The sequence below is a fragment of the Podarcis tiliguerta genome (assembly GCF_965153285.1).
Source record: "Podarcis tiliguerta genome assembly, chromosome: 2".
NCBI classification, from domain to species: domain Eukaryota; kingdom Metazoa; phylum Chordata; class Lepidosauria; order Squamata; family Lacertidae; genus Podarcis; species Podarcis tiliguerta.
The window spans coordinates 12526733-12782967 of NC_139535.1; the positions used below are offsets into that span (position 1 = coordinate 12526733).

General features: G+C 48.1%; 9 protein-coding genes across 40 annotated transcripts in view; 4 read left to right on the top strand and 5 right to left on the bottom strand.

The window, feature by feature from the left end:
- Nucleotides 1-4333: 4333 nt before the first annotated feature.
- LOC310672739 (uncharacterized protein C6orf47 homolog) lies at nt 4334-16099 on the top strand. The gene is made up of 2 exons (XM_083430386.1): nt 4334-4750; nt 9619-16099. The coding sequence occupies exon 2, from the start codon at nt 10237-10239 to the stop codon at nt 10873-10875; it is 639 nt and encodes a 212-aa protein (XP_083286512.1). The 5' UTR covers nt 4334-4750; nt 9619-10236; the 3' UTR covers nt 10876-16099.
- Nucleotides 16100-17274: 1175 nt separating this feature from the next.
- On the bottom strand, nt 17275-39710 carry APOM (apolipoprotein M; the record flags this gene model as incomplete). Of its 3 annotated transcripts, none has more annotated exons than XM_083426740.1 (7): nt 17275-17393; nt 19653-19693; nt 21054-21152; nt 22166-22264; nt 22858-22931; nt 26791-26933; nt 39495-39710. In XM_083426740.1, the coding sequence occupies 6 exons, from the start codon at nt 39648-39650 to the stop codon at nt 19668-19670; spliced, it is 597 nt and encodes a 198-aa protein (XP_083282866.1). In that variant the 3' UTR covers nt 17275-17393; nt 19653-19667. The 3 variants fall into 3 exon arrangements, with proteins under 3 accessions (XP_083282866.1, XP_083282865.1, XP_083282864.1); XM_083426739.1 differs by lacking the exon at nt 39495-39710 and adding an exon at nt 36536-36697; XM_083426738.1 differs by lacking the exon at nt 39495-39710 and adding an exon at nt 36389-36663.
- A 929-nt stretch (nt 39711-40639) lies between these two features.
- On the top strand, nt 40640-71587 carry BAG6 (BAG cochaperone 6). Of its 29 annotated transcripts, none has more exons than XM_083424713.1 (26): nt 40640-41176; nt 46069-46177; nt 48048-48165; nt 48978-49201; nt 50717-50770; nt 53295-53369; nt 54259-54434; nt 55215-55344; nt 57281-57478; nt 57619-57895; nt 58570-58656; nt 58786-58893; nt 60042-60154; nt 60246-60330; nt 61537-61796; nt 63189-63522; nt 64882-65051; nt 65160-65213; nt 65579-65681; nt 65778-65902; nt 67223-67369; nt 68047-68106; nt 68749-68892; nt 69009-69116; nt 70971-71117; nt 71254-71587. In XM_083424713.1, exons 2-26 carry the CDS (start codon nt 46100-46102, stop codon nt 71350-71352), a joined length of 3474 nt encoding a protein of 1157 aa, XP_083280839.1. In that variant the 5' UTR covers nt 40640-41176; nt 46069-46099; the 3' UTR covers nt 71353-71587. The 29 variants fall into 29 exon arrangements, with proteins under 29 accessions (XP_083280839.1, XP_083280843.1, XP_083280838.1 ...); XM_083424717.1 differs by having other exon boundaries at nt 48978-49168; XM_083424712.1 differs by having other exon boundaries at nt 40640-41172.
- A 2768-nt stretch (nt 71588-74355) lies between these two features.
- On the bottom strand, nt 74356-119334 carry PRRC2A (proline rich coiled-coil 2A). The gene is made up of 32 exons (XM_083424536.1): nt 119133-119334; nt 102809-102977; nt 102313-102490; nt 102096-102195; nt 100160-100232; nt 99665-99808; nt 98694-98830; nt 98500-98579; nt 96596-96735; nt 96397-96487; nt 95873-96104; nt 94666-95098; nt 93243-93460; nt 92585-92951; nt 92261-92471; nt 89856-91943; nt 88358-88608; nt 87282-87409; nt 85784-85913; nt 85548-85633; nt 84431-84685; nt 82146-82337; nt 81969-82046; nt 80779-80941; nt 80631-80683; nt 80410-80498; nt 78203-78461; nt 76632-76730; nt 76227-76451; nt 76044-76132; nt 75248-75341; nt 74356-75108 (listed from the first exon to the last, which is right to left on the bottom strand). Exons 2-32 carry the CDS (start codon nt 102918-102920, stop codon nt 74971-74973), a joined length of 6933 nt encoding a protein of 2310 aa, XP_083280662.1. The 5' UTR covers nt 102921-102977; nt 119133-119334; the 3' UTR covers nt 74356-74970.
- A 2342-nt stretch (nt 119335-121676) lies between these two features.
- AIF1 (allograft inflammatory factor 1) lies at nt 121677-138099 on the bottom strand. Its single transcript, XM_083426859.1, has 6 exons — nt 137894-138099; nt 131637-131698; nt 128612-128678; nt 124636-124677; nt 123893-124055; nt 121677-122017 (listed from the first exon to the last, which is right to left on the bottom strand). The coding sequence occupies exons 1-6, from the start codon at nt 137904-137906 to the stop codon at nt 121930-121932; spliced, it is 435 nt and encodes a 144-aa protein (XP_083282985.1). The 5' UTR covers nt 137907-138099; the 3' UTR covers nt 121677-121929.
- A 6228-nt stretch (nt 138100-144327) lies between these two features.
- On the bottom strand, nt 144328-179306 carry LOC310670143 (von Willebrand factor A domain-containing protein 7-like). 2 transcript variants are annotated; one of them, XR_014507534.1, is made up of 18 exons: nt 178935-179306; nt 177145-177267; nt 172706-172885; nt 170886-170961; nt 170440-170528; nt 169250-169414; nt 168697-168906; nt 166919-167057; nt 165899-166035; nt 159834-160112; nt 158112-158327; nt 155421-155593; nt 152299-152413; nt 151268-151472; nt 149567-149648; nt 148210-148433; nt 144561-145060; nt 144328-144512 (listed from the first exon to the last, which is right to left on the bottom strand). XR_014507534.1 is itself a non-coding variant. In XM_083424896.1 (17 exons), exons 1-17 carry the CDS (start codon nt 179215-179217, stop codon nt 144955-144957), a joined length of 2802 nt encoding a protein of 933 aa, XP_083281022.1. In that variant the 5' UTR covers nt 179218-179306; the 3' UTR covers nt 144328-144954. The 2 variants fall into 2 exon arrangements, 1 of the variants encoding a protein (XP_083281022.1); XM_083424896.1 differs by having other exon boundaries at nt 144328-145060.
- A 7877-nt stretch (nt 179307-187183) lies between these two features.
- Nucleotides 187184-216364, bottom strand: LOC310670146 (von Willebrand factor A domain-containing protein 7-like). The gene is made up of 18 exons (XM_083424901.1): nt 215780-216364; nt 213992-214114; nt 212343-212522; nt 210865-210940; nt 210135-210226; nt 208385-208549; nt 206897-207106; nt 205627-205765; nt 204041-204177; nt 203004-203282; nt 200243-200458; nt 197967-198139; nt 196824-196938; nt 195737-195941; nt 193328-193409; nt 191761-191984; nt 190504-190623; nt 187184-187367 (listed from the first exon to the last, which is right to left on the bottom strand). The coding sequence occupies exons 1-17, from the start codon at nt 216030-216032 to the stop codon at nt 190515-190517; spliced, it is 2778 nt and encodes a 925-aa protein (XP_083281027.1). The 5' UTR covers nt 216033-216364; the 3' UTR covers nt 187184-187367; nt 190504-190514.
- Nucleotides 216365-229437: 13073 nt separating this feature from the next.
- Nucleotides 229438-238391, top strand: LOC310672839 (natural cytotoxicity triggering receptor 3-like; the record flags this gene model as incomplete). Its single annotated transcript, XM_083430495.1, has 5 exons — nt 229438-229480; nt 231054-231404; nt 233371-233493; nt 235976-236019; nt 238278-238391. The coding sequence occupies 5 exons, from the start codon at nt 229438-229440 to the stop codon at nt 238389-238391; spliced, it is 675 nt and encodes a 224-aa protein (XP_083286621.1).
- Nucleotides 238392-247664: 9273 nt separating this feature from the next.
- LOC310670911 (natural cytotoxicity triggering receptor 3-like) overlaps nt 247665-256235 on the top strand; it is a 14114-nt gene continuing 5543 nt past the window's right edge. The window contains exon 1 of the mRNA XM_083426762.1: nt 247665-247873. Coding sequence (XP_083282888.1) covers nt 247822-247873 — 52 coding nt within the window. The 5' untranslated portion in view covers nt 247665-247821. The remainder of the gene's footprint in view (nt 247874-256235) is intronic.

The following is a 256235-nucleotide window of genomic DNA, read 5'->3' on the forward strand; positions in this document are numbered from 1 at the left end:
GGTGAAGAATTGGCTAGATTCTCATGCCATTGGCTTAAATGCGTCTACTTCATTCAGTTTCTAAAAGTTGCTTCAAAATGCTGTAGCCTTATGAGGCTTTGCCCTCGGGTGGGAAAAATATTGCGCCTGGGAAAGGGAAGTGGGAGTCAACAGACACTCAAGGAATAGTTTCGGAGAAAAAGGTTTTATTTCTACCATCCATGAACTGGTAGAAGGAGCAAGTGTGATAAGTCACAAAAAGCATGCACGAATTCACAGTCATGTGCACAGAGCATATATACCCCTTTCCAGTTCCCTCCTTTCTCCTCCCTCCGGAGTCCTGCCCCATGATGTGTTCCCCTGAGTATGTACAGAAAGCTGTCTTGGGACTATTGTGGACTCTTGGCAGGAAAGGGGGTGAGGGGGTTTCAGTGTGTTCCAGTTGTTTCATTCTTGTGCTTTGGCATGGTTCCCGGACAGAAAGCAAATTGCAATGTGGTTCTTTAGCAAGGCCAGAAGGCATGAGAAAGGCCTGAGAAACAATGGACTGTTCTCTACCTTTGTTACAGCAGAGCGGAATGTTTCTGATGCTTAGCTGCTGAGAAAATGATTTTGAGAAGCTTTGAGCCTGTTTTGGTGGGGGGGGGGGACTTCGGGCCTAGGTGAGGTCACCTGTCCTCACCTTCCTTCAATGCCATTGACAGCTAGCATCAAAAGGAAAGTGAGACTATCCCAGATGTGTTTTCCTTCCAACCTCATTGTGTGTTGCTTGAAGTTAGCATTTCACTACTACTGACTTAAGCAAAAGACGATTCTGCCCCTTTCCAACCCATTACGGAGCAGACTCCACAGAAACAAATACATTCACCGACCGAGCATCTAATCCTCCAAACTGCTTCTTTCGCACTCAGCCATCCTTGTTTCCTTCTCCAAGTGAGAACCTGAGGGTGTACCCCACTTTTGGCTGTGGTCCTGCACAGTTTGAACAACCCCCAAATGAACTGCAAATCAGGTGTGGTTCTTAAAGGTGATATTATTTGCTTGCTGAGCATAAAAATCTCAGGGAGACTGGTCTCCTCTGGAATTTGCCAGAACTATCCAATGGCCAGTTCAGGCCTGCAGACAAAGCTGTTAAAAGGTGATTATTACAGGGGTATGTCTTAATTACAGTAACACAGCTCTGCTTCGGCTGGGAAAGGCCTCAAGGTAGGCGGTTACCATAGCAATGGAATCGCTCCCCCCAAAATAGCATGCGCGGTGACTGCAAGGCCCCCTATACATTTCGATGCTGACCTAACAAGTGCCTGAAAAAGGCCACTGGGGTTATTAAAACAGCTCTTTGTGCTTTAATACGCTGAAATATCGTCCCTTGTGATCCCACCTCCAGTTAAAACTATTTAATAGGGGACAGCATAGCATCTCTGATCCCTGAGGGAAGGGAGGTGGGATCCTGTAAAAACAATTCTTTGCAGCTCTTTTATCTGTTCATTGGGCTTCTGGGTTAACAGACTGAATTGGTAAAGGAACTCCTTTTGATATTCCTACAGGGATGTGCTTTTAAGAATAATGTAAAGTCTTTTCTCTGTCTCAGAACAGAGTCTTCCCCCTCCTTTTTTGCCCATTTGTCATCTCCTTTTATTCAGCTATGTATGGCAACGTCCAATAGGTGGCTGCCGAAAACACAAACATGCATTTTATTTATTTAAAACATTTATACCCTGCTTCTCTGTCCCCTTGAGGGAGTTAGCAATCTGACATGCCTTTCTGATAAAATTAATAGACCATAAAGAACACTCACACTGTAGAAATGGATTAGTAGCTGCATTAAGGCAGCATTTGCCAGAAGCATGAGGAAATGAACTAGTTCTGACATGGCACTTAAAAGGTACGGTTAGAGTTCATGCATATTTTCTGGCCGGTTTTAGCAGAACCCAGCAGACTTTTATAAAAAAATAAAATAGAATGGGTGCCGTAAATCCTCGATAGGTGCCTGGCTATTTGTTCCAAAGTGACTTCTTTCAAAATAAATAGGCTATTGTAAACGACGCTTACTCAAAAGTCAATGCCACTATGCTTAGAACTGCAGCCTCCGAGTGATTAATATATGAACAATTATGGCAGGGACAAGGGAACCTATAACCCTCCAGATAAATCTCAGCCAATGGGGCCAGCCCAGGACATTTTGGTACCTGAGGAGAACCACAAAATGGCACCCATTCCCCACCAGCGAAGAAGGGATGAGTGAAGAGCTAAATCAGGAACAAAGGGGGAAATAGTGATCTACATGGTGGTCTGCTGCCCCTGTGGATCCTGACGCCTGAGGCAGTTATCTCACCTTGCCTAATGGGTGGGCCAGTGCTGTCAGCCAGAATGGCTCAGCAACATCTGGAAAGCCAGGGGTTCACAATCTGTGCCTCAAATTGTAAGGTTTAAAGAGACAGAAGCTCTTTTGGCATGGCAACTCTATTATCAGTCCAGCTTCTAGGAGGACCCATGACTTTTGGCTCCAAACCTTGGTATTTTCCTGGGGGAATGGACTCTTCATGACCTAAGAAAAGGTTTGCTGGATCAGGCCAAAGGCTTACCTCGTCTAGCATTGTGTTCTCAACAGTCATCAAATAGATGCCTAAAGGAAGACTGCAAGCAGGAACCAGAAAACAATGTGGGATAACCAGCCTCATACAGCCAACAATGCTTAAGTCTAATTAATGCATGAAGGGGTTAAGACCATAGAGTAAACTGTCCTGCCAGGCTTAGCTAGGTCACTCCCACTTGCCTTGGGAGAAAGGTAATCAAGACTATTGTTCACCTTCAATCTGCCAGGGAAGCTCAAATGGTGAGCAGGTCTTAGCTGGTGGCTGCGGCTCAGACCGCATGGCTCTTACAAACCACTCTTTGAGTTCCTCTACCTCTAATTTAGGAACTTTCACCACTGTAACTAATCCAAGCTTTTATTAGGTGGGGGTTGGGGTTTATTGTTTTGTTTATTGTATTTTTATTTTGTATCTGAACTGCCCTGACATCTACAGATAAAGGGTGGTATACCAATTTAAGAAATAATAAATACTTCTACTGCCATGGTCCTAGCTCTTTCTTAGGAGAACCCTGGCTCCCACCCAGCCCTTTCTTAGAAGAACCCAGGAGTCCTGGCTCCCACCGGCTCCTTCCTAAAACTTAGGAGCCTCAAGCTCTTGCTCCCCTCCCCTCCCCCTCAACTGAACCGCATTACTACTACTGCAGGCTCATCCCGTGTTGTGGAACCACACGCCCCACAGGGGGGCAATTTGATTTTTGTCTACCAGCTCCACCTGGTATGCAGGCTAAGACCCTACCTGCCTGCAGACTGTCTCGCCAGAGTGGTGCATGCTCTGGTTATCTCCCACTTGGACTACTGCAACGCGCTCTACGTGGGGCTACCTTTGAAGGTGACCCGGAAACTACAATTAATCCAGAATGCGGCAGCCAGACTGGTGACTGGGAGCGGCCGCCAGGACCACATAACACTGGTCCTGAGAGATCTGCATTGGTTCCCAGTACGTTTCCGAGCACAATTCAAAGTGTTGGTGCTGACCTTTAAAGCCCTAACGGCCTCGGTCCTGTATACCTGAAGGAGCGTCTCCACCCCCATCTTTCAGCCCAGACACTGAGATCCAGCCCCAAGGGCCTTCTGGCGGTTCCTTCATTGCGAGAAGTGAGGTTACAGGGAACCAAACAGAGAGCCTTCTCGGTAGTGGCACCCATCCTGTGGAACGCCCTCCCATCAGATGTGAAGGAAATAAGCAGTTATCCTATCTTTAAAAGACATCTGAAGGCAGCCATGTTTAGGGAAGTTTTTAATATTTAATGCTGTACTGTTTTTAACATTTGATTGGGAGCTGCCCAGAGTGGCTGGGGAGACTCTGGGGTATAAATAATAAATTATTATTATTATTATTATTATTATTATTATTATTATTATTATTACATGAGTAGAATGTGTGCTTTGATTTAAAATGCATCTCTGGGTTATTTGTGGGGCACAGAAATTCGTTCATTTTTTCCCTTCAAAATATAGTCTGGCCCCCCACAAGGTCTGAGGGACAGTGGACCGGCCCCCTGCTGAAAAAGTTTGCCTGAGACTGTAATTTCAACACCCCACTTCACACGGCCTCTGGGGCTGCTGCATTGGCTAACAGCAATGAATGAAACCATAATGACCCTCGCGCCCTCGCAGGGAACCCAGGAGTCCGGGCTGCGCCGGCTCCCAGCCCCTCCCGCTCCCTCCGACACCCAGTCCGCCCTTCCAGTTCTCCCACTTCCTCCACCCCCAGGTAGCCCCTCCTTCCCAGTTGACCCCTCCCTAGAGGCTCCTCCCGCCTTTGGGGTGGCGCTTCTCCCTAATCCAGTCCTACCAGAAAATCCCAAGGAAGAGACTTCTCTCTTTCTCCCCCCCCCACCGCGTCTCCTCCCCCCCCCCTCCATCTAGGGCTGGGCTAGTCTCTCCCCTTCCTTCTCTCCCTTTGCTCGGCGGGGCCAAAGATCCTCCGGAAAGTCCCTCTTTTGCTGGAGTTTGAACGCACATATATATTTATATATTAAAAAAACCAAGGTAGGGGACATTAAAAAGAAGAGCACTGCTACCTTCCAGGGGAGGTGGAGGAAAGGAATGAAATCAAACCGCCCTACTCTGCAAGATAAAGAGCTGAAATCGGAAGGGAAGGAGGAAGAAATCCGTAGGGAGGGGAAGGGGAAAAAGTTGCTACGGAGGCACCGCTTCTCTGGATCTCACCCGGTACGTGCTAAACGCGCGTGTGTGTGTGGAAGGGGGGGGGCGCGTGTTGCGGCGCTGCGGTCTCTCCGGAAGCGGGTGGTGGGTATTCCTGGAGGGGTTTATTTTGGGGGGTGGGGGTGATCGGGAGATCGGCCCTAATTAGGATCGTTGGGTGCAGTCGCTTAGGGAGGGGGGGGTGTACAGATTCTCTGGAGAGGGAGGGATCTTTGAGTTAAGGGAGCAGCTCTTGGGGGGGAATTTGCTTTTTTTTTTTGGTGTGTGTTGCTGCATCGATTAGGATTCAAGTGAGGGTTTGCAAGGATTCTTTAATTTAGAAGGGAGGGGGGAGTTTTATTATTTTTTGCAATAAAGGCCTAAGAAGGCAGTTCCCTCCGCCGGGAATCTCATGAAGTCTATAAATAGACCAGATGTTGGTTGACAACCCCCAACACACACATTGCAGAGTTAAATGTGTTGTGAGAGATATCTCGAAATGCCTTATATAAAACCCCAAGTACCCTTATTGCACAGCACTGCAGAAGATAGCCCTGCAGACACACACACATTGATTGTTTTAAGAACTTAAAAGCAGTCGATACAGGATGCTTCTATAAAGAGACTATTATGCTATAAATGTACACACGTTGAGGCACCTTTTCCCGGTTGAGGCACCTTTTCCGATTAGTCTCACAAAAGTCACTCCAGAGCTGCAGAGAGCAAATGACATATAACGCCAAAAATATTCCGCGCCATGAGGCTCCCGCTCTTAATAACCGACAGCTCCTCAGGCACAATCCCCTCTAAGCCGAATAATACCACACTGGTGGGAATGGGATCCCCCAACCAGAGCATATGGCGCCATAATTACACCTAGACCAGACTCCCAGCCCAATCTGAAAGTGGCTCACGAGGAATCCCAAGCGCATCCTCGCTTCCACAGCAGAAGGTGCAGCCTTGCCATTTCATTAACACACAGAGACGCATGTTTTGAGGTAGGCTGTTTCTGCATATGCATGCAAAAGGTTTGATTCGTCAAGCATTCTTCCCGTGCCTGAAGTATTTTGTGCTTGTGAAGCCATTTGTGGGTTTTATGATTGTTTCATTCATTCTCATTTTCTGCAAAGGGTTGTTGTGTCCCTTGCTAGCCCTATCTGGAGCAGGTTCATCGGAACCGTTGGTCCTAAGTTTAGCCACGATCATTCATTTCAGTCGTTCTAACTCCTGACTTGGGCTGGAGGGGCCACAACCCCATTAACATATGTAAAATCAGTGTACGTAAGAGACAAACGAGCAGAGCCAACAGCCATTATAATAAGCAGAATACGAGAGATAATCAAGGCTTTCCAAAGTCTGTTTTTTAAAAGAAAGCAGGCTGCTGTATATCTGACATGGATTGGCTAGAAAATCTGGCGGTGTGTGAAAGTCATGCCCTTTACCTCAACCTCAAGCACGAGTTGTGGTTATTCAGTGGTGAGCAGAAAAGCACTCTGAACATGTTCAGAGGCATTCTCTTTCATTGGTAGCTCTTCTGAGCTGCTCTGGGACACTCTTGGTGAACCCCTAGCAGTGGCGAACGTTGGGCTCTAACATTTCCGCAACACCCTGTAGGACGCCCAAATCCCACCCCTAATCTTTTTTGTTATTGTTGCGGCACCCTCTCAGATCAGTGCCCAGTGTGGGTGAACCAGTCGGGCTCCCCTAGATCCACCTCTGACCCATAGTTTCATACAAGCTGTTGGATTATGGGAAATTTATAGTGGTATACAGTGGTGCCTCGCAAGACGAAATTAATTCGTTCTGCGAGTTTTTTCGTCTTGTGAATTTTTTCGTCTTGCGAAGCACCACTGTGCATTGACGGTTTCCCATAGGAATGCATTGGCGGTTTTAAGAAAAAGGCGCAAGACGTTTTCGTATTGCGAAGCAAGCCCATAGGGAAATTCGTCTTGCGAAGCAACTCAAAAAACGAAAAACTCTTTCGTCTTGCGAGTTTTCCGTCTTGCGAGGCATTCGTCTTGCGAGGTACCACTGTATATGTTTTCGCCTGCCCCCCCTCAACAACAGGTAATTCAGGGTTAGCTGATGTGTTTAACTCTTGATGCCATTGAACTCCAGCTCCCATCATCCCTTTCTGTGGGCCACACTACCTGGGGCTGATGGGAGTTGTGGTCCGACTATACCTATCTGGAGGGCCGCCATGTTTGTTTATGCACTAAGGGGGAGCCTTCCCCAGACTGGTTCCTTCCAGGTGTTTTGGACTACAACTCCCATCAGCCTCAGCCAGGTTGGGGAAGTCACTTTCCTGAGAGTTTAAATGAGGTTTTTGTTCATCTTGAGGGCTCCTTGTTGGCATATTTTCCCCTACAGCAGCAGAAATGCATAGACGATTACAGAAACAGGTTTCGGCTTCGCGTTGCAAAACATCTATTACGCCACGCGGATCTTGTTTTGTGGCTACAGATGGTGGATATCCATCTGCTTGTTTTCAACTAATTGCACATTTTGGGTTCATGCCATCCAAAAGAGATTATTGGGGGGGGGGGAGGGGGAGAGAGAGCAGAGAGAAACTAAGATAGGGGAAATCAAAATTCTGGAGGTATAAAACCCCTTTTCGGAGTTTTGCAATTAAATTCCGAAGCAATCAAGGGATTGGGGGTGGCTGATAGAATGCATTTGTATTCTGAGACAGAGAGAGAGATTAGGGTCAGATTCAAGTGATGTAAAGGGATTTTCGGGTTTTTTGGAGCATACCACTGCAGGAAATTAGTTCTAAGTGCTTCCCCACCAGAAAATCCTCCTGTTAGATGGACAAATACAGAGAAGGCGAGCTTGAACTGTTTCCCAACATGGCTGCTTTTTTACATGTAGGAACACGCACACACTGCATTCAAGACTCGTCGCCTCTACCTGCAGTCTGAAGTAGTCGAATCCAGGATGATAATTTGATTTTAAACTGGCCCTTAACCACTGCCTTGCCTGCAAAAGCTCACTTGGGCAAAGGGCTGCGTTTTGGTCTTGCTTTGCCACAGTTGCCCGTGCTCTGGTTACACCTCCAGGTTGGATTATTGCAGTGTGCTGCACCTGAAGACAGTTTGGAAGCTGCAACTGATATATCCAGTTGTATAATGAAGGCGCCAGGCGAGTCTCCCTGGGGAGAGCATCACAGAAACGGGGAGCCACTGCAGAAAAGACCCCGTTCTCGTTTTTTGCCACCCTCCGGACCTTTCACAGAGGAGCTACGTGAAGAAGGGCCTCAGATGATGAATGAGGAGAGTCTGGATTGTTTCATATGGAGAGAGGCCGTCCTTGAGGCATTGTGGTTCTGTTTTAAGTTTTTATAGGTACAAACCAGCACTTGGAATGGGGTCTGTGTAAAGCCCTAAATGATGTGGGGCCCAAATATCTGAAGGAACGCCTCTCCCTATAACTGAGCCTACCTCCTGGTCAACAGGAGAGGTCCTTCTCAGGAGCCAAGTAAAGCCTTCTTAGAAGCAGAAGCCCATCTTCACAATTACCTCCTCTATAAAGTACCGTATTTTTCGCTCTATAGGGCGCACTGGCCCATAGGGCGCACCTCGTTTTTTTTGGGGGGGGGGAATGAATAAAAAAAAATTATTTCCCCCCCAGAACAGGCTGCTATCCGCAAGCCTTGTGAGCCCGCGGGAACTCCCGCCGGGCTTGCAAGGCTTGCGGATAGCTTCTTGAAGCCTGGAGAGCGAGAGGGGTCGGTGCGCACTGACCCCTCTCGTTCTCCAGGCTTCAGCAAAAGCCTGCATTCGTCCCATAGGACGCACACACATTTCCCCTTCATTTTTGGAGGGGAAAAAGTGCGTCCTATAGGGCAAAAAATACGGTATGTCTGGTTCTGATACTGCTTGAAGATGCACTTCTCTCTTGAGGCCTTTGGGAGGTCTTGAGCATTGTGCTGGTCACGCTGTTGCTGTTTTTCATTGCTTGCTGTTCAATTGCATTCTTTAAATTTTAGCTGCTCTTTTACTATTAGTATTCAATTTTTTTTGTGATTTGTGTAGCCTGCCCTGGGAGCCTGTGGTGAAGGGTGAGGATACAAATCTGATCAATGAAATAATAATTTTATTACAGTGGTGCCTCGCAAGACGAAATTAATTCGTTCTGCGAGTTTTTTCGTCTTGTGAATTTTTCGTCTTGCGAAGCACGGTTTCCCATAGGAAATGCATTGACGGTTTCCCATAGGAATGCATTGACGGTTTTAAGAAAAAGGCACAAGACGTTTTCGTCTTGCGAAGCAAGCCCATATGGAAATTCGTCTCGCGAAGCAACTCAAAAAACAAAAAACTCTTTCGTCTTGCGAGTTTCTCGTCTTGGGAGGCATTCGTCTTGCGAGGTACCACTGTATTGGATAAAATCAGTATTGAGAATTGGTGAGAATCGGTGTTTTGGGAACTGATCATGTGATCAGTTTTTTTAAAAAATGATAATCTCCCTAGAGAAACTACCAGGGAACATAGTGTGGTATTCAGTTACGTTTCACTTAGTTTTACTCATCATAGGCCTGTTGAAGTAATGGCTCTGATTAACTCATGTTATTTTCAGTGTCTCTACACTGAGTAAAACTTAGTTGACGATAGCCCACAGTTAATATCAGGGCCTTGTCAGTATTTGGGGGTCCGTAACATTTCCTGCTAGCTAGACGGAAAATCTTCATGAAGGATGAGAATTAAAGTTTATTCGCCTTTTAGTCTTCCGTTTTCAGCATTTAAAACCATGTTCACCCTTGCAGCAAGCCCATGGGTCACTATTACCACCATTTTTCAAGATAAGAAGTAGGTTAAATCAGAAATCTCCCCTTAATTGCCATTCTGTCCCACCTGCGGTCAGTTCGCTGACTGAAAAATTCTTTCTTTCTTTCATAGGGGAGGCTGTTCTGGAGCGAAAGATCCCATCTTTGATTTGAGGCGGCATGATGCGAGACTTTGGAGCCCCTGAACTAATAAGAAGCTGAGATTTTTTATTTTATTTTGGGAGGCACAAACACACCCGTTTGGAAACAGGGAACCGAACCCACCATGGCCGTTTGGGGAAACGGACCTGCATGTCCTAAGATGGTCGGTTTGCCAGGAGCGTTGAAAAAATCAGTGTGATGTGGCCGGAAGCTCAACTTCCCTCTGTGTGAGCAAACCGTTCTCCAACATATGTATTTCCTTGGACAGAGGAGATTCATGTTCTGGGCACCCAGCATCTAGGACAGCTCCAAGCCCGGAGGAGCCAAGATTTATGGATAACCCACAATTGTGGTTTCCTTGAAGACTGAGCCACCAGCCTTGGCATCTGAAGCAGCAGATGTGAGCAGGAGGAGCAGAAAATGCCACGCTAGGCCGCATTCTTCGTGGCAGGGAGCTGATCTTTGAAAGCCTCAGGTCCCAAGAAAACTTTGGGTGTATAGCTCCCACACCTGCTCTTTAGTTTGTTTACCTATATTTATCTATATTATAATAATATATCTATATTATCGCACATCCTCTCCCTGCACCATGTTCCTCAGCAGAGCCAAGTCATGGCTCCCTGGACTGCCTTGGCGACGAGGAAAGGCCAAGGACGTGAAAAAGGAAGAGGAGGAATTTCAGGAGGGGGAGCTGGAGGAAAACACGGCGCCCCCGAAACCAAGATGGTGGAGCGGCCAACGCCTCTTGGGCGCTATTGGCTGGGGCCAAAGTTCCGCTGCTGGAGAGGGCTCCCTATTGGCCGGGATACCTCAGCACCTCTCGCCGCCAAAAGCATCCGTGGAATCGCCAGAGCGCTTGCAGATCTGCTTCAACTTCACCCGCCATCTCTTTGACCTGTGCGTGGTGACTTTGCTCTGTGCCTCGTCCCCGGCCTTCCGGCTGGTTTTGGATATCCTGGGGTTCGGGGGCCCTCTTAAGGTCTGGCTCCACGGCTTTGCCTGCTTCTTAGTCACCGCTTACGGGATGTACTTGGCCCTGTGGCTGGTGCAGGAGTACCTGGTGCAGTTTGCCTGCCTCTACGGCTTCCTGCAAACCCTGGTTTTGTGTGTCAGTATCCAGGCCGGCGGGCCTGAGCCCCCAGAGGAGAAAGAGCCTATCGACTCCGAGCCAACCAAGGAAGAGGAACTGTCGGCAGCCGGCCCAGGCAAGCAATCACCGCCCCTATAAGGAGGAAGACTGTGTTGCCTGCCTCCTGCGGCTGTTCGGGGTAGAATTGGGGGATGAAGCCAAAGAGCGCAGCTGATGTGGTCCCCATTTAGGACAGCTGGACAGACACGCACAAAAGAGGAGGGAATAGAGAGTGTTGTGCGGCGGGTGTATGTTTGCAAAAACATATGTATGTGTGTATGTCCCGTCCCCTGTGCGGGTGTTCCAATGCCCATTTGCGAATGGCTTTTTGGGGGGCAAAGGGAGGGGAAACCATCACAACTATTCCCACCTAGAGGGGCCTTGGAGAAATCATGGGGCACGAGGGTGGGGGGTGCACTCCACATCCAGACCAGTTTGAACCTGGTTTTCCTGTCTTGCCCGCCCCCAGTGGGTCTTGGGAACTAGATTTGGCGGGAAGGTGAGGGAACTCAAGGGTTCATTGCTGGGGAACTGTGTGACCACTGAAGAATGGACATGCCTCTGTAGAGCATATTTGGCTGGCAGTTTTGAAGAAGCATTGATGGGGTGGTCCGCACATACCCAGTTCCTATAATCTGCAAAGACTGGTGATTTCATCAGTGGGGTCCTCGTTTTAGCAGAGGCGTCCCTAGACCCAGCGTGAGTCGTCTAGAATGGACACTGGGAGCTGTGCTTTGATCTTGAACAGCAAGCAAGCGCAGCTTTCTGCTCTGGTGGCCCAGCAGGTGAGGGCAAGAGGCTTTGGACAATCACTTTGGAGGGTGGAAGGGAGAGGGCAGGGGAAATGATCTGGGAAGGGCCAGTAGATGCCACATTGCATCTTCTTGCCCCCATCTCAGGCTGGGGCGAGTGGGTACTAGGGATGAAGAACCTCCTATCTTAACTGGGACCAGAGAGTGGATTTATCTGAGGATAGGGTGGGGTGGATTTGAGAACTAAGGGTCAGATCCTATGAGAGAGACCTATTGTACCTGCACAAGAGGATTCAAAGGAGCCAATGGGAGGACTGGGGTTTGGCAGGAAGTGTTCTAATTGGTATGACATCTAATCTCGGGGAGGAAGATTCCAGGAAGTCATGAAAGCCTCCCACAACTTAGAGCAGGGGTACTCATCATGGCACTTTTCAGAGATGGTTGGACTACAGTTCCCATCATCCCTGGTTATTGGCTAGGCTTGCTGGGGCTGATGGGAGTTGGAGTTCAGGAACTTCTGGAGGGCCGTATCAGGAAATATGTAAAACTACTGAGGAGGAATCTGGATGGGGGTGGACTACTGAGGACTCCCTGTTAGAAACGGACTGCCTCTCCCTAGCTTATTCTGAAGGGGCAAGGTGGCTGTTTAGAAAGTTGATTTTCCCCTCCATCCCAAACCTCAGGGATAAGCAGTTCTGAGCCTGGAATTTCAGCTAGATTCCACCTGCTCCTCACCAGCATCTAGAACTTTTTCCAGCAGCAGGAGAGTCTAGTTCTTTGCCCTGTTTTCTTGATACTCACCCCCAACCACCTTCGGCAATATTGAGATTTTATGGTACCAGATCAGCTTGCAGTGTGGGCCGTGTGTTGCCCAAAGGATCTGTGTATGTGATTGAGAGAGGATCTCAGCACGCCTCACAGCGGCCCAGGTGTGCTTGACCCACGCAGGGATACAAATGTCTACCTTTACCACACATCTGCACCTGAGGCGTGCCCTATTGCCTCCCACGTTTCCCAGAATATTAATATTCACCTGCGGGCAGCTTGGTTACCTGTACAGGCTTGCAATTGGGGCTGCCAGCCATAGGCCCAACCAGTCTCTCTTCCAAGGTCCTGTTTGTGTTTTTCTTGCCAGGGGGTGGGAAGTGCTTGCCGTTGGAACTAGGGACCACCGGAGTGGATGTGGCAGTTGTGTTCGTAGGAACATTATTCCTTTCCTGAAAGTGGGGAGGCTCATTTCTGGCAAGGCCTCCACATTCCTAGGTCAGCACATCTTTCCAGATCAGCTCAACACTCTTCATTCTTCAGTTCTGTTGTGATCATGTATGTCTGCTGTGATCTCCTAAAACAAACGCCCACCTTCTTGTGTGGAATCCATCTTATGTTGTAGCTACGTGAGGTCCGCAGTCAGGTTCTTTCCAAGTTATATACCTTACATTTCTGTCTCCCTGCCCCCTTCTTCCCTTCAAGATCCACGGTCTCTGATGCATGCCCAGAATGCCCCCAAACCAGATGTTCTCACTGAGTGATCCCCACTCCTTCCACAAATACAGTTTAACCTCTCCTCTGAACACCCCTCTGTTAGCCGCAAGCAGTGATGTATAAAACATGCTTTGATTTTGAGTCTCTGGAACCTAGAACATATCCCCCTCTTTCTCGTTAATCCCTTTTGTGATGTCCCCTTTCCCCGCTAGATCATCCCTCTCCTTCTAGCTCCTTGAGATCCACTTGATCTCCATGTTGTGATAGACAAGAAAGTGGCAAATCGGATCATTCATTTTTTAAAAAATGGTTGCAGGAAATAATTCTACATTGCAACTACATTCAGAGCAAGCTGTAATCTCATTTTCAGCAGAAACACTCCCATTTCATCTAGGAAACGTCCTCAGGATTCAAGTCCTTTTCCAAAAATGCACAACCCTTTCTGTAAAAGCTTTCTCAGATTCATTTCCTTCTCTGAATATTGTCTAATACCCATGTGATATCTTTCAAGTGAAACCCCTCTCTTGTCCGGATAGAGCCAGAACGTCCCATGCCATCTGCCTCGAGCGAGAATAAAAAACTTAAGCGTTCCGGTTCTGAGGCAGAATGAATGCCTTCTCTATCCTTTCAAGCTTCTGGCCTGCCACTGCAGGTGCCGGCAAACACTGCTTTTGTGGTGTGCATTCCTGTTCCAGTAAGAAAAGCAGGGCTTTGGCCTCCCAAATGCTGTCGGAATCCCAACTCCCATCAGCCCTAGTCAGAACGGTCAGTAATTAGGAATGATAGGAGTTGTAGTCCGGAGGGCCACAGGCCCCCCACCCCTGAATCAGAGATAGGAACTCAAGAGGAAACGGTTCCCTTTGCCCAGGGTCATGCGCTAGATCTTTGTCTCTCTGTGTGCCAGATCTGAAGTGGACACCCTTTTAATTTCTCCCTCACATACACCTACGAACATCTTCCCCTTTTGCTGAGGGACGAATAGAAGGCCATCGCAATGGCCATCGCTCTTTGTTGCTCCCTAACGCTGAGGAAAGCGGTCCCGATGGGAGGCCCTCTGAGGCAAACAGCAGCCAAGCCCCTTCCACAGTTAGAACACATCACACTGGTCTCCTATCCAGGTACAGTTTTTCACCTGGCGTTCCAGAGAGCAGTGAGAGGGGAGGGCACTATGGACAATGTCCCCACCTCAATCTCAGGGCCCTTGTAGCTGACTCACTAGGTCAACCATTAGCATCAGTCATGGATGTGACACTTCTGTGATACTATGGCCTCAAGGGACTCCTTAAAAACCCATCTTGTGATGTATAGCTGTGGTACTGAAGTGTCTACTTTTGTCCTTCGGCCCATTTTCTCCAAGAAGTTTACTTGAAGCTGTAGAGCCACCAATTAAGTTGTGCCCTAGCAGCGGAATTAGCTGTTTCCTCAAATTGATTGACTTGACTACAGCCCATCGGGATAGGTCTATATTGTTGTGTTTTTTTAATTCGGTCCAGAGCGGCGCAAGCCAGTCTAAAACAAAACCCACCAGCATAAACATCCTTCCTTAGCACAAAGTCTTACGGAATTCTTCCCCTTGTGCTGTTTGGTTGTTGTTAATACTACAACTCCCATCGTCCCTGACTATGTGACCTGGGAATGATGGGAACTGTAGTCCAACAACATCTGGAGGGCCACAGGTTCCCCATCCTTGTGGGTCAAAGCCATCGTTCCACCCACTGAAATGTCACTAACGGTTCTTCCTGGAAGAGGGGCTAATCTAGAGAACGGACTATTGGGGCTGGATCTAAAGAGCTCTCCACACCTCGGAAGCAGGCAGAACAGGATATCTGACGCTTGTACAACTGATTAGGAACCCATCTTGTTTTTGAAAGGAGAGGGGAGTCAAGAAAATATTTTGAAACGACTGAGTCTTATAATGGGCGAGTCCCCAAAACATTTGAAGGCAGAACTTCCTTGGCAAACCTACCTTTGAATGTGAATTTGTGGCAACTTTCTTGGGGAAAGGCAGGTAGTATTCTGGTATCTGTTGATTTCCCACGACAACTGCCCCCCCCCAAAAAAAACTCATTCTTTCCTCAACCAAACTGAGCCGGAGTTGGGGGTGACAAGGATTCTGTGAGGCCATTTTTGAGAACGAGCAACTCGAGAAAGTTTAAAGCCTTCGACCTGCCTCCCCTGGAAGTGTCCTGTCTGCACACGTGCCAAAAGGAACAGACGAAGCTGGAAACCCTGCGTTTTTTCCACATAATGTGACGTTCCACCCTCTTAGTAGTGACTGACTTATTATGTTGGTTTCAATGCAATGCTGTGCTCTTAAAAAACAAAAAAAACCTCGCCGTCTCGCTTACTGGGATTACCAGAGTGCTTATTTGGGAAACCTAGTAATTCCTCAGCAAATTTATATTGCGTACGAATCGATCTCAAAATGGCAGGTACTGAAGGGTGTGAGCGGCGTCACACATACTAGCCAGTAGCCGCCTGCGATGTTCCTGCTGAAACGTTATGCACCCGTATCATCGCACTGCTGGCTGTGCTATTCTGTGTTAGAGGGAGGGAGACGCTAGAATTATAATAGGCTCCATCCTGAGGCAGCATTGTTATGAAAACTGTGAGGAGTTTGCCAGTGAAGGGAAGATCAAGAGAAAATAATAATAACTGTGTGTGCTTCATGAACAGCAGGAGGAGGCTGGGTGCCTCTGTGTCTCCACAAAACGGTACATCTCTGCAACCCCTGGAGAGCCAAAATATACCTCTTCCCTGTCCTGTTTGGTCATGCGCCACTCTAGATGTTCCCCGGTGCCTGAGAAAGTGTGTTGCCGTTTGTGATTTTGGAAGCATAGTGGTTATTTTCTTCATTGGGTGGGGTGGGGTGGGGACCAAATTACCCTGTTTTACTTGGGAACGCATTGGTTGTGTATAGGGGGCGGCCGCAGGCGGGATAACTGCATAAACTAACCTGTGTCTCTATATCCTGACTGCTGTTTTAACAGTTTAAAACACTGTTGATTTGGATTCGTTTATTTTTCCAACCTGTGTTAATATATCTATATATCTATATATTTAAATAAAAGGGAAACTTCAAAGAACAATACGAGGGTCTGTGATTCTCAGTTGCAGCCGGAACAACCTACAGTTGTGCATATTGCTGGTTCTCATGATAACTGGATAAAGCCTGGACAGCAACCAGGCAGTTTTTACTGGAGGAGAGGGAAGAAGATTCCTTTGGAGTCTGCCTGTGCTCTTCAGCAAATACCTCCAGCGCTGTGGGTCTCTGCCTCCCCCCCCCCCCCCCCGCTTTCAGCTGGGCTTGCTTTCACTTTTCACAGCTCAGCTGGGAGGCAAAATGATTTACAGCAGGGCCCACAAACTTCATTCATTAACACTGTGTGTGTATGTGCATGTGTGGTGGAACATGGCAGCTCATACATCATGTGAAATGATGTTTTTAATTGCATTTTTATTGCTTCTTTTACTTTCTTGTTTTGTTTTATATTTTATTGTATGGAATTGTATGCAATAAAATACTATAGCAGGGTGGCGGGGTGAACATACTTTCGGCCGAATTCCTTTGTGGGGACCATGCTAGCAGTGGGTGAGGCCAGAGACAAAAAATGGGAGGAGCAACTGATGCGACTAATCACAGAATCATAGAGCTGGAAGGAACCGCAAGGATCATTTAGTCCAACCTCCTGCAATGCAGGAATATTTTTGCCCAAGATGGGGGCTCGAACCCTGCCAATTAAGTCTTGTGCTCTGCCAACTGAGCTATCCTTCACTGCTTGGTGCAGTTTGCTGCATTCCCCCCCCCTTTTTTTTTAAAGAACCGGTATACAGCTTCCAGGTCATGTGGCCAGCATGACTAACCAGAGCAGCGCATGGAAACACTGTTTACCTTCCCGCCAGAGTGGTACCTATTTACCTACTTGCACTTTGACGTGCTTTCGAACTGCTAGGTTGGCAGGAGCTGGGACCGGGCAACTGGAGCTCACCCCGTCGCAGGGATTCGAACCGCCGACCTTCTGATAGGCAAGTCCTAGGCTCTGTGGTTTAACCCACAGCGCCACCCGCATCCCGTGTTTGCTGCATTCTAGCCACACAAAAGTTGGGTTTCTATCCATACACACACAAGCACACACCTCTCCATGCGGACAAGCAAGAGGCGCTACCGCAGTTCAGGGACACATTCCAGCCAGGCAAAAGCACTTGAGCAAGTGAGTGGTCTGAGGAGAATCCCAGAGGCCGAACACAGAGACCTGGAAGTCCATTTTTGGCTCAAAGGAATTTTATTCAACACCATAGGACGTGTAAAACCACCCATTTCCACAGTGAGTGAGGCAAATGAACTTCTTCGTACGGTTAAGTCCTGCCGCAGCGGGCCCAAAGCTGAGGTGAAAACAAGAAAAGAAGGAATGAGGAGGGTTGGTACTGAAAGAATCTGAGGTTGCGTATTTCATTGGTTTCGTGAGCAACTGGGGAACTGGATCTGGTAAGTAGATACCAAAAAGCAAAATTGCCTGTCGGTGACTCCTGGCGTCTGTTACGAGATCAGGAGTGCCCTGGAGGCTTGTTGTACAATCCTTTTTCTGCTGGGCTTTGTATGCAAATCTCCCCTCCTCTGCCTTTTCCAACCTAACCATGGTGCAGCGTTAAACGTGTACTGACACAAATGTTTTGTGCCTCATCTAGTAGCCATTGATTGCTTCATCGTGAATTCGTCTAATCCTCTTTCACAACCACCCTGAGTCACTGCCCATCATCACTACTTCCTGCGGGAGCGGAAGGCCCTTTCTTTTGCCTGAAGCTTGCGAGATTCAGCTTCAAGTTGATGAGCCCGGGTTCCGGCAGCATTGAGAGATGGAGAAAAACCGCTCTGCCCCCGTGCTCTTCATAATTTTGAACACTTCTACCGACTGAGCTCTGGCCCTTTTGCTAAGGCCCTCCTGGTTTCCCCTGCGTGAACTTGAGGCTCTGGCCCAGAGAACAACACACCCTGGAGAAGAATTCACAACGCAGCCCTTCATTCCAGGGGCAGGCTGATATTGCTGAGCCACAGACGTTTGCCTGCAAGCTGGGGAAGGGCTGTAGCTCAGTGATAGCACAGCTGCCCTGCATGCAGAAGCTCCCATGTTCAGTCCCCAACATCTCCAGGCCAGGGCTACGATTGTCTCCTGCCTGAAACCCTGGAAAGCCACAGCCAGCCAGTGAGCTAGCTTGGCCGGTTGTCTGACTCCGAATGAGGTAGCTTCCTATGGGTGGCACTGAACTAAGTTCCACTCAAGAGTAGCGCCATTAAAATTAACGAACGTGAGCAAATTGGGTCTACTAATTCCAATTCTGCCCAATAAAGGTAAAGGGACCCCTGACCATTAGGTCAAGTCGTGGCCGACTCTGGGGTTGTGGCGCTCATCTCGCTTTATTGGCCGAGGGAGCCGGCGTACAGCTTCCGGGTCATGTGGCCAGCATGACTAAGCCGCTTCTGGCGAACCACAGCAGCACACGCTGGAGTGGTACCTATTTATCTGCTTGCACTTTGACGTGCACTTTTGAACTGCTAGGTTGGCAGGAGCAGGGACCGAACAACGGGAGCTCACCCCGTCTCGGGGATTCGAACCGCTGACCTTCCAATTGGCAAGTCCTAGGCTCTGTGGTTTAACCCACAGCGCCACCTGCCAAAGAACATTTGCAAACCAGAACACTCACTTCTGGGTTTGCGGCGTTTGGGAGCCAAAACGTTCAAGTCACAAGGCGTTCAATTTCCAAGGTATGACTAATGACATTTGGGTTTGAAGGCTGAAGAGAATGTTTGCTTATAAAAAGTAGTTGTGCTGAGTGTTATATTGGAGCAGATGAGTTGAATATTGTTTACATATAGCTGACAGATGAAGAACCAGAAATGCTTTAGTTTCTTAAAATTATTTATTTATTTTCTCTCTCTTTTAATCCTTCTCTCTCTCTCTCTCTCTCTCTCTCTCTCTCTTTCTTTCTTTCTTTTCCCCTTCTGTTCCTCTGGATCTATATTTTAATTTTACCTAGATCAACGTACAGTGGTGCCCCACAAGACGAATGCCTCACAAGACGGAAAACCCGCAAGACGAAAGGGTTTTCCGTTTTCAGAGGTGCTTCGCAGGACGAATTTCTCTATGGGCTTGCTTCACAAGACGAAAATGTCTTGCGAGTTTTTTTTCCGCTCCCCAACCCCTTTTTCTAAAGCGCTAAGCTGCTAATAGCCTTTTAGCAGCTAATCCGCTAATCCCTTAAGCCTTTAATAGCCGTTAATAGCCCTTAAACTGCTAATAGTGCTAATAGCGCTAATCCGCTAATGGGCTTGCTTCGCAAGATGAAAAAAACGCAAGACGAAAAGACTCGCGGAACGGATTCTTTTTGTCTTGCGAGGCACCACTGTATTTGTTTAGCCAAAAAATATGTTTGATCATCATCTTTGTATCTCTCTTGATAAAATCTAATAAAATTTATTACAAGGGAAAAAAGTGAGCTAGAAGCCAACCCTGATCTATAGGATCAGGGACATTTCTTTACTATTAGGCACCCTAAGTTTGACTCATACCACAGGGAGATTGTGATTTTAGGATAGTAGGGAAGTTAAATATGTATTCGAGTTGGGGACAGGATGGCTTATCTTACCCAAGGAGTCTGAGGTCAAAATGCTCGGAATTCACAGGCACCTGAAAGAGAGAAAGAGAGAAGGCCAATGACGATTAGTACACAAACTTTTGCAAATTTACTTGTGACTCTGGTCTTTGGAATCCAGAAGTGAATTTTGAGTCTGCAGGGCAGAGCGACGGATGGGAATGTGAAGTTGTTTTCATAGCCGGGTGTGTCACGGACAAGAAATCTTGCTCTCTTCTAACTCTGGGATGTTGTAGCTGAGCTATAATGACAAGGTATCGCTTTGCTTAGGACAAGTGTGGGGTACACAATCTTGATTTTGGGGTGCTTCGGAAACAGCCTCTGTAGAAAGGAGCAGTCACATCTGACTAAGGTTGACTAGGTGCCCTAAATTGCAAAGGACAGTCCTCTGTTTGAAACAGTCCTCCATCGGAAGAGCTCCCCAGTCCAAATCCAGTTTGGAGGTGCAAAAGAAAGAAGCATGGGGAGGGGGCTTTGAAGTTGCCCGTCGGCTGTTACACCTGGGCAACAGACTGAGTGGTCTTCTCCACCGTGGCGAGAGACATGTTGTACGGTACTGCTATCTAAATCCTAATAATTATTTCCAAGTTTGCATCAATCCATATTCAGTGGTGCCTTGGTTCTCAAACGCCTTGGTACTCAAACGCCTTGGTTCTCAAACATCGAAAACCTGGAAGAAAGTGTTCCGGTTTCCGAACATTTTTCAGAAGCCGAATGTCCGATGCAGCTGTTGGCTATTGTTTGCAGGGTGCCTGCACCAATCAGAAGCTGTGCCTTGGTTTTCGAACATTTCAGAAGTCAAACGGACTTCCAGAATGGATTAAGTTTGGCGCTTTTTTTTTTTACTATTTATTTTGCGTTTTTGTTTTTGAGGCTTTTTCGATTAATTTGTTTTTGTAACTGTGTGGAACCCTGTTCAGCTACTGATTGATTGTGTGACTGCAGAAATGGATAAAAAACCCCTGGCCCAAACAATGACTATCATTTAATTTTAATTTTTATCATCTACAATACTGTCTTATTTATTTTGTAGTACAGTACATTGATTATTGCTTTCATTTTATGGATCAACAGTCTCGTTAGATAGTAAAATTAATGTTAAATTGCTGTTTATGGGGAGTTATTTTTAAAAGCCCGGAACAGATTAATCCATTTTGCATTGCTTTCTATGGGAAAGCATGCCTTGGTTTAGGAACGCTTTGGTTTTGGAATAGACTTCTGGAACGAATTAAGTTTGAGAACCAAGGTACCACTGTATAAGCGAACCTATCTGTGTTTTCTTTTGTCCTCTCTTTGGGGTGACGCATTTGTGGCCACCCTCCATCTGAGAGATGCTAAAAGCAGAAAAGCTGCAACAACAGGTAAAGCACCACCCAGTTCACTAGTAATACCTACCTTGGGTCCTGGGTATAAGCAGGAATTCATTCATGTCAAGGCAGGAAGCTTTGCCTTTGAAATCAGAAATACAGCCCTCAGCAGGGTGGAGGACTCGGGCTGGGGAGAGAGGACAAGCGCAGCTCAGATGCAAGGACATTTCAATTCCAAGATTCGTTACACTAACCCATGGGTAGGCAAACTAAGGCCCGGGGGCCGAATCCGGCCCAATCGCCTTCTAAATCCGGCCCGCGGACAGTCCAGGAATCAGTGTGTTTTTACATGAGTAGTGTTAAGTTGTGGGCGAACATAGCAGACGACACAGCGATTCCTCCAAAGCAGCTCTTTATTTGTAAGCTGGACAGAACTGAACAGCAAACAGCTCAGCCGGCCTGCTTTTATAGGCAGCCGGCTGTCGACAATATAGCAACAACAACCCAGGGTTTCCCGCCTAAAATAACTGATGTGGACCTGAGTGAAAACTACATACACAATACTCCTGGTGGCCAGGGCGAGAACTTCAGTACATAACAAGTAGAATGTGCCCTTTGATTTAAAATGCATCTCTGGGTTGTTTGTGGAGCCTGCCTGGTGTTTTTTTACATAAGTAGAATGTGTGCTTTATTTAAAATGCATCTCTGGGTTAGACTTGTCTGAAAGATCGGCGAGCCTCTTCAGCAAAGGATCAATGGTGTCTCTACAAAGCTCAGCATAAAAAGGACATCCAAAAAATTATATGTTTGGGGCTTCCTATTTCCCCTAATGGGCAGGTGCAAAGTCTCTGTGCGTACAGGACTCTTCTATAGGAGACTTCCAGAACCGGTGAGGGCAAGGCTGAGCTTCTAGCAAGAGTGAAAGCCCTTCTTGCGTTTCTGGACGTGAGGAAATAGACATATGTTGCTGGAGCGGCTATGCATCTCCTGTTTTGTATGATTTTATAATCGGGGACCCTCATCTCTGGGTTATTTGTGGGGCATAGGAATTCGTTCACCCCCCCCTCCAAAAAAAATATAGTCCGGGCCCCCACAAAGTCTGAGGGACAGTGGACCGGCCGCCTGCTGAAAAAGTTTGCTGACCCCTGCCCTAACCCAATTAAGCTCCCCAGTTCAGACATCTGTGGATGAGGGACTCACAATACAGAAGGATTCTCTGGTAGTCTTGGTCTGTTTCCTGGACAATGATGGAGTCGGGGCACTTGCCAGAGAACAGCTCTGTCCTCATGTGAGGGCGGCCTGGAGTGGGGAAGTCGGAGAGAAAGAAACAAGTTCATAGGTCAAGAGAGATGGGGGCTGCAGGTCGAGGCTGAAGGCTGACGCACAGATTTCCATGGTGCAGCCTTCCCAGGACTGTACCACTTCAGAACGCGGGTGAGAAAAATAACCCATTTACTCAAGTTGAGGTACATACCAAACAAATTCAAGCAACTGAATGCAGAGGTAAATTGAGGGTGGCGCTGTGGGTTAAACCACAGAGCCTAGGACTTGCCGATCAGAAGCTCAGCGGTTCAAATCCCCACGATGGGCTGAGCTCCTGTTGCTCGGTCCCAGCTACTGCCAACCTAGCGGTTCAAAAGCACGTCAAAGTGCAAGTAGATCAATAGGTAGCACTCTGGCGGGAAGGTAAACGGCATTTCCGTGCGCTGCTCTGGTTCGCAAGAAGTGGCTAAGTCATGCTGGCCACATGAGCCGGAAGCTGTACATCGGCTCCCTCGGCCAATAAAGCAACGCTCCTCCCTCTGCCTGCTGAGAGGGCCAGTCCTGTTCTGAGCTCAGCTTTGAGAGTGGGCTTATCAAAGGGGCCATTAGAAAAGGAAGTTCGGCCTTACCTTCTGTAGCCAGATCAGCACTCTGCTCCTTAAGTAAGTAAATCCATGATCTCGGAATACATTGGCCTGTCTTCCTGAGAGAGAGAGAGAGAGAGAGAGAGAGAGAGAGAGAGAGAGAGAGAGAGAGAATGGATGGATGGATGGCCAAACAGCCACATGTAATGGATTCTTTGAGGTAGGTTTGGTAAGGCAGGGAGTCAGAGACAACTGAGAGGCCTTGGTGGGGCCTCTTAACATGTTACCTCTTAATTTATTTTTAAACCCTGCATATTTTTCAACATCACTCCAGCTGACGTAACAATACACTCAATTAAATACCAGGATTTCTCATATCTACAACATGCATCTTTGGCAAAGTACCCATCTAGATTTTTCCTTGAAAAAAAGAGTGATTTGGACAGATGGAAGAAAAGGGCTATGGAAAGACAGTGATACGGCTCCCCCCCCCCCAGGAATTGAATAATAATAATAATAATAATAATAATAATAATAATAATAATAATAATTTATACCCTGCCCATCTGGCTGGGTTTCCCCAGCCACTCTGGGCAGCTTCCAACAAAAGTCTGGTAGCTGTTGTTCTCTTTGACATCTGGTGGGAGGGCGTTCCATAGGGCAGGTGCCATTACCTAGAAGGCCCTCTGCCTGGTTCCCTGTAACTTGGCTTCTCTCAGTGAGAGAACCGCCAGAAGACCCTCGGTACTGGACCTCAGTGTCTGAGCAGAACGATGGGGGTGGAGACGCTCCTTCAGCTATACTGGGCCAAGGCCATTTAGGGCTTTAAAGGTCAGCACCAACACTTTGAATTGTGCTCGGAAATGTACTGGGAGCCAATGTAGGGCTTTCAAGACCAGTGTTATGTGGTCTCGGGGGCCGCTCCCAGTCACCAGTCTAGCTGCTGCATTCTGGATTAGTTGTAGTTTCCAGGTCACCTTCAAATATAGCCCCACAGAGAGCGCATTGCAGTAGTCCAAGCGAGAGATAACCAGAGCATGCACCACTCTGGCGAGACAGTCCGTGGGCAGATAGGGTCTCAGCCTACGTACCAGATGGAGCTGATAAACAGCTGCCCTGGACACAGATTTGACCTGCGCCTCCATGGACAGCTGCGAGTCCAGAATGACCCCCAGGCTGCGCACCTGGTCCTTCAGGGGCACAGTTACCCCATTCAGGACCAGGAAGTCCTCCACACTTGCCTGCCTCCTGTCCCCTCAAAACAGTACTTCTGTCTTGTTAGGATTCAACCTCAATCTGTTAGCTGCCATCCATCCTCCAAGCGCCTCCAGACACTCACACAGGAACTTCACCGCCTTCACTGGTTCTGATTTGAAAGCGAGGTAGAGCTGGGTATCATCTGCATATTGATGAACACGCAACCCAAACCCCCTGATTATCTCTCCCAGCGGCTGCATGTAGATGTTGAAAAGCATGGGGGAGAGGACGGAACCCTGAGGCACCCCACAAGTGAGAGCCCAGGGGTCTGAACACTCATCCCCTCCACCACTTTCTGAACACGGCCCAGGAGGAAGGAGCAGAACCACTGTATAACAGTGCCCTCAGCTCCCAGCCCATCCAGATGGTCCAGAAGGATGTTATGGTCAATGGTATCAAAAGCTGCTGAAAGATCCAGCAGAACTAGGAAACAGCTCTCACCTTTGTCCCTAGCCCGCCGGAGATAATCAACCAGCGTGACCAAGGCAGTTTCAGTCCCATGGTGAGGCCTGAATCCCGACTGGAAGGGATCCAAATGGTCCACTTCTTCCAGGCGTGCCTGGAGTTGTTCAGCAACCACTCGCTCAATCACCTTGCCCAATAATGGAAGATTTGGCTGCGTCTAAGGATGGTTTTTTAAGAAGCCCATTGCCCAGCCCTTCCTGGCTAGTGGAGAAGTCTAGTTGCACCAGGAAGTGATCTGACCATGGCACTTCTGATGATGAACATCCGAGCATCTAACTAAATGGATGTGTGGTAAGTTGGTGAAGAACTGGATTTGGTAAATAAGGTGCGAGGTCCAACTGGCCTTTGAAACATTCCCTGGGGGGGTTTTGCCTGTTTGGAATGTGACCCTGAACTCTGATGATGCTTCTTGCCTTCTGGGATGGGGGACAGAGAAGGGTGTCTGTGAGTGTTTGTAGAAACTAACCTGTTATGTACTGAAGTTCTCACCCTGGGCCAGCAGGGGGATACTGTAGATAGTTTTCACTCAGGTCCACGTCAGTTATTTTAGGCGGGAAACCCTGGGTTGTTGTTGCTACAATGTTGACAGCCGGCTGCCTATAAAAGCAGGCCGGCTGAGCTGTTTGCTGTTCAGTTCTGTTCCAGCTTACAAAATAAAGAGCTGCTTTTGAGAAATCGCTGTGTCGCCTGCCATGTCTACCCACTATTCAACATAACCTACTACACAATGGTAAAACTTGGAGGTCTTGGGCTCAAAAGGGTTCCAATCCATACCCCTATCCAAGAAGGAGAGCAGAAGGCAAGAGGGAGAAGCATGTCCAGAAAAGACAGGAAATTGGCCAACAACAGCAAGGCCAGGCATCTCCAGAGTGGCAGTGGGGCCTTGGCAAATGCCCAGTGATGCCAACGCCTGGTGCTGGTTCTGCCATTGTAAGCACCAGCGCATGGACTTGGCCTTAGTTGGTGTGACCTCCTCCCAGTATTCTTCTGCAAGGACTGGGGGTGTCTACTGTTATTTTAAAACTTAGGGTGCGCACACATTGGGGAAGCACACTCCACAGAAACCAATCCGTCGCCCTTCAAAATTTAGGAAATATTCCCTGAGAAAATAACGCTTCATTTGAGTTCATTTGAGCAATCCCGAAGCAATTTCCTCTCATCTTGGGAAACCTTTTCCAATATTTTCTTTCACTTGCAGATCCTGCAAATCAGTCTGGCAAGTATTTGTTAAAGGCAAAGCAGACCTGTGAACAGAGAATCTGCTATGTATTTAGTAGGTATTTACCATTTGGGAGGAATAGCCCTGACTAGCCAGGAAACAATAGCCAGCAAACATTTTCAGGTACCTTGACAGACAGGAGATGAGTTACAAGCTCAAATTTCTGTTCTAGACCCACCTCCTTCTGTGATGCTCGCGTGATGCTTTTGGCTGGTCTTTGGCTAAGGGGTTGGGCAATTTCTAAAGCCTTTAAAAGTTCTTGTACATCTTGTTCTGTGTCCTTGCCTCCTTGCAAAGTGGAGCGGGGAGTGGGGAGGCACTGTTGCAACAGAAAAATAAATATCTTCCTTGCTCAGACTGGTTCCTGCTTCCATCCATTTCTCTCGGACCGATAAGGGACTTAGGTAAAGGGACCCCTGACCATTAGGTCCAGGCGCGAACGACTCTGGGGTTGCGGCGCTCATCTCGCTTTATTGGCTGAGGGAGCCGGCGTACAGCTTCCGGGTCATGTGGCCAGCATGACTAAGCCGCTTCTGGTGAACCAGAGCAGCACATGGAAACACCGTTTGCCTTCCTGCTGGAGCGGTACCTATTTATCTACTTGCACTGGCGTGCTTTCGAACTGCTAGGTTGGCAGGAGCAGGGGCCGAGCAACGGGAGCTCACCCCATCACAGGGATTCGATTCCCTGACCAATGATGGACTTAGGGGACACTGAATCCTTTGAGAGGAGTTGGAGTGTAAAAGCCAACCCCAATTTTTTCTACAACACTACCAACTTGGGGCATCCTCTCCTACAAAATCTCTGAACTCCCGCTCCCCTCAAGGTATCCACAGAGCAGGTGGGGAGTTCTACGTAGAGATTCCCACTTGGATCTTCTGCCTTGTCAAAACATCTCTAGTCCTGCGCTCTGCACATGCTCGAGAAACACTCTTGTTATCTCCCCACACCGGCCCTGGAAAGCCTTTGCTCAGCCTTGGTTCCCTGGGAAAGTAGTGTGTTTTGCAGGGAAAGGGCCAAAGGGAAAAGGAACTCACAGTCGGATGGCAGCCTCCAGTTGCAACCGCTCTGGGCTGCTGCTTTGTGTCATGCTGAAGATGCTGCTGTCAGTGCTGGCGAACGTCTCCAGTGAGGAAGGTGATGCCGCGGCTGCTGCAATGAAGAACCACCTGCCGATATACTGCAAAGGGGAGAACTGAGTCACACCTGGGGACAAAGCCGGGCCAGCACACCCATGAGGCAAGGTGAGGCAGCTGCCTCAGGTGGCAGGATCCACAGGGGCAGCACATTCAGCCTCCAAGGAATACGTCACCTGCTTCTTCTGCAGTGACATGACCTTTCATTCTCACTTCAACCATCGGATAAGGTTGGTTTGATTCACACACCTTGTTTTCAGTACAGTGGTACCTCGGGTAACAGACGCTTCAGGTTACAGACGCTTCAGGTTACAGACTCCGCTAACCCAAAAATAGTGCCTCGGTGTCAGGGGTTCAGGAGCAGAGTCACAGGAGAGGGAGGAAACGGAGAGCGAGGGGGAGGAGTCTGAAGGAAATGTCAGCTATGACAGCAGTCCGAGGTCTCTGAGTCTCTCCAGTGACTCGGAGGATTCACAGAAAGGGGCCCCCATAGTCAGGGCAAGGGGAGTGCCCAGGGGGACACCTCGGGAAGAAGGGGCCAGAGGGGACTCAGAGAGTAGCAGCTGGAAATCGGGACCAGCGTCCCCCCCAGAGAGCAGTAGGGGGGAGGAGTCCAAGGCATCGGGATCAGGGGGCGCGCGGGCAGAGGGAGAACGTGAGGCAGGAGTGACCACACCCTCGTCAGGGAGCGAGGAAACGGTCATCAGGAAAGTTAAACGCGCGCGCGCGCCAAGTTCAAATGTACAGGAGGGCGGCAAGGTGGGCAGCCCGGGTAGGGAGCCAGGTCCTAAAGCCCGCCGAAGAGAGGGGGAGGAGTCAGAGGGGTCAACGTCTGCGTCAGAAGAGTCCAGGAGGGAAGAGACCCCGGGGGGTAGTAAGACCCAGAGGAAGAGAGAGAGAAGGAAGAGGTGGAGTAAGATTAGAGTCTTAAACTGGTGCACAGGGGGCGGAGACTCAGACAGAGCTTCGCCGGTCTAGAGTCCAGACGTAGAGCTGGGACGCTGAGGCTTGGAAATGGAGACTATTCTTCAATAAAGACTTTGATACTGTACTACCGGCTAGCGTTGGTCCTTGGTGAGCTGGGACCAGGAGCCAGCTCTGACAGTAAGCTCTGTCTCCTTTTAAAAGTTTTGGCACCAAGAGCCTCGCCACGTGAGTCGACGCAGCGAAGGCAGAGGAGGGGTGCTTCCAGAGCTCACAACACTCAGACAAGATGACTACGGAAGAGCAAATATCAGCCCTGCAAGCAGCTGTGACACAACTCAGCACAGAGGTACTTGCATCAAGAAAAAGAGAGGAGGAAATGAGTAACGCCTGCCGGGATCTCCAAGTAAGGTTGGACGTGCTTTCTAAACAGGGGCCACCTGCACCCAGAGCAGAGGGCATTGGCTTGGGGAAAAGGGGAGGCAGCCTTGTATCTCATTTTGACGGGAGTTTACAGCAGTACCCCAACTTCAGAGCAGACCTGCTGTTTGCGCTGGATCTGCTTGACAAAGACTTTAGAGATGAGAGAGAAAAAGTGGGGTTTATCTTATCCCATTTGCATGGGGAGGCCAAAACGTGGCTGAGAAATTTATGGAGGGATAATGATCCGGCGCTCCAAGATGCGAAGGCTTTCATTAAAGCAATGGATTCGTGTTTTTTATCAAAGATAGACATCGATATTGCCAGGAGAGACATACACGGACTTAAACAGGGCAAAGCCAGCGTGAGGCAGTACCATGCACGCTTTTTCGGACTGGTTCATGCACTGGGATGGGAAAAAGATTCTGCGCCAGTGAGAGACCTCTTTTGGGAGGGCTTGAATGCAGAGGTAAAAGCGGAGATTGGAAGGGGGGAGAGGCCAAGGAGCACCCAGCAAGTAGTCCAGAGGGCTCTGGAGATCGGGGTGCATCTGGAGGAACGTCCTTGGAACAGAGAAGAAGGACGTTGGGGAAGGGCACCAGCCAGAGCACCTCCCTTCTCTCCCAAAGAAGCAGCGCGTGCGCCATCCACACCCTCGCAGGGAGGGGGAGAGGAACCGATGGAGATCGGAGGTGCCAGGGCTCAGTCAGCTACCAGAGCCCTAACACCGGGAGCAGTCAAAACGAAGCCTCCTAGAGGGAACAGGAAGTGCTACATCTGCGACAGTGCTCAGCACATGGCGAAAGAGTGTCCCCAGAGGATCCACAAGCACACTGCAGCCTCGGCAACAGTGACAGAAGCAACTCAACTGAGAACACAGCAACAGTTAAACGACAGAGTCTGGCTGGAGGAAGAGGCACTGGGGTCCAGCCAGACGAGTCAATGAAGCAATCCCCAGCACTTTTGCAGCCCACAGACCCCCTCCCACCCAAACCAGTGGTGCAGCTTACAGCGTCTCTCCAACTGCCCAATGGACGCCCTCTGGAAGTGCCGATCACCATTGACTCCGGCAGCAACGCCGACTTCATAGGACTGGATTTCATTCAGCAGCACAATATACCACTGCTACCAGCCACGCTGCCCCTGAAAGTTGTCACGGTGGATGGCAGAGACTTGTTAGGGGGGCAGGTGGTGCAACAAACGCAGCCAATGGTGATGCGGATTGGAAATCACCAAGAAGTCATCAGCTTCAACGTCACCAAACTGTCGGGCACGCCGGTAGTCTTGGGCATGAGTTGGCTGCACAGGCATAGTCCAGCATTGGCGTGGTACCAGCGCCAACTGACCTTCGGCTCCTCCTATTGCGCGGAACATTGCATCCTTCCTAGCCCGGAAGAAGGAGGGGAAGACACGCAGCTGCAATTAGGCACGCTGCAGGCAGTGCCACGCAAGTACGCAGCGTTTTTGGAGGTTTTCTGCGAGAAGGAAGCAGACAAGCTGCCTCCCCACAGGCCCTATGACTGCAAGATTGACCTCCTGCCAGGGGCGACGCTGCCAGCCGGGAAACTGTATTCCATGTCTGAAGACGAGCTGCAAGAGCTCAAGGAGTTCATAGACCTCAACTTGAAGCGAGGTTTCATCCGGGAGTCGAAAGCAGCGGGGGGCAGTCCGGTATTCTTTGTGAAGAAAAAGGACACGCCCCAAAAGAGGCTTGTAGTTGATTTCAGGCTCTTAAATTCCAAGACCAAGCCCACGGCCTTTCCCATGCCGAAAATAGATGACCTGCTTGCAACGGTGAGGAAAGGACGCGTTTTCACAAAGTTGGATCTGCGAGGGGCGTACAACCTGATTCGCATACGGGAGGGAGACGAGTGGAAGACTGCCATGTTCACGCCCCTGGGCACATATGAATACAGAGTTATGCCCTTCGGCTTACAAAATGGCGCTCACTGTTTTCAAGCCTTCATGCATCACGTCCTGGCGGGTCTCCTCTACAAGAAATGCGTCTGCTTCTTGGACGACATCCTGATATTCTCAGAATCAGAGGAGACCCACGAGGGAGACGTCAAGGAGGTTCTGCAGAGACTGCAGGAGCATCGGCTATACGCCAAGCTGGAGAAGTGCCAGTTCGACAGGAAGGAAGTGGATTTCCTGGGCTACAGGCTGTCGGACAAGCGGCTCGCCATGGACAGCGCCAAGGTTCGCGCAGTGTTCGACTGGAAGAGCCCACGCAATCGGAAGGAGGTCCAGCGGTTTGTGGGGTTTGCCAACTTTTACCGCAAGTTCATCAAGGGGTTCGCGATGCAGACAGCGGCCATTACTGACACGCTCAGCTCCAAGAAGAAGAAGTTCATCTGGACGGAGCAAGCGGAGCAGTCCTTCCAGAACCTTAAGCGTCTCTTCTCGTCCGAAGGGCAGCTACTGCATGTGAATCCCAGCAGACCGATGAGAGTTGAAACGGACGCCTCAGACAGAGCCGTGGGCGCCGTACTGTTACAGGAGGACCCGCATGGGGACTGGAGACCGTGTGCCTTCTACTCTAGGAAGCTCAGCAAGTCGGAGCAGAACTACACCATCTGGGACAGGGAGTTGCTGGCCATTCATGCGGCATTCAAGGCGTGGCGGCACTTCCTCATCGGGGCCAAACATACAGTGCAGGTTCGCACGGATCATAAGAACCTGGAGTACTGGCGCACGGCAAGGTTCCTGAACCAGCGGCACATCAGATGGGCGGAGTTCTTTGCAGATTTCGACTTCAGGATAGAATACATCCCAGGCGACAACAACATCATGGCAGATGCACTGTCCAGAAAGCCGCAATACCTCGAAGAAGCGGCGCCAGCAGCGGCCAAGCACATTTTCGCACCGAAAGCGTGGGCGTGCGCTTCAGCAACCGTGGACCTGCAGGCGGTCCGTCGAGCACTGCAGGAGGACCCCTTTGCACAAGCCAAGATGGAGGAGGTGCGCAAGGGCACGGTGAAGGACGACGAGTTCCAAATACGGGACGGATTGCTCATCCGCAGAGGAGCGCTCTATGTACCGGGAGACGACCTCCGTGCGAAAGTACTGCAGCAGTTGCACGACGCGCCCACCGCCGGGCACTTTGGCAAGGAGAAGACGGCAGAACTAGTTGCCAGAGATTTCTGGTGGCCCAAGATGAGGGGGGAAGTCGCGGAGTACGTCTCGAGGTGCGACACCTGCCAAAGGGCCAAGTCAGTGCACAAACCTCCGGCGGGACTGCTCGAACCGCTGCAGACCCCGAGCGAACCGTGGGAGAGGGTGGCCCTGGACTTTGTCACGGATTTACCCAGCTCCAGGGGTAAAACGGCAGTGCTAGTGGTGGTGGACATGTTCACTAAAATGGCCCATTTCATTCCATGCGCGAAGGTGGCCACGGCAGAACAGACCGCCAAACTGTTCATAGACCACGTCTTCAGGGTGCACGGTCTGCCACGGTCTATCTTGTCCGACAGGGGGCGCCAGTTCATTTCGAACTTCTGGCAGAAGCTGATGGGTTTCCTGAACGTCAAGATCAACCTAGCGTCGGCGAGACACCCGCAGACCAACGGACAAGCGGAGCGAGTCAACGCCATCATGCAGCAGTACCTGAGATGCTATGCAAATCAGCAGCCGGCAACATGGGTGGACTACCTGCCGCTCGCGGAGTTCGCCTACAACAACACGAAGCACGTGTCCACGGGGGTGACACCGTTCTTCGCCAACAACGGGAGGCATCCCAGAACCTTCCCGGGATTAGAGAGACTGGGGGAGGGGGAACCACAGGCAGCGGAAGTCTTGGCGGCAGAATTACAGGAGGTTCAGGAACAGCTTAGGAGGCAGTTAGAGCTTGCAAAGCACGCATACAAACTGCAGGCTGACAAGCACAGAAGGGTTGGGGAAGACATACAGGTGGGAGACTGGGTGTGGTTAGCAGCCCACGCAGTGCCGACCAGATCCTTAGCTAAGAAGAAACTCGGACATAAGCAGCTAGGACCTTACCAAGTTGAGGCACAGATCAATCCGGTGGCCTTCCGGTTGACACTTCCGGAGGGATCCAGAATGCACCCAGTATTCCATAGGTCGGTGCTCACGCCCTACAGAACACCTCACAGATTTCAGGAGCAGGGCACGGCACCAGACCAGTATAGGGAGACCCCCCAAGGAAGGAGTCGCCAAGAAAGGAGCCCATCAACCAGGTCACAGAGATTTTAGACTCGAGATGGGGGGAAGAGGGAGTAGAATATTTTCTCGCAAGGGAAGGTACCCCGGCCAGCGCCAACCGTTGGGTGCCGGACTATGCCCTGGACGAGCCTCTCCTAAAGGAGGAGTTTCATGCCTTGTTCCCACACAGGCCCATGCCAGCCGAGTATTTCGACGACTGGCTTTTCACACCCACGCTTTCAACCAGCACATTCCAGGGGTTCACCTCGGACGAGGAACCAGCAATAGACACACGTTCCCCGGACGGCTCGCCCTCGGGGTTTGCCTCAGACCGCTCGTTTTGGTGGGACGATCATGGAGAGGAGCGGTGGAGCAGGAGGTGGCTGGGGGGTCCTTGGCGGGCAACGGACCCAGAGGGGACCGAGGGAGAGATGGACATGGACGTGCTGGGGGAGGACGCTGGGTTCGAGCATGGCGGCACGGAGATGGACGCAGAGGAGATCGAGGTCGGCGGAGACAAGGAGGACGAGCAGGACTTATACGGCTGGATGCACGCCACGGGGGACGACCTGTATCCACCATTCACCCCCACAACGACGGAGCACCCAGCACCCCCGCCGGAGGAGGGGGAGGGGGGAAGGGGGGGCTTCGAGGGGGGGATGGATGTCAGGGGTTCAGGAGCAGAGTCACAGGAGAGGGAGGAAACGGAGAGCGAGGGGGAGGAGTCTGAAGGAAATGTCAGCTATGACAGCAGTCCGAGGTCTCTGAGTCTCTCCAGTGACTCGGAGGATTCACAGAAAGGGGCCCCCATAGTCAGGGCAAGGGGAGTGCCCAGGGGGACACCTCGGGAAGAAGGGGCCAGAGGGGACTCAGAGAGTAGCAGCTGGAAATCGGGACCAGCGTCTCCCCCAGAGAGCAGTAGGGGGGAGGAGTCCAAGGCATCGGGATCAGGGGGCGCGCGGGCAGAGGGAGAACGTGAGGCAGGAGTGACCACACCCTCGTCAGGGAGCGAGGAAACGGTCATCAGGAAAGTTAAACGCACGCGCGCGCGCCAAGTTCAAATGTACAGGAGGGCGGCAAGGTGGGCAGCCCGGGTAGGGAACCAGGTCCTAAAGCCCGCCGTAGAGAGGGGGAGGAGTCAGAGGGGTCAACGTCTGCGTCAGAAGAGTCCAGGAGGGAAGAGACCCCGGGGGGTAGTAAGACCCAGAGGAAGAGAGAGAGAAGGAAGAGGTGGAGTAAGATTAGAGTCTTAAACTGGTGCACAGGGGGCGGAGACTCAGACAGAGCTTCGCCGGTCTAGAGTCCAGACGTAGAGCTGGGACGCTGAGGCTTGGAAATGGAGACTATTCTTCAATAAAGACTTTGATACTGTACTACCGGCTAGCGTTGGTCCTTGGTGAGCTGGGACCAGGAGCCAGCTCTGACACTCGGGTTAAGAACTTTGCTTCAGGATGAGAACAGAAATTGTGCTCTGGCGGCACGAAGGCAGCAGGAGGCCCCATTAGCTAAAGTGGTACCTCAGATTAAGAACAGTTTCAAGTTAAGAACAGACCTCCAGAATGAATTAAGTTCTTAACCCAAGGTACCACTGTATAGATCTTTACTTCCCCCTTGTTCCCAAAGTAGAAATTAATTTCTCCCTTGTTCCTGGTGTAGACCTTCACTCATCCTTTCTTCCCTGGCTGCGGGTGGGGGTACCTTTTGTGGTTTGCCTCAGATGCCAAAATGTCTTGGCCTCGGGCCAAACGACATGTTACATGCAAAAAGTGTTTCTTTTAACTTGGGTGGCTCTTTCCCAAGGTGTTCCCAACCTTCTTGGGCCCAGGGCACATTTCAAAACCTGATGATGTATAACGGGCACCACAAAATACCCATTTCACAGAAGAAGAAAATGGCGATGCTAAGAACCCCCACCTACAAAGGGTCATGGCCACTGTTAGTCCTACTCAGAGGAGAGCCATTAAAATAGGGTTGCCATATTTTAAGAAGTGAAAATCTGGACAGAAAAGTTGTTGAGCTTCCCCCCGCCCCCTCCAATGACATTTTTTAGCTATTTTTTTTAAAGGAAATTTGGCAAAAAATCAACACTTCCTGACATGGGTTGCCATACGCCTGGGTCTTCCCGAACATTTTACAGATTTTCGGAAATTCCGTCTGGAAAACTCTCAGGTATGTCTGGGAAATTCTGGACATATGACAGCCTTACATTAAAATTAATGGCTATGCCTAACTTAGGCACATTAATTTCAATGGGTCTACTCTGAGTAAAAGTTAGTCCAGATCATAAATGCAGGAAACAGCCATTTCGCAAACAAAGCCACAAAGGCTCCCTTCCAAAAAACCTGATTAAAATAATTAAAAAGCAGAAGGACAGGGGGTAGAATTAAACATGACACTCACTGATGTATGTGTGTACAGAATGAGGTCTGCTTGCACAATGAGACTTTCTCCCCCTTTCCACCTCCTGCGAGATCCCTGAACCCAGTGGCAGGTCTCAACTTTCAGCAGCAATGCCTAAATTCACCCCCCCCCCGCCTCTTGCCTTCCATCCTACACAATAGTTACAGTGCCCCTGAGGCTCCATACAGTGCCCCTGAGGCTCCATACCAGCACGACCAAAGCTGATGCATTCCCTTAAATCCACCTCTGATAAACCACCTCTGGGTCTCCCCCAGGGGCAGGAGTTGTGCCCTGCTTGCGTGCTTTCCAGGTGGCACCAATGAGAAACAAGAAGGAACAGACTAGATCAGGGAACGGGCTCCTGCTTGGCTCTCCAGATGTAGCTGGACTACAGCTCCCATCATCCCTCACCATTGGCCTTGCTGGCTGGGGCTGATGGGAGTTGGGAGTCGGAACAGCAGGGCCACCGTTTCCCCATCCCTTCACTAGATGGATCTTTTATCCGTTCCAGCATGCTTTTCCTCAGGTTCTTAATTTTCATTTGTATACAGTGGTGCCTCGCAAGACGAAAAGAATCCGTTCCGTGAGTCTCTTCGTCTTGCGGTTTTTTCGTCTTGCGAAGCAAGCCCATTAGCGGATTAGCGCTATTAGCGGTTTAGCGGCTATTAGCGGCTATTAAAGGCTTAAGGGATTAGCGGATTAGCTGCTAAAAGGCTATTAGCAGCTTAGTGCCTTAGAAAAAGGGGTGGGGAGCGGAAAAAAACCCCCAGGAATCGCTAGACATTTTCGTCTTGCGAAGCAAGCCCATAGAGAAATTCGTCCTGCGAAGCACCTCCAAAATGGAAAACCCTTTCGTCTAGCGGGTTTTCCGTCTTGCGAGGCATTCGTCTTGCGGGGCACCACTGTACTTTGCTTTGTACATTGTTAAAAAAAAAATGCACCTGCTACTAGGGGGGCAATAAAAAAATACAGTGGTACCTTGGTTCTCGAACATAATCCGTTCCGGAAGTCCATTCAACTCCCGAAATGTTCGAAAAGCAAAGCGCGGCTTCCGATTGGCATAAGAGCCCCAGAAACAATAGCTGATAGCCGCATCAGACCTTTGGGTTCTGAAAACCGTTTGAAAACTGGAACACTTACTTCCAGGTTTTCGGCATTCGGGAGCCGAAATGTTTGAGTACCAAGGCATTCGAGAACCAAGATTCCACTGTGATGGAAAAATAACAGTAGGATCAATAGTGATAATAATAATGTGCATTTCGCTCCCCACCCCCCAAATGCTGGATGAAGGTCTCCTCGTTCTTCAAGGGTTCTACCTGCTTGAACACAGAAGCATTTTAATAATAATAATAATAATTTATTATTTATACCCCACCCATCTGGCTGAGTTTCCCCAGCCACTCTGAGCGGCTCCCAATTGAGTGTTAAAAACAATATAGCATTAAATATTAAAAACTTCCCTAAACAGGGCTGCCTTCAGATGTCTATTAAAGATAGGATAACTGCTTATTTCCTTCACATCTGAAGGGAGGGCGTTCCACAGGGCGGGTGCCACTACCAAGAAGGCCCTCTGTCTGCTTCCCTGTAACGTCACTTCTCGCAATGAGGGAACCGCCAGAAGGCCCTCGGAGCTGGATCTCAGTGTCCGGGCTGAACGATGGGGGTGGAGATGCTCCTTCAGGACATTTAAGAGGCTTCCACCTGCTGTCAACCCCAGCTGCCCTCCATTGGCTTCAACTACCTGATCTCGGTTCAGCTCGCTGGCATGCAGCTTCGTGGGACCCTCACACAAGGAGAGAGCGTCCACAAGGACCCCGTAGAAGTAGAAGAGATAGCACCACAGACCCTCCATTTCGGGAACGGCAGGCAATTCACTTGGAGAATCCACCTCTGCAAAGAACATCCTGCAAGGCTCACCTTTGCCCCCTGCCTGTTAAATGTTTAGCTCTCTGGGGTCTAGAGTCCAGCCTGGGCTGCCCTGTGCCTCACAGCAGAGGCAGAGATTGAAATCCAGAAAGACCCTACCAAGCATAACCAGGGGCCCTGAGAGCAAACAAAGGAAGCAGTGTTTCTGATTATGGGGATGTTATTGCGGGAAAACAGATAATCATTACCCGATGGAGTGCCTCTTCCCATACCTCCCTTTGTGTGGTCCCAGCAGCAGGGGTGGCCTGTTACAGGGTGAAGCAGGAGAAGGTCTTCTCTGTGGTAGCCCCCCATTTGTGGAACTCCCTCTTTCCCTGACTTCTTTTTTAGATGACAGCTTAAACACATATTTTCACATAGCAGTTTGGGAATAGGTCTGTAAGTGGGCAGGGGAATTCAAACACTTGCTGCTGATTTCTTGTCTTGGTCTGATGAGGATTAATTTATTGTTTCATTGTTTCATACTGTGTTCACTACTCTGAAGAGTAGTCTATAATTATAGCCAAGTAAGCACATATTTGATATCAAATAGGGATTTCCTCTAGATTAGTTTGGCCACTCCAGTGACCCTGTTAAATTTAAATGATTTGGAAGCGGGGTTGGTTTTCTCCTGCTGTGTGCAGTTCGATCCACAAATATAGATGGTCAGTTAATATCAGGTGCATTTTAGCTTGTCTTCCCCTACCTGCCTGTGGGATGCGGGTGGTGCTGTGGGTTAAACCATATTGCTTAGGACTTGCTGATCAGAAGGTTGCGGTTTGAATCCCCGTGATGGGGTGAGTTCCAGTTGCTAGGTCCCTGCTCCTGCCAACAAAGCAGTTCGAAAGCATGCCAAAGTGCAAGTAGATAAATAGGTACCGATCCAGCGGGAAGGTAAACGGTGTTTCCGTGCGCTGCTCTGGTTCGCCAGAAGCGGCTTAGTCATGCTGGCCACATGACCCAGAAGCTGTACGCCGGCTCCCTCGGCCAATAAAGCGAGATGAGCGCCGCTCCCTCGGCCAATAAAGCGAGATGAGTCGGCCACGATTGGACCTAACGGTCAGGGTTCCCTTTACCTTTACCATCTGAGCTCATGAATCCTCTGCCTCCCAAGCACCCTTGTCCTTCTGCTCTTTTTTTTGCCAACCGTGCAGTATAATTAATATGCCCCAAGGGTTCCTATGCATTAAGCACAATAAGCGATGATACCAACAAATGTGAATAATGTAATGGACTCCAAAGAACAAACATGTAAAAAATGACTGAACAGTAACACTGCAGAACAACCAGCTATAGATCCTTTTCGACCTTACATCTTTTTCAAATATGCCCTAGTTAATCCTAAATTCCTGAGAAATGTTTTCCAAACAGACTTCTTTGGGGAATGTGTCCAACTAATTCCTCTTGTGCATTGGTGGCTGATAAGAATTCTGATATCTAAGCTATTTTCTCTCTGGAAAGTTTTTTTAACTTCTCCTGAATGTTAATACAGTGGTACCTTGGGTTAAGTACTTAATTCGTTCCGGAGGTCCGTACTTAACCTGAAACTGTTCTTAACCCGAAGCACCACTTTAGCTAATGGGGCCTCCTGCTGCTGCCGCGTGCCGGAGCACAATTTCTGCTCTCATCCTGAAGCAAAGTTCTTAACCTGAAGCAATATTTCTGGGTTAGCGGAATCTGTAACCTGAAGCGTATGTAACCTGAAGTGTATGTAACCCGAGGTACCACTGTAATGGGGCAGCCAGGTACATTTAATCAGAAAGGGTATTCCACAAATAGGGAAAGGTCACCATCAACCGGGAACATATATGGTCCTATTAGAGACGCATCAGACCATAAGACACACCTAGTTTTTGGAGGAGGAAAACAAGAAAAAATATATTCTGAATCCCAGAAGCCAGAACAGCAAGAGGGTTCGCTGCACAGCGAAAGCAGCAATCCCTCTTGCTGTTCTGGCTTCTGGGATAGCTGCGCAGCCTGCATTCGCTCCATAAGACGCACACACATTTCCCCTTACTTTTTAGGAGGGAAAAAGTGCGTCTTATAGAGCAAAAAATACGGTATATTGTTCTGCAATACAAAGATGGCCCAATATATTATGCTGCCTGAGGCAAAGGACAAAAGGATGCCTGTCCCTTCATGTAAAAAGTTAGAAACATGGCAACATCCTTAGTGCAGGCTACATTACACATACAGATGTATTACAACATGCAGCTGCTTCCTGCATCTGCCGCCTCAGGGCCTAATGAGTTTCAGGCTGCAAACTGGGGGTACATATTGACTCAGGGTATCATGACATGAGAACAGCTCAGCCAATGGCAAGGGTGGGTGGATTTAAAATGTGATTGACAGGCAATACCCACACCTTGCTGTGGGAAACAGTGTAGACCGGATTGCATAGGCAAAAACTGTGGCACTGATTTGGAGAGAATATTGGCTGTGCCTCGTTACTTGTTAGCTTATTCAAATTAATTTATATATGTTTCAACCCATGTACATTTCAAATCTGAGTACAGCAAGTGTTGAGGTCAAGCCTTATTAACACACACACACACACACACACACACACAACCAACCATGCTTACAGCTGCAAACTTTGCTCCATTCTCCAGTGATTAAGAGCAGAAAGTGGCGAAGGGCTGCCTAATAATAATAATAATAATAATAATAATATTTAATAATTATTCTTGTATTAGTTACCTAAGGCAGGTAAGTTTCTAGGCGACTTAGGAAGTTTATGCAAAACTTTTTTTAGCCTTCAAGATGTTTCACGTACATTATCTTGTAATTCTTACCACAACCCTGTAAGGTAGATCGTTTTTGTCTCCATATGGCAAATGGGGTGCTGAGAGAATAGCTGTCTGTCTTAGGGCCCCCCCTTGAGTTGGTGGCAGATGGAAACTGAGGGATTGCTCATTTGTAGACCAGATCCCGTCATTACATGCATACATACAGACATCCTAATCTTACACGACTGGAAGAAATGCCGGTACAACTTTTCATAGTATACAAATGCGATGCATGGGGGAAGGAAGAGAGAGGTGTTTCTGCAATATGAATTTTTCCAAAAAAGAAAGAAAGAAAGAAAGAAAGAAAGAAAGAAAGAAAAAGAAAAAAGTAGATTTCACTTTACTTAACCAAAAGTCCTATTTAGGGGACACTACCTCAGGCTGGGTGGGAATCCCTATACTTTTTTAAAATATATATATTTATTTAATTAAATAAAACAGTTTTAGTGACGGTGACAACTAAATCAGTTTCAAATTTTCAATACTGCTATTAAAAACAAGGTAGGCACGCCACAACTAGCCTACTGAAGGCATGGATGCTGTCAGAAGATTCCCTCAAAAGCCTGGGCAAATAACCAGGTCTTCAGGAAACTATCCTAGAGGGGAGTTCCAAAATTGGGGCACCACCACCGAGAAGGCCCCCCCCCAATTGCCTCAGCTAAAGATGATGCCTCCAAGAGAGCCTCCCCTAAATACATTCATCTTATCCCAATGAAAAAGGGTAATGGTGCTTTCCATTGGCTATTATGGGATAATATGCAAGGACTGCCTGTGTGTGCGCCCCATATTTTGGACTTCCTGCATTACATTCACACATAGGAGAATTCGAACCATGTCTAGACAGAAGTAATTCCGAAGTGAATTTAACGAGGCTTGCTCCTGGGAAAATGGGATTTTGTTCAGGTCGGATACTGTTGCTAGGAAACAAGGTAAACAAAAATGGCGGCGACAGGATTGGTTTTGGGTTACAAGGGGAGGATGCTCTAAACAAACATGGCGAACAACGCAGCTTTCCCGTGCCTGTAACCAACATGGCGGGCAAACTGGCTTCACCTGCGCCAACTTCAAACTCCGCAGCGCGCTTCACTTCCTTTTGAGTTACCTTTCACGGCCGGGCGCTTGATGAGGCGGAAGCTGCGTCATAAGGGTAACGTAATGACGTCAGGAGAGCGGGGCGCAGGCGTGAGTTTATTAATCTCCTCCCACTTCGCTCTTTTAAGCATTTATTTGGGAGCAATAAAGCCTCCGTTCGGATACGGGGAATTGTTTTAAAGCACATCCCGGCCCAAATTATGGAATGAGGGAACCAGACCCGTGAAGGCGGTCATGGAGGCCGCTTGCAAGTAAAGCGAAGCAGGCACTCTTGATAGCCAGCTATACGCCGGGAACGGAAGAGCGAGACGTAAATAGTCCCTGTCGGGCCGCTCGCGCATGCGCTGTAGCGAGTAGCCGGGGAACGCGACGGCGCAGGAGGAAGGAGACGCTCCAGGCGCGAGGCCGGCGGCGGTTTCATCACCAACGGCCGCTCCAGAGCTTTGTAGACCCGGAGGGGTGCGGGGGAGGCAGAAAGGAATTTCGTGAGAAGGGACAAGAAGCGGGAAGATTCCGGTAATCCCGTAGACCGCCCTCCTCCTTTCCCTCTGGTCGCCGAGGGAAGCGGAAGTGCCGCCATCTTGGGAGAGAGGCAAGTGAGTTGCGTAGAGCTAGAAAAGGTTAGAACTATATAGAAGCTGCGGCACCAAGCTTTCGCGTAATGGCGTTGCTTGGCCACTCGGCATCTCTGTTCTGACGGCGCCTGTGTCATTATTATTATTTGCGTTGGACGTTAAGAGTGAAAAGCCCGCTCATTAATTTAGAGAGGATCGTGGCGGGGGACGGGACTCTTCTTCATTTCCCCTCCATTACTATCTCTATGGTGCGTCAGTGGCTCGACTTCTGGACGGTCGTTTGTTTGACCGGAAGTGTCCTTGCATTTGAGCGGAAGTAGGATTTTTGTGCTGGATTTGGCTCCCTCTCGGACGTGAAGCGGAAAGGACGGAGGGCAGGTTTGAAAAATAAATCTGTGATTCAGCGCGTGTATATATAATAGGGGGGCGAAGAGGAGGAGGAGGAGGAGGAAAAAGAAAAAGAAAAAGAAAAAGAAGGGAGGATGTTTCTGCTTCCTATGGCTGGCAAGCTCTGGGTGGTGGCACGAGGATACATAGTTGCCAGGTCTCTTGAGGACCAGATCCTGCGACCTGCATGTGTGTGGATCCTTTGGGCTGTGAGATGAAGCAAGGGATAGTTTTGGGAGGATAGACTCCGTTGATGTAGGTTCCATCGCAAGCTAATGGAGAAAAGGCACTCAAGCCAGGTAGAAATTAGCCTGGTTTCTTGAACCAGGTTCCTTTCCTTGCGACGTCACACAGTCCTCTGAGAAAGGCGGCCAAGAAACTTCAGGTCAAGCCCTGAGATCTGACATCTCTTTCAGCTTATTGTGCTGGTGTATGTGACCAAGGGACGGCGGGGAGGGGTTCTGCTGCTGTGAGGCTTTCCCTCTAAGTGGCTGGATCACATGCTCTGCTCTTGCTTTCCTTTGCTAACTGTGGTATCAGCTGGTGGCGTTCCCGGTTCCCTTTGTAAATTGCCTTGTACGTGCCACAGCCCAGCACCTTTTGAAAGAAGGTGACTAGTTTGGGTTTGGCTCCCAAGGTAGTAGTTACAAGAACTCTGTAACTTTTAGGAGCAAAGACTGCCAGGTTTCATGAGCCTGAAAGCAAATAAAAGTTGAAGGTAGGCATATAGGGGTGAGCAAGTAGCCAGTGCTTTGTAAACTTCTTTGGGAGATGGATGAAAATGCTTAAATAAATAAAATAGCGGCTAGCCGTGTTCAAGTTGTAGGAGAGACTTGCCAATTTCTGTTTTGTACCCTGGAGGACAGCTAGCAGTTTTGTTATCCATCTTTGGTTTGGGGCGTTGGATAAAATTAAGTTCTTAAATTGAACTTCTACTTGTTTATAAAGTGCTGTTTTTCATAGAATCATAGAGTTGGAAGAGACCACAAGGGCCATCGAGTCCAACCCCCTGCCAAGCAGGAAACACCATCAGAGCACACCTGACATATGGTTGTCAAGCCTCTGCTTAAAGACCTCCAAAGAAGGAGACTCCACCACACTCCTTGGCAGCAAATTCCACTGTCAAACAGCTCTTACTGTCAGGAAGTTCTTCCTAATGTTTAGGTGGAATCTTCTTTAATGCATGTTACTTATCTTTAACCCTAATTACTTAGATTGTGAGACTGTTGACAACAAAAACATCTCTCTTAGAAAGCTTGCTGTAACATGCTCTGAGTCCACATGATAGAATATGCATAAGTCTGATAAATAAAACAGCTCAGGGAGGTAGAGATGAAGTGAGGAAAGGTCATAGCTCTTTTTCCAGGATCTCAGGATAAGTTAAGAGACTGTGACGTGCACTATTATTATTATTTGATTTATGACCTGCCCTTTACCATGAGGTCCCAATTTAAAAATACATGAAAACAGTTAATACAGATTACAATCATGAGAATAGGGTTGGTCCTAAAATATTTATCTTAGGTGCACATAAGGCTATGCACATAATACTGTGCAATGATCTTCATGGCTGAGCAGGGATTTGAACCTAATCCTTCCTGGAAGAGGGATTGTTGCAGGTGAGTTGCTTTGTAAATGGTACAGAAAGGAAAGCGAAAGGCTAAAGGAGCCTGAGTGGGACACATTATCAGTCTTTGGAAACCCAAAGTTAGGCAGAACCAAGGTTGAACACCCCCAATCCTTGTTTATACAGCAGTAAGGCCATTGGTGTCAATGTACTTCCAAACGAATGTCTTTAGTTGCAGTCTGCATTTGCTGTTTTTTTTTTATATTGTGGTCAATGGGTTTCTTACGCTTCCACATAGGAATTCATAACATTTCTTGTTTCTTTGGATGAAGGACGGTATAGAAATTTTATATACACGTAAAAAGTTAGAATTTCTTCCAGACAAGGAACCATTTTTTTTTAAAAAATAATTTTTTATTAATTTACAACAAAAACAAAAGAAAACATACATTGTTTTCACATTCAAATTTTCCAAATCTTTCTTTTTTGAACTTCCTTCAGCTTTTCCGTAAATCTTTCGTAGTCATTATTAATTTACGCATTTCCTTTGTTTATATTATCATTATTTAAAACTTTTTCCTCTATTCGCTTTTAACAATACCTCTCACGTTTTCACAGTGCTCTTTTAAAACCTAGCGTTATTTGGCCCTCACTTATACTCTCCAGATATTCAACAAATTTTCCCCAGTCTTCTGTAAACTTTTGGTCTCTTAAATATCTAATCTTCCCAGTCATCTTATCCAATTCTGCATAGTCTAACAACTTCAATCTCCAATCTTCTATTGTCGGTATTTCCTGTTGTTTCCATTTCTGAGCCAGCAAAACCCTTGCAGCCGTCACTGCATATTGGAACAAGGAACCAAATTGATGTGTTCTTTCTTTTAGGTCACAAATGTCTAACATACTCATATGTAGACTGGTGGGTTGGTAGCATTGTGGACTCCTGTAAAGCTTGTACAGGTGTTAGTTGTACCTCCTGCCTCCTGAAGAAGAGAGTTGTACTTTCAGCACAGTCTTGTACATGCTAACACAGTGGAACCTAGCGCAGGAGGGTTAGAAACACACTGCAGCTTTTGAGGGACGTTTCTTCCTTTTCAGTCCCAAGGCATGCAATAAAACAGGCTTCTTCAACCTCGGCCCTCCTGCGCTGTTTTGAGACTACAGTTCTCATCATCCCTGACCACTGGTCCTGCTAGCTAGGGATCATGAGAGTTGTAGGCCAAAAAACATCTGGAGGGCCGAGGTTGGGGAAGCCTGCAATAAAACCTGAGAGTGGTTAATGCTTGTCCAGCTTGGAATTTTGCACTTTATACTTTGTATGTCGTTCCACGTGCTATTGTTGCAGAGAATGCAAGTGATGATAATGTTTTGGTAGACATGGAAACAAAATACTTAGAATAGAATCATAGAATCATAGAGTTGGAAGAGACCACAAGGGCCATCGAGTCCAACCCCCTGCCAAGCAGGAAACACCATCAGAGCACTCCTGACATATGGTTGTTAAGCCTCTGCTTAAAGACCTCCAAAGAAGGAGACTCCACCACACTCCTTGGCAGCAAATTCCACTGTCGAACAGCTCTTACTGTCAGGAAGTTCTTCCTAATGTTTAGGTGGAATCTTCTTTCTTGTAGTTTGGATCCATTGCTCCGTGTCCGCTTCTCTGGAGCAGCAGAAAACAACCTTTCTCCCTCCTCTATGTGACATCCTTTTATATATTTGAACATGGCTATCATATCACCCCTTAACCTCCTCTTCTCCAGGCGAAACATGCCCAGCTCCCTTAGCCGTTCCTCATAAGGCATCGTTTCCAGGCCTTTGACCATTTTGGTTGCCCTCCTCTGGACACGTTCCAGTTTGTCAGTGTCCTCCTTGAACTGCGGTGCCCAGAACTGGACACAGTACTCCAGGTGAGGTCTGACCAGAGCAGAGTCTGACTTAGAACGCAGAGTGCACGTACCTTTTGTTAAGCCAGTCAAGACATACGTATCAGTAATAAGTAAGCCAGTAGGGGTGAGCGGTGTCACAAAAGGAAGCGGAAAGGCAACAGAACATACAGATTCCTTGTGATATAAACATTCGCGGATAGAGCCCAGCTAATCAGAGCCATGAAGGGTTATCCTTGAAAAGGGAGATATGCATACGTGGGAGTACAGCCAAAAGTATTTGGTCTGACATTTTGTAGGTGTGTGCAAAGTTCGAATGTAGCACAAAGTAGAGCAAGCAGAGCTTTGCTTAGAAATGCTAGAGGCTCTACTTCTTGCTGTCTGCCAGTTAAGGGTATGCTATACAGTGGTACCTTGGGTTACATATGCTTCAGGTTACCGACTCCGCTAACCCAGAAATATTACCTCGGGTTAAGAACTTTGCTTCAAGATGAGAACAGAAATCGTGCTCCGGCGGCGCGGTGGCAGCAGGAGGCCCCATTAGCTAAAGTGGTGCTTCAGGTTAAGAACAGTTTCAGGTTAAGAATGGACCTCCGAAACAAATTAAGTACTTAACCAGAGGTGCCACTGTATATGTGACAAAATGACATTGGTCCCTTGGTTCTCAAACTCCCTACCCCATGGACCACTTGAAAATTGCTTAGGGTCTTGATGGACCATTTAATGGTTGTAGCAGTTCTAACACACTGCTAGATGCTGAGAGATTTTTAATCGTATTTTTATTGCTTCTTTTATTTACATTGTCTTACAATGTGAAATCACTTTATCTTCCTTTTTTTTACATATAAACTGGCTATTATACATACTTAAAGCTGTACTCTTTAATGCTATATAGCCAGCATTGTTCTTTGTGGATATTTTTGTAAATTACCTTTTTAAAAAAACACCCAACAGCTGAAGATCTATTCGGGAAAGCCACCCCTTCCTAAGTCTATTTTGTTTCTGATGCCTTCACAATTGTACTTCTTTGGTTACAGTGGCCAAGAATCAGATTGCTATGTTTCCCCTTCTTGCAGGAGTAGCTAAGGAAGAATTTGAGGCGGCGTCATGGCGGAACCAGAGAACCTTGAGGTGATGGTTAAAACCTTGGACTCTCAGACAAGGACTTTCACAGTGGAAGAAGAGGTGAGAAGGCCTTAGCCGGGGTTGCAGCCAGAAGGTGGGAGGGTAGTGAGGGGTAACTACAGTGGTACCTCTTCTTACAGACGCTTCAGGTTACAGACTCCACTAACCCAGAAATTGTACCTCGGGTTAAGAACTTTGCTTCAGGATGAGAACAGAAATCGCGCGGTGGCAGCAGGAGGCCCCATTAGCTAAAGTGGTACCTCAGGTTAAGAACAGTTTCAGGTTAAGAACGGACCTCCAGAACGAATTAAGTTCTTAACCCGAGGTACCACTGTACTAGGTTTTGGGTTCTGTCTGTTGAATCCATATATCGCTCGCTCCCCGCTAGAAAAAGCCTTGAAGCGATTCGCAATCACAATAAAAGTGCGTGGCATTTTGAAACAGAGGCAAACTCTGTCCTTCTGCACGAAAATCTGCTCGAAGTCACCCCCGACGCCCATTTAAGCTGTGTCATTTAGGGGAGCAAAGTCATAGAATTGGAATCAGGTTGAGAACGGACCTCCAGAACGAATTAAGTTCTTAACCTGAGGTACCACTGTATTAAGGTGCTCTGGTGTACCTGTGGCAGCACATTTGTATCTACTGGGTGGTGGGGTCTGGAGGGCTTATGCCTTGGAGGAACAACTAAGGGTCCCTAGGCCCAGTTGCTGACCCAGATGGCAGGGGCTGGTAGGTGGGAAAACACTAGCCAGGAGGCCTCTGGGAAATTAAAAAGAGGGGTGTAGATAGTCTGGCATTGTCCAGCTGTTGTCACACATGCAGTGTGGTGAAAAACCCTGTCTCGTTCAACCCACAAGCGATGGCATCAAACTTTTCGATTAATTTTTAGCGACCCATTTCACATTGCATTCTTCCTTTCCAAAATGCCCATCTCAAGCTCAGTTCCAGTAGTTGTTTTTTTTAATAATATTTTTATTAAGATTTTTGCATAAAAAGAAGAAACAACAGAAAAATACAAAAATACAGAAATACAAAACGACAAAAACAACAACACAAAAAAACAAATAAAAACAATTCCATTTTCATAATATTCCTTGCGTTTACTTATTTCCCAGACTTCCCCACACCTCCCCTCACTGTATTCCAGTTCATATATTTAGTCAGCAAATCCCTTCCCTCTATCTTAACTTAATCTTTATCTTAATCTTAATATCTTACTATATCTTGGTCTTTTCTTAATATCTTAATATGTTAAGCCTTTTGATTTTACACCTTTTAACCTTCGAGTTTTCTATACTCCTTCACCACTTTGTCACTAATAACCTTTTATGCTCCATCCGATGTCATTCTAACATTCATTGATCTTATAATATTTCTGTAAATAGTCTTTAAATTTCTTCCAATCTTCTTCCACCGTCTCTTCTCCCTGGTCTCTGATTCTGCCAGTCATTTCTGCCAATTCCATGTAGTCCATCACCCTCAGTTCCAGTAGTTTTTTATCCTGCGGCAGGGCCATATCCAATGCCACAGCGCTGCTGGTGCAACTGGTTTCCATGAGCACAGCAGAAGTTCTTCTGCTGTCTCCTCCAGCCCCTCGCACATCTTCATAATCAGCTGTGGGGAACCGGGGTATCCTCTGCAGCAGATTTGGGGTGTGTGTGCATATAGGGGAGAATAACCACAAGTCCTGTTGCTCCTGTGGAACTCTACTGGTATGGAGTTGGATCATTTAGGGTAATTGAATAGGGTTTTTTTTTGCCACTCATGTAGCAACGGTGTGCTAGTGCTGTACAGAAGTTGTATACTCTCTGGAGGGTTTGTTATTTACTTGACTAATACTGACATGGAGCAGAGGCCTAGGACTGATGAGCAGCAGGGGCAGAGGGTTGCCCTGCTACGTCTTCTCAGTGCAGTTGTTTCTGCTTTGTAGATCACAGTGAAGGAGTTTAAGGAGCACATTGCAGGTTCAGTCAGCATCCCCTCGGAAAAGCAGCGCCTCATCTATCAAGGGAGAGTCCTTCAGGATGACAAGAAGTTGAAAGAATACAGTGAGTGGAAATTCCCGTGGGGGGTTGACGGGGGAGGGCCTGAGGAGTTCTTGCCTGGGGCGGGGAGGGGGGCATGGATAAAATGCTAAGTTGTGAGGGGCACTGAAAAGTGCTGGCTCCTGCCGTCCCTCCCCAGAAAAGGCCCTTGAGCAAGCTCAGCATTGAATAGGAACATTGTATAATTTCCTTGTTTCATAATTACTTCTGAGGGCTCTCATAATTGCCGGCTGACCTAATATGTGCTACTGTTAATCACACTGCGCAACCGAGCCCCCAAATTTAAAAAGAAACACATGTAAAACTGCCTGAGGAGGCTGCAATTTTTAAACAGTGAAGGAGGTGCTTAGGTGTTTTCCCTCTCGATACCTCCTCCCGTGCTTTGTTGTTGCTGTTGTTTTGCCTAGCAGGTTTCCATGCATGTTTTTATCTTCATAAACACACATCTCAAATGTGGGCCTGGATGAGGGCAGAACAGCCTGAGAGTAGATAACGACAAGCAGAAAATGACTGGCGGAAGAGAGGGTTGGCACCCTCTCTGCCACTTCTCTGCTTAAAATACACCCAGCAAAAGTCCTTTTCATTTAAAAAAGGGAACTTTCTGAGCTTTTCCTATGTACATTTCCCCGCTATGTGCATCTTTACCCCTTTGCTTCTCAAAGAGCGCGAGTAGGCCAGTCGAAGGCCCATGCTGATACCCTTTTTGAAACCCAAGAGCCGCTCTTTGACTCCTCAACTTTGGAGGGTTGCCGGGAGGATAAAAGGCAGTTGCCCTTTTGACGAAACCTTCACGCTTGTCCCCTCTTCCCTGCCAGATGTCGGGGGCAAAGTCATCCACCTGGTGGAGCGTGCGCCTCCTCAGACCCAGTCGCCCTCCTTGGGGGGCCCTTCCGGAGCCGGCTCGTCCTCCGTCCCTCACAACGGAGCAGGCCCCCGGGTGACGGGCCCAACTGTGCACGACCGCAATGCCAACAGCTACGTCATGGTGGGAACCTTCAACTTACCAGTAAGCATTATGGACCCGCAGCCACCCACGCAAGTGAGTTTTAGCCAGAGGGTGCTGCACTGCAGGGGAAGGGGGAGTGTGGTGCCTCCCCGCGATGCTTTTAGTGCTTCTCTCCACCCCCCCCCACAATAAAAAGGGGAGGAATTTGCTGGTGTTAACGCTACGTGGAGAGGGGGGGCAACCACGGCGGTGGGGGCTTAGTAGCTGGGTGCTCCTGCATGCAGTCAGTGGCAGAGGGCGCTGTGCTGTACCTGAGCCATCTTTCTGGACCCCAGACACCTGGTGATGCAGCAGGAGGGGATGAATGCATCCTTCTGCCTGGTCCTCTTGCCCTTTTGCAAGCAGCTGATGAGGGAGGGGGCAAGGGACAGGATCAGCAAGGGAACCGCTTAGAGTAGCCATGGCAACATTTTCTCCTGCTGCTTGGGAGAGACCTCTAAGGTATTCGGAATGAGAAGCGGCGACCTTACCTATATGTCTCTACAGGGTCTCATCGGGGGCAAATCCCTATCTGGCTTTGCACCTTTCATTGTATTCCCACAGCAGCTGACTTGTTGGCTTTTGTGGGCAGCATGCATGACCTTAGCCGGACTTGCAGGGGACGTAGGGAGGGTGGTGGTTTTGGCCAGCGGTGGCAGGATAGTGGCCACCCAGGAAGCAAGGCAAGGGCCACTTCTGAAATTACGCGTGCTTGTTGGTGCACTTCAAACGGCGGTGTGCTGGCCGGCTGGCGAATGAGGTCTTTCAAAATGATTTATAACTTGGATCGGTGCCTCACAGCATGGGCCTAAGCTTCAGAAACACTCCCTTTTGAGGCTTACTTCCAGGTAAGTGTGCACTGGATTGCAGCGATAACACTGCAGCTTGCATAAGCTGTGAACTCACAAGAACCCAGAGAATGCCGACCATGTGCTTTTGCCCCCAGGTTCAGCTCCCTGAGAATCCCAGTTTCCTTCTTAACAAAACACACATTTCTAGCACTCAGGGCTGTGACAATTAATCTTAAAAAAGCGCCTGGTGAACTCTGAGAAGCCAAGGGGCAGCGGAATCAGATGGTCAGTTTGCAGGCAGGGTTTGGTTGGTGTTCTCCAGACCTCAGCGCTGGTTCCTGTGCCTTAGCAAAGAAAGTCACGATTTCCAGTGCCGGCCTTCTGTGGCGCAGAATCTGGATTGCCGGGGCGGAGCACTTATTTTAGCACATGGAGACTTGGAAGTCATGATTGAATATGGTTTAGCAGTGTGTCTTGACCAAGTTTGTCTCGTGAAAAGTCAGACTCCAGTCTCGGTGCAGCCAGCACTATGGGGCAGTATCTTTCAAGTGCTCTGTAATGTCAGAAGAGACCCTGAGGGCTGGGGTGGAAGCCGTGGTTTCATTGCGGTATTGTTTTCTCCTGGATTTCCTTGCCTTTCTTTCTGCTCCATTTTGTTATTTCTCTCTTCTCTTCCATCCTCTCCCCCACCCCCCGCTCCTATATTTTTTGTTTGTTTCTTTAATTTCCTCCCCCTCTGTCTCTTCCTTTTCTCTCCCCCCAACCCCGCTTCCCAAAGAGCGATGGATCGTCTGTGGATGTTCATATAAATATGGACCAGGCTCCCATACAGGTACAAGTGGGGTGGGAAGATGGGGACTTACTGACTGAAGGTTGTACATATGCTGTCGGGTGTGTGTGTGTGCACGTGTGTGTTTGCGTAACAACAATGATTTATTTCAGTAGCATCTTGGTGGTGTTTGATTTGGGGGGTGTGTGTGTTAATTTTCCATGAAGGGAACTGCTGGTGGTGTAAATTGATTTGTCCATTTTTATAACTAATTTGGGTGCCTTCCCAAAATTTGGGGGAGTCCTAAATTATTGCTTGGGTTCACGCTTTGACTGTTGGTGTGATGCAGCTGTGACCTGGTCAGTTGACAGCCAGCCTCTTATTTCACCGAAGCCAAATATTATGATTTCAAGACTGCCCTTGTGTAAGTGGCAAGCTATAGATCCAGACATTGCTGCCCTAGGTGGCTAGGCTGAGGGCAAAGGTGCCAGGAAGCAGCTTCGAACAAGGAATGTAGCATTACCTTAATAAAGGATAGGCTTTGCTGGGGGCACTTTGTTCTAAACTTTTTTTTTTTTTTGAAGACTTCTTCCTCATTGAAACAGTGGAACTCTGGACATGGTCTGGGGCTTATCCTTAGATACCAGAATTTTTATGAACAGAGGATGTCACCTCACAAGAGCCCAGCAGGACTTCAGAGCTGGTTCCCTAGTGAGCATGACTTTTGCTAAATTCATGCTTGAAATCTGTGGTTCTTCACTAGTCATGAGACAGTCTGGGGCTTCCTCTATCAGGGATATTTTCCTGTGTGAAGGCCATTCAGCGGCCTGGCTCCCACCATCTGTTTTTGCTAGACGCTTCCACTGGCAGCACATCCAAAGGAATGTGTCCCAAATCTGTGGGTTCAGTGTTCTTGGCAGCCCGTTTGTGGTGACTCCCAGGAGAATCCCAAAATGAACTTCCGAGGGCGTTCTAAGTCTTTAAATATTGCTGTTACCAAAACAACAACAACAGCCCGTGCCTAAAATCTGCATAATGCTACTGAAACTACTGGGTGCCTGTCGCTGTCGTTCGGACCATGAAGTTAAAACTGCAACAAAAAGAAGTAAAGCATGAACGGTCATGAATTGCTTCCGTGTTGAAGAAATCACATTTCAGGCGCCTGTTGCAAGAAAAGAAGGTGAAGCTCATTCATGTGCTTCCTAAAGGCTTATCAGAAGGAGGAGCCGGTTAGATGTCTCTAGGGGAAGGATTTCAAAGGGTCAGCATCACAACGCTGGCCCTCCCACTTCCCATGACATTGCTAGCAGCGTTGCCTATCCCTGAAGTTAGACTTGGCAGTTGCTGGCACGGGAATGGGCTGCAGCTGACGGGTAGAGCTGTCAGCATCGCCCTTGAGCCAGTGCCACTAACTGGACTCATCCACTTCAGCCCCGACTGGGCTAGGCGAGCTGGGTAGCACTTCCAGAGACCACCTTCAGCACAGGAACAGGTCAAAGTGCTGTGGACTCACAGCTTAGAGTTGTGAGCACCAGATTCACTTCCACAAGTAGACAGTCATTGTACAGCAGAGTACAGCAGAGTATATAAACAACTCGGAGAGCAGCTCTGTAGAATATTCTCTTTATTCTATAACTACAACTATTATACAACTATATACAGAGCTAAATAGGTCTAAGCATAAAGAATGCTGAACCGCACTGAGTGCCTGCAGCTGCTCTTAGAAGCAACCTTATCTAAACACACAATCTCTAACACTCAGTCTCTCTCTCCCTGACCGACTGACTCACTCACTCACTGACCGACTCTTTGATATGGTGCTGGAGCAGAATAAGTAGAGAACAGAACACGCTTCCTCCTCTCTGCAGAATCAGCAGACTCCTCAGGAGATTCTTGGATATGGGAGGGGTGAAATCTCCTCAAGAGCATCTCCTTGGCACGCAGAACTTTCCAGTTTCATGGCATCACGTGTTAGAACAGAGCTGGGAAGCTGGTGGCCTTCCAGGTGTCGTTGAACCCCAGTTCTGTTAGCCCCGACCAGCCTGCCAAATGGTCAGGGGTGAGAGGAGTTGTGGTCCAGTAACACTGGAGGGCCAGAAGTTCCCCATCCCTGAGTTACAAGGCCCAGGAAGCAGATAATGTGCAAGACCTTCTTGCTGTGACACCAAGGAGATTTACCTCTGGGCAGGCTAGGCAACATTGGGCTTGGTTGGGGCCTGTCATAAGACGCCTCTCTCTCTGTTCTATGAAGGGGATCTCTGAGGTCAGGAGGGTGGGGAAAACAGGGCGTAGGTTGGATGAATCCAATCTGACTACTGGTGGTGGACTACACACATTCTGGCTCTTGAACCCTGTTTTGGTCTGGCCCTCTGAGTTCACCCCCCCCTTTTTTTTTTTTGCTTTGAGCAGAAGATGGAATAGGAGGGGCATGGCATTTGGTCTTAAATGAGCCCATTTTCCTTTATGGCATGAGCTCCGTAAGGGGGCTGGATTATGGTTCTGATTCAGAGAAGTGGGGGGAAAGGGACTCTGGCCAGGCGAGCCCCTTCGTTTGATTGGGGTCCCCTCTCCTCTCCTCTCGTTGCAGAGCGAGCCTCGAGTCCGCCTTGTTATGGCTCAGCACATGCTTCAGGACGTCCAGGGCATTCTGAACCGACTAGAGGTGAGCCAGCCTTTGAAACTTTTTTGGGGGTGGGAGGGCATATATGCAGACAGGAGTATACCAAAGGCCTGTTAAAGCTTGGGGGAGAGGCAGCTGTTAACATAATAACAATAAAATAAGTAGATTATCTGTTGTTATGTTTTTATTATTGTGCTCAGGAATGTGTTTTTAATGTGCACCTCCCCTGGGATCTTTTGACAAAGGGCGGTATATAAATTGAATTATTAATAATAATGACAACAACTTAGAAGTGGGGCAGGGACACCTCTTTCTGGGCTTCAGCCGCCACGTGCTCCTCCTTTTCTTTTCTTTTTAAACTTTATTCCGAAACCGAAAAAGAATTACAAACATCAAATTCAAAATCCATATTCGTTTTGTGACATAAGCCTATTACATAGTTGACTAGATTAAAATATACCTAATTGCTATAGACTTCCCTTTGCTATATAGAAATGCAACGTAATTATAAATATTAGAAATGTTTATAAATTCCCCAATACCCCCTACTCCCCTTCACCCATGTGTGATCTCAGTTTTCTTTTCTTCTAACTTGTTGTGTTGTTGTAGTTTAATAATTATTCAATTGATTCTTTAATTATTTCCTTGCTTACCCCTGCACGTTTTACACATTATCGATTAACATTCCAGTTCCGGAACCATATTTTGTCATGTATTCCTTCACTCCATCCCACTCCTTAATTATTCTCTGATTTGAATGGCCTCTAACGACTGCCGTCAATGTTGCCATTTCCACAAACTCACAGAGCTTGCTTTGCCATTCTAATAATGATGGTATTTTCTCCCTCTTCCAATTCTTTGCGATCAATATTCTGGCCGCTGCTGTTGTGTAAAGGAATACATTTTTCTCACGCGCTCCTCCTTCTCTTAGGGCCGCACCAACGGCCAAGTTGCATCGGGACCCGAGGAGACGGCATCGGCCAGCCCCACCGAACGGGAGCCCATGGAGGGAGCCGAGTCTGAGCCTTCCAGTGAGCCCACACCAGCTGAGGAGACGCCCCCATCGGGGGCCGAGCCGCCCCCTACCACCGAGGCTGCTGCGCCCAAGTGAGCAGCTGGCATACGGGGCAGGGAGGGCAAATGAGGTCCCGGCTGGCTTCTGTGGCCTGGCACTCAAAGGGGGAGCTGCTGCGTGGTGGTGGAGGGGGTCGCCAGAACAAGAGGGTGGCTGGTGCAAAAGGGTTACAAAAGGGGGGCATCTGAGGAGGAGGGTGGAGTGGAGTCGATGGGTGAGCTCAGAAGGGAGGCCTTGTTGACTGGCAGAATCAGAGACCAGGGAGAAGAGACGGTGAAAGAAGATTGGAGGAAGTTTAAAGATTCTCTACAGAAATATTAGAAGATTAATGAATGTTAAAATGACATCAGATTGAATGGAAAAGGCTATTAGTAAAAAGTTTAAAAATGAAAAGATCTAATATTTTAAGATACAAGAAGATTAAGTTATATTAAGATATTCAAATTAAGATAAAAATTAATCAAGACAGAGGGAAGGGATTTGTTGTTTGAATATATGACTTGGAATACAGGGAAGGGAGGTCTGGGGAAGTCGGAGAAATAAGTTAACGCAAGGAACAATATGAAGATAAAACTGGTTTTATTTTTGTCTCTTTTTTTCTTTGATATTTTTTGTCGTTTTGTGTAATTATGTATTTTTTCTGTTTTGGTGGTTGTTCTTTGTTTGTTTGTTTTTTTGTCGTTTCATCTTTTATGTAAAACTGAATAAAATATTTATAAAAAAACAGAAGGGAGGCCTTGTTGCTTCTGCCAGATGATCACCATCAAGGAGGCCTTAGCATCATCTGAGCGCCCTTTCTCTCTTGCCCACAGCCACCCGTCCCCAGGCGAGTACGTGGAGGTCTTAGGCGAGCTCCGCGGCGTGGAGAGCAGGCTCCAGCCCTTCCTCCAGAGATACGAGGAGATCCTTGGAACGGCCAGCAACGCAGACTACAACAATAACGTAAGGGCAAACTCGGAGCTCTGCGTCGCGGCATCCCAGACCAGGGAGCAGGGATCGGAGGCTTGTTCTGTTTTCACGTGGGGGGTTGGGTATGTCCCCCACACCCAGCGCTTTCTTTTCTACGCAGTGTGTTACTCACGCGACAAATGCTGGGACTCAAATGTGTGTTTGGGAGCTGCTTGTCTTCCGAATCCTGACTGGTGGAGGCTTGCTGAGAAATGTTAGGGCGCTTTGTATGTTTCTGGGCCGGACCCGGAGGAAGTTCTGGGGCTGAATAGGAGTATAGCATCTAGATCAAGGGAAGTAATAGTGCCACTGTATTCTGCTCTGGTCAGACCTCACCTGGAGTACTGTGTCCAGTTCTGGGCACCACAGTTCAAGAAGGACACTGACAAACTGGAACGTGTCCAGAGGAGGGCAACCAAAATGGTCAAAGGCCTGGAAACGATGCCTTATGAGGAACAGCTAAGGGAGCTGGGCATGCTTAGCCTGGAGAAGAGGAGGTTAAGGGGTGATATGATAGCAGGGGATTGGACTCGATGGCCCTTGTGGTCTCTTCCAACTCTATGATTCTATGATTCTATGAATTTTGGTGAGTGTTGGGCCGCTCGTCCCCTATCCCCGCGGTTGAGACAATGGACGATTATCTTTCGTATGTTTCTGGAACAGGCTTGTTTGTTGGGAAGGGGAGCGAGTAGCGGGGGAGGCGGCTAGCTTGGCGTGCTGCGCTGTGCTTTGCTGTGTGGCTATCGGCAGTGAAGACAACAGCAAGCCAGCTTCACTCCATCAGAGTGCCTGGGGCTTTCCGCCGCTGTTCCAAGAGGGGGCAACCCAGCCCCACTGGTGACCATTCTTGCATGGGGCTCCCAGGGGGCTCCTAATTAGAGAACCAGCCAGTTCCGCACCTGGTTTGCTTCAGCAGCGCTGCAGAGTTAGGCCCTTGCACTCCATTCACCAGGCCACCGTCCTGGTCGTTTTTAAGGTGCCCTTCTCGAGAGCTGAGCTCTGTTCCTTGTTAGCCTCCACCTGCCCCACTTCCAGTTTTCCTTCTAGCCTGTTACCGTATTTTTTGCTCCATTAGACGCACTGGACCATATGATGCACCTAGTTTTTAGGGGAGGAAAACAAGAAATAAGAAAGCAACGCAAAGCATCCTGAGCTAAGAGGGAACGCTCCTCCATCTTTGCTCAGGAGGCTTTGCGGGGCTATCCACGAAGCCAGGAGGGCAAGCAGGGATGGGTGCGCACCGATCCCTCTTGCCCTCCTGGCTTCAGCGAAAGCAAGCCTACTGGCTTTCCCCCCACCTCCCGCAAGAGCCGTGCGCTCTGTCCCTTCCCCCACCTCCCGCAAAAGCCAGGGATAGCCGTGCGAAGCCTCCGCAGGGCACGGAGATGAAGGCTCCCCGTGCGCTGCGGAGGCTTCGAGCGACTAAACCCGAAGCCAGGACAGCCAGCGGGATCGCTGCAATCCCGCTCGCTGTCCTGGCTTCTTGTTGAGCCGCGCGTAGCCTCTCCCGGGCAAGGGGAGCCTTCATCCCCTGCCCAGGAGAGGCTGCGCGTGGCTCAGGCTCCCCCAAGAGCTGCGCTCCCTTTAAAGAGGGCTGTCCTTCTCCCTCCTTGGGGAAAAGTCCCGAAGAGCCGCACACACGCTCCACGCAGCTCTTCAAAGGGAGCGCTGAGCAGAGCCTCCCGCCTGAATTTGCTCCATAAGACGCACAAACATTTCCCCTTACTTTTTAGGAGGGGAAAAGTGCGTCTTATAGAGCGAAAAATACGGTATGTTACAAGGCGTTCCTGCCCTGCCCTCTGTAGTGCACTTAGCAGCCAGGAAAGGTTTCAGCTGGGAGGTGGGTGTAGATGGGGTTGGCGGAGACTCCTGCTGGAATCCGAAGCCTGTGGCCGCTCACTGTCTTTCTACTTCCTTTTGCGCTTGGCAGACGGAGGGCCGCGAAGAGGACCAGCGCATCATCAACCTGGTGGGGGAGTCTCTGCGCCTCCTGGGGAACACCTTTGTGGCGCTCTCCGACCTGCGCTGCAACCTCTCCTGCAGCGCCCCCCGCCACCTCCACGTGGTGCGGCCCATGTCCCACTACACGGCCCCCATGGTGCTGCAGCAGGCTGCCATTCCCATCCAGGTGAGTGCCCTGCTTGTGGATGGGCGGTTGGTGGCAGCAGCAGCGGCGCTTTTGCCTTCCCAGGTTGAGGCGTCGGCTGCAGGCTGGCCAGCTCAGTCAGGCAGGGCAGAAAGGAGCAGCTCTCTCACCCTCTCTTCCAGATCAACGTTGGCACCACAGTCACCATGACAGGCAACGGCGCTCGTGGGGCCCCGGCCGGCTCAGAAGGCTCCGCTGCTTCCCCGGCTGCCCCCGCCGCCCAGCCCCGCACTTCCAGCCCCGTCGAGGCCGGGCAACCATCCGAAGGGCCGCCCCCTTCGTCTTCCCCGGTGGTCACCCCGACTCAGACTCAGGCCTCCCAGACAGGCCACCCCCGCGTGATCCGCATCTCTCACCAGACGGTCGAGCCGGTGGTCATGATGCACATGAACATACAGGGTAAGGGCTGGCCAGGTTCCTTCTTGGGGATCCGACGGGGGAGAGAGAGACGGATTGTGGGGCCCTGGAGAAGGGGGGAGGGCAAAGAGCCTTTCTTTTTCTGGGGTATGCTGGCTCCCTTCTGGCATTGGCTTATCAGGTCATTTGTAATAATAATAATAATAATTAATAATAATAATAATTAATAATAATTTGCTATTTATACCCCGCCCATCTGGCTGGGTTTCCCCAGCCACTCTGGGCAGCTTCTAACAGAATATTGAAATACTCTAACCTATTAAACATTAAAAGCTTCCCTAAAGGTGCCCAGGTGTAGAAGGGTGCCCAGGGCCTTGCAGCGTAGTGGTCTGGCTGGGGGGGGGGGCGGTTAGGCCCAGAGGTCTCTGATTGGCTGAGTTCTGCGTAGGTAGCAAGGAGGGAAAGAACCCAGGAGAAAAGGGGGAGCAGAAGAAGAGAGAAAGTGGGGACTCAAGGGGGAGCGATGCCGCAGATCTCTCCTAACAAAGCTCTCTCTCTCTCTCTCTCACACACACACACACACACAGAGAGAGAGAGAGAGATAGCATAGGTTCGCATGTGGGGTCCTGCGCCGTTCGGTTTCTCTGGGAGGAGGCGGGGGAGTCTGTGACCCTTGTTGCCGTTTTAAGTCCCGCTTGCCTCTCTCATCCTTCAAGACTCAGGTTCCCCGATGGGTGGGAGCGGCTCAGCTGGAGCGCCACCCACAGGACCCGCCGGACCCCCTGGGCACCCCCAAGGAATGGGTAAGGAGGGAGAACAGTGGCTGGGGTGGGGGGAGAGAGAGGGGTTCATATGAGATTGCACATTGTGATTGTGGGCTGTTGGTTGAACCTACCCTGTGTTTTTTTTGTGTTCTCTCCTGCCCCCCCAAGGTGGCACCGCTCACATGCCGCTCCCCAGCCTCCCGCCAGAGTTTATGCAGGCTGTCGCCCATCAGATCACCCAGCAGGCCATGGCAGCGGCCGCATCAGCGGCGACAGGTAACGGCACGGGAGGGCGCTGAAACACAGCAGAGGATCCTGTTTTGGGGGTGGGAACGGTTGATTCTTTCCCTCCCCTTCTGTGTTGTCAGGAAGCTGCCATAGGCTGAACCAGATTGCTGGCCCATCAAAGCCATTGCTGCCTACACTTGACCCTCATCGAAAATTTACATGCCACTGTCGTAGCATACCGTATTTTTCGCTCTATAAGACGCACCAGACCGCAAGACGCACCTAGTTTTTGGAGGAGGAAAACAATAAAAAAAATATTCTGAATCTCAGAAGCCAGAACAGCAAGAGGGATCGCTGCGCGGTGAACGCAGCAATCCCTCTTGCTGTTCTGGCTTCTGGGATAGCTGCGCAGCCTGCATTCGCTCCATAAGACGCATACACACTTTCCCTTGCTTTTTAGGAGGGAAAAAGTGAGCCTTATAGAGCAAAAAATCCAGTAATTGCTACATGGGATGTGTCGTCTTTATACAATAGTGTACCTTTGGACACAGTAAAATCTCTAATCCAAGAATTGCTAGTTGATCATAATCAGTCTTCTCCACCAGTGCATTTTTTTTATCCCCCCCCCCAATTTTTTATTCATTTTATAACACAAATAAAGAACACAAACAGAAAATAAACAATACAAACAAATTCTTGTCATAGCCTTATTTTCCTAAACATTGTTAAGTGGGCTTCCCCACGTCCCACCTATCTGATTTTCATTTTACTACCAGTGCATTTTTTAATGGAGATTCTAGATTTAGTTCTATCAAATAATTTCTTTAGGTTTGGTTCAAAGTACTTCATTCAAAAACAAGGTGTAGCTGTGGGCTCGAAACGTGCTCCCAGTGTGGCTAATATCTTTATGTGGAACTGTAACAACCCTTCGTGTGGATTGTTGGACTCTATGAACAGACAGGTGGAATAGATACTTACACATATATGGATCTTATGCATGAACTGATCCGCCGGGTCTTCTGCTTTTTTCGTCGAACCTTATGAGACTTCCGTTGAATTCTACAATTTGATACAGTGAATATTATACCTTATTTATTCAAAAGTGCAGCCGTCTTGTGTGTTTATTGAGTGGCAGCAGCTCTAGGGCCCTGATTTTCAACGGGACGGACTTCTACCTGCCTTTTCCTCTTCCCTAGGCCAGCAGGTCCCCAGTTTCCAGTCGGCTCCGACGCGTGTCGTGATCGCCAGGCCCTCTGCTCCGTCCGTGCGGCCCACACACCCTGGGTCACCTCAGGCACCGGGACAAGGGGTGAGGACTAGGGCGCAGGGAGCATCTTTTCCGAGAGCGGATTGCTGTTCCCCGCCGGCCGTCTTCTACCGAATCTCTCTCTCTCTTGCAGGGCCCTGGCCTCGGGGGGAATGCTTCCTTGGCCCAGATGATCAGCGGGCTGGTGGGGCAGCTCCTCATGCAGCCGGTGATAGTTGGTAGGTGGCAAGAGGCAGAGGGAAGGAGGGGTGACTATTTTGTAGTGTTTGGAATGGAAACATGTGGGTGGGTCGTCTTGCAGTGCTCACTTAATGGGAGTTGGACCTCATCGGTACATAACTCTTCTTCTGGAATGGTTAATGGCGTAGGGGATTGTGTGTGACACAGAGAGAATGAGAGAGAGGGCAAGGTGCTGACTTTGTCCAATGAAGGTTTGCATGCAAACAGCGCTATTTTTGTTATTTTCATTGTGCAATCCTATATTAGGATTTCAAACTCTTTCAGACTGTTTGTTGGTGGCAACAATAAATACATCTATTCATTTTAAAAAATACATGCGAACAGTGATTTCAAGATGTGCTGGTAATTGCAAATATCAGACCCAAGAGTGATAGCCAAGGACCATGTGTTCTTCAGGCTGTGAAAATTTAAATTCCGAAACAAAAAAAGCTGAATTCTGCAACCTGTATAAATTCTGCAATTCAGACACTTCCATAATTCTGTTTTTGCTGGTAATTGGGAGGAGAGCAAAAAAGAGAACTGTATCTCAAAGGAAAGGATGAGTGTTTTGCTATTTAGTTTTCCCCACAGGTTTCTGCCCAAGTGCCTTTTCCAAAGCCTCACTTGTTTTTTTACAAACTGATTAAAAAACAGTGTCTGTAGGAGAAAAATCTGATGGGGAGAGCCCTATTCAGCTCCTCTGGTTTCCATGATTAGGCAAGGTTTCCTACGCGCTTCCAAGCATAGCTTTGCATTCTTTCTCCAGAGGAGTAGACATTCCCTACTTGTTCTCTGTTCCTGAAGAATTATGGCATAAGAGCAGCCTTGGTTCTTGTGAATCCTGGGTGTTTCTGCTGTGAGATGGTGTGGTCTCTGTAGGCCTACCCACATGGGTTTGGCTTCCCTCCACTGTTTTTGGAAAACAGATAGAGAACTCCAGCTGTGGTTGGTGTGTGGTGCAGACAAGCTAGCCAGAAGGAAACCTTTAAAATTGGGAGTCTGTGATGGATCTGTCTTCCTCTTTCTCAAACGCTCCCATGCCTTTCCTGGTCACTAACGTAGCAGACCTCTTCGTTTTTCCTTCCTAGCTCAGGGCAGCGGGACTTCACCTTCTTCTTCGTCCTCCTCCTCCTCCTCCTCCACCTCTTCCTCTGTCAGCGCCCAAGCCACCTTCAGCACCAGCAATTCTGCCTCCCCTCCCACAGCCTCGGCCAGCGCCGGCACCACCAACACTGCCACCACCGCTGCAGGGGGCAGCTCGGCCGGTGCCCCGGGAGGGCCCATGCCCTCCGGCCAACCCCCGACGGCGGCCGCTGCGGAGCTCCAGTTCTCTCAGCTGCTGGGGAACATCCTGGGAGCAGCCGGCTCCAGCATGGCCGGTGTGGCCGGCCTCGGTTCCCCCACCATCACCGTGGCAATGCCTGGTGTCCCGGCTTTCCTGCAAGGCATGACAGACTTCCTCCAGGTAAGCTTGGTTCCAGACTCGCTTCATGCCCCGCAGTGGAGGTTTCAGGAGGGGGGGCAGTGGCAGCAGCAGATCAGCCCCTCTTCCATCCTTCCTCTCTGGGGAGGAAGGGTCTGCTAGCATACTTTCAGGAGATACAGTGGTACCTCGGGTTACAGACGTTTCAGGTTACAGACTCCGCTAACCCAGAAATAATACCTCAGGCTAAGAACTTTACCTCAGGGTGATAACAGAAGTCGTGCTGTGGCAGCGGGAGGCCCCATTAGCTACAGTGGTGCCTCAGGTTAAGAACGGACCTCCGGAACGAATTAAGGTCTTAGCCCGAGGTACCACTGTACTGGGTTTTGGGTTCTGTCTGTTGAATCCATATTTTGCTCCCCACTAGAAAAAGCCTTGAAGCGATTTACAACCATAATAAAAGTGGTGGCATTTTTAAACGGAGCCAAACTCGGTCCTTCTGCACAAAAATCTGCTCCAAGTTACCCCCGGCGCCCATTTAAGCTGTGTAATTTAGGGGAGCAAAGTCATAGAATTGGAAGGAAGCCCAAGGTTCATCAAGTCCAATCCATTGCAGGGCAGGAATCTCAGCTAAAGCTTCCAGGACAGATGGCCATTCAACCTCTGCTTGAAAACCTCCAAGGAAGGAGAGCCCACAACCTCCTGAGGGAAACTGCTCCAGTGTCAAACAGCTCTTGCTGTCAGAAATTTTCTCCTGATGTTTAGTCGGAATCTCCTTCCTTGTAACTTGAAGCCCTTGGTTCGAGTCCCACCCTCCAGAGCAGGAGAAAACTAAGCTTGCTCCCTCTTCCATGTGACAGCCCTTGAGATACTTGAGATACTTGAAGATGGCTATCGCATCTCCTTTAAAGGCTGGCGGGTGGCACTGTGGGTTAAACCACAGTGGGTTAAACCACAGGGCCTGGGGCTTGCCGATCAGAAGGTCGGCGGTTCGAATCCCCGCGACGGGGTGAGCTCCCGTTGCTCGGTCCCTGCTCCTGCCAACCTAGCAGTTCAAAAGCATGTCAAAGTGCAAGTAGATAAATAGGTACTGCTCCGGCGGGAAGGTAAACGGCATTTCCGTGCGCTGCTCTGGTTCGCCAGAAGCGGCTTAGTCATGCTGGCCACATGACCCGGAAGCTGTATGGCCAATAAAGCGAGATGAGCGCTGCAACCCCAGAGTCGGTCACAACTGAACCTAATGGTCAGGGGTCCCTTTACCTTCACTTTTATCCAAAGCCCCTTCTTGATGTGCTTCGAGTCACTCAGAGACCTGCCATCTTTTGGCCCCAGCCCTGCCTTCACTTTGACCTGCATCTGCTGGCCTGGAAGCCTTTGCCTGTGTTTTCCCAGCACCCTTCCGGCCTCACTCTCCCCCGCCCCTTCTCTCCGCAGGCGACACAGATGGGGGCGGCTCCTCCCCACCCTCCGGAGCAGGCCCCGCCTCCCCCGCAGCCAGCGGCCTCCCCGCCACCGCCTCCTCCCCCGCCCTCGGCTCCCCAGAGCGGCACGGAGCCGCCTTTGGGGGGCGGGAGCAGCAACGTCCGTGGCGGCGCCTCGGCAGACTCCCTGCCGCCCGAATTCTTCACCAGCGTGGTGCAAGGGGTGCTGTCGTCCATGATGGGGTCGCTCAGCGCCCAGCAGGGCAGCACCGAGAGCATCGCGGACTTCATCCAGCGCCTGAGCGGCACCAGCAACATCTTTGAGCCAGGCACAGAAGGGGCCCTGGGTAAGGAAGGTCTTGGGTGTGCCCCCCTTGCACTGGGGGGGGGGCTGCCAGTTAATAATAACAACAACAACAATCGGTTTGAAGTCCATATTGTGCTATTGGCTTCATAATTTTGGACCTGGCAATATATTATGTGCAAAAATCACGAAGCAGGGAAAACCATGAAGTCAGGCAGAGCCTCTACATGGCTCCATCCTTATTACAGACATTGTGATATATACCTCAGTGTTTAGCTGGTGATATATCATGATGTTGAAAACCAAATAAAAATAATTTATTGTTTATACCCCACCCATCTGGCTGGGTTTCCCCAGACACTCTGGGTGGCTCCCAACAGAATATTAAAAACACGATAAAACATCAAACATTAAAAGCTTCCCGAAACAGGGCTGCCTTCAGATGTCTTCTAAAAGTCAGATAGTTGTTTATTTCTTTGACATCTGATGGGAGGGCATTCCACAGGGCGGGCGCCACCACTGAGAAGGCCCTCTGCCTGGTTCCCTGTGACCTCACTTCTCGCAGGGAGGGAACCACCAGAAGGCCCTCAGAGCTGGACCTCAGTGTCTGGGCTGAACGATGGGGGTGGAGATGCTCCTTCAGGGTCCTGAGAGTTGCTAGGTACCCCCTATTCCACCCTCACATAGCTACTGAATGGTTTGACAACCAATGCTTCCTCCCGGGCTGAACAATGGGGATGGAGACGCTTCTTCAGGTATACTTTTGGGCCCTGGCTCTGCCACCGTTGCCCAAGGAGGAGAAGGTGGAGGGGGGCGGATTCCTTTTCCAGCTTCACTTCCTCTCTCTGTGTTGCTCTGCATGGCAGCTCTGCTTCATCCTGAGGCAAAGGGATAATTTCTTGCCTTAGGCCTTGGGGTGGGCAAACTAAGGCCCGGGGGCCAGATCTGGCCCAATCGCCTTCTCAGTCCGGCCCGCGGACAGTCTGGGAATCAGTGTGTTTTAACATGAGTAGAGTGTGTACTTTTATTTAAAATGCATCTCTGGGTTATTTGTGGGGCATAGGAATTCTTTCTCCCCCCCCCCCCAAAAAAAAATATAGTCCGGCCCCCCACAAGGTCTGAGGGACTGTGCCAGCCCCCTGCTGAAAAGGTTTGCTGACCCCTGCCTTAGGCTGACTGAGAACAACTTCCTGGCTGAAACGGGACAAGCTGGGTTGCAGCTCTGCCTCTTGGCCACTCTCCTGCCTGAGCTCCTTGCCAGCAATAGCCCATAGAGGCGTCTTTTGCCAGAGGGACTTCCTCTCCCAGCTGACATTGCTCCCTTCCCTCCAGCTGGGCAGAAGTGCCCTGTCCCATTTGGGTTAAGCAGAAGGTCAGCTTGCAAGGTTTGTGTCCCTTCTAGGCTTCTTTGGAGATCTGCTCTCCCTCATCTGCCAGAACTTCTCCATGGTCGACATGGTGATGCTGCTGCACGGGCAGTTCCAGCCCCTCCAGCGGATCCAGCCCCAGCTCAGCCGCTTCTTCCGGGAGGAGTACCTGCATGGCCAGGAGCCCACCGAGCGCAACGTTCGGGTGAGTGGACCTGCCCCTAGTTCCAGGAGCGACCTCCCCTCCTTCCCCACCTTGAGTCCATTCCTGTGGTGCTTGCTAACAGTTCCCTCTCTCTTCCGCCTTTTCCAGATGGCCACGTACAATTTGATCAACGGCTTGGAGGAGTACATTCGTGAGAGTTTTGTAAGTTCCACTTCCTCCTGCTGAAAAAGTTTGCTGACCCCTGGTCTAGCCTCCACAATGATTGGCAGCCAACTTGTGACAAGAACAGATGCAGGCGAAAACGCTCTTTGAGCTGGCTTCTTGCTGCCCGAAAGCTATATACCGTATTTTTTGCACCATAACACTCACTTTTTTCCTCCTAAAAAGTAAGGGGAAATGTCTGCGCGTGTTATGGAGGGAATGCCTACGGGTGGCATGCCTACGGATTTTCCTCCTCTAAAAACTACATGCGTGTTATGGTCGGGTGCGTGTTATAGAGCAAAAAATACGGTAACCCTGACTTCCCCCTTCCCCCTCGTCCCTGATGCCTCCCATTTCCCCCCTAGGCCTCCGTCCGAGTTCAAGATGGCGTTGACATCACCCGCACCAACCTGGAGTTCCTGCAGGAGCAATTCAACCGCATTGCAATGCACATCCTCCATTGCACTGGTAAGGCAGTGGGCTGAGATCTGGGAGCTTTCCGGAGGGGGCTGCTTCTCCTCCTTCCCCGCCCCCCTCCAGCATCCATCTCCTCTCTCCTTCCAGATAATACCTTTGGGTATCGGCTGCTGGAGCTGTGCAACCAGGGCCTGTTCGAGTGCCTGGCGCTGAACCTCTACTGCTTGCGCGGGGAGCAGGGAGCCCTGACTGCTGTCATCAACGACCGCATTGTGAGTGATGAGCTGCGCTCCGCTGACGTTCCCCATCTTCAGGGGATGTAGGGTTGATTCAGGGCAGTGGGGGAGGTACTAGAGCCAACTGAAGAGTTGCGAGAAAAGGAAGCCTGCGAGTTGTGGCATCCCCCAACGACAGCGTCGGGATCGCATGGGCAGAGCTGCGTGCTGGAAGTCCCGTTTGGAATTCTGCAAGCATAAGTTAATATGGATGTGCCCAGGGGTGAGACGGTTGAAATAGGGCGTGGGAAACATGGTCAAGCAACTAGCATCTACACTGTGCTCCTGGCGAATGGAAGGCCCTATAAAGCCCTTCAAAGTGTGTCTGTTTCACCTTTCCTGACGTCTGCCCAATGACAATGACCTCGTTAAAAATGGTGCAGAAAAACTGGAGAACAAAACCGATTGAATGAAGTATGAAAGTCAACCATCCCAATTTATCCCGTAAGGTAGGCTGGGCTGTCAGGGAGCAGCTGAATCAGAGGCCCACCGGTGTGCTTTGTAACTGAGTGGGGATTATAGCTAACAATCCCAGTCTCTCCAGAGTCCAGCATACTTTGTTATGTACAATGGTACCTCGGGTTACAGGCGCTTCAGGTTACAGACTCTGCTAACCCAGAAATACTACCTCGGGTTAAGAGCTTTGCTTCAGGATGAGAATAGAAATCGCTCGGTGGCGGCATGGCGGCAGCGGGATTTCCCATTAGCTAAAGTGGTGCTTGAGGTTAAGAACAGTTTCAGGTTAAGAATGGACCTCCAGAACGAATTAAGTTCTTAACCCGAGATACCACTGTATTGCACGGGGCCTCAGCTAATGCAGTACAGTGGTACCTCGGGTTACAAACACTTCGGGTTACAAACTCTGCTAACCCAGAAGTAGTACCTTGGGTTAGGAACTTTGCCCCAGGATGAGAACAGAAATCGTGTGGCGGCAGCAGGAGGCCCCATTAGCGATAAGCGCACCTGAGGTTAAGAACAGATCTCTGGAACAAATTAAGTTTGTAATCCGAGGTACCACTGCATCCGAGTTTTGTTGGTCATGAAGTACCTTAGGAAAACAAATGGAAGATCTCAGCTGGTCTCCCACTTTCTTCAGCCCTAAGGACTCTTTTCATTGAAACAGTTAAATTTGTGAGTTGTATATCGCCAGCTCACTTAACTTGTCCCAAAGGACTTGTTGCCCCGGCTAACTTTGAGATTGCATCAATGAATCGGAGGATGCCGCCTCGTTCACTGAGGGCTGCTGGCTTGGAATGGGAGTTTGCGGTCCTGACGGCCTTGTGTCTCTTTCTCTTTCTTGGCCCGCCTGGGCGGCAGAGGCGGATGTCGGCAGACATGAACCCCTCCTTGGTGAGCTGGCTCACCACCATGATGAGCATGCGGCTGCAGGTCATCCTGGAGCACATGCCCGTCACAGAGGATCAAATACTACAGTATGTCCGCAGGATGGGCGACCCCCCACAGGTAAGACTTCTGAAACTGGATAGAGAAGCATTTTAATCGTAGCCCATAAATCAAAGCCATAAGGGGAGGGAAACATAAGGGTCAGACTGAGTCCAAACCAAGGCCAGGTGGAACAGCTCCGTCTTGCAGACCCTGCGGAAAGATGTCAAGTCCCACAGGGCCCTAGTCTCTTGTGACAGAGCATTCCACCAAGGCGGGGCCAGTACTGAAAAGGCCCTGGCCCTAGTTGAGACCAATCTAACCACCTTGCGGCTTGGAACCTCCAAAGTGTTGCTATTTGTGGACCTTAAGGTCCTCCGTGGGGCATACCAGGAGAGTCGGTCCCATAGGTACGAGGGTTCTACGCCGCATAGGGCTTTAAAACCAGCACCTTAAATCTGACCCTGTACTCCACCGGGGCCAGTGCACATCCGAGACATTCCATGCAAAACCCAAGGAGAGAGCAGTTGCGGGGTGCTGTCTGCAGTCTCTCTCGCCTTCTTCATTTTTCCTTTGGCTAAGATTTGGTAGGGCCACCAGGAGCCAGATCAGATAGTTTTGTGGACCACATCCTGGTGGGACTTGTTTGTTGGGAGATCAGAGGGGAGGTGTGGGGGGAGACTGTGACTCTATTGTGGGTGCTGGGTATCGCCACCAAGGCCTCTGAATGCACTCTCTCTCTTCTCCCATCCTCTCAGCCTGTACCAGAAGAGCCAATGGAGCTTCAGGCTGCAGAGCAGCCTTCCGAAACCCTGCAGGTACGGAGTGGGAGCCAGGAGCCCCAGGCTTCTTTGAATGTGTCAGGGTGCTGTGGAGCTGGGAGAGGGTATGGTTCCCAGGGTCTTCTGGCGGTTCCCTCACTGCGAGAAGTGAGGTTACAGGGAGCCAGGCAGAGGGCCTTCTCGGTGGTGGCACCTGCCCTGTGGAACGCCCTCCAGGAGACTTTTAGAAGACATCTGAAGGCAGTCCTGTTACAGGGAAGTTCTTAATAGTTGGTTTTTTATTGTGCCTTTACTTTTTGCTGCTGCCTAGAGTGGCTGGGGAAAACCAGTTGGAGGGGCGGCATATAAATAACTTAATATACAAAGCCTTTAGCATGCGCTGCTGCCAGTGATCCTTGTAAGAACCCTGAGAGATAGATGAGGAGTGTTCCCATATAGCAGGTGGAAGGACTGAGGCTGCCTCCTCGCCCCCAACCTTCTTAGGCTCAGCATGTGTGTCTGAACCAAAGGCTTGTCCCTTCGCCACTTGCTAGTATATGGGGGAAAACTTGATTATTGATTCTGAAGCTGCCCCCAACCAGTGCTGCCCACTTTTCTGCCTGAAACACAACAGATATGTGCCTGTCAGACGCAACCTGCTTGGGCCCCGCTCCTATTCTCTCCTCCCTTTCCTCGCAGCGAGACAGTGCCGCATCCCCGGCCCCAGCCACAACAGCCGAGGAGGCCATGCCCCAGCAGCACGGGGAGCCGGAGCACGAGGAGCCGCAGCAAGGGGAGCCGCCCGCCCCCGACGCAGAGCCCTGGGCAGCTGCCGTGCCCCCTGTGAGTGGTCTGGGGCGGAAGCGGGCGGCGACCGGGGGAGGGCGGGGAGAAAGAACTCTCTGGAGTTGCTAACGGGTCCCCCAATGCTTTCCTCTTCCCTCCTCCTCGTCCGCAAGGAGTGGGTGCCCATCATCCGGGAGGACATCCAGAGCCAGCGCAAGCTGAAGCAGCAGCCCCCCCTCAGCGACGCCTACCTGAGCGGTATGCCGGCCAAGCGGCGCAAGGTGAGAGGGCCCTTCTGCCCCAGGGAGGATTCGCTTCGCTCGGGTTGCCCCACGGAAACGACAAAGGCGGCCCGGCCTCTCTTAAACAGCGGGTTCTCCTCGCGTGGCCAACCCCTTAAAGCAGCACTTCCTGCATTGGAGAGGGCTGAACTGGATGGTCCTCGGGGTCCCTTCCAACTCTGCAAGTCCAAGTTCTATTTCCCTTGATGGGATCTTCTTCTTCTTTGGCAATCACTCGTAGCAGCGTATGATTGTCTTGTCCTTCACTCGACTAGGACCCTGGCAGAGACACATGCCCGACTGGCATGTTCTCTCCCTCCTGGTCCATTGTTTGGGAGCTTCAAAAGCTTTCTTCTGCCCGAACATCACAGCGACCGATGCCAACAGACACCGGCACACTTAGGGATCCGCAGAGTCTTTGCAGCTTGCGTGACGGACCTCAGCAACTCAGCATTTTGGCTAATCTACTTTATTTACATATAAACACACTTGGAGCACTGCAACATGGCTCCCTCTCTCTCTAGCATCAGACAGCAAAGAGAAAGAACAAAGGACAATAGTCCTACTTCAGGGAACATAGTAACACAAACATCCTGTCTCCGTCACTTCCCACCTTGTGGAGTAAAAACATACACCGTCATGTGAAAAACAACAATCCCATGACTGCAATCATGGAGCAGGAATTCTAACATGTCTTCTACTAATAAAGTCTTCACAGTGAGTCTGTAAGTGACTGTGGAGGCCAATTCTGGATCCACACGTCCTTCCACAGTGGGGACATTGGTTTCCGGGCGGGAGTTGATCACGGTGTGGATTTGCCAAGCGTGCCTTCCTTTTAGCACGTTTTTCCCTTTTGTCCTGTGTTTGAGTGTCTTCAAAGCCAATGACACCTTTGGTAAAGGCTGTTCTCCAACTGGAGCGCTCGCAGGCCAGTGTTTCCCAGTTGTCGGTGTTTATACTACATTTTTTTAGATTTGCCTTGAGTGTTTTTAAACCTCTTTTGTTTTGATGGGATACGGAGGCGCCTTGCTTTGTGGGTGGGGAATTTTCTGGGGGGAAACAAATATTTATTTTTCGCTCCGACTCTGGTGGACAATTTTCACCAATGGGAAGTGTAGAGTGGAGGCAGATTTAAATCTGACTTGAGCTCCTTCTGGTTTGGGAGACATGACATGTCCCCAGTTCATTGCAGATGTTCTGGGTTTTTGTTTTGAGAAACTCACTTCTTTCCCTTTTAGTCTTCTCCCCTTTGTGATGCCCACCCAACATCCCTTCCCTTGGGAATTCTAACTTCTTCTTTCATGATGTTACTGTGTTATGTATTTTTCTGTGGTTTTCACGTTGCCCTGTGATCCTCAGAGGAAGGGCAGTAAAGAAATTCAAGAAGTAAATAAATGATGGAAAGGAAATGGTATCACTAATAAGGATGCAAAATCCTCGCTTCCTCTACTAGTAGACATGACAAATGAAAAAAAGCAAAAGTTTTGGAAGTCGGTTTTCTCAAACCCCAGCTTTGAGCAACGGCTAATGCTTGCTTCCATAATTTCAGCACATCCCAGACTTGGATGTTTACAACTAGACGCAGGGCTCTTATTGGCTCTGGCCTCTAGTCATGTGAGCTTTCCTTCATCCTTGCTTCAGAGCTGGGGAGGGTTGCCTTGTGGGAAATTCCCCTAATGCTTTGGGTGTGTGTAGCAGGGTTGATCCACTGCTGAAGGAAGTCTGTGTGTGAATCTCCGCTGTGCTTTTTGGCTGATCGCATAGCGCAGACAGGTTCCGCTCCGGCTTACCTGCCGCTCCAGCACCTTATCGCAAGTGCGGAACCCTAACCCTGTCTCTTCCCTCTCTTGGAAGACTATGCAGGGGGATGGTCCCCAGCTCCTTCTGTCCGAGGCAGTCAACAAAGCGGCCAAAGTAGCAGGCGTGAAACCTCTGACGAGCGCCGAGAGCCTGAGCAGAGACCTGGCAGAGCCAGCGCTGCAGGAGGGCTACCGACAGCAGGTGAGGACGGGGGGGTCTGTTGGTGGGGCCTTAGTTTTTGCTTTTATACCCCAATCGGGGCTGTATGGCACCTGTCCAGGTGATTTGGGGCAGCCGGACTCCTGCCCCTCACTCTCCTTTTCCTTCTCTCTTTCAGCTGAAATCTGATCTGCAGAAGCGGCTGCAAGCTGATCCCAGCTTCACCCCGCAGAGGTTCCCCAACGCCCAGCAAGCCTTTGTGGCCGAGGACTTGTAATGGTCACTGCCCCCAAACCCTCCTGGACAGAGAGGCCCCCTCTCTGGGGCTCACCTCTTTGTCCTTTTTTGTGCACGATGCAGACAGCCACTCCCTTCTCAGGCCAAATATTTAAGTTCCTTCCCAACTTACGTCCCCCCTTCCCAACCCCGTCTTCTGGTTGCTGTGACCTTTCTCCCCCAGCGGAGTCCTCAAGTTGCTGCTGAATCAGTCAATAAAGCCACTTGTCCAGGGACTGGTGGTCCTTGTGTGTTTTCAAAGTGCTCTTTTGGCTGGTGGGGTATTGAGTTGCTTCGCGGCCCGGCGACTGCAGCCAAGTGCATCAATCTTGCATTACAGAATGAATTGATCAAAACCGGCAATTTAAGTCGCCAAGGAAAAGGCCGATTTAAATCTTTACCATTGATATCGCTTCAACAGCCGTGTTAATAATATACAAGTAAAATTAACTAAAGAGGTTTTTTTAAAAAAACACTATTTTGTTCTTAACAACCAAACCTTACATCTCATATGTCCAGAGGAGGGCAACCAAAATGGTCAAAGGCCTGGAAACGATGCCTTATGAGGAACGGCTAAGGGAGCTGGGCATGTTTAGCCTGGAGAAGAGGAGGTTAAGGGGTGATATGATAGCCATGTTCAAATATATAAAAGGATGTCACATAGAGGAGGGAGAAAGGTTGTTTTCTGCTGCTCCAGAGAAGCGGACACGGAGCAATGGATCCAAACTACAAGAAAGAAGATTCCACCTAAACATTAGGAAGAACTTCCTGACAGTTAGAGCTGTTCGATAGTGGAATTTGCTGCCAAGGAGTGTGGTGGAGTCTCCTTCTTTGGAGGTCTTTAAGCAGAGGCTTGACAACCATATGTCAGGAGTGGTCTGATGGTGTTTCCTGCTTGGCAGGGGGTTGGACTCAATGGCCCTTGTGGTCTCTTCCAACTCTATGATTCTATTCTATGATTCTGTATGTATATTGTGTGTATATATTTACATGCTTTCCTTTTTTAAAAAAAAAACATAGAAAGGGAATCGCTTTACACTATTCCCAAATAGACGCTTCCTTGTAACTATCACCTATGGCAGTTTGCAAGGTTCACAAATTGATAAGACTTGTATGCGAGTCCCTTTGCATTCTCCCATGTAGGAGACCATACAATTGTCCTTTCTTCTTTCTGTGCCGTATGGCCCAGTGCTACCCTCCCTCAGTAAATAAAAATAAAAATGAAGTTCTTTTTAGGTGGAATATAAATATTCCTGAGTGAATTTGTCAGATTGGTTATGATACGGAAAAGCTTTTACACCTTAACACTGATTCAGGTGAAAGATAAAAACTTGTAGGGCTAACAAGGGTGTGGTTTGAACACTTCATGACTAAGGCAGCAGGGTATAGCGGTTACTGTGTTGGACTGCAGTAGGAAAGATCAGGGTTCGCATCCCTACTGAGCCACCATGTCTATAACCTGAAGCGGAGTCTATAACCTGAAGCGTATGTAACCCGAGGTACCACTGTATGTTGAACTTGTTTTTGTGCCTCAGTCTTGTGTGTGGTCTAAATGTGGCAATGAGGAACGGAAGAAAACTTGTAAGAACTTAAGAAGAACGTGCTGGAATAAGCCCATCTGGTTCAGTTAAGAGATTTTTAAAGAAAAGCTGCCTCCAAGCAGATAACGTGTGTATGAGGGGAAAGTATGGATAAAAGTGGTATATGTGAAAAATAGCACAGAAAAAGGGAAACGTACTTACACACATTTTTGTATTGGGGAAAATCTGCACAAGAAGGCTGCCATTTTTTTATAAAGACCTCTTTTTAAAAAAGCAAGTAGCAAACTGATGCCACAACGTGAAAAACTGGCCACAAGACTAGATTTTCTTCAACTGACATCCCTGCAGCTTCCTTCTCTTCGGGAATATATTAAATGCTTATTAAGTGTCAAATGTTGTTGCCCAGCACAGCTGATTCCGCCAACCAATATAGGCCACCTGTCAATCGGTCACTTATTGCCCGTGAACCAATGGAACTGTCTTCCTTTTGTAGGCGTGGCTGGAGAATGTGCCTGCAACAGATCCTTTGACATTCAGTCCAGCTGCTCCTGTTCTTCCCTCGCTCTGTTGTAGAGGCATGCTCATTGCCTGGAGGTTCTTATAGGAGCCTCTGAAGAGCCCAGGTGTGCTGCTCTTCTCTAGTGGCTGGTAATGAGGCATTTGGTTGTCCTGGCAGAGGGGCACTTTAGCCACCCGGACTGGTACCCACTGATAGCCTTAATACTTTAGAGCAGGCATAGGCAAACTTGACCCTCCAGGTGTTTTGGGACTACAACTCCCATCATACCTGACCACTGCTCCTGTTAGCTAGGGATCATGGGAGTTGTAGTCCCAAAACATCTGGCGGGCCAAGTCTGCTTTAGAGCCACCATCCACATTCCAGCAAGAATAGCTGCTGCACAACTGATTTAATCCAGGGTATAAGAATCACTGCAAAGCATGCGTTTATCAGGAAGGTACACAACACAATGCTTTTTTTTTAAAGGCTAGGTGTGTGGGTGATGGGAAATAACCGTCCTTGGAAGTTACCTTTTCCTAGCAGCACAACTAAGTAGACCTTTATTTTAAGCACTACAGAAATGGAGGCAGGCCAGCCTAATGTGCAAACTTTCTAGAGAATGGTTTTGAAGGCTTGTGTGTTGCAATTTTGATTCTCCCCCCCCCCCCCCCGCCACCAGTAGGGATTGGGAGAATGGAAGCGCTCAAGAAGCAGAGCTGCCTACAAGGGGTGGTAAGCAGTTTCTATATAACCTTTCGTGCCTCTGATAATATGGAAGCAGTCACTACCAGCGCTTTGCCAAGACAGTATTTTTCACAAAGCACCGTCCCGGGCACCTGTAATTTCTAAAACCCCCATGATACAGAGAACTAATTCTTTCCCCTGACCAGGCTTCATTTCCCATGGAGTGAAAAGTTTTCGCACGCTGAGGAAGTCGGCAGGTAAGATGACAATCCAAAAAACCCACAGTCTGACTTTTAATTTTATTGGTTTTTTTAAACAACTTTTTTGGTTTTATTTATTAAACAAACCAGCTCGACCACCTTTTTAAAAACTCAATGCTTCCTATTTCAAACTCGGGGGAGCAAATAGGAGAGGAGACAGGCTCCCAGTCTCACCTCCCCCCGCCCCCATAAATAGAAGAGGGAAGAGGAGAGACCCCCCCGACACGTTCATATTTATATATATTTACACTCCAAACCTCAGAGCTGCTCCCCCCCTCAGATCAAAGGGCAACAGAGCCCCCTACCAGAAAAATAAACTCAGGTGAAACCAAAGGAAATAAGCAAAAATACATTCAGCAGGGAGCCTCCCAAAATCCTGATCCTTGCCCCCCTCCCAAATTACACTCTGAGCACCCACTAAGTGTCTAACACCCCTACTCCAAGGGGCAAATTCCAGTGTCACCCCCCCCCATACAAACGGAAAAGGAGTTTAAGGAGACGCCCCGTATTCAGGATACACCAAAGGGGGGGGGGGGAGAGGAACAAACCCCTGCAAACAGCCCTCCCGCGATCTTGGGGAGGAGAGGGGGGAGGAAGTTAACAGAACCGAAAAGGGGAGGGTTCAGCATCCTGGGCTAGTGGTGGCCGGAGAGACTGGGGTCTTGCTTGTCAGTGTGGGAGCGCACGTCTGGCTCAAGGCGGCGTGCTGGCGTGCCGTCACGCGGTGGAGCGGCTCGCTCCCAAGAGCGGGGATTCCAGCGCAGGACGTCCGACTGGGGAGCAGAACACACACACAGCCGATGAGAGGAGGAAGGTGGCTGCGTTCCTGAAACCCCCACCCAAATAATTGCCTTAAAAAGCGGGCTCCGTTTCTCAATCCCGATCCCACCAAGTCCCGTACGGCGGCCTCACCTGCTGGTAGACCTCAAAGCGCTGGGCACGGAAGATACCACCGTAGGCAGAACCAGGGGACTTCAGCCTGGCACCAAAGCCTCCAGAGAAAGGCCTGAGGGGAGAGAAAAAGTCCCCGTGACGAGGCAGCCAAAGGGGCCATTTCACTTCTCTCTCCGACACTTACTACTTTTAACGGAAACGATACTTCTGAGAACTTGCAAAGAGAAGGCACCAGTAACAGGGAGATGCTTTAGGGAAAGGCCTTTCTATGCTTCCTGGCTGACTCAAGGCAATGTGGGTCCACTCCACAAAATGCGAGATGGGTCCAGTCGTCGTCCTTTTATGAGTCTGCTACATATTAACTGGGCGCCAGCACCCCCAGGCAGCATGGGGGGGGGGGCAGTCTTGATAACTGGAGACCTTACAGCATGGGTAGGCAAACTAAGGCCCGGGGGCCGGATCCAGCCCAATCGCCTTCTCAATCTGGCCTGCGGACGGTCCGAGAATCAGTGTGTTTTTACATGAGTAGGATGTGTCCTTTTATTTAAAAAGCATCTCTGGGTTATTTGTGGGCCCTGCCTAGTGTTTTTACATGAGTAGAATGTGTCCTTTTATTTAAAATGCACCTCTGGGTTATTTGTGGGGCATAGGAATTTGTTCATTTTTTCTTCACAAATATAGTCCAGCCCCCAAGGTCTGAGGGACAGTGGACCGGCCCCCTGCTGAAAAAGTTTGCTGAACCCTGCCTTAGTCTGTTTCCAGGACATTTCCTCTGTCTCCAAAGCTCCGCCCCCCCCCCCCACAGAACACTCACCTGCCCCCAGAGGGGGGCCGGGCCCCTGGAGACCCCAGGCCATTGAGTTTCCTGTAATCTTGTAGCGGCTTCATTTCCAGAGCGTGGAGCTGGCGGGCGGAAAAAGAAATCCTACATCAGAACCAGCGGGTGGGGAGGCCTTTCCCACGGATCAGAGTCCAGCCCACCAGCCCTCTTCCTTACCTCGCTACGGCCCACTCCGCCGTGAGGAAAGGCTCGCACGGCTGGAGAGACGAGGCGCCCGGCTAGCTGCCCGGGCGCCCGCAGAGCCTGGGTGGCCACGGACACCAAGGGCATGGGGGGAGGCGGCGGCTGCGGAGGGGCAGGGGCAGAGGGTGGCGCTTGCTGCAAGGAGCCAAAGTTCACCACGGGAGGCAGCTGGGGTGGCTCCACCACGGGCAACAGGACCTGGGGCAGGACAGAGGAGAGGGAGAGGGAGAGGGAGAGGGAGAGGGAGAGGGAGAGGGAGAGGGAGAGAGAGAGAGAGAGAGAGAGAGAGAGAGAGAGAGAGACAGACAGGGGCTGCATTACAATCCTGGGGCAGTTTTGTCCCAGGAGCTAGACTGAAAGAGATGGCGCTTCGCTCACCTGCTGGCCAGGGCCAGGAGCAGTCAGGAAGTTGCTCTGGCTGCCTTGCCCCAGGGCGGCTGGGTAGAACTCGGAGGGGGATGCAAGTTCTTGGCGCACCTGCAAGGGAGAAGGGACACGATGATGGCAACTCCCAACACAGGACCAGAGGAGGAGGCCCACTTTGATCGCATCAAAGGTTCCTGAATGCAAGCTCGACATTGGAGCCCTCCTGTATCAGTTCCAAGGTCCACCATAAAGCCAATGGCTCTACAAAACCGACAAGCAGGGTGTCAGAGGCTGGCTGGCAGCAAATCACACAAGTGATTTTTATCAGAAGAACAGGATCTGCTGAGGAGTGCCAGGCCCGTGAGCACAGCAACTCTCTTCAATAAGTCTTGCTCCTAGGAGGCAGTTATGGAGACGACAGGTCCTTGCCTTCCCACAGCTCCCCAAGTGTCGTCTTTCCCTGGGTCCTTCCCAAGCAATCTGAGACTACGTCGACACATCTGCCTCTGCTCCTCCCTCTTCATACCCCTTCTGATTCTGGGAGACCAACGGGTCTGTTGTAGAATTAGGGGAAGATCCTCCTGGCTTCACCAGTCTGACACCTCTCTGCCTCTCCTGCTCTGGGTTCTGGACCTCTCTGTGCCAACAATTCTCTCTGCTCCCTGTGACCTCTTCAACACTCCTCTTCCCAGCCTTCTCCCTCCGACCACTCATTGTTGTCCCACCACCACTCCCCGAGCTCTGAGCCTTCTTCCTTTGGGGGTCCCCCAGCTGGGGCTTCCCACCAATCCTCTGCATCCAACCAGTCCGTGACACAGGACCCAAGGGCAGGAACGTTCTCCTGTTTGTGATCCGCAGCAACTGGTATTTAGAATCTTGCGGTCCACGATCCTCAGTAACTGGCAACACTCCTCACATCTGTGGCTCTGGAGCTGCAGAGCGAGCCAACTGAAAAGAAAGCTTGGCTCCTAGGCACAAAGCTACTTGCCTATGAAGAGTAAGGTAAAGGGAGCCCTGACCATTAGGCCCAGTCGCAGACGACTCTGGGGTTGCGGCGCTCATCTTGCTTTATTGGCCGAGGGAGCCGGCGTACAGATTCCGGGTCATGTGACCAGCATGACTAAGCCGCTTCTGGCGAACCAGAGCAGTGCACGGAAACGCCATTTACATTCCCGCCGGAGCGGTACCTATTTATCTACTTGCACTTTGACGTGTTTTCAAACTGCTAGGTTGGCAGGAGCAGGGACCGAGCAACGGGAGGTCACCCCGACACAGGGATTCAAACCGCCAACCTTCCGATCGGCAAGCCCTAGGCTCTGTGGTTTAACCCACAGCGCCACCCGCGTCCCAAGCTGCCCACTATTATAGACACAGCATGAGGGGAGAGCTCCTGGCTTCCTCAAATGTGACCGCCCCTCCCTGAATTCCCCATTGCCCTGCTCTCTCTCCCAGCTCCCACCCATTTGTGCCACGTCATAAACTCTTCCTCTCCAACCTGCCTCCAGAAATCCGGGTTCCCTCTGCACCCCCAATTCCCAGAAGGCCTGCCCTCCAGTTAATTCGCCCACCACAACGCCTAATACCTGAAGCAGGGCTTGCTCTGGAGCCAGCTGGCTGCTGCAGAAGGCTGAGCTGTAGATGAAGGAAGGAGGGGGAGCCTGGTACAGCAGGCCTGTGGCTGGCAGCTTGGGAAGCTCCGCCGCCTGCAGGGCCGATATCTCCACGTACTGCCCCTTGAGGGCCACCCCCGAAAGCAAGGCGGAGCTGGGCAAGACAGCGCCCCCGGCCGTCTGAGCAGGAGAAGTGGGAGCTGGGCTGGGCTGGAGGTACAGGTGCTGGGACCTAGTGAAGGAAGAAAGCCACAGGTCAGAATTAGAGATGGAAGTCCAACCCCTGCAATGCAAGGATCGCTGAAGAATAATTGACAGGTGGCCGCCCAATCTCTGCTTAAAAACCTCCAACAAAGGAGGAAGAAGAAGAGGAGGAGGAGTTTGGATTTGATATCCCGCTTTATCACTACCCGAAGGAGTCTCAAAGCGGCTCACATTCTCCTTTCCCTTCCTCCCCCACAACAAACACTCTGTGAGGTGAGTGGGGCTGAGAGACTTCAGAGAAGTGTGACTGGCCCAAGGTCACCCAGCAGCTGCATGTGGAGGATCGGGGAAGCGAACCCGGTTCACCAGATTACAACTCTTAACCACTACACCACACTAGCTCCTAAGTCCACCACCTTCCCAAGGAGGAAGAAGTTGGGCTGATGAACCTCTGAAGCCGCCCGATTTGGTGTCACCCAGCTGGCCTAGTGCACATACTGCGACCTGCAACGACCTTTCCTGCCTGCTACCTGAGCTGCCGCCAGTCTTACCATAGAATTGTAGAGTTGGAAGGGACTCCAACTGCAATGCGGGAATCTCAACTAGTTTATACATGACTAAAGAATCCCTGCAGACGGCCATCCAACCTCTGCTTAAAAACCTCCAAGGAAGGAGGGTCCACCTCTTGTGGCAGTCTGTTCCACTGTCAAACAACTCCTACTGCCAAAAAGTTCTTCCTGATGTTTAGTCGGAATCTCCCTTTCCTGTAATGTTAATCTGCTGGTTCGGGACCCACCCCCTGAAGCAGCAGATAACAAGCTTGCTCCATGTTCCATGTGGTGGCCTGCATGAAGATGGGTACAGTATTGCTTTTGTGGAACAGACTCAAAGTGCGTGTCACAAAAGACAGGGTGGGAATGCATGCCATGCTGAGGAGGCTCGGAGGTGTCTCCCTGCCTGTGCACTGTCTCGCCAGAGTGGTGCATGCTCTAGTTATCTCCCGCTTAGACTACTGCAATGCACTCTACGTGGGGCTACCTTTGAAGGGGACCCGGAAACTACAACTAATCCAGAATGCGGCAGCTAGACTGGTGACTGGGAGCAGCCGCCAAGACCGCATAACACTGGTCCTGAAAGACCTACATTGGCTCCCAGTCGGTTTCCGAGCACATTTCAAAGTGCTGGTGTTGACCTTTAAAGCCCTAAACGGCCTCGGCCCAGTATACCTGAAGGAGTGTCTCCACTCCCATCGTTCTGCCCGGACACTGAGGTCCAGTGCCGAGGGCCTTCTGGCGGTTCCCTCATTGCGAGAAGTGAGGTTACAGGGAACCAGGCAGAGGGCCTTCTCGGCAGTGGGCCCGCCTTGTGGAACGCCCTCCCTTCAGATCTGAAGGAAATAAGCAGCTATCTTATCTTTAAAAGACAGCCCTGTTTAGGGAAGTTTTTAATATTTAATGCTGTATTGTTTTTAACACTCGATTGGGAGCCGCCCAGAGTGGCTGGGTAAACTCAGTCAGATGGGCAGGGTATAAATAAATACAGTGGTGCCTTGCAAGACAAAAAGAATCCGTTCTGTGAGTCTCTTCGTCTAGCCGTTTTTTCGTCTTGCGAAGCAAGCCCATTAGCGGATTAGCGGCTTAAGGGATTAGCGGATTAGCTGCTAAAAGGCTATCAGCAGCTTAGTGCCTTAGAAAAAGGGGATGGGGAGCGAAAAAAAATCGCTCAAGAATCGCAAGACATTTTCGTCTTGCGAAGCAAGCCCATAGAGAAATTCGTCTTGCGAAGCGCATTGAAAAACGGAAAACCCTTTCGTCTAGCGGGTTTTCCGTCTTGCGAGGAATTCGTCTTGCGGGGCACCACTGTAAAATTATTATTATTAATAAATAATAATAATAATAATAATAATAATAATAATAATAATATCATCAGCGCTGCCACAAGGGGAGCTCAGAGCCCCATATGCCCCCTGCCCTTACCTGTAGGTGTGCAGAGAAGGGGTGCTCGGCCGGTAGCTGCTGCCCCCACTCGCGCCGTGAAGCTGGGACTCCAGCTGGGCAGTTTGGACCTGCAGAAAGAAGACGCAAAGAACCTTTCAGAGGAGGTGGGAGAGCCAAAACCATTCCTCCTGAGCTGGGCCAGAGGCCCCAGAGCAACACACGGGGCATTCCTCCTCTGCCCAATCTGCCAAGATAGGTACCTGGTTCCCGTAAAACAGCTCCGGGTACAGCCGCTGACCCTGGCCCCTCTCACCTGCTGGGAGGAAGAAGCACAGTCAACCACTGCTCTGGCTGGGAGCCCCATAACGTGAGCAATCTCCCCTTTCCGTTCCAAATGCCCCTCTATACCTGAGAACACGGAAGTGTCTGCTGGGAGGCTGTGCAGGCAAGATGCTGGGGCTACGGGGAACGGCCGGGCCTCGCAGCCGCGACCAGGAGGCGCCTCGGGGGAAGCTCGGTGGCTGGGAGGTGCCGGCGGAAGCAGCTCCCACTCCCTGGGGGCCGAGGTCAGCTGCAGAGAGAGAGAGAGGAGGCAGGGGAGTCATTGGAGGCAACCAAGCTCTAGGCTTCCTTTCTAAACGGACCAAATGTTTATTTCCCTCTTACAGATTTAAACTCTACCTTGCCGTGTGCAAAAAATATACTAATAGAGAAATCATATCAACAGTTTAACCCAAGGCACCGCAGAAGCAAACTGAAATGACAGTAAATCCGGCAAAATATATTCCGTATCACCCAGGCCTAACAGCTGCATTTTTAACCTGCAGACGTTTTGGGGGGAACTGCTAAGGGCAATCCCACGCACAACAGGTTGCAGAAATCAAGCCCCAATATCACTTGTACATCAGTATCTTTTCTGATTTTATCTTCCGTGGAATACGTGGTTTAAAAAGGTGCATGCTGTAACCCGCCCCGACACCTTAGGGTGAGGGGATAATAGATAGATAAACTTTATTCGCGTTAGCCGACGGCCATAGCAACATAAAACAAGCAATATATACAATTTAAAAAGACAACAATAGGTTAAAAGGGCAGTCAAATGACCAAGATTATCGTTCAGATAGTGGCCCTTAATCTCACTGCACCCTCGATAAACCTAGCAACCTTTGCTGTTGTTCTGATCACTTTGATCTGATAAAAGAAAGAACAACGTGGCCGCAGATGGGCAGCCTGGGATGGTAAGTAAAGGTGGGGTAATGATCTCATTCCTCAGATCTTTATAAAGGTTAGGGGGAGGGGAGGGGAGTATTAGTAATATGGAGTGGACTGATGGGCAGCAACAGCGAGGGGGGAGAGAGATGTCCCTGCTCTCATCCAGGAATCTGGCCGAGACTGGCCTTTCAAAAGAGAAGCCAGTTTAATCCAGATTTTGCATCTTGATCCAAGAGAGATGCAGAAACTACAACAGGCCCCACAGCTGGAATGCAAGGTCACCCACTGCCCAGCTAGCAAAGCCAAGCCCTCCAAGCTGAACTCAAGGGGGGGGGGGGAGAGAAGAGGGAGCCCCAAATCAGCGCTGGCACATCTTCCCCACTTACCCCCTCGGCAAGTCCCTGGTGCAGCTCTTCTTTGTCTGGCTTCGGTCCTTCGTTCACCATGAAGCGAAGGTCAGCATCCTGAAGGGGGCGAAAACCAGGGGGGGGGGAGGGGGTTGGAATCTGAGCCTGGGACCCCGACGAGAAGGGACTGCAAAGCACATGCGTCTTGGCACTTACCTTGTCGCTAGCGCTGAACTGGATGGGGGGGCAGGCCCCGGGGGACTCGAGCTGGGGGTTTGGCTCGGACGTCATCGCACCCAGGCCCTCTGCGCTGTTGTCCTTTGCTTTCTCCACTCGCTGGGAACGCTCTGTGCCAATAGCACCAGGGGGAGGGTGGTCCCGGGGCAGCGGCTCAGGGGAGCTGCTCACCTGTCGCAGGAGGAGGAGGAGGAGGGGTGGTGAAACTCATAGGCCCTTTGCCACCCCCATGGTCTCAAACAGTTTAGCCAGAAGGCAGTATCCAGGCTCACTTTCCAGATGGGGGTTGGGGTTGGGGGGGGGGGAGGCATTGAGAGGAAGTGCTGTGGCCGTTAAAGGTAAAGGTACCCCTGCCTGTACGGGCCAGTCTTGACAGACTCTAGGGTTGTGCGCTCATCTCACTCTAGAGGCCGGGACTCAGCGCTGTCCGCAGACACTTCCGAGTCACGTGGCCAGCGTGACAAGCTGCATCTGGCGAGCCAGCGCAGCACACGGAAACGCCGTTTACCTTCCCGCTGGTAAGCGGTCGCTATTTATCTACTTGCACCCGGAGGTGCTTTCGAACTGCTAGGTTGGCAGGCGCTGGGACCGAACAACGGGAGCGCACCCTGCCGCGGGGATTCGAACCGCTGACCTTTCGATCGACAAGTCCTAGGCGCTGAGGCTTTAACCCACAGTGCCACCCGCGTCCCTACGCTGCGGCCGTTACTTCACATTTATTTAGCACCAACTGATGCTTGCAGCTGAAGTGAAAGCATTTATAAAAACAACAACACATATTTATGAGTGCAAAGACAGGCATGAAGGTATGTAAGGGGGGAATCATTGCACATAGCACTGTAGAGTTGGAAGGGACCCTGAGGATCATCTAGTCCAACCCCCTGCAATGCAGGAATATGCAGCTGGTCCATACAGGGATTGAACCTGCAACCTTGGCGTTATCAGCACCACGGTGTAACCAACTGAGCTATCCAGGGAGAATTACGCCTGGTACTATTTTCAAAATCAGTGCAGGATTTTCGGGGGGTGGAAGCTTACATTCCCTGCCTGGATTGTTGCCAGTTCCCCAAGATTAGGAGAAAATGTGAAAATAATTTATGTATGTGATAGAATTCAATCTGGTGAAGAGCCTGGGCTAATTTTGCTTGGATAAAATTTTAAGCGCAGAGACCTGCAAGCCCTTCAATTATGCTACCCCTCCTAAGTATACTTTCAGAAAGAGAAGTTGCCTGAAAAATCCCAAGAAGAACTTGAGATGCACGGTCCGTGTTAGCTACCAATGCACCCCACAATAAGATTCCTAGAAAACACCAACATGTGGACTCCTTTCTAGCAGGGCAGGGGAAGCTGTGCTGGAAAAGTGGGGCAGGCTGCAGCTGTTGTGGCTGTAAAGGGGCGATGCTTTCTTTGCTGCTAAAAGGATCTTTGGAAGGTGGGAATCCTCAGCCTTGCAGTTCTCACAGATCCCCATTTGTAGTACTGAACCGAGGCAGAGGACCAAGTCCTAACTGGAGCAAAAATGACAAGTAGAGCTCAAAAGAAAAATGATGTGGCTGAGCCAGGAGAAGAGGCGATTTCAGAAGCCCAATCAGGATGGCAGAATTAACTGTGTCAAGAGGTGGCATTCATGGGAAGGGCAGCGGAGGAGCCAAAAGAGGACATGTCAGTCAGTGCAACACACCCACACCGGAAACCTTTGGGAGAGCTGTTTCAGTAAAACAAGAAAGAAGATTCCACCTAAACATTAGGAAGAACTTCCTGACAGTAAGAGCTGTTCGACAGTGGAATTTGCTGCCAAGGAGTGTGGTGGAGTCTCCTCTTTGGAGGTCTTTAAGCAGAGGCTTGACAACCATATGTCAGGAGTGCTCTGATGGTGTTTCCTGCTTGGCAGGGGGTTGGACTCGATGGCCCTTGTGGTCTCTTCCAACTCTATGATTCTATTCTATTCTATTCTATTCTATTCTATTCTATTCTATTCTATTCTATTCTATTCTATTCTAAAACAGGGTAGGGTGGAACTAATCCAGTAAAGGAAACCATTAAGGCAGTGGTGGCCAAACTCGGCCCTCCAGATGTTTTGGGACTACAACTCCCACCATCCCTGACCACTGGTTCTGTTAGCTAGGGATGATGGGAGTTGTAGTCCCAAAAACATCTGGAGGGGCGAGTGTGGCCATCGCTGCATTAAGGAAACCAATGCCGCTGCATGCGTTCTTATCAGTGCTGACTGAAGATGTGGCGACACCCCAGAGTTACTTGTGTACCTTCTTGTCCTTCAGCAGACTGGAGTCTCTGGCTGGCGGGGGCCGCCTCCTCTGCTCTTTTGGCTCTGCTCCTTCCGGTCCGGCTGCAGCGGTGGCGGCTGCATCCTCGGTACTTTTGCCGATGGCTCCGCTGCGCTTGGCCCCAGCATCTGGTGTGGCCTTCAGACCCCCGTCGGGAGAGCTGCGCTGGCTGCAGGTGGCCGAGGAGACCTGTGAGTCGCTGCTGAGGTCCACCCCGCTGTCAGACAGGCTCATCTGGGCAAGGGGCAAAGCAGAGCCAGCAAACAGGGTTAGGGGACAGAAAATAATAATAATTTATTATTTATAGCCCGCCCATCCGGCTGAGTTTCCCCAGCCACTCTGGGCGGCTCCCAATCAAGTGTTAAAATCAATACAGCGTTAAACATTAAAAACCTCACTAAACAGGGCTGCCTCCAGATGTCTTTTAAAAATAAGATAGCTGCTTACAGTGGTGCCCCGCAAGACGAATGCCTCGCAAGACGGAAAACCCGCTAGACGAAAGGGTTTTCCGTTTTGGAGGTGCTTCGCAAAACGAATTTCCTATGGGCTTGCTTCGCAAGACGAAAATGTCTTGCGAGTTCCTGCGGGGTTTTTTCCCCTCCCCCCCCCTTTTTCCCAAGCCGCTAAGCCGCTTAACAGCTGATCCGCTAAGCCGCTTATCAGCTGATCTGCTAAGCCGCTAATGGGCTTGCTTCGCAAGACGAAAAAAACCGCAAGACGAAGAGACTCGCTGAACGGATTCTTTTCGTCTTGCGAGGCACCACTGTATTTCCTTGACATCTGAAGGGAGGGTGTTCCACAGGGCGGGTGCCACTACCGAGAAGGCCCTCTGCCTGGTTCCCTGTAACCTCGCTTCTCACAGTGAGGGAACCGCCAGAAGGTCCTCGGCACTGGATCTCAGTGTCCGGGCAGAAAGATGGGGATGGAGACGCTCCTTCAGGTATACTGGGCCGAGGCTGTTTAGGGCTTTAAAGGTCAGCACCAACACTTTGAATTGTGCTCGGAAAGCTCCCTCATCGGCAAAGTCCAGCTCCGCCCTGGAAAGGGAGCCTCTGCAGAGCATGCACCTGCTCCATCCCATCTCAACGGACCTCACCTCCGTACTAGCAACCTCTTCAAAGGCATTCAGAGGGTCAATCCAGGGCTCCACAGAGGCAGGGCGGTAGCTCTTTCGGGAGGAGTCTGATGAAACAAAACACAGGGGCACCTCTGAACCAGGAATGTTTGCTCTCTCTTCCCTGATCCCAAAAGCTGCTCCCTCTCGCTGCCAGTTCTGATTTCCCAGCCTGCCCCAGGCCTTTCCTTTTTCTCCACATGCTTGCAATAACTCACTGGAATTCAGCTGGTTCCAGATCTGTGGGGCGAGCCCCTCAGACACTGGAACGCTCCTGCTGCGAGGTTCGCCGGGGGTCTCCTCTTTGGGGGCCGAGAAGCCAGGGCCACTGGGGAAGGGAATGGGTTCCTGAGAGAGAGAGACAGGGGACAGACACATACGTGAGACACTGAGAAGCTGGGCAGCCTTCCTTCTCTTAAAAAAAATATATTTTATTGAATGATTTTATGTTACAAAAAACATTACAACCATACACCCACAAAATATAATTGAGAAATAAAAATTACATACATCAACATTTTGTTTGTTATTTGTTATTTACCGTCTTATTTCCCTAACATTCCATACCAAACACCCACCCACACAAACACAAAAAAAGGAAATAATAATAATGATAATAATGAAAATAAATATTTTGACTTCTTGTCAAGTCCCTTCACATATGTTTTATCTTACATTTTCCAATTCAGAAAACATAATAAATCCTTAATTGTTATCCACCTCCTTTTACTTCGTCACTTGAATGCTAGCACAGAGTCAAAATTATTATCTTCTGGAACCATCCCATTTTGCCGCAAATTTTTGCTTTGAGTTTCCTCCGAGTTTGCTAGTCATTTGAGCCATCTCCACAAATTCCTCTAATTTAATTTGCCAATCTGTTATTTTTGGAGCCTCCTGATCTTTCCATCCCTTGGCCACAAGTATTCGAGGTGCTGCAGTTGCAACCTTCCTTCTGCTTCATGCCACACGATTACGTTTTCTTCCATCTCCGCCAAGCTAAGCAGTTGGCTCCTTACCTCTCTCGCCCTGACCTAGCCACTGTGATCCACGCGACGGTCACCTCCAGACTGGATTATTGTAACTCGCTCTATGTGGGGCTGCCCTTGAGACTGACCCAGAAACTCCAGTGGGTGCAGAATGCTGCAGCGAGACTCCTTACGGGGTCTTCGCTGCGAGATCACATTCACCCGGTGCTATACCAGCTGCACTGGCTCCCGGTGGAGTACAGGATCAGGTTTAAGGTGCTGGTTTTAACCTTTAAAGACCTATACGGCCTAGGACCCTCATACCTACGGGACCGCCTCTCCTGGTATGTCCCACAAAGGAATTTACGATCTTCAAACAAAAACATCTTGGAGGTCCCAGGCCACAGAGAGGTTAGGCTGGCCTCAACTAGAGCCAGGGCTTTTTCGGCTGTAGCTCCGACCTGGTGGAACGCTCTGCCACAAGAGATTAGGGCCCTGCGGGACTTGACATCTTTCCGCAGGGCCTGCAAGACAGAGCTGTTCCGCCAGGCCTTTGGCCAGGGCACAACCTGACTCCCTCCTTTGGCAATCTACCCAATGGTTGCCATCAATTTGATCTGAAGTAATTTTTTAATGAAACGATTTTAAAATGTTGTCTTATTTTATTGCCGTTAGCTGCCCTGAGCCCGGCTTCGGCTGGGGAGGGCGGGATACAAAGAAAACATTTATTATTATTATTAAAACCGCTTACCTGCTGGAGCAGGTCTTGCTTCCGGGGCCTTTCCCGGCGCTTTGCAGAAAAGCCACCCAATGAGCTGGACTCCTTCACTGGGGCACTGCTGGAGAGAAGCAGCTGGTTCTTGTCCAGGAAGCAAGAGTCTGAATTGGGGGGATGGGAAAAAAAACACAGCAAAATGGGATTGCAGTGGGGAAGGAGCAGGCATCTGGTCCCCGCCGAGACCAGAAGCACTTGGAAATACAGTTCAACAAGACCTGCCAAAGCCCATTAGCAGCCGATCTTAGAATCATATAGTTGGAAGAGACACCAAGGGTCATTGAGTCCAACCCACTGCAATGCAGAAATTTCAACATGCAGCTGAAACCATACTGGGCCTGCTTAGCTTTGGAAATGTAAGCTCGTATTGTGCATTGGGAGAGCTGAGGCAGCACTTGCTAGCTCCTAGAAAGTCTCTTGTGGGGGAGTGGGGAGAGGGACAGGCATCCTGATTAACGGGCATCCTAATCAGAAGAGCTCAGCACAGATACTGCTCATATGTCCCACCACACTTCGTCAACTGAGCCAAGTAAGATAATGACCAATGGGCAAAGTACCGTATTTTTCCATGTATAAGACTAGATCCCCCCCCACTAAAAAATGCCAAAAATTTGGGGATGTCTTATACATGGATACATCTCCCCCCATTTTCTTAAATCGGAGCCCCCCAAAATAGGGGGCGTCTAATAGACAGAAAGATACAGTACCGTATTTTTCGCTCTATAAGACGCACCAGACCACAAGACGCACCTTGTTTTTGGAGGAGGAAAACAAGAAAAAAAATATTAGGAATCTCAGAAGCCAGAACAGCAAGAGGGATCAGTGCGCAGTGAAAGCAGCAATCCCTCTTGCTATTCTGGCTTCAGCGATAGCTGCGCAGCCTGCATTCGCTCCATAAGACGCACACACACTTCCCCTTACTTTTTAGGAGGGAAAAAGTGAGTCTTATAGAGCAAAAAATACGGTAATTGATCGCCAAGAATGAATTTAGTCACTTCCAAGACACAGAAATCCAGATCCCCTGGTTACTAAGCACAGACTCTGCCCATTACCTGCGCTGCCACTGTTCCTACTCTCGAAGCGTCGCAGTGGGAGGGCAGAGGAGTTGCTGCCTCCAGGCCCCAGGAAGGGAGGCTGGGCAGGGCCAGGGGAGGCTGGCTTGGTGTGGCGGCTGCCCAGTTCAGCCAGAGCCTGCTGGATGCCAGCTGGGTCGCTGTGGATGACGCGGTCCAAACGATACACTGTGCTGGTGGTGGGTGCTGGGGGAAGGCTCAGGCCCGGAGAGTGGTCATCAGTGTTCCGGCTAGAGGAGGAGCAGGAAGCAGGAAACATTATGGCGGTGGACCGGAGACTTCCTTGGCCGTTTCTCCCTCCCTCTCCATCAACAAGTCATCTTCAAAATTCCCAGTTTTTGATGGTGACCATTTCTCTTACGGAATTTATGTAGGACTGCCCTGTCTTCTGTCTGTTCCCAACTTCCCATGGTCAAACTAAATTCCTTCCTCTGTTTTTTACCACTAAGGGGCTGAAGATTTGTTAACTTTTGTGGACAAATGACAGTGGAGCGTAACGTTCTACAAATATGCTTTAAAAGAATACTACCGGAGAAGGGAAACAAGAGACAGAATTCACACAAGTTTTTGCATGCACAGAACAAAGCCCACTCACGTGTCGGGATTCCTCAAACCCTAAATTTGCTCTGGAGGTTTGGAGGAACAGGAAAGTTAGGCGGAGGAAAGTCACATTGCAGAAGTGGACTTTGTTGGGTGAAATGATACCTCACATAGCACTCTACGTGGGGCTGCCCTTGAGACTGACCCAGGAACTCCAGCAGGTGCAGAATGCCACGGTGAGACTCCTTACGGGGTCCTCGCTGCGGGATCACATTCACCCGGTGCCACACCAGCTGCACTGGCTCCCGGTGGAGTACAGGATCAGGTTTAAGGTGATGGCTTTAACTTTTAAAGCCCTATACGGCCTAGGACCCTCGTACCTACGGGACCGCCTCTCCTGGTATGTCCCACGGAGGACCTTACAGTCTTTAAATAAAAACATTCTGGAGATCCCGGGCCCCAGGGAGGTTAGCCTTGCCTCAACCAGAGCCAGGGCTTTTTTGGCCGTGGCCCTGATCTGGTGGAACGCTCTGTCACAAGAGACTAGGGCCTTGTGGGACTTGACATCTTTCCGCAGGGCCTGCAAGACAGAGCTGCTCCACCAGGCCTTTGGCCAAGGCACAGCCTGACCCCCTCCTTTGGTAATTCTTCACAGAACTCTAGCCCAATGAATTGATTTTAGAATGTATTTCAATTGACTGCGATTTTATGTAAACTGTGCTATTTTTACTGTTGTTAAGACGCTCCGAGCCTGGCTTTGGGGAGGGCGGGATATAAACAAACAAACAAATAGATAATAATTATTATTATTAGCCAAATGCCACCTGTGTTTCCTTTTCCATCTTATATCTCTTTACCTCTCTGCCATTCCAGTTTTATCCACCAATCCCCTGCCCACCCCCCTCCATCTTCCGGGCTTTCTCCTCCGAGTACTTGCCTGCGGTTCTTGGGAGAGGGCCAGCTCCTCTTGTCCCCTCCGCTGCGCCCGCCGCCACTCCCTCCGCGGCCAGCCTTGCCTCCTCCTCCTGGGCCGGGGTTGGAGCGCCGGTTCTGCCGGTCCATGCCAGGCCTCTGGCTGGAGAAGCTGCGCTTGGACATCTCCTTCCTCTGGGCTAAGCTGAGCTCGTTGTTGGAGGGCCGCCCGCCCACCGACGGGGCCCCGGAGCAGCCGCCTTTGAGGAAGGCGGTGGGGGGAGGCCCGCCAGGCGCCGGTTCCTTCTCCCCGCCGCCCCGGCGCTCCGTGAAGTCGCTGCTCTCCGAAGCCGTCTCCCACTCCTCGTTCGCCTGATCCGAGTTCTGGTTGGACAAGTCGGGAGATTTCGTGCCCGCCACGCGCCGGGCAGCCGATTCCTCGGGGAGCGGGGCGGCAGGGGCCGGGGAGAACGGTTGGCCGGCCCTCTGCTCGCCGTTGAGTCGGGCCGCGTTCTCGCGCTCCTGCTTCAGCCTCCGGAACCGGGGCGGCTTGTCCTGCTGCTGCGAACGCCCGTGGCGCCGGCGCCGGGGTGGCCGGTCAAAGCCACGGTCCGAGCCAGGGCCCAGAGGCGGCGGAGGTGGCTGCTGCTTTAAGGGGGCCTGGAAACCACCGGATTCTTCAGGGGCCATCGCCGGAGGGCCTGATGGCGCCTTCTCTTTGCCCGAGGGCTCCAGAACCGCCTCTTGCTGCTTTTCGGGCTTCTTATTGGGCTGGGGCTTGGAAGGAGGGCTCCACCCCCCAGGGGGCGCACGGCCACCACCTCGGCCCCGGCGTGAGGGAACGCCGCGAGGGGTGAAGACTCGCCCGCCACGGGTGCCAGGGTCTGAGAGGCGCGGAGGCAGCTTGTCAGCAAAGCGAGGCAAGCCAGGGTGCTGGGAGGAGGCGGCCATGGCAGAAGTCACAGGAGGGGCCCGGCTGCGATGGCTGGGGGCCGGCTCCTTGGTCACCTCCTTGTCCGAGTGGGCCACGTCGCTGGCGCTCTCGTGCGTCTCGCTGCCCGTCTCGGAGCCCCGCTGGCGCCGCCGCTTGGGTATCTCTTCGTACTCCGAGCCTTCGCTGCGTGTCTCGCTGGCGTTGCGCGGGCGGAAGGTGGAGCCCGGCCCGGCCGCTTTGCCCACGCCGTCATCCAGCCGGTAGAAGGGTTCGCGGTAGCTGCGGAACTCCCGGCTTCTCCCGCGCCCCCCTCTCCCGCGCCCGCTATAGGCACCCCGGAAACCTCGCCCTCGGGCAAAGTACTCTCCTCGGCCCCTGGCCCGCCCCCGGCCGGCGTAGCCGCCACGCTCGTAGGGGGGCTCTCGGCGCCGCCGGCTTGGCGACAGTGTGCCAGTGTGCTGCTGCTCTTTGGGTGGCATCACTGTCCCGCCGTTCACCACCGGCTTGGCCTTGTTCTCCTTGCCCGCTTTCGGAGGCTCTTTAGGGAGCTCGGGTTTGCTGCCCGCTGCCTCGGCCCCCTCTTTAGCCTTCCCAGCAGAGCGCATCTCCTCGCTTTCGTCTTTTGCCTCCTTAGGGGGAGGCGGCGGCTTCTTGATGGGCCCGGCTCGCCGTGGGGCCTTGTCCCCAGAAATCTCCTCAATCCTCCGGCTGCTGCCGGGACGGGGCCCCCAGCGCGTCTCCGTCTTGGACTCGCGCCGCGGCTGCTTGTGGAATTCATGCTGTTGCCGCGGGGGCTTCTCCATCCGCCGCAGGACCTCCTCTTTGACCAGAGGCTCCTCCTTGGGCTGCTCCGAGGGAGGCTTCTTAGCCACCACCGGTCGAATGACGGGAGGCTCAACCGTCTTGATCTCTTCTGGGGGGTCGCGATGCAGCAGCTGGGGCTCCTCCTCGCTCTTGCGGGGTAGCTGGACCGGCGGCTCAGGGCGCCCGTTTCTGCTCACCTCTGTGGGTGCCGCCAGAGCCATGGTGGCCTGCCAAGGGGGACCCGCTCGCGGTGGCTCATCCACTGGGAAGCGGTGCATCGAGGCAGGGTTGCCGTTTTCGGAGAAAGCCTGGTAGTTCCCCATGTAGGGCTGGGGAGTGATGGCCTCACGCAGGCGAACCGGAGGGGTCTCGCTCCTAAAGGAAGGAGAGCAAGGGTGATTGAAAGGTCCTCTATTCTGGGGCCATCTGCTGACGACCCCAAGCAATGTCAGCTGTCGCTCCAAACTGCCACAAGTGGCAGGAGAGCCTCAACTGCTAGCCTCTTAGGATAGGATACAAGACCATGGGCTCATCCCACTGTGATTACTGCAGTCAAGAAACTGTAAGGCCCGCAACCCCATGACTTGCTACAAGGCCTTCTTTTGGGACAACATGGGACAACCTCAGCCTCCCCCCTCTGCAGGAACTTGCTCCCGGCCAACCCAACAGACTCCCTCCAGTCGTTCGCTCACCGTAAGCCCTTCTCTTCCTCTTCCTGCTGCCGAAGGGACGCCGTTTGAGACCTCGAGTCTGCACCGGAAGGGGCATTGGTGAAGACATCTCCAGCCCAGGCCAGCTTGGGATCAACCGGCGGAGTGCCACGCTCTCGGAGGATCGAAGGATGGCGTTCAAACTGCTCTGAACTGGAGCCCCCGCTGTCTGATCGCTCACGGGGCAGGAGACCTGAGGGGTGAACAGAAGACACACCCGTCGCGAGTCAGGCCTACTGGCTCCGGCAGTCTTCTAAAAGGCTGCACGTGGACGAGCCTGGACTTCTTTTCTTCAGCTCCACTTACCGGAAGGATGGACCCCAGGGGGGTAGAAGTCTATGGGGGGCCGCCCTTGCATCACACGTGGGTCCATGTAAGGCGGAATCATCATCCAGCGAGGATCAAAGTTCATCTGCGGCATGGGGGGCGGCCTTCCAATGGAGCCGGGGTACATGCCTTTGGGCGGGGCCTGCTGTGCTGGAGGCGGGGCTGGGGGTTGCTGCTGCCCTGCCGGCCCAGGCTGAGCATGGACGCTGCCTGAGGGCCCCATGGCAGCCAGAGGAGCCCCTGTTGCCTGCTGCTGGGAAGAGGAAGCCATTGGGGACTGGACTTGGCTGTGTTGTTGCTGCTGCTGCTGTTGCTGCCATTGCTGCTGCTGCTTCAGTAACTGCTCCTGAAAAGCGGGTTGGGGGGCAAAGAGGAGAGAGGGCTCTTTCAGCGACCTCAACAGCACACTAATGAGAGACCTCCGCTTCCTGCGATGCGTGTGTCGCTAGATGGAGAAGTTATGAGTTGCTCAGGTAGCTGCGAGGACATCAGGGGGTGTCAGAGACTCTAGTCTAAAGACTCATCACTGCAACGGAACCTCAGCCAAGTTGCTTCCTTATATTGGCCCCACCCCAACTGATCCTTCCCCTGTTAGGAGCAAGTGCCCAGCCCAGGCGCCTGCCTCCACCCCCTGTACCTGCTGCTGCCGCTGGAATCGTGGAGGCAAGGACTTCTGGTACTTGGAATAGCTGAGGGTCTGAGCCGGAGGTGGCTGGCGGGCCTGAAGGACCGTCTCGGCTTTGGGCTCCACCTTGGCTGGGGCAGGAGCGGCTGGGAGAGAAGGACCAGGCAAGGTGGGTGGCTCTTCCCGCACTTCGGGGACTTCCTTGGGAGGCGGAGCCACAGTGGGCTCAGCTGTAGAAGACATGCACAAGACACACACAAAAGAAAGGGGGGCTTTGTGAGGCGGCAGGCGGACTCTGGGTTCAACCTTGCCTGCAGCCCTCCTATCCTCCTTGGGAGGCTTGGGCTTCAAGCCCTTGTTGGGAGCTCCTGTGGAGCCTGCAGCCCTCCACAGGGAAGCCGGGACTCCCAATTTCTGGCCTGGCCTATGGTCAGGGATGATGGCAGCTCAGAGTCGAGCATCGCATGAGGGGGCCACAGATCCCCGAAGCCCTGTATGCACCACCCACCAAATCAGCAGCCAAGATGGCATACTGCACGGACCTTGTTCCCAGGGACGTGGGATGCTGCCTGACGCCAGGTCAGGCCTTTGGGCCACCTAGCTTATCCCAGACTCACTCCCAGCTGAAATCTTGGGAGAGCCGCTGCCAATACAGTACTGAACTAGGTGGACCCAATGGTAAGAACTCAGGAGGAAGACGACGCCACCACAGCTTCCTATGTCCCTATGACTCAAATGACAGCAACATCACCTGACAGCTTGCCATGTGTGTAATGGCCGCTGCAACACACAGCATTGGGCTCCTTTGGGGCGGGAGGGCAACGCAGCAATAAAAAAAGTGGGAGATTTGTAACATCGGCCAAGAATCATTTGGCCATGAGAAACACAATGTGGCATGTCTGCAGGCAGATCAGGCAAAGGTGCCTTCCTGTTTTCCTTTTATTGCATACTTTGGGCTTTCCCCTTCTCATTGTCTTGTCGTTGTTGTTTTATTGTACTTTTCAATCCGATGATTTTTCACTTTGGTTGCTAACTACCTTAGAATATAGTGGTGCCCCGCAAGACGAATGCCTCGCAAGACGGAAAACCCGCTAGACGAAAGGGTTTTCCGTTTTGGAGGTGCTTCGCAGGACGAATTTGCTATGGGCTTGCTTCGCAAGTCTTGCGAGTCTTGAGATTTTTTTCCGCTCCCCACCCCCTTTTTCTAAGGCACTAAGTTGCTAATAGCCTTTTAGCAGCTAATCCGCTAATCCCTTAAACCTTTAATAGCCGCTAATAGCCGCTAAACCGCTAATAGCGCTAATCCGCTAATGGGCTTGCTTCACAAGACGAAAAAAACCGCAAGACGAAGAGACTCGCGGAACGGATTCTTTTCGTCTTGCGAGGCACCCCTGTATATCTATAGAAGAACACCAAAAATAAAAGCCAAGTTTACCAGCGCCGGAGGAGTCCAAGCTGCTCCTGCCGCTGCTGCTGGTGACAGCACTGTGAGGTTTGCTGGCCAGCACGGGCTCCTCTTTCTCCCTCTTCTCCTCGGGGGCGACTGGGGCAGCCGGCGGGTTGGGGGGCACAGGGGTGGGAGCTGGAGGGGGAGGGGGAGGAGGAGCAGCCACAATGACGGGAGGCGGCGGCGGCTCCTTGGGAGGCTCGGGCTTCAAGCGCTTGTCGGGAGCGCCAAACTTCTCATCCAGGCGCTTGAGCTTCTCGGCGCAAGCCGCCCGCCGCTCCTCTTGCATGCGCCGCTCCTCCTCTTCCCGCCGGCGCCTGGCCCGCTCCACCGCGGCAGAGATCTCCGAGGAGGACTGCTTCCGCCGCTGGCGCCAAGCTTCGTCCTCGTCTTCTGGAGGGAGCGGCCGCAGTGAGCGGTCCTGGATGGCAAAGAGAGAGAATCCCTCGCTCAAAGCTGTTCTGCTGGAAGGAAACCTGAGCCGGAAGCTCAACTCCCAAAAAACCTCGAGGAGAGCAGAGTTTGTCCCTGCTCACACCCGTGTTCCGTCACTAAGAAGCCCAAAGGCCCAAATCCAAGTATCGAAACATCCGCAGGGAAGCTGCTCTGTTCCTTCACGGCTTCATCCCTTCAATAACTCAGCGTGGAAGTTCTAGTTAAAGCTGAGATAGAGTGGGCTAATGCCAAGTGCCACCCAAATGCCTATTTTATTTCAGCCGAAAAGCAGAGCATAAATCAAAATAACGATGCCAACGTGCGTTGTTCCGGCTAAGGAAGTCTTCTATTTTTACAAGAAGAAGAGAAGAGGAGTTTGGATTTGATATCCCGCTTTATCACTACCCAAAGGAGTCTCAAAGCGACTAACATTCTCCTTTCCCTCCCTCCCCCACAACAAACACTCTGTGAGGTGAATGGGGCTGAGAGACTTCAGAGAAGTGTGACTGGCCCAAGGTCACCCAGCAGCTGTATGTGGAGGAGCAGGGAAGCGAACCCGGTTCACCAGATTACGAGGCTACTGCTCTTAACCACTACACCACACTGACATTCGTTTCACTGGTTTACCTGGAAACCCAATGCAACCTAATGTACGCCCCTTGAATGAGGAGGCCTGGGTTCTCCACACTTTGGCCCGCCTGAATAGCAGCTGCCAACCGCAGGCGCTCTCAAGCAGGACTTGTAGCCTGCATATACTCACCGGGAAGTCATTGGGTTGCCCCCAGTTGCCCCGGTTGGGGGGCGGCGGCGGCGGAGGTGGTGGAGCCCGGACTGCAGCAGCAGCAGGTGGCGCCGGTTCTTTGCCACCTTCTGGGGGACGTGCGTTTTCGGCCCAGGCTGCTTTGACGAGGGGTTGATCCTCTTTTGGAGTTCCAGCCTTCTTGGTGTCTGTGCCCGATGACTGGCTTTCTGGGCCGGAAGCCTCATCATTGCTTGGGGACAGAGGTGAAGAGAGAGGTGTCAAATGGGGCCGCTTAGATCCTGCGCCCTCTGCTCAGAGCTGGCGGGGGGCAGGGAGCGAGGAGAGAGCATGCGCAGGTATTTTTGTGATGTAGCTGCAGCCAGGCAAGAATGACTTTTCTGTAAGATGGTCCCATGTGGCTCAGGGCTGCAGCTCAGAAGCAGGCACCTGGGGGGGGGTCACCCATCTCACAAAACCAACATGCTTTGCGACAGCTGCGTGGAACAAACTCGGTTCTTGGCCATACCACTGCCTAATCTTACCGGTTCTCAGTGGTTTCTTCATCAGACTCTTTCCCGTCCTCTTCATCGCTGAATTTCAGCTTCTCAGTGTAGTCCACTTCTTCGTGGGCTCCTGTGGGAGACAAATAGGATGCCTTTCGATTGACAGATCCAATAACAAGAAACTCTTCCAAGAGTCCCAGCTCCTGTGGGTAGCTCTGCGGTTAGGCTCTTCCATTACCTGCCCAGCCTTCATCGTTCTCCTGGTCCAGCTCATCAAATTCTTTCAGGTCATCCTGCTTGAGGACGGGGGGCCGGCTCACAGGCTCTGACACGCGCGCTGCAGGCTGCGAAGGGCGGGGTCCTGGAAGCCGCTGGAACCTGGAGATGATGGAGATCAACAGAAACGTCACACCTCTGACTTTCCTTGCTGCTGATCTAAATACAGTGGTGCCCTGCAAGACGAATGCCTCGCAAGACGGAAAACCCGCAAGACGAAAGGGTTTTCCGTTTTCAGAGGCGCTTCGCAAGACGAATTTCCCTATGGGCTTGCTTCGCAAGACGAAAACTGACGAAAGTTTTTGAGGTTTTTTCTGCTCCAAAACCCCTTTTTCTGAAGCGCGAAGCTGCTAAAAGCCTTTTAGCAGCAAAACCGCTAATCCCTTAAGCCTTTAATAGCCGTTAATAGCCCTTAAACTGTCAATAGCGCTAATAGCGCTAATCCGCTAATGGGCTTGCTTCGCAATACGAAAAAACCGCAAGACGAAAAGACCCGCGGAATGGATTCTTTTCATCTTGCGAGGCACCACTGCAATGATGTTGCTCTAACCCCAGCAGAGCAGTGCAGTGTAGCCCTCCAGGCGCTGAAGGACCAAAACTCCCACCATTCCTCAACACCAGCCATGCCAGGAAATACTGGAGAGCTACAGATTCCCTGCCCCTGCACTAAGGGGACCAAAGGATCAAGTACTAGTACCTCAGGTTAAGTACTTAATTCGTTCCGGAGGTCCGTTCTTAACCTAAACTGTTCTTAACCTGAAGCACCACTTTAGCTAATGGGGCTTCCTGCTGCCGCCGCCGGAGCACGATTTCTGTTCTCATCCTGAAGCAAAGTTCTTAACCCGAGGTACTATTTCTGGGTTCGCGAAGTCTGTAACCTGAAGCGTATGTAACCTGAGGTACCACTGTACTACGAAGTAGTATCTGCCTTCCCTTGTGTAACAGCCAGTCTTTTCCTACATGGAGTCAGAGAGAAGGCATGAAGATTAGGGTTTTGTGGTGCACCGGCCTCCAGGCCATATTTGTATCCCATGCTGCAGAGAAATCAGGAGACAGTCTTGAATTCTACTGGTACCTCGGGTTACATACGCTTCAGGTTACAGACTCCGCTAACCCAGAAACAGTACCTCGGGTTAAGAACTTTGCTTCAGGATGAGAACAGAAATCGTACGGCGGCAGCGGGAGGCCCCATTAGCTAAAGTAGTACCTCAGGTTAACAGTTTCAGGTTAAGAACGGACCTCCAAAAGTGCTTAACTTGAGGTACCACTATAGAAGAATTCTCTACCATGTGTGAGCATGGTGGGAGCAGAGAAGGCAAAGTTGCCCCTCTATATCCTCTGCTATTTCACAGATGCCACTTCCTGCCCCCTCCAGCTTCTGATTGATCCGCTTGGCCCAAAGAGACTCCCACCACACACTTTCCCTTTGTTGTCCACCCGCTCAATTACAAGCCTAGTTCTCGAACATTTTGGCTCCTGAACGCTGCAGATCTGGAAGTGAGTGTTCCGGTCTGTGAACTATTTTTGGAAGCTGAACATCTGATGGGGCTTCAAAATGTTTCAGAAGCCGAACAGACTTCCAGAACGGATTCTCTTTGACTTCCCAGGTACGACTGTATGACTCTGATGGTGTTTCCTGCTTGGCAGGGGGTTGGACTCGATGGCCCTTGTGGTCTCTTCCAACTCTATGATTCTATGATTCTAAGGAACCCAAAACATCTGGCTACAGTTATGAAGAGCTGACTGCAATCTCCTGCAGTTCCCCTCGCTTGCTCCTGTTCCTGGTCCTCTATATACTTTCCCCTGCCACAAAGATCACTTGCCATTATCACATATATATTTTTTTAAATTCAAAAAACCCCTTACCTCTGCGCCTCTGGTGTGGGGTAGCGGTAAGGTCCCTGCGGCCCATATGGAGGCGGGAACGGGAGGTACGGGGGATACATCTGAGATGGGGTAGGGGAGAAATTGGTTACTGGAGAGTTTCCCCTCTCTCTTCCGTTTCCCCTGCCCTCAAGCAAGGAAGCAACTTGGCAGCTCCCCTTCCACAATATACTTACAAATGGCGGCATCATCCCCCGGTAGGGAGGGAACTGAGGCGGGATGTTGGGCTGCAGGCCAACCCCAGCCCGTCCGTCCTCGGGCGCCAGCTCCCCGTCAGTGCCCCGCCCACCTCCATCCCGCCAACTGGTAGCGTCTGCAAGAGATTGGGCGGAAGAGAAGTTAAGGACGTAAGATGTGTCTGGCTGGATCAACATCCTGCTCTTACAGGGGCCAACCAGATAATATAACGCCCATGGAAATCCTGAAAGCAGAACCTGGGTGCGATACCTCCCCCCCCCCCCCAGCAACTGGCATTCAGAGACAGACTGCCTCCAACAGAGAAGCCTACCTCCATGTGGCCATAGTGGCTAGTAGCCTTGACCCCCACCCATTTTTAACTATGCGATATGTGAAGAGGGGCGTTGTTTTGTCTATCTTCCCCCTCCCCCCCCCACAGGACCGCCTCTCCTGGTATGCCCCGCAGAGGACCTTAAGGTCCACAAATGACCTTGGAGGTCCCAGTTCGCAAGGTGCTTAGATTGGTCCCAACTAGGGCCAGGGCCTTTTCAGTACTGGCCCCGACTTGGTGGAACGCTCTGTCCCAAGAGACTAGGGCCCTGCGGGACTTGACATCTTTCCGCAGGGCCTGCAAGACAGAGCTGTTCCGCCTGGCCTTTGGTTTGGACTCAGTCTGACCCTTGTTTCCCTCCCCTTATGGTTTTGATGAGGCTGCATTTTAACCTGTATTTGAAATTGGGTTTCCCCCCCTATTATGTTTTTACTGTAATTTTACTGTCGTTAGCAGCCCTGAGCCCGGCTCTGGCTGGGATATAAATAATAATAATAATAATAATCATAAGCTTCATTAGATGTCCCCAAGTGAAGGAGGAGAAAATCTTCTGGCAACGGTCGATAATGACACTGCTCCCCCCACTCCCAGCTTGCTCTGGGGCCCAGAAGCAACGGACGCTTGAGCAAAACCACTCACTCTGGGGGCGGAGGTTTGGTCCGGGCCCATACGACGCATCGGTAGTGTCCTTTTCTTTGCCAGCTTTGTCCTGGTCGCCAGCCGCCTGCAGGGTCGGAAATTCCTCGCGAGAGAATCGCGACAGTAGGCTTGATCCCTTTCCACCTTGACATCAGAGAAAAAAAGCCCAGGTGGGTCCTTTGCAAGGGCCTCAAACACATCTGGGGCGATGGCAGCACACCAGAGTGTTGAGCACCAGGAGTTGGGCCTTTTTGTTGGTGGCCCCATATCTCTGGAATACCCTTCTCCAGGGAAATACACGTGCAGCTTTCTCTGCTGGTCTTTCCAAGAAGTTTGATGTACAATGTTTTAGGAGTGGCAGCAAAAAATATATATGCCGTTATAAATTTTTTAATAATAAAATAAATGGTGGTGGGAGCAGAAACATACGGATTCTCATCTCTCCAAAAGTCTGAGGTCCTAGCTTCACACAAAATTAGTTGGAAGACAGCTTACCATCTCCTTGCGCTCCATGGGTAACGCTGGCCTGCGCCCAGGACTTTGCCCCGCTTGCTACTGTAGGGGGATTCTGAAACAAGAGGAGGGGTGGGAAGTCAAAACCGACTGACCTTTTTGCCAGCTTCCTTTTGTCAAGCGATCTCCAAAACTGACACAATCTAAAGGTTCACGTTGATTCATTAAGAAAAAACCCACAAATCTCACGGTTAAATCAACCTGGGTAAAGGTAAAGGTAGAGGGACCCCTGACCATTTAGGTCCAGTCATGGCCGACTCTGGGGTTGCGGCGCTCATTTCGTTTTATTGGCCGAGGGAGCAGGTGTACAGCTTCCGGGTCATGTGGCCAGCATGACTAAGCCGCTTCTGGCGAACCAGAGCAGCGCACGGAAACGCCGTTTACCTTCCCGCCGGAGCGGTTCCTATTTATCTACTTGCACTTTGACATGCTTTCGAACTGCTAGGTCGGCCGGAGCAGGGACCGAGCAACGGGAGCTCACCCCATCGCGGGGATTCGAACTGCCGACCTTCTGATCGGCAAGTCCTAGGCTCTGTGGTTTTAACCCACAGTGCCACCCGCGTCCCACAAATCAACCCAAGCATGGCTCAAATGCCTTTAGAATAGGGGCAGCCAACACAGTGCCCTCCAGAATGTCTATCACCCTGAACTATTTACAATGATGGTTAGGGCTGATGAGAGCTGGAGCTAAACAGCATCTGGGGGCACACTGACTTCTCCTGTTCTAGAAAGTAGCAAGGTTGGCTAGGGAGTTATAGGGCAGTCCTGCCCCTTGCTGTGCAGTTAACATGGGTTTTGTTTTGATATAGCACTAGACTATGGTTTAAGGCAGGGCTGGGGAGGCCTCTGGGCTGGATAAGTCCTGTCTGCTCTGACTCAACTGAAGTCTGGTTTCATCTGGCCTGCAGTGATGCAGCCACACTGGAAGGAGAGAAGAGTCTGGCAGGCACGCTCAAGCCCCGAGGCCAAGCCATGTCTCAGCTGCCACACTCAGTGGCTGGGCCTCTAAGCTGACTTGCAAATGTGCCTGGTCTCACTCTCCCCAAGAGAAAGGAGGACAAGGCAGGCAGCAACCAGGGAAAGAAGCCGAGTTTCCCAACCCCTGGATTAATGAGCAGGCCTTGGACTCATGAGCAACCTTCTCCTCTTCTATTGTGCCCACGACCGAGGCTAGAAGCTTTTGTTATACACAGTTACCCGCTATGCCCAAACCCAGACAAACGGTGATTAGTCTTAGCAATGTTTTAGGGAAGCAAGGCAACTTCAAACAGCCTCGTGATTCTAGCTTGTTTTCATAAGGCACGGGTAATGTTAGATCTGCACCCAAAACTGTGACGAACGCTTCGTCTCACTAAGCTTGAACACTCAACTGCAGGCTTCCAGAATCTCATGACAGCCGTGCTGGAGGAGGAGAAGGAAGCACGTGAACCAGAGGCTTGGGCATGTAATGCTAAGCCATAGTTTAACGCAATGTCCCAAACAGTCACAGAGTGAGCGACAATAAAGCCCAACTTTCTGCAAAAGCTTTGATGCCAGGGAAAAGAAAAAAAAAAAACTATGCAAAATCTGGACCATCAGTTAGGAACTATAGCACATCCATGCCAGAAACTGCAATCTGGAAGCAGGAGAAAGGCTATTTCTAAGAGGAAAGATGGGAGGTGCTTCTAAGCCAGTCCTGAAAGAGTCCTTCTTTCAGGTGGTAGGACTGCACGCATGCATGGACTGAATGGCGATTAAATAGGGAGAGAACTGGTGAGAACCAAACAGAGGGGAGAAGGGACTGGAGCTAGGAAACCGTGGCTCTTTGCAGAAAAAGCGTTATGAACGGTTAGGCTGGAAGCTGATCCACACGACTGTCCAGAAGAGGAGAGCTTCTGATTGGGAGCCTGCAGCACCCCAGCTCTTGCCCTGGATTTACCTCGGGGGCTGTTGGGTGTCGTTTCGGTGGGTTTGAGGCAGACGTCTGTGAAGCCGGCGGCGACTGCGATTCCGGCGGCTGAGCTGTCGAGGCATCGGTACTGGAGACGGGAGGAACGAAGACGCCGGTTGAAGGAAAGGTTGGGGGAGAATGTGCCTTCCTCCTCCCCCCCACCACCCGGAAAAGCAGCGCCTGCGCCCCTCCGGCTCCCTCTTACCTCTTTGGGTCTGGCTGTTCCTGCTTGCTTGCCCATCCTGTCCCGTCTTTCGGCACTAGTGAGACGTTGGGGTCATTGCCTTTGTTCTCCGCTTTTAAGCTTGGCAGGTTTGCAGGGGGTGGCATGCGCCGGGCAATGGCAACTTTACCGAGACTCTGCAAGCCATGGCGGGGAGTAACTGTATGGGAAGGAGGAGGAGGCAGGGTCAGGCACAGTCATTGAAAGCTCCCCCCTCTCCCAGCAAAGCTTCCCTTACCGACCCCACCCCTCCCATGAACTGCTGCAACTACCAAGAGCTTTCTTGCCAAGTCCCAAATTGGTAGTTTCAGATGTACTCAAGGAGGGAGCAGCTGCTCAGGGCGCTGCGAGTGCCATCAAGGGGGCATCAGAGACTAAGCACGTTCATCATGGCAACCGCCTCCTCCTTTGAGAATAGTACTCAGAAGAAAATACTTGCCCTCCCCCCCCCCAAAAAAAAACACAGAGGTCATTTTACCTGTGGGTTTCTGTGTTTCTAAGGATTTGCCCTTGTATGTATCAAACAAGTTGAGTGACGAATACTTTTTTCCATCCTTCCCCTTTGCTGTTTGCCCCAAACGATCTGACATTGCGCTGTAAGGTCATTGAGTACGATGGTTCCTCCTGGCTCCCTGCGAAACGTGCCACTGTTGGGAAGAGGTTTGGGGAGAGTAAGAGGACGAAAGCTCAATAGTCCCAACTCCATCCTTCCCCATCGATCGACAGCCACTTGACAACAAGCTCTTTCCTGTGCAGACCCTACACGTTATCCAGACTTTTAGAAGACATCTGAAGGCAGCCCTGTTCAGGGAAGCTTTTAATGTTTGATGTATCACAGTATTTTAACATTCTTTTGGAAGCCGCCCAGAGTGGCTGGGGAAACCCAGCCAGATGGGCGGGGTATAAATAATAAATTCTTATTCTTATTCTTATTCTAATTATTATCCGGAGCAAGCATGGGGAGAGGCACTGCTATTTCAGAGCATCCCATTCAAGTGGAGTAGAGACATCTCCTATGGTCACAAAGAGGAGCACCCAGGCTGGACTGAGAAGTGCAACTGGGTGGGGTGACCACCCCATGAACGCCCCCCCCCATCTCTTTTGCACTGTATCTTTTAGATTGCTAGCCTAAAGACACAGACAGATTTGCTAGTGATCACTGTGAGCCACCTGGGAACCTTTTCCAGGTGAAAAGGAGAGTGGAAGTTTGACTTCCCTGGGTCAAACATGCCATGAAGCCAGGAATGCCTTCAAGCAGACAACATCCCACACTTTCAGCTGCAACACCTGGCAGCAAACACAGGATGGGGGCTCTATGCTTCCCAGTTTTACAGGAGCTCAGGTAACCCCACCCCATTTACTTATTTTCAGATATTTCAAAACTGACTTTCAAGTCTAGTCTCCCGAAGACAACATGCAGCAATATACTACCCCATTAAAAAGGGTTTTTTAAAAACCACAGCCCTGCCATCCACATATCATGTTAAAACAACCAGCTCAAAATACTCAGTTACAGAAAAATGTAATTTAAAATATAACTAAGCCCAGCAAACCTAAGAGAAGGACAATGAGAAACCACCAGCAGCTTATACAATACCACCTTTGGGTTAAATACCAGAGAAGAGATACATTTTCAGACGTCTGTCTCTTGGGAAGGAATTCTTACAAGGTAGGAGCCACCACTGATAAGGCCCTCCTCTCTCTAGCACATGCTAGCCTAAGTCACCTGGGAGCTAGGCCAATGAGGAGAACCAAAGCTTTTTGAAGAACAGCTTACTCCCTTCTCAAAACCACAATCACATTTACAAGCTAAAGGAACTGTTGCTATGGACTTTGTTTAAATTCACTGAGCTATCCCCTTGGGTTCCAATTAAAAAGCCAAGTACTATTCAACCACTTGAATACCGACGACACATATTTGCGTAACATTGCTGGCGACAAACTAATCACAGTTGTTAAATCTATGTTTCATAACTGTTAACTAATTTCTAATTTTTTTTTTGCAATTGACCTAAGTCTCTTTCCATCACAGTTCACCTGGACAAATATATCTGAACAGCCAACCCCCATCCATAAATAGGATTAGCAACATCTGTCAGGGATTGTTTGGGATTAAATGAGTCCCTTTCCACCCAACACATACACACCCATGATTATTTAACAGGACTCTCGCTTTTCCCCTTGAAGCTCCTACACAGCTAAGCAGAGGAACTAGAGACAGAGCTGCCGGTTACAGCGTTGTTAAGAGTGTCGCACACCTTCCCAAAGATTCAACATCACAAGGCAGGTTCCAGGCATGGAATTTATGTAGCTTATCACTCTCAACAGGGGTCAGGAGAGAGAACAGTGATTTCACCCTATCACACCTTAACCTACATAGAATATTTGTAATGCTTGCCTCAGAAGTGAAATACTTCCCCTATGCTGTCTCATTGACCTTATGTTCAGCTTGTGGGATTCCTAAACACACCTGGTTGGTCACTGAGGCAAACAAGATGCTAGACTAGGGCTCTTCCTATGTTACTGAATAGAGAAACAGGCTTTGATTCACTGCTTTTGTTAAGAGGGCCATGTACTGAGTTTTTAAAAAACCCCAAAGCCTAAAATTTAACAAAATGCCATTTTCAGGGTTCTCCCCCCCCCCAGCAGCAAACTTGAATCTTTCTAAAAATAATAATACAGTGCTGTACTTTAAAAACTTATTTTCCCACATCCCCCAAATAGCAACAAATCATTTTAAGCAATACGACATCAGAACATGCCCTTAGTTTGCTCTTCGGAGTGAAGTTGAGAGGAACCGACAAATGAACTGATCTCACTGACGGGCGCAAGGTTGGGGGCAAGCAAGGACAGGAGCCTGCATGAGACACTGAAAGGCTTCCGCTTTCACCGGCAAGAAGGCAGCAATAAAACCAGTCCTACAACAGCTCTGATAGTGGAACACACACTTTGCAAGGACAACGGAGAAAGGGCAAGGAAGAGGTTGGGAGTAATGAAGCTGCCTGATTTAGTGTCAAACTGTTAATCCAGATGGCCTAGTACACATACTGTGACCTGCAACAACCTTCCCAGCCTGCTACCTAAGCTGAATTCAGTCTTAACAAGGAATCACAGAATGGAGAGTTCGACCTGCAATGCAGGAATCTCAACTAGATTATACATGGCAGATCACAGCTAACGAATCCCTGACACTCAGCCATCCAACCTCTGATTAAAAACATCCAAGGAAGGACAGTCTGCCACCTTCTGAGGGAGTCCACTGACAAGCAGTTTTTACTGTCAGAAAGTTCTTTCTGTTTTTTTAAAAAAATAATATTTATTGGAAATTTAAAGTTACAAGAAAAAAAAGAAAGAAAAACAAGAAAAGCGAAAAGACAGAATTAACAATACAATAAAAAGATTTAAAAAAATACCAAACATACAATACACCAAAATCAAAAACAAGAAAAGAACAAATTTAAAAACAAATCCAATATTTCCATATCCTTATCTTCCTTATTTCCTCGACCTCCTCACACCTCCCTCTTTTGTATTCTAATTATTCTCAGCAAGTCCTTTCCATCTTTCACTGTATTCTGTCCTTTAATTGTCTTAACTTATTTTGACCTTATCTTACCATAAAAAGAAAAAACCCTAGAACTGAAAAAAATATTTATACATAACTCCTTACAACATTTCTATTAAAGCCTAATAGTTTCATTCCAAGATTTTCCTAACATACATTAATTTTACAATACTTCTCTAAATGAATTCAGAAAGTTCTTTCTGATGTGTAGCTGGAATCTCCTTGAAGCCTTGTTGGGCTCCTACCCTCCAGAGCAGAATAAAACAAGCCTGTACCATCCTCCATATTACAGCCCTTTAGATATCTGAAGATGGCTATCATTTCTCCTCTCAGTCTCCTCTCTTCCAGGCTAAACATACCCAACTCCCTCAATCGTTCCTCACAAGGCTCGGTTTCCAGACCCTTGATCATCTTGGTTGCCCTCGTCTGCACACGTTCCAGCTTGTCAACATCCTTCTTAAAGTATGGTACCCAGAACTGAACACAGTACTCCAGGTGTGGTCTGACCAAGGCAGAATAGAGCAGAAGCTGCCTTCTACAGTGGGCTTATCCACACTTACCTCCCCCCCCCCCCCGTTCTTTCCAGGCACAGGTCTGTGCTTAAAAATTCTGTGCCTGAGCGCTGGGAATTTTTTTTGGAGGGAGGGAGCATTCCACGCAAAACCACTCTTTAGTGCTCAATCAGAGCAAACATCAATTTGGGTTTTCCACGGATTGCAGTTTGCTCCGATTGAGCTTTAAAGAGCAGGTTTTCGAGGGGGGAAAGCTCTGGCAGCAAAGTGCTCAGACCTAGAGCTCTAAATGCAGACCGTACCTGAAATTTAAGTGTGGCTAAGCTCAGAGTCAAGCCATTATAGTTTCTCCAGCCCTTCATTGTCTACTCTGCCTAACAGCAGACAGGTCTATCACAGCCTGCTCCCTGAGATGATTTAACAGGAGATGCCAGGCCTGAGCAGGGGACCTTTGGCATGACAGGGAGGGCTGGGGAGACTGAGGGGAAGGCGAATTTGGGATGATACAGAAGCAAGGGCAAGGAAGCTGGTGCGAACACAGTGGTGGTGTGTGCATCCTTTCAGTTCTCTACAACAAACCAACAAGGTTTGAGATGAGTTGCTCCATTAAGCTGCATCTCCATCTCCTTTGAAGGGCATCTGAAACAAACCACAGGAAGCCGTGTTCTTTCAGCCTCTAATGTTTAAATCAGATTTCATAGTTTGTGAGGCCAGAACGTCTACCCTGATAACGGAACAAATAGAGATGACCAAGCTCTTCAAGAAGTCCTTGATGGGAAAGATCCCCACATCCCTCATAAGCTGCACAATGACACCATTAGGAAACTATGTCTAAATTTAAATGATTGACTGTGGGGAGGGGGTAAGCAACTTCTAAGCCACAAAGCCATTATTCTTCAGTTACTGGAGCAAACCCTGCATTTACAACGGAGTGCGGTCTGGCAGCCTTTCGGAACTGCATGTATTTTTGGCCCACCGCCCTTCCTTTTGCATGCCATGCCATCATATGAGCGATGTCGTAGTTGCACAAAGTGGGTGGGTAATCACGACAGATCTGCTCACCCCGAGCTGTTCAAACAAGTGGAGAGATTGTTGGCAACCATGTGGCACAATTTATACTGTATTATGTATTGTTGTGTTTCTATGCATGCGTTTTAGCCATAAGGCACTGCCCTGATTTTGTGAAGAGGGGTGAGAGATAATTGGGCAGTCGGATTTTTACTGATTAGAGCAAAAGGCCATAACCGGTACAGTTTAGTCAAAATATTATAAAGACACCAAAGGGAGGTGCCCCCTTGACCATGGTTCAGCTTAACTTAGGAACCTGTGGATTCCTGTTTCCCTCTGTAGGATCAGGTCATCATACGAGACTCTGCTCTGGAATCCTAGCCTTTGGTGGTAAGGCTGGCAAATATGAGGAGCAGGGCCATTTTTTAGCGCTCGCTCTATGGAACGTGGCCCCTAGGATGGCCATTCCAGACCCAATAAATTGTGGCTTTTGGAAAATAGTCTGTGGCCTCTAGACTTTGGAATTCCTGGTTGACTTCCTTGATTTTTAAAAATCTCTCTTCACTGGTTGATACTCCTGTGGCCGTTTAAAAAGTAACAACAGTGCTTTAAAACTGGGATGTTGTGCATTTCTAGATCTGTGCCACATGCATCTGCTATTAAATGCCTTGAGGACCACTTAAGGTCAAGATGGTGTGATTTTTTAAAATTTTATTTTTCCAATCAAATTGAAAATACATAAAGCTAGCTGGCAACTACTGGCTGCTTGTTTGGGCTTTGGGCTTACCTTTGCAACTGAGCTGCCCATTAAAGGGAGAGCAAACAAAACCACTCCCAGAAGAAAAAGCATAATTAATCAACATGGAAGCAGCTGCAGTCAGCGGCTGCAAGTTTAAGGTAGTCTCTGCTTCGCTTTTTGCTAATCCCAAATTTGTGGAATGTCTTCTAGGGTGGCATAGGTAACAGGAATCCCATCAATGAACCCTAACCACCACGATGGCAGAAACACATTAAACAACATTTGCAGGGTCTGCAAGCAAAGGCCAAATGGGCTTCTGTACATGGGAGGTTCTTATTTTTCCTTCCTGATCTCTAGTTCCAAGCTGGATGAAACTTTGGGGGCCAAAACAATCAAAAACCTCTCAACCTCTATATAAACAAGTTATTGGATGGCTTGGCAGTTTGGAAGCAACCACTTGGCAGGGCTCTTTTGCCTCACACAACCCCTAGTCCTTTACTCCAAATTCCCCTACAACGTCTATACAGTGGATACCTCTGGGTGCAAACGGGATCCGTTCCGGAGCCCCGTTCGCATCCTGAAGCGAATGCAACCCACGTCTGCGCGTGTCGTGATTTGCCGCTTCCGCACATGCGCGTGATGTCATTTTGAGCGTCTGCACAAGCGGCAAAACCTGGAAATAACGTGCTCTGTTACTTCTGAGTCATCACAGAGCGTAACCTGAAAATGCTCAACCTGAAGCACATTTAACCCGAGGTATGACAGTACTGGGACGCAGGTGGCGCTGTGGGTAAAACCTCAGCGCCTAGGACTTGCCGATTGTATGGTCGGCGGTTCGAATCCCCGCGAGGTGAGCTCCCGTCGTTCGGTCCCAGCTCCTGCCCACCTAGCAGTTCGAAAGACCCTTAAGTGCAAGTAGATAAATAGGTACCGCCTTATAGCGGGAAGGTAAATGGCATTTCCGTGTGAGGCGCTGGTGCAGGCTCGCCAGAGCAGCTTCGTCACGCTGGCCACGTGACCCGGAAGTGTCTCCGGACAGCGCTGGCCCCCGGCCTCTTAAGTGAGATGGGCGAACAGCCCTAGAGTCGGACATGACTGGCCTGTACGGGCAGGGGTACCTTTACCTTTACGACTGTACTAGGGACGAGGGTGGCGCTGTGGGTTAAACCACAGAGCCTAGGACTTGCCGATCAGAAGATTGGCTATTTGAATCCCCGCGACGGGGTGAGCTCCCGTTGCTTGCTCCCTGCTCCTGACAACCTAGCAGTTCAAAAGCACGTCAAAGTGCAAGTAGATAAATAGGTACCACTCCGGTGGGAAGGTAAACAGCGCTTCCATACGCTGCTCTGGTTCGCCAGAAGCGGCTTAGTCATGCTGGCCACATGACCCGGAAGCCGTACACCGGCTCCCTCGGCCAATAAAGCGAGATGAGCACCGCAATCCCAGAGTTGGCCACGACTGGACCTAATGGTCAGGGGTCCCTTTACCTTTACCTATGACTGTACTACTTGCCATATTGTGCCTGCTACTATTGTAGGAATAACTGCTTTTGACAAGAACGCAAACATCCCAGTAAGTACACCATGCAAACGGAGCGGAAGTCACCAATTTAGAGAAAGAACAATGGCTAATGTTCCACCCCACTCTTACAACCCCATCACACTGTAGTGTGATTGAGGAAGTGACTCTAAGGCAGTCAATGCAGATAGGAGCAGGCCACATTCTCAGTGCCTCCCATCAAGTTCTATGTTGTTGTTTTTTAGGGGGATGGATTTCATTGGCTGGGCCACAGAACTCTCCATCCCTCCCCTACAGCATTAGAAACTAGCCAGGAATGGATCCAGCTGCGGCCAAGAGGAGATCTGGATGCCAGGTAGGCAACTGGGGAAAGCAAAATGCTGCTTAGAGAAGGATCTGAAATATTTTCCTCAAAGAGTGAAATTGTTTTATTCTGGATTGTTTTGTTTGATGTTGAATGTGTTATAAAACCACTCTGAGATTTGTTTTTTAAATATAAAGCAACACAGAAATGAAATTAATAAAAAAAACCCACACAAAAAGGGGACTTAAGACATCCCATTGTGGTGACTGTAACCTAGATTTAAGGTGCCATTTGGCAATTAGCGGATATACCTGAGTTTCTGTTCCCCAACCTGCCAATCTTGGGTGATTTTATTTAGCTTATATCAAACACACAGAACTGCATGTTTTGAGTGTCACGAGGTAGGCAGGAAAACAAATGTGCCACTGCAAGGTTGGCAAAGATTTAAAATGTCGCAAGAGGAGCATTTGCATCTTGAAATGTGAAGTCATGCAAGCTATGGCTAACTCAAAATACAGTTTGTGTTGGGAATAAATTAACTTTTTTTTTTTTTAACTCAGCATTTCAACGCCACCCTTACTTTGGAATTTTGGTTTAGCTGAGGTTAAGATGGCCTTGCCAGTGACTAGTTACATATTAGCAATCAAAATCGCAGCTCAGTTCTGAAAAGTTACATTTGAAAAGATGCAAAATTGCAATTGTCACACACGTCCCTAATCAGAATATCACACTGCTGCCCATTTAACTCCTTAAAAACCTGGAGTCACGAAACATGCTTTACTGTATTAGAGATTTGCAAACTTCTAAATGCTCTCCCCCAAAACCAGCAAAAAACCACCCCATTTCCCCTCAAAAATTGGAAAATAAATTACCGTATTTTTCGCTCTATAAGACACACCAGACCACAAGACGCACCTAGTTTTTGGAGGAGGAAAACATGAAAAAAAAAAAAAAAATCCGAATCTCAGAAGCCAGAACAGCAAGAGGGATCGCTGCTCAGTGAAAGCAGCAATCCCTCTTGCTGTTCTGGCTTCTGGGATAGCTGTGCAAACTGCATTCGCTCCATAAGACGCACACACATTTCCCCTTACTTTTTAGGAGGGAAAAAGTGAGTCTTATAGAGCAAAAAATACGGTATTTGCTTTAGGAATGCTGAATTTTTCTTAAAGACTAGGTGCTTATATATTTAGCCCCCCCCCCAATTTCTAAAACTGTAACAGGAAGACTTTTATGCAAGCCCATGTACAGTATCAGATTAGCGCAATTGCTGTACACCGAGGACAAGCAAGTCCTGAGTTATACACTGAGATTACAACTCTCAAACGCAAGAGCAAGATGCATTTCTGCTCTTGGAGGCCACACCCTTTGTCACAAGAAAAGGAAGGCGGATTCAATGCCCTCTCTGCCTGTGGCCTTCCTCTTGTTGGTGGATCTTCTTGACTAGGCTCCAAAGAGCTAGGAATGGGAGGAAGTCCAGGGAAATAGAACTTTGCTGGCATCCAACTCATGCTGCTGCACATCCGTTGGATCCATGATGCAAAGGTAGAAATGTTAAGCGAGGAAAGCACTGCTCCTGCACTTGCCTCGATTACAAAACAAGCAGCACACTTAGGACTCAGCGTTGGAAAGGTGTTTTCAAAAGGTATTTGACCAAGGAATGCTGTCTGGGATCCTGCCAAGCACACCTCTCCTGCAACACGGCGGCAAGGTTTTTACACAAGCCAACTCCCTTGCTTCTTACCCCACTTCAGATTCACCCAGCTTCTGCGGCATGTGAAAGAAACTGCTCTATTTTTGGAAGTACTCACACCAAATCAAGAAATAAGCTGACATGTGAAAGGGGAGAAGTTTGTTTCAATCTGGGCAAACCTTCCCTTTCTAGAACTGCAAGAGAAATATGATGACAAATGTGAAACAACAGAAACCGATAGAGCTAGCTTAGAAAAAGAAAATGATTACATTTCATGTAGCGTTCATCTGAGTTTTGTTTCCCCTTCCTCCTTTTCTTAGCTATTATTATTTCTGCTTGACACTGTGCAAGACTGGAGAAGGCATATTTTTCCGAATAATTATTTGTTTTACTATAATGTTGGTTGCTTCGGTGTGTGCGCGTGTGTGTGTTATGCCTTCTCCTCCAAAACTGGAAAACCAAAGAGATGCTGGACTTCTTACTGAACTGCAGCTTACAGATGCATTTATGACCAAAATTTATAATAAAAAGGAATTTGTAATTACAATGGTACCTTGGTTCTCGAATGGCTTGGCTCCTGAACCCTGCAAACCAGGAAGTAAGTGTTCCGGTTTGCGAATGTTTTTTAGAAGCCGAACATCCGACCCAGCTTCCGATTTGAGTGCAGGAAGCTCCTGCAGCCAATCGAAAGCCGTGCCTTGGTTTTCGAACGGTTCCAGGAGTTGAACAGACTCCCGGAACGGATTAAGTTTGACAACCAGGGTACCCTGTACTGTCAGAATGAACTACTTTTAATATACCACACAGGATGCCAAACCAGGTTATACAAAATGAATCTTGTCTTCCACGCCCAGCTGGCTTACTGTGTGGTCTCGTTCCTGGAGAAAGAGCAACTCTCACTGAGCACGTGAGCCAGGGTTTTGATGTGTAGGATGCAGAGGAGAAAACCAAGCCCTATGAGGAATGGTTAAGGGAGCTGGGTACGTTTAGCTCAGAAGAAAACTGAGAGTTGACAGAACAGGGTTGTCCCATGAGAGGATGGAGCAAATTTGTCTTCTGCTGCTCCAGAGGATCCAAACCAATGGATTCAAACTACAAGAAAGGAGATTCCAACTAAACATTAGGAAGAACCTTCTGGTGGTAAGAGCTGTTTGACAGTAGAACAGACTCCCCACAGGTGGTGGTGGACTCTGCTTTGTTGGGGGTTTTTGAACATAGGTTGGGTGGCTTTTTCTCAGGGATTCTTTAGCTGCAATTCATGCATTGCTGAGGGTTGGAAGAACGACCCTTAGGGTCCCTTCCAACTCCACAGTTCTATAATTCTATGTTCCTAAAGGAATAAAGTTCTTTCAATATGTATAGGGTACATAATAAAGAAGCGTTGCGCTTTTTCAATTTGTCCAAAAAATTCCCAGTCCCTTCACCCCAAAAATAGTTTCTACATTTACAGAAATTTTACAACTCTAAACACATCAGTGGCTATTTGCAACTAAGATCTGTCCCAATCTAGTACTAGGCTCAAGACTAGAAATACTGAAGGAGTACAGTGGTACCTCTGGTTACGAACTTAATTCGTTCTGGAGGTCCGTTCTTAACCTGAAACTGTTCTTAACCTGAGGTACCACTTTAGCTAATGGGGCCTCCCACTGCCGCCGTGCGATTTCTGTTCTCATCCTAAAGTAAAGTTCTTAACCCAAGGTACTACTTCTGTAACCCGAAGTGTTTGTAACCCGAGGTACCACTGTAATCAGCTCTTTTGGTGAACCCCATTCATTTCCCTTGTTGAGGAGAATGAGCTGAGTTGCGCACATCCTCCTCCTATTACTGCACGTGTGAGGGGAGAAGCTTCCAGGCCTGGTTGATGGCAAACCAACACCAAACTATGGTTTGGAGGCATGTCAAAATACAGCTTGCAAACAGAATTACACATGCGAGCATGGCCAATCAAAGGCGCTTTCAGAGTAACCATCTGGGTCTAACTAGCTTTTCCTTCATACTGCAAACAACAGGGTTTGGACCAATTCAGTGTATTACAGCTCAAGTAGACACATCAGCTGCTTTTATGGTATATGAGGAGGTTATTTGGTTTCAGAAATGGCATGTAGTCCATGAAGAACCAACTCAACCTCTTTATCATAGAACTTAGGGGACATATAATCATAGAATTGTGGAGTTGGAATGCACTGGTGCATTAACATATTAGCCACCCGCTCTATTAACAATAAGCCTTAATGCTGCTGGGTTTTAATTGTGTTTTTATCTTTTTGCCAATCACAGCAAGAAAAAGCTGATGGGCACATTACAGCATGAAAGCTGTAATAGCTTACTGAAACCACAAACTGAAGGAACTTCACAACCACATTGATTATCAGAGAAAGAGTTCCCATGAATTTATGGAAAAACTCATGAAGAGGTATGGTAATGCTACTCAAACACACCACCCAAGTCATGTGGTATTACACTACACTTAAGCAGCTCCTACACATACCCAATGGGACGCGGGTGGCGCTGTGGGTTAAAGCCTCAGTGCCTAGGGCTTGCCGATCGAAAGGTCGGCGGTTCGAATCCCCACGGCGGGGTGCGCTCCCGTCCTTCGGTCCCAGCGCCTGCCAACCTAGCAGTTCGAAAGCACTCCTGGGTGCAAGTAGATAAATAGGGACCGCTTACTAGCGGGAAGGTAAACGACGTTTCCGTGTGCGGCTCTGGCCCGCCAGAGCAGCGATGTCACGCTGGCCACGTGACCCGGAAGTGTCTTCGGACAGCGCAGGCCCTTGGCCTCTTTGAGTGAGATGGGCACACAACCCTAGAGTCTGTCAAGACTGGCCCGTACGGGCAGGGGTACCTTTACCTTTTACCTTTTACACATACCCAATACAGCAAGGTAAAAATGGAAGGGCGAGTGGGTCCAACACACACTCAACTTCCTGGCCACTAGATACCAAAACTACCATCAAAAACTGAATTCTGCACCTAATGACAACCAATGTTTTACCTACACACATCCAAACCACCACCCCACCCCAAATATAAGCTAAAAAATTACTTTGTAGGACTGCAAACATTATCAAGTCAGTTTGCAAATGAAAATTAACACCAAGTCTACTGATGGATTATTTCTTTTGACTCATCATTTTTACAGAATGAGTAATATTTGCTATGATGTACACCTCTTGCTTTTTATGTGTCAATCCTAAAAATGTAACTCAGCTACAGGGAAAGGGGAGGGGGAGTCTTTGACACATTGTGTTCATAGATATACTGAGGAATACATTTAAGATTCCAGTGGCGGTTAATCCATTACCAGGCACATGTCACAGTTAAGGCCTCCTAACATCTAAATCATAATTATACTTAATTACAAGCCCTATCTGTAAAGTGTCATCTTGAAAGAATAAAGGCTCAAAAGAGCACTGTACTATCATCAGACTACTGGGGGCACTATCAATAATGACTGCCACTCTATTGGTCACCTAGAATCATATTCATTTATAAACACTCCCGCAGAACTCACCGTACTGAGAAATCTTCCCTTCCACAATTTATTGTTTTATTTACAGATGACAGTGTGAATCAAAGATGCTTCATAAAACAAAACAACAAAATTCGGATGTATTTTTTTTGGGAAAATTTCAATCAAACATCATGCAATGTTTAAAGTCAATTTATGCCAGCCGATGCTGTAAAAAGATGTTCTGGCCATAATTCAATTATGTGTGCACAGCCTGTCAGGCAATCAGCAATCACACTCCATCAAGTATTCAGGGAAGAGGGAGGCTCTAGAGGTAGCCCCCCCCCCCCCCCAGCTTCTTCTGTCAAAACAGCTATTCAGCATTATTGTCTGATATCCAACCATAGTTGGATTAGGCCTGAGACCACTACACAGCACCCATATGACTATGCAGGTGCCCATTAGATGGATCAGGGCAATTGTGTTTGCAAATGACTTACATATATAAAAAACAAAATGTATGAATTTGTATGAGCACATTACCTTAAAAAGTATCCAGTACTGCACATCTATTAAGAACATTTGGGCCACTTCACTTGCCTTATGCTAAAAAGCAGAGGATTCTGACCATAGATAGGAAAGGTTACTACTGTTCTGTTATCAGAGTTAAGATAATCATGAATTGATGTTATTTTAGTAGTATTTAATTAACTCTTCTGCATTGCCTTTTGAAGAGACATTTAGCATAATACCACCGCCCTCTCTCTTCCTTTCACTACATAATGCATAGCTAAGATGTCCAATTCCCTCAGCACTGCACAACCAGATATAATGGCACCTGAGCAAAAACAAGCCAATAGCAGTTTTAAAAATAGCACACCCTACTAGTTGCAGCTGATTTTTTTATTTAATTAATTTATACAGTCTTTCTGGAATCTAGATTGCCAACCCCATTCTGCTAGGATTGCATCCCATCCTTCTGAGCACTGGCTGTTCTTTTATTGTAAATCCACATGTTTAAAACGAGTTTATACATCCACACATTTAATAATTCTAGCAATTAAAACCTCAATTTAAGGATTTTTAAAACTGGCTGATGAGAGGAAAAAAGAAGAACCCCCCCCACAGATCAAAAAACCCCTCAAAGCCACCCAAAAACTGAATCAGCAGCCATTAATTATTAATACAGTATATTCAATTTATCTGCAGAATCCCAAAGCTGCATTAGAGAGGAATAGCTTTCTAAAGTCAAAGAAGACACTCCTAGTTTGAAACCATGTTCACGAAGAAAAAACACTCTGTGCTCAATTAGCAAACATAAATCTGAAATTAGGAGTAATTGCCATGGGAAAAAACCAACCCCCCCCCCTAAATTCCATCACCGGAACAGGGAAGCACCAGAAGAGACAGTCCTCCTCGAACAACCATTTTATAAAAAGGGTGGTTCTGAATCAAGCAGAGAAACAAATAGGCATCACTTCAGCAACCCCTCCCCCTTGCATTTAGCACCCCAAAATGAACATGGAAAAACTGGGATCTAAGCCTATGGGAGAACTGAAGGGGGGGGGGGAGGCACTCTCACTCTTCCTCACAACCAGCACCAGCAACCCTGTAAATCTGCATGAAAGGGCTTAATATTTAGGGCAAATTTGCTTGTCTTGAAATGCAAAACCTGGCAATTAGATTTCATTTCTAACCCTTTCCTCAGAATCGCCATGCTCTCTTTTTTTGTGCACGGGTAAACCTGGCAAGGACCCAGTTAAGACACTCGTCAAAAAGCTACCTTGGCTTTGGCTACCTAATTTTTTCTTGGGGTGGGGGGGGTGTTGTGCCTTTTGGTGGGGGGGGGGAGGGAGAAGAGGACCCCCTTCTTGCTGAATAAACACACCCATTATTTTTTAAAACCACCCCATTTTGAGACTTGTGGTTCTGAAATGAAAGGGAGCCATATTAGCTCACTTTTTTGTGTGTGTCACTATACACCCTTTACAAATCACTATCACCCCACCCTCTTGCCACAATGCTGGGAAATTTGAACTCCACTTTTAAGCTAAATTAATTCCGGCTGTTCGATTAAAAATACCAAAAAGGGAGGGGAGGGGGATATATAAAACAAGAAGCCATTAATCTTTCCTAACCACACAAGTCATGAGGACTTCTTTTCCTTCCAATCCACTGTGTCTGAGCGTGCTAGAAGAAACAAGGCTTTAGATGAACAAGCCACTCTCACTTTCCCCAAAGGCACACCCCTAGTCTCAATACTAGCTTCAAAGAGAGGTATTCATCACCCCCAAACAGATAAAATTTTCTATTTAAATAACACCCAACTACTAATATTGCCACTGTAGTCCTACCATGTCTAGATTTTCAGCGATACCCCCAAACCATCATAAAAGCTGCCTGCTTAACAGGTTTTGCTTTTTAAAGTGCAGCTGCAATAAAACGGGTTTTTATAACTCAGCGGTTCATCTCTCAATTAACACGGCTGTAACTTCACGACTACCTCAATATTGCCCTTATTTAGGGTATCTTCTCAATCCCGCGGGGTACTAGCGTAGGCAATGAAGACGATGATTTAGCTGCCCTCTTCAAATAGTAGTGCTGCTGCCTTTAAACCATTCTCTCTTTTTTTTAAAAAAAGGCCACACCTCCTGTCCCCTACTCCACCCCTCCCTTCCGACATTTGGATTTTTCCTGGGGAGAAAAATGTTTTAATACATTACAGCAAACCTGAAGGCAGAGGTTGACTTAATTAATGATATATACAGCTGCAAACCTCAAGAGCCTTACAGTATCATGCTCTAAACACACACACACACCAGTTTCAATCAAACCACATCTCCCCTTTCCTCCCCAAAACATTTGGATGCTTCTAATACTTTCTTATTTTAAAGAAACTCCTTTATGTATAAAAAAATGGATTTCAACCAACTTCACCTCCTCATTCCAATAGTGCCACACATCTCAAATGTCGATACTATACTGTAGGTATGCTGGGGTAGAAAAGTGTACCCACCACCACCCTGTGGTATTTTAGACCACAAAAAAATCAAAATAGAAGTTAATACAAAATATAGAGGGCGAAATGCAAAGGGATAAAGGAATGGCTGGATTCAGCCTCAAATTTCTGTGCTCTCTCTCATACACACACAAAAACCAGCCCTTTATCCCCTAAAATATCCATTTAGATTTCACCATAGGTTCTAAAGGGGAAATCTTTTAGAGGCACCAGATAAAATGTTGTGTGCGGTGTTGGGGAGGGAAAAAGGAAACCCCAGCACCCCCAAATACAGCCTCAATACTTCAGACCACCCTAGAGATGGATACTAGGCGATTAACTGGGCCTTATAATCCCCCCCACCCGCATTAAAAAAGCCCCACCTGCTCCAGAACCATCTTGGCCCTTTGTATTTCCACACCTCACTCACGGCCCTCTCCAAATTTAAGATAAATCGCACCCCCCCCCACCCCACAAAAAACACCAGGTGTGTCGGGTAATGGAGGGTGGGGGGGGGTCACAACTGAACTCCACCTGAAGCCTCAAACCCCCCAAAGGCCTGTTAGCGCCCCCTCGTCAATGGACCCCTCCCCAACCCGCAGGTTCCGCCGTCGTGTGAACAGCCAAGCCCGGGTTGCGGGAGGGGGGGGTCCAAGGCGAGAGTCAGGAAGAGAGAGCACCCTCTTCACTCTCCCTTTGTAGGCGGCTCTACCCCGGGGGAAGGCAGCCATTGGGAGCCCGACTGCCCTCCAGTGGGGCAAATACCCGCCTGGAGCCACAAGGGCAGCGCTTTGGGAAGGGCACGGCTGGCCATGGGGAGCGGGGAAAGGGGCCTGAGGGGCGGATGGACGCGGATTCGGCTGCGGGGAGAGCGGCCGAGGAGGATGAAGTAAGGGACAAGATGGCGGAGGCCTGAGCGCTCTACCGGCTCGAGCCGACCTATCCTCTTCCCTCGCACCAGCGCCGCCCTGCGAGCGCTCAAGCGGAGGGTTACCGGGCGCGAACCAGGCCGATACCCACCTCGTCTGATCGGGCTCGGTCCGCTCTATCCGGATACGAGCTTCCCGGGGGCGGAAGGGAAATCTAGGCGGAGGATGGAGGCGGATTACGCTGTCCCCCCCTCCCCCTTGCTTTGTAATTTGTCCAAGGCCCGATGTGGCAGCCTCGGCGTCTAAGCACCGACTAAACGGCCATCCGGGTCCCAGGCCCCGGCGGCGGCGGCGAAGCCACGCCCCCACACGCTGCACGGGAGGCGGGGCTAAGGGGGCAAAACCCCGAAGGAAGGGAGTTCGAAAACAGGGAAGCGGGCGGGCGGGGGTTCGAGGGAGTTCAACGGGCAGGTGTCGCAAAGGGAGTCTGGAAATTCGGCGTAATCCGTGCAATAGCGGCGCGGCTCCTGATCTGTGGAATTGGCTCCTCTTTCCCTCACTCTTTGCAAAGCAGAAAGTGGTTGTATTTATTCAAATAGGGGCCATTGGAGGTTTGAATTCCAGCAACGCGTTGCAAAAGCAAACCGACCAGAGTGGCAGTGATCCTGGATGTAATCTTAAACGGTGCCTAGGAGCTGGTTGAATATATATGGGTGTGCAGTTTTAAGTACGCATAACATTTCTTTTTTTCACCAGGCATTTGGTTCTTAATTATCTGTGGCCTCCTTGAGTGGGTGTGATGTTTTATTCATGATTTTTTCCCCCCATAAATTTTTCAAAATTATTTCATATTTCTCCTTACCACTTTGTTTTTTCAATGCTATCTAGAATGTATCTATCTAGAGGGACGCGGGTGGCGCTGTGGGTAAAAGCCTCAGCGCCTAGGGCTTGCCGATCGAAAGGTTGGCGGTTCGAATCCCCGCAGCGGGGTGCGCTCCCGCTGTTCGGTCCCAGCGCCTGCCAACCTAGCAGTTCAAAAGCACTCTCGGGTGCAAGTAGATAAATAGGGACCGCTTACTAGCGGGAAGGTAAACGGCATTTCCGTGTGCGGCTCTGGCTCGCCAGAGCAGCGATGTCACGCTGGCCATGTGACCCGGAAGTGTCTCCGGACAGCGCTGGCCCCCGGCCTCTTGAGTGAGATGGGCGCACAACCCTAGAGTCTGCCAAGATTGGCCCGTACGGGCAGGGGTACCTTTACCTTTACCTAGAATGTATGTGTGTGTGTTTATATTAAAATAATAATAATAATAATAATAATAATAATAATAATAATAATAATAATAATTTATTATTTATACCCTGCCCATCTGGCTGAGTCTCCCCAGCCACTCTGGGCGGCTCCCAATCAAGTGTTGAAAACAATACAGCATTAAATATTAAAAAACTTCCCTAAACAGGGATGCCTTCAGATGTCTTTTAAAGATAGGATAGCTGCTTATTTCCTTCACATCTGAAGGGAGGGCGTTCCACAGGGCGGGTGCCACTACCAAGAAGGCCCTCTGTCTGGTTCCCTGTAACCTCACTTCTCGCAATGAGGGAACTGCCAGAAGGCCCTCAGAGCTGGACCTCAGTGTCCGGGCTGAACGATGGGGGTGGAGATGCTCCTTCAGGTATTCTGAGTCGAGGCCGTTTAGGGCTTTAAAGGTCAGCACCAACACTTTGAATTGTGCTCGGAAATGTATATTGTATGTTGCTTTGAGAAACCTTGGTGTTTTTTTTAAAAGAAAGTGACCCATCAGTTTAACAAATAAAACACGTAAAAAGGCGAAAGATTTGCACGATCTAAGAAGCCAGAGTAAAAAATAAAATAAAATGTTCCAGGGTTTTCAAGAGCAGATTTGGGGATGGAACAGGGTGTACGATGGGGGAGGAGAGGGTGGGGGGGTAATCAAATTGTGCACTAGTCCCATTATTTATCAGAATCCTTCCAGAAATATGCCTGGGGCTGATGGCAGTTGGATATTTGGAGGGCACCCGATTGGCAAGAAGAAGAAGAAGAAGAGTTTGGATTTGATATCCCGCCTTTCACTCCCCTTCAGGAGTCTCAAAGCGGCTAACATTCTCCTTTCCCTTCCTCCCCCACAACAAACACTCTGTGAGGTGAGTGAGGCTGAGAGACTTCAGAGAAGTGTGACTGGCCCAAGGTCACCCAGCAGCTGCATGTGGAGGAGCGGGGAAGCGAACCCAGTTCCCCAGATTACGAGACTACCGCTCTGAACCACTACACCACACTGGCTCTCAAAGGCTGGTGCACAGGATTGCAGTTTTCAGCCTAGGGCTATACCCAAGGGCGAGAAAGCTGTTGGCCTTCACAAAGTCACTGGATTGCAGTTCTTGGGGCTGATGGGAAATGAAGTCCAACAACACCTGGGAAAGTGTCACAGAAACCTCAATTGTGCTGTGCCGGGCAAACTCCAGCCCTCCAGATGTTTGGGACTACAGTTCCCATCATCCCTGAACACTGGTTCTGTTAGCTAGGGATGATGGGAATTGTAGTCCCAAACATCTGGAGGACCGGAGTTTGCCTGTACTATTCACACAGTAGGAATAAGCTTGCTTCTGAGTAAACATGAACGAGACTACATTGCAAACACCATCGTTATTGGCATTACGATCAGCAGTCGTTACTGAGGAATTTAGTATATATATATATATTTTAATGGAGAGAGTAAAAAGTAGAACAACAAATACGACCTTACAATGAAAATACCTTCTCCCCCACCCCACCACACAATGAGGCAGAGTTCTGCCGTGGGAGGACTGCAGAAATACTGTTTCAAACGAACCCCTTATTCTAGGACATTTTCGAAAAGAAAGGCTCTCCTCTTTACGAAGAGCTCCAGGAACAGCTTGGAGGCTGGAGCCAACCATGTAGTTAAAGGTATTTTTTAAGGAAGATCTGCAATAATTTTTTTGGGCGGGGGTCCGGCTGGCTTCTCATCCTTCTCTTTGGCTTTTTCTTCATACATCAGAATTCTGCAGAAATAAAAGGAAATAAGAATTCACAAGAGATGCCCCTTCTTAAACCAGACAGGTGGCCATTTAAGAAAATAAAACGAGCTCTGTTGGACCAGATAATTCCCCCCCAACCCACCAGGTGTGTCGTGTAATTGAGGGGGGGGGTCACAACTGAACTCCACCTGAGGATAATAGAGTCTGAGGCCAGAAAACTGTTCTAGGATTGGGGGTTATTCTAGATTTCATCTTCGGGGTCCACCCCAAGGCTGCTTTTCATATCAAATATGGGATTCTGCATATATAAGGACTGCTAAAGTGGTCAGGCCAGGCCCTTTAAGTTAACGGCTCAAGCTCACTGTTAAATTTTCGGCTTGATTATGTTAACTTTGGGCCAAAGGGGGAACCACAGAGAGACTCAACAGCTGGATTTTCCAGTGTGGGGAGCAAAAACAACTGTGACACCTTAAAAGACAAACCAAATTCATTATACCACAAGCTTTCATGAACTTTGTCAGACGCACAAAGTTAAATCTCAGTTGACAGGTATTTAAAGGAGAACATTGGAAGGTGGAAGTTGAACCTTAACGAGATGCAAAAAAAATACAGTCAGTGATAATTAGAGCTTAAATGTATGTTGAAGAGACAGGCCTTTAAACCTTTTATAGCAGCAGGCTGCTGAGGTGGGGCAGAGTCATCACTTGTAAGTTAAATTGAGAGAAAGGGTTTTTTTAAAGCATGCTGCATGTCTTAATTAGATTACCAATGCCAGGATAGCTGACTGTTTCTTGCAAATGGTTCTACAGGTGCATCTCATGAAGGGGGCTTGAGTCTATGAAAGCTTAGACCAAATTATTAAGGTACCACAAGACTTTGGGGTTGTTTGAATAGCTGAAGTCGAGTTCACCAGGGAGCAGTGGCTGTGAAGGAGTTGGTAGTCTTGAACTAGGCTGGGAAGAGACACAGAGACTTGACTTGCTCTCTGTGCTAAATCCAAAGTTATACAGTGGTACCTCGGGTTAAGTGGTTAATTTGTTCCGGAGGTCTGTCCTTAACCTGAAACTGTTCTTAACCTGAAGCACCACTTTAGCTAATGGGACCTCCAGCAGCTGCCGCGCCACCAGAGCACGATTTCTGTTCTCATCCTGAAGCAAAGTTCTTAACCTGAAGCACTATTTCTGAGTTAGCAGAGTATGTAACCTGAAGCGTATGTAACCCGAGGTACCACTGTACAGCTCAGGGCCTCTCATAGAAACCTAATGGGGGGAGCAAGATCTATTGGAGAGTTAACATTGTGAGCCCTTCCACTTTATGCTCAGTGTCCAGCAGTGAAAGTAGAACATAGTCGTCATGTTTATTATGTGCCATAATAAAAGCCATATATCGCCAAGACGCCACAGACTTCCATGTAATACCTTTAGGACCGCCTCTTTCCATATGAAGCTACCCGGACCCTGAGATCATCTTCTGAGGCCCTTCTTCGTGTGCCGCCTCCTCAAGAGGCCCGGAGGGTGGCAACATGAGAACGGGGCCTTCTCTGCAGTGGCTCCCCATCTGTGGAATGCTCTCTCCAGGGAGGTCTGCCGGCACCTTCATTATAAATCTTTAGGCACTAGGCAAAAACGTTCCCCTTCAACCTTTGGCTGACTGACATCCAGTGCCCTTTTGTGAAATGTGTTGGGCGATTCTTGGGTTGTTTTTGGTTTTGTTTTTATTATGTAGTTTGTGTTTTTATATTGTGATTTTTATGTGGCGAACTGTCCTGAGACCTCTAGGTATAGGACGGTATACAAATTTAATTTAATAATGATGATGGCGTAAGGAAATCAAACCCAAGTTTTGCGTGGGCAAAAATCTGATATATTTGAGACCGGACTGTGTGTTAATGATACTTACATTTTAAGGATAGCTGATCGCTTGCCCAGCATCATACGGACAAAGTCCCGGTAGGAGATGGTTTCGCTCATACCTCCAGTCACCTCAGTGATCATCTTCTTTAGCTCCAGGTGGGTCTTGGCTGCGCCCAGTTTTTCTAGCATGCGCTTCAAGGCCATGATATCTTGGGGGAAGGGAGACAGCAAACCTGTATAACTAAAGCAGACTGCCATAGAGTGTGCTAAAATAATAATAAAATAATAATTTATTATTTATACCCCGCCCATCTGGCTGGGTTTCCCTAGCCACTCTGGGCGGCTTCCAACAAAAGATTAAAAATACATTAAAACTGTTATGTACTGCGTTGAATAGGATCCAAAATGCAGCAGTCTGATTGGTCCTAGAACAATAGGCTCCAGAATGCAGCAGTCTGATTGGTCCACAGGAGCCACCCAATCCAGCTCCAGGTGGAAGTGAATCCGCGACCTGATTGGCCTACAGGAGAATCCCAGAATTAGCCAATCACGTGGGGCCCATTGTGTAAATAATGTCTATAAAGCAGACATTCTGGGGGAACTTCCATTCCTCACCACTATGGGCTGAATAAAGAGCATGAAATCCACTCTCGACTCCGAGTATATTTCAAAAATATTAAAAATGCTGTGGTTAAAGAAAATTAACGAACTAGGGAGCAGGAATGTGCCTGGTGTGGAAATTTGTGCATACACAACTACGAAGCCATGCTATGAACACAATTCACCCACCTATATCTCCTTGTGCATTGAGATCAAAGTCCATGTATTTCTCTGGGTGGGAGAAAGAAAAAAACAAAACAAACAGGTTAACGTAAGTGTGCAATAGCCGCCTTGCTAAATTGGACGCAAAGTCTGGCCACTCCGAAATACCTGTCTCCAACTATGGCCAGCTATGTACCCCTACGAAGGTCACAAATTAGGTGCAATGAAAGGACTCGGTCTTCATGTCCGGTTCCTAGCATCTAGTACTTGAAGGTATACTGTGACTAAATATGGAGGTTTTAGTCTTAGCTCTCCAAAAGCTGTTACTAGATATATGCTCAACGGGCATGCCTCATTCTTTTCTTTCTCTTTAAACAGATAAATTTTATTTCATACAATCGATACGCAATCTACGTATTAAAAATCTAAGAGGAAAACAAGAAAAAAAAATACTCTGAATCTCAGAAGCCAGAACAGCAAGAGGGATCGCTGTGCAGTGAAAGCAGCGATCCCTCTTGCTGTTCTGGCTTCTGGGATAGCTGCGCAGTCTGCATTCGCTCCATCAGACGCAGACATATTTCCCCTTACTTTTTAGGAGGGAAAAAGTGAGTCTTATAGAGCAAAAATTACGGTATTTTAAAAAATCTATAAACAATTGATTTTAAAACTTTTATAAAATTAAACCATTTTACTATTAGAGAACCAGAAAAAATATTAATAGTTATAAACGTAAGCAGGACTTAGTAAAGTTGCAAGTTGTTTTAAACTTGCTTTTCAATATTGTGTTTTAATGTTGGAACCTGCCCTCGGACCTTAGCGTGAGGGACAGGTAAAATAATAATAAATTAATAGCAATTAATGAAGGGTGCCGCTTACTGGCGGGAAGGTAAACGGCGTTCCGTGTGCTGTGCTGGCTTGCCAGATGCAGCTTGTCACGCTGGCCACGTGACCCGGAAGTGTCTGCGGACAGCGCTGGCTCCCGGTCTATAGAGTGAGATGAGCGCACAACCCTAGAGTCGGGCAAGACTGGCCCGTACGGGCAGGGGTACCTTTACCTTTACCTTAAGGAAGGGTGCAGATACTTTGTCTAGTGTCAGACTTGTTCTTCTTTTTGTTTAAAGCTTTCTACTTTTCTTTAAGTGTGTTGATTTCATGTCTTCATAAATACATATAATTAATTACCTGCCCTGAAATTCCCAAATATATAATATGCAGGAATGAATTACCAGCTTCTACTTCCCTAGGCCTCTCTCCTTCCTTGCATTGCTGCTACTTTAACAATGTTCAACTGTTCCCTTACCTTCCTTATCACATCTAATTTATTAGGCTTCTGATCTTAACCCTCCATGCCCTTGCATAGTCATTGCTGGATGCTGTTGTTTATCAACTATATTGTGATGGTTTGCTTTAAATTTCTGATTATTCTGTTGTCATACCTCGGGTTACAGATGCTTCAGGTTGCGTTTTTTCCGGAAGTACCGGAACGGGTTACTTCCGGGTTTCAGGGGTCGTGCATGCGCAGAAGCGCTAAATGGATGGAATGGAACACCGTGCTCTAGCCAGAACGGTCAGCTCTGAATTGGATCTGTTCAGTGATTTCGCTCAGTGTTTCATCTCAGTGATTCAGCTCAGCTCAGAGGGTGGCTGCATCTGGCTGTGCTCTGATGTCCATCAATCCCAACTTCGTTGCCAGTGTTAAGTTGTGGATGAACATATCAGACGACACAGCGATTCTGCAAACAGCTCTTGTTTATTCACAGGCCAGAACACAACTGAGCTGAAGGGTTCAGTCAGCCTGCTTATATAGAGCTCCACTACAACGCAACAGTAACCATTTTCTGTAACTATCCAATCACTGAACGTCACTTTCAATCCCTTATTTGCATATGTGGACCTGAGTGAAAACTATCTACAGTATCCCCCTGCTGGCCCAGGGTGAAAACTTCAGTACATAACACCAGGGAACTCTGGGAATTGTATCTCTGTGTGGAATTGGGGGGTGGTGGTGGTTCCCAAACAACTCTCAGCACCTTTAGCAAACTACCATTCCCAGAGTTCTTTGGGGGGAAGCCATGATGGTTTAAAGCGGCATGACATTGCTTTACACGTACGGTGCAGATAGAATCTGTTGTAAACAAAAATTGCCCTTTTCCCTTATGGGGTATCCAAGAGCCCATATAGAGTCCTTACATAGGTTCCCTATTGGTAGGAGAAGATAACAGAGGCCAACCAGAGAATATTGACAAGCAAAGCAGCTAGTAAGCCTGATCTTTATTGATCTGTTGCAACAGGGTGCTCCCCTCACCCGCAGGAGAGGAGGAGGAAAATTCCTATCACAAAACCACATACAGTGGAACCTCGGTTTTCGAACGTAATCTGTTCCGGAAGACCGCTTGACTTCCGAAATGTTCGAAAACCGAAGGGCTGTCAGCAATTTCAGTGGGGGGAAAGAGGAATGTGCTTCGGAAGCCGTTCAAGTTCCGAAAAAGGTTAGAAAACCGGAACACTTACTTCCGGGTTTTCGGCATTTGGGAGCCGAAACGCTCAGCAATGGAGCCGTTCAAGAACTGAGGTTTGACTGAAATGGAAGAAGGAAGCCTAAAATGGACCAGCTCCTGCTGCCTCCAGGGAAGGAAAGCTCAACACTGCCTTACAAGGCACTGGACAGCTCATATGATTGAGACATTAATTTCTCCTCTGGCTACAGTGATGCAGCTCCTTGCCAAAGTTCAGCCCCCCTGCCCTGTCCAAAGCACCCCCAAATGACTCCTCTGAGAGTGCTAGGCGATGGGGCTTGGGCAGGGGTAGGCAAACTAAGGCCCGGGGGCCGGATCCGGCCCAATCGCCTTCTAAATCTGGCCCATGGACGGTCTGGGAATCAGCGTGTTTTTACATGAGTAGAATGTGTGCTTTTATTTAAAATTCATCTCTGGGTTATTTGTGGGGCATAGGAATTCGTTCATTCCCCCCCCCCCATATAGTCTGGCCCCCCACAAGGACTGAGGGACAGTGGACCGGCCCCCTGCTGAAAAAGTTTGCTGACCCCTGGGCTTGGGAATCAGCAAACAGGCCTGGGGTCTGCATTCTTTTTTATTTTCTTTTAAAATATATTTCTTAGTTTGGGCAGCTGGCAGCTGGCTGGTTATGAAACAAACAAGCAAAACCAGTTTGCCACCCAGATTTTGCATCATTATTAAAGATTTTCTTTTGTTTACAAAAGTACGTTTGTTGTCTCTTCCTTCAGGTTGTGTTTTCTACAGATCAGTTACATTTGTTGTGAGAAGTTGGGTGTTATATGCAGGAGGGGGGGGGGAAGAATCCAAATGGGCATTGTGCAGTTTTGCATTTGGGGGGGGCAAAAGGGGGGGGGGGACTCGCTTAAATCATTCTGCCACCATGACTAGATGACCCCCGAGTTAAATGGGAGTTCATTTATGTTGCCCCGATGCTGAATGTATTTACAATGGTACCTCGGGTTAAGAACTTAATTCGTTCTGGAGGTCCGTTCCTAACCTGAAACTGTTTTTAACCTGAGGTACCACTTTAGCTAATGGGGCCTCCAGGTGCCGCTGTGCCACCACCACGTGATTTTTGTTCTCATCCTGAAGCAAAATTCTTAACCTGAGGTACTATTTCTGGGTTAGCGGAGTCTGTAACCTGAAGCGTCTGTAACCCGATGTACCACTGTACTTCGGAATAAGCACCACGTTGTCATAGAAAGGAATATTGGTTGGGTACACGTTCAGAATAGGCCCATTAATTAGTAACAGACCTAAATTAGGCACGTCTATTATCATAAAATTGTAGCGTTGCAGGGCACACCGATGGTCATCTAGTCCAACCCCTTGCCATGCGGGGGGGGGGGGTCTCCTCTGTGCAGGGCTAGAATTAGATGCAGCTCAAAAGTATTTTTTTGTTATCCAGTTCTGCAACAACATGGGGCTTATTCCCCCCATCCCACACCCGCTCCCGCAACCTCAAGTCCTCCACGGATGGCACTCACTCTTAAATATTGCTAATTTGTCAGGTAGGTCTTCGTCAGTGCTGTATTTGGGGTCATCCATAAATTCCTGTAGAAAGGCAGGGGGGGGGGGAATATTGATTAGGGTAGGATCCAGTAAGGTCCAGTAAAAAAGGTAAAAAAAGGATGCCTGGATGGTTAAGTCCAGTCAAAGGCAACTATGGGGTTGCGGCGCTCATCTCGCTTTTCTGGCTGAGGGAGCTGGTGTTTGTCCACATGTGGGTCATGTGGCCACTTCTGGCACAATGGAACACTGACAGAAACCAGAAATGCCGTTTACCTTCCCGCCACAGTGGTACCTATTTATCTACTTGCACTGGCATGCTTTCGAACTGCTAGGTTGGCAGGAGCTGGGACAGAGCAACAGGAGCTCACTCCGTTGTGGGGAATTGAACCGCCGACCTTCCAATCAACAAGCCGAAGAGGCCCAGTAGTTCAGACCACAGTGCCACCCGCTCCCAGTGCCGTCTAGTGATTGAAGTAGGTAATGTCATGCTGCACAACAGCTGCCAGGGAAAACAGGAATCAACCCTTCAAGACAGCAGGAAACATCAAGCCAGCTGAAGGGTGGGGGATGAACCTTAGAGAGCCGCTGCCAGTCAGTGCAGGCCACCCTTTGTCAACCTGGGGTCCCCAGATGTTATTGGCAATGTTAGAAATTCCCCAGGCGCGTTTTTGCAACCAGCTCGGGTCCAGTGCGGAAATTTCTGGATGCTAGGTTTGCAACGGATACCTCCACCTGGAAGACTGGCTTATTTACGACTTTACTGCAGTGTAAGAGCTCCGTGTAAGATTTAGTTTTGCACACCAGGCATATATGCTGTGAAGCTAATCCTTCAGTCAGCCTTGCTCCTCCCCTTATGCTCCTCCCTGCTTATTTCAGATAATTTAACAGGAAACCCGCCTTCTGTCAAGTCAGAGTGTTTGTCCACCTAGCTTAGCATTGCTTGTACTGACTGGCAGCAGTAGCTGTCTAGGGCATCAGATGGGGATCTTTCTCAGTCCCACCTGATACGCCAGGGCTGGAACCACACACCTTTCCATATATTTCCCCCCCAAAAAATAAAATAAAAAAATTAAAAATCTATATAGAGAAATATTGTAAAATTAATGAATGTTAGGAAATGTTGGAATGAAATCACATGACTTTAGTAGAAATATTATAAGGAGTTAAGTATAAATAAATTTTAAGGTTTTGATGATAAGATAAGGTAAAAATAAATTAAGATAACTAAAAGATAGAAAGCAGTGGAAGATGGAAAGGATTTGCTGATATAATTAATAACTGGAATACAAAAATGGGAGGTGTGATGAGGTCGAGGAAATAAGTTAATGAAAGATAAGGATAAATATTGGATGGGTTTTTAATTGTTTTTGCGTTTTTTTGTGTTTTGATGTATTGTGTTTTTTTTTTTTGCTTTATTTCTATGTAATTTTTTACTCTTTTTTTCTCTTCTCTTTCCTCTTTTTTTTCTCTTTTGTGTAATTTTTAAACTTCTAATAAATATATATATATTTTTAAAAAAGGAACCACACACCTTTCCCATGCAAAGCGTGTATTCTGCCGCTCAACTGTGCCTTCCCCTCAACTTTAATGACCCCCTGTATGCCTTGCTTACTTGCTCAATTCATCCTTTTAACTTATTTGAGAGGATGGGGAAGCAAAAACCTTTTTTTAAAGCAGCTGTAAAATCGCCGTGGCAACTGGACTCTCTGCGGGTCCACGTGCAAATTACGGTGACGTCACATGTGCTAGCCAGTCAGTGCTATCCACAGTCGCCGCCTTCTACAAAGCTGTGGAACTATTTGTCAAAGAGCTTGAATCTGGGGTGGGGAATCTCAGGCCCGGACCCTGAATGCAACCTTCCAAGCCTCTTCATTTGGGCTCCAGGATTCTCCCCACACCACACCCCCTCTCCTAGTCCAAGCCCCTTTGCTGACTCTGCCTTGCACCCTCATTGCGGGGTTTTTGTGTGTGGTTTGGCTGGAATGCATCCTTGGACTCTGATAATGTCTTGTCTGTTTGCCTGGATGGGAGAAATTGTATAAAGGTAACAATGACATTGGGATGCGGGTGGCGCTGTGGGTAAAAGCCTCAGTGCCTAGGACTTGCCGATCAAAAGGTCAGCGGTTCGAATCCCCGTGGTGGGGTGCGCTCCCGTTGCTCGGTCCCAGTGCCTGCCAACCTAGCAGTTCGAAAGCACTCCCGGGTGCAAGTAGATAAATAGGGACCGCTTACTGGTGGGAAGGTAAACAGCGTTTCCGTGTGCTGCGCTGGCTCACCAGAGCAGCGATGTCACGCTGGCCACGTGACCCGGAAGTGTCTCTGGACAGCGCTGACCCCCGGCCTCTTGAGTGAGATGGGCGCACAACCCTAGAGTCGGACACGACTGGCCCGTACCGGCAGGGGTACCTTTACCTTTACCTTTAACAATGACATTGGTTGCTCCACCATAGCTGTCAACTTACAGATTTGAAAATAAGGGACCAACAGCATCAAAAATAAGGGATCAGCAGCCAAAATAAGGGATTTTCCAAGCACAGGTATGTTCAACTTCTGAGCGTCTCTGAGCCAAAGGCAGAAAGCCCAGCCAGCAGCCAAACGAAGCCTCAAGCCTCAAGGAAAACCACCGTCACCTCTCCGCTGGGAAGCGCTGAGCAAAGGCGAGTCCCCAGGCAATGCAGCCGATTTGATCAGCACAAGGCATGCAAGCTCCACCCCCCAGTCGTTCTTAGACTTCTTATTGGGTGAGTAGTGCAGCCAAGCAACACAGTTGGAGCCTCCCTCCTCCTTGGCCGGCAGGGAGGGAGAGGAGCTGCTTCCTTTGAAACCCGGGAAATTTAAGGGACATCATCAATAAGGGACAGCAGCGGGACACGGCGCTGGGATAAGGGACTGTCCCGCCAAATAAGGGACTCTTGACAGCTATGTGCTCCACCCAACTTTGCCTCCAGCTTCCAGATTGGTTCCATGCTCCTCACGCGCAATGCTAAGAAACCGCCTTACCTTGTTGAGGGAGTCCAGGAATTCCTCCTGCTGGGCTTTTAACATTGCAAACGCTTTTCCTCCTAGGAGGTGAAGAAGAGAGTTAATGGTTGGCATTATTGTCCTGGTTTCCAGGTGTAAAAATGGTGTGTGTGGGGGGGATTTTGTCAAATGTCAGGGGAAACCCGGATGTATGGCAATGCGAGGGGAAAAAAAGGAGTGGAAACAGCTCCAAAAGCTTAAAAACACTATTGGGGGGGGAGTCCCCCCCCAAAAAGCTCAGTAATTTTGGTGGTTTCCTTAAGAATGTTGGTGCTGACCTTTAAAGCCCTAGAGGGCCTCGGTCCAGTATACCTGAAGGAGCGTCTCCACCACTGCCGTTCTGCCCGGACACTGAGGTCCAGTGCTTAGGGCCTTCTGGCGGTTCCCTCACTGCAAGAAGTGAGGTTGCAGGGAACTAGGAAGAGAGACTTCTTGGTAGTGGCACCCGTGGAATGCCCTCCCACCAGATGTCAAAGAGAAAAACAATTACCAGACTTTTAGAAGACATCTGAAGGCAGCCCTGTTTAGGGAAGCTTTTAGTGTTTAATAGGTTATTGTACTTTAATATTCTGTTGGAAGCCGCCCAAAGTGGCTGAGGAAACCCAGCTAGATGGATGGGGTATAAATAATAAATTATTATAATATTATTATTATTAAGAAAGCTCAACCATTTTGGGGTCCTTCTAAAAAAACCTCAGCAATTCTGCCAGTGTCAGGGATTTTATTTTTTGAAATATGCCAACCCTAGGGTGAGTGGAGTAAGAGTTGTTCGGCTGTGGAATATACTCCCATGGGAGGTGATGGACTCTCCTTCCTTGGAGGCATTTAAGCAGTGGTTGGAGGCCCATCTGTCATGGATGCTTTAGCTGAGATCCTGCATTGTAGGGGGTTGGTCTAGATGACCCCTGGGTCCCTTCCAACTCTTAAGATTCTATGATCTCCCTGACTTTGCCCTAATATATATTTTTTTATCAAACGTCCATCGCACCCTTCCTCCCAAAGGGGTCCAGGGAGGCGAACACTTCTGTGGTAAGAAATAAAATATAATTAACTATAGAAACATACAATGGTACCTCAGGTTAAGTACTTATTTCATTCTGCAGGTCTGTTCTTAACCTGAAACTGTTCTTAACCTGAGGTACCACTTCAGCTAATGGGGCCTCCTGCTGCTGCCGCATTGCCGGAGCACAATTTCTGTTCTCATCCTGAAGCAAAGTTCTTAACCCGAGGTACTATTTCTGGGTTAGCGGAGTCTGTAACCTGAAGCGTATGTAACCTGAAGCGTATGTAACCCGAGGTACCACTGTATTGGGGTTGGTTGGGGGTGGCAGTGTGGAGCGTATCTGTGGGTCCCTTCCAGGCCTGTGATTCTGTATCTAGTGAGGTTTGGAATCATTATTATTATTACTATTTTTATTACTACTACTATTACTATTTTTATTGTTATTACTAGAAGAAGCTGCTGAACCAGTCTCTGTAAGACAATGGCCTCACTGCCATTTCCATGTCTAAAGATGATGTTCTGTTGCCATAGAGACAAATGTCTTTTCCTGTCTCCCCTTGACCGGATGCTACATTATCCTAGGATGGAGGACAATAGACTGGAAGAGACACTGTGTGTGTGACTATTGGCTGATGCTGGAAGCTGGAGACACAGAGGCTTGGCTTGCTCTGTGCTGGACCCAAAGGCTTGGTGGTGGTGGGTCTCTCTGGGAACCTAACGGGGAAGCAGGAACTGTCTTGCCATGAGCCTTTCCATCCTATGCTGAGGTTGTAAATGAAACCATAAACCCAGAAGACACTGCGCTCTCCGTTGACTTTCATTCCAAGGAAATTGAACACAGGGTAAGCACAGCCACCCCTGGAGTCTCTCGCCGCTTGGAGATTGGGGTGCATGCCCCAATATTTAAAACATGTGAAAACTGTTAGGTAGAGGTAAAGGGATCCCTGACCATTAGGTCCAGTCGTGACCGACTCTGGGGTTGTAGTGGTCATCTCACTTTATTGGCTGAGGGAGCCGGCGTACAGTTTCCGGGTCATGTGGCCAGCAGGACTAAACCGCTTCTGGCAAACCAGAGCAGCGCACGGAAACGCCGTTTACCTTCCCGCCAGAGCGGTACCTATTTATCTACTTGCACTTCGTGCTTTCAAACTGCTAGGTTGGAAGGAGCAGGGACCGAGCAACGGGAGCTCACCCCGTTGCGGGGATTCGAACCGCCGACCTTCTGATCGGCAAGTCCTAGGCTCTGTGGTTTAACCCACAGCGCCACCCGTGTCCCGTGAAATCTGTTAAGTAGATCCAAAAGCAATAAAGCATCTGAAGCAAATTTAAGAGCAGATGCAACAAAATCAGGCATCTGGACAGATCTTCTGAAACAGAAAAGTTTCCAGTGGACATTTAGAAGAGAACAGTGATGGCGCTGGCCTAATCTCGCTATGGCCGTTGAACGTCTCTGGAGTCTCCCAGTTTCTGCCATTTCCTCTTTCCGACACAATTTCCTGACTTGCATGTGTGCTGGTGGTTATGTGTTTCAATTTCTGTTGACTGCTTTGCTTTTGGTTCGCAGTGTCGTTTGGCTCACCAAAGAGGAACTTAGCCCAAATTTCCTGACTCGGTTTTTTTGTTCCCTGCCTTCCCCCAGTTGCAAAAGGGAAATGGGATAGGTGAACAGCAGCAGCTACCAAATTGAGGCATTACAACTGTGGAGAGAAAGTGGGGGGGGGCATTTACAAAGCTGGGGGATGGGCGCACCGGTTTAGGGTACACTCTAAGGTAGGGGTAGCCCACGTGAGGACTCCAAATCCCATCACCCCCAACCATTGGCCATGCTGAAGAAAATGCTTCGGGATGGGAGAGAGAGAAAGGGGAGATATTACACTAAATGTGTTATGTACTGAGTTGAATAGGATCCAAAATGCAGCAGTCTGATTGGTCCTAGAACAATAGGATTCAAAATGCAGCAGTCTGATTGGTCCTAGAACAATAGGATTCAGAATGCAGCAGTCTGATTGGTCCTAGAACAATGCAGCAATATGATTGGTCTGCAGGAGCCACCCAATCCGGCTCCAGATGGAAGTGAATCCACAACTTGATTGGCCTACAGGAGAATTCCGGAATTAGCCAATCACGTGCGGCCCATTGTGTAAACAATGTATATAAAGCAGATACTTTGGGGAAACATTCATTCCTCCTCACCACTATGAGCTGAATAAAGAGCATGAAATCCACTCTCGACTCTGAGTATATTTCAGAATGGAACTTCCCTCCCACAGTTTTTTCTATAGTCACACACAATATCACACAAGCATATTTTGATACTTCTTTAAGCAGTTATACCTCTCCCCACAAGGAATCCTGGGAATGATAGTTTAGCCCTCATGGAGCTACAGACTCCAGGACCCTTAATGAACTACAGTTCCCAGAATTCTTTGCGGGGAAGCCTTAGAAGTATGGCGTGAATGTGGTACGAGTTACAGTGAAGGGACAGGCCAGAATTCTGGGTTTCAGTAGGCAACAGGAAAACAGGTGCTGAGTTTGCTTCTTCTCCTAAAGCTTGGAAACTGGCCATTGCCCACTTCCTTACGCAGTGGGCATAAGGAAGTGGGCATATATGGATGTCATATATGGTACCTCGGGTTACAGACACTTCAGGTTACAGACGCTTCAGGTTACAGACTCCACTTACCCAGAAATAGTACCTCGGGTTAAGAACTTTACCTCAGGATGAGAACAGAAATCGCATGGCGGCAGCGGGAGGCCCCATTAGCTAAAGTGGTGCTTCAGGTTAAGAACAGTTTCAGGTTAAGAACGGACCTCCGGAACGAATTAAGTTCTTAACCTGAGGTACCACTGTATATTAGCGAATGGAAAAGCAGGACCCCAATTCAGATTTGGAGTTGTGGTGCTGAGAAGGGCAGATTTAATCCCGCCACACTTTTTCAAACAAACAAACAAGAAAGAAAGAAAGAAAGAAAGAAAGAAAGAAAGAAAGAGAAAGAAAGAATTGTTTGCATTGGCTGCTGTTTTCTCAGCAGAATTAAGGCTATGTGCACATAACGGTGGAACGGACTTCCTCGGGAAGTTGTGGGTGCTCCTTCCTTGTAGGTTTTTATGCAGAGGTTGTCATGGGTGATGCAGCAGAGATGAAGAAGAGTTTGGATTTGATATCCCGCTTTATCACTACCCGAAGGAGTCTCAAAGTGGCCAACATTCTCCTTTCCCTTCCTCCCCCACAACAAACACTCTGTGAGGTGAGTGGGGCTGAGAGACTTCAGAGAAGTGTGACCGGCCCAAGGTCACCCAGCAGCTGCATGTGGAGGAGCGGAGATGCAAACCCGGTTCACCAGATTACGAGTCCACCGCTCTTAACCACTACACCACACTGGCTCCCTCACAACCCGCTTCCTTCCGATTAGAAAACGGAAGCTGTGGGTGAGCAGAGGTGTGTGCAGTTTGGGCAGCCCTTGCGCATGCGCAGATGACAACACATGCGCAAGTGACAGCTTCAGTGCGTTGGAGTTCCGAGTATGGAAACATGAGGCAATGGGGACCAGGGGAAAACTTCCCCTCTGCACAGCAACGTAAGTATCAGGGAGGGGGAGAATTCAGATCAGGAAAATGGCATGTTGGCAAGGTTTAAGCCAACCCCCACCCCCAGTTGATAGGACCAGATTTAGGTTCCCACCTCAACTGCATTTGCCCTTGAAAAATTAAATACCAGAGATTTGATTGTGACCATCTTGTCTAGTGCCAAGGGAAAAGAAAGTGTGAACAACTCTTAAAAATACTCCTTGACTTCTTTGAGGGAGTGAATCCAGATTGAGATCGGTGGAAGATTTAAGGAGCCAATTCACGAACCCGTTACAGTATCATCAATTACATGATATGTTTAAACTAGATAAGAAAAATGGGTTTCTGGACCAAATCTGAAAGAGATTTATTACAGAATAAGGATAAACTTATTGGCTAAAATGTATAAATTGTAAACACAGGACTAGCTGGTAAAAGCTTCAATCATACACTGGGCAACGGACATAGGGCATAATATAGATCTAAAGCTTTGGAAGAATGATTTGAAATTTACTGCATGCTACACATTGGAAGAAAATTATATGAAAATGATTCATAGATGGTATTTAACCCTGAGCAGACTGGCTAAGAAATATAAAATAGAATCAGATTTATGTTCAAAATGTAAAGAAATGGAGGAGACTTTTTTTTTCCATATGTGGTGGGCAGGTAAAAAGGTTAAAGGAAATGATTTATAATGAGATAATTTTTTTTTAAAAAAAACAACTTTCCCCAAAAGACCAGAGGCATTTTTGCTAGGAATTGTTCAGACAGAGGCTCCCATGTCCCAGAAAAACCTATTTTCATATGCAACAACAGCGGCCCAAGTTTCGTTAACCCAAAAGATATTTATATTCCTCCACGGACGTACCCAGTTCTCTCTCACGTCTCCCAGTTTTATTTTCACCACAGCTCTGTGAGGACGCAGGGGGTATTAATCTGTCTCCCGTTGTTTCCCAGCGTGATAGGGTAGGCCGAACCTTAACCAACTTGGTGCCCTCATGACTACAACTCGCCTCAGCCAGCTTAGCCAACGGTCAGGGGACGATGGGAGTCGTAGTACAAAGTCTGGAGGGCACCAAGTTGACGAAGGCTGTGTACACACCATGCGCCTAAAGCACATTCCCACCCCCTCCAAAGGATCCTGGGAACCGTAGCTCCGTGAAGGGTCAACTATAGTTCCCAGGATTCTTTGGGAGGGGTGGGAATGTGCTTTAAAGGTATGATGCAGCTGATGGTTTCGCAACCCAGCTGCGATCTCCTTCGCAGGCTGCTGCCCCGCTCCTTCTTCCCGACGTATTTCCAGATTCCCTCTTGCCCTGCCTTGGGTGCCTCTGCTGGTTATATGCTCCTCTCTGCTTTATGGTCGCTAACATTTCCTGCATCCAAACCAGTGGCGTAGCGTGGGTTGTCAGCACCCGGGGCAAGGCAAGTAATTTGCGCCCCCTAACCCGTGGATTTGCGCCCCCTAACCCTAACCCCCAGATGTTGCGCCCGGTGCGGCCGGGCCCCCCTGCACCCCCCACGCTACGCCACTGATCCAAACCTCTCTCTCTCTCCATAATAGTCTTCACCTTTGGATACACCACAAGCCTCCCATCTTCCTGCACCCTGGACAGTTACGATCTCTTTCCTGGACTAAGATGGTTTCCTCAGCAGCCGATACCTTGGGGGTCCATGAGTCTCCTCTTTGCCTTTTCCTCGGAGGGTTCCCCTCGACTTCTTCTCTGCTGAACTGATGTCTCGCCTCCTCAGCTGCTCCCTCCTGCTCCTTCTCTGTGTGCCTATAGATATTTCAGTCTGTAATATATATGTGGAGGCGACTTCCTCTTTTGCTCTGAGAAACCACACAGCTCATTGACACTCGCACAGACCATGTGGAGAAGGAGAGAGGAAAGGTTTTCTGAGAGGACTTGCGCTGCAAAGTGGGAGGCCTGAGAGAGAGAGAGGAAGCTGCAGGCTGCCCTTCAGCAAAAGGAAGTTGGGGGCTGAAACACAGTCTGGGTGGGGGTTGGTTCTCGGGCGCCGCGTTGGCGACCTTTGCCGCTGTAGGTCTTCAGCTGCTTGCTGTTTTGAGTTGCACGCCTGACAGTTCGCACCTTTTGTGTCACGCTGGTGTGGCTAGAGGTTGTCAGCGTGGTTCCCATGGGTGCAGTGGCACCAGTGGCGTAGCGTGGGTTGTCAGTACCCGGGGCAAGGCAAGTAATTTGTGCCCCCCCCGCTGCACTGTCCCTCCCCCAGATAGTCCCTCCCCCAGATAGTCCCTCGCTCTCTCTCCGCACTGCACCGCACGCCTGGCACCCTCCCCTCCACAGTGGGCGGCGACCCGGCGGCTCGGATCGGATTCGCACAGCCAGCACTGCAGTGAGAGAGAGTGAGGGAGCCAGGTAGGGGCAGAGAGCTGCGAGTGCGAGCGCCCCCCCCAGATGTTGCGGCCGGTGCGGCCGGCCCCCCCTGCACCCCCACGCTACGCCACTGAGTGGCACCCTTTGCCCCCCCCCATCCGCTTCCTTGGCCACAAAGCGGGGCCGCCTTTTCCTCCCTTGAAAAGGACACGCAGCTGGCAGATTAAGTTGGAAGAGTGATGCCCTTTCCCACGCCTTCTTTCAGCTCTGTGTGCTTTTTTTGTGTGGCTCAGGTTAGTTCTACCAGGTGTTGTAAACAAAAATTGCCCTTTTCCTTTATGGTGTATCCAGGAGCCCACATAGAGTCCTTACATAGGTTCCCTATTGGTAGGAGAAAATAACAGAGGCCAATCAGAGAATATTGAGAAGCAAAGCAGCTAGTAAGCCTGATCTTTATTGATCTGTTGCAACAGGTTCCTCACTCACCACACAAAGGAGGGAGGAGGAACCCAGAACAATGGCACGCAAGGCCTTATAAAGACTTTTGAAATTGCCACCCTGTAGATCAAGACCACCCCCAGAAACATCATACCTACATCACAGAAGGGGTGTAACCTAAGACCACCCCTCAGATACATCACACCTACATCACATAAAAGGCAGTCTAAAACAGAAATTTGAATGTTGTTTTTCTCCTGTCTGGCAGGTTACTTGATTGGATTGCCTGGGGAGCCTGGCCAGTCTTTTGTAATGATAAATACTTAGTTCCTGGGCCAGGTCACAGGCTCACACCCTATTCATATCTTATATGTGCCCTTAAGACAGGATTTGTGAGGAAAGAGACAATGGGGAGGTTTCCCACTTTGACCTTGTAGAGAAAACATTTGCTCAGTTTAGGAATCAAAATGGTTCCAGGTTGGCCTTCCTGTGCTGATCTATGTACGTGCTTGGTTGGTACGCTTATGAACATTACCATATATCTAAGACCTCAAAATTCCTATCACATGGGCCTGACTTTCCTCCAGATCCCTCGGGAAAAGGCGGGGTGTGCCCAGGGAATCTCTTCGCCGTTCTGTCTCTCGGGAAGGGGGCTGATGTGTTGGACAGGGCGGGGAGCAGCCAGAGAGAGTGGTGCTCGCGGCACTCTCAACATCCCCGCAGCTCTTAAGGGGTTGGGGAGGGTGTCACTAGATGGCGCTGGACTTAGTTGCGTCTGTGTGAAGTCAAGAGGAGCTTCTTGTTATATCCAGACCTGCTTCCAGGCTTGCGGGAGATCCTGGCCAAATCGCACTCAGTGCCTCACAGCCTATGCCATTTATATTTCAGTCAGTGGAGACTATAAGCCATAAATAGCTGCTGCACCAAGCACACACACTCCTTGTGTGTGTACTAGCCACTACTGCCCTGGTGTGACCAATAATAATAATAATAATAATAATAATAATAATAATAAGAAGAAGAAGAAGAAGAATAGCAAAACACAGTCCTCTGGTCTCTGACCCCCTTTCAGTCACGTAGAAAGCAGCATTTAAGTCAGCAGGGAATGAGAGGTAGAGGAAGTGCCCTGGGCCAAGTGGAGCCATGCTGTATTTACTGGTCAGTCAGTGATGGGGACTGGGACGCGGGTGGCGCTGCGGGTTAAACCACAGAGCCTAGGACTTGCTGATCAGAAGGTTGGTGGTTCGAATCCCTGCAACGGGGTGAGTTCCCGTTGCTCGGTCCCTGCTCCTGCCAACCTAGCAGTTCAAAAGCACGTCAAAGTGCAAGTAGATAAATAGGTACCGCTCCGGCGGGAAGGTAAATGGTGTTTCCGTGCGCTGCTCTGGTTCGCCAGAAGCGGCTTAGTCATGCTGGCCACATGACCTGGAAGCTGTACGCCGGCTCCCTCGGCCAGTAAAGCGAGATGAGCGCCGCAACCCCAGAGTCGGCCACGACTGGACCTAATGGTCAGGGGTCCCTTTACCTTTCTAATGAGGCATTATTGTGAAATGTTTTTAATTATTTGATTTTACTTTGGTTGCAAATTGCACTGGGACCCCCCCCTTTAGTGGGAAGCAATATTTAAAATTTAATAAACGTAGTGTAGTCAACACCATCAACTCCAGTCAACATAAAAAGAAACTTAAAAAAAAGAAGAATATTATGAATCTTTGAGGCTGCACTCACTGGAGGCTTTCCTGAACGGTTGAGAAGAACCAGTGTGTGCTGTTCACTAGACCTCTGCATCCTCTCAAGCGTAGCTCACCAGCCCTGTGTTTGGGGCCTACCAAGTGATTTGAAGAGAGGGGAAGAAACAGGGAGAAATTCAAATTACCTAATTAGCAGTCCCCGAAGCAACAGACAACTCAAATGCAGCTCTCTTTGAAGTTCACACTTACCTAAATTTTGCGATGCAGTCCTCCTACCAAATAACATGCACAAAATCCCAAACTAGTTACAGGTAGGTAGCCGTGTTGGCCTGCTGTAGTCGAAACAAATAAAAAAATTCCTTCCAGTAGCACCTTAGAGAACAACTAAGTTAGTTAGCTCATACCAATAACTAACTTAGTTGGTCTCTAAGGTGCTACTGAAAAAAATTCCAAACAAAGTATGTGTTAAAATGCATATATTTGTGGGGAAATGTGTTCTATTAGGGACGGCTAGCTTGAGCCATGGTTTTCCCAGTAGTGATGTATGGAAGTGAGAGCTGGACCATAAAGAAGGCTGATCGCCGAAGAATTGATGCTTTTGAGTTATGGTGCTGGAGGAGACTCTTGAGAGTCCCATGGACTGCAAGAAGATCAAACCTCTCCATTCTGAAGGAAATCAGACCTGAGTGCTCACGGGAAGGACAGATCCTGAAGCTGAGGCTCCAATAGTGTGGCCACCTCATGAGAAGAGAAGACTCCCTGGAAAAGACCCTGATGTTGGGAAAGATGGAGGGCACAAGCAGAAGGGGACGACAGAGGACGAGATGGTTGGACAGTGTTCTTGAAGCTACCAGCATGAGTTTGACCAAACTGCGGGAGGCAGCGGAAGACAGGAGTGCCTGGCATGCTCTGGTCCATGGAGTCACGAAGAGTCGGACACGACTAAACAACAACAGCTTGAGGCAAAACTGCTTTCAAAAGACTGCCTATTAGGAGATGCGCAGATTAAAATGCTGACTTGCAGACTCATCAGGAAATGTGGAGAACTGAACTGAAAATGAAAAATGAGAAATGAGAAGCATGAAAATGAGAAGCAAAATTTATGTTCCTGGGGTTGCGACCATGTTTGGCAGGTCATCTGCAGGATTTAACTTGCTTCCGCAGGGCCTGTAAGACAGAGCTATTCTGCCTGGCCTTCAATTTGAACTAGCCTGATCCTCTATTCCCTTTTCTGGGACCCCACATTTAAATTATTCCCTGGTCTCCTTGCTGGCCCTAGTAGGACCAACTTGGCCAGTTAGCCCTGGTGATCATTCAGTGTCTACTGACTGGAGTCCGCCCCCCCCCATGACCCCTGAATTTTTGAATTTTAATGATATTGATGCTGCATTTTATGTTGTATTCTATGCAGTTTTATGCTGTTTTTAAGTTGCATTTTAATCAATGTTTTATATTTGCTGTTAGTCACCCTGAGCCCGGTTTTTAAACCGGGAAGGGCGGGGTATAAATAAAAATTTATTATTATTATCTGTGATTTTCAAAAAGTTGGTTGGCCTTCAATAAGAGCTGTATTTCCCAACATCGAGATGCGGTTCTGGGGGGAAAAAACCAACAACTCTACCTGCTAAACTGAAAGTAGAAGCCTTAGTAATAACCCTCACGGTCAGGTAAAGTGAATTTCATCCTATTTTAACTGCAGCTGCATCAGGTTCACTACTACTGAAATAAATAGACCTGTCTTAACCATGTTCATTATTTTTTGTGGGTCTTCTCTGAGTAAAACTTAGTTGAATACTACCCAATCTTTTCAGAATAACCCCCAAGCCTTGGGAGCGAAAACCAACCACATTAAATACGTGATAATTTTCTGCAATGGCACCCAAAAGCCCCCCCCCCTGCTTGACTGAGATTTCCCCAGTCTGCCAATTTCAAGGTGTGCTGTTGCTAACCTTAACAGTGCAGCTTCTTTATGTAAAGTATATTCTGGTGAATCGTTAAACATGGAAAAGCACCGTAATGTTCGGTCTGGTTGAATTATGGGTTGTCACAATCCTGGCTTTGCATGAAGTCAGGGTGGTGTAGCGGAGAAGGGCTTATCCACACTTATTTTCCTCTGCTCTTTCCAGGCATGGCCCATGATTTAAAGCTCCATTTCCAAGGGCCCCTGTCTTTTCTCTGGCCCTTTCCTCACGGAAATCCGTTCTTTAAAGCTCCTGAAAACCCGTTCCTTAAAGCTCAATTTGAGCAAACGTCAATCCCCGGAAAACCCGAACTGACATTTGCTCTGATTCAGCTTTAAAGAGCGGGTTTTTGTGGGGAAAGATTGCCTGGAAAGAGTGGAGCGAAAGGTTAGGGTGGACAAGCCCCTAAAGTAAAGGCAGATTGTGGCGATGGGAGCAAAAAAGGTGAGACACTGAGAGGGGGGGGAAATGGTGGTTTAAAACAATGGCAGAAGTTTGAATAAAGCAGTGATGGAGAAGAACTGAGAGGAAAAACCACGGTTTTAAACAACAACAGAGATTTAAGAAAACTACTACAGTGGTACCTTGGGTTACATACGCTTCAGGTTACATACACTTCAGGTTACAGACTCCGCTAACCCAGAAATAGTGCTTCAGGTTAAGAACTTTGCTTCAGGATGAGAACAGAAATCTTGCTCTGGCAGCGTGGGGGCAGCAGGAGGCCCCATTAGCTAAAGTGGTGCTTCAGGTTAAGAACAGTTTCAGGTTAAGAACGGACCTCCGGAATGAATTAAGTACTTAACCTGAGGTACCACTGTACAGTCAAACCTCGGATCCCAAACGCCTCCATTTTGGAACGTTTCAGTTCCCAAACGCCGAAAACCTGAAAGTAAATGCTCCGGTTTTTGAACGCTTTTTGAAAGCTGAACATCCAACGCTGCTTCTGCTTGAGTGCAGGAAGCTCCTGTGGCCAATTGGAAGCCATGTCTTGGTTGTCGAACATTTTGGAAGCTGAATGGATTACATTTGACAACCAAGGTTTGACTGTACTAACAGCCACCATCCTGCCCTTTCATTGTTCCTCCCTTCTTGCTATACTCAAACGTCTCTCTCTTCCTTTCCTTAGCTGCTTTGTGTGAGGGAGATGATGGCCGCAGAGCCCTTAAATACCCCACAGTTCCTCCATGCAATGCATTTTACTCCTGGCGCTATGTATATGGCACAATTCAAAGTGCTGGTGTTGACCTTTAAAGCCCTAAACGGCTTCGGCCCAGTATACCTGAAGGAGCGTCTCCACCCCCATCGTTCTGCCCGGACACTGAGGTCCAGGTGCCGAGGGCCTTCTGGCAGTTCCCTCATTGCGAGAAGCAAAGCTACAGGGAACCAGGCAGAGGGCCTTCTCGGTAGTGGTGCCTGCCCTGTGGAACGCCCTCCCATCAGATGTCAAAGCGATAAATAACTACCTGACATTTAGAAGACATCTTAAGGCAGCCCTGTTCAGGGAAGTTTTTAATCTGTGATATTTTACTGCATTTTTGTTTCTATGGAAGCCGCCCAGAGTGGCTGGGGAGGCCCAGCCAGATGGGCGGGGTACAAATAATAAATTATTATTATTATTATTATTATTATTATTGCCTTCAATATGAAGTTCCAGATTCAATGTAGTCGTTTAGAACAGGTATTTTATTTGTTAAGTTGTGGGCGAACATATCAGACGACACAGCGATTCTTCAAACAGCTCTTGTTTATTCACAGGCCAGGACAGAACTGAACTGAAGGGCTCATTCAGCCTGCTTATATAGAGCTCCAGTACAACGTTACTGTAGCAACTTTCTAAAACTATCCAATCACTGAACGTCACTTTCGACCCTTCATTTGCATACAAACTATCCAATCACTGAATGTCACTTTCGATCCTTCATTTGCATAACTATCTACAGTATCCCCCTGCTGGCCCAGGGTGAGAACTTCAGTACATAACATTATTAACAAGCAAACACCCGTATATGTACAACACCCACCAGCCGAACTTAACCTTCTCTAAGCTGACCTGCTTGCTTGAGTCTGTTTGTCTCAAAGGCACAGTAGCGTTTATGATTGTGGTGTGTGTGTGTGTTGCAGAACGGGAGGGGGGTGAGGACGGAAACGGGGAATGTGTGTGCAAGGGAGAGTTGCAAAAAAGCAGGGCGGAAAGGTGGGAGGGAGGAAAAAATGAGACGAAGGTGAAAATGGGGGTACAAAGGGGGTTGCGAAAAGGGGGGAGTAGGGGGCCTGGGAGTGCTGTCCGTTTTTCTAGGCTGCGGCAGGATGTGTCTGTCTGCAGTCTACAGTTAAAGTATCTGTGTTTCCGTTTTCATCACCGATCAGAACCTCTGCATAAGGAGTACAGCAATTAGACCTAAAAAGGAGGACAAAGTTATAATTGTGTCAAGAACATATTACAGAATAAAACATTAGTTTGCAGCAGGGGCATGTGGTTACTTTTATGATGACTTCTTTTGGTTTATTTATTTTTTACTGAACACTTTGTTCTTTCACTGGATTTCCATGTGAACCAGTCTCAAGCTGTTCTTACTCTTCTGCAGAACCCATTGGACACCCGTCCGTCTCTCCCTCCCCTCTCTCTATTTTTTTTAAAAAAATATTTATTAAAAATTTAGTAGTTACAGAAAAAAGAAAAAAGAAGCAATAAAAAATTTAACAGACAATACATCAAAGAAAAAACAGGAAAAAAAAACATTACAACCAAACAACAAGAAAAACAAAAACATTTAAAAACACATCCAATATTTCCATATCTTTACCTTTCATTTACTAGTTTCATCGACCTCCTCACACCTCCCTTTTTTGTATTCTAGTTCAGTTAGCTATTTCAGCAAATCCCTTCCATCTTTCTCAATTTTTGTTCTAAAATCTATCTTAACACAATCTAACTTTACTTTCAATTTTTACTTAATTCTTTCTGCTAAAACCACATAACTTCATTCCAGTATTCTTCTAACATTCATTAATTTTGCAATATTTCTGTAAATATACTTTGAATTTTTTCTTGTCTCGGATTCTGCCAGTCAGCCCTCCCCTCTCTCTAGTCTTGGGTGGGAGGGAGTGAATGGGGGGGGGGGAGAGGGAGTTTGAGCCTCCATTCTGTCCTCTGCCTGGACATCTCCATCTTTTGGGGGGGGGGGTGTTGGACCCTTGCTTTTCAATCTACATCTGCACAGCTGCATTTAGCTTTAAAAGCACCCCTCCCCCAAAAAAAACTTTTTCAGTTTACATGGGTTGGGAGGAAAATTTGTGATTGTGGGAGGAATGTGATAGCTGTATACACTCTGCAACTGTTTCTGGTGTGTGTATAGCCTCTTCTCCTGCATGGAAGTGAATTGATAGAAGAGGATTTTGGATTTGATATCCCGCTTTATCACTACCCGAAGGAGTCTCAAAGCGGTTAACATTCTCCTTTCCCTTCCTCCCCCACAACAAACACTCTGTGAGGTGAGTGGGGCTGAGAGACTTCATAGAAGTGTGACTGGCCCAAGGTCACCCAGCAGCTGCATGTGGAGGAGCGGAGACACGAACCCGGTTCACCAGATTACGAGGCTACTGCTCTTAACCACTACACCACACTGGCTCTCTCTCTCTGTTAACTAGCATGGGGAGAGATAAGAGGTTGGAGCCCGGGAAACAACTGGAGGGAGAAAATCTCACCCCTCTCCCAACGAGCTTTGGGGATAACAGGACAATTCTCAATACAGTGGTACCTCGGGTTACAAACACTTCGGGTTACAGACTCCGCTGACCCAGAAGTAGTACCTTGGGTTAAGAACTTTACCTCAGGATGAGAACAGAAATTGTGCGCTGGCGGTGCGGTGGCAGCGGGAGGCCCCATTAGCTAAAGTGGTACCTCAGGTTAAAAACAGTTTCAGGCTAAGAACAGACCTCCGGAACGAATTAAGTTCGTAACCAGAGGTACCTCTGTATGTATCATTGCTGTTCAGTTTCCCCAAATTAAGCTCAAGAGGGCGCTGTTGGACAGCTAGAGATCTGTTGCACTTCTTCGACATCTGACAACATAAGAAAAAAACTGTGTATGTAGATTGCCTTCTGTGCTGATTTTGTTGTGTTCACATATGTTGGGAATCATGGCCAGTAGTTGCTCCTGTCATGGGTTGAACCTCTGGTAGCTTCCCATGAGAACAAACTGAGGCCGCTGGTTAGTTGTTTGCATGCGTCTGTCTTGGGAGACAACGGAAGAGTGTGCCTTCAGGGGTAAAGTCCATTATTATTATTATTATTATTATTATTATTATTATCCATTCATTGTTTTTTACAAAATATCCCAACGCAACTTAGAAAATGCCAAAATGCAGAACAAGTTACCCAAATGCTTAAAATCCGCAACACAGAATAAACTCTGAGAATAATAAAAGTGAAAAAGAATGAATGGAATGAAGGCTCATCCGCTCTTCTTTTTCTCCGCAGAAAACCCGACTGATGTTTGTTCCGATTCAGCAGTAAATAGCAGGTTTTCCTGGGGGAAAGGGGGGGGGGGGACAACCTCTCAGACTCGTGCCTAGAAATCATGGGGCAAGCGTTAAGTGTGGGTGAGCCTTGAGTCTCCACTAAAAAGCAACACCGAATGAGGCATCATGCTTAAATTGAGATCCAAAAGCCTGTTTGTACCTGGCACCTAAAGGCTGGCAATGCTGGAGCCAGGAGACCTCTTCAAGGGAGGGCATTCCATTAGCAGGGAGTCAAAACTTAAAAGGCCCTGTCTTTTAAGACACTGGTGCATAATTGGTTAAGGAGACCACCTGATTATGGTCTGGAATGCCGGGACCTCACATCCAGTTGTCTTCTGTCCCTTGTTCCTCACCATCAGCCCTGTTAGTAGGAGGACCAGAGAATCACTCCCTGGTCTCTAGGACCCTGCTTTAGGTGTGTGCTCTCTGACACTACATAAACAGAAGAGATTTTTCACATAAAACGTTCTGCAAGTGGCTTGCTTGGTTTTTCTCTCCCTTCTGCTTCATTTGGGGGTTATCTGCGTAGGAAATAAACTGAAGGTATTGCTGTGGGTTAAACCACAGAGCCTAGGACTTGCTGATCAGAAGGTCGGTGGTTCGAATCCCCATGAAGGGGTGAGCTCCCGTTGCTCGGTCCCTGCTCCTGCCAACCTAGCAGTTTGAAAGCACCTCAAAGTGCAAGTAGATAAATAGGTACCACACATGCGGGAAGGTAAACGGCGTTTCCATGCGCTGCTCTGGTTCGCCAGAAGCGGCTTAGTCATGCTGGCCACATGACCTGGAAGCTGTACGCCGGCTCCCTTGGCCAATAAAGTGAGATGAGCACCTCAACCCCAGAGTCGGCCACGACTGGACCTAATGGTCAGGGGTCCCTTTACCTTTACCTTTATCCTCAGGGAACAGGAATGGGGCCTCCTCCTTCGATGCAAATATGTAAAGGCTCAATAATCTAACATCAAAGTGAATCAGGATGAGAAATGTTGTATTAACGGGTCATCAGGAGGAGCCCCGTGGACATACATACCGATAGTGACAAATGACCTCCTTGCTGCCACCGGCCCCCTGTGGGTTGCAAGATAGTTGAGATCCCTCTGGTGTGGCGCGGACAGTGACAGCACTTTGAGCATCCTTAGCAGCAAAGCTCATGTACCAAAGGCGCTGAGAGCAGGTAGGTCTGTGCTGAATGCCGCCTGCACAAGGCATGTTAAAGTCTAGGAGGACGTGGATTGGTGAGATCTGGTCTGTTTCCTGTTTGGGTAGAGAACATGTTGGTTGGTAAATACCAAAGAGTATCCACCAGTAAGGGACGCTGGTGGCGCTGTGGGTTAAACCACAGAGCCTAGGGCTTGCCAATCAGAAGGTCAGCGGTTCAAATCCCCGCAACGGGGTGAGCTCCCGTTGCTCGGTCCCTGCTCCTGCCAATCTAGCAGTTCAAAAGCACGTCAAAGTGCAAGTAGATAAATAGGTACCACTCTGGCGGGAAGGTAAAAGGCGTTTCCGTGCGCTGCTCCAGTTCGCCAGAAGCGGCTTAGTCATGCTGGCCACATGACCCGGAAGCTGTACGCCGGCTCCCTCGGCCAGTAAAGCGAGATGAGTGCCGCAACCCCAGTCGGCCACGACTGGACCTAATGGTCAGGGGTCCCTTTACCTTTATCCACCAGTAAATGCCACCATCAACTAGGGCAGGTGCTTAATTTTATCCAACATGGTATTCTCCAGATATTTTAGACTGCAGCTCCCATAACTCCTCACTTTTGGCCATGCTGGCTGTGGGTGATGGGAATTGTAGCCCACATCATCAGAAGGGCTACCCTGAGCTAGAGACTCAGTCCGTTTTCGTCAGTTTCACATGCTGTTCATTCATCAATCTGCCAAGCCCAATTTCCACACGAAGGGTTTTCCAAACAACAATGGAAGTTTGTACTGAAATACATAGGTGTTCATCTATATTTTATCTCCATGCATTCATTTCTAAACATACCTCATCGCCAAATATACATTAAATACTTTTCTGAGCCAAGAATTGTGTGATAGAGTTCAGATAAACTAGCACCATGAACGGGGCTTGGTAGAGAATGAACAGATAACGTTAAGAAGAGTAAGAGTTTGGATTTGATATCCCACTTTATCACTACCCTAAGGAGTCTCAAAGCGGCTAACAATCTCCCCCCTCCACCAACAAACACTCTGTGAGGTGAGTGGGGCTCAGAGCTTGTGGAGGAGCAGAGACGCGAACCCGGTTCCCCAGATTACGAGACCACTGCTCTTAACCACTACACCACACTGATGACACAGTGATTAATGGAGTGTTCCTTCAGTTGGGATTCAGTATATGGATATTAGCAGTGGCCATGAAAAATCAACGTGGAGTGAAAACTCACCAGGGCAGTTTCAGGAACAACCATGATGGGCAGTTTCAAGTAGTTTTGAGCTGCCGAGCTTTGAGCTGTGAACGTTGCAGTGCTGAAAGAACATCCAGGGATTATGAAGTGTTTATATCGGGGGGGGGGGGTTATAAATGAGAAGGGACAGTCTAGCATCTATACAGTGGTGCCCCGCAAGATGAATGCCTCGCAAGACGGAAAACCCGCTAGACGAAAGGGTTTTCCGTTTTGGAGGTGCTTCACAGGACGAATTTCCTATGGGCTTGCTTCGCAAGACGAAAATGTCTTGCGAGTTCCTGGGTTTTTTTCCTCCCCCCCCCTTTCCCAAGCCGCTAAGCCGCTTAACAGCTGATCCGCTAAGCCGCTTAACAGCTGATCCGCTAAGCCGCCTATCAGCTGATCCGCTAAGCCCGCTAAGCCGCTAATAGCGCTAATCCGCTAAGGGGCTTGCTTCGCAGGACGAAAAAAACCGCAAGACGAAGAGACTCACAGAACGGATTCTTTTCGTCTTGCGAGGCACCATTGTACTTTGTTGCCCTCAGCAATCCAGCTTAGCTGTGCTGCATCATCGTATCCTACTAGTATGTCATCTGAATTCACCAGTTCCTAATTCTTCGCTCAGAAAACATTGCAGTCTTGGTACCATCTTCCTCTGCTCCCCCTTCTTAGGGCTGTGAATGTCCACTGTCTGAAACCTTCAAGAGCTTTAATGTAGACTAGTGGCTCCCAGAACATTTCTGTACATTTACCGCTTTAAAATTGTGATGATGTTGGTGGACCACTTAATGATTTTTCTGCCTCCTGTAGCAATTGAAATGGGATGTGCTAGATGCTTTTTCATTGTATTTCTATTGCTTATTTTATTTTTTATATTGTAATGCAATAAAATACAATGTTAGAAGGAAAAGGAGCATTAAGAACACAATTAGAAATCAATATGTATATTTAATGTGGACGTTCCACGGAACAGCTGAATGAAGCCACTTGTGATCCACAGGCCAGTTTAGGAACCCCTGGTGTAGACAATATTCATCTAGATAAGGGTTGGCAAACCTTTTCCGGCTGGTGGGCCTTATCTCCCCACCCTGGTGGGCCAAATTGGACAGGTGGGTGGGGTCTCCCACCTGTCACTTGATGTAATTGTGCTGTTCAGGTGATGCTGTGCTTTGAAGCACCGGTTGTTGGGACTTCAAAGTGCAGTGCAGGGCTGTTTGAAAGCCCTTTTGCAAACAGCCCCAGGCTGCTGGTTTTCAGAGGTTCAAAATGATGTGCAGCCCTGCACTGATCGTTGTACCTGTGGTTTCCAGAGGTTCAAAGGACAGCACTGGGACAGACTATCAATAAAAAAGGGGGGGGGGGATCCCACTGCAGCCACTGCTAAAATAGAGATTTCCCTCCTCCCTATCAACAGCAGTTACCTCCTGGAGCAAGACATATTCATAAAAACTTTCCCCCCTCAAAGCAAGCTCAACAACTTTTGTGTCTGAATTTTCACTTTGATATATGGCAGCTCTAGTATAAGGCAGCTTATAATCGGTACCAAGTGAAGTAATTCCAAGTCTTCCGAGGGCTGCTTCCTACCCAGGGAACCCTCAAAACTTGACACCTCCTCTCTCCCCCCACTCCAGACGTCCACTCCTATCATCTCCCAGACCACTCAAGACTTTCATTCCCACCATTTGGGCAATGCCATCCTACCTGGAGGTAAAGCTGTCACTTCCTAAAGCTGCTGTGAAGGTTGCGTTGAGTAGGACGCTCTGTCCTGGGTTTAGGAATTTTTTGGGTGGTGTAAAGCTGCTCAGGAGACCCTGGTCATCCCAGACTTCAAAAGAGAATGAAGCCGCTTGCCCACTGTTCACCACCATGACAGAGACCTCCAGGCTCTCACCAGGCAACATTGCATCTGGAGACATAGGAAGACATGTTCGCAATTGTTAAGTACAATGGTGTAATTGACACTGAAATGGAAAATGCCTGTATGTATATCGCTGAAGGTTTAACTGGAAAATCCCATTGGGCAATATTGAAGCTAAGAAGAGCTCTCTGAGAGCCTAGATGGGTTAATAATTAACTGTTGATGTTCTCTCTTAGCTCTCACTTGGTGTTTAATTTTAGGTCATGTGAGAGAGGTATTCAGTTGCAAATTGCCACTTTGGGGAGTTGGCCATTGAGTTTTCTCTGGAAGCCACAGAGAACGAAAAATGTGGTCTCCTGAAGAGAAGACTGCTCTGGGCTAATGGAGTCTGTGTGGTGAGAGACAGACCTCTGGTTTTAGGTCTGTTTGGAATTATTTCATTTTTTTAAGAAGGTGGAACCTATGCTGGACGTACACATGATATTATACAACTAATCTGAATGTATCATTATTTGTTCTTTTGTTTGTTTTGAAGCAAGTTCTGTCTATTAAAGCTTCTGAATCATATTTATGGGCCTGGACTTTATTCAAAGAGGAGTCAGTTTTTATGCATCCTACTGCTTCAATCTGAGCAATATTAATATCTGCAATAGTAATATAGACACTTATCAGCATTTGGGTGGTGGTAGTGGCAAGGAAACACCACCGCTGGTGGTAGCAGCGAGGAAGCACCTGGGGTGTGTGCATGTTGCAGATTGCTTTGGATCTATTCTGCTTTATTATAGGTCCTGTGATGCTTCTCCAGCGTTACCACATTCTATCTGCTGCTGGCTTGTTCCATCGCAATGGGAAAGGGGGAGAGAACCACACTCACTCTCTTGGTTTGGCAGGGGCACAATCTGCACGGACTCTGTGCTGATGGGATAGCTGGTGACTCGTGAAAAGGGGAGGTTCCCGGGAGACAGGCCTTCCACAGTCAGCAGAGTAGTCTAAAAGATAATGGAGAAAGAACAACTGCTATTGATCTTTTACAGCACAGCTGTGGAATCTGTGGCCTTCCAGAAGTTCTTGGACTACATCTCGTCTCACCCTTGACTTTGGAGCCATGTTGGCTGGGGCTGATGGGAGTTGTAGTCCGGTAGCATCTGGAGGGTTCTCCCATCCTGCTTTTCTCTGATGATGATGATGATGATGATGAATTCAATTTATATACCGCCCTTTATCGAAAGATCCCAGGGTGGTGTGCAACATTAGAGAACCCATTTTTATAGAACGGAAATGGTTTATTGAATATTTGCAAACAAATTGTAAACAGATAAGAACATTGGCAAAATAATAACCTGTGGTTTTATAAGAGTATGCATTTTGAGGAGATGAATAAATGAACAAATTAAGTTGGATATGCAGAAAATATTAAAAAATAAATTTAAGGAACCACAGAAAGAGGGGGAAGGAAGTCAAGTTTTGGAATGTTAAAATGGCTGAACAGTTATTGAAGTGTATAAACCTGAAAACCATAAGCAAAATATTTTTAAAAGAACCCATTTTATGGAGCATCAAGAATAAAACATAATAACAGACAGCATAATTATAAAATATTTATAATAACAACCACCCCCTCAGCTTTAACAGGCCATAGATTGTTTAATGGCTAAAGGCCTGTGTAAAGAAGAATGTTTTTGCCTGGTGCCTGAGGATACCGTATTTTCCCCTCTATAACACGCAGATTTTTTTCTCCTAAAAAGTAAGGGGAAATGTCTGTGCGTGTTATTGAGCGAATGTGTGGTCCCTGGAGCCGACTGGCCCGAGCGCAGGGGCAAAAATCAGGCAAAAATCCAATCGCGCCGTCACGCGAGGAGGGAAACCTGAAAAGAGAAAGCTGCTGCTTTCCTGCATTCTGCCTCAGGGTCTTACTGCCTACCCTGTTCTGTTTTGGTTGCTGTTTGCTCAAACGGAACAAACAGCAGGCAAATCCCCTCCCCTCCAGGCAACCCCTCCCCTCCTGGCAAGGAGAGGGGAAAGGAAAGGATCGTGTCCTTCCTTCTAATTCCTCTCCGTGCTCCGGTGCTGCTGCTGCTGCGTCCAGGGAAGCATTCCAGGCAGCCGGAAAACATGCAGGTGGGGAAGAGAGAGAGAGAGAGACAGAGAGAGAGAGGGCTAGCTTGGGTGGGTGGGTGGGGGACTTTTGCCTTCCTTTCCTCCCTCCCACATGGATCCTCAGGATCTTTGCATTGGGTCACCCCAAATTCACCATCAGATCACATAGCATGTCCATGACTACAGCCTGCACCAAAAAAATCACCACCCACTGTTGCCTGGGGCTGCAATGGTGCAAAAACGTGGTTACAAAGCATGGATCCACATGGATTCTCAGGATTTTTGCATTGGGATACCCTAAACTCACCGTCAAATCACATGTCTGTGGCCACAGCATGAAGCACAAAAATGATACATCCACTGTTTCATTCAGAATTTTTTTTCTTGTTTTCCTCCTCTAAAAACTATGTGCGCGTTATGGTTAGGTGCGTGTTATCGAGCGAAAAATACGGTATGTAATGAAGGTGCCAGGCAAGGCTCTCTGGGGAGAGCATTCAACAGGCAGGGGGCCACCACAGAAAAGGCCTGTTGTCATGTTGCCATAGTCTGAACCTGCTGCGGCCTGGGAACTTCTGAAGTGAGCAAGTGTCAGGAGCAAGGGGGAGGAGCAACTGCTTCTCCTTGGCCCCCACTCCCTCTCAGTAACGGAACGGATTGGGGTCCAGGAAGGGGTGGCCCAATACATTTTGCTTCTTGAGGCAAAGGGCAAGATGGTGACTCCCTCCACATAGAAAAGCCCAACAGATTGGCAGATACAACTTACTTCAACATGGGCCACAGAACAGTGTCCTGCACTGCCCCTGAGGGTAGCAGGCTAGTTCATGTATTTATCCGTCTGTTACATTTCTGTCCTGCCCTTACTTCCAAGGAAGCCCAGGGCAGGAAATGGCAGAAAATAAATAAGAAAAAGTAAATCAATCACCTATCCTATTTTACCCTCACATAGTGGTGTAGCGTGGGGGGTGCAGGGGGGGGCTGGCCGCACCGGGAGCAACATCTGGCGGGGGGGCGCTCACACTCGCAGCTCTCTGAGTGCTAAAATCCATGGGTTAGGGGGCGCAAATTACTTGCTTTGCCCCGGGTGCTGACAACCCACGCTACGCCACTGCCCTCACAACAACCCTGTGAGGTAAATTAGGTTGAGAGAGAATGCTCCAGGTCACCCCATGAGTTTCACAGCTGAGCAGGGATCATGAACCCTGGTCCCCCAGGTCCTAGTCCAACGCTTTAACCACTACACCACCTTGTCTCAAAAACATCTAAAAACATTTCAAGGCAGTCACATATCCTCACAGCTAATGATTTCAGGGTTGCCGAGAACTGAACCTTCCAACTGTCAAATTTCAGTGTCCATAGGTGCCAGCTCTAGGGAGCCCTGGGTGCCAGGGCACCCAGAATTTTTTCTGGGTGGGTGCCCACAATGCGGGACTCCAACGTGACTTCCAGTTTCTACTGGAAGTCGCGTCAGACCCCGACACAACCTCCCAGGCGATGTCTGAGGTCCTGCAAAGCCTCGGAACACGACTTCTGGTAGAAACCGGAAGTCACGTTGGAGGTCTTGCAAGGCCTGGCACATGGCCTGTGAGACCTGGCAATGTCTCCGAAGCGACATCTGAGACCCTCCGAATGTGGTAGAAACCGGAAGTGGTGTGAGTGGTTTCGGAAATGAGGCCCTGGAAGCATCGCCACGCTGCCGATGCAACATGGCGTCACGACGTCATGATGTCACGTTACGTCATGGGCACCATTGGGCGCCCATAACCTGGAGCCCAAGTCAGCGCTCCTGTCGGTGTCTGTAGCAGTGTTGCCTTGGCAATGCACTTCAGGCCTGGAGGGCTGTGATCCGACCCTGGGCTGGAGATCCCTGCTTTAGCTAAAAACACGGGAGAGGGAACTTACTGGGTTATCTAAGGAAACGGGCGCAATCGCCCAGGGGCTTTGAAGGGCATCAAAGGCTTGTTTCAGAGAGATGGAATCTATGGGCTTCCCTGATCCAGAGATAGGGACCAGGCGCTGGATCCTAGCACCTTTCGTGTCTTCCATCAGCCTCAGGGACACAGTGTAATTTGAGCCTGCAACAAAAATGCAGAAAGTCAGTTTAGTTTCACTGGAGATCCTCCGGTCTTTCTTCCTCCACTATCAATGCAATCTCCCCACTGAGTTTGGATTTGATATCCCGCCTTTCACTCCCTTTAAGGAGTCTCAAAGCGGCTAACATTCTCCTTTCCCTTCCTCCCCCACAACAAACACTCTGTGAGGTGAGTGGGGCTGAGAGACTTCAGAGAAGTGTGACTGGCCCAAGGTCACCCAGCAGCTGCATGTGGAGGAGCGGGGACGCGAACCCGGTTCACCAGATTACAAGACTACTGCTCTTAACCACTATACCACACTGGCTGGGTTTCCCCCCTGATATTATAGTTGTATCCTGAGCTAATTGGGGTACAGTGGTACCTCAGATTAAGAATTTAATTCATTCTGGAGGTCCGTTCTTAACCTGAAACTGTTCTTAACCTGAGGTACCACTTTAACTAATGGGGCCTTTCACTGCCGTCGCACGATTTATGTTCTCATCCTGAGGTAAAGTTCTTAACCTGAGGTACTATTTCTGGGTTAGCAGAGTCTGTAACCTGGAGCATCTGTAACCTGAGGTACCACTGTATTTTTCACAGTCTGGAAAGCAGAATTTTCTTTACTGGATATAATGTGTGGTTGGTTTGTACTTCATCTCTGTTGTAGCTTCATGTGTAGCAACAGCAGAGATTTTAGACTATCCTCTTGGCTGGTCACCTGTGGCGAGTAAGACCAAGATAGCAGGTGATCAGGCTCAGAAGCTTTTGTCAACTGAATGAGAGTAGAAAAGGCCACAGCTCAGTGATAGATGTTCTGCCTCTAATACAAAAGGATTCATCCCTGGCATCATTGATTTTCCAGCTGCACTGGCTCCCGCTGGAGTACAGGGTCAGGTTTAAGGTGCTGCTTTTGACCTTTAAAGCCCTTCACGGCCTAGGACCCTCGTACCTACGGGACTGCCTCTCCTGGTATGCCCCACGGAGAGCCTTAAGGTCCATAAATAGTAACACCCCAGTGGTCCCGGGCCCTAAGGAAGTTAGATTGGCTTCAACCAGAGCCAGGGCCTTTTTAACACTGGCTCCGGCCTGGTGGAACGCTCTGCCTCATGAGACCAGGGCCCTGCAGGATCTGATTTCTTTCCGCAGGGCCTGTAAGACAGAGTTGTTCCACCTGGCCTTTGGCTTGGAGCCAATTTGATTCCCTCCCCCTCTTTCTTTTTCCTTTCTCCTCCTATGAAGAGATTGCACCCTAATGTTTTAATGTTGTATCTTAATCTTTTAAATTGTATTTTAATCAACTTGTTTTTATTATTGGTTGTTAGCCACCCTGAGCCCGGTCTTGGCTGGGGAGGGCGGGGTATAAATAAAAATTTGTTGTTGTTGTTGTTGTTGTTGTTATCTTCAGTTGGAAGGTGATGGGAAAGGCCCTTGTGCCAAACCAGGGATGATTAAGGAATTTGACCTTTGTGAAGTCCAATGTGAAGCACACAGGAATAGCCTTCCTGGATCAGGCCAAGGGCCCACCTGGTCCACTGTACTGTTCTCACAGTGGCTAACCAGAGGCCCACGGGAAGCTTGCAAGCAGAACCTGAGCACGACAGCCGCTCTCCCCTCCTGCGGTATCTAGCAAATGATGATCGTCTGCATCTTTTGGACTAAATGTTAGTATTTCATGCAGCCCGTGCTGCAGATGAGATTGTTGCCTGTCTAGGACAAGTCTGGGAAAGGAAGAACATCTTATCTCTTCCGCTGCGGGTACTGTTTCACTGTTCTTTTGCATTTATTTCTGTCTGTTTTGTTCTCTCGGAGCTGGAGAGAATGGACGCAATTACTCCTTTGTCTGTATATAGTGTGTAAATAAATAGTAGATTAGATCTACGCTGTCTCACGCTTCTTGCTGTGTAACGCTAGAAGTATAGTGTGCATACATCATTTGATTTATGTCGCTGGAGCGCCCTGGAGAAGAAGGGAGATGCCTTTTCCAGTGTTGCGCACATAGGAGGACGCTCAGAGTTCTGGGGGCTTGCAGGTACTGTATTTTTTGCTCTATAAGACTCACTTTTCCCCTCCTAAAAAGTAAGGGGACATGTGTGTGCATCTTATGGAGCTAATGCAGGCTGCGCAGCTATCCCAGAAGCCAGAACAGCAAGAGGGATTGCTGCTTTCACTGCACAGCGATCCCTCTTGCTGTTCTGGCTTCTGAGATTCAGAATATTTTTTTTCTTGTTTTCCTCCTCCCAAAACTAGGTGCGTCTTGTGGTCTGGTGCGTCTTATAGAGCGACAAACACAGTACCCCCAGGGCGTTTTTCCAACACTAAAGTGCAGATCAGAAGCTAGTTTGCAGGATTCTTGATTGGTTCCAATGCGTTATCAAAATGTATATTTTGAGAGAAAATACGTTCAGTAATTCTCTGTACAACTCTTGGAAAAGGATAGGTGCTTTTTTAAGTCTTAAAAAACAACAGCAACGCCAGATAATTCTGCCCTCAGTGTGGGTGCTTCACATCCCGAAAAACTTACCTTCCACAGGTTTTCCCTGTACCGGAAGCACGTACTCTTTCTGCTTCTGCATAATCTGGTAGGAAAAGTCAAGCAAGCTCTTGCCTCCAATTTCCACCTCGTAGGAACCGCTGGGAGAGACAGTCATGGTCCACATTCCCCGTTCAGGAATGGGGGACACCTTCACAATCTTGTGGCTGGCTGTGTTGATCACTGGCTGAGTGGACGGCGAGACACCTGCCACAGGATGACACAAAGACAGACAAGGTTGCAGGAGATGGAGAGATGCCTGGCCCTCAGAACTCTCCCCAGCCACTACCTTCTCTTCAGACAACACCCCTCACTGCCCCTGCTTTGCACCTGCCTTGAATGTTTGGGCCTGGCTGGAATATGTCCTTAACTGCGATGATGTCCCTTGCTGGTCTGGTTGGAAGATAGGGAGGCATGTATGATTGACTAGGCTGCTGTATGAGGGTAACATTTCCACTCATTGCTCCACACACTATTGTTATGTAGGCCTTTGAAGGTTGCTGTCCATAGCTCTCAACTTACAGTTTTGAAAATAAGGGACCAGAAGCCTCAAAAATAAGGGATCAGCAGCCAAAATAAGGGATTTTCCAAGCACAGGTAGGTTCAACTTCTGAGCCCCTCCGAGCCAAAGGCAGAAAGCCCAGCCAGCAGCCAAACGAAGCCTCAAGCGGTGGTTCCCACAGCACAGCAACCCGGCAAAAGGGATGCAGCAAGGAAAACCACTGTCACCTCTCTGCTGGGAAGCGCTGAGCAAAAGCGAGTCCCCAGGCAACGTGGCCGACTTGATCAGCACAAGGCATGCAAGCTCCACCCTCCAGTTGTTCTTAGGCTCCTTATTGGGTGAGCAACGCAGCCAAGCAACACAGTTGGAGCCTCCCTCCTCCCTGGCCGGCAGGGAGGGAGGGAGAGGAGCTGCTTCCTTTGAAACCCAGGAAATTTAAGGGACATCATCAATAAGGGACAGCAGTGGGACATGGCACTGGGATAAGGGACTTTCCCACCAAATAAGGGACGGTTGACAGCTATGTTGTTGTCACGGACTAGTTGGACACAGAAGAATGTTGGGAAGAACCAGTCAGGGAACCCCCAAGGGAAGAAGGCTTAGAGCCCGGGGAGAGGTGGTGGGACCATGATGAGTGGTCAGAGGGAGAAGATTGAGAAGAGGCGGTGTCAGAAGCTGAAGAGGTAACAGGGCTTAGTGAGCTGGGAGAGTCTGTGGCAGAGAGCAGTCCAGAATCAGAGGCAGAAACTGAAGCAGGAGAGGAGGAAGGCGGAGAGGCAGAGATGAGTCTGGCTGGGGAAGAGGCACAGGTGTCTCCCCATCCTGCTGCAACAAACTCCCCTCCCCACTGGTCTCCCAGAACCAGGAGAGGCATGAAAAGAGCCGAGGAGAGATTGGTGACTTGCAGGCGCAGTCTCTGATTGCTTCTTAGGGGGCAAGACCTACTGGAGGTGAGTTGCTATGCTCATTAGGCCTGACACTCCTGTTTTTGCTAATAAAGAGTTAACTGTAACTTGCCTGGTGTGATTTACTGCTGGCTTGCTCATGACAGTGGTTTAGAAGGGCAGCCCTCCGGCTGCAAAAGGTTCCCCATCCCTGATGTAGAGGATGTCCTGTGACTTACACAGGAATCAGAATTCTAGCCCCTGCCCCCAGTTACACACCTGCAGGAAAGCTCTCTGCTTCATCCTCTGCATTACAACAAATCGTACCTGAAGGCTGCAGCAGAAAAACGGTGAATCCTGAGGCGCTTAAGCTCTTGACGGAGACAGTGATTTCTGTGAGGGTCTCATCCACAGGGAAAGAGAGCAGAGATCCATCCAAGTGCTTATGGACCACTTTGACAGGGGCAGCATTCAGAGACAGCTCCATGATGCCCAAGACCCGGCCAAGTTCGCCTTTGGTGGTCTTCACATAGAAGCCTCCGGAATATGTAGCTAGCTGTTCATAGATGTTAGCATAACTTCTCCCAGAAGCCTCTTCGGCAGCACCTGTGGAGAGGAAGGATGGCGTTTTGTCTTGAAACCTGGTCTCCTCCCTTTCTCTGTTCACAGCAGTGTGGGAATGTTCAGGGATGCAGGAGAGGATATATTGTTTGATTATAGCTTTTCCAACTTGTGTCAACAAGTTCGCAATTTACCACAGTAACATTCCCCTTTTTAAACTCACAGCGGATGTGTTTGCTCAGGCTCGCTAAAGCCTCTATAACAAGTATTTCCCCCCTATTCCCTCATAAAAGATAAGACATGACACAGCCTTCTGTAAAAGTATAAAAAGAGTTTACTGACTCACATTTTGTTCACAATCGGATCCCAGAAGGCAGACTTATCTTAGAAAAGTAACATATACCTGGAAACTATCTCATAAGGAGACAGTCCCTTTGTCCTCTCTTGGCTGGAGGCCAAGAGAGCATCTTTGGCTAAGCAGATGTTGCTTCTTCAATGCATGTAGTCAAAGAGAGAGAGATGGCTGCCCTGCCCTATGCTTTTGTCATTACCTGCACAGGTGAGGCCACGCCCACCTCTAGTCACATGCAGAGGAAGTCTGTCCTAGCCCAGAAGGAAACAGGAAGTTTACCTGCTGGCTGGACAAACACTCCTCCCCATGTGTAAACACGTTCACTCTAGGAATGTTGTACTTAACTGCTCTTGTGTTTCACATCCCACAAGCAGGAAAGGCAAACCACAGCCTAGGTCCTCCCCTATCCTTGGGAGAAAAGCAATGACAAACCTAGACAGCATTTTAAAAAGTAGAGACATCACCTTGCCAACAAAGGTCCGTATAGTAAAAGCTATGATTTTCCCAGTAGTGATGTACAGAAGTGAGAGCTAGACCATAAAGAAGGCTGATCGGGGAAGAATTGATGCTTTTGAATTATGGTGCTGGAGGAGAGCCTTGGGCTTGCTGATCAGAAGATCAAACCTATCCATTCGGAAGGAAATCAGCCCTGAGTGCTCACTGGAAGGACAGATCCAGAAGCTGAGACTCCAATACTTTGGCCACCTCATGAGAAGAGAAGACTTCCTGGAAAAGACCCTGATGTTGGGAAAGATGGAGGGCACAAGGAGAAGGGGACGACAGAGAACGAGATGGTTGGACAGTGTTCTCGAAGCTACCAGCATGAGTTTGACCAAACTGCGGGAGGCAGTGGAAGACAGGAGTGCCTGGCATGCTCTGGTCCATAGGGTCATGAAGAGTAGGAAAATGACTAAACGACTAAACAACAAAAGAAATGGGATGCAGGTGGCACTGTGGTCTAAACCACAGAGCCTAGAGCTTGCTGATCAGAAGGCTGGCAGTTCGAATCCCTGCAAAGGGATGAGCTCCCATTGCTCAGTCCCTGCTCCTGCCAACCTAGCAGTTTGAAAGCATGCAGTGCAAGTAGATAAACAGGTACCACTCTGGCGGGAAGGTAAATAGTGTTTCCGTGCGCTGTTCTGGTTCGCCAGAAGTGGCTTAGTCATGTTGGCCACATGACCCGGAAGCTGTCTGCAGACAAACGCCGGCTCCCTCGGCCTTTAAAGCAAGATGAGTGCACAACCCCAGAGTCGTCCATGACTGGACCTAATGGTCAGGGGTACCTTTACCTTTACTAGAAACACATTGGGAGAGCAGGATCTGTTGTTATGTGAATGCAGTGAACCTTTGCATTATATGCTCAGCCTGCGTATATGTGTAAAGAGGCAAACAAACCACACAAACAATCCCAATTAGCCTCATTCAAAGGAAACCAACCCAGCGTTGGTAAATCTCAGCGTTCAGATTGCAATGTGCATGAGCACGACACTATATATCAGTCACTTCATGGAATAATCCTCTAGATGGCGACCAATGCAACAGAAAACAAGAAAATTTAAAAACACATCCAGGCTCACTTCCAGACAACTTGGGGTGCTCCCACATTCCTTACTGCAAGCAGTCTATTATTATTATTATTATTATTATTATTATTATTATTTGGTCCCATAGCATCAAATCCACTTAAGATTCTGAACTTGCAGGCATCCCTCCCACCAAAAAAAAAAAAAAAAAAAAGAAGCCAGAAAAAAAAGGGGGGGGGGAAGCAGGCATATGGAAGTGGTCCAAGATACAAACAAACCATAATGATAAACCAGACAACAACAATGACAGAAACAATTGGCAGCTCTGGCACAATACAGTGGTTCCTTGGTTCTCAAACATAATCTGTTCCAGAAGTCCGTTCGACTTCCAAAACATTCAAAAACCAAGGTGTGGCTTCCGATTGGCACAGGTGCCCCTGAAACATGAGCCGACAACCACATTGGATTTTTGGCTTCTGAATTTTTTTTGCAAACCGGAACACTTACTTCCAGGTTTGTGGTGTTCGGAAGCCTATTTGTTCATCACCTAAGCCGTTTGAGAACCAAGGTTCCGCTGTATTGCCAAAGGACCAAAAAAACAAAACAGAACATGCATGCTTTGCATGAGAAAGGCCTGAAATTCAGTCCCTGGGATGTCCAGGCAGAAAGCTGCTCTCAGCCAGTGAAGACACACCTGAGCCAGGTACACCAGCGACCTGACTCTGCATAAGGCTGCTTCCACATATTCCTATATATGAAGCCCTGGCTCACTTGGAGGACATGCTGAAATTTTCGTTCCTCCAGCTCACTCTGGTTGCTCTAGCATGGCTGGGAAAACTGTGGCCCTCCAGATGTTGCTGGTCTGCAGCTCCCATCAGTCCTGATCATTGTCCCTGCTGGGTGAAGCTGCTGGGAGCTGGAGTCGAGCAAGATCTGCAGGGCCACAGGTTCCCTGCGACAGAAAAAAAGAACATCTTCAGCATGCCCCTGCCTTATCCATGCTTCATATATTATGGAGGCAGCATGGGACTGGATCACACAGATGGTCTTGTATTGAACAAATTTCCCCATAGCCATTACAGACCAGGAACTCCATGCAGGCAAGTCAGCGGGAAGATGAAGGAGAGGCAAATCTCTCCAATCCTCTTCCACCTGCCCACTTAGTTTCAGTGCTGGCTACAAAGGAAGAGAAAAACACCCCTCCTGTCCTGCCCTTTCACCAGCCTATCTGGGATGAGCCCCACCCCCGTTTAAAGAGTAGTAACTTTGGGTTAAAACACAGAGCCTAGGGCTTGCTGATCAGAAGGTCGGCGGTTCGAATCCCCGCGACGTTGTGAGCTCCCGTTGTTCGGTCCCAGCTCCTGCCAACCTAGCAGTTTGGAAGCACGTCAAAGTGCAAGTAGATACTGTATTTTTCGCCCTATAGGACGCACTTTTCCCCCTCCAAAAATGAAGGGGAAATGTGTGTGCGTCCTATGGGGCAAATGCAGGCTTTCGCTGAAGCCTGGAGAGCGAGAGGCGTCGGTGTGCACCGACCCCTCTCGCTCTCCAGGCTCCAGGAAGCTATCCGCAAGCCTTGCACACCCAGGGGGAGTTCCCACGGGTGCGCAAGGCTTGCAGGCGGCAGCCTGCAGCGCGGAGCATGGGGCGCCCTCCGGAGGACGCCCCGTGCTTCGCGCAGGTGTCTGCAAGCCTTGCGCGCCCAGGGGGATCTCCCCCCGGGCGTGCACGGTTTGCGGGCGGCAGCCTGCAGCGTGGAGCACGGGGCGCCCTTCGGAGGACGCCCCATGCTTCGTGCAGGTGTCGGGTAGCATTGCGCGCCCGGGGGAACCCCCCCCGGGAGTGCAAGGCTTGCGGGTGGCAGCCTGCAGCACGGAGCACGGGGCGCCCTCCGGAGGACACCCCGTGCTTCACACAGGTGTCAGCAAGCTTTGCGCACTGGGGGGAACTCCCCCGGGCGCGCAAGGCTTGCGGGCGGCAGCCTGCAGCGCGGAGCATGGGGCGCCCTTCGGAGGACGCCCCATGCTTCGCGCAGGTGTCCGCAGCCTGCCGCCCGGCGTGTGTGGCGCCCTGAAGCAGAGCGCCCCTCGCGCCGGGCAGACATCCGCAGCGTGGGGAGCCCTGCAGGAGTTCCGGCAGGGCTCCCCATGTTGCGGATAGCAGCCTGCCGCCTGACGTGTGGGGCGCCCTGAAGCAGAGCACCCCTCGTGCCGGACAGACATCGGCCAGCCCCACAAGCTCGGGGGACAGCGGGGAGGCACAGCGCCGCCACCCCACTGTTTCCCGACCTGGTTTTGGGGGGAAAATAAAGGGGGGGAAATTCCTTTATCCCCCCCCCCAAAAGGTAGGTGCGTCCTCCGCAACCAGGGACCGCTCTGGCGGGAAGGTAAACGGCGTTTCCGTGTGCTGCTCTAGTTTCACTAGAAGCAGCTTCGTCATGCTGGCCCCATGACCCAGAAGCTGTACGCTGACTTCCTCGGCCAATAAAGTGAGATGAGCGCCACAACCCCAGAGTCAGTCCCTTTACCTTTACCTAACTTTTGTGGGCTGATCACAAAGGAGTGGTCCCCACTTCACTAACATGGCTGTTGGGCTACCTCATTTTCTCCCCAATTTTCTGTTCATATTGTGGATATTTCACCCCTCCCATTGTGAGAACCTCATGATGGTTTCAAAAGGCAGGGGGAGGAATCTGCTCAGTGCTTCTTCTGCTCCAGCCTGACTCTGTGGGAGTCTGAGTGTTATCTGTGTAGAGATAAGATGGCTGCATAATAAACTGTAACACTCATGCAGTCCAGAAGCCTCCGTTAGTCTTTAGTTTTTAGTTTACTTTGGTTTGCAGTAGCTGTAATAGAAAAAAGAAGTTACGCTTCAGAGCTGTCATTCGTGTGATTCACACCGTGCTGTGCTCTGCTGACTTTGGTGATGACTTTGGTGTTCACAGCTCAAAGTTGCGTGTCGAGGTCCCCAAGCCACCCCAAAAAACTCACACATCACACGTAATTTTTGTTTAAGGTTTTTGGCATAATTTTGGCCACAACTTTATGAAAATACAAAAAATGTGAGTGGTTGCTTAGGCATTGGTTGCGACTATCTGCCCCCCAGTGGGAGACAGACTGACATTCCGCAAGCTTGCGAAAGTCAGAAAAGGGGAATACATTTTGGGGATAGCGACAGAGCAGGGAACCTGCCCTCAGCCCTCCCCAAATGCAACCAGGGTCTCTTGCGTGGCCCTAGCCCATTGACAGGGTTCGGACAAAAGCAATGGTGAGCCCCTATATTCCTTTAATGGAATACCTTTGCAGCAGCAGCATTAGAGGGGCAGGCACAGCCAATCCATGCCCCTCAACCAACCAAACCATAAACCAGTGCCTAACCGCAACCTTACAAGTGCCTAACCGCAACCTTACAAGTTGTGACGATTTGCTACACAGTAGGCAAAAACCAAATGGCACCAGCCAATCAGCCAGGTGGACAAAATTCCTACCTGGCCCCTGCCCCAAAGCAGACGACCCCATGACAGGCATAGCAAGGTCAACGCGAACAACCCTAAATATAGGGGGGGGGGGACGGGCAATCCAATGCACGGAGCGAAAAGAGGAAGCTCTACGCTTCATGCAGGGAGTTTTAACATTTTTGGCTGTCAATCACAAAATGGCAATATTAACTTCTTCCCAACAACAAAGGAAGCCCAATCACAACAGTGGCCAATGACCAATTAGCCCGCCCCACAACCTTGGAGTGTCTTGTCGGCCCCCACTGCAACACGTGCTCTTCATGAAGGAGAACACGCTTTGTGAGTCCGTTGCACTTAGACCTGCTCTCCCTCAATGGAAGGTCTCTGGAGGTGCCTTCCCAACTCGCCTGGCCCAGTCGGGGCAGAAGAGGTTGAGCCCAGTCGTTGGCACCGGCTCAAAGGCGAAGCTGACACATATTACTTGCCAGGATTTACGTACCTCTGCGTTTCCGGCTGGAACAATAACCCGTGAGAGCAAAGTTCACCACAGACTTAGAGGAATCAATCAGGACGGTGACTTTATCTTTCAGGTATTCGTCTTTAGCTCCAGCATCAGTAAAGATGAAGATCTCAGACCTGGAGAAGATGAAAAGGGATCTTATGGAAGAGGGTTGAACAAGCTAACAGTATGCTGTACAGGGAGGCGAGCAATTTGTGGGATAAGCCGCCTCATACAACCAACATGCTGAAGTCTAATAAATGTATGAAGGGGTTAAGACCATAGTGTAAGCTGCCCTGCCAGGCTTACCTGGGCCATTCCTCCTAACCTTGGGAGAAACGGTTATCAAGCCTTGGTTCTTCCCATTCCACCATGTGAATACTACCAGTAAGGAGGTCTAAGCTGGATGCTTCAAGCTGGACTACTGCAATATGCTCTATGTGGGGCTACCTTTGAAGGTGACCCGGAAACCACAAATAATCCAGAATGCGGGAGCTAGACTGGTGACTGGGAGCGGCCACCGAGACCACATAACACCGGTCTTGAAAGACCTACACTGGCTCCCAGTACGTTTCCGAGCACAATTCAAAGTGTTGGTGCTGACCTTTAAAGCCCTAAATGGCCTTGGTCCAGTACACCTGAAGGAGCATCTCCACCCCCATTGTTCAGCCACTGAGGTCCAGTTCTGAGGGCCTTCTGGCAGTTCCCTCCCTGCGAGAAGTGAGGTTACAGGGAACCAGACAGAGGGCCTTCTCAGTAATGGTGCCAGCCCTGTGGAATGCCCTCCCATCAGATGTCAAAGAGAACAACTACCAGACTTTTAGAAGACACCTGACGGCAGCCCTGTTTAGGGAAGTTATTAATGTTCAATGTTTTATTGTGTTTTTAATATTCTGTTGGGAGCCGCCCAGAGTGTGGGCGGGGTATAAATAATACCATTTATGACAAGGTGGTAGTAGGACTGGGGGAACAAGGGTAATAAGAGGATTTGTTTCAGGAATAAGTGAAGAAAGGGCAGACCGTGGCAAGCTGTGCTCCAAAGCCAACTTCAGACCGCTTAGTGCCAACTCTGGGCAGTCACCACCGCCATCAGCTTTGAGCCTAGAGATGAAGGACTTAAACTCATCCACGTCATGAGTCTCTTGGACTGGACCAACACCTGCAGGGATACATATGAGAGGGACAGAGTTGTGAAGACATGAACCAAACGCTGCAGATACAGACATACCCCAAGCCAGGGGTAGCCAATGTTACACCCTCCACGCTGGACTAAAATTCCCACCAGCCCTGACCATTTGCTGTGCTGGCTAGGACTGATGGGAGTTGTAGTCTAAAAATATCTGGAGAGCACCAAGTTGGCTATCCCTGCTCTCTAGTATTTTATTTATTCAGTTCACTTTCTATCCTTCCCCTTTATGGGAGCATTTCATTTTAATAATGAAACAAAATACAGTGGACGCTGGGTTGTGAACGTGATCCGTGCGGGATGCGTGTTCGCAACCCACAGCGTTTGCAACCGGTGTCTGTGCGCGCGCAGGTTGTGATTCGGTGCTTCTGTGCATGCGCAAAGCGCGATTTAGCGCTTCTGCGCATGCACGACCACCGAAACCTGGAAGTAACCCGTTCTGGTACTTCTGGGTTTCGGCGGTCCGTACCCGAAAAAATGCAACCTGAAAGCGGCTGTAACCCGAGGTATGACTGTATACATTGAAAATACCTGTCACAATTATGGTGCAGTTCAGGGGCAAATCAGCAGTGCTGCACCCCCTTCTATCTATGAGCAATGATAGAAGCAAAAGCTGCAAGGAAGAAGCTTCTACTTTAGTTGTCCTGAAAAGCCTCAATGCATTCAGGAAGTCGGCACTGGACAGCCTGGGGTTGGAGCGATGATGATGATGATGATGATGATGATGATGATGATTTTAAAAAACAGTGCCACAAAATAATTCTGAGATAAATAATTATTTACAGAAGGGCAGCATATCAATTATTCAAATTTATCATTCCCTGGGCTCCTGCAAGACGATGTTTGGGATATAAATGCAGCCGCCGCCACCACCACCTGCGACCCTCCCCTTCTCGTTGCACTCCAACTCCCATCAGCACCCCAGCCACCAAGGGCCAATGGTGAGGGATGATGGGAGTTGTAGTCTCTGATAAAACCTGGAGGGCCACAGTTCCTGTGGGCAATCACACACTGTTTGGATTCACAGTGAAGAGTGAGCAAAAAGGATGGCAATTCCAGACCAGGAATAGCTGTCAACCGTCCCTTATTTGGCGGGAAAGTCCCTTATCCCAGCGCCATGTCCCACTGCTGTCCCTTATTGATGATGTCCCTTAAATTTCCCGGGTTTCAAAGGAAGCAGCTCGTCTCCCTCCCTCCTGGCCGGCTGGCCAGGGAGGAGGGAGGCTCCAGCTGTGTTGCTTGGCTGCATTGCTCACCCAATAAGGAGTCTAAGAACGACTGGGGGGTGGAGCTTGCATGCCTTGTGCCGCGTTGCCTGGGGACTCGCCTTTGCTCAGCGCTTCCCAGCGGAGAAGTGACGGTGGTTTTCCTTGCTGCATCCCTTTTGCCGGGTTGCTGCGCTGTGGGAACCACCGCTTGAGTCTTTGTTTGGCTGCTGGCTGGGCTTTCTGCCTTTGGCTCAGAGGGGCTCAGAAATCGAACATACAAGTGCTTGGAAAATCCCTTATTTTGGCTGCTGATCCCTTATTTTTGAGGCTGCTGGTCCCTTATTTTCAAATCTGTAAGTTGATAGCTATGAGACCAAGTGGACTCCTGTGGGAGAAATCCTCACCTGGATCATTGAACGGAACGAGAATGTAGTTAAAGGGTGCATCTGGGGAGCTGGAATACTTTCGGATGAGCTCAATGCAGGTGGTTTGGGCCTGTTTTATGTCATCTGACATGCTGCCAGTTGTGTCTATTACAAAGGTGAGTGAATAGCCTTCCAGGCTGAAAAACTTCTTAAAGGTATCGCTGCCCACCTTGTCCAGGAGGCCGTACCCTAGTGAAATGCAGAGTAAAAACAGGTTATGTCTAGAGCTGCTTTTCAACATCGTGATATATCGCCAGCAAAATATCTGAAATAAGGATGGAGCTATGTTAGAGGCATTGGCTATTTTTTTGCATAGCGCGCACACACAAACACAAACACCAGCGCGATCCTGGTGGGGTGCCATCACGGCTGCCCCCCGCCCCACGCTGGGTGCCACGTCCCTGTGGGTGGCATGCCACGCCCCCAGGATGCGCGCTGGCCACGCCCCTGCCTGCTCTCCGCTCCCTGGTGCTGGAACATGAAGCTCTGCCACTGAATGTGGGTGCCCCTATGGTTTTGACTATGGGTTTACCATCTCCTACAAAGAAGTCCCTTGTGGCTTGTATGGCTAGTTCGGCTGCTTGTTGATGCAGCTGATGATGTGGGGAGAGGCGGGGGTCATTTGTCTCCTTGTTGATCCCCCCCGTGGGAGAGAAATATTGCAGCGGATCGTTTCTTCCGCCATGTCCACATTTGCCTACAAAGAGAATACAGGAAATAATAATAACCTGGAAAGGATCAGAGCAATGTTGCATCTATGTACGTCAGGCATATATATATTAATATTTTTTATAATATTTAATATTATTTTTATAATATTTAATATTATTTTATTGTATTATATTAAGTTTATACATATACAGTGGTACCTTGGGTTACATACGCTACAGGTTACATACGCGCTAACCCAGAAATAGTACTTCGGGTTAAGAACTTTGCTTCAGGATGAGAACAGAAATCGTGCTCCGGCGGCGCGGCGGCAGCAGCAGGAGGCCCCATTAGCTAAAGTGGTGCTTCAGGTTAAGAACAGTTTCAGGTTAAGAACGGACCTCCGGAACGAATTAAGTTCTTAACCCGAGGTACCACTGTGTGTGTGTGTGTGTATAATTATAATACAATAAAAACAAATCCGCAATAAATCTTCAAAATCCAAACAAATATAAAATGCAAATATAAGACCACTAAAATATGTCTCTGTATGTTGATACTATTAATGGATAATGAATTAATGAATTTTAATCTGTTTTTTATTATCAATTCAGGTAGGAAGCCATGTTGGTCTGATGCAGACAAAATAAATAAAATAAATAAAAAAGTTGTCCAGTAGCACCTTAGAAGCCAACTACGTTTGTTCTGGGTATTGTGCATGCACACTTCTTCAGATACCAAAGAAGTGCGCATGCACATGAAAGCTTATACCCAGAACAAACTCGGTCTCTAAGGTGCTACTGGACAATTTTTTAAAAAAAAATATTATAAAGTTTCTGTAAATTTGTGGCTCTTCTTAGAAATGACCCCCCCCAACATAATAAAATAAAACATAAATCACAACTATAACCCCTCTTCCAACCACCATATCACGGGGGCTAAAGTAATCTGGAATTTGCCCGTCTGGTTTCCAGTACAGTACTAGAGCTATCGTGCATGTGTTAAAGTAAAGCAAAAAAGGGGGACAACTGGCAACAAAACAAAATAAACTCCAGCAATGATCTCTGGCCTTACCTTTGGGTTTTGACGTGCACTGACCTGCTTTGTAGCCACTTGTGAGCAGGTCATTCACCACGATGTTTCCATCACATGAGAACTGGCCTCTGTTAAGCAATGTGGAAGTTGGTAAATGTACTGTCTTTTGATTACTGGTAATTTATTTCCCCCCAAACCTCAGGCTTTTATATACATTATTTACACAATGAGTCCCGTCTGATTGGCTGATTCTGCTTTCCTCCTGGAGCCTGATTGGTCTTCTCCTGCAGGCCTATCAGTTGTTGCTTTCTACGAACCTACCAGCCTAATAGGCTGATTAACTTCCTCCTGGAGCCTGATTGGTCTTCTCCTGCAAGCCAATCAGTTGTATCATTCTAGGATCCTACCTGCCTACTGTTCTAGGATCCAAGCTTAGTACATAGCAAAGCCCATGGAAGGAGGTGAGGGGAGAATATGAGACTTACCCTGGGAGCCTTTTGCAGTTGTCACAGGTCTTCTTAGAAGCAGGAGCAACAGGGAAAACAGGACTGGCTGGGTTTACTGTAGAACACACAGGAAAGGGGGAAAGATGCTGTTTTAGCAGAGACATCACCTTGCCAACAAAGGTCTGTATAGTTAAAGCTATGGTTTTCCCAGTAGTGATGTATGGAAGTGAGAGCTGGACCATAAAGAAGGCTGATCGCCGAAGAATTGCTGCTTTTGAATTATGGTGCTGGAGGAGACTCTTGAGAGTCCCATGGGCTGCAAGAAGATCCAACCTATCCATTCTGAAGGAAATCAGCCCTGAGTGCTCACTGGAAGGACAGATCCCGAAGCTGAGGCTCCAGTACTTTGGCCACCTCATGAGAAGAGAAGACTCCCTGGAAAAGACCCTGATGTTGGGAAAGATGGAGGGCACAAGGAGAAGGGGACGACAGAGGACGGGATGGTTGGATAGTGTTCTCGAAGCTACCAGCCTGAGTCTGACCAAACTGCGGGAGGCAGTGGAAGATAGGAGTGCCTGGCGTGCTCGGCTCCATCGGGTCACGAAGAGTCGGACACGACTAAACAACTAAAAAACAACAACAACAACGAACTTCTCTTAAAGCTGTAATTCAGCAGCTCAGACAGATTTATCACGATTCTGTAAACTGATTTGAGACCCCAAGTGGAAAAAGCAGGCTATATGTTTTTAAAATTTGCTCAGTAAAAAATGCAAAAGGTTCTTTGGAGCGCTTGACTGATTTCCACTGACTAGTTCGAATGAATTTGTCTAACTCTGTAGGATGGTCAAACTGGGCAGGGTCAAACAACAGCATTAAGGATTGCAAAAAAAGTGAAGAAAGAGAGAGAGAGAGAGAGAGAGAGAGAGAGAGAGAGAGAGAGAGAGAGTAATTTTACCATGATTGGAATAATTTAATTTTTGGAAGGTTCAGTATCATCAGCTTATTTTGAGCCTTCTAAATTGTCTTATAGGGACATGGGTGGTGCTGTGGGTTAAACCACAGAGCCTAGGGCTTGCCGATCAGAAGGTTGGCAGTTTGAATCCCCACGACGGGGTGAGCTAGCAGTTTGAAAGCACGCCAGTGCAAGTAGATAAATAGGTACCGCCCCGGCGGGAAGGCAAACGGCGTTTCCGTGCGCTGCTGTGGTTCACCAGAAGCGGCTTAGTCCTGCTGGCCACATGACCCGGAAGCTGTACGCAGGCTCCCTCGGCCAATAAAGCGAGATGAGCGCCGCAACCCCAGTCGGCCACGACTGGACCTAATGGTCAGGGGTCCCTTTACCTTTACCTTTTAAGTTGTCTTAGATTTAATCTAAGGTTACCAAATTTTTTTTCAATGAATCCGGGGACACTTTTCAACTTCAATGGATTTTGTATGGGGACTGATTTGTAAATCCGGGGACTGTCCCTGGGAAGAAGAAGAAGAAGAAGAAGAAGAGTTTGGATTTGATATCCCGCCTTTCACTCCCTTTAAGGAGTCTCAAAGCGGCTAACATTCTCCTTTCCCTTCTTCCCCCACAACAAACACTCTGTGAGGTGAGTGGGGCTGAGAGACTTCAGAGAAGTGTAACTGGCCCAAGGTCACCCAGCAGCTGCATGTGGAGGAGCGGGGAAGCGAACCCGGTTCACCAGATTACGAGTCCACCGCTCTTAACCACTACACCACACTGGCTCACACGGGGACACCTGGTAACCTTAAATTTTAATCAACAGATTTCATGACGATTCCCATCTGAAATCAATATCCAGCCCAAGGAGGGAGGTGACACCCACCAGCTGATATTTTTGCATGGGACTTACGCAGGTGTTCGTAAGGTCTGTCTTTCCCCAGCTCAACCCAGTTGGTGTTACTGTAGAATTTCTGGAGAACGTGAAGAGCTTTTCCAGCGCTTCGGCGAGCTGATTCCAAAGCTGACGAGCTCACGGGGACTTTCAGGCTGGCCAGCATAGAGCTCTGCAGGTTTCGAAGTTGGCTTATACCTGGCAATCAGAAGAATTTTAAGAGAGATTAAAATAAAAGATCAGAATTTGTTTATGTGTGCCACAGCCGCCGCGAGAATCCTACTGGCCCAAAAATGGGAAATACAAGATTTACCAACCATCCAGGAGCGGCAGGTGTAGATGACAGATTTTGCGGAACTTGCTGAATTGACAGGGAGGATCCGGGACCAAGAGGACCAGAGATACGATAACAATTGGAGTAAATTTATTGAATATTTAAAGGAGAACAGCAAAAGCTTAAAGACACTAGCAGGACCTTCAATGTAAAATAGTAGAGTTATGACAATAATATACGCAATAAGTATGTGACGTATATACCAGCTGCTGAGAGAGAGGGAAGACTTGGCAGAGTCAAAGGGATTAAACTGTGATAATAAGGACTGTTGGAAAAAGGATTATATGGAATAAAAAATTATTTGAAAAAAAGAAGAAAAATGCTTTAAATCAACATTAAATAAAAAGAAATAAAATAGAAGAATTTCAAAGCCCCAATTTCTCCTGTGTCCCCTGAAGTTGTATTCATTCAACTTGTTTTTATTATTGCTTGTTAGCCGCCCTGAGCCCGGCCTTGGCTGGGGAGGGCGGGGTATAAATAAAAATCATCATCATCAACATCATCATTATTATTATTAAACCCGACGTTGTGGCCTTCAAATGCTGCTGAGACTCCAATTTCCCTCACCTCTGAGCGCTGTCTGTTCTTGCAGGGGCCTGATGGGTGGTAGAGGCCAACAATCTTTGGCGGGCCACAGGATACCCCTCCCTGTTTTGATCCAAGATTGGAGGTATGCTTTGCTGTAGGCTTGGTGATTTGCAATTTCAACAGTTCTGGCATCTGGGTGGGTCAAGAGGCTGTAGGCCTGGGGGCAGGGTCGTTGGTCAGTGGGAGCAGAACTACAGTGGTACCTCTAGATACGAACGGGATCCGTTCCAGAGCCCCGTTCGCATCTAGAGGTAAACGTAACTAGCGCCGGTGCGTCTGCGCACATGCGCGTTGCTTTTCGCCGCTTCTGTGCATGCGCGTGATGTCATTTTGAGCGTCTGTGCATGCGCAAGCGGCGAAACCCAGAAGTAATGCGCTCCGTTACTTCCGGGTTGCCAAGGAGCGCAACTCAAGCGCGCTCAACTCGAAGCATATTTAACCCGAGGTATGACTGTAATCACAAAAGCTTCAGTCCCAGGGCTGGACTAAGGTGCTAGAGCACTCCCAAGGCTGCCGTGTGACATTTTGCTACCGAGTTAGTAGGCAAGATGGTTTCAAAACCCACCAGGCTGGCAGCTGAATTACAGTGGTACCTTGGGTTACAGACGCTTCAGGTTACAGACTCCGCTAACCCAGAAATAGTACCTTGGGTTAAGAACTTTACCTCAGGATGAGAACAGAAATCGCACGGGAGCAGCGGGAGGCCCCGTTAGCTAAAGTGGTACCTCAGGTTAAGAACGGTTTCAGGTTAAGAACAGAGATCCAGAACAAATTAAGTTCTTAACCCGAGGTACCACTGTACTTCAAATCTGGTGAAGAAACCTCCTCTGCACCTCACGGGCTTCCATGGCAGGCCTCGTGGCACACGCCTTGCACCCCAGCCCTCAGTAGCTGCTGCCCAAAGTGGCCGCCTCCCCGTGGGAACTGTAGCACCATGAGGGGAATATGGATCTCTTAACAACCCTCAGCAGCTGTAGCAAACTACAGTTCCCAGGATTCTTTGTGGGAGGGGGGCAAGCCGTGACTGCTAAGATGGCATAATAGTGCTTTAGCTGTACGTTGTGGATAAGGCCCAACAGTCGGTGGAATCAGAACCAATGCCACGCAGAACTATTTTCCCTGCTGACGGGACCTAACTCAAAGGGTTCAGTTGCCCTCTTTCATCGCCACTGGACACCACCCCGTTTGGCTTGCCTAACATTCATTGCACACTTTCTCTCTGTTTCCCTCCTGCCTTTTCAACCCATTCCCTCCTTCTGAGCTGCCGCTGTGTTTGACAACCCCAAACACTTCCTTGTTGGGATACTGCCAGGGAGACAAACTCCATCATGACTCCACGTCGTCTCCAGACGTCCATCGATCTCCCGTAGACACGCAGTATCAGCAATTAGCGACAGGAGCTCCAGAAATAGCTTCCCACATTCCAGAGCCGATGCACGCTCTTATCAGCAGATAATGCACAGCGAAAGATGCACCCAGGAGAGCATTATTTACAAGTTTATTTCTGTGTTGATCAGAACAAAGAAAAACATGACTGCCTGCTTCAATGTCTCCGGCAGAGAGAGAGAAACGTAAACAAAGACACAACAGACACATCCTGTGAAACAGGAAATACGCAGACTCTGACTCACAAAGCCTGCTCCCTTTTAAGGTGGAACGGAAATATCCTAACATCCCTGTCCTCGTTCCCTCTCTTCTCTCTGCCTCTTCTCCCGTCTTCTTCCCTAGCCTCTGCAAAGAAACTCTGTTAGTTTAAGCAGTGTTTTAATGGGTGTTGTACATTACCGTATTTTTCGCTCCATAAGGCGCACCGGACCATAGGGCGCACCTAGTTTTTAGAGGGGGAAATCAAGGGAAAAAATCTCATTTCCCCCCCAGCCCCAAAGAGCAGCGTAGAGGCTGCGCACAACCTCTCCCTGCCGGAGGGGTTGCACGTGGCTATGGCACAAGCCAAGACAGTGAGCAGGATGGATCCTGGAGACTCTCCTGGCTTCAGCGAAAGGAACCTGAAGCCTCCTGAACGCAGTGGGAACTCGCGCTGCGCTCCTAAGGCTTCAGGCGGCTATCCCTGAAGCCTGGAGAGCGAGAGGCGTCAGTGCGCACCGACCCCTCTCGCTCTCCAGGCTTCGGCGAAAGCAACCCAAAGCCTCCGGAGTGCGGAGGGAGCACTCCCTCTTCGCTTCAGAGGCTTCGCGTTGCTATCGCTGAAACCAAGGAGCCTGCATTCACTCCATAGGACGCACACACATTTCCCTTTAATTTTTGGAGGGGGAAAAGTGTGTCCTATAGAGCGAAAAATACGGTATATATGATTCGTGTGGTACCGTAAGGTGCATTACAATGCATTTGATGGGGGCCCATCTTCATTCTGGTCTGGTGAAGTCAGTTTAACTGTCACTGGGGCATCTTAACTGACAGACAAGGAGATAGTACTGGAGATAGTACTCTCAGTATGCAAAAAGATGGAATAACTGCTTATTCTGATTGGTGGTTTCCAGATTTACAATTACTTCCTCTTTGTTGTCTTCTGCTATTATGCTTAGGTTCCGCTTTGGCTATGGCGATTCCTTTTATGACCAAGTCCTTGCCACAAAAGGGACTGGGCAACCTGATCGTCAGCAAACGTAACAAAGCCAAAAGCTCTGAAGGGTTTCGGGGTGAAGACACCAACCAATTCTCCACACGGGGAAGAAATGGACAGAGCTCATCTGCAGTCAGGTCTTTGGTGCGAAATGACCTTAATAGATTGGAGAACTGGGCCCAAGCTAACAAAATGAAGTCCAACAGGGACAAATGTAAGGTTCTGCGCTTAGGCAGGAAGAACCAGATGCACAAATATAAGATGTGGGACACCTGGCTTTTGATCTAGGGGTCTTGGTGGACAACAAGCTTAATATGAGTCAACAGTGCGATTCAGCAGCAAACAAAAGCTAAGGCTCTTCTAGGCTGCATCAACAGAAGTATAGTGTCCAGGTCAAGGGAAGTAATAGTCCCACTCTATTCTGCCTTGGTCAGGCCACACCTGGAATACTGTGTCCAATTCTGGGTACCACAATTTAAGAAGGATGTTAAGCTGGAACGTGTGCAGAGGAGGGCAACTAAGATGGTCAAGGGTCTGGAAACCGAGCCTTATGAGGAGCGGTTGAAGGAGCTGGGAATGTTTAGCCTGGAAAAAAGGAGACGCAGCTCAAGGCTGTCCCATGCAAGAGGGACAACGCTTATTTTCTCCTGCTCTGGAGGGTAGGACTTGACAGTAAGCGCTGTTCAGCAGTGGAACAGTCTCCTTCAGGAGGCGGTGGGCCAGTTTGGGTAGGTGGGCAGGGCCACGCACCTGTCAATCACCTGCCAATGTCTGGGGATGGGGAGAGGGGTCTGCTTTGCCAGTGTGTTCCCTGCTGGGAACACATGGGTGAAGTAGGACCCAGAAGGATAGAACGTCCTGCTCGTTGGCAAAGGGTTCAGTCCTGCTTTCTGTGGGGATCTGCTCTCCCAACACATCGCACCTTTGCCCCACAAAACCCACACCGCCTCTTACTTTGGACAATCTTTTCGCAGTAGAAGAAGTAGCTGTTGTCGTTCTTGTGGTCGGTTTCCACTTGATTGTTTGCATCGACAAGTTCCTGCGTGACTTTGAGTAACCGACTGGGAGAGACGTCAGCTGTGCAAGGAAAAAGGGGAAGGTCCCATTACTCGGGAACCACACAAATCCGCACATGAAAATGCAGCTGCTTTTTGAAGTGGTCCTGACCCCCGAGGCACTTATATGCGCAAGCAGAGGGGGATATGCTCTGCTCCCTGAACTGCATGTGGACCTCAGCCTAATGGGATGGGAATACCAAGGAACGGGTGTGTGGGTGTGGGGGACAAGGGAAAGGACGTGGCAGAGATAAAGAAAAGGGAATGGCATGGAGAAAGAAAAACAGAAGGGCGAAGGGGGCGACAGAGAGAGAACAAAAAGGGGAGAAACAGAGAAAACTGGGTGAGGGAAAAGATGAGCTTGGCAACATGCAGACCAGACAGATAAGATAATAAAGTGATCCCTGCTTTAAGGTTTGAGAGTGGGGAAAAGGATAGGATGAGAAGGGTGGGGACATTATAGGCACTCACACAGCCTTCTAGTAATAGTAATTGTAATAGTAATAATAATAATAGTAATAATTTCTTAACATATACCTTGCCCATCTGACAGGGTTTCCCCAGTCACTCTGGGAGGCTTTCAACAGAATGCAAAAAAACACAGTGAAACATTAGATACAGTGGTACCTCGGGTTATAGACGCTTCAGGTTACAGACTCCGCTAACCCAGAAATAGTACCTCAGGTTAATAATGTTGCTTCAGGATAAGACAGAAATCACGCGGTGGCAGCACAGCAGCAGTGGGAGGCCCCATTAGCTAAAGTGGTACTTCAGGTTAAGAACAGTTTCAGCTTAAGAACAGACCTCCGGAATGAATTAAGTTCTTAATCTGAGGTACAACTGTATTAAAATCTTTCTGATACAGGGCTGCCTTCAGCAGTCTTCAAAAAGTTGTATTATTGTTCATCTCCTTGACATCTGATGGGAGGATAGTAGGATAGATCCACATGCCCAAATCTCCTCTAAGATAAATGGGGTTTAGTGACTACTTAGGGGTGGTAAGCTGACAACCAGGATTTTTTTAGATCTCTAGAGTGGGTGAAGGGACGCGGGTGGCGCTGTGAGCCTAGGACTTGCTGATCAGAAGGTCGGCGGTTCGAATCCCTGCGACAGGGATTGCCCATTGCTCTGTTCCAGCTCCTGCCAACCTAGCAGTTCGGAAGCACGTCAAAGTGCAAATAGATAAATAGGTACCGCTCCGGCGGGAAGGTAAACGGTGTTTCAGTGCGCTGCTCTGGTTCGCCAGAAGAGGCTTAGTCGTGCTGGCCACATGGCCTGGAAGTTATACGCCGGCTCCCTCGGCCAATAAAGCAAGATGAGCGCCGCAACCCCAGAGTCAGTCGTGACTGGACCTAATGGTCAGGGTTCCCTTTACCTGGAGGGTGGGTGGACCTTTAGGTTTTTAAGAGGAAAGGCTCAGACTGGCAGCCGTGACTCTCAGGTCTGTTACCAGGGGCCAGGAGGTCTACTGCGTTGAAGCAGTTCGCAAGGACTCCTGGGCTCTGTCAGCTGGCATAGATGTCAGTAATGAGACCAAGCATTTGTGGATCCAAGTCTCCTGGTCCTGCTGGGAAGCAAATGAGGTCAGATTGCTAGCAAGGCTGTGCAGGGTCGATCCTCTGCAAAAGCCACAAGGTCCGGTTGCATCGGGCAAGGGGAAGCCTTCACGCCGATGCCTTTTGAGCTTACCTTTGTAGAAGGCCTTGAAGAGCCGAGTAGCATCCAAAGGCTTCATGTTTTCCAGCTCTCCTGGGGCCACAGGTGTTTTCCCAGGCAACGGGTTCCTCTCCATGTAACGGGCGACAGCCCGCAGCACCCCTGCTGTCGTGATGTCAGCATCTGTGAAGACTGCCGGATCTATACCTCCCGATTCGTGGTTGGGGAGGAATCCGCTCACGTTGTCCAGGCAGAAGAGCAGGGAGAGCAGCAACATGCTTTGAAGCTGGGTGGAGGGGGAGAGAAGGGAACACATCTTCTGCAGATGTTCTGCAGTGTGCTCCTCACCCAGCTTGTTATATAGCTGAGCCTGCACTGGAACCTCTTATCTATTCAGTCTACTCCCTCCTACTTATTGGCAGACAGATAGGATTTCTGGGGAAAACCTGACTGGACCTCTGGGTCAAGCTTCTTAGGCAACATATCTTAGGTTCCATCCCCAGCATGTCTAGATAAGGCTGGAAAACAACTCCAGCTGATGCCCTGGAAAACCCTTGCCAGTCTCTTCTGAGCTAGATGAGTCAATTATGCAGATTCCTGTGTTTATTGATCAACCACCGTTCACCACAATCTCCCAGATAGAAAAGGGAGAGGTGCCACAATGAGAGTCAATGTGGTGTAGTGGTTAAGAGCGGTGGACTCGTAATCTGGTGAACTGGGTTCGCTTCCCCGCTCCTCCACATGCAGCTGCTGGGTGACCTTGGGCCAGTCACACTTCTCTGAAGTCTCTCAGCCCCACTCACCTCACAGAGTGTTTGTTGTGGGGGAGGAAGGGAAAGGAGAATGTTGGCCGCTTTGAGACTCCTTCGGGTAGTGATTAAGTGGGATATCAAATCCAAACTCTCCTTCTCTTTCTTTCTTTCTTTCTTTCTTTCTTTCTTTCCTATGAATAAATATAACAGGACTATCAAATGTCCTGTAAAATGTGCATTGTTTTAAAATTTATTTTTATGATTTTATTTGCATTGCTTTTCTTCTTACAGGTTAAACAATGGCAAAGAATTCTGGGTGCAATGCTGCTCATACATCGTGGGTGAGGAGGGGCAGAGAGGCTAAGGAATATGCAGATCTGCATACAAATGGCATACAAATGCATTAGTGTATTAATGGACTTTGAAATGTGATCAGCCAGCCCCTCTGCTAAGTGGAGCCCTGGATGTCTAGCCTAAAGTTTTACTCTGGTGGCACCACCAGGAGGGATCATAGAATTGCAGAACTGGAAGGGATTCCATGGGTCATCTAGTCCAACCCCCTACATAGTAGGAATCTCAGCTAAAGCAACTAGGACAGATGACCATCCAACCTCTGCTTAAAAACCTCCAATGAAAGAGAACCCACCACCAGACTGTTCCACTGTTGAACAGCGCTTCCTGGTGTTGAGTCAGAATCTGCTTCCTTGTAACTTGAAGCCCTTGGTTCAAGTCCTACCCTCCAGAGCAGGAGAAAATAAGCTTGTTCCCTCCTCCATGGGACAGCCCTTGAGATATTTGAAGAGGGATATCCTATCTCCTCCCAGTCTCCTCTTTCCCAGGCTAAACATACCCAGTTCCCTCAATCAACCATTTCTCATCAGGCTTGGTTTCCAGACCCTTGATCATCTTGCTTGCCCTCTTCTGCACACGTTCCAGCTTGTCAACATCCTTCTTAAATTGTGGTGCCTAGAACTGGACACAGTATTCCAGGTGTTGTCTGACCAAGGCAGAATAGAGCGGCACTATTACTTCCCTTGATCTGGGCACTATACTGGGCCTAGAAGAGCATTAGCTTTTGTTTGCTGCTGCATCACACTGTTGACTCATGTTAAGCTTGTGGTCCACCAAGACCTCTAGATCTTTTCAAATGTACTGCTAGTAAGCCAGGTGTCCCACATCTTATATTTGTACATCACATCTTATATTTGTACATCTAGTTCTTCCTGCCTAAGTGGAGAGCCTTACATTTATCCCTATTGAACTTCATTTTGTTAGCTTGGGCCCAGTTCTCCAATCTATTAAGGTCATTTTGAATTCTGATTCTGTCTTCTGTGGCATTAGCTAACTCTCCCAGTTTGGCGTCATCTGCAGATTTGATGAGCATCCCCTCAATTCCTTCATTCACATCATTTATAAAGATGTTGAACAACAATGGGCCCAGGACAGAACCCCACAGCACCCCACTTGTCACTTTCCCCCAGGTTGATGAGGAACCATTTTAGTACTCTTTGGGTTCATTCAGTCAACCAGCTACAAATCCACCTTACAGTTACCTCGTTCAACCCACATTTTACCAGCTTCCTCACAAGAATATCCTAGGGAACTTTGTCAAAATCCTTACTGACATCAAGATACACTACGTCCACAGCATTCCCCTGATCCACCAAGCTTGTAACTCCCTCAAACAAAGAAATGAGATTCGCCTGTCATGAATTATTTCTGAGAAACCCATGTTGGGTCTTGGTAATCAAAGCATCCTTTTTTAAGAGCTCACAGACCGACTGTTGAATTATCTGTTCTAGGACCTTCCCTGGTATCGATGTCAAGCTCACCGGTTGGTAGTTACCTGGATCTTCCCCCTCCCTTTGAAGATGAGGAGCATCAACACTGCAACAAGGGAATGCTTCCAGTTGTGGCTCCTGCTATTATGACAACATAATAATAATAACAATTTATTATTTGTACCCCTCCCATCTGGCTGGCTTTCCCCAGCCACTCTGGGCTGCTTCCAACAAAGATGAGAAATACATTAAAATGTCACACATTAAAAACTTCCCTAAACAGGGCTGCCTTCAGATGTCTTCTAAATGTCAGGTAGTTGTTTACCTCTTTGACATCTGATGGGAGAGCGTTCCACAGGGCAGGTGCCACTACCGAGAAGGCCCTCTGCCTGGTTCCCTGTAGCTTTACTTCTCGCAGTGAGGGAACCACCAGAAGGCCCTTGGCGCTGGACCTCAGTGTCCAGGCAGAATGATGGGGGTGGAGACGCTCCTTCAGGTATACAGGACCGAGGCTGTTTTATGTACAATTATGTAAAGTTAGTTCTAACAGACAAGGAAGACGAAAAAGCAAGGAGTCTGTCTGTGTTTGCTTGTGTTGTATCTCACATATTGGTTATATCCACTCAGCCAGTAGCTGGTTTCTAGCAACCTTTTACAGAACAACTGGGGTCTTCTCTAGGTCTGGCTCCATGTCTTCAAACCTATGTCCACTACTAGGAATTTAGGGTGTTTTTTTTTACACTGGTGCAGTTGGTTAGAGCGTAGTGCTGATAATGCCAAGGCTGCAGGTTCGATCCCTGTATGGGACAGCTGCATCTTCCTGCAATGCAAGGGGGTTGGAATCGATGATCCTCAGTGTTAAGTCGTGGGTTAATACTGGCATATTAGATGACACAGCAATTCTTCAAACAGCTCTTGTTTATTCACAGGCCAGAACAGAACTGAACTGAAGGGTTCAGCCAGCCTGCTTATATGGAGCTCCACTACAACACAACTGTAACCACTTTCTGTAACTATCCAATCACTGAACGTCACTTTCAATCCCTTATGTGCATATGTGGACCTGAGTGAAAACTATCTACAGTATCCCCCTGCTGGCCCAGGGTGAGAACTTCAGTACATAACACTCAGGGTCCCTTCCAACTCTACAATTCTATGATTCTAGGACTACTCCATTTTATAGAATGCAGTTGGATAATTTCCCTTGCCCTTTTCTGCAAGGACTGGGGAAGATCCTTGCCTGAAACTAGAGAGCCTGAGGGCTTGTCCACATTTACCTTTCCTCTGTGCTTTACAGGCAAAAGACCACCCTTGAAAGCTCCAGAACTTTCCCTCAGAAAACCTGCTTTTTACTACTGAATCAGAGCAAACAGCAATCAGTGGAAATCCCCAAACTGCCGTTAGTTGCTCTTCAGCTTTAAAGAGCAGGTTTACATGGGAAAAGGTGCGGAGCAAAAAGAAGAGAGCTCAAACATGGAGCGTTAACCTGCGCCTGGAAAGAACAGGGCAAAAGGTATAAGTGCAGATAAACCCTGAGTCAACTAGTTTGTGGCAATGTTTGCCTGTGCAAAGTTTGAAGGGATGAGACTCCAGCCCCAGGCTTCACTTATGCCTTTGCAGAGAATATTATTTCAGGTGTATTTCAAGCTCTAAATCTGCCTTCTGGGTTCTGCCCCTGGGGACGAACCACACATTAGGCTTAATGCCTCGTTTGCTGCTGTCCCTTTAACAAATTGCAGGCAAGGGGGGAAATCCCAATTCCTGTGAACTGCAGCTCTGAATACCACCAGTCCCTTGTGCCTGTAGTTCTTTCATTTAGGAAAACAAACACGATTGCATAGCAGTGTGTGCCTTAATCAGAATGTGTGGCTTTGGTCCTGCTTAGTGTGAAACACCCTTCACCTGCAGATATTTTGGCCAAAAGACGAGGCCAAATCCATGCAGGTCTTCAGCCAAGTCAGTTCTCCGGAAAAAGATGTTTACAGCAAAGTGAGTTCAAGATTAAGGTCATGTCCACACAGGAACGGGCAACTTTATCAGTTTCTTATTTTTCCAATCATAAGTTCAACTCTCCCCATTTCCACATCAGCATGTAATTTTTTTTTTAAGTCATCAGTATTGTTGTTTGGTTTTTCCTAATGTATGCCTTTTTGTATGTACTTTTGCTTAATTTACACACTTTTTTGCAAAGCACTTTTCCCTGATATAAATAATTTTTCCCCTGTTATTTTCATAAATTTATGCATTTTTAAGCACACTTTGCCCTAGTATATGTATTTTGGTAAACATTGCATGGCCAGTAGCGTAGGTAGCTGGGGGCAGGGCGGGGAGGTGTTATGAGAAAAAAACTGCTCCTTTTCCCTTATGGGGTACCCAAGAGCCCATATAGAGTCCTTTTGTAGGTTCTCTATCGGTAGGAGAAAATAACAGAGACCAACCAGAGAATATTGAGAAGCAAAGCAGCTAGTAAGCCTGATCTTTATTAAAGCTGTTGCAACAGGGTGCTCCCCTCACACGCAGGAAGGGAGGAGGACCCCGAACAAAGGTGTGCCCGCCCTTATACAGACATTTTAAATTGCCCGCCCTGGAGTCTAAAACAGCCCCAGAAACATCATACATACATCACAGAAAAGGCGGTCTACAACAGAAATCTGAGTGCGTTGTTTATCTCCTGTCTGGCAAGTTACCTGGTTGCATTATCTGGGTTTTGGCCACTCTTTTGTTATTATAATCTAGGCCACAGGCTCACACCCTGTTCATATCTCGAATGTGCCGTTAAGACAGTATTTGTGAGGAAGGGCAGGATTTGTGAGGAAAGAGACAATGGGGAGTTTTGACCTTGCATAGAAATATTTGAGGTCAATTTGTTCACTACCTTTTCTGTGGGGTTTCAGACATGTGGTTTATAAATACAGTTATGAACATTTTTTTTTTAAATATATGACCTTAAAATTCTTATAACAGCCGTCCATGTCTGACGGGGGGGCGGGGGGGCTGTTGACTGCTGCACCTTGAGTGCTTTGTTTCTGGGCAGCAGGGTAGCTTGTGTGCAGCTCTGCGTCTCCTCGGCTGCAGGGGGGCTGCCCTGAAAAAGCTCAACAGCCCTTTTCCTAAAAGGTCCAGAAAAGTCCAGAGAAGGACTTTTGGATTGATTCGGCATAAACACCAGCATGTGAGGACATACTGCAAATAATAGAGTTACCAGCTGCAAAAAAAGGAAGGGAGAGTCATACAAAGTTCACACAGAAGTATATTATTGTTCACTTCAACTCGCCTGCGGAAACAACTCAGAGGCTATGAAAAAGGAAGGATAACAACAGGAGGATTTAAAGAAGGGACTACTGGAAACTCAACATAAGATGATTGGACCCCACGGAACTTGAGGCATGGGAAGCCCCAACAAAAATTTATAATATGGCAAAATATTTAGACTTTATGTATTTGTATAATTTGGAATATTTAATGTGATCTGATTGGATTGTTAAAATGGAAAACTTAATAAGCATTATTATATATATAAAAAGGAAAACCCTCACTGTGATCAACTACCTCCTAGGTCCCCACTGTGGAAGGACGTGTGGATCCAGAATTGGCCTCCACAGTCACTTGTGGACTCATTGTTAAAACCCGTGTTTATGGAAGACAATCTTACTCGGCTATGAGTGATTGCCAAAGAGGAAGAAGAAGAAGTGAAACTATGGAATTTGCTCCCACATGAGGCAGTGATAGACGCTGCCTTGGCTGGCTTTTAAAGAGAGAAGAGTTTTGGATTTGATATCCTGCTTTATCACTACCCGAAGGAGTCTCAAAGCGGCTAACAATCTCCTTTCCCTTCCTCCCCCACAACAAACACTCTGTCAGGTGAGTGGGGCTGAGAGACTTCAGAGAAGTGTGACTGGCCCAAGGTCACCCAGCAGCTGCATGTGGAGGAGCGGAGACGCGAACCTGGTTCCCCAGATTACGAGACTACCGCTCTTAACCACTACACCACACTGGCAGAATGTAAGTTAGGTAGCGTCTTCCGGATCAGGCCAGTGGCCCACCTGGCCTAGCATCCTGTTCTCGCAAGACCAGCCAGATGTCTTTGGCAAACCTGCAAGAGAATCGGGGGTTTGTTTTTTCAGTGACTCATCCAACCTTATTTGGGAACCTTATTTGACTTGAGTGCTGTGTTCCCTTTTGGGAATCAGATGCCTACGGCAAAAGTGGGCCAGGGGCAAAAATGTGAAAGTTACTTTCTACAGTAGTTGGTTTCTACATGTGATTTTACCCACCTCCTCTATCCTCCTTCCAGGCAAGCCAGAGGCACTATCAGGGTTCCAGAGGATCATTTAACCTAGCAAAAGCACTCGCGGGACCAGAAAAGGCTATAACTGGGTAGAGCGTGTGACTTGAGGAAAGGTCTTGAGGGTGGCCCTAATAATAATAATAATAATAATAATAATAATAATAATAATAATAATAAATTATTTGTACCCTGCCCATCTGGGTGGGTTTCCCCAGCCACTCTGGGTGGCTTCCAACAAAGATTAAAAATATATCAAAATGTCACACATTAAAAACTTCCCTGAACAGGGCTGCCTTCAGATGTGGCTGGGTGGCTTCCAACCAAGATTAAAAATACATCAAGATGTCTTCTAAATGTCAGGTAGTTGTTTATCTCTTTGACATCTGATGGGAGGGCGTTCCACAGGGCGGGTGCCACTACCGAGAAGGCCCTCTGCCTGGTTCCCTGTAGCTTTGCTTCTCGCAGTGAGGGAACTGCCAGAAGGCCCTCGGCACTGGTCCTCAGCATCCAGGTAGAACGATGGGGGTGGAGACACTCCTTCAGGTATAGTGGGCTGAGGCAGTTTAGCGCTTTAAAGGTCAGCACCAACACTTTGAATTGTGCTCGGAAATGTACTCTGAGCTTGAGGTTCCACACACCTGTTCTCCAAGGTTGAGCTCTTCAAAGAATGGTTCTGTAATTTTCCAGAAGAAGGTGGATGTGAGTGATGCTGATTGGCTATTGCTTCTGACATCAGCATGATATATATATGTGCACACAGGAATACCAGCCCTCAGTCCAAGAGGCAAGCACATAGTGTAAAATTAAAGTTTATGCAATTAAAGTGCTCTGTTGCCCCAGCACAACAAACCCACTTTTAAAAGAGAAATAGACTTTCCGTGGTTTGGAAAGTGAAGGGGGGGGGGGAGCCTTGAAAAGCATGGGAGGGAGGAATGATTAATGAGAAACGGTGTAAACACCCAGCAAGAAAACCGGGGTGCTTATTGTTGTATAACCTCTGTAAACAACTCAAGATGAAGGCCGCCAGATGCAATCTAAGTTCCCTGTAAGCTTTGTGCAAGTAAATCAGGAGGAACGCTTAATAAACAGGTCGTTTGGAGGGACCTATACAGTGGTACCTCGGTTTAAGAACTTAATTCGTTCCGGAGGTCCGTTCTTAACCTGAAACTGTTCTTAACCTGAGGTACCACTTTAGCTAATGGGGCCTCCCGCTGCCGCTGCTCCGCCACTGCACGATTTCTGTTCTCATCCTGAGGTAAAGTTCTTAACTCAAGGTACTATTTCTGTGTTAGCGGAGTCTGTAACCTGAAGCGTCTGTAACTTGAAGCGTCTGTAACCCGAGGTACCACTGTATATGCTATGGGCCCAAAATTCTGGCTCATCAAACTGATGGATGCTTTGTTAGTATAGACGGCAGACATGCCCATTATTCTTAACAGTGAGGGTAAACACAGGCACAAGTGCTTTCTGAAGTTTGTTTTATTTGGCTGCGGGAGTAATGGAGGCTGCCAGTGTGGCTGGATCGCCACTTGGCAGTTTCACATCTGGATAGTATCTCCTTCCCGATTCAAATGGCACAACGGAACCAGAAATGTGACTCTCCAAAGCTTATTGCCTTTTGTGATAGTCATATAATGCAGTTCAGCTGTTAGGAGAGAGAAAGAGAAAAGAAGAGGTTCTGCATGAAAAGCATTCAGGTATCTGTCAGTGTCCTCCCTCTCTCAAATCCCCAGACCCAGGGAGGACTTTAGGGGTGCCACATATGCAGTGGCGTAGCGTGGGTTGTCAGCACCCGGGGCAAGGCAAGTAATTTGCGCCCCCCGCTGCACTGTCCCTCCCCCAAATAGTCCCTCGCTCTCTCTCCGCACCGCACGCCTGGCACCCTCCCCTCCACAGGGGGCGGCGACCCGGCGGCTCGGATCGGATTCGCACAGCCAGCACTGCAGTGAGAGAGAGTGAGTGAGCCAGGTAGGGGCAGAGAGCTGCGAGTGCGAGCGCGCCCCCCCCAGATGTTGCGCCCGGTGCGGCTGGCCCCCCCTGCACCCCCCACGCTACGCCACTGCACATATGTCCTTTGCTTCTTCCGTAGTTCAGGGCAGATGTTCAGCAGGTGCAGCTTGAACTCTGACCTAGAGAAGCAGCAATGGGAGACGCTGCTTCTGTTGAATTTCTGCCAGACAACTGGGCACAGAGCTTGTCAAGCAACTCTGCTGACTTCCAGTCCTCCTGTTCCTCTGCTAACTCCTTATGCATTTGGAGTTATTCCCTCACTAACTCCTTTTAATTTTTTTTAAATAAAAAATATTATTATATTTATATAAAGGGATTTGAACCCTAGTTTCCCATGTCCTAGTTTAACACAATCCCCATTATACCACACAGCCTCTCTGCTGTTTGTCATTCAGCAGCGATTACACCTGTAAATAAAGCCCAATTTTAGACCTGCAATTGTATTTCAAATCACACCCCCCAAAAGCCCACTCCCAAGGGCTGGTTCTTAATATATGTTTATTCAGAAGCAATTCCAATTCAGCAGAGCTCCCACTTCTTCCACTACCAGAAACCGCTCTTTCATTCTTTCCCCCCCTGAATAGTGCAACTGTTATTTTTTAATACTTCTTTTTTAAAGGACAAATTGATCATAAAAGGTCCTATAGGCAGAGTACAAAAATTGACAGGAGCTGATTCGGTAACATTGTAGCCACAGTGAAGGAAATATCTAGTTAAGGAGTCACTTAACAGAGAAGCTGACGATGCTTTATAACGGCCTTAGCCAACCTGGTGGCCTCCTGATGTTTTGGTCTGCATTTCCCATCAGCCCCATGCAAGGAGCGAAGCAGGGCCAGTGATGGGAGTGGCTTTTGGAGAGTGCTGTCTGTGGGATAACATATAACCAACATGCTGAACTCTAATTAATGCATGAAGGGGTTAAAACCATAGAGTAAGCTGTCCTGCCAGGTTTAGTTCACCTCGGGAGAGACTAGGCAATCAAGCCTGTGTTCCCTCTGTCTACCTGAGAAGCTCAACGTGTGAGTTGGTCTAACAGCCTATATTTCCACACTTCACCTCGCGGTACATTTAGTGATTTTTAATCTCTGCTGGAGATTAAAGGGACGTGGGTGGCGCTGTGGGTAAAACCTCAGTGCCTAGGACCTGCTGATCGTATGGTCAGCGGTTCGAATCCCCGCGGCGGGGTGAGCTCCCGTCTTCGGTCCCAGCTCCTGCCCACCTAGCAGCTCGAAAGCACAATTAAGTGCAAGTAGATAAATAGGTACCACTTTATAGCGGGAAGGTAATCGGTGTTTCCATGTGCTGCGCTGGTGCCGGCTCGCCAGAGCAGCTTCGTCACACTGGCCACGTGACCCGGAAGTGTCTCCGGACAGCGCTGGCCCCCGGCCTCTTAAGTGAGATGGGCGCACAACCCCAGAGTTGGACACGACTGGCCCGTACGGGCAGGGGTACCTTTACCTTTACCTTTAATCTCTGCTGGGTTCCCTCACCAAAGAGTGCTTGCCCCAAACCTGGTTCTTAGCATCCAGGAATTCTCCTTTTTAGTATTTACATTTTATCTCCTGTACCTACACTTTCGGGGCCAGGTAGAAAGGTTTGAAAGATCACCTGCAGCCCTTGGGCCTGAGGATCCCCACTCCTGGCCAGTGCAATGCTTTTGGCAGCCGTGCTATCTTATTTCCCTGTCCAAATGGTGATATCAGTTCCAAAGAAAACAGCTAGTTTGGAGGCAGGCCTAGCAAATGATGTCCCTTCCCTGTCCCACTGGGATCCATTCTTCTCACTGAGAACCACGGAATCCTAGTTCTTGGCTGCAACCTAATCTAATAGGGAAGAACAGAGCTATCCATTCTTCTTCTTTCTCATTTTTCCCCCCAGTCTTAAATTAAGTTTTCCACATTTTTGCAGTGATTTGTGAATTATTATTGAATCCATGAAAATTCACCAAAATTTGGTGCATTTTTCTCCCAATATGCATGTTATGTAATAAGATCAACTGCAGTTCTCACTCAGGCCCACCAGTATGCAAATGAAGGATTGAGAACTGTCGCTCTCTGATTGGTTAGCTAGTTGGGAGTTGTTACTGTTACAAGTTACTTAGTATTATATAAAGCAGCCAGCTAGGCTGCACTGAGTCTGACTCCAAGAGCAGTTCTAACTTGTGTAATAAAGAGCTGTGAATCTAACAGAGCTGTGTCCTTCGTCCATCTTTCCCACTATTTAACAATACACATGTTTGTGTGCAGTTTTTACATTATATAGAGTTCCCCCTAATAAAATGTATTTTTGAATGTTTTGCAAGTATCCTTTCCCCATACACTTTCCCCTAATACAGTGGTACCTCGGGTTAAGACCTTAATTCGTTCCGGAGTTCCGTTCTTAACCTGAAACTGTTCTTAACCTGAGGTACCACTTTAGCTAAGGGGGCCTCCCGCTGCCACCACGCTGTCACCGCGTGATTTCTGTACTCATCCTGAGGTAAAGTTCTTAACCTGAGGTACTATTTCCGGGTTAGCGGAGTCTGTAACCTGAAGCGTATGTAACCTGAGGTACAGACATGCATTTCTGCCAACATTTTTTGTTTGGAGAATTGCGTTGCAAAATTCAGGCATGTATGAATTCTCACGCGTAGCTGTGTTTCAGTTTTGTATGCATTGTTTAAAGGAAACCCTTTAAATGCAAACCAAGCTGAGTTCCTCCCCAATCCCTACAGTACCAGGAAGGGAAGATTGCCCCAAACATTGGAGAGCTGCTGCTACAGCGTGTTATACCTGTTGTAGGTTTATGAGGCGGAGGCGGGATGGGGTCGTCTGTAGTCTACAGTAAAAGTGTTTGTGTTCCCGTTTTCATCGCTGATCAGGAGTTCTGCATAAGGAGAACAGCAGTTCGACCTGCAAAAGAAGACACAAGGCCGATAAACCAAAGATGAGAGGAAGGGAAGCTCTGATGGGCGTGTGATTCAGAGGTCATGTTCTCACAATATGCAAAAAAAAACCCCACCCTATATACAACAATGGGGAAATATTGTTAACATTAGTTGGAAAGAAAGCAAGCAATGTTGGCAGGGACATCCTGAAGGCCTTTAGGGGGGTATTCTTATATGCAACGGCCGCAGCTCAGACTTGGGTGGCAAAGGGGCAGAAGGAACAAGAAGCCCTGACAATAATGGAGTGGCAAAACAAGCTACAAGAATTTGCTGAAATGGCGCAGTTAACAAATACCCTGAAAGGCCATTCAAAACAAAAATTTATGGAAAAGTGGGGTAGATATAAAACATATGTTCAAAAATACAGTACAGTGGTACCTCAGGTTAAGAACTTAATTCGTTCTGGAGGTCCGTTCTTAACCTGAAACTGTTCTTAACCTGAAGCAGCACTTTAGCTAATGGGGCCTCCCGCTGCCGCCGCGCCGCTGGAGCACAATTTCTGTTCTCATCCTGAAGCAAAGTTCTTAACCCAAGGTACTATTTCTGGGTCAGCGGAGTCTGTAACCTGAAGTGTATGTAACCTGAAGCCTATGTAACCTGAGGTACCACTGTAAAGGTTCGCTATCTATGCTAGCATTTGATTGACGTTGGAGTGAGACTGAGTTGAGAAATAAGACTAAGAGCACATATTGATCTAGGAATGTATTAGATAAAATGTAATGAAATATACAATAACAAGAGTACATTCATTTGTAAAAAAGGAATATACAACGGGATAGACAGGAAGTCTAGTGTGTTGGTATGCATATGATTTTGGGAGGGGATTGTTCTTTTTTTTGTTTGTTTCATTTTCTTTATAGGTATATAAAATTTGTATATAAATTTTGTATACATGTGGGAAATTATATTATAAGTCCTGTAATGGAATATGACAACATTTACAGGTGTAATATAAGAATGTTAAAAAATAAATAAAATGCAAATTAAAAAAAAGAAAAAGCAAGCAGAGGTAAACAGGAATCAGCCTCCGCTGTGGGGCTCCATGATCAGTGGTCATTTTCTGCACCATGCCGTCAGATTTATAGAAACCGGATATACATACTGATAGTGACACATGACTTCCTTGCTGCCGTCAGTCCCCCGTGGGCTGCAGGAGAGACCAGAAGGATTTGCACTGATTTGGACGGTGACGGCACTGTGATTATCCATTGCAGAGAACCTCATTTTCCAAATGTACCGAGAGCAGGTAGGCTTGTGCTGGAATTTGGCTACACAAGGCATATAAAGGTCTAGAAGCGCGTAGTTTGGTGGGATCTCATCTGTTTTCTGTTTGGATGGAGCACAGGTTGGTTAGGAAGAACCAAGAGTAGCCATCTGTAAAGACCACTTTCTGCTAGGAGTAGCCAACTCGAGTAGCCAACACGGTGATCTCCAGACATTTTGGACTACAATACACAAAACTCCTGACTATTGGCCATGCTGATGGAGGCTGATGAGAATTACAGTCTGGAGGGCACCACATTGGCAACCCTTGAACGGCAGATGGATCAATCAGTCTATTGCTTGTCTATGTCAGTTTCACATGTGTTCATAAGTCCCATTTTCACATTAATGTGTGTGTTTTAAAAAAACAATTGCATGCAAATTTGTATTTAAACATTATATATATTTAAATACATGCCTATATATATGTTTATATATGCATATGTGTGTGTTTATGTTTAAATACAAATTTGCATGCAGATTTTTATTTAAAAAACACACACACAGATTAAAAAGGGCTGATCGCCAAAGAATTGATGCCTTTGAATTATGGTGCTGGAGGAGACTCTTGAGAGTCCCTTGGACTGCAAGAAGATCAAACCTCTCCATTCTGGAGGAAATCAGCCCTGAGTGCTCACTGGAAAGACAGATCCTGAAGCTGAGGCTCCAATACTTTGGCCACCTCGTGAGAAGAGAAGACTCCCTGGAAAAGACCCTGATGTTGGGAAAGATGGAGGGCACAAGGAGAAGGGGACGACAGAGGACGAGATGGCTGGATAGTGTTCTCGAAGCTACCAGCATGAGTTTGACCAAACTGCGGGAGGCAGTGGAAGACAGCAGTACCTGGCGTGCCCTGGTCCAGGGGGTCACGAAGAGTCAGACATGACTAAACGACTAAACAACAACATTTCTCATACTGGGAGGCATTTAGGAATGTAAGAGAGTTCTCACAATAATAGAAACGGGAGCGGAAACTGCAGGAGTTCACTTATTTGTCCCATATCTGGAACAAAAATCAATCCATCAAATAAGATTGGTATTCACTGTTGTTGTTGCTTTCAGTCCACAAAAAATATGTAATTGATTATGTCCCTCTCACAAACCCCCACAATTTGGATTGTGTTTCCTTTGCATTTTAAATGAATGGGGGCGGAATAACATGACAACAACATAACTTATGTAACCTGCAAAATTAATTACGCAAATTACGTAAACTACATAATTTCACAGGAGAAGCCTGAGAGAAAAATAACATAATTTGGGGCAGTGGAAGATGAATTGCAGTGAGGGGGGGGGGAACAGGAGGGCAGAACAGAAAATCATCCCTTTTTAAATTCTTAGGCAGCAGGCAATTCTTCACTGACTATCACGTATTAGTGAGTAAATAATGTGGAATGAGAACTCACCATATCATTTTCAGAAATGACAGTGATGGGCAGTCTCAGGTAGTTTTGAGTTGTTGAGCTTTTAGCTGTGAACGTTGCGGTGCTGAAAGAACATTAGGTAATGATGAACAGAGTGCATTTTTTTTTGGGGGGGGGGAAGGAATGGCGCTGTGGGTTAAACCACAGAGCCTAGGACTTGCCGATCAGAAGGTTGGCGGTTCTAATCCCCGCGACGGGGTGAGCTCCTGTTGCTCGGTCCCTGCTCCTGCCAACCTAGCAGTTCGAAAGCACACCAAAGTGCAAGTAGATAAATAGGTACCGCTCCGGCGGGAAGGTAAACGGCGTTTCCGTGCGCTGCTCTGGTTTGCCAGAAGCGGCTTAGTCATGCTGGCCACATGACATGGAAGCTGTATGCCGGCTCCCTCGGCCAATAAAGCGAGATGAGCGCTGCAACCCCAGAGTCGGCCACGACTGGACCTAATGGTCAGGGAGTCCCTTTACCTTTACCTTAAGGCGTGTAGATGAGAAGGGGTAGTTCAGCAAAGCTATCAACAACCTGGCAACCTCCAGGTATTTTGGACTATAACTCTCCATGCTGGCTGCGGCAAATGGAGGTTACAGCCATAAACATCTGGAGGGCCATTCCTTGCCAAGGGAATCCATAAGTCTTGGCACCAGCTCCCTTTTGCCCTGCTCCTTAGCCAAGTAAGAGCCATTGCTCAGTCCGTTTGACTCCCAAAACTGTTCAAAAACCAAGGCACGGTTTCCAATTGGCTGCAGGAGCTTCCTGCACTCAAGCGGGAGCCGCGCTGGACGTTCGACTTCCGAAAAACGTTTGCAAACCGGAACACTTACTTCCGGGTTTGTGGCACTCGGGAGCTGATTTGTTTGATAACTAAGCTGTTCGAGAACCAAGGTACCACCGTACTGAATTACAGCAGTGGTTTGAGGAAGGTCACAGCTCAGAGACAGGCAAACAGAAGCATAGCTGTCAACTTTTCCCTTTTCTTGCGAGGAATCCTATTCGGAATAAGGGAATTTCCCTTAAAAAAAGGGAAACGTTGACAGCTATGAACAGAAGAGTTGGGAGGTGTTGGGAGAAGGGAGGGGGGAGACAGAGCAGCCAGCTGACAAGTTATCACTGGAGAATATTTCTGACCCCCCTTCTCCCAGATCACGGCGTTCATTGAGAGTGCAAGAGCAAAGGAGTCACAGTCAATTAGCCCCTGTCAGTCACCATAAGGGGAAGTGCTGTTGCTAGGAAGCAAGCTGGGAGGAACTCAGTTGCAGCAATGCCATTATCGGGAGGCAGGCTGCATTCCTTTGTCTCTCGCTGTGATCACTGAATAAACTCATTTGTAAGGACTCTTCCTTGTTTTTCTCTGCTTCTTGCTGCTACTGGGGGAGGGATAGAATTCCCTGAAGACAGACACCATCAAAGTTGGTCCGTCTTGAGCAGGGGTTAGCAAACTTTTTCAGCAGGGGGCTGGTCCACTGTCCCTCAGACCTTGTAGGGGGCCGGACTATACATTTTTTTTCGGGGGGGGGGGGGAAATGAACGGCACCTTTCCAAGCACCTCGGCAGAGGTTTCCAAGCACGTAACAGAACTGTAACCCAATTCTAGGTCCGTGTTGCTAATCCCGATAATTTGGTTTCCTTAGATTTATTTAAACCTATCCCAGAAGGTGTGAAGGGTTCACTACCGGTTTCCGTCCCAGGAGATAGGGAAATCCTGTTAGATATTCCTGGATGGGCTAGAAACCCCCAAATTTCCAGAGGTCAGATCAGGGGTCTGCTAACTTTTACAGCAGGGGGCCAGTGCACTGTCCCTCAGAACTTGTGGGGGGCCGGACTAGAAGAGAGAAAAAATGAACGGATTCCTATGCCCCACAAATAACCCAGAGATGCATTTTAAATAGAAGGACACATTCTGCTCATGTAAAAACACCAGGCAGGCCCCATAAATAACCCAGAGATGCATTTTAAATAAAAGGACACATTCTGCTCATGTAAAAACACCAGGCAGGCCCCACAAATAACCCAGAGATGCATTTTAAATAAAAGGACACATTCTGCTCATGTAAAAACACCAGGCAGGCCCCACAAATAACCCAGAGGTGCATTTTAAATAAAAGGACACATTCTGCTCATGTAAAAACACCAGGCAGGCCCCACAAATAACCCAGAGATGCATTTTAAATAAAAAGACACATTCTACTCATATAAAAACACGCTGATTCTTGGGCCGTCCATGGGCCGAATTTAGGAGGCGATTGGGCTGGATCCGGCCCCCGGGCCTTAGTTTGCCTACCCATGGTCTTGAGACTACTGTTTCCTGCCCATAGACCTCCCAAATGTTGGCTCCTTGTCCATGGTCCCACTTCAACCTGCCACTCCTGTTCCAGACCGTTACAGCAACGCTGTCCTACCTGGAAGTAAAGCTGCTGTTCTTCAAAGGCGCCGTGAAGGTTGCCCTGAGGACGACGCTCTCTCCCGAATTTAGGAAACTTTCCGTCGGTGTAAAGCTCTCCAGGAAACCAAAGTCGTCCCAGACTTTAAAGGAGAAGTCGGCAGCTGTCCCTTTGTTCACCACCATGACAGAGACCTCCAGGCTTTCGCCAGGTGCCATTGTGCCTGGATAGATAGGAGAACATGGGTAGGTACTGGCAGCTGGGCCTCGGCCCAGTATACTTGAAGGAGCGTCTCCAACCCCATTGTTCAGCCCAGGAGGAAGCATTGGTTGTCAAAACATTCTGTAGCTATGTGAGGGGGGAATAGGGGGCACCTAGCAACTCTCAGCATGCTGAAGGAGCATCTCCACCCCCATCGTTCATCCTGGATACTGAGGTCCACCTCTGAGGGCCATCTGGCGGTTCCCTCATTGTGAGAAGTGAGGTTGCAGGGAACCAGGCAGAGGGCCTTCTCGGTAGTGGCGCCCTCCCTGTGGAACGCCCTCCCTCCAGATGTCAAGGAAATAAACAACCACCAGATTTTTAGAAGACATCTGAAGGCAGCCCTGTTCAGGGAAGTTTTTAATGTTTGAAGTTTTATCGTGTTTTTAATATTCTGTTGGGGGCCGCCCAGAGTGGCTGGGTGGACTTCTGCGCAGACGCTGAGGTCCAGCTCTGAGGGCCTTCTGGCAGTTCCCTCCCTGCGAGAAGTGAGGTCGCAGGGAACCAGGCAGAGGGCCTTCTCGGTAGTGGCACCCGCCCTGTGGAACACCCTCCCACCAGATGTCAAAGAGATAAACAACTACCTAACATTTAGAAGACATCTGAAGGCAGCCCTGTTCAGGCAAGTTTTTAATGTGTGACATTTTAATGTATTTTTAATCTTTGTTGGAAGCCGCCCAGAGTGGCTGGGGAAACCCAGCCAGATGGGTGGGGTACAAATAATAAATTATTACCATTATTATTATCATCATCACCACCACCATCCTCATCATCTCACTGGTCATGAGAGCTAATGCTTTGCCTCCATTGCTGGAGGCAGTCTGCCTTTGAATACCACACTCACTGTTTTGGTCTGGCACAGGTAGAATCTGCACGGACTCTGTGCTGATGGGGTAGCTGCTGACTCGCGAAAAGGGCAGATTCTCTGGAGACAGGCCTTCCACACTCAGCAGCGTGGTCTAGAAGGTAGAGGAGAGAGAATTACTGTAAAAGGTCTTTTAAAACAGGGCAGGGGACCCTGTGCCCCTCCAAGTATCATTGGACTACAGCTCATCTCATACCTGACCATTTATTTTCCTAGTAGTATCATATATATTAGACGCGGGTAGCGCTTTGGTCTATACCGCAGAGCCTCTTGGGCTTGCCGATCAGAAGGTTGGCGGTTCGAATCCCCACAACAGGGAAGCTCCCATTGCTCGGTCCCAGCTCCTGCCAACCTAGCAGTTTGATAGCACATCAAAGTGCAAGTAGATAAATAGGTACCGCTCTGGCGGGAAGCTAAACGGCGTTTCCGTGCACTGCTCTGGTTTGCCAGAAGCGGCTTAGTCATGCTGGCCACATGACCCGGAAGCTGTACGCCGGCTCCCTCGGCCAGTAAAGCAAGATGAGCGTTGCAACCCCAGAGTCGTTTGCGACTGGACCTAATGGTCAGGGGTCCCTTTACCTTTTTATCATATATATGTGTGTGTGTGTGTGTTTATAGGGCCCCTGAATGGTTAAGTCCAGTCAAAGGTGACTATGAGGTTGCTGCGCTCATCCACAGACAGCTTTCCGGGCCATGTGGCCAGCATGACTAAACTGCTTCTGGCACAATGAGACACCATGACGGAAACCAGAACGCACGGAAACACCGTTTACCTTCCCGCCACAGCGGTACCTATTTATCTACTTGCACTGGTGTGCTTTCGAACTGCTAGGTTGGCAGGAGCTGGGACAGAGCAACAGGAGCTCACCCCATCGCAGGGATTCGAACCTCCGACCTTCTGATCAGCAAGCTCAAGAGGCTCAGTGGTTTAGACCCACAGCGCCACCCGTGTCCTGACATCCGTCTCTGGGTTAGTCCGGGAAGGTCTTGGTAGTAACATAGTGGGATTCCTGGAAGGCTGCATTTGGTTCTGTGCCTGAGGTTCTGGCCTGGCCCAATGGTAGAGCCGGCCCTGCAACTGGTACCATTCTTTAGCAAATGACATGAGGAAAGGGTACTTACCGGAGTGTGCAAGAAAACAGGGGCAATAGCCAGGACATTGCCAAGGGCATCAGAGGTCTGGTTCAAAGTGATGGAGTCTAGGGGGTTCCCCAATCCAGAAATAGGGACCAGGCGCTGGACCCGGGCATCTTTAGCCCCACCCACGAGCCTCAGTGAGACAGTATAGTTGGAGCCTGGAACAAAGATGCAGGAGCTCAGAAGAACATCCTTGGAAATCCCCACCTATCACTTCAGTATCTCCATTGAGCTCATCTAGACCAAGGACCACTAGGAGATAGTTGGACTATATGGAACTTGCCAAACTGGCTGGGAGACTCCGAGAGAAGAGAGAAGAGATGGTGGAAGAAGATTGGAAGAAGTTTAAAGAATATTTGAAAAAATATGTTAATATTTAAATCTTACAATAGCTTTGGAAGTGGACATAGGCTGTAGGGTTAGAAGTAGAAGACAGTGTATTTTAAAATAGTATTATTTGTCAGTGATAAAATGCGAAGATTTTTATGGTAAAACTAAGTGTGATAAAAATGGTTAAAAATTATGATATATGATTGGACTGTGATACGGTCTTTTGAAACAGTGATATTGGAAAGTGCTACATATAACCACTAAGAAATTCTGATGGAAGACATTCGAGGAAGTCAAATACTATGTTTATGAAGATGGATGGTACTTAATTTTAATTAATTAAGTGATAATATGTTGAATGTACCGTATTTTTCGCCCTATAGGACGCACTGGCCCACAGGACACACCTAATTTTTTGGGGGGGAAATAAAGGGGGAAAAAAATTATTTCCCCCCTAGGCGCGGGGCTGGGGCGGGGGAAGCCCGAGCCCAGTGCCGGGCTCCCACGGCTTGCGGAGAGCTGCGCGAAGCTAAGCCTGGGTGGAGAGCTGCGCCTCCCCGCTGTCCCCCGAGCTTGAGGGGCTGTTGGCAGGGAGAAGCACGCTTCTCCCCACCGCCAGCCTCCAAACCAGGTCGGGGGACAGCGGGATGGTGGCGTTCCGCCTCCCCACTGTCCCCCAAGCTTGTGGGGCTGGCGGTGGGGCTCTCCTGAAGCCTGGAGAGCGAGAGGCGTCGGTGTGCACCAACCCCTCTCGCTGTCCAGGCTTCAGCGAAAGCCTGCATTCGCCCCATAGGACGCACACACATTTCCCCTTCATTTTTGGAGGGGGAAAAGTGCCTCCTATAGTGCGAAAAATACGGAATCTTTTTTCTCTTTTTCTTTTATTTTTTGTTTGCCTTCATTATTGTTATTTTTTCCTTTTTTTACTATGTTTATCTACTGAAAATAATAAATATTTTTTGGGAAAAAAATTATGATATATGAAACTGCTAAAGACGAGGTAAAATGAAAATCAGATAGGGGGGACTTGGGGAAGCTCACCTAATAATGTTTCGAAAAAAATAAGGATAAGACAAGAATTCGTTTGTATTGTTTTTCTGTTTGTATTGTTTATTTGTGTTATAAAATGAATAATATTTTTTTTTGGGGGGGGGAGGGAGATAGCACCTCCAAGAAGAACACCATGGCAAAAGGAGACACCAACCTGCCCCCATCCCCATCCCTTTGTGCCTGCAAACAGGGAATGACTGCATAACTGGGGGAGAGGGGATGAGCAAGTTAAACTACAGCTCAATGTAATACGGTTGAACACCCAAAAATGAGGACATGGGACTTGGCAAACATGCTGCAAATGACAGGGGTGGGAGTGCCCTTAACAGGCATGCCAACTGCGCCCCCCGAAGTTCTTAAGGTGGGGGCTGGGCCCCCTCAATATCGAGCAGTAACATACTTACCGGTAAAGGTAAAGGGACCCCTGACCATTAGGGGTTGCGGCGCTCCTCTTGCTTTATTGGCCGAGGGAGCCAATGGGTTAAACCACAGAGCCTAGGACTTGCCGATCAGAAGGTCGGCGGTTCGAATCCCCGCGACGGGGTAAGCTCCCGTTGCCCGGTCCCTGCTCCTGCCAACCTAGCAGTTCGAAAGCACGTCGAAGTGCAAGTAGATAAATAGGTACCGCTCCGGCGGGAAGATAAACGGCGTTTCTGTGCGCTGCTCTGGTTCGTCAGAAGCGGCTTAGTCATGCTGGCCACATGACCCGGAAGCTGTGTGCTGGCTCCCTCGGCCAGTAAAGCGAGATGAGTGCCGCAACCCCAGAGTCGGTCACGACTGGACCTAATGGTCAGGGGTCCCTTTACCCTTTTTAAGCCTTAAACCACAACATCAGATAATCCTGCCCTCTTTATGGCTGCTTCAAATCCCCCAAAACGTACCTTTCACAGGTTTTCCCTGGACCGGAAGCACATACTTGTTCTGCTTCTGCATAATCTGGTAGGATATATCTAGCAAGCTCTTGCCTCCGATTTCCACCTCATAGGAGCCGCTGAGAGACACAGTCACAGTCCACAAGCCCCGCTCAGGGATGGGGGACACCTTCACTATCTTGTGGCTGGCTGTGTTGATCACTGTGTGAGTGGATGGCGAGACACCTGCCATAGGATGACATCAAGACAGACAAGGTTGCAGGAGGGGCAGAGCAGGGGTAGGGAATGTCAGGCCCGGTGGACAAATGCAGTCCTCCCTGTCTGCCCCTCTCTCTAGTAAATCACCTCTCTTCTGGCCACACTCTTCACTGCCCCTGCTTCACAGCCTCAATAAATGCAAATTCTCCAAGTCCTGTTGAAGACTCTGTATATTTGACCGGGAGGTGTGTACATTCTCCATGAAGAAGAAGAAGAAGAAGAGTTTTGGATTTGATATCCCGCCTTTCACTCCCCTTCAGGAGTCTCAAAGCAGCTAACATTCTCCTTTCCCTTCCTCCCCCACAACAAACACTCTGTGAGGTGAGTGAGGCTGAGAGACTTCAGAGAAGCGTGACTGGCCCAAGGTCACCCAGCAGCTGCATGTGGAGGAGCGGAGACGTGAACCCGGTTCACCAGATTACGAGTCTACCGCTCTTAACCACTACACCACACTGGGGCCTGGTGAATGTGCAACATAGCTGGTTGTTATCCTCAAAGCGTTTGTTGTATAACGCTTTGGGGGTGTCCCCCCCCCATGAAATTGGGAAAATATTAATTAATTAATAATAAAATAATAAAAATTAATTAATTAATTAATAATAAAGAAAACCCTGCAGCAAACAAACGTGAGTTGCTTAAAAAATAAATACAGTGTTATGTTCTCCTCCTCTCTCTCCTTTCTTTCTTTTTTTAACAAAATGATAATAAAAAAAAAACATTTTTCAGGTTTCCCTTAAATCCAAAGAGCTAGTTTGATTTAAAGATCCCAGTATGATTCAGTGGCTAGAGTGGCTAGAGTGTCAAACTTGCACTGGAGGCACCCAGGTTCAAATACCAATTTGTGCACCTAGGTATTCCCTTTCGACGACATCCAGGGCTAAAAGTTGTTAAGCATCACAGGTTGTCGCTGGGGGCTTGGGCAGCTGCTGTCTGGTGGGACTACCACCAGCCCCTAGCCTGCGTGTAGCTACCTGGCAGCAGGCTTTCAAGGCATGGGTAGGAAACCTCAGGTTCAGTGGCCACATCTCTCCCCACCCATGTTCCCAGACTCCCCACCCCTCCCCAGCCACCCCTCCCTACAGACTCTGCTCCACACCTTTCCAGACCCTCCAAGTGTCACTATTTTCCAGGGAGAGTCCCAGATTTACAGAAGGTTTCTGATTCGATCCCAGAATGTGCCACTTTTCCTTAGGACGTCCCTATTTCCATCGGAGAAATGTTGGAGGGTATGGAGCTGTGTGAATCCCCGAGCCAAGGAGATAAGTAAGTATACAACCTTTAGAAGGCATCTGAAGGCAACCAGGCAGAGGGCCTTCTCGGTAGTGGCGCCTGCCCTGTGGAATGCCCTCCCATCAGATGTCAAGGAAATAAGCAACTATCTGACTTTCAGCAGACATCTGAAGGCAGCCCTGTTTAGGGAAGTTTTAAATGTTTTATGTTTTACTGCTTTTTTATTATTGTTATTGGTATTCCGTTGGGAGCCGCCCCGAGTGGCTGGGGTATGTATAAATAAATAAATAATGAATAATAATAATAATCCCTGTATAAGGAAGTTTTTTTTTTTTAATGATTAATGTTTTGTTATGTTTTTATATATTTTGGAGGCTGCCCAGAGTGGCTGGGGTAAATCCAGTCAGATGGATTTATAAATAATAAAAATTATTATTATGAAATAAGATGTCCCTATTTTCATCAGAGATCTGTTAGAGAGGATATGCCTTCCTTGAGAAACCCCACCCTTGCTTAAATGTTCTTGAACTCTGATCATGCTCCTCATTTCCCTGGACGGTTGATAGAGAGGTAGGCCTGTGAATGTGTGTAGAAGCTCTCTTAACTGCACAAAGGTAACATTTACTGCCAACGCTCTCCTCTCGCTTTGCCTGTCGCTGACGTGGGGTCCCTGGACGGTAGTGCTGGGAGGTTTTGCTTCTGCACATGAGTGTGGCAAACCGCTCTGAGCTGAAGCATTCCTTCCTCACCCACCCTAGAATGTTCAGTTCACATTGAGTTCATGAAACATCGCACCCTGACCTGTTCTTAATGCATGGTTGACCACATCTATGAAAGCGATAGTTATGCCCTTTTAAGTTTTGCTATATCAATCACTAGTAATAGTTTAATAAGGAGGTTTTCATACCTGTCCAATTCTGTGTTCCCTTTCCCAACCTTTAATCTATTGATGATTAATGCCTATATGCAACTCTTGCATATGATTTGTGTTAGCCAATCAGCAACAAGCACATATGTGGCAATGCTGTAATATTCAATAAAAGGGACTCTCCGAGACATGCTCGAGAGATGCCTCCCATATGACACTTGTCACTCGTCTGTCGTTTATTTCAACCCAACACGGTAGCCCAAAAGGAAACACAGCCCTCAGGCCGAAAGGTGTTCACCCTTATTTGTGTGGAGGATGAGTTGGCAAACCACACAAGAGTCTCCACAATTTTCATTTCCCCCACCATACTTTTAAAAGGAAAGCTCTCTGCTTCATTCTGTGAACAATCTGTACCTGAAGGTTGCCTCACAGTAATGGTGAAATCCAAAGAGTGTAAGCTCTTGACGGAGACAGTGATTTCTGTGAGGGTCTCATCCACAGGGAAAGAGAGCAGAGATCCATCCAATTGCTTATGGACCACTTTGACAGGGGCAGCATTCAGAGACAGCTCCATGATGCCCAAGATCTGGCCGAGTTCACCTTTGGTGGTCTTCACATAGAAGCCTCCGGAATAAGCAGCTAGTTCTTCATAGATGTTAGCATAACTTCTCCCAGAAGCCTCTTCGGCAGCACCTGTGGAGAGAAAGGATGGTTTTTTTGTCTCAAAACCTGGCCTCCTCCTCTTCTGTGTTCACAGGAGGAAAGGCAAACCACAGTGGGTGTTTTGGCAGCAGTTGCTTATAAGGTTCGCCTGTCTAATGCCAGTGTAATGGAAGAAGCAAAGATCACCAGTGTAGAAGCAATGATTCTTCAACATCAACTTCGCTGGACTGGTCCTGTTGTGCGGATGCCTGATTATCGTCTTCCAAAGCAACTACTCTATTCCGAACTTAAAAATGGAAAGCGTAATGCTGGTCGTCAGCAAAAGAGGTTTAAAGATTCTCTCGAGGCTTAAAAAATGTAGTATAAACACCAACAACTGGGAAACACTGGCCTGTGAGCGCTCCAATTGGAGAACAGTCTTTACCAAAGGTGTCATGGGCTTTGAAGACGCTCAAACTTAGGACAAAAGGGGAAACTTGCTAAGAGGAAGGCACGTTTGGCAAACCCTCACTGTGATCAACTCCCACCCAGAAACCAATGTCCCCACTGTGGAATGACGTGTGGATCCAGAATTGGCCTCCACAGTCACTTATGGACTCATTGTTAAAACTGTGTTTATGGAAGACAATCTTACTCGGCTACGAATGATCACCAGAGAAGAATTATATTGGCATAAGACGGGAGGAGGACCTGCTGATTTCTCAAGGATCCCACCCTTCTGTTTGTGGAACGCTCTCCCACCAATGAAAACGCCCTCTTTCTCATTGCTTTCCAAGAGCTATACATACTTCTGCGTTTCCGGCTAGAGCAATACCCTGTGAGAGCATAATTCACTTCAGACCCGGATGAATCAAGTAGGACCTGGATTTCCTCTTTCAGGTGCTCATCTTTGGCTCCAGCATCAGTAAAGGTGTAGATCTTGGACCTTTGTGCAAGGAAGAGAACAAATCAGGAAGCTAACTAGAGTTTCCCATTTTGACCAAACCGGTGGTTAATGGCTTCTGAACAACTCAGGATATCAAACCCTAGTTCAAAGTAGGTGTAAAAGAAGAAGAAGAAGAAGAAGAAGAAGAAGAAGAAGAAGAAGAAGAAGAGGAAGAAGAAGAAGAAGATTTGATACCCTGCTTTATCACTACCTGAAGGAGTCTCAAAGCGGCTCACATTCTCCTTTCCCTTCCTCCCCCACAACAAACACTCTGTGAGGTGAGTGGGGCTGAGAGACTTCAGAGAAGTGTGAGTAGCCCAAGGTCACCCAGCAGCTGCATGTGGAGGAGCGGGGAAGCGAACCTGGTTCACCAGATTACGAGTCCACCGCTCTTAACCACTACACCACATTGACTCTCATTGTGGCACCTCTCCCTGGCATTGCTAGGCCGAGCTGCTATTGCCTGTAGACAATACAGAGCTAGATGGACCATAATAATAATATTATAATAATGTTTTTTTATTTATACCCCACCTATCAGGCTGGGTTTCCCAGTGGTCTGACTCAGTATAAGAAGAGTGAAGAAGAGTTTTGGATTTGATATCCCGCCTTTCACTCCCCTTCAGGAGTCTCAAAGCGGCTAACATTCTCCTTTCCTTTCCTCCCCCACAACAAACACTCTGTGAGGTGAGTGGGGCTGAGAGACTTCAGAGAAGTGTGACTGGCCCAAGGTCACCCAGCAGCTGCATGTGGAGGAGCGGGGAAGCGAACCTGATTCCCCAGATTACGAGACTACCGCTCTTAACCACTACACCACACTGGCTCTCTCCAGGCATGTACCAAAGCAAATAGAGAGAGCGGTTTTTCTACCCATCGGAGGGGTCCTACCCTGATACCAGAACAAGAGGCCATCAAACAAAGCTGAACGTTGGGGCATGAAGGACATCTTCATGCTGTGCAAAGTAAACCATGGAATTCTCTACAACAAAGAGGTAGTGAGATACTGGACTAGATTGGCCTCTGGTCTGATCCAGTAGACCTCTTCCTATGTTCTAGAGGTTAGTGGGAAATTAACATTTTCTGGTTCACATAAAGGGGTTGTGCTCATGTTCATGAGGCTCCTTCTGACCCCAGCTTATTTAACGGAGATATGATCGTTGGAACACGGCCACTCAATACATACTAGGGCGCCATTGTTGTTGGCTGCAGGTGGGGGAGGACTGGAGTTTTGAAGGCTGAACCGGTGGGGTTTTGTTGTTGTTGAAAGAACAGAGGTGACCACAAGGAGCTGACCTGGGAAGAAGTTCCAGGTAGCAAGGGAGAATCAGTGGAGTGACTTAAGAGAGCAGTAGGCTTCCAGGTACTCAAGCAAAGGTACTAGGACTGGAAGAATGAAGGTAACGGGAATATTTATGTTAGGAATAAGGCGGGAAAGGCCAGGTCTATTACCTTGCCAAGCTGTGTTCCAGCGCCAACTTCAGGCCACTCAAAGACAACTCTGGGCAGTCACCGCCACCCGTAGGTCTGATCTTAGAGATCAAGGTCTTAAGCTCTTCCACATCCTGAGTCACTTGGACTGGGCCAACATCTGCAGGGATAGATAAGAGAGGGACTGAGTATCTGCAACGGAGAGCTGGCAGGAGGACATACCTTAAGCTGGGTCACGTAGGGTATGTCATTTTGGGGGGTGAAACTTACTTTCGGCAAATTTCTTCAGCGAGGGGTCTTAAAATAAGGGTTTTTTGGGGGTGGGTGTGTGAGAAGAATTCAAACCTGATATTATTTTTGTGATTAGTCAATGTTTAGCTTGGTCAATTTACCGTATTTTTCGCACTATAGGACGCACCTTTTCTCCTCCAAAAATTAAGGGGAAATGTGTGTGCGTCCTATGGAGCGAATGCGGGCTCCTTGGCTTCAGCGATAGCAACACGAAGCCTCCGAAGCGCAGAGGGAGCGCTCCCGCTGCGCTCTGGAGACTTTGGGTTCCTTTTGCTGAAGCCAGGAGAGCAAGACTCTCCTGGCTTCAGCAGAGAGGGAGAGCTGCGCAGCGCCCCTTCAGGGGCTCCATTTCTCCTGCCGCTTCGCTGAAGGGGCGCTGAGCAGAGAGGGGGAGAATTTTTTTTTTCTTGTTCTCCCCCTCTAAAACAAGGTGCGTCCTATCGAGCGAAAAATACGGTACGTCTAATGAAGAAGGACATAAAATGCTTTGGGGAAACCAAAGAATTCTAATGTTACCTTCTGAAAATGTCAGGTAATGCTACATAACAACAATAACAACAACAACAACAACCAAACAAACAATATAAATACATATTATATAACTGCAAGTACTTGGCAGTCATTTTTAATTATTCCTATGCGATGTTACAGTTATTTTACATACCAAGTGGAACGGAATTATGGGAATGACCATTTTGTGTTCAACCAAGGCATGCGTGACCATTTATGGTCCTGGAATGAGGCAGGGAGGGGGCAGAATGGGGTGGGGGGGCTTACGCTGCACCGACGTGCATGATGATCCAGAACGTAACCCCCACACAAATGGGGGAGTTGCCTGTATATTAATTTAACCAAAATATCATTTGAAGTCACTGAGAAAAAAAACAGGTGAGCAACAACGTTATTTGGATTCTCTGGAAAAATGCAGAGCGAAAGAAGGCAGGCAATTCCAGACTAAGCAGACTTAGCGTGGGAAGCATCTACCTTTTTGGCCTCTCACCTGGATCACCGAAAGGCACAAGGATGTAGTTAAAGGGTTTATCCGGGGAGCTGGAAACTTCCCGGAGGATGTTGATGCAGGTGGTTTTGACGTGGTGGATATCCTCCGACATGCTGCCAGTGGTGTCTATGACAAAGGTGAGTGAATAGCCGTCCAAGTTGAAAAACCTCTTAAAGGTATCACTGCCCACCTGGTCCAGCAGGCCGTATCCTGGAAAAAACAACAACCAATGGAGGAAAAACAGGTTATGCCTATACACTTTTCATAAAAAGGTAAAGGGACCCCTGACCATTAGGTCCAGTCGTGACCGACTCTGGGTTGAGGCACTCATCTCGCTTTATTGGCCGAGGGAGCCGGCCTACAGCTTCCTGGTCATGTGGCCAGCATGACTAAGCTGCTTCTGGCGAAACCAGAGCAGCACACGGAAACGTCGATTACCTTCCTGCCGGAATGGTACCTATTTATCTACTTGCACTTGATGTGCTTTCAAACTGCCAGGTTGGCAGGAGCAGGGACCGAGCAACGTGAGCTCACCCCGTTGCGGTGATTTGAACCACCGACCTTCTGATCGGCAAGTCCTAGGCTCTGTGGTTTAACCCACAGCGCCACCCGCGTCCCTTGCACTTTTCCTTAGGACCTCCCTATTTTCATTGGACAATACCTTGTCTCAGACTGGCACAGTGGATGGTGACATGGCCTTTATGGGCAAAATAACAAAAGCGATAGGTCCAGGGTGAGGAATCGGCCCATGGGCCTATTTGTTTGTTTATCTATTTCCCACCCTTCACCATAAGGTCTCAGGGCAAGTCACAACAGTTTAAAACGCTACGCAAAGGAACAGTTTAAAACAATTACAGGAACAAGGTGGTGTCTGATGATCCATGTCTATATCATGTGTCACAGGTGTGCCTTCAGCGCACAACAAACACCATATGATGAAGGTGTGTGATGCACCTCTGTGGGAAGGGAGTCCCATAATTTAGTGACAGCCACAGTCAAAACAAATCACAAGAGCTAAAACCACCACAAGGGTTGCAACTTGAAATATACTCAGAGTCGCAAAGTGATTTCATGCTCTTTATTCAGCTCATAGTGGTGAGGAGGAATGAATGAAAGTCCCCTCAAAGTATCTGCTTTATATACATTATTTACACAATGGGCTGCACATGATTGGCTAATTCCGGAATTCTACTGTAAGCCAATCAGGTTGTGGATTCACTTCTATCTGGAGCATGATTGGGTGGTTCCTGCCAACCAATCATACTGCTGCATTGTTCTAGGACCAATCAGACTGCTGCATTCTGAATCCTATTGTTCTAGGACCAATCAGACTGCTGCCTTTTGGATCCTATTGTTCTAGGACCAATCAGACTGCTGCAGTTTGGATCCTATTCAACTCAGTACATAACACTATATCAAGGTCATAAAAGGCCTGGAAGAAGAAAAAGGTATTATTTATCCCTGTGCTGAAAGGTCCATGAACCATACCATCTCCTACAAAGAAGTCCCTTGTGGCTTGTATGGCCAGTTCAGCTGCTTGTTGATGCAGCTGATAGTGCGGGGAGAGGCGGGGGTCAGTTGTCTCCTTGTTGATCCCACCCGTGGTAGGGAACATTTCGGCCGGGTCATTTCTTCCGCCATGTCCACATTTGCCTACAGAGAGAATATAGGAAAGAGAATGGAGGAGGCATAAGAGCCAGTGCAGCATAATGGTTAGAGCGTTGGACTGGGACCTGGGAGAGCAGGGTTCGGATCCTTACTCAGTCATGAAGCTCACTGGGTGACCTTGGACCAGCCACTGGCTCCCAGCCTAGTCTACCACACAGGGTTGCTGTGAGAATGAAATGGGCAGGAGGAAAACCATGTACACTATCTTGAGATCCTTGGAAAATAAAGGTGATATATAAATGTAAACGAGGAGGAGGAGGAGGAGGAGGAAGAGAAGAAGAAGAAGAAGAAGAAGAAGAAGAAGAAGAAGAAGAAGAAGAAGAAGAAAAAGAAGAAGAATTGCTAGGCTGGATCATTTAAATTAACAGATTGAGGTTGAATCCTGACAAGACAGAAGTACCTCTTTTGGGGGACAGGAGGCGGGCGGGTGTGGAGGACTCCCTGGTCCTGAATGGGGTAACTGTGCCCCTGAAGGACCAGGTGCGTGGCCTGGGAGTCATTCTGGACTCACAGCTGTCCATGGAGACGCAGGTCAATTCTGTGTCCAGGGCAGCTGTCTACCAGCTCCATCTGGTACGCAGGCTGAGACCCTACCTGCCCGCAGAGTGGTGCATGCTCTGGTTATCTCCCGCTTGGACTACTGCAATGCGCTCTATGTGGGGCTACCTTCGAAGGTGACCCGGAAACTACAACTAATCCAGAATGCGGCAGCCAGACTGGTGACTGGGAGTGGCTGCTGAGACCATATAACACTGGTCTTGAAAGACCTACACTGGCTCCCAGTACGTTTCCGAGCACAATTCAAAGCGTTGGTGCTGACTTTTAAAGCCCTAAACGGCCTCAGTCTGGTATACCTGAAGGAGCGTCTCCACCTCCATCGTTCTGCCCGGACACTGAGGTCCAGCACCAAGGGCCTTCTGGCGGTTCCCTCACTGCGAGAAGCCAAGTTACAGGGAACCAGGCAGAGGGCCTTCTCTGTAGTGGCACCCGCCCTGTGGAACACCCTCCCACCAGATGTCAAAGAGAACAACAACTACCAGACTTTTAGAAGACATCTGAAGGCAGCCCTGTTTAGGGAAGCTTTTAATGTTTAATACGTTATTGTATTTTAGTGTCTTGTTGGAAGCCGTGCAGAGTGGCTGGGGAAACCCAGCGCCAGATGGGTGGGGTATAAATAATAAATTATTATTATTGTTATTATTATTTTTAGTTAGGGAAACACAGTTGTGAGGGTCATCAGCTTCAGTTATGGGAACGAGGTGGACATTTTAGTCTTCACATCAGTGGTGGGGAATCCGTGGCTCTCCAGAAGTTGTTGCTGGACACAAGCCTTGACCACTGGCCATGCTGACTGGGCGGCAAGCAAACTCCTTTAGCCAGGGAGTCACCACCAAGAAGTCCTTGTCTCTTAGTCAGCATGGCATGTAGGAGGTAGGTGCAAACATGCAATGAACTCAGAAGTTGCCTTTCTCGTGTCCACCTATCCTCTACGCATTTTTCAATGGCATGAAAAGAAAACGAAAATGCCCAACAATTGACAGGAAATCCCAGCGACAATTGCTGGTCTTACCTTTTGGTTTACGCCTGCATGATGCTGACAACTTGTACCCGCTTGTGAGCAGGTCGTTCACTAGGATGTTTCCATTGCACACAAACTGGTTGCTGTTAAACAGAGAACGTGGAAGTTGGTAAATGCACTGCTTAGAAATACATTTACCATTTGAAGGGTGCTCCCCACTTACACGGCTGAGGAATGGCTAAGGGAGCTGGGCATGTTTAGCCTGGAGAAGAGGAGGTTAAGGGGTGATATGATAGCCATGTTCAAATATATAAAAGGATGCCACATAGAGGAGGGAGAAAGGTTGTTTTCTGCTGCTCCAGAGAAGCGGACACGGAGCAATGGATCCAAACTACAAGAAAGAAGATTCCACCTAAACATTAGGAAGAACTTCCTGACAGTAAGAGCTGTTCAACAGTGGAATTTGCTGCCAAGGAGTGTGGTGGAGTCTCCTTCTTTGGAGGTCTTTAAGCAGAGGCTTGACAGCCATATGTCAGGAGTGCTCTGATGGTGTTTCCTGCTTGGCAGGGGGTTGGACTCGATGGCCCTTGTGGTCTCTTCCAACTCTATGATTCTATGATTCTACACAATTTTATCTTATGCGCGAGGGGCACTCTGAGGTGCTACGGAGCAACACAAATCAGTGGCACTCCTCTGTTGTTTTCTGCCTGCACGGCCACAATAGAACAAGCAGCCGTTTCTCCCTCTCAACCATCACCCATGGGTGCCCAGGGATTCTTACCTTGCATCTTTGCTGCAGTCACGACAGGTTTCCTTAGAAGCAGGAGCAACAGGGAAAGCAGGACTGGCAGGGTTTACTGTAGGGCAAACATAATGGGAGAAAAAAATATCCTATTTTAGTCTGTGTACATACCATACGGGGATGTGGGTGGCGCTGTGGGTTAAACCACAGAGCCTAGGGCTTGCCGATCAGAAGGTAGGCGGTTTGAATCCCCGTGATAGGGTGAGCTCCCGTTGCTCGGTCCCAGCTCCTGCCAACCTAGCAGTTCGAAAGCACATCAAAGTGCAAGTAGATAAGTAGGTACTGCTCCGGCAGGAAGGTAAACGGCGTTTCTGTGCGCTGCTTTGGTTCGCCAGAAGCGGCTTAGTCATGCTGGCCACATGATCTGGAAGCTGTACGCCGGCTCCCTCGGCCAATAAAGCGAGATGAGCGCCGCAACCCCAGAGTCGGTCACGACTGGACCTAATGGTCAGGGGTCCCTTTACCTTTACATACCATACATTCAAAGCACATGTGTGTGTCTCCCCAAAAAAGAATATTGGGAACTGTAGTTTGCCAAGGGTGCTGGGAGTTGTAGCTCTGTGGTGAGTAAATTACAGTTCTCAGGATTCTTTGGAGAGGGGGAATGTGATTTAAATATATGGCGGGTACACAGCTTTAGACTCAGTTGAATTCCATGTAAACCTGACAATCGGCAGCTCAAGCAGGTTTATGATGATTCTGGATGGTGATCTGAGAGCATGAGTGGAAAGAAGGGATGTCCGTTTTAAAAACCAGGTAGATAAAAAAAAATGCAAAAGGTGCTTTGGATCAGTCTTGCAGATCCCCACTGACTCTCTTGAATGTATTTGCCTAGTTTTGCATATGATCAAGCTCATCCAGTCAGGGACAAATAAAGTCATGAAAGAATGCAAAAAAAGAGGAATTCTACCATAATTGCAATAAATTCTTTGTTTTTAAACAAATGATCTATATAATAAAAAATATGCAATTGGAGATATTTATATTAGGATGCAATGAAACCTTTCAAATGAGTTGATATTGGATTTCTTATACTGATTATGGATAACATTGTTTGGGGACCTGGAATGCAATGGATGAACCATGGCATGCTTCTATATTTATTTGAAGTAATACTGTCGTACCTTGGTTGTCAAATGCCTTGGTATTCGTACATTTCGGCTCCCGAACGATCGAAACCCGGAAGGGAGTGTTCCGGTTTTTGAACGCTTTGTTGGAAGCCAAATGCCTGACTTGGCTTCTGCAGCTTCCGATTGGCTGCAGGAGTTTCCTGCAGCCAATCGGAAGCCGCACTTTGGTTTCCAAACGTTTTGGAAGTCGAACGTTTTGGAAGTCGAACGTTTTGGAAGTCGAACGTTTTGGAAGTCGACTTCCGGAACGGCTTCCAAGGTACTGCTGTACTTCTTATATTTAACTTTGAAAACAAGAGAGAGTTTTGCAGATCCATTTTGACTTACAGAGGTGATCGTAAGTTCCACCTTTACCCAGCTCAGGCCAGTTGGTGTTACTGTAGAATTGTTGAAGGATGTGCAGAGCTCGTCCAGCGCTTTGTCGAGCCGATTCCAAATCCGATGAACTCACGGGTTCCTTTAAGCTACTTAGCATGGAGTCCCTCAGGTTTCGCATCTGTGTTATACCTGGGAATAGATAACACAGGAGAACTTTTTATATCCCTGTTCCTCCTCTGAATTCCTCCTCCTCTGAACCCTTAACTTCTAAACTGGAGAAATGTCAAGTCTCAAGCCTAACTGAAAGCCATGTAGTCTTCCCTGGAATTAATTTTTCCAGGGATTCTCCAGGTATGTTTAGATTCCAGCTCCCATGGCGCTGTGGTCTAAACCACTGAGCCTCTTGGTCTTGCTGATGAGAAGGTCGGCGGTTCGAATCCCCGTGACGGGGTGAGCTCCCGTTGCTCTGTCCCAGCTCCTGCCAACCTAGCAGTTCAAAAGCACACCAGTGCAAGTAGATAAATAGGTACCACTGTGGCAGGAAGGTAAACGGTGTTTCCATGCACTCTGGCTTCTGTCATGGTGTTCCATTGTGCCAGAAGCACTTTAGTCATGCTGGCCACAGGACCCAGAAAGCTGTCTGTGGACAAATGCTGGCTCCCTTGGCCTGAAAATGAGATGAGCGCCACAACCCCATAGTTGCATTTGACTGGATTTAAGTGTCCAGGGGTCCTTTACCTTTTTACCTATGTTTTTATGCGTTACAAGCCTCCCAGAGTGGTTGGGGGAACCCAGCCAGATGGGCAGGGTATAAATGATAAAATTCTTGTTGTTGCTGTTACTGTTACTGGAGATGATAATATCCAGCAACATCTGGAGGGCCAGAAGCTTCCTAACCCGAGTTAGGCAAACCAAATCTTCTGTAAGTAGTGGCCTGGTAAACCTGAAGAAGCGTCTCCACCTCCATCACTCAGCGCAGACACTGAGTGGGCCTTCGCAGTAGAGGCACCCTCCCGTGGAACGCCCTCCCGTCAGATGTCAAGGAGATAAAGAACTACACAACTTTTAGATGGCATCTGAAGGCAGCCCTGTACAGTGGTACCTCGGGTTAAGAACTTAATTCGTTCCGGAGGGCCGCTTTTAACCTGAAACTGTTCTTAACCTGAAGCACCACTTTAGCTAATGGGGCCTCCCACTGCCGCCCTGCGATTTCTGTTCTCATCCTGAGGTAAAGTTCTTAACCTGAGGTAATATTTCTGGGTTAGCGGAGTCTGTAACCTGAAGCGTCTGTAACCTGAAGTGTCTGTAACCCAAGGTACCACTGTATAGGGAAGTTTTTAATGCTTGATGCTGTAAGCCACCCAGAGTAGCTGATGAAACCTGGCAGATGGGCGGGGAAGAAGAAGAAGAAGAAGAAGAAGAAGAAGAAGAAGAAGAAGAAGAAGAAGAAGAAGAAGAAGAAGAAGAAGAAGAAGAAGAAGAAAATATACAGATAAAGTAAGCATGAGCTCTCAAGATATGGACTGTTGTAGATAACGTGGCTAATTAAAAACCTTTCACCTGTGCTAGCAAGTAGTTCAGTGTTTCTCTAAAAGCAACAACAATTCCCCACATCACCCCAAACGCAGCTCCACCCCCCTCTCCCCCAAGGCACTTACTTGGGGCAATCTTTTCACAGTGGAAGAAGTAGTTACTGTTTTCAGCGTAGTTGACCTCCACTTGATTATTTGCAGAGATGAGTTCCTGTATGGCTTTGACTAATCGATTGGGAGAGACGTCAGCTGTGCGAGGAAAAAAGGGGACAGGTGTCAAAAAAGCTTATTTACCCGTATGTATGCTACTACTGTATGTATGCAGGAGGCAGTGGAAGACAGAAGTGCCTGGCGTGCTCTGGTCCATGGGGTCACAAAGAGTCGGACACGACTAAATGACTAAACAACAACATGCTACTACTGCAGGGGCGCAGGTGGCACTGTGGGTTAGACCACAGAGCCTAGGACTTGCTGATCAGAAGGTCGGCGGTTCGAATCCCCACGACGGGGTGAGCTCCCATTGCTCGGTCCCAGCTCTTGCCAACCTAGCAGTTCGAAAGCACGTCAAACTGCAAGTAGATAAATAGGTACCGCTCCGGCGGGAAGGTAAATGGCGTTTCTGTGCGCTGCTCTGGTTCGCCAGAAGTGGCTTAGTCATGCTGGCCACACGACCCGGAAGCTGTACGCCGGCTCCCTCGGCCAATAAAGCAAGATGAGCACCGCAACCCCAGAGTCGGCCACAACTGGAACTAATGATCAGGGGTCCCTTTACCCTTTTTATGCTACAACTGCAGCCCGTGTTTTGTTAGCCCAAAAATGGAAAACGAGCGAGGTCCCAATTGAAGAAGAATGGCTTCTTAAGTTGACGGAATATGCACAACTCTCAGATTTAACATATAGAATAAGAGAACAAGAAGGACATACGTTTAAAGAATATTGGAAAACGTTTATTGAATATATGGGAAATAGTTGTGTACACAGCGGAAAACGCTGGCAGCATGAAGATAAATTCAACAGTGTAAACAAGTTTTGACGGATGCAATAACGGAATACTGAATGGTGTAGTTTTTGTAAAACATGCAGGGATTTATGATATGCAAAACGAACCATGGGAAGAGAAGAAGGGAAGCCACTGATATCTTAAGGATGTAAAACGAGTATTTTAGATTGCAAAATGGAAAATTTAATAAACAATTATATATAAAAAAAACGAAAACGGGGACAGATGGCATGACTGGTTTTCGAACCCTGAAATCCGTACATAAAAATGGAAGTGCTTTTTTAAAAACAGCCCCAGCACCGACTTATGCAAAAGTTGGGGTGGGCAAGCTGTGTCCCCTCCAGGCTGCTCGTGAACCTCAGCCTAATTTCACGTGGGTGGTAAGGAGCTGGGGGGGGGGGGACAACAAGTGAAAAGAGGCAAGAAGAGTGACTGACGATTGAAGAATGGAGGATGAAGTTAATGGGCTATGCAGAATTAGATAAACTAACAGGAAGGATTCGAAACCGTCGAGACCAGAAATTCACGGAAGACTGGAGTAAATTTACGGACTATTTGAAAAGTAATTGTGAAGAACAGACGACCTTTGTAGGGTTGCTAGAAGTTTTGTGAGGAGTATTATTAGAAGTATTGTAAAAATGGATAAGGGGGAGGATGATTTGTTAAGAGACGTAAAGGCAATATAAAGTGAAGAAATGCCTAAGAAGCGGTTAAAACGGTGGATCATCAGAGGTGCTGATGGAAGTCTAAAAAGATTGTATAAGTGGTAAGGTTTGTGGTACATTTTATAATCTATATGTTAAAATGAATAAAAAATATTATAAAAAAGAAAAGAGGCAGTGGAGATATAGAAAAGGAATAGGCTGTGCAGAGCTGTGAGATCCAGTCTTCACACTCCTGTTTTCCAAGCCTACCTTTGAAAAAGGCCCTGAACAGTTTGGTCGCTGTCAGCGATTTCATGTTTTCCAGCTCTCCAGGGGCCATGGGAGATCTTCCGGTCAGTGGGTTCTTCTCCATGTAATGGGCAACAGCCCGCAGGACCCCTTCTTCTGTGATGTCTGCATCTGTGTAGACTGTCGAATCGATGCCCCCGGATTCGTGGTTGGGGAGGAATCCACTCACGGTGCCCAGGCAGAGGAGCACAGTGACACCCACGGGAATCAACATGCTTTGCAGCAGCGGCAGGAAAGAGATCCTGTGCCTTCCTCTGCTCTGCCAGTTAAATAACTTGAGCCTGAAGAGGGGAAATCCCTCACCTGTTCAATCCATTTCCTCCTACGCGTACAGCAGCCAGGCAAAGGATTCCAGGAAAAACCTCTCTCCCAAAACATTATGGCTTGGCCACAAAGCACCACAACCTCCCAGTTAAAAGGGGGATACTTTACAGATAGCGATGGGTGAACCTGATGGTTTTGGTATCTCTCAGTTTTTCCTTTCCCCCCTGTCTTGAGTTCAGATCTCTGCCTTTCCACATCACTTTGCAAATATGTGTTGTTGTTGTTTTTTAAAAAGTCCTAATAATAATACAGTCATATCTCAGGTTACAGAGGCTTCAGGTTGCCTTTTTTTCGGGTTACAGACCTGCTGAAACCCGAAAGTACCGGAAGCATAGCTGTCAACGTTTTAAAGGGAAATTCCCTGATTCTGAATAGGATTCCTTGCCAGAAAAGGGAAAAGTTAACAGCTATGACTGGAATGGGTTACTTCCGGTTTCGGTGGTCACGCATGCGCAGAAGCACTAAATTGCGCTTTGCACATGTGCAGAAGCGCCAAATCGCAACCCGTAGACGCACCACTGCGGGGTGCGAATGCTGCGGGTGGCGAATGTGCATCCTGCACAGATCACGTTCGCAACCCGAGCGTCCACTGTAACAACAACAAATTTATTATTTACCGTATACCACGCCAATCTGGCTGGGTTTCCCCAGCAGCTCTGGAAGGCTCCCAACAGAATATTAAAAACACGATAAAACATCAAACATTAAAAACGTCCCTAAACAGGGCTGCTTTCAGATGTCTTCTAACAGTCCGATAGTTGTTTATTTCCTTGACATCTGGTGGGAGGGCCTTCCACAGGACAGGCACCACTACCAAGAAGGCCCTCTGCCTGGCTCCCTGTAACTTCACTTCTTGCAGTGAGTGAACTGCCAGAAGGCCCTCAGAACTGGACCTCAGTGTCCGGGCAGAACTATGGGGGTGGAGACGCTCCTTCAGGTATACAGGACCGAGGCCATTTAGGGCTTTAAAGGTCAGCACCAACACTTTGAACTGTGCTTGGAAACGTATCGGGAGCCAATGTATCGTAGGTCCTTTCAGGAAATTCATGAATATTCGGGAAGCCTGGCTAGATGGGCACGGTATAAGAAATAAACTATTATTATAAATTATTATTATTCTCTGTATTCCCCCATGTTCCACTGCTTTCCCCTGGAGGAAATTGCTCTTTAGCACTCAATCGGAGCAAAAGCAGTTTAGGTTTTCTTCAGATGAACGGTTTCTTCGAGTTTGCCTTCAGGGGCAGGTTTCCCTTTGGAAAGGGATGGGTCAAGTGGAAAACTGCTTGGACCCCTGATTTCTAGGCACAGGGCAAGCAGAGGTGTGGACGGGCATAAGTGCACATTTTGAAGGAAGTGGAGGCATGAAGAGGGTGGAGCAATGGCAGTTGAGGCAGCAGAGTCTCTGATTGCTTGGGAAGGACCTGGGAGGGAAGGAGGAGGCTTAGGCAGCTGTAGGAAGGTGGTGGGGACGACCTTTAGTCTCCACAACTGCCTCCCAGGGGCAAGAACTACTGAAAAGAGTTACTGTACTCACTAGGCCTGCCACTCCTGAGCAGACCTTGCTACTTCCAAGAAAGACTTATTTATTGCTGACCCGCTACTGCCCCTTACATAATGCCCCCAGGGAGAAAACGCGTACATAGAATAAATGCACACATATCTAAATATATAACCATGTGTCTGAAATAGTATGGGAGAGCAATCCTGAAGCCATTTTGAAATAGTATGGGAGAGCAATCCTGAAGCCATTTTGAAATAGTATGGGAGAGCAATCCTGAAGCCATTTTGAAATAGTATGGGAGAGCAATCCTGAAGCCATTTTGACTCTCCCAGAGAGAGAGTAGTAAGGGAGGCATTTTTGAATAAGATGCTTCTAAGCAATTATTTACATTAGCAATTATTTACCTTTACATTGATTGATTTACAATTGCATTGATCAGTTTTATGCTTTATTTGCTTCTTATATAAAGAAGGCTAATACAGTGGTGCCCCGCAAGACGAATGCCTCGCAAGACGGAAAACCTGCTAGACGAAAGGGTTTTCCGTTTTGGAGGTGCTTCGCAAAACGAATTTGCTATGGGCTTGCTTCGCAAGACGAAAATGTCTTGCGAGTTCTGCGGGGTTTTTTCCCCTCCCCCCCTTTTCCCCCAGCCCCTAAGCCGCTTAACAGCTGTTCTCTAAGCCGCTTAACAGCTGATGCTAAGCCGCTTGACAGCTGATCTAAGCCGCTTATCAGCTGATCCACTAAGCCGCTAATAGCCTTTTAGGAGCTAATCCGCTAATCCCTTAATAGCCGCTAATCCCTTAATAGCCTCTAATCCCTTAATAGCCACTAATCCCTTAATAGCCGCTAATCCCTTAATAGCCGCTAATAGCCACTAAACCGCTAATAGCGCTAATAGCGCTAATCCGCTAATGGGCTTGCTTCGCAAGACGAAAAAACCGCAAGACGAAGAGACTCGCGGAACGGATTCTTTTCGTCTTGCGAGGCACCACTGTAGTGAGTATAGACCATAGCTATCAATTTACAGATTTGAAAATAAGGGACCAGAAGCCTTGAAAATAAGGGACCAGCAGCCAAAATAAGGGACCTGCAGCCTCAGCTGTTCCAGGCACTCCAGTCTTCCTGTCCTCCTGCAGTCTGGTCAAACTCATGCTGGTAGCTTCGAGAACACTGTCCAAACAACTTTCTAACCAGAGGTTCAATTGAATAGAATCTGAATCACATGCACCACAAGGCCTATGCAGCCTCAACGTAAGATGGCTCCCCGGCCTGGCTTTGCACTGCAAAGTTTGCAGCAGCACAGGCAACAAAATGGCGTCCAGCATTCAAAAACCTCCTCAGCTTGCATTAGCTAGCCACACACAAGGCATGCAAGCTCCACCCCCTAGTCTTTCTTAGACTTCTTATTGGGTGAGCAACACAGCCAAGCAACACAGTTGGAGCCTCCCTCCTCCCTGGCCGGCAGGGAGGGAGGGAGAGGAGCTGCTTCCTTTGAAATTTGAGGGACATCATTTAAGGGACATCCATCAATAAGGGACAGCAGGGGGACATGGCGCTGGAATAAGAGACTGTCCCTTCAAATAAGGGACACTTGACAGCTATGGTATAGACATATCAACACCCAAGGGCAACACTGCGAGAATAAAGGAGCCCTGTTTGATAGTTCAGCCTTCTGGTTCTTTGCTTACAAAGATTTACTGGTTCTCCCAGTTTGCCTGTGAAGCATTCCCAGGTATGGGTTGTAAGGAATCAGAGGACCTTGCCAACTTTGTCTCAAACCCATTATTTTGCAAAATACTTCCTTTTCACTGAAGAGTTGCGTTAATTGGCGCTTTTGGCCAAAGTACCTTTTTGCGTACGTAGAAGCCAAGCTACGCATTATGCTTAATGCACGTTGGTGTGCAATTTGTGAGGAAGGCTTGAGCCAGTCTCACTGCTTTTGGCAGCTGGCATCAGGCCCAATCCAGACCTTTGCACAGGTGAACGTTGATGCAAACATATTACAACACCCCTTTTAAAATCTAGCTCAGTATTATTTGCACACTGATTGGCATGGCATCCTATAAAATGATATAGGAGAGCTATTCTACTTTTTTTTAAAAAAAACACCATAGAGCCTAGGACTTGCTAATCAGAAGGTCGGCGGTTCGAATCCCCCGTGACGGGGTGAGCTCCCGTTGCTCGGTCCCTGCTCCTGCCAACCTAGCAGTTCAAAAACACATCAAAGTCCAAGTAGATAAATAGGTACCACTCTGGTGGGAAGGTAAACAGCGTTTCTGTGTGCTGCTCTGGTTCACCAGAAGCGGCTTAGTCATGCTGGCCACATGACCTGGAAAAACTGTCTGCGGACAAACGTCGGCTCCCTTGGCCAGTAAAGCGAGATGAGCGCCGTGACCCCAGAGTCGTTTGCGACTGGACTTAACTGTCAGGGGTCCTTTACCTTTACCTTAGAGAGTTTTGGCAAACTGCTTTAAGACTGTTTACTCCATTTGAGCAAACCAGAGTGGAGGTTCTGCCGTAAAGCCTCTGCAACAGTCTCTTTGAAGTAGCTCAGCAGATTTAATTCTGCTGCCTTGGCTGTGGGGGCCGGTCCTCTGCGGGGAACAGGAACCTGCAGCCAGTTCAGGATTAAACCCTGTCCTCCTGCCCATCAGCTGACATCACCGATGAGGTCAGACAAAGGATGGGTGGTTGCGGTTTGAGGAAAATGGACTCGGGGCCAAGATTAGCCCTTTACCCAGAGGTTCCCCACCCCTTTCTTTGGACTAGGTGAAAACCTACGCTGTCATGATGGAGAGTGCCACACCTGGAAGAAAGGTGGGAAGAGTGCACTCAATAATTCTCTCTGCAGTCTTTACAACCCTGGATAGCATTGTTTTTTCCCTGGCCGTGAAGCTCCCAAACCACACGCACAGACCATAAGTTAGTACGCTCTCCACAGTGCAATGGTAGAATGCCATCAACAGGTCCTTTGAGAGATTGTTTTTCCGGAGGATTCTCAGAAAATATAACCTCTGCTGTGCTCTCTTCACCAGGTCTTTGCTGTTCTCTCCCCAGGTTATGTCGTCACTCAACTCCATTACATTTACCATTACAGTTGTACCTTGGGTTAAGAATTTAATTCGTTCTGGAGGTCCATTCTTAACCTGAAACTGTTCTTAACCTGAGGTACCACTTTAGCTAATAGGGCCTCCCGCTGCCGTCGTGGTATTTCTGTTCTCATCCTGAGGTAAAGTTCTTAACCTGAGGTAGTATTTTTGGGTTGGCGGAGTCTGTAACCTGAAGCATCTGTAAGCTGAGGTACCACTGTACTGCACTTGTGGCATTCTGGAGCCCGAGCCCTTAAGTGGGTTTCCTATCAGTAGGAGAAAATGACAGAGGCCAGCCAGAGTATATTGAGAAGCAAAGTATCTAGTAAGCTTGATCTTTATTAAAGCAACTCACCACACGCAGGAGGGAGGAGAACCCCAAACAATAGTGCACAAGCCCTTATATAGACTTCTGAAATTGCCCACGCCGTATCCCAAGACTAGCCCCCCCAAAATCATACATATATCACAGAAGGGTGCGGTCTCCAGCAGAAATCCTGCCTGCCAGGATACCTGATAATGGTCACTGATTGCATTACCTGGGCAACCTGGCCATTCTTTTATGATGGTTAATACTTTAGTTCCTGAGACTAGGTCACAGGCTCACCCTATTCATACACAAGTACAGTGGTGCCCCGCAAGACGAATGCCTCGCAAGACGGAAAACCCGCTAGACGAAAGGGTTTTCCGTTTTGGAGGTGCTTCGCAAAACGAATTTGCTATGGGCTTGCTTCGCAAGACGAAAATGTCTTGCGAGTTCTGCGGGGGTTTCCCCCCCCCCCTTTCCCCCCAGCCCCTAAGCCGCTTAACAGCTGTTGCTAAGCCGCTTATCAGCTGATCTAAGCCGCTTATCAGCTGGTCCACTAATCCCTTAATAGCCGCTAATCCCTTAATAGCCGCTAATCCCTTAATAGCCGCTAATAGCCCTTAAACCGCTAATAGCGCTAATCCGCTAATGGGCTTGCTTCGCAAGACGAAAAAAACCGCAAGATGAAGAGACTCACGGAACGGATTCTTTTCGTCTTGCGAGGCACCACTGTATGCCCTTAAGACAGGCTGTCCCCATTTTCTTCCCTTACTGCAGCAGAATATTCGAGGCCATTGGGAGAGTCAAAATGGCTTCAGGATTGCTCTCCCATACTGGTTCAGGCTCTCGTGTGGGTGACGCTCAACAACTTTTTGTGTCCGTATTTTTTCCTCTTGGAATATGGCAGCCCTACTCCAAGTAAGCTGCAAGGACAAAGGATTAGGGTGGATTAGGCTACTGAAATCACCTTATTTCTTCACCAGAGGACGTTTGGTTGGAATGTTGCACCATCCCACCAAAAAGTGCCCTGGGGCAAGGCAAATAAAAAGCACTGGTGTTCAAAAACCGGGTTTGCGTTAGCTGAGCGATGGGCCTAACTGACAGCTTAAGACTCTTGTTGTTTTAGCCTAAATGAGGTGGCCTGATGAGCCGTTTTGTCACCTCTCTCCTCTCCCCAGAGCCAGCAGCTTTTGTGCTGGCAGCTAGGCTTAAGTGCCACCTCAGCTAGAAACATTTAACCAAGTCTCGTGGTCAAGAGGGCTTTGTGCATGCATAAACCCTCACAGGGAGGCTTTTGGGATTTGTTTATTTTAGAACCAAGTAACATTTTTTTACATATACCCAGGGTGTCTGGCAAATATGAAGAAACCCTTATTTGCTTTTAAAATACAGAATGGTGGTATAATTATGACAAGTGGGCACTCATGAAAAACCCAACAGTTTGCTTATTTTTGCAGTTGCCTATTTGTCTGGTTGCATCAGTGTTTCTCAAACTTGGGGCCCCGGCTGTTGTTGGACTACAACTCCCATCATCCCTAGCTAGCAGGGCAAGTGCTAATTTCTAGATGTCCAGATAGGCTTGCCTAAACAAAAATATTTTAAGCAGGTGCCAAAAAGATACAGTAAAGGTGCCTATCAGGTGTCAATACACGGGAAGTTCCAAACAGAATCAGTGGTCAGGGATGATGGGAGTTTTAGTCCAGCTGGGGACCCAAGTTTGAGAAACCCTGTGTTAAATCCTATCCACCCACCCACTGCCACATATCAGTGCTTGGAACGAACTCGTTCACTTTAATGAAGTTCACTGAATTAGTTCAAAAATCTCTTAACAACACCTGAAAATCGTCCCCATAATTTCCAAGCGGACTGAGCATGAATAAAGATAATTTTTTTTGGGGGGGGGGTAGAACATTAAACAGTTTTTAGTTTATCTTCAAGTTCATTGTCGTGCGTGTGTGTGTGTGTGTTTACTCTATAGACTCTTTGGGCCTTTAAGCTTCAACATCATAATCATGGTGGGGAGGGGATATATTAAACAATTCACTGGTCAATATTCTCCAGGAAATACTGTGAAAGACGTTGCCTATCAGTTCAGGTGGGGAATCCTGGACACTGTAATAGAATCATAGAATCATAGAATCATAGAGTTGGAAGAGACCACAAGGGCCATCGAGTCCAACCCACTGCCAAGCAGGAAACACCATCAGAGCACTCCTGACATATGGTTTTCAAGCCTCTGCTTAAAGACCTCCAAAGAAGGAGACTCCACCACACTCCTTGGCAGCAAATTCCACTGACGAACAGCTCTTACTGTCAGGAAGTTCTTCCTAATGTTTAGGTGGAATCTTCTTTCTTGTAGTTTGGATCCGTTGCTCCGTGTCCGCTTCTCTGGAGCAGCAGAAAACAACCTTTCTCCCTCCTCTATGTGACATCCTTTTATATATTTGAATATGGCTATCATATCACCCCTTAACCTCCTCTTCTCCAGGCTAAACATGCCCAGCTCCCTTAGCCGTTCCTCATAAGGCATCGTTTCCAGGCCTTTGACTATTTTGGTCAATAGGAATGAGTGAATGTGTCAATTTCAGTTTCTCTCAGTCTTTCATTTTTGTGTGGACAGGCAGAGTCCCCCAAACCCTGGGCGGCCCCCGTGTGGAATAACGACTCAAGACAACGTGCTATGGGATTAAAATCGGCCACAACTTTATTATGCTTCAGATGTGGGTAGATCATTGACTCAGGCATTGGGCGTTTATCCCTCCCAGTCCCCAGCCAGGGATCTAGGGAACATCAGGGTTATCCAGTGGGGGGGGGGATAGGCTGGCTCTGGAGAACATATGTTCAAGCAAAGACAGCCCGCCCCCGTTACACCCCCGCCGCAGGGGAGAGCAATGACAACCTCTAGGTGTATGGCCAATGCCTCCCCTCAAACAACCCCTTTAATGGGGAACCCTGGTATCGCCACCGTGAAGAGGAGGGGGGTGTGGGTCATCGCTGAAGATAAACTAAAGGATTCCGCCCAAGGCCTGATACCGCCAAAGTTGTGATGTTTTGCTACTGGAAAGGCAAACCTGCCAATGCAAGAGAATTCCTTTCCAGCCCTTCAACAGCAATCTTGATGTAGCAGCGCCTGCGTACCTGTGGAGAAAAGGTTAGCCTGCAAAAGAAGTCTCAACTGAGAGTGGGTAGGGTGGGAGAAGCTCTGGAGCCAACTGATGATTCCCAGGTAAAAACCTCCCTCTAGTGTGTGGGCAGGGTGGTCCCTCCCCCTACCTGGCCTGATCACCTTGGCAGCACCTCCCCAGGTGGGATTGGGCAACTGGCTGAGGTAGGCGGAGACCTCCAGGTATCCCACCTCAGGGGAGGCGAAGCCAAGCCTGTGCTAATGGTGCCGCATAGGGTCCAGGGGGCTGCACGCGACTACACAAAGGGCGCCCCCCATTTATTGTGTTGAGCGGTCATTCTAGCCTTAAGATTGGTTCTACACATTCCCACATCAGCCTGCAATTCAAAACAACAACAACAACAAATCATTGTGAAAATTCATCGGCATTTCAAACTTCAGAGAAGTGCGAATTTTGAAAGACGGCTGCGTTTCAGTTCTTGTATTGTTTCGAAAAGTATAACTGAGGTACTTTAAATGGTAACTTTTGATCATGGAAGCAAATTATGCAACCCATTACCACTGAAATGTCAGTTTAGCTAAGCAAGATTGAGACAGACAGATGAAATGGCCCAGAACAAAATTGTGGATGGGACTGACACTCTGAAAGATCTCTACCACACACACACATTCGAAGGCATATTATGTCCTTCAGCAAAACTCTCAGTAAACTGTGACGCTGCTGTTTTCGTAATTTTTTGTTTCCTTTTTCTGCTTGATGAGCATGTATGTGTTCAGTGTTTTCTCTTCGTTTTTCTGTATTATTTAATAAATATGATTTATTTAACAATGCTCCTCTCTTTTCTACCCTTTCATTGTGTGCATGGATGTCCTCTCACTTCTTTGTATTTGGTATTTAACTGTCATTTTTATTGTTCTGCTTCCTGGATATAAGCAGCTTTAATCCCCTAAATTGCCCTCAGATTGCTGTGCAAAGCTTCAGTACGATTATCTCTTCGAACCAGTTTTCCCCCTAGATAATCCCACTGACTGTTCCATTTCTTTGCCACACTAGATAGAACAGCGTTCCCCAACCTGGTGCTCTCCAAATATTTTAGACTGCAAATCCCATCAGCCACTGTTAGCAAAGTCACTTTAGCAACACAGTCAGAGTCCAGGCAGAAAAGTCTCGCTAACATTTTACTGAGGAAAGCGAATAAAACAGTGCATAACTTGAGACTCTTGGGGTTGTGGGTTCGAGCCCCACTTTGGGCAAAAGATTCCTGGGGTTGGACTAGATGACCCCTGGGTCCCTTCCAACTCTACAATTCTGATATTATGTCAGGCATTGTACAAAGTGGTGAACATTCAACTAATACCATGTTTCCCAAACTTGAGTCTCCAGCTGTTTTTTGGACTACAACTCCCATCATCCCTAGCTAGCAAGACTGGTGGTCAGGGATGATGGGAATTGTAGTCCTCAAACAGGCACAAGTATGGGAAAAGGTAAAGGTAAAGGGACCCCTGACCATTAGGTCCAGTCATGGCCGACTCTGGGGTTGCTGTGCTCATCTCGCTTTATTGGCCGAGGAAGCCGGCATACAGCTTCTGGGTCATGTGGCCAGCATGACTAAGCCACTTCTGGCAAATCAGAGCAGCACATGGAAATGCTGTTTACCTTCCCGCTGGAGCAGTACCTGTTGATCTACTTGCACTTTGACGTGCTTTCAAACTGCTAGGTTGGCAGGAGCAAGTTTGGGAAACACTGAACTAAAACATAGAAGGAAAAATCTGTCAGAATTATGCATTCAATCAGAGCGTGTGGTACCTTAACAAATGATTGTGAACAGAATTAACACTTCAGCTGCACGCTGTATGATCTCTCCTGTTGCATTCCCAACAGCCGCAGAATTGTAGCTCTGTGAAGGGTCTCCTAACAACTCTCAGCACCCTAAACAAATTATAGTGCCATAGGTTCTTGGGGGAGGGGGGAACCATGACTGCCAAAGTCATAAAAGAGTGCTTTAAAAGCACAGTGCGAATGTGACCTAAAATTCATCTGAAAATACCGTATTTTTTGCTCTATAAGACTCACATTTCCCCTCCGAAAAAGTAAGGGGAAATGTGTGTGCGTCTTATGGAGCGAATGCAGGCTGCGCACCTATCCCAGAAGCCAGAACAGCAAGAGGGATTGCTGCTTTCACTGCGCAGCGATTCCTCTTGCTGTTCTGGCTTCTGAGATTCAGAATATTTTTTTTCTTGTTTTCCTCCTCCAAAAACTAGGTGCCTCTTGTGGTCTGGTGCGTCTTATAGAGCAAAAAATACAGTACTGCCCTTTTGTTGTTTTTGTTCCAGACTTTTTGGCAAGCTTGATAGCTTCACACGAGCGTCTTGAGAAACTCCAGCTTCTCATTATGAACAATGACAATGCTCTCTTCTGAACAATGCACCTGTTTCATTGCAGCAGTAAAAAGGGTTATCTCCAAAGAGGTCCAGCCTATTTCCCCCATTAATTTCAACGGGTGTGCCCTATTTGTTTGTTTTTTTAAATAAAAAATGAAGGAGTCTATCAGCTATCAATCAAGCCCATAACTGCAGGTTTGTAATGTACACGGAAGCAGGAAGACAAGCTGTCGAGGTTTTAAGCGCGGGTCTTTAGTTAAGCAATAAATAAACAAGGAAGTGAATATTTGGTTAGGAATCCACTCAAGGTACTTCTAGAACAAAAGAAAGTGGCTGATAAAGTCGGGCCCGCAATCCATTTTCACACAATTGATGGGGCCTCATGAAGAAATCGGCAGGTTGAAAAGCGGGGGCAGGAAAAGAAGAACGAGCGTTGCGGTTTGGAAGGAAACAGAAGCGGCGGTCGCTTGCCAGGGGAGAGTTTAGTCTCGATGGCGCTGCTAGAGAGAGACGTGACCGTCCGCGCAAGAGGCCTGTTGCCTCTTAGCATCAAAGCGGCCACCGCAAAACTCCTCCTCAGAGTTGCTCGGGTGGACGCAAAGAGCCATTGTTTGTGGTCTGGAAGGTGGCAGAGCCCTTTCCTGCTTCTCTCAGCCCTGTGGTTTGCTCTGTTGCGACTTCACGGACCCTGCACTTAAGAGCCTCTCTCAAACAAACAAGCAAACACACACACTTCTGGGAAGATGGGGTTGGGGAATTGAAAAAGCCCTTGTGAATCCAAAGAAGGGCAGGCTGTGTGGGTGACACAGGAGGGAGGGAAGTAGATCAGAACTAGAAAGCCACTGGAAATAAGAATCGCTTTGCTGAACCCAGTGGTGAAGTTGTGGAATCTCCCAGCTCCAGATGTGGATGCAGCGTGCCGTACGTTGTTACAAAACCAGCGTCTCCGGCAAAGAACAAGACCCTGGAAGAAGGATGCTGAGGAAACACATCGGGCCTAGGCTCTGCTCACAAATCCAACCTCTGCTAAGGAGGGCTGGACTTTCTGAAGTTCCAGAGCTACAGCTGTGGAGCAGAGATAGAATCTGAGGAGATGAGGTGATTTTTTCCCCAGTTGGGAGCTTGCGCAATGCCAGCAAACTGTTCCCTCCCCAAGGAAAATTGCAAAAAGAAGAAGGGGGAGGAAATCTGTGCCTGTTTATAGAGGGATTTGAGTCAGTTTGCCACAGAGGAGTTCTTGAGAGAATTGTACCGTACTTGAATAACACCTGAAACTGTGCTCATAAGGTCACAGGAAAAAACCCGAAGATTATGGTTGCTGATTGTCCCAAAATACTGGCGAGGACACGTGTGAAGGACTCAGGATAAAAAAAAAAAAAAACCAGCATGGTTAATTTAATTCATTCCATTATTTTCCTTTAAGAAGATTTTTACGTCTCTTGATCAGTGCTTTTTTCCTGGGGGGACGCAGGGGTATGCATACCCCTAAACATTTTGTGAATATAAGTTTGGCCTCATTGAGGGGCAGTATTTCAATGTGAGCAGGAAAATGAGAGTAGTCCTAAACATTTTTTTAAGGAAAAAAAAATACCACTCTTGATTATTAAAAACCTCTAAGAGGCTTATAAAAGTATAAAAGAAAATATTCGGATTGTTGATACAAATATTGCTCTCTTTTTATTATCACAACAATGCTGTGAAGGCGACTGAAAGAGGTTGACAAGCTCCAGGAAACCCCACCTACAGCTGACTGGAGATTTGAGCCAAGGTCTACCTGGTTCTAGTGGGACACTCTAATGTTATAGCTCAGTGACTGTGATCTGACTTGCAAATCATCCCCCAAAGTCTTGGGCAGAGCACCTTTCCCAGGGCTGGAGAAGAAAATTTCAATTCACTTTGCATTTAAAGGCCAACTTTTCACGAGGGCTTCAAGCACGAGGGCTTGGAAATGCAAGCCGATGTAGAGATGCGGAGAACCGAATTGAAGACTGGAGAAAGGATAAACAGAGAGAAACTCGAAACGGACTTATTTGCCCACCCCCTACTATTAAGGTAAAGGGACCCCTGACTATTAGGTCCAGTCGTGGCCGACTCTGGGGTTGCGGCGCTCATCTCACTTTACTGGCCAAGGGAGCCGGTGTACAGCTTCCAGGTCATGTGGCCAGCATGACTAAACCACTTCTGGCAAACCAGAGCAGCGCACAGAAACGCCGTTTACCTTCCCGCTGGAGTGGTACCTATTTATCTACTTGCACTTTGACGTGCTTTTGAACTGCTAGGTTAGCAGGAGCAGGGACCGAGCAACAGGAGTTCGCGGGGATTCGAACCGCCGACCTTCTGATCGGCAAGTCCTAGGCTCTGTGGTTTAACCCACAGCACCACCCGCGTCCGTACTATTAGAGAGCTTTTAACTCAAGAGCTAGCAAACCCGTGGCTTTTCCAGATGTTGTATGAGTGTCAATTCCAACCAGCCCCAGCCAGCATGGCTCAGTGTTCAGGGAGGATTGGAGTTACACAACAACAACTTCTGGAGGGGAGCCTCTAGTTTAACTGGAGAGGTCAGGGATCAGATGTGGGACATTGTACATACAGAGCATGTTTGCTGAGCTATGGTTGCAAGCGACAGAAAGAGCTGGAAAGCTTTGGGGGACGATGGATGGGCTAGAAAGCTTTGGGGGATGGATTGATGGCCTGCTCCAGTGGCTCCCGGAATGGAAAATGTGAGCTGTGTTTGCCTGTGGACACCTCTTCCTTCCGGCCACCAGACCACATTTTCCACCATGCGCTCGCCTTCTCCGGAAGCCACTGGTGGAAGCGTGCTATGTGCACTCGGTTTTGTGCTGGCCCCTGTAGCAGTTCAAGCTGATTCCTAACTGCTTCGTGTCGACGATGCCTCTGGAGTTCTTCTGCTTCTGCTTCACCCTCTGGGCAGGTAAGGAGTGACTATTTCATGTTCCTTCTTCTTGGGCATTTTCCTGGTCTCTGCTGACTGCTCCGGGGCTCCCCTGGGTGCCCAAGAGAGAGGGAGGACAGAGCCTTTGTTCTGTTAATAGCCGTATAGAAGAGGGCAGTTTCTTGTAAAAATGCAACTACCAATAATAATAATAATAATAATAATAATAATAATAATAATAATAATTTATACCTCGCCCATCTGACAGGGTTTCCCCAGCCACTCTAGGTAGCTCCCGACAAAATATTAAAAATACAATAAAACATCAGACATTAAAAACGTCCCTTCAGATTATCACTTACATGATTCCAATAACATATTTCAAATCCAAACCAGACTTTTTTTGGTTTAGCCACATTAAACACTTGTCGCAGTGCTTATGAAGTTGTGTCCTGTGGCAGTTTAAAGACCCATAAATTTATTGTGGTACGTACTTCCACAGGTAATACTTTGTCAGATTCAACCACCAGGCTTCAACGGTTCACCAGACTTCAATGATACACAAAATATTTGTGTAACATTACATTACAGTGGTACCTCGGGTTACATACGCTTCAGGTTAAAGAGGCTTCAGGTTACAGACTCCGCTAACCCAGAAATAGTGCTTCAGGTTAAGAACTTTGCTTCAGGATGAGAACAGAAATCGTGCTCCGGCGGCAGCAGGAGGCCCCATTAGCAAAAGTGGTGCTTCAGGTTAAGAACAGTTTCAGGTTAAGTACGGACCTCCGGAACGAATTAAGTACTTAACCTGAGGTACCACTGTAATTGATATTGCGGTGAATTGTGACTATTGTGTGTCCCTACACAAACAAGTGCAACTGTACAGCTGTTTCTGCAGGTGCGGAATCTGCTTGACCACGCTGGACAAATGAGCAGCAGCGTTAACATGAGAGCACCAAATATGGTTTCCAAGAACTGAGGGGGATGCACCTCCAGAACACAGAGGAGGAGGAGTTGCAGTGGCGTAGCATGGGTTGTCAGCACCCGGGGCTCGGCAAGTAATTTGCGCCCCCTAACCCGGGGCAAGGCAAGTAATTTGCGCCCCCCGCTGCACTGTCCCTCCCCCAGATAGTCCCTCGCTCTCTCTCCGCACCGCACCGCATGCCTGGCACCCTCCCCTCCACAGTGGGTGGCGACCCGGCGACTCGGATCGGATTTGCACAGCCTGCACTGCAGTGAGAGAGAGAGTGAGTGAGCCAGGTAGGGGCAGAGAGCTGCGAGTGCGAGCGTGCCACCCCAGATGTTGCGCCCAGTGCAGCCGGCCCCCCTGCACCCCCCACACTACGCCACTGAGGAGTTGAATTGAATTTCTCCCTCATTCCTGCTGTGGTCTAATACAACTGCAATTATAGCCACATGAGTTTTATTTCCTCCTCTTGACCGTGTTGGAAATAAGTTGTGTGTGAACAATGGTGCCTCATTCAGGGACCATTAAGACTGTACAGTTTAGCTATGCTGGGAGGTTAGGCTGGGAGAACTGGTCAAGACCATGAACAACTGGGACTCCTGGCTTTCCTTCTATCTCACCCCCATCCCGTTTCCACTCTCCTAGCTTCCCAGGCTCAAGAAGCCCTCATGGTCTCCCAGCCCAGCTCAGCAGAAGGCACGGAAGGCGGTTCCGTCACCTTGCACTGTTCCTACAACTCCACCTTAGAGCCCAAGGTTGGGAGCTTCCGGTGGGTGAAGGAGCCAGGGGTGGAGGTCAGAAAGACCACCCGGGAATTCATGGGAAGGGTGCGTCCCACCTCGGAGCAGGCCTTCCTCTTGGATAGAAGAGCCGACATAGAGATATGGGATCTGAGACATTACGACTCGGGGGTGTATCGATGCGTGGTGAAGATCCCTGGATTCCAGGAGACATCGGGGAACGGGACTGAGCTTCGCGTGCTTAAAGCTGCAAAAGGTAAAGAGGTTGGGTTCTGTGGAAGGAATGTACAGTGGTACCTCAGGTTACAGACGCTTCAGGTTACAGACTCTGCTAGCCCAGAAATAGTACCTGGGGTTAAGAACTTTACCTCAGGATGAGAACAGAAATCGCGCGGTGGCAGCAGGAGGCCCCATTAGCTAAAGTGGTACCTCTGGTTAAGTTTCAGGTTAAGAATGGACCTCCAGAACGAATTAAGTTCTTAACCCGAGGTACCACTGTAGTTGGTCAGAAGGAAGGAAGGAACTGGGATGGGTTCTTTGGGAAAGCAGTGGGCTAAACTCAGATGTTGCTGGTTTTATCATAGGAAGTTGTCTTCTCCTGAGATTGTCCATCTAGCTCATTATCAGTTTACAGTGGTACCTCGGGTTACATACGCTTCAGGTTACAGACTCCGCTAACCCAGAAATAGTGCTTCAGGTTAAGAACTTTGCTTCAGGATAAGAACAGAAATCGGGCTCCGGCGGCGCGGCAGCAGCAGGAGGCTCCATTAGCTAAAGTGGTGCTTCAGGTTAAGAACAGTTTCAGGTTAAGAACGGACCTCTAGAACGAATTAAGTACTTAACCTGAGGTACCACTATACTGTAATCTACAGTGACTAGCACAGCTCTGCAGGGTTTCAGGAAAGATGCAGCTGCTCTAGTAATCAGCTACAGGCCTTCCCTGTCACTTGAAGCTGCTTGTGTAGAAAGTGCTGGGGTGTAGTACTTCTGGATTTTCTGTGTGGACAGTAAGTTGGGGGTGAGGAATTGATATATTTGAGAAATGGGTATGTTTAGCCTGTGTAAGAGGAGACTAGGAGGAGATATGAGAGCCATCTCCAAATATGGTGCATGCTCTCGTTATCTCTCGCTTGGATTACTGCAATGCGCTCTACGTGGGGCTACCTTTGAAGGTGATCGGAAAACTACAACTAATCCAGAATGTGGCAGCTAGACTGGTGACTGGGAGTGGCCACCAAGACCATATAACACTGGTCTTGAAAGACCTACAGTACGTTTCCGAGCACAATTCAAAGTGTTGGTGCTGACCTTGAAAGCCCTAAACAGCCTCATCCAGTATATCTGAAGGAGCATCTCCACCCCCATCATTCAGCCCAGACACTGAGGTCCAGTGCCGAGGGCCTTCTGGCGGTTCCCACGCTACAGGAAACCAAGTTACAGGGAACCAGGCAGAGGGCCTTCTTGGTAGTGGCAGCCGCCCTGTGGAACGCACTCCCACCAGATGTCAAAGAGAAAAACAACTACCAGACTTTTAGAAGACATCTGAAGGCAGCCCTCAGTGTCTGGGATGAACGACGGGGGTGGAGACGCTCCTTCAGGTATACTGGACCAAGGCCGTTTAGGGCTTTAAAGGTCAGCACCAACACTTTGAATTGTGTTCGGAAATGTACTGGGAGCCAATGAAGATCTCTCAGGACCAGTGTTATGTGGTCCCGGCGGCCGCTCCCAGTCACCAGTCTGGCGGCTGCATTCTGGGTTAGTTGTAGTTTCTAAGGACCGGCTGCTGCTTTGAGGTTCTCCCCTAGACTGGATGGACAGCAGTGATGTTGCTGAATGTTCCCAAACATTCTGACTGCTAAGGGGAAAGACCATTCCCAGGGTGTGATAACATGTGCTACATGATAAATAGACAGTTGGTTGTTCTGTCTGAGAGGGAAAAACCCCATGCAAGGCCAAAGGACAAAACTGTGTTTTCTTGTTGGCAGCAGTGAGGCAAGAGTTTATAAAAAGGCATGGAGGAAAATCTAAAGTTAAAAAGAAAGAAAGAAAAGAAACCGCAACAACAATCCAGCAGGATCTGTTGAATTTAATCTGAAATTTTCTCACAACGTCTTCCTGTATTGGGGCACTGTGTACCTCTGTGGGTGAGTGTGTCGTAAAACATTTTGTTGCCTTGATTCTGAAGTTTGATGATGCAATACCTCATTTATTCTCTCTCCTAGGAGATCCTAAGAAACCTGATGAAAATAGCACACATTCCATAGCGCTTTGGGCAGGCCTCACCTCAGCCCTGGCGGTTTTTGTAGTTTCTCCTCTGATAGTGCTCTGCTGTAGGAACAGACAAGGTGAGCATGATGACTGGTGCTTGTCTCTAAACCAGAGATGAGCATTTGACAGACCTGGGGCTTGAAGGCAGGGTGGATAAAAATCAAAGATTTTTTTTAAAAAATAATTTTTTATAAATGTAAATCGGATTTTTTTTTATTTAAATCAGATTTTTTTTTATTCAAATTGGATTTTTAAAATAAAATGCTTTTGGAGGAAAAATCTTTCTAAAGTAAGTTTTCTATTTAAGTTACATTGTAGTCCAAAGGCTATTCATCAGGAAATAAGGATTTGTTTTAAGTTTTTCATGTGTTCATAGTTTAACAAACATAGATACATATGCTATAATGTTATTGTTTTAGTTAAATAAATTGTTATTAAGGAAATGATTATTTTTCTCCTTCCAATAAAGTACAGCAGAAAAGTTGTCCACAGATAAACAGTTAACATATTAAACCTCACAATAATTTCATAATTATCTGTCTATGTATTTCTAATAGTAGAAGCAAATCGGTAATTTTTTGATGTAACTGCAAAAACCACTCTGGAAATTTATTATTTCGAAAATGAAACCTTCATCTGGTTGTAAATATTAAGATTATACCAGCAAGAATGAGTCTTTCTGTACAAAAAAAGATTTAGATCAAGTCTTACTGAGTAGTGATTTAAATCAATTTGATTTAAATAAAATCCACCCTGGTTGAAGGTGACCCCCAAAACAATTCATAGAATCCTAGAGTTGGAAGAGACCACAAGGGCCATCGAGTCCAACCCCCTGCCAAGCAGGAAACACCATCAAAGCACTCCTGACATATGGTTGTCAAGCCTCTGCTTAAAGACCTCCAAAGAAGGAGACTCCACCACACTCCTTGGCAGCAAATTCCACTGTCGAACAGCTCTTACAGTCAGGAAGTTCTTCCTAATGTTTAGGTGGAATCTTCTTTCTTGTAGTTTGGATCCACTGCTCCGTGTCCGCTTCTCTGGAGCTGCAGAAAACAACCTTTCTCCCTCCTCTATGTGACATCCTTTTATATATTTGAACATGGCTATCATATCACCCCTTAACCTCCTCTTCTCCAGGCTAAACATGCCCAGCTCCCTTAGCCGTTCCTCATTACATTTGACCTGTGGCAACCCTACCATATTTTAATTGAGGTGCTGTAAAAAACCAACAACACGTTTGTCCAGGGTTGCACTTACAAGGAAAAGAAGCATAGATATGTTTTCAAAGTGTGTGTGTGTGTGTGTGTGTGTGTGAGAGAGAGAGAGAGAGAGAGAGAGAGAGAGAAACAGACAGAGATAAGAGAGTGAATATCCACTTATTTTCATTTATTTAACAGAGTCTGTAGACCCCTTGATTGTAAACCTTCCTAACCAGCTTGCATAAAATAACATACACACCAATGTTATTTATACAAGCCAGAATTAAAAACAAGTTAAGTCTTTAAAAAGCCAAAATATAAACAATACCAGCAGTTAAAATATATATCATAAAAGAACATATTAAAAACCACATATGAACTCTCCATATTCGGGAAGGCTTTCTTAAAGAAGGAAGCTTTTAGCGGATGCTAAGTATAGGTGTACACTTGAAAATCGCATCTCTCTTGTGGATTTTCTTGAGGTTTTCCACCCACTGCAAATCTCTTTTTAAAAAAATTCTTCCCCCCACAAAGGAATGAAAGACAACAACTGAACAAAACAGTGCTTAGATTGCGGCAGCGAATTTATTGGGGACCAGGAGTTGAGCGTCCTAGCTGCACGGCTCCACCCTGAACCCAAATAGTCCTACTGGCCATTCCATCAATTTACCACACCAGAACTGTGCTGCATTGGCTGTGGCTGATGGATGTTGTCGCCCAAAACACCTGGAGGGCACCAGCTTGGTGAAAGCTGCTATAGCGTAGCAAAGAGACGGGAACCACGAATAGGCCTCCTGTTGTTGTTATTGTTTAGTCGTTTAGTGGTGTCCGACTTTTCGTGACCCCGTGGACCAGAGCACGCCAGGCACTCCTGTCTTCCACGGCCTCCCGCAGTTTGGTCAAACTCATGTTTGTAGCTTCGAGAACACTGTCCAACCATCTCGTCCTCTGTCACCCCCTTCTCCTTGTGCCCTCCATCTTCCCCAACATCAGGGTCTTTTCCAGGGAGTCTTCTCTTCCCATGAGTTGGCCAAAGTATTGGAGCCTCAGCTTCAGGATCTGTCCTTCCAGTGAGCACTCAGGGCTGATTTCCTTCAGAATGGAGAGGTTTGATCTTCTTGCAGTCCATGGGACTCTCAAGAGTCTCCTCCAGCACCATAATTCAAAAGCATCAATTCTTTGGTGGCCCAGCTCTCACTTCCATACATCACTACTGGGCAAACCATAGCTTTGACTATACGGACCTTTGTTGGCAAGGTGATGTCTCTGCTTTTTAAGATGCTGTCTATGGGTTATATTTAGAGGAAAATTTGCTCAGATTGCATCTCACTCACTACATTTTACGAAACTGAATTTGCAGGTCGCCGCCAAGCAAGAGGATCCGGGACGAAACGCCTGAGTCAGGTAAGCCCTGAGCTTTTAAGCCCTGAGCTTAAAAACAGAGTCAGGCTTGCAAGTGTAGTGCTCAGAAACCTGGCTCCAAGCTGGATACGGTTAGGAGGCGATGCAGAAGGGCTGCGGTTCAGTTGCAGGTATTCTGCTGCATGCAAAGGTCTTGGGTCTGATACCCGGTATATGCAGACTGGCTTCTGCCTTGAAACACTGTTAGCTAGCACAGATAATACTAGATGGGCAAGTTTGGAAACTGGGAGGAGGTTGGAGAGACGAGGCAGACCTGATGTACAGTGGTACCTCGGGTTACAGACCCTTCAGGTTACAGACTCTGCTAACCCAGAAATAGTACCTCGGGTTAAGAACTTTGCTTCAGGATGAGAACAGAAATCATGTCTCGGCGGTGCGGCGGCGGCAGCGGGAGGCCCCACTAGCTAAAGTGGTATCTCAGGTTAAGAACAGTTTCAGGTTAAGAACAGACCTGCGGAACGAATTAAGTACTTAACCCAAGGTACCACTGTAAGGGACGTGGGTGGCGCTGTGGGTTAAACCACAGAGCCTAGGACTTGCCAATCAGAAGTTTCGAATCCCCGCGACGGGGTGAGCTCCCGTTGCTCGGTCCCTGCTCCTGCCAATCCAAAAAGTTCGAAAGAACCTCATAGTGCAAGTAGATAAATAGGTACCGCTCCGGCGGGAAGGTAAACGGTGTTTCCGTGCGCTGCTCTGGTTCCCCAGAAGCGGCTTAGTCATGCTGGCCACATGACCCGGAAGCTGTACGCCGGCTCCCTCGGCCAATAAAGCGAGATGAGCGCCGCCATCCCAGAGTCAGTCACGACTGGACCTCATGGTCAGGGGTCCCTTTACCTTTACCTTACCACTGTATATCCATTTTTTTTGCAAGCGGTCTCCCCCAGTGTAGTGCATTTTTGTACGCCACTTCCCCTAAGGCACTTGGCTTAAGACACACTTCGCCCAGATGGTCTCCTTGTTCAATACATAGAATCATAGAGTTGGAAGGGACCCCATGGGATCATCTAGTCCAACCCTCATACAGGGTTCAAGCCTGCAACCTTGGCTTTAACAGTACCTAACCAACTGATCTATCCAGGCTATCTTTGGCCTGGAGACCTGCACTGCAAAATTCAGAGAAAAGCGAATTTAGAAGGACGGCTATCTTTTGGTTTTGCATATTGTTTTAGGAAGCGGGAATTAGGTATGTTGGCAATGAAATGAGAACCGAATTTCTCTGCCACCCCTGGACGGGTGCATTATTACTCCCCACATCCCTGGGAAAAAACAGTACAGTGGTACCTCGGGTTACATACGCTTCAGGTTACATACACTTCAGGTTACAGACTTCGCTAACCCAGAAATAGTGCTTCAGGTTAAGAACTTTGCTTCAGGGTGAGAACAGAAATCAGGCTCCGGCGGCGCGGCAACAGCAGGAGGCCCCATTAGCTAAAGTGGTGCTTCAGGTTAAGAACAGTTTCAGGTTAAGTACAGACCGCCGGAACGAATTAAGTACTTAACCCGAGGTACCACTGTACAGTGAAACCTCCACTGCCAAATGACTCCCTTTGGAACGTTTTGGCTCCCAAACGCTGAAAACCCGGAAATAGCTGCTCTGGTTTCCGAACGATTTTCAGAAGCTGAACGGCTTCCGGGGAGATTTTTCTTCTTTTTTCTCCATTGATTTTGCCAACCGCCCTTTGATACTCGGTTGTCGAACGTTTCGGAAGTCGAACAGTCTCCTGGAACGGATTACGTTTGAAATATACTCAGAGTTGCAAAGTGATTTCATGCTCTTTATTCAGCTCATAGTGGTGAGGAGGAATGAATGAAAGTCCCCTCAAAGTATCTGCTTTATATATGTTATTTACACAATGGGCTGCACATGATTGGCTAATTCCGGAATTCTACTGTAAGCCAATCAGGTTGTGGATTCACTTCTATCTGGAGCATGATTGGGTGGTTCCTGCCAACCAATCATACTGCTGCATTGTTCTAGGACCAATCAGACTGCTGCATTCTGAATCCTATTGTTCTAGGACCAATCAGACTGCTGCCTTTTGGATCCTATTCAGCTCAGTACATAACAACGTTCGACAACCAAGGTTTGACTGTAATTGCAGTGATTGTAGTAAGGTTGATCTGAAGGAGCGGTAACTTGCTAGAGGCCTAATTGTTGATGTTGTGGCTGTACCAGTCCTCAGGAAGCATCTGGGCAAGCTCACAAACGATGACACTGATTCCTTGACCTCTTTCCGTAGGACAAGAAGGCAGAGTCAACGGCAGATCTGAATTATTCAGAGCTCGTCCTGAAGAAGGCGGGGAAATCCAAGTGTCAAAGAGAAAAGGTCACATATGCTTCCATACGTGTATAGTCTTTTTTTTTTTAAAAAAAAATTTTTATTGCATTTTTGAAAGTTACAGAAAAAAAAGGGGGGGGGGAATTTAAAAGATATGTGTACAGTGAACCCTTGGGTTACAAACGCTTTGGGTTACAAATTCTGCTAACCCGGAAGTAGTTGCAACCCTCGGGTTGCGAACTTTGCTCCAGGATGAGAACAGAAATTGTGTGGAGGCAGCGTGGCGGCAGCAGGAGGCCCCATTAGCGAAAGCGCACCTCAGGTTAAGAATAGTTTCGGGCTAAGAACGGACCTCTGGAACAAATTAAGTTCGTAACCCGAGGTACCACTGTATAGTCTTGGAGTAAGTGCCATCATCCTCGAACCTACAGTAATTCCTCAACTTCCTGGCCCCTCCACTGACTGCTTGAAAATGGCTAATTCTTTTGGTGGGTCACCTAATGATTTGTCTGTCTGTTCTAGCAATTGCAATGTGTTGGGCTAGATTTGCATCCCATAGAATTCAAGACGTAATGCAGGAAAATGGAAAAAATAAAAGAAGCAATAAAAAAACCCCCAATTAAGAATCAATATGAATATTTAACACGGGCATGCTGTAGACCACCTGAATGAAACTTGTGTGCCACAGTTTGGGGATCCCTGCTCTATGTACATTCCTGCTAGCAGGATTTTGATTAGTGGCAGCTTGAAAGCCAGGAGAGGAATAAGGATGGGAAAACTGCCATTTCCCCCCCACTTGCGGGACTTAAAGCAAAAACAAATGGGAAGGATGTAGAAATGTTTAGCACAACTTCAAGAAAGGTTTACCTTGGAATGAACTGTTTAAAAATGTAATGTTTAAAAACTGTTTTTCCAGATTTTGCTTCAGTGCTGTAAATTATTGGCTAAGAATAACAAGTCATATTCAACCATAGTTTTGGTAATAACGATGATGATAATAATGATAATGCATATTTTTCTGTATCAGCAAAAATAACCAGTTGAGATGTATAGAATTCAAGACCCAATAATATAAAATCATTCACTTCATGCCTTAAACAGATATCTATATACAAATGCTTATTAAAGGTTTTATTTTGCTTGCTACTCCTTTGACATTCTGGATTGGTATTTCAATTCATATTATGTTCTCCTGGATTCTATACAGTGGTACCTCGGAAGTCAAACAGATCCGTTCCGGAAGTACGTTCGACTTCCAAAAAGTTCAGAAACCAAAGCACGGCTTCTGATTGGCCGCAGGAGCGTCCTGTAGCCAATCGGAAGCCACGGAAGCCACGCCGGACGTTTGGCTTCTGAAAATCGTTCAAAAACTGGAACACTCACTTTCGGGGTTGTGGCGTTCAGGAGCCTATTTGTGCGGGAGCCAAGGCGTTTAAGATCCAAGGTATTTGCCTTTGTTCCAGTAACATGCACTTTTCCATTCCTTTTTCAGACATATAGTCGTATATTCTTTCTCCCCCGTATTCAAAATATTTTAATGCAGGTCTTGCCCTACCATTGGACAAAGTGAAGTGGCCCCCTCAGGCAGCTGATTCTTTGTGTCATGAAAAGGCAGCAGAATGTTAGCTATTTAATGTCTCATTATTCTGCCCCCCCTCATCCTCCCCCCCCCCTGCTGCCACAGAGGGAGAGATATGCTTGTGAAATATTTTTCCTCGGGTATCAAAATTATTCCGGACTTGGGTACTTGGTGGACCTCAGCTTGGATAGGCAGTGGCATTGTCTGCCCCAACTCAGGCATCAAAATTGTTGTTGTTTAGTCGTTTAGTCGTGTCCGACTCTTTGTGACCCCCTGGACCAGAGCACGCCAGGCACTCCTGTCTTCCACTGCCACCCGCAGTTTGGTCAAACTCATGCTGGTAGCTTCGAGAACACTGTCCAACCATCTCATCCTCTGCCGTCCCCTTCTCCTTGTGCCCTCCATCTTTCCCAACATCAGGGTCTTTTCCAAGGAGTCTTCTCTTCTCATGAGGTGGCCAAAGTATTGGCGCCTCAGCTTCAGGATCTGTCCTTCCAGGGAGCACTCAGGGCTGATTTCCTGAAGAATGGATAGGTCTGATCTTCTTGCAGTCCCTGGGACTCTCAAGAGTCTCCTCCAGCACCATAATTCAAAAGCATCAATTCTTCGGTGACCAGCCTTCTTTATGGTCCAGCTCTCACTTCCATACATCAAAATTACTTGAGCAAAAATTTGCTTTTTTAGACAGTTGGAGACCAAGGAGAGAGACTTATGAGGGAAGAGGGAGGAGGAGGAGGGGGAAAGGGTGAGTAAAAAAACAAGAAAAAAACAACAACATTCAGAGGCAACAGAGGGTGCTATTTTCCACCTTTCATGAGCGATTCTACCCCTCTCCCTTTGAAAGATGGTGGCACAGATATGGCAGAAATTCTAACATTTTACCAGCAGGTGTCAGCGTCTTCTGGCTGTCACAAAGCTACATTTTGGCTGAGCCCGAAAGCAAATGCAGCTATGGCTGAATAAAGGCACAGCGTAGAGTGTTTTTGAGGTTGTACAAGATGTTAGAGATGTTGTTGCCCTGTGGGTGGGAGGTCGGATAAACTCATCTTGTTCACCGATCTTGCAGGGTTTTGTAATAATAATAATAATAATAATAATAATAATAAAATTTTATTTATACCCCGCCCTTCCCTGTTCAAAAACCGGGCTCAGGGTGGCTAACAACAAATTTAAAACACTTTAAAACACTTAATTATAAAAGCAGCATAAAATACAGTATAAAAACATGAATAACAATAAAATTCAAAATTCAAGAATCAATTAGAAAATCCCCAGGGCTAGCTGGCTGAATTGGTCCTACTTGGGCCAGCGAGGAGGCCAGGGGAGAATTAGCTGTGGGGTCTCAGAGCGGGTGATCTTCATAAAAGGGGAGGGGGAGAGAAGGGAAATAAAAGATTAGGCTGAATTCAGATTAAAGGCCAGGTGGAATAGCTCTGTATTACAGGCCCGGCGGAAGGAGGTTAAATCCTGAAGGGCCCTAGTCTCATGGGACAGAACATTCCACCAGGTCGGAGCCATCACTGAGAAGGCCCTGGCCCGGTGGAGGATAGTCTGACTTCCTTAGGGCCCGGGACCTCTAAACTATGGTTATTCATGGACCTCAAAAGCTGATGGACCAGAGATAACACTGGGGCAAACTAAATCGCAGGCTGTATATTGTCTCCCTGCTTATTTAACTTATATGCAGAATTCATCATGAGAAAGGCTGGGCTGGATGAATCCCTAGCCGGAATTAAGATTGCTGGAAGAAATATCAACAACCTCAGATATGCAGATGACACAACCTTGATGGCAGAAAGTGAGGAGGAATTAAAAAACCTTTTATTGAGGGTGAAAGAGGAGAGCGCAAAATATGGTCTGAAGCTCAACATCAAAAAAACGAAGATCATGGCCACTGGTCCCATCACCTCCTGGCAAATAGAAGGGGAGGAAATGGAGGCAGTGAGAGATTTTACTTTCTTGGGCTCCATGATCACTGCAGATGGTGACAGCAGCCACGAAATTAAGAGACGCCTGCTTCTTGGGAGGAAAGCAATGACAAACCTAGGCAGCATTTTAAAAAGTAGAGACATCACCTTGCCAACAAAGGTCCGTATAGTAAAAGCTATGGTTTTCCCAGTAGTGATGTATGGAAGTGAGAGCTGGACCATAAAGAAGGCTGATCGCCGAAGAATTGACGCTTTTGAATTATGGTGCTGGAGGAGACTCTTGAGAGTCCCATGGACTGCAAGAAGATCAAACGCATCCATTCTTAAGGAAATCAGCCCTGAGTGCTCACTGGAAGGACAGATCGTGAAGCTGAGGCTCCAATACTTTGGCCATCTCATGAGAAGAGAAGACTCACTGGAAAAGACCCTGATGTTGGGAAAGATGGAGGGCACAAGGAGAAGGGGACGACAGAGGATGAGATGGTTAGACAGTGTTCTCGAAGCTACAAACATGAACCTGACCAAACTGCGGGTGGCAGTGGAAGACAGGAGTGCCTGGCGTGCTCTGGTCCATGGGGTCACGAAGAGTCGGACACGACTGAACGACTAAACAACAACAACACATCGCAGAACCATAAGGTTGAAAGGGACCCCAAGGGGCATCTAGTCCACCCCCTGCAATGTAGGAACCTCAGCTAAAGCCTCCATGACAGATGGCCCTCCAACCTCTGTTTAGAAACCTCCAAGGAAGGAGAGTCCACCACCTCTACGTTCCACTGCTGAACAGCTCTTGCTGCCGGAAGGTTTTTCCGAATGTTTAGTCAGAATCCCCTTTCCTGCATCTTGGAGCCATGGGTTCGAGTCCTACCCTCCAGAGCAGGAGGAAAGAAGCATGCTCCCTCCCCCATGGGACAGCCCTTAAGATATTTGAAGATGACTGTCAGATATCCTCTCATTTTCCTCTTTCCCAGGCTAAACACACCCAGCTCCTTCAACCGTTCCTCATAAGGCTCAGTTTCCAGACCCTCGATCATCTTGGTTGCCCTCCTCTGCACATGTTCCAGCTTAACATCCTTCTTAAATTGTGGCTCCCAGAATTGGACACAGTATTCCAGGTGTGGTCTGACCAAGGCAGAATAGAGTGGGACTATTACTTCCCTGGGGACGCGGTTGGTGCTGTGGGTTAAACCACAGAGCCTAGGATTTGCCGATCAGAAGGTCAGCGGTTCGAATGCCCGCGACTGGTTGAGCTCCCGTTGCTGGGTCCCTGCTCCTGCCTACCTAGCAGTTCAAAAGCATGCCAAAGTGCAAGTAGATAAAGAGGTACTGCTCCGGCAGGAAGGTAAACAGTGTTTCGGTGCGCTGCTCTGGTTCACCAGAAGCGGCTTAGTCATGCTGGCCACATGACCCGGATGCTAAGCAATATGAGCGCTGCAACCCCAGAGTTGGCCATGACTGGACCTAATGGTCAGGGGTCCCTTTACCTTTACCTATTACTTCCCTTGATCTGGACACTATACTTCTCTTGATGCAGCCTAGAATAGCATTAGCCTTTTTTTGCTGCTGCATCACACTGTTGACACCTGTTGAGCTTGTTGTTCACCAAGACTCCTAGATCCTTTTCACATGTACCGCTAGTTAGCCAGGTGCCCCACATCTTATATTTGTGCACCTGGTTTTTCCTGCCTAAGGGCAGAACCTTACTGGACTTCATTTTGTTAGCTTGGACCCCGTTCTCCAATCTGTTAAAGTCATTTGGAATTTGGATTATGTCTTCTAAGGAATTAGCTACCCCTCCCAGTTTGGTGCCATCTGCGAATGAGTGTGTTGTTCATTGGGGAAATTATTGGTGTGTCTTGTCAACTCCCTCTTATGAGTGTGTCTGTGTGGCAGATTCAAAGCAGTTTAAATGCCATCCCGAGAACTTCTGTCCTGTGAGGGTGGCTAAGGACCTTTACAGAGAACGAGCAGAGTCATCAGCAAACTGCAAATCCCAGAATGCCTCGGGGCAACCATGGCGGTGGAAGGAAAAGAATTGGACCCACTGATTCCATAATAAACCTCCACCTAGAAGAATCCTGTGTCCCACACAATTCATACTCTCACAACTTCATATGCCTTAGTGACTTATCCCCAGACAGTGGATATTCCATCAGATTACATCAGGATGATTGGATAATGCCTACTTTGATTCACCAGATGTTATCCCAGAATGCCCTGAGTCGGAGGCTTCAGTTGGGGCAGAAAAATGTACTCAAAGAAACCACTCCAGTAACAATAATAAAAATGAAAAACTCTACTGCTCTGAAGGACCAAGACGGTGGTTTGTCTGGATACCTGGATTACACTGAGGGAGGGGCCATGGATCTTAACAACCACAAGCAAGCAACCAAACCTGGATTTACAAAGTGCTGCATATGAGAAAAATGATTTCTCCCCACAACACACACAAATGGATTTACAAAGTACCCCATTGGGATTATAAGGACATGGCAAGGAGGCATTTTGGCACTGAATTCAGTGCAGACCATTTCCATTTTACTCCATTGTGGTTTTCCTGGTGAATTTGACACACACACACACACACACACACACACACACTTGTAAAGGGAGCCACTTGGCCTCTAATTTTTAATTTTCAGGGCTTCCTTCCTTCTGTAAACTGAACCTCACAAGACTATGTCCTTGTTTCTTTTAAAGTTATTGATTATATCCTGCCTGAGGCACTGAAGAGGAAGGAAAAGCAGTGCCTTTTTAAAACATTATTCTAGACTCTAGAGGAAGGAAGCCAGGGGAAAAAAGATGTGGTTTTGAGAATTCATTGTCATGGCGGATTTGCTTTACGGGGGGCCCAGCCTCCATCATTTGTCACTGTTGTGCTTAATTTAAGGATCCTCCTCTCTGTCATTGGCTGCTTGTGTGGTGTTGAGAAAATTATGCTGGTGTCCTTTCAATCAATGGGGCTGCCAACTATCCACGACTTATAGCAGAAATGAGACAATAGTCAAGTGACGCTTCAGAGGCTATGTAGCAATTCAGCCAGCTAACCCTGGGGATTATCTAATTGATTTTTGAATTTCATTGTTATTCATGTTTTTATACTGTGTTTTATGCTGCTTTTATAATTAAGTGTTTTAAAGTGTTTTAAATTTGTTGTTAGCCGCCCTGAGCCCAGTTTTTTAACTGGGAAGGCCAGGGTATAAATATTATTATTATTATTATTATTATTATTATTATTATTATTATTATTATTATCCCTGGTGGAAGAGCATTTGCTTTGCTTACAGAAGATCTCTGGTTCCAGCCCTGGCACCTCTAGGCAGCCCTTGCCTAGCTCAGTGGTTCTCAACCTGTGGGTCCTCAGATGTTGTTGGACTACAACTCCCATCATCCCTGAACTCTGGCCTTGCTAAAAGCTAGGGGTGATGGGAGTTGTAGTTCAACAACATCTGAGGACCCACAGGTTGAGAAAGGCTGGGGCCCTCCAGATGATTTGGACTACAACTCCCATCAGCCCCAGGGACCTGTAGTCTTGCCCAGAGTGGAAATTCTCGTGCTCTTCCCATTTCATGCTATCAACCTCCCACTTCTTTTTCATGCTCAAACTGTGCAAAACCAGCAACGTGTCCCCCCCCCCCCCGACTTTTCTGGTATAGCGCTCAGGGTTACGGACATTGTACACCATTTGCTCTCTCTCTTTCCCACACGCGTGAAGACTGACAGCCCAAGAGTCCCCGCCCTTCTGCTGTGATGCAATGTGGTCTGAGAGTCTCTTCTTGTGGCCTTGCATTCTGCAGAACAATCAGAGATCAGATCAAGATAAAACTGTTCCACTGAAGAGTGTTTGGGTGCGATTTCTAATTCTTACAAAATGCCGCCTGCCTCTCCTGAACCACTTAAGACTCTTGCTTTGGTGGAATATAAGGTGGAGAAAACAGCGGCAAAGAATAAAGGATTTTTTTTTTTAATATACATTTTTATTAGTTTTTTTAACATATCATTTCCAACAGTCCTTTAACTTCTTATTTTATACAGTGGTACCTCAGGTTAAGTACTTAATTCGTTCCAGAGGTCTGTACTTAACTTGAAGCACCACTTTAGCTAATGGGGCCTCCCGCTGCTGCTGTGCCGCCAGAGCCTGATTTCTGTTCTCATCCTGAAGCAGAGTTCTTAACCTGAAGCACTATTTCTGGGTTAGTGGAGTGTGTAACCTGAAGGCTGGATATAAAGGTAACCAATAAACATTAGCAAACATTTTCCACTTTTGAAAAGGAGAAGAACTGGTGGTTTCAACAAAGGATCTGTTTCAGGGGTTTAGTTCCCTTCTCTCCCCTCCCCCTCCACTGAACAGCTCTAAACTGAACACAGCAATGAAGCTTGGCACAAATTTGGTAACATTTCAAGCTTTGTGTTTTTAACAATTCCGAAAAACATTTTTTATAAAAAGCTGCAATTCTACCCACACTTGTTTGGAGATCATCTTCTTCAGTTCAATGGAACTTGCTTCTAATTAGAGACGGGTGAATCTGCCCATTTCAGTTTCTCCAAATTTCTCGTTTTCCCAATTTTAAATTCAGTCCTCCACACTTCCACATCTGTTTGCGATCTTGTAAAAAAGGTCAGATCGTGAAGCTGAGGCTCCAATACTTTGGCCACCTCATGAGAAGAAAAGACTCCCTGGAAAAGACCCTGATGCTGGGAAAGATGGAGGGCGCAAGGAGAAGGGGACGGCAGAGGACGAGATGGTTGGACAGTGTTCTCGAAGCTACCAGCATGAGTTTGACCAAACTGCGGGAGGCAGTGGAGGACAGGAGTGCCTGGAGTGCTCTGGTCCATGGGGTCACGAAGAGTCGGACACGACTAAACGACTAAACAACAACAAAGAAAAGCTCCTTATCATCATTCACACCAGTGTCTTAATGCAACATTTTCGTACATGTGTAAACATTTTTGTTTGCCATTTAACCTAATCTATTAACCTCAAGATGCTGCTCCCACAGCTTGGGACCAGGATAATTGCCCTTACATACTCATTCGACCCCTGGGCTCAACAGGTGAGGGTCTCCTGCAGATACAATTATATCCATTCCGAACAATATAGGAATTGGGCCATTGAGTGTTCTGAGAACTGAAACACAGTCAAATATCGAAATTCTCATGCGTCCAAATTTTGCAATGCAGTTGTCCAGTATTTACAAAAATGCACATATTAAATAAAGGAAGATTTGAGAGCAAAAAAATGCATATATTAGGTTGTTGTTGTTGTTGTTGTTGTTTAGTCGTTTAGTCGTGTCCGACTCTTCGTGACCCCATGGACCAGAGCACGCCAGGGACCTCTGTCCTCCATAGAACTTGCCATATATTAGGTTAAAGTGCACCTAAAAATGAACATATTGTGGAAATAACATATAAAAACACACCGTATTAGGAGAAATTGCTGGCAAAAATGTGTATATTAGTCAAAACCGCATACAAAATGTGCTTATTAGGGGAAATTTGCACCAAAATGCTGAAGGTTTTGGAATGGTTTTTTTTGTGGGGGAGGGGGATTGCGAATCGCTGCGATAATGTGAATTAAATTTAAAACTGGAAGGAGGAGAAACTGAGAGAATTGAAACGGACAGGTCTCTGCATCCCTATGAAGTGCCTTTGATCCGGAATGTAAGAATTGCACACTTTCACAACATAGGTTGTATGACAGGACGGCTGAAGACTATGGAAAGATAACAAGTGTGTGTGAGACACCTATTTCTGTCTCTGCGCTACCCCACCAGACCCCTTCCCTCTCCTATCTTCACCCCATCGCAACAACCTACAAGCTCTCTCTCCGCATCTGCCCCACAAACAGGAAGCCTTGTTTTCAGCCGGGCCTGAGTGACTAGCAACCAGCATCTTTCAGAGACAAGAGAAACTGCCCTACTTCCCCATCATTATCGCCTTCCCCAAAAGGAATTTCATTTCTGTCCACAACTACCACCAACCCACCGGCTTTGCTCAGATGGGCCTCATGGACCTGAAGGCGATTCACTTGATGTTGACTCTGATCGCAGGTAACCAAGGCAGGTGTGTTCGATGTTTTACAAAGAAAAGCTTTAGGCGAGGGGGCTGGTGAATCAAGGAAGGGCAGTTCTGATCCAGATTTCTAGGGTTGCCAATTGTCTTTTAAAAAGTAGTAATTGTGCGTACTGTCTTTTGCTGGCTCTGTTCCTGTGTCTTTAACAGCAGGCATAACAAATGGAAATTAGGTGAGTATTTTTTCTCCCCTGATTGTGGACATAATATGACAAGGAAAGCATCGCTTACTTACCTTCTTTATGTCTGGCACTGTTGGACACAAGAGTAGAGGGTTGTGTGTGTGTGTGCTTTAACAAAGCCTGCAACTCTAGAATTTGCACTGTGGAATAGATCTGGTGGATGGAATTTGCTTGTACTCAGTCTCTGACTGATTGCTGCTTATTTGGCAACAGGGAAGGAATCTTTCATCTGTTCACTGGTTGGGAATTTTTTTATCTTTTCTTTTATAGTTTGAGTTGATTTCTCAAGTTTTTGTTCTGCTGGAGCTTGCAGGCTACCTGAGGCAGGCAGAGGTCTGGATTGTGTGAGGGGCTGGGGCTGCGGGTAGACTCAGCTTTTTGGCAGGGCAGAGTGGGACTTGATAAGGCTTTGGAATCTACAGAATTTTAGGGAAGAGGGTTGTTATTTAGAGCATTTATACCTTGGTCTTTGGCTTAAAAGGCCCCCAGAGTGGCTTACGTACAGTCAGTTGAATGAATTTTATTATTTCGGTCACAGACCAGTTCCAGCCCACATACAATATCAAGGAAGTCATAAAACACGATAGGGATATATTTGCATTTGCAATTAGGTACAATACAGGGACAATACAGATATAGCAACAGTTAAAAATATATATAAATTAAAACTTCGTCTACAGTCAGTTAAACAAGGCGGTCCCTGCACTTGGGTTTACAATCTAAAGAATACAAGGTAAAAAGGTAAAGGACCCCTGGACAGTTAAGTCCAGTTGAAGGCGCTCATCTCGCTTTCAGGTCGAGAGAGCCGGCGTTTGTCCCAAAAAATGCAACACACAAGGGAAAAGAGACGGGAAGAGGGGGGGAAAGCAAACAGGCACCAATTCTTAAAATAGCAATTCTTATCAAAACCAGCTGACACAGAAACAGTTCAGGGGCAGGAGATGTCTGACGGAGATGGTCTTTCAGCAAAGCTGATGGAATGAGCCTCGTTCCCATCTCTTGCGCTGAGGCAGCCCATACAGGTGATTTCGGGTGCTTCAATCACATATTGGCAAATTTGGAGGATGCCCAACAGACCCACTCCCCTCCCACCCACAAAAACCGGACCTTTGGGAAGGTGATGGGGAAAGTGTGGGATTATCTAATTTCCCTGCGAATAAATCAGGACTTAATGCTCAATAAGCAGGTAATCTAGAAGTATCCTCAATAAAGGCACATTGGACAGCAAGGGCTAGAGATAAACATGTGCTTTGTACGCTGAGCATCCCAGATTATTATTATTTGTGTGTGTGTATATATAATTTTTATTAAGTTTTCTATTTTACAATTTAAAGTATTCATTAAACAACTTTAAAATGTCAACGACTTCCCTTCCTCTCTTTCCATGGTTCAATCGCATATCGCAACCCCCCGCATATTTTACATAAACTAAACCATTCACTATTCCATTAATACATCCATCCAAACTTGTTTACACTGTTGAATTTATCTTAATAATGCCAACGTTTTCAAGTGTACACAGTTAATAGTAATAGTAATAGTAATAGTAATAGTAATAGTAATAGTAATAGTAATTTATTATTTGTACCCCGCCCATCTGGCTGGGCCTCCCCAGCCACTCTGGGCGGCTTCCATAGAAACAAAAAATACAGTAAAATATCACAGATTAAAAACTTCCCTGAACAGGGCTGCCTTAAGATGTCTTCTAAATGTCAGGTAGTTATTTATCGCTTTGACATCTGATGGGAGGGCGTTCCACAGGGCGGGCGCCACTACCGAGAAGGCCCTCTGCCTGGTTCCCTGTAGCTTTGCTTCTCGCAATTTATTCGATAAACGGTTTCCATTCTTCTCTAAACATATGTTCTTCTTGTTCTCTTATTCTATATGTCAGGTCCGCAAGCTGCGCATATTCCATCAGTTTAAGTTGCCGTTCTTCTTTAGTCGGGACCTCGCTCGTTTTCCATTTTGGGGCTAACGAAACACAGGCCGCAGTAGTGGTGTACATAAGTAGCCTTTTTTGACACCTGGGAATTTCCATCTGAATTATCCCCAACAAAATATTCTGTTTTTTTTGTTTTGGAAAAGTACTTTAAAACATTTTTTTCAATTCATTATAAATTATTTCCCAATACTCCCAGATTAAATCCCTGGCATCTCCAGGCTGACTTGGGAAAGATCCCTCTCTCAGATCCTTCTGTTAGACAGACCTGGTAGTGGGGTGTTAATGGACTACAGTTCCCATCAACCCTGAATATCGAGCATGCCGGCAGGCAATGAGGATGATGGAAATTGTGGCCATACAGCATTTGGAGGGCTACATGCTCCCTATCCCTGTTTGGGGCAATATTTACCAGGAAGATAGCTGTTGCATTTCCTCTATGTCTTTTGTTTATTTCTGCAAAAAGCTTTGTCGATTTCACTTCCTTACTTCTGACGGTACCAGCAAAACTGTAAAAAGCTTCCACAGGAGTGAGGAGGAGGGCGAACCAGCAACCCATAATGTAGTAGCACAGCTTTCCACCCCGCCAAAGCAAGCCCACCCACGTTCCACCCTTCCTCTCAAAGGAACCCAGGGTGGCAAACACATCTATAAGATTCTTGAAACGTTCTTAAAACAGGTCTAAAAGCATCTTTAAAACAGTCGCATTCTCTCAGCTGACCATTAAATGCCTGGGTAAGCAGGAATGTTTCTCAACTCCTGAAAGTCAATAATGAGCGGGGGGGAAATGCATGTTGCCAGGGAGGGCATGCCACAAATGGGGAGCCACCACTGAGAAGGCCCTGTATGTATTTGTTTGTTTGTTTGTACGGATTTAGACTTACAGCTTTTCCATATAACCTCACAAATCAGCAACAATTAAGTTCAATAGAGGCAAGACAGAAGCAGTGGTAGAGAAATCCTTTCTGAAAGCTAGCTCTCTCCTTCCCCCAGGGCAAGACAACTCTCTGGGGGAGGGATGCACTTTCAATTAAAAACTAAATGTAGCCAATTCGTGCTTCCCAAAAGAGTGCGAGAACTGAAACACCGCTGTCCTTTGACAATCACAAACACCCAAATTTTGTGATGCAATTCTCCAGCCCGACAGTGCTTACAAAACTGCATATATTAGGGGAAAGTCTGCATTAAAATGAATATATTTGTGAAAATAGCAGACCAACATACATTATATTTGGGGGAATTTCTTGGGAAAATGTGTATATGAGATGCTAATTAGAAGAAATTCCCACTGAAATGCTGAAGAATTCTCAAGGGGATTTTTTAACACGCCAATTGCTGCAGAAATTAGGAAAAACAGAATTTAAGACTAGAGAAAAACGAGAAACAGATAATCAAAATTGTCAGATCCTCTGCTAACCCCACGATGGCAGCTGCAGGAGACTAGAATTGACTAGAATCTTTGGGCTCCAGAATAAGAATTTTTATTTCTGGGTGGTTAAATTCCGGTGAGTCTGTAAACATTTTTTTTTTTATCTTCAGTATTCAAATTAAAATGAATTTTAATTTATCAATTATTTATTTATGCTACTCCTAACTTTACAGACAGAGGGGAGTCAGCAGAATTAAAACTTAATATAAGTTTTGTGCTGATTTTCATTTGTAACATTTTATTTTATTTCTTTATATTTAGAGGATATTCCCTTCAGCTGTTTTACATTGTTGAAATTTCCTTGTATTTTTGTCATTTTTTAAAAAAATATTACCAACCATTTATTCATCTGTACAAGCATCTGAAAGTGATGTACAATAAGAATAGACATACATGGTAGAGGTCCATTTATTCAACTGTATTTTTGCAGCAGGTTTTTATGTGTAATATGTCTTTTGGTGCCAAGGAAGATTCTCTATTTAGTTGTTAACTGTGTCTTACAGAATGTGTTTTTTCCTCTTTTTTTTTATTGAGATATTCTAACCTATGCTGTAAGCTGCTTAGGTATTTGTTTTAAAAATAATTGTTAACTGGTCTATGCAAAACTTACTCATCTTATTGGATTTTTTACCCTCCCTGTGCCGTAAGATCCCATTGGCAGGCTACAACAGGAAAACCCAAACTGTTACAATGAAACAAGAAAAGTGTAAAAATTCTCAAAAATATCTTCATATATAAAACGTTTAAAAACAATTCCATATATGAAAACAGAGGCAGACTGGGATAAAGATCTCCACTTAAAAAGGTCTTGTTGGGAGATGAAAGAATTCTGTGGCTGACGATGCCGGCACCTAAATAAATAACTAAAATAAAAACTATACCAAAATAAAATTGCAACAACAACAAAAAAGCAATATCATAAAATAAATTTCACCAGATTCAATGGAGCTTGCACCCACAAACTGAATGCAAGTTGCGTTCATTTGTGATAGATACTTGCAGCTTTGAAATTTGGTGTCAACAATTGACCTGCTTGCCTTTGTATGAAGTTAATGTGGTCCTGATGTTGAGTGAATACAGTGGTACCTCGGGTTACAGACGCTTCAGGTTACAGACGCTTCAGGTTACAGACTCCACTAACCTGGAAGTAGTACCTCGGGTTAAGAACTTTGCTTCAGGATGAGAACAGAAATCGTGCGGTGGCAGCGGGAGGCCCCATTAGCTAAAGTGGTACCTCAGGTTAAATACAGTTTCAGGTTAAGAACGAACCTCCGGAACGAATTAAGTTCTTACCCCGAGGTATGGGGAAAACAGTGATTTCCCCACTTGTTTCTGTAGGAATTATCTGACATTCTTGATACGTACTGTACATTTAAACCTAAATCCTGACAAGACTGAAATACTGTTTGGGGGGAACAGGGGGCGGGCAGGTAAAGGGGACTCCCTGGTCCTGAATGGGGTAACTGTGACCCTGAAGGACCAGGTGCGCAGTCTGGGAGTCATTTTGGACTCACAGCTGTCCATGGAGGCGCAGGTCAAATCTGTATCCAGGGCAGCTGTCTACCAGCTCCATCTGGTACGCAGGCTGAGATCCTACCTGCCCGCAGACTGCCTTCCCAGAGTGGTGCATGCTCTGGTTATCTCACGCTTGGACTACTGCAATGCGCTCTGTGTGGGGCTACCTTTGAAGGTGACCCGGAAACTACAACTAATCCAGAATGCGGCAGCTAGACTGGTGACTGGGAGGAGGGGTGGAGGAAGGGGGGCGGTGGGGGTGGACCGGCCCGGGTGTCACCACTGAGGGGGGTTGACAAAATGACATGCGGCACTCACCGCAGGGCCTGCAGCACGCTTGAGCCACACGTCTCTTCTGGGAGTGATGTGGTGGCGTGGGCGCCTGCAGGCTCCTCACTGCCCCAAATGGTCTGCCCGCTGCCTTCCCCTCAGCTATAGGGCAGCTAAGTGGGAGGAGGCAGGCTGACTCCTTGGAGGCCCCATGGAGCGTCCAGCAAGTCCTAGGCTCTGTGGTTTAACCCACAGCGCCACCCGCGTCCCTAATAGTAAATAGTAAACAATAGTAAATAATAAAAATGGTAATAATAATTACTATTATTTATATGCCACCACCTGACTGGATTGCCCAGAGAACTATGTTTTAGACATTTTTTTAAAAAGGAGGGGAAAAAAGATTGCCCAGGATTTTAAATGATTTTATATCTACTGCTTTTATTTTATTTTTTTGCTGTTGCTACGATAATTGCTTTGATTTCTGAAGTTTTTGATCTGTTTTATATTTGTTTTAAGGGACGCGGGTGGTGCGTTCTACAGAGCCTAGGGCTTGCTGATCAGAAGGTCGGTGGTTCGAATCCCCGCGACGGGGTGAGCTCCTGTTGCTCGGTCCCTGCTCCTGCCAACCTAGAAGTTCTAAGGCACGTCAAAGTGCAAGTAGATAAATAGGCACCGCTCTGGCGGGAAGATAAACGGTGTTTCCGTGCGCTGTTCTGGTTCGCCACAATCGGCTTAGTCATGCTGGCCATGTGACCCGGAAGCTGTACGCCGGCTCCCTCGGTCAATAAAGCGAGATGAGCACCGCAACCCCAGAGTCAGTCACGACTGGACCTAACGGTCAGGCATCCCTTTACCTTTTATATTTGTTTCATGGTTTTCTTTCTTGTAGGCTATCTTGGAAATCTAGATTAGTAAAATTATGTTAAGGAAACAAAGGATGCCGGGAATTATAGCTCTGTGTGTGGTATTCTTTGGTGGTGGAAATGGTGTGTTTTGAATGAATGGTGTATATGCAGCTTTAAAGATCAGAATGAAATGGCAAGATGGAGTTGGAGTTCTGTATCTGCAGAAATACCATTCAAAAGTGGTTCCGAATCACGTTGCATCCCCCCCCCCCTGAAAATAGATTTTATTAGATTTTTAAAAATATAAATTAATAACAAAATCAATTACAAATCCATATAAAGAGATTGCTCTGAATTCCCCCCCTCCATGGGTCCAAATGTCAACATTTACAACGGCTTATCAATCCGTTATCCACATTTAAAAAAAAATCCATCTGAGTTATCCATAGTCTTTGTTACCTTACGAGTGAGATTAAAATCCTGCTATTGTTTTCATCTGCTCGCAATGGTCTCCTAAATAAATTATAAATTTTCCCATTCTTTTTTAAAGTTCTTGTCCTCTTGGTTCCTGAACTTTGAATTTTGCCATTTCTGCATGGTCCATCAGCTTGGCTCGCCATTCTTCCCTGGTTGGGACTGTTTCTTCTTTCCATCACTGGGCTAATAACATCCCTGCATCTGTTGTCGCATACATAAAAAGTATTTTCTGATCCTATGGAATCTTGGTACCTATAATTCCTAATAAAAACAAATAGCGCTGCATTTTAAAAGGCTGGAGCAAAATCAAAATCTGTTTTTTTAAAGGGGATTTAGAACGCCATGGGCTCTTGCAGAGAGAGGCACCCGGCTTTTGTAACAATACCTACACAATCTTTAGAAGACACCTGAAGGCAGCCTTGTATGGGAAAGTTTTTTTTAAAATGTTTAATATTTTATTGTGTTTTTATATATGTTGGAAGCCTCCCAGAATGGCTGGGGCAACCCAGTCAGATTGGTGGGATATAATAATAATAATAATAATAATAATAATAATAATAATAGTAGTAGTAGTAGTAGTAGTAGTAGTAGTAAAGGTAAAAGGTAAAGGTACCCCTGCCCGTACGGGCCAGTCGTGTCCGACTCTAGGGTTGTGCGCTCATCTCACTCTAGAGGCCGGGAGCCAGCGCTGTCCACAGACACTTCCGGGTCACGTGGCCAGTGTGACAAGCTGCATCTGGCGAGCCAGCGCAGCACACGGAACGCCGTTTACCTTCCCGCCGGAGCGGTCCCTATTTATCTACTTGCACCCGGAGGTGCTTTCGAACTGCTAGGTTGGCAGGCGCTGGGACCGAGCGATGGGAGCGCACCCCGCCGCGGGGATTCGAACTGTATTCGAATAGTAGTAGTAGTTGTTGTTAAATAGGAAGTCCCTATCTGGATTCTACCAAATGAATAAACAAATGAGGTCAGAGTAAAAGCTGCTCTTGCGGCAGCATCCTGTGTTACTAACAGTTCCTCAAACTCATATATATATTTTTAGTGCTGCATTACATACGGAACAGAGTAGTCCACACCAACAACACGGCCAGGCTTGTAAAACTGCGAAGCAAGGGATAGCTTCAGAACAAAAATAAAAGTGAGCCCGTGATGTGTGGCCATTTGAAATATGTGGCTTAAATTACGGTGAGGGATTTAAGCCACAGATAACCGTGAGGGAGGGGAAAACAGGAAGGTGTCTAAGATGAAAGCTGCTGTGTGACCCAATAGACTAGTCATTTGTGGTGACTAGCGAGGCTCTGATGCGAGGAAGTATGCCTCTGAGTGACATTTGCTGGGAAACTCAAGGGGGCAGTGCGCTCTTGTGCTCAGGTCTTGCTTTCAGGCTTCCCACAGGGATTTGTTGTGAGAACAAAATGGCGGAATGAAGGACCACTGGCCTGATCCCTCCTCTTCCACCACACCGAAACCAGGTTGGTGGTAGCTAGGAGCTGGTATCCCCCCCAGTCAGTCAAACATCTTTGTATTTGAAAAACTTTATTGTCACTTGTACAACTTGTAAAGGTAAAGGTAAAGGGACCCCTGACTATTAGGTCCAGTCGTGGACAACTCTGGGGTTCCGGCGCTCATCTCACTTTATTGGCCGAGGGAGCCGGCATATGGCTTCCGGGTCATGTGGCC

Excerpts from the sequence above, each read along its gene's own strand:
- PRRC2A (XM_083424536.1), bottom strand. The coding sequence starts at position 102,920 with ATGTCAGATCGTTTGGGGCAAACAGCAAAGGGGAAGGATGGAAAAAAG. Across the intron at positions 100,233-102,095 it reads GACACCCAACAGCCCCCGAG|AATCCCCCTACAGTAGCAAG; the intron begins GTAAATCCAGGG and ends CTCTTGTTTCAG. Across the intron at positions 75,109-75,247 it reads GCTTTGAGGTCTACCAGCAG|TCGGACGTCCTGCGCTGGAA; the intron begins GTGAGGCCGCCG and ends TCTGCTCCCCAG.
- LOC310672739 (XM_083430386.1), top strand. The coding sequence starts at position 10,237 with ATGTTCCTCAGCAGAGCCAAGTCATGGCTCCCTGGACTGCCTTGGCGA.
- AIF1 (XM_083426859.1), bottom strand. Across the intron at positions 128,679-131,636 it reads TCCTGGACTCCCTCAACAAG|GAATTTATGGATGACCCCAA; the intron begins GTAAGGCGGTTT and ends GCCTTTCTACAG. Across the intron at positions 124,678-128,611 it reads CAAATTAGCAATATTTAAGA|AGAAATACATGGACTTTGAT; the intron begins GTGAGTGCCATC and ends TCTCCCACCCAG.
- LOC310670146 (XM_083424901.1), bottom strand. The coding sequence starts at position 216,032 with ATGTTGATTCCCGTGGGTGTCACTGTGCTCCTCTGCCTGGGCACCGTG. Across the intron at positions 205,766-206,896 it reads TGTGCCTTTCGGTGATCCAG|ATGTTGGCCCAGTCCAAGTG; the intron begins GTGAGAGGCCAA and ends CTATCCCTGCAG. Across the intron at positions 195,942-196,823 it reads ACCTGTGCCAGACCAAAACA|GCACAATGGCACCTGGCGAA; the intron begins GTGAGTGTGGTA and ends CTATCTATCCAG.
- LOC310670143 (XM_083424896.1), bottom strand. The coding sequence starts at position 179,217 with ATGTGTTCCCTTCTCTCCCCCTCCACCCAGCTTCAAAGCATGTTGCTG. Across the intron at positions 170,529-170,885 it reads AACTGCAAAAGGCTCCCAGG|AGGCCAGTTCTCATGTGATG; the intron begins GTAAGTCTCATA and ends ATTGCTTAACAG. Across the intron at positions 166,036-166,918 it reads TTGGAGCACAGCTTGCCACG|GTCTGAGATCTTCATCTTTA; the intron begins GTCTGCCCTTTC and ends CATCTTCTCCAG.
- BAG6 (XM_083424727.1), top strand. The coding sequence starts at position 46,100 with ATGGCGGAACCAGAGAACCTTGAGGTGATGGTTAAAACCTTGGACTCT. Across the intron at positions 50,771-53,294 it reads TGGACCAGGCTCCCATACAG|AGCGAGCCTCGAGTCCGCCT; the intron begins GTACAAGTGGGG and ends CTCTCGTTGCAG. Across the intron at positions 55,345-57,280 it reads ACGCAGACTACAACAATAAC|ACGGAGGGCCGCGAAGAGGA; the intron begins GTAAGGGCAAAC and ends TGCGCTTGGCAG.